This window comes from Vicugna pacos, chromosome 2 (genome assembly GCF_048564905.1).
Source record: "Vicugna pacos chromosome 2, VicPac4, whole genome shotgun sequence".
Classification (NCBI taxonomy): Eukaryota; Metazoa; Chordata; class Mammalia; order Artiodactyla; family Camelidae; genus Vicugna; species Vicugna pacos.
This window is the reverse complement of record NC_132988.1, coordinates 43,802,191-44,045,983: the sequence shown is the minus strand read 5'-3', so window position 1 is coordinate 44,045,983 and position 243,793 is coordinate 43,802,191. Positions and strand designations below refer to the sequence as shown.

The 243,793-nt window shown below is 39.0% G+C and overlaps 1 protein-coding gene, 3 long non-coding RNA genes, 1 other non-coding gene and 1 pseudogene across 9 annotated transcripts; 3 read left to right on the top strand and 3 right to left on the bottom strand.

The window, feature by feature from the left end:
* Positions 1 to 12,211: 12,211 nt before the first annotated feature.
* LOC140686076 (uncharacterized) lies at positions 12,212 to 13,545 on the bottom strand. Its single transcript, XR_012059545.1, has 2 exons — positions 12,446 to 13,545; positions 12,212 to 12,325 (listed from the first exon to the last, which is right to left on the bottom strand). It is a non-coding gene; the product is annotated as an uncharacterized lncRNA (long non-coding RNA).
* A 12-nt stretch (positions 13,546 to 13,557) lies between these two features.
* On the bottom strand, positions 13,558 to 135,879 carry ELOVL6 (ELOVL fatty acid elongase 6). 5 transcript variants are annotated; one of them, XM_015245909.3, is made up of 5 exons: positions 135,750 to 135,879; positions 134,949 to 135,069; positions 58,859 to 58,990; positions 22,590 to 22,741; positions 13,558 to 16,577 (listed from the first exon to the last, which is right to left on the bottom strand). In XM_015245909.3, the coding sequence occupies exons 2-5, from the start codon at positions 135,035 to 135,037 to the stop codon at positions 16,153 to 16,155; spliced, it is 798 nt and encodes a 265-aa protein (XP_015101395.1). In that variant the 5' UTR covers positions 135,038 to 135,069; positions 135,750 to 135,879; the 3' UTR covers positions 13,558 to 16,152. The 5 variants fall into 5 exon arrangements, with proteins under 5 accessions (XP_015101395.1, XP_031546761.1, XP_006212103.1 ...); XM_031690901.2 differs by lacking the exon at positions 135,750 to 135,879 and adding an exon at positions 135,540 to 135,684; XM_006212041.3 differs by lacking the exon at positions 135,750 to 135,879 and adding an exon at positions 135,224 to 135,367.
* On the bottom strand, positions 86,175 to 86,540 carry LOC116283383 (large ribosomal subunit protein eL34-like; annotated as a pseudogene).
* On the top strand, positions 132,872 to 138,758 carry LOC140686074 (uncharacterized). The gene is made up of 4 exons (XR_012059544.1): positions 132,872 to 134,646; positions 135,358 to 135,617; positions 136,625 to 136,701; positions 137,286 to 138,758. It is a non-coding gene; the product is annotated as an uncharacterized lncRNA (long non-coding RNA).
* Positions 138,759 to 167,134: 28,376 nt separating this feature from the next.
* On the top strand, positions 167,135 to 174,894 carry LOC140700113 (uncharacterized). Its single transcript, XR_012078338.1, has 4 exons — positions 167,135 to 167,180; positions 173,216 to 173,324; positions 173,796 to 173,877; positions 174,793 to 174,894. It is a non-coding gene; the product is annotated as an uncharacterized lncRNA (long non-coding RNA).
* On the top strand, positions 171,312 to 171,449 carry LOC116276794 (small nucleolar RNA U109). The gene has a single exon (XR_004186302.1). It is a non-coding gene; the product is annotated as a small nucleolar RNA U109 (small nucleolar RNA).
* Positions 174,895 to 243,793: the final 68,899 nt, after the last annotated feature.

Below are 243,793 nucleotides of genomic sequence, written 5' to 3'. Positions count from 1 at the left end.
GGGGAAATTTTGCATTTAGTGAAACCCATTTATACTTTTTTTTAATAAAAATATTGTAACGATTGTGGTAATCCTAGGGACAGGAAGTGCTCAATCTTTGTTCACGCCATCGATTTGAGTATTCGAAGTGAAACTTCTAAGGTCTGTGGATAGGAGTAGCGGGCTGAAGCATCTGGTTAAGAGGGAGACTTACACTGAAGTGTGTAAGTCTAAGACCACAAGTAGATATGACCTTTCAGGGAAAAAAATGCCAAAGAGGTAGATTGCTTCCCTTGCCAGGAGACAGAAGTTTTGAACAGCTCTCAGGGGAGCAATAACGGCCCAGCATGGGTCTGATTGATTTGCAAACGGATAGTCTACTAACTTGAAGAAAGTGTTCTAGAAATATTTGGAAGTTATGGTTTCTCTGTTGAACTGCCTTGAAAATTTAACAGTCCCCACAGGTGTGGTGTGATCTGTGAAAAATGTAGTGACTCATGAGCTTTTGGAAGTAGGTGATGAAGGGTGATGGTGACATGTTGAAAGGAATCAAAATTCTCTTTTTCTCATCAGGAATGGTAGCTTGGTTTAATGCATAATAGCTAATATTTATTGAGGACTCAGGCTGTGCCAAGCACTATCTAAGAACTTAAATGTATTTACTTAAGAGGGAGGTACTATTACTAACCACATTTGATAGATAAGGAAATTGAGGCAGGGGAATGTCAAGTAGCCTGTAGTTCCAAAGTTGATTAGTGATGGAGTAAAATTTAACCCTAGATAGTCTGACTCCAGAGCACATGCTCTTTACTGTTTGCTACACAGACTCCAAGGATATAACCATAATCAGGAGGAGGAATTTGTAAGCTCATATCATCCAAGTCACTCTGAAGCAAGACAGTATCCCAGCAAAACAGTTAAGTGAGGAATTGGAGTGTTTTCTGATGAATTCAGTCAGTCCTATTGGGCAACCCATCTATTTTGAAAAAGTCAGGTTGTTGATGGTGCTAAGTCCTCAGTGACTGTTTTTTAAGCCTATTTTCCTAAACTCCCCACTTCATTTTGTTGGTTGAGTTTGCACCAGCTATCAAGAACCAAAGCACAGTGATATAAGTGAAGTAGCCTGGATCTGACCTCGAGCATGCTTCCCTTTGCCAGTGTGGAGTTGTAGAAGGATTTTGGAGAGATGTGTGTAACTTTAGTTGGGAAAAAGTTGGAGTCAACATGACCCTCAGAGATTGTCCAGAGATGAGGATCACTGAAGGTCGGTGACTTGTACAAGATCATACGCAGTAGTTCAGAGAGAAGCTTCAAGGGAGCCTAGGATGTCTGCTTCCTAGAGCAGAGCTCTTTCCACAATGGTGCCCAGTGAATTGAAGAAGCAAACTGCCAGGCAACACTTGAGAAGTACCCTTGAAAAGGAACAGCTCTAGTGACGAGGTGTTCATTGACAGGCAGAATCCAATGGTGAAATTGTGCTGTTGGATGTCTCCTGGGTCATTTGGCCGGAAAGTCCTCTGGGGAAGAATATGTTTGGCTCAGGTTTATTCTTTGGTGCTGGACAACAGATGCTGGACAATGAGGTGGCTGGGGCTGGTTGGGATGGTGATAATGAGAAGTTGGCAACCAAAATGAGAATATAGCAGATTTATTGCTTGAAAATCTAACCCAAACCACAGTGTAAAACAGGGACAATCAATTGCCAAATGCCAGGGGCCTCAAGGGATTTGATATCTCGGGAAATTAGGCCAATTTCTTCTTCACTGACTGAGTCTTTGGAGTATAGCATGATACTGTAATCCTACTTTTGACAGTTGTGGAATAGTTCAGTTGTGACTGATTGAAAGTCACAGAAAAAATACCCTGTCTCTAGAAATTAATTTAAACAATCATAGCTACAAGGACTGCATGTTCATGTCTCATATTTCCAGGCACATAAATATTTATCGACTGAATAAATAAATGAGCGTCTGCTCCAGCCAGTACATTCCATCCCTGGCCAATTCTTACCTATTTTTATGCTGAATAAATTTTTTAAATTATGATCAAAACAATCCTTTTAAGTTACTTGACTAAACTTTAATTAAATAACTGCCAGTTAGTATCATTTGCATAATACTTTTTGGACTGCTTTGTATAATTTCTTTCAAGTCTTGACAAGCTTTTTAACAGTGAGAGAACACAATGGATGTCTTAAGGTTTACATGCATCTAATATCCTGTGAAACTAAATTTCTGCTTTTCTATTCTGCTCACCTTGTTAAATGGGGATAAAATTCTTGTCCCAACTTAATGGGAATATCGCAGAACCAGTGAGGAAATGCCCAGAGTGCTTCGATAATCTTACTTGTGTGTGCCTGGTAATTATATTAATTAAAATGTCTTTTGTGAGCAGCACATAAGTGGGTTTTTAGTGTTTGGAATAAGTTGATTTTCAACTTGACAGTGAAGTTAAACTCAGATTCATTTTGAAAAGTAAGTATTTTAGAGTAGAAAAAAATTGGCAATTTCCCCCACTTAAAAAAAAGAATTGTGACTCCTTGGAGAAATGGTTGTGTCCGAGTCTGGGTCAGGAAAAGTACAGGTGAGCTTGGGGCTTCATATTGTGCCCAAAGGAGAGGAAGCTATCAAAGATTTCTGATGATGCCAAAGGGACATAGCAGCCATTCTGAAGGGTGTCTGCTGCCTAAGATGGGATGACTTGGGCAGCCAAAAAAGAATAATGACAACAATTGGTTGAAACATACAGAAAATACAAAAGTCCGCGAGTTCATAAAGAGAACAAAAAAAGAAACTTGTTTTTTTTAATCTATTTTATATGTAGTAGTTTGTATCTGTTCATTGCAAACTCCCAATTTATTCCTCCCCACAACCTTTCTCTTTTGGTAACCATCAGCTTGTTTTCTATGTCTGCAAGTCTGTTTCTGTTTTGTAAATAAGTTCATTTGTATAATTTTTTAGATTCCACATGTAAGTGATTTCATATATTTGTCTTTATCTGGCTGACTTACTTTAGTTATATGATAATCTCTAGGTCCATCCACGTTGCTGTAAGTGGCATTATTTCATTATTTTCTATGGCTGAGTAGTATTCCATTGTGTGTATAGACCATGTCTTCTTTATCCATTCATCTGTCAATGGACATTTACATTGCTTCCATGTCTTGACTATTGTAAATAATTCTGCTGTGAAAATTGATGTTCATGTGTCTTTCTGAATTAGAGTTTTAATCTTTTCTGGATACATGTCCAGGAGGAGGAGTGCTGGATCATATGGTAACTCTATTTTTAGTGTTTTAAGGAGCCTCCATGCTGTTCTCTATAGTGGCTGCACCAATTTACATTCCCACCAGCAATGTGGGAGGGTTTCCTTTTCTCTGCACCCTCTCCAGCATTTATTATTTGTGGACTTTTTTATGATGGTCATTGTGACTGATGTGAGGTGATACCTCATTGTAGTTTTGATTTGCATTTCTCTAATAATTAGCGACGTTGAGCATCTTTTCATGTGCCTATTGGCCATCTGGAGGTCTTATTTGGAGAAATGTCTGTTTAGGTTTTCTGCCCATTTTTTTTTTTTGATTGGGTGGTTGTTGTTGTTGTTGTTGTTGTTGTTGTTGTTTTAATTGAATTGTATGAGCTGTTTGTATATTTTGGAAATTAAGCCTTTGTTGGTTGCATTGTATGCAAATGTTTTCTCCTAGTCAGTAGGTTGTCTTTTAATTTTGTTTATGGTTTCCTTTGCTGAGCAAAATCTTGTAAGTTTGATTAGGTCCCATTTGTTTATTTTTGCTTTTATTTCTATCACCTTGGGAGGCTGACCTAATGAAACATTGCTGCAGTTTATGTCAAGAATGTTTTCCCTATGCTCTCTTCTGTGAGTTTTGTGTTGTCATGTCTTATATTCAAGTCTCTAAGCCATTTTGAGTTTATTTTTGTGTATTGAGTGAGGGAGTGTTCTAACTTTGATTTATGTGCAGCTGTCCGGCTTTCCCAACATGACTTGCTGAAGAGACTGCCTTTTATCCATTGTATATTTTTGCCTCCTTTGTGGAAGATTAATTGACCGTAGGTCTGTGGATTTATTTTTGGGCTTTCGATTCTGTTTCATTGATCCATATGTCTGTTTTTGTACCAATACTATGCTGTTTTGGTTATTGTAGCTTTGTAGTATTGTCCAAGGTCTGTCTGGAAGGATTATGCCTCCAGCTTTGTTTTTTATCCTCAGAATTGCTTTGGCAATTTTAGGTCTTTTGTGGTTCCATATACATTTTTAGGATTATTTTCGTTCTGTGAAAAATATCCTGGGTAATTTGATAGAGACCACATTAAATCTCTAGATTGCTTTGGGTAGTATGGCCATTTAAACAATATTAATTCTTCCAATCCAAGAGCATGGGATAGCTTTCCATTTCTTTGAATCATCTTTAATTTCCTTTATTAATGTTTTATAGTTTTCAGTGTAAAAGTCTTTCACTCCCTTGGTCAGGTTTATTCCTAAATTTTTTTTTTATTGATACATTTTTAAAAGGGTTTTTTTCTTTTAACTTTTTCTTTCTAATATTTCATTGCTAGTGTAAAGAAATGCAACAGATTTCTGTGTGTTAATCTTGCATTGTGCTACCTTGCTGAATTCGTTTATCAGCTCTAGTAGTTTTTGTGTGGAGTCTTCAGGGTTTTCTCTATATAGTATATCAGCTGCCTATAATGACAATTTTATCTCTTCCTTTCCAATTTGGATAATTTTATTTCTTTTTCTAGTCTGATTGCTCTGACTGGGACTTTCAATACTATGCTGAATGGAAATGGTGATGGTGGGCGTCCTCGCTTTGTTCCTAATTTTAACAGGAAGGCTTTCAGCCTTTCAATGTTGAATATTATGTTGGCTCTATACTACTGTTTTGGTAAGAATTTTTTTTTATCATCAATGGAAGTTGAATTTTAAGGAGAGATTCTTTAAGCTAAAAAATTTTGGTTAACAAATGTGTAAACAATAACAGAATTATACAATCTCATTTTTAAAATCCCCTGATGAAATAAATGACTCAGGCAACTATTATCAGAGTGGATGCCAAAAGGATTAAGTGACAGGTTTATAGGGAACTGGATATTTGAAAGATGTCAAAGCACTAGCCTACAGTATAAGGGGGAAAGTCAACATTATAATGAGCGGATTGCCATATGAGCTACCTGGTCAATCTTAGCCTTCCTAAAAGTGGGACACGCAGGCAGGCACTGTGTGCTTTCTTTGAGAAGCAATATGAAATACACAGTAGCACCTAAAATGTTCTTGCCAAAAATTTTAGCTTGAATCTAATCAGGCTTTAAGATCAAACTTCTTTATAGGCAATACCAGGAGCAGAGGAATACGTTAAATGATACCACAAGTTAACAATCAGAAAAATCTAGAATGTGGGACATTTCACATTACTATTGACTCTGTTTCTTTGATAAATCACTAGGCATGGGAAGAAAAAAACAAGGAGGAGCTCTCTGTAAAAAGACATTTTGGAAATAGCCAGGGAAAGCTGAAAAAATGGTCAGGATATTAGATGGTAATAAGAAATTATTGGTAATTTTACTAGGTATCACAGTATTAATACTGTGGTTATGTAAGAAAATACCTTTTTTTTTTAAAGCAATGCTTCTTGAAATATTTAAGAATAAAATGTCATAATGCCTGAGATTTGCTTTAAAACAAAAAAGGTGAATTTGGCAGACTGTTAATAAATATTAAAAATCTAAATGCTGAGAATATGGGAGCTCATTATACTATTCTCTCTACTTTTATGTATGTTTAAAAGTTCTCATAATAAAAAGTTTAATGGGCAGTTAGGTGCAATAAAATTCCTTATGAATTAAGCTCTGAGGAGCAGTCCAAAATATAGGAAAAAACCCTGCAAATTGTTTAATACACACACATATGTATATGTCATTGTGGGACATTTTGATAATTAAGATTAATTTTGATAATTAAGAACTAAAATAGCTTTTCAGATGCAATAAGGATTTTTCTTGATAAACAACCTTTATGTAACAAAAAGAAAAAAAGGAGATGTAAACAGGCTCTAGCATCCTATTTGTTAGGGACACTGACTTTATTCTAGTTTCAGAGCTGGACACTGGATAAATATACCAACTAGAACTGCAATTTAGAAGAAAACAGGCTGCTATAATAAACTACAGTTACTGTAACATAACTGCAGAGTAATACAGAAGTGCGAAGTACACAAAATTCTAGATAAGGAGAGCCCTTCTTAGTGGCATTAAACCTAGATTAAATGAGATTTATGTAATTCCCATAGTAAAAGCAAAATCCATAGTCTAAAACCTCAAAATGCATTTACTCTAGTTCGAATAGACGCACAAGCACATGTGCTTCCTCAGCACAGGGACAGTTTTATTCACATGACCTCATGACAGACATTTTCAAATTGAAGTTTTATTTGTGAATTGAAAGGTCAAGGGACAAAACAGGTCTACATTTAATGATGCTCCTAGTGATCAATATTTCATTCAGTACTTTTGAATGACAAGTGCATATTTAATTAGCTTAGAATTTTATATATAAGCTCCAGAGCACTTTTGAATATAAAAATCCTCTGGGAGTCGTCTGTTTCTGGAGTCAAGTTTCTTTTACTAGGAAGCCTCATAAAAACACACATATGTGTTTGTTCTTGTCAGGCTTACCTGTCAGAACCATGGTATAGAAAAGCTATTCTGTTTGAAAGTCAGATGCTTGTCAGTGAGGGTCCTGTCAGGATCTTTTTTTTTTTTTTTTTTTTTTTCCTTTTCAGTCCTGGCCATGGTTCCTTATCTACCAACCTTGAGTTGCATTCATGCTGCTGGGAGTTCCTACTTACTGGTCCCTGGGGTTTCTGACCCCCCAGCCTCACCTCACTGGTGCTCTAGCAACAGGCTTCCAGCCTGCCTGTCCATCCCACCTTTTCCTGCCTGCCAGCCTGGCAGCTATGGATCAACCCTGGCCTGAAGCATCCCAGAGAACTTCTCCTCCATCTAATCACTGGAATCACTCCTTGTCCAATGAAGCCTGCAGCCCAGCCCAGAAGGGAAACCTCCTTTCCAAGTTTGTTCCCTCTTTGGGTACATTCACTTCAGCCCTAGGGTATTCCTTAGAGTTTTCTTTACCCTTGTGTAAGTTAATCTCTCATTGCTTGGAAATAATTCTCCATGTTAAAACTGAGCCTATTCAAATTACTGTGTGGTTCCTGGCTCCTGACAGGACCCTGATCGATTTTCAGATTGCATTATAATTGCATTATGCCAAAATCCTGATACCGAACTAAGTACAAGAATTCACCTCTGTCTTCTCAAGAATTTTTCTTATTACAGCATTCATACTTGAAGTCAGCTGTGGAGAAAAAAAGATCTTTTAGGATGGGTTGTAATAATATCTGAGCCTGAATAGTGCATGCTCAGCTGAAAGATTTTTTTTCTTCCTCCCAAGGGTCTTGGTTGATCACGAATAAGTATCAAAAGCAGCAAACAAAAAACAAACCATGGAGTGCAGTGGTAGGGTGCATGCTTAGCATGTGTGAAATCCTGGGTTCAACCCCCAGCACCTCCTCCACGAAGAAATAAACCTAATTATCTCTCTCCACCCCCCAAAGAAAAAAAAATCACAAGAAAAATTTCAGAAAGAACTTTAGATTCCCCCTAAATTTATCCAGCCTCTTGCTCTCTCTTAGCCAGGAGAAGATATTTTTGTTGTTTACAGAATGTGCCATAATAATAAGACAATGAAGTTCTATGGACAAACTTCTGGAGGATCACAGGGAAGCATAAACAGAGGCTCTCTCACACAGGAAAGAGAAAATAAGAAATAACAGTAATATTAGCTAATGTTTATTACTGTGTACCAAGTACTATGCTAACGGCTTTACAGGGATTAGCTCATTAATTCCTCACAATCACTTTATGTGGTAGGTACCATTCTTATACCCTTTGCACAGATGAGGAAACTGAGGCACAGGATAGTCAAATAACTACCCTCGAGCAGATGGCAGAGCTGGGCAATCTGATTCCAGAGCCTGTTTTCTGAAGTCCTAGACAAGAACTTTTGCTAATCCAACCACTATGTTGCACAGTATTTTAAAATTTCCAGTGGAATTTAAGCAATGAATCCAATGGCTCAAACACAGTTCTGCCTCTTTTGTAATTATACAATGAAAAAGGACAAGGGCCTTCCCAATGCACACAAACATTTACAACCACACACTAAACATACACAGAGGAGAAAGAAGACAGAGATCTAAAATGCTGTAGTTTACATCCACAACTACACACTAACAACTATTCATCCCTTCAACAAACAGGTAGCCCTCTCCCAGATCCTGGAATTTGCAGGGAGAACAGGCAAACATAATTCTTCATCCTACAAAGCTTGTAGTCTACTGGAGACGATTTTTCAACAGTCCACAAATCACTAATCGTGTATTTCCTGTGGTGAGATGCCACATAAGGTAGACACGCTCAGAGCCGTGAGACTGCAGCATGGGTTCCCTGACCTCTGTTTCCCAGGCAGAGGAAGTGGGCACGTGGGAAGGCTCGGAGTCAGGAATAAACAGAGCAAACCTAAGAAATTATCATGACTTTCTGCAGTTTGCCTGTTTAATTCAAAAAGCCAGTTTTCACTGGAAAGGAAAGGACTGGGTTTCAGTATGTTTGCATTTCACTGTTTATTTATGTGGCAGGATGCCTGGGTTGAATTTAAGTGTGTCTCGGAGATGTCTGGACCTGTGGTGGGGCAGGTAATGGGGAGCCCGAAGGAGACCTGGGGGGCTTCTAGAAAAGGAATTCCACCTGTGTCCTCTGCAATGATCAGACATATCAGGGTAAGTCTAGGGGGATGTGGTGGCCACAGGGGTCCATTTACAGTGGGGCTGAGGACCTTCCAGGGACAAACTTATCCAAGTAAAAGAAGAAACTAGATCCAAGGAGCTCACCCAGTGGCAAGCTTTGCCTAGGGTTGGGGAGGAAATAAACATTCTGATGCAGGGTGATGGTTTCCCTAATCAGTCCCCTGGCCCCTGGATGCAAATCTGTTTCCTAAGTAGAGAAGGGTGCCAGTTTTCTCACACAGCACATCTAACCATGGGGAAATGAGGCATCTTGCCCCACCACAGAGCAGAGGGTGCCCTGCCTCTCAGAGGGGTGGTGGTTGCCTGCTAAGAGCTGCTGGACTTGGCCAGGCATAGAGATTTCAGAGCCCAGTGGAGAGATACAATTGCAGCTGGGGAGGGTGGGGATGGGAGGGAGGTGGGGTGAGAGTGACCACATAACAGAGATGCTTGATGGAGGCTGTGAGACTCCCTTTGGCAATTTCCAGAATTGGAGGCAAGGGACTTGGCAGGAAGTCAGAGGTCCTGCATCAGTGGGAGCTACAAACCAGCAAACAATTTGCCTCTACAGGCTGGAGGGTCCTAGGGAAATTCGTTTTGTGTCAACGAACAAATGATTTGACGTGGCCACCTAAGTCAATTTGGAAGCTCAGTAGTTTTATTTCTGTTGTATTGATTTCATGATTCTAAAACCAAGTTGAAATCAAAACTGCTTCTAATTTGGAAATAAAGTGCTCATTTTGGGAAAATGATCTGGTATTTTACAGTAACTCACGTATGGCTGTGAGCTGTGCAGGATGCAGGAATAGCAAACACTGCTTGCCTTCTCCTTGTAGAGATATTGGCTGCCTTGAGAAACACCCTCTGGAGTTTTCATAAATAAAACATAGCAGAGAAGCACCCGGGGTCAGTTTTTCCCTCTAGTATGAAAGGAATTAGTGTAGTCGATAGAAAAGGAAACTGTGTATAAAACCCCACACTGTAGCTCAGGGTTTTAGCTCTGGGGGGGCCAAAAACATCAAAGATGGCAGAATCCAGTAGTGAGATCGCAGGGGGTGTGTCAGGAGGGGGCTGTCCCACATGCTTAACCCTTAGGCTGCGACGTTATTTTCCGAGAGTGTATGTATGTAATCTTTTCTGTATAAATACGTATTCTATAATGCATGTATAAATAAGGTGGAATGCCAGTGGTTATAGCCTTCAACTAGTATATAGATGAAGAACAAAGAAAAGTGGAAGAAAATGTAAAAGGTTACAGGGTGAAATGGGATAGTGAATTTGATCTGATCTGATCTGATCCAGAGCTTCTCCTTTTGCCCGGAGTCCTTCATGGTGATGCAAGGTTGCAGGTGTCATGGACTGGGCGATTCTGTAGGGGTGTGTGTGTCAAGTTTGGTCGGGTTGAGGGGATTACTCAGTGCAGCCCGTCCCCTTCCCCGACTGTGGAAATCCCTGTGGTCACCTTGCTTCTCAGTGGCCCTCCCTGTTCAGTCTCAGGGCAGGTGTTTGCAGTAACTGAGAGCCTGCCCCAAACCTGCCAGGGCTGGAGATTAATCAGCTACAGACCAACCAGTGGGGAGCCCTCTGAATTATTTTAACAGTCCTGACCATTGATTTAGGATGCTCACTGTGGCTCCAATTAATTTTATTCATTTTGAAGAAAAACAAAAACAGCCAATAAGTAGTTATGTTGCTGAAATAGTGTATTCAGATGTCATTCTTATTTTTTCATCCCTAGGAAGCCCACTACGGCCTATTTCTTGGTCCTGAAGTTACATCTGCATAGCATTTTTGTTATCTTGACAGTGATATAAAATGCTTGTATGTTTTCATGCATGCTGTGTTCGTTTCTGAAGCGTGCATTGTTTGAGACTATGTTTTTCTTGGACTGTCTGCCCCTTGAGGACAGCTCTGGGGAGCCCTCGGGTCTGGACAACACGTACATTTTAAAGTGTTACACCCGTGAAACACCATTGGAGGGCTAGACACGTGTGGGGTTTTGATCAGCAGTATTTGGGGCTGTATCATTCTCGGGGTCTGCTCAAGAACTGGGGAGTTTCAGTGACTCACCTACGGTCCGTGAGCACATTGGTGTCAAGTGTGGAGTGGTCTTTCTTCAATTTTTAAGGAATGCCCCTTTAGAACTGCCCAGAACAAGAGAGAAAAGAAACTGGAAACAGTCTGGTTTTAAATCAAAAGTTATGAGTTTATTTTTAATTTTACTATACCAGAAAAAAATATTTATTTTAATGTCGTGAAATAGCACTTGAAAGTAACAATTCTGACGCTGCTGTGATTTGCTCTGTGAGGCTCATCTGGGCGGGCTTCTCTCTGAACACAGGCGCCCCGGCCCTAAGAGGCCGAATCTTCCAGTGGCTGTCAAATTGGCCTTGCCTGAACACGCCCTGACGGGCAGACCTGCCTGAATCCGACAGGCTGCGGCTGCACTCTGAGGCTCTTGCTGGTACATTCTAGACTTCTGTCCACTGGGAGGAAAATGTCGCAAGGGCCGCCAAGAAATGGGAAAATAACAGTGTTTAAATAACCAACGTGAGCCAGGACCTCTCGATCCTGCCTAAGTGTGATACAAATGTTGCCTGACCCTGATTTACAGGACCAGTTTCTTTAACTAGTTGCTTTAGGAGACATTTACTACAATGTAGGTTCGGGTTTGAATTTCCAGTGATGTATGTCTCAGAGTTGCCTACCCAGCATAAAATTACAATGCCATTAAGACCCCCCCAAACCTCCTCCCCAGGGGTGTGCTCCTGCTGTCTCTCTTTAGGGCTAGAACATCTTGTTTCCCTTTTTTAGAAAAATGTAATTCAGGAGGAAGGGAAACCTGGAGATTATTTCCCCCCTTCTGTGAGCCCTGAATTTTCAGTTTGAGAATGAAGCTCCTAACTTTGGTGATTCAACAGGCTTGTGACTATTCTTTGATGCTCTGCACAGGTGTCCCTAACTGGTCTCTTCACTTCTGGGTTCTGCCTTGTGGCTTGAGGACGTTTATAATTGGCAGGTCACAGCTGGCCTTGAAAGCACATGCTGTCCCTGCACTGACACTCACTTTGCTTAAGTCTTGGGTACCAGCATAGAGGCGGTCGTTCACTGAAGATTGGGACCTAACGTGTCACAGTGATGGTTGGCACAAAATTTGAGTATCATTGCTTTACTAGCGCTCACTCTAATGTGTACACACTACAGGCCAAACCCTGTGATGCATTCTTAGCAAAATGTCTTCTTGATGGCAATGGGTCTGAGGCACAAAGAATCAAGTCTTGTATGTAAATAGAAAAGGGACAGAACAACTTAAAAAAGCTACAAGAGACAATGACTCACAGCATGAAAACAGGCTCTCCTACCGATCCCGAATTGATAGCAAAATATTTATTATTGAAAACAAAGATTGGCGAACTGGATTTTCATCATAAAACTCTCACACAACTGTACTTCTCAGGATGGAAACTTTTTCAGGGAAAGAAGCATCTAAAAGAGACAGACGTGGACCATGCACAGACAACTCAAGGACTGAACTCTGGGAGGTCTGTTTGACCTTCCCAATTTTCCCAACAGCCCTCTTGAGTCAGCACACAGCCAATCCAATACCTGGGTTCAAGAGTCAGCAATTAACCAGCCTGGGAGGAAGCCCTCAGAATGTGCTGAGGCTGACTTAGTGTGGGACGTGTAGCGTTCTCTGAGGAGAGGCTGTTCTATCACAATGAGGAAGAGAGAGCAACCTGGGTGTGTCTCTCCCAGGTAACCCAGCAGCCTGGGAAGCAGGCCAGATTTCTGGAACATTCTACTCCAGTGTAGATGACGTCAGGTGCTTTGTTATTTTTATGTGACAGGTTTTATCTTTATTGTTAAAGATACTACATCTGACCTTAAAAAAAAAATTCTGTGGGTCTCTTTCTTAGAAGTAAGGTTCTTCCATTCAGGTCTACAAAAACCCCACTCAGGTGAGGTTTCTGACTCAGTCAGAGCTACATTAATACCGAGGGGAAGGGAAAGGGCATAAGTCTGTCTTTCCACTTCAGCGTATTATTCAGATGTATTATTACCTCTGCCCCTTGTTTTTGTAGTGGGGTGTGATAAGAAGGATGAGCATTACCTGGAATGATCGTCTCAAGCCATGATGCTTACTGGGTACTTTGGACCTGACAATGAATACGAATATAGTAGTGGCTTTTCTCACGAGCAAAACTAGACTGTCCAGATAAAAGCCCCTGCCCTATAAATAGAGCATCTCTCACTAGAATGATTTCCATGGCAAACTTGTGGACTTGGGTTGATACTTGGGCCCAGCATATCAAATTACATGTATTTATGTATGAAATGAAGATTTGGTTAAAAAATTTTTTTTTAAATCCAGGAATGTTTTTACCACCCTGGTATTGGAATGTAGTGGAATATTTTCAATAGAAAGATAATCTGTTGTAGCATAGTGGGGCAGCTATAAAAACTTGCCTGCCCAGGTTTTTCTGGAATATTAATTGATAGCAGGATTATCTGTGTGGCAGTCAGTTCTCTGATAGGATTCAGATTTGCCAGGGGCTGGTGGTCCAGCCTTGTATCTTGATACAATTAAGCAGCTAAGCTGAGATATGAAGAACACCGTACTGAGCCTGTTAACACCAGAATTTCAGGTTTTTTTTTTAAAGGTGTGTTTTTCCCCCCTCCCATGACACACATCAGAAATGCCTTTAGATATATTCAGCTAATTTAAAAACTATTTATTAGACATTCAGCCTGTAAACAAAGATTCTAAATTACCTCACAAGTGAACACAAGTACAAACCTGTATCAAGACGAAAGTGCTTTGGAAGCATCACTTAGTGTCTGCTAAGGTCTGTGTGCATTTCCTTATTCTAACCTGCATTAAAGGATCACCGATAAACCAATGGACTAAATAACTAAATCAACCAGATAAGCTCTAACTGGTCTTTCAAGTTAAACTCAAGTCAGCTGTTATTTGGCCTTTTCCGCATTTTACTTATTTTGCTCATTTTCTGTCATAAGGAAAAAAGCTTATTGCACAATACCATGTCTTTTCAAAGCTCAAAATAACATCATTTGCATTCTAAGGATTAGTTGTTATAGCAGGACCTTCCTTTCCAGCTCATGCCAGTTTTTGCCCTAATGATACATTCCTCCATCAATGGTTCCCATCTATGAACCAACGTCAAGACATCAGACTGTTCACACTGATCTAGCACAGATGTAACAGCTCCTCCCACCCCTGCTGCGTACCTTCCCCCCCTGGCCCCACCCATCTATTAGTCATGACTTGGTTTGCATGGATTCTTTGTTCATTGTTCAGACCATTCACACCGAATGGAATAAAACTTTATTCTTTTAAATTCCACACATAAACGAGATGCTGAGAAAGCCCTTGTCATCTCTGACAGAAGCAGAGCAGCTCTGTTTCATGAGTGACAGCACAATTAAAGCTAAAATAATATAAAAATAATTTGAAAAAAATCCCTTTTCTGTACACTCTCAAGTAAAGCAAGAAAGATAAACAACAGCTTCTTTTTCTGCTAGCCAGAAAATATGTTTCTATTCATTTGGGCTTTGAAGTTCAGTGTGCCCCACATGGGTGTGCATATGTGTGGTTCTGTGTGTATAATCTATGCAGGGTAGCCCCTAACCTTTTCATCTAGTGTCTAATCATTAAGCTACTTAACCAATTAGAATACTATTATATCACATTGAACAATTTTACATAATTGCGTCTTTGAAATACTAGGAACGTTTTACACATTTATTTGGCTTGTAAAGGACTGAAATATTACAGATATTATATTATCTAGCTTTTTTTTTTTAAAGAATATGGCTCTTAATAAATTGATTTTCTGAGTTCCAGAGCTAAAGTCCCTTTTAAAAAATTTCTGAAGCTGACTTGAAGCCGGAAGAATGTCTTCTGATTTGGCCAAAAATACGAGTATTTTATGTCATTGAAAATTTGAAGCATAAGTCTGTAAGGGGCCCTTTGTTGTCAACTGTTCCAGCCAAACTTGCCATGAAGTGTGTTTGTCAAAGTATCTCTACTTGGCCAGCAGAGGGCACTTTAAACACCTCTGCACTGCTCTGGGAGCAAATGCAGATGATGCCGAAACACAGTGTTCGCCCAGGATCAGGAAGAGCCCTGCAGAATTCTTTGAAATTCACAAAAATATATAAAATATGGACTATACCACAGGGTTCCATTTGGAAAGTGATGAGTACACGTGAAGTCAAATAGGGAGGGCTGGACAGACTTAGTGTCTGTCTACTACACGGCCCTGCAGCTCTTCTGCACTGCACTGCCCACTTACCTTCCCACTGTTTTTTTCCCCCTTCCTAGCTCAAGGATGGTCCTGGGCTGCACCTTTTTACAGGTAGTACAAAGTCCACTTTTCAAAATCGTTCAGCTGAGTTTTCTTTTTCCTATTCTGCATTTACTCTTCTGTTTAAGAAGCCCGAGGCGACGGAACCAAGGCTAATGCATCCTGTCTTATTTAAGAGTCGAAATTACAGTTAAACTGTCAGAAATTGCTCTGAGGTGGAGCTGCCCTTTCAGGAGTGGGGCTGTATGGTTTCCTTCTTCCCAGGAAGGACCTGGGAAAAACAGCATGCCCACTTGGTTTTGGCAAACTCGCTAGCCTGAGGCTGTGCTCTGAAGGGAAACAAGTCTTTCTCTCAGTGGACATCGAATTGTTCACATCCATTTTCTCAGGAGGTGATTAAGACATCTTTTCTCACGGGGGCTACAATTCCTAACCTTTCTTAAAAATGCTTTAAATTCTGCAAAAGCATTACTGTTCTAGATCTACACCCTGTGTCACTTCCATTTTGATCTCTTTTATTGACTCCATTTTAGTGTCAAAAAAGATTTAGAAAGGAGTGTGTGTGTGTGTGTGTGTGCGCGCTCACACAGTTTTTAAAGTAAACGCCTTTGATCCTTAGAGAAATATAACACTTAGTAAATACTTTTTCTTTTCATAGTGTTAAGAGCTTTTGTTTGTCTTCTGTTTCTCTCTGCCTCTTGCCCACTTTCTTTCTCACTTGTCCTAGAGTTGACAGATAAAGAGGGAATGCGGGTCTTCCAGCAGCAGTCCTTTGAGATGGAGGTGACTCAGTGAGTCCTCACCCAAAAAGGATCATAAACTTACTGGGCAAAGTCAACCTAATTATCCCTAAGCTGCCTTGGGTTTTGTGTTTGCTCATATGTCTTGTTTTAGCTGCACCATATGTGATTCCTTGTGCCATTTTCTTTTGTCTGTTATTTTTCTTGATGACCCTGAGCTGTGGCTTCCTCCTCAGTTCCAACACTAGTCAGCCTTCGTTGCTTTCCTCATCTTGCCGATGTAGGCCTCAAAGAAGAAGTGGCAGAAGAGCACAAGGTAGCTGAGGTACATGAGTGAGGACCAGAAGACGTTCTGAAAGTGAGAGTGACACTGGTCTGGCTGCATCCAGTGAAAGACCAGGTAGTTAACGACACAGCCCATCAGCATCTGAGTGATCTGGGACAAGGTGATGAACATGGCAAACATCCGGGAGACCCGGAAACCCGCTGCTCGCAAGGCATAGTAAGAGTACATCACGGAGTGCACGCCATAGTTCATCGTCATGAACCAGCCACCCCCGGCAACCATGTCCTTGTAGGAGTACCAGGAGTACAGGAGCACAGTGATGTGGTGGTACCAGTGCAGGAAGATCAGCTTCTGCTTCCTCAGAATGATGAATATTGTATCTCCTGAAAGATGAAGGAGGGAAAGAACGTCCGTGAGCCTCTCGACCAGAACATCACCATCGCCATTTATATTTCCGCAAGAAGGTGGATTTCTTGAACTAGTACTTGAGAGTGAGAGGGACCGGGTTAGGAGCCTGGACTGCGACCCTGGGTGAGTTACTAATCCTCATCATTTCCAGTTTCCTCATCTGTAACGTAGGGATAAGGAGAGAAGCGTGGCATTGTCTGGGGATTAAACAGGATACTCAGCATGCCTTCCTGGCACTTGGTGAGCACTCAGTAAATGCTACTTTCAGAAAACTGTTTTGCACACAACTCATATTTTTGAGTTGGAAGGGATATTAGTAATCATGTGGCCCATTTCCAACTGAACCGTGCATTTTAGGAAATATCACTTGGAAGAGGCAAGTGACTTGTCTCAGATCATTCAGCAATCAAGAGAAACGAATAGGAATCCAAGTGTACAGTGCAATGCTCGTAGGCCTCTCTGGAGGAGTAAAACCATTTTTCTTTGGTACATGACAAAGGTAACCCCTAAAAAACATCTTTGTAAGCTCCCTGTAAAGTGTGAAGCCTTGACATATGGCCATGAGAAAAGTAAAACTTAAAAGGCAAAGGCAGAAAAAGAACAAAAAGCTACCTCCCATCATAGTTCCTGAAGAGGGTAGTAGGAATATTTGAGGCCTCTGAATCAAGTGATAAAAAAATGGAGGATGACACATGCTTTTATGCAATTAACTTTGAAAAAGTTTCCCAGGATCTATCAGAAAGTTTACCAACATTATCCCCTTGAAGAAAAAGACCACTGTTTCTAAGGCAGAGAATTTCTTTTTAGTAGCAAGAATTGTGCTCATGTAAGATGCTGGGTCCTGGAAGGAACTTTAAGGTTCTGATGGATGTGGTTGGACTAGACAGGTGGTACCCTATTCCAGTCAGCAGGAGCTACTCGCTTATTTCCCTACGGAATCGTTAAACTTCTTATTTGCTTAGAGCAGAAAAGGAAGGTTGCCACTTGCTGCATTTCTGAACCTATTACAAAATTTTCCTTCAAGTCCTTTTCTCTCTTGTGAGATGCCGACATGTTAAGCCTGTAAAGGTCAGACAGACTGATGATGGATGGTGATGGTAACATTCACGTGTATCCTTGGGGGCACGACTGGTGTCAGGAGCCCTGGGGTCTACTTATGAGGGTTAAACTGTGCTCTTTTTGTGGGCCTGTCAAAGATCCACTATTTCTGTGTAATTACTACTCTGTGGCTCCCTTCCCTCTGGACTACAACGTAGACACAGTTAATTCTAGGCTTCCTTTGTTCACAGTGGAAGGAAGGTAGACCAAGGAATTGCACATGAAAAACAAACTTAGTCATTTATAATCAAGATTTTCTTTATGAATCTCTAAGTATTAACTAAAACATAAGTCCTGCACAACATTCAAACATATTGTAATAAGTTATGGGCCATCAAGTAATGAGCATTTCATCCTTTCAAATTCTTTCAATTTAATTTGAACTCTATCATCACTTTTATATTATAACTTTATTGTCTAGAGAACGATTTCAGGGTAGGAAGAGAGAATGGGGACAAAACATGGACTGTATTCAAACTGGTGGGCTAACATCGAGTGGAACGAGGAAGCTATAAATCTGGAATTGAACATTGCTTTGTGTGTCTCCTGTCAGAGTGGAGGCCTGATCTGAGACACACTAGGTGTTTCCATGTACCTTGGGGAGGAGGGGTTGAAGGACATGTCCTGAGATCTTCAAAACAGAATTTATTTGAAAACACTTAAGAACTGTTCTCAGAACAGATATACAGGATGGTAGACAGCGAGGTAAAGATGAGGGCTGTCCAGTAAGGGCCCTGAGCCTCTTGGAAGTACCACCCCAACGCCATATCGAGGTTACTATCCCCAGACAGGCCACCGACCCAGAGAATGCGTGCTTCCCCTGGGCTGAGATGTAACAGTCACAGGATTCCAGCAGTTGTGAAATATTTTTCCTCTGGGGAAACCACATAATAACCCACTTAATTTGTCATGAGCCAGTCATGCCGCGACAGGGCATTTCCCGGCTAGAGTGACCTAAAATGCAGACTAAAGATAGGGACTGTGAATGTGATGTTGGCCAACCAGCCTTTCTTGGCCAAAGGTCCTACTGGCATTATGGAAAGCATTTTGGCTAAGTAGAAGCAGGGGGACCTGGGACTCTGGAACGTTTCCACTGTGTCACGTCTCTCGGCTCCCCCGGGGTTTGTGTTCTGTACCTTGGTCTCTAACCTTTGGTTCAGCTATTTTCAGTCGAGAGCCAGCCTGGCCCCGGTGATCTCCTACCTAAGTGTCCCTCCTGAGCTGTACCTTCTGCCTGTGTGTTGTTAAGAGCAGCTCTCCGTGCAGCTCTGGAGAAGTCGGTGAGCATCCAGAAGGCCCAGGGCGCGCCTGGCCGCCGAGCGCCCACTGTGGCCAGTGTGTCACAGATGGCCGCGCCCCCTCCACAGAGTTAGCTGGAGCGCTGCTGAGTCAGAGTTTCGAAAACAATGACAGGCTCAACTGAGCAAGGACCCAGACTCAGAGCAGATGCTTCCAAGTTTTAACAAAACAGAAATCTCAGCAGCTTTTCATATAATTCAAACGGTAGTCACTCAACAATTTTTGGCACACCAAGCAGGTTGGTCACTCTCTTCCCCTCAGCTTGCTCTAGCAGATTGTGGCCCTGTCATTCACCGAAATGAGCTCACTCGTTCTCTGCTGAAGCAGAGAGCCCTTCTTGCTGGTGTGAGTTGAACGAAGGGGGAGTAGGGAGGTAGCGTTGAGTGGGTAGAGTTTCAGCTGGGGAGGATGAAAAGTGCTGGAGATGGATGGTGCTGACAGTTGTGCGACAAGGCCGATGTTTGGAACGTTGCAGCCCTGTACACTCAGAAGTGGCAAACGATGTTACGTATATTTTGCCACAATAAAAACATTGTTTAGTGAAAACTGCAGGCATGCAGGTGTTGGGGAGAAAATAGGTTCAGTATTGAACACGGAAGAACCTGTTCTTTTTTCTCACGAGACCTTTCCTTTCTGGTGCCCAGGAGGAGTCCAGAGTCTTAGAGAATTAAAAAGTAGAATTTGGGACCTGAAAACAAGAATTCTAAATAATCAAAATGCATTAAGCTTTCTTAATTAAATAGTAGAAACAAGGTTTCCTAAGAGTGAAAAAATGGGGAAGGAATTTGACTTCCCAAATGAACAAAAAGGCGTCCATATTCACTGAATGAGGGCCGGAAAGACACCACCACTGGCACTGATCTTTGGATCTATTTGCTTCAGCAGTTTACCTGGGAAAGGTCACTATCAAGTAAGCTCCAGGATATTTGAAAGAAAATAAGTCATATTTTAAAACTGAAAACTCAGACTGTAATATATCTGTCTAAGGGGTCTGTCACCACATGAAATTGTGTCAGATACTAGCCTCATTAAAGAGCGGTGTCAGGTTTAGGATTTAGTTTGTTTTCAACTCTTCAGCCCATTGTCAACACCTCAATCTTGTGTTTTAACTGGGAAGGAATGGATCGTTTGATGTCCAACCTATAAACTATTGTGGCGAGTGAGGCTTCTCCAGGGAAAGCAATGATCAAGCCAGGGGCACAAGGGACTAAATGACAGCTCCTTCTGGGCTCAAGAGGGAAGAGAACTGAGTCCAGTTATAACGTCTGCAGGAGGGCAGTAGGGAGTGGCATGTTGGGGCCTAGATTAAAACAAAGCAGGTGATTCATTAGCATCCTCAGGACCAGCACTGTAACAGGACAGAGCATCCGAGCACAAGTACCTCTGAGAGCCGCACTAACAGTTCTCATCCAGGAACCCTATGTTAAAGACGTCGGTGTCAAGCTGGAGTAGAAGCCATGGGGACAGGCAGCACAAGGCTGAGAGGGAAGATGACCAGTGTGACGGGCTGGGGTGGCTCAGCCATAAGCCATTCCTTCAAGTCCCTCAAACACAACCAGGTAAAACTCAGGACACAGACAGGTAGCCCTGGCAGGGAAAGGCACTTCTAGAAGCAAAGACTGAATTTGCTCCTTTGTAATTTGAGGCTTAAGGGTCAGAAGCATAGAGGCATCTTTTCTGATTAAAAAAAAAAAAAATCCTTGTTGAGGGGAGGGAGGTAAAAATTATGACGGTATTCAGGGGTGGTGTGTTGGGGGAGTCCCATTTCATGCATTTACTGTGTCATGTATCTGTGGTCAAGTCTTTACTGAAAAGATAGAGGAGAGTCATAAGGATACTTATTATACAGAATAAAGTAAAAGTCAGGAGGATAGGATATTTCTCAATTTGAATAATTCTCTAACTTAATATATGAATTTACTTTCAAGGAAAACGTCACAAAACCCCGAGAGAAATATATATGCTCTCACTCTCAGACCACCGCCAGTCTGAGGAAAAGTGTCTGACTCAGACTCTGTGACTCTAAATTAAAAAGAATCACTGTGAAAAATTAATCTGGCAAGACAATCCTTCATCTACACATGAAAACACAAAATTAAAATATTCTCATAGAATTCTGAAATGCCTAAAACTCCTAGACTTCTAGGCGTTGTCTGTAGCTCCAAGTCTGAAAAACGCTTCTTTGGCCCAAGAGTTTGCAGCTTAGTGGTCCCAATTCATGTATAAAAATAGCTGCCTGTGGTTTGGTTCATGAAATTCATATTATGAACTTTTTATCTAAAGTCGCCATTCCATGCCAGCTGTTTAAATGCTTGGTCCACAGTAGGTGCTCAATATAAATGCATTAAATGAATAAATGAATGAATCCATTCTAATGTGTCTCACTCTAAGACCGTTTTCATTGTGTGTGTGTGTGTGCGCGCGTGCGCACGCACACACACACACACACACACACGTTTTCTCCTGCTGCTCTTCCCTAGTCTTTGACCTCGGAAGACAGGGGTCAAATCAATAGTTCAAACCAAATGCCAACACCTGGAGGCAGCAGGGGTACAGCCCCCGGTGGACAGTGCACAGTTGGGATGCACACACCGGAGACACCTCACATCCTTTGTGAACAGACACGAACTAGGGGCGCACCTTTCAGAAAGACCGTTGATAGCTAATGCTGCAGGTGGCTCATAATGAAATTACAACCTCTCACCTCACTTTTAGGAGAAACAGGACAGGGAACACAATCTATAAATAAAAAAAAATTTGAACTAAGTAAACCAATTCTTAATTCCCAATAAAAAAAAATTAAGAAGCCCAGAGGATGATCAGGTGCCCCTAAGGACAGGAACCAGTTTGTGGGTTGACAGCCAGCACTGCTCATGGGTGAACTCAGAGCTTGTCACCAGCAGATCCCTTTTTCTGGCAATAAAGATCTTTTCCTGGAAAACTGTGCCCATGTCAAATCCTTGCCACTTAGTTTTTCCCTGTTTCTGCTAACCCGTGGCCCACTTACATTCAAGACTATTAAAAAGTTAAAGGAGAAACCTTAGGAATCTACACATAGGATTTGGGGTTAATTTCTTGAAGGTGAACTGCAGCTTGCTAAGGCCAGTTTCTTTAGGACACCAGAAACTACTCCTTCACGCTTGTTGATGAGAACACGAGGATACCCGAACAAGCGGAATCTCCTAGTCTGCATCCTCCCTCCGGAGCTGAAGCTGTGCTCCGGCGTGGGGCCGGGAGACGGCCGTGCTGCTCCTTTAGCCCGCGTTCTACGCTCGCTCAGCTGGTCGGGGCCTGAGGGGCGTCATAAGGCCCCGGAAGCGTGTTTTCAGGACAGCTTGGGCACCAGCATGCTCTGTGTAAACTATTCTACTCTTCAGATACACAAAGCGCAATTATTTAAAAGGAGAGAAGGAGGAAGGAGAAAAAAATCGTGGAGGTTAGTCAGGAACTCTCCATTCATTCATTGTAACTTTCCTGCAACCAATAAAACGGGACCTTCAAATCGTTTGCCTTTAAATAAACGTTGTGGGGGTTTAGCTACACAGGGGTGAGGGGTTAGGGGAGAAAACGGAAGGGGAGAAGACACTCACCTAGTTCGGGTGCTTTGCTTAGCACAAATGCATAAGCCCAGAATTTGCTGACAGGTCCATTGTAAAAACTCTGGTCACAAACTGAATGCTTCAGGCCTTTGGTCATCAAAATGTACACCATATAAGCACCAGTTCGAAGAGCACCGAATATACTTCATAATGAAAAGAGAAAAGAAACAACATTCAGGAGAATAATTTCACTTCTGACATTAACCGTTCCTAGAAGACTGTCACGGGCAGGAGACGCGAGGAGGTGAATCACAAGCACTTGCATGTACCCAGAGCATTTAAAAATGGTTTGTAAACAGGAGGAGTAAAACTCAGTGCTGTATCCTGAAGGCCATACATATGCCACTCATTCTTCATCAATGTTCCAAAAAGAAGTCATGGAAAAAGGGAACAGATCCAAGGTAGTATCTCAAGAACGCTGATGATCTCTGGGTTTCGGCTTGAGAACTATTCCTTGGGGATGAAATGGAGTTGGCTGAAAACTCTTGGAATTATCTCAGTTCCTTTGTCCAATCATTCTCCAAATCCCCTGGCTTTGTTCCTTAAACCTCTCTCTAATCTCACAGAAGCCAGAGGAAGAAGGCTTAGCTCTACTGTCATCCCTCCAGAAGCCCATCCAGGTTCAGTCCTCCGAGCCCCACAGCCATGGACTAACATGACTCAAATGCTGTTCTTTCATGCCCTGTTACGTGTTTGTCTTCATACAGGCATAGGGGCGCAGAGATTGCTGAAAAACTGAGAGATTGTTTAACAGTAAACTGACACATGGAATTTTTATCGAGGAACTGCTAAGGAAACAGGAGAGCTGTTAGATGTGTCAAGCTTGATGATGTAACATGAAGTATGAGAGCACCTGGCAGCTGGAACGCGCAGCTTCCCTTACGGAGTGAACCCCATGGGCGTAGGTCCCAGGGTTCGCCAACTGCACGCATGACTGAAAGGACAGACAGCTGATCAGGCAGGAGATGTGCCTGCCCTTCCTTTTTCTTCTTTAGAAACCCTTTTAGGTTCTAAAAGTCAGTTAGGAAATAAACTATTGAACAACTACTGAAGTAAGTAGCAGCCTCAGCCAATAGGGAAATGGGAGCTTGCTTTCTTTCAGAGGCACTTTTATTTAAAATGTCCTAAGTGTTGCTCCAGATAAGTCATTCCAGTAGGCTACCCCGTCCATAAACGTACCTCCACTAAGTGAGGATGAGGGCATGAGGAGGTCGTTTCAGAGCACAGCAGAATAGAACGTTCAGGTATCACAGTGACCCACAATATTGCTGGTAACAAGTACAGAGCACATGTTGTTGTCCCATATCTGGACACAAGCCCCACTCCCTAAGCTCTGAACAATGAGGCTGACTCAGAACAGAGGACAGTGCAGTTTTTCAGGGAAACCCTCAGTGCCAGCCATTGGGCCGACGTGTCTGAAGGCAAAGGCGCTTTGTTAGGATGTGACAATGCTACTGCTGGGAGCCGGCGGGGAGCTGCTTGGCCAGCGGGCTGATTGTTATTTGTGGGACGCCAGTAGCTCTGTCCCTGGCACGTCTCAGCCACTGTACACTTTGGAACCATGTGGCTTTTTAGGATGACTGGGCACAGGGCCCTCAGACTGTGGCACTTCACCAAAATATACCTGAAGGGAGGAGACTTTTTTTTTTTTTCCTAAGTTACATCTTGATGTGATGCAAAAAAACAGATATGCAGCTTCTGTTCTGCTGCCCCTAGTCCTGACTGATGCTCATGGCAGACATCACTAATCAATTCTGACACACTTCTGGCTGTGCCTGTACCCTGTGCCAACCACTGTAAGACACCACCCATGAACGAGAGTTGCAAATTCCCATCACAGCTCTCACTAGTTTCACAACAGGTTACTTAACCTAAGTCTTTATTTGTCTGAAATGGTAATAATATCTAACTTGTAAATTAGTTCTAGTTCTGTGAACTTTGTAGGACAAATTAACTAAGATATTTAGTTAGCCTGGAGCCTCTAATATACAGGTGCTGAATAAAACAGTTTTTATACTATTATTACTATTATTAAAGTGTTTTATGGTTAAGTGTTTATTGTTAGATATTTTATTTCATGAGCCACCTTTTCACAAAATAAGTGCCCATTAGCAAGTTCACAATAGGATGTGAAATGAGCATTTTCCATAGAACAGCTTGAAGGAGAGATTGTTGGTATAGAAGTTTCTGGTTCATGTGAAATTCATCTTTTGATCAGATGATAAAGATTATTCAATCTAGGGTCTCAAAGAGGCCAAGAGTCGGGGCCATCGTGTTTAGCGAGGGCAGGTGACTGAGGCCTCACACACCTCTTCCCAGCTATAAGGTCACTCTAGTATCTTGGTTTTTTAAAAAAATGTATCATTTTTCTCACCAAAGTCTAGTTTCAGTGATAACAGTTAATGGAACAGGAGAGGGGCTGTGGAGAGAGCAGTGGACGTTTCTAAACTCCTTCAGCAACGGTAGGCACAACGCAGCAAGGAGTGCTGGAGGAAGCCACAGCCCTGATTAACAAGGTGCTTCTTCTCTGTCGCATTTTCTGGAATTCCTAGTCCAGAAGAAGCCTGCTTCTTCATCATTAGCCATTTGCCGCAGCATGTACTCAAGGAGGTGCCAAATATGCATGTATCATGTAAACAGATTTCAAATTCTGACAGAAACAATTCATGGTAATAAGCACCGAGGTCCTTTCTAAAAAAGTTTGAGAGATACAGCTAATCTTCCTTCAAACCAAGGCTCTGACCATGAGGTCTGACCATGTATTTACTTGAGAAAGAGTTGAATAACTCTACTCCAGCCTTGCAACTTTAGCGCCATCTGGACGTCAAAGCGGACACCCCAGTAATGACGGTAAGCACTCTGGAATTCCGCCTCGGGAGAGGGCGCCTCGGGTGTATGTCATCAGCAATACTTCCCCTTGTTTCTGCACGGACAGGAATAGTTGGTAAAACCACTCTTGCATTGCTCCCTTGTTGGCCCCCGACTAGACGTTAAGGTCTTTTGGAATCAAAACGAGGTTTCTAAAGGACTTTTTATTCTGTAGTGCCAACCACCCCGACCCCTCCTCCTTCTGCCCTCACTAACTCAATAACCAAAGGGGCTATCATTTCCAGGATTGGGCAATAAAAATGTTGTATTACACTTGTATCCTATAATCAGAAAAAAAAAAATGTGAGGTTTTGTCAGTGGTCAAAATATGGCGATGGCTGACCCAACAGTAGCGACTCTTTATAAACATGGGAGAGGCCGCTGGTCTGAATCTGACAGTTCCCAGAGTAGGAATACTCAGATCCCAGAACAGGTTAAAGCAAATTAACCACCACCAAAAAAACCCAGTGTAAGGACTCTGCACTTGGCAGGTGATACAGAGTGACCACCGCTTACAATGGGGAATAACAGCACTTTGGGGGGGGTAATGAACCAGCAGTTAAACGGGGATATATATGTATTGTAGTTGTTTAAAATTTACTTCCTCTACTCAACGACTCAGAGTGTACAATTTCACTTTTTACTGAGTGATCATTTCTAGATTTGACTCATTTATCTTGATTGGAATCTTTAATAGGATCTCTCCATTAAAAAGTTTGAAAAATCCCTTGTGGATCAAGACACATGAGGCTAAAATTGCACATTACATATACCAAAGCTGAAAAGACACACTTCTTTTGAAATCTCGCTGTTTGTGACAACATGGAAGAACCTTGATGGTTTTATGCTAAGTCAAACTGAGAAAGACAGCATATGATTTCACTCATATGTAGAATATTTAAAAAAAACAAAACCCTAATAAACTAACAACAAAATACATGAAGAACCAAACCAAAGAAAAACATGCGGATGCAGAGAACAGAGTAGTGGTTACCAGAGGGGGAGGGTGAAATGAGTTAATGGGAACAACTGTATGTCACGAATAGAAACTAAAATTTTTGTGGTGGGTGTGCTATAGGGTATACAGAAATGTGCACGTGAAACTTATATAATGTTATAACCCAATGTTACTCCGATGTAAAAAACTGATTTTAAAAGAGAAGAAAGAGAAAAAATATATTTCTTTGACCTAATAATTCTATTGTTGGAAATACAACATACCCTTTAGGTATACTAGCAAAAGTACAGCAAGTCTTGTGTTTCACGATATCAAAAAGATGGTTAGGACATAATGTAAATGTCCTAAAATAATTGACATTAGAATGGTTAAAAATGACCATGAACACAATACAGCAATAAAATGTACCTGGTACATTTGCCTTAGGTGCTGACACTGAAAGGCTCCTGGATACATGATGATTAAGTGAAGAAGATAAGGAGCAGAACATTCTGTATAGTATGATCCAATTTTTGTACATTTTAAAAAGGTAACACACACACATACTGATAGTTATAAAGCATTTATAAAGTAAAATCCCTCAAACTGTTAATAATCATTCCTAGTGGAGTTTTTACAACATCCATGTATCACTTGTTTTCCAGACACTACTAGAAACCTAAATTTAAATCATTTTGTAATATTTGTAAGCTGATGTCAAATAATCCTTGGGATTTTTTTGTTAATAAAAATGTTACCTTAAAGGTCTGACTTACTTAGATTAGTAACTCCTTTGCTTTTCGGAGATCAGATACGTTAGATGGAGCTTTTAGTTTGCAGGGGAATCAGCCAGCCAACAACAACCATGACAAGGAACAGAAATAATCAGTTAAACCTGAGATACATGGTAAGCTAGAAAAGTGCTGAGTAGAAAAGCTGAATCTAGTTTAGAACAGGAATGGAAGGATAGATAAGGCCTCTGGAGAAATATTATTTAAACCCTGAGGCATGGAGTAGCTTCCAGTGCATTTCTTGTAATGGTCTCTACTGTTAAATATCACATACGATGATATTCACCAGCTCCTAGATAAATTATATGCCGTATGTTGCACGTGGAGTCTATAAGAGCTGAAGTCTTCATGGAAGGAGCTGAAGTGAGGAGGGTCCCACAGCACAGACAGAGCTGCCTCAGTGGATCATTTGGTCCCCTGACGGACAGAAAGAAGGCGGGCGTGCGCGCTATGACTGCTCTCTCCACTTACCGCAAATCCCCTGGGTAAGTCAGAAAAAACTTCAGCCTGAAACAGGTGTTCTTATGAAAAGTTTGGTAAGATGGGTTCATATCAATGCACTTTCTGATGCATCTGTTTATTTTCTTTATTTGTAAGTCGAAGCATTAAAAAAGAAGTAGTTGTCTTAAGGATCCGAGTTTCCTTAGATTTTATAAATACTGCAGGGCGTGGTCCTTGCATCTAGGGTGTGCAATTTGGATGTAACACACTTAACCCCAGGTTTCTGAACAACACAGAAATACTAAGTTTGAAAAAATAACTTGACAGCCTGGCAGAGTGGGGAGTAAGGAGGAATGGCAAGATTAAAAATAACAATGATGAAGACAACTGGTACCGTAATGGATCTTAATGAGGATTTCCCAAAAGAAATACAATACCTGGCTATAGAATTGTAACATTTTTAGTTATTTGGAATTTTGATTGATTGCACACTGTTTCATAAAATAGGCAGGATATTCTTTTCTGTTACTTGAGCTACTATTACTATGTCTTAATCTGAGATACTGGAATTTCATCTTCTTGGTTAGGACAAGTATCCTCTGCCCCACTGGGGCTAGAGTGGCAGGTGGCCTCTGCTCCTTCCCCACAGCTCTCAGACTACGTGATGCCAGCTTCACTTCTGGCTGACAAACACTTCACTAGATGCTGGCAGGGATTTCACATTTAAAGAACTTTATCGAGATCCTACATGATGAAATCTGGTCATCACAACAGCATCATGGGGCACCATTATCCTAGTTAAACAGACAAAGAGAAACATAGACACGGGGAGGGCAGGGGACTGGCCCAAGGTCACACAGTTACTGAGTACCAGAATCTTCTGACTACAGCTCTTGCACTTTATTTCTTCACCCAGCACTGACCCTGAACTCCCCACCAGGCTTCCATTTAGGACAGTGGTTCTCAACCTGATTGGACTTTACAATCGCCAAGATGCATGCTAAAACAATTCTTATGCCAAAGACCCATCTCATATCAATTCACTCAGCATCCTGGATGTGGAAGCACCTCTGAGTCCTAGCTCTGGGTTAGGGACACCCCGGAGGTTTCACTCTCCAAGATGCCTCCCAGACTGCCTCTACTCCCCACTCCGTGAAACTTTGGATCAAGCTGCTCGGGTAGCTGATGAAGAAAGTTGCCTACCTCTGCATCACCAATATACTTGGTAAGAACCCTTCCCCCTGTTTTCAGCCACTGATAGGATGCCATCTAATTCATTCCTGGGCAAGTGGAGACTTGCCCATGACTAGGGATTTTTGGCTTTCACCTACGCGCGGAAGAACAATGTACTGGTTTCTGGACTTACATAACGGGAACAAAGAGATAAAAGTCTTAACATTAGTGACCCCAATTACGTATGGCAGAAAATTAAAATAAGAGACTTGTATGGACTAAAAAGAACCTGAAAATAAATGTGGATGGTAGACGAGATTAATATTGAAGCCCAAAACTCACCAGAACCACAAAAGCTGCCAATCATCTTGTTTCTACAGAAAACTGGGTTACTTTGAGAGAACTCTTAATCTCTTTTGGAATATTGCCAAATTGCTAGGACAGCAGTAATTCCAGTGCCAGGATTAATAGCACTGACCTGTTAAACAGCATTACACAGTCTTCACTAGGCTCCCCAACTGCAACAGGAAACCAATTTTTTTTTTCCTGAGGGATGATTAATGAAAATTTCATTGGGAGAGTATCTGGATGATGAGATATATGCATTATCTGTATAAATAGTCTCTAACCCAACCCAACTCAGCCCAAAAACTGAAACAAAAGGAAATAAAAGATGGGAGGGGGGAAGGAGAAAATGTCACCATGACCCTCAGTTTGCCATGTCCTTAACACTGCGGAACAGGGAATGTCATTTAGGATTCCAGCCCAAAACTTCTGTGAGATCACATTATAACTCTAAGAACGGGAGGAAACATAAGTCACAATTTTCTGCTATTTATGTGCCCGATCCCCTTCTTTGGGTGTGTTCATCTAAAGGTCTGTTAGATAAGTTTTTAATCTCGTTAAGTAGCACACTTACTATTTTTTGGAATTTTCATAGTTGTCAGATTAATTGAATTCCTATAATCACAAGACATACCAAAGAAAGTAAATGTAAGCAATACTCATCTCACAAACATTAAGTACCGCTCTTCGACTGCAAGGTGTTTATAGATGGTGCCCAGATGGGTCACTCTTCAAAAGTGTCTCACTGGCAGCAGTTGGCAGGGACTACACGGCACAGTTCACCAGGTCCTCCAAAAGAAACCCCAGCAACAAACCCTAAGCAGCACTTACAGTCTCTGAACTTGTGGCCAATTCTGAATCTCCTATCTTAAAAATGCCACTATGCTGGTATGGCTACTCTGACCTCTGTGAATACCCAACTGGTCTGCTCTAGGATCCTCTCACCTCCATTTCAAGAACTTCCTGTGGCTTGAAGGAAGCCTGAGAATCTTCCTAGTCCTTCCCCTCAAGGCCCAAATCAAAGCCTCCCATAGCCCCCTGCACAATGAGGCTGCAGAACCCGTGGCCCCAATTTCATCACAAAACAATTTTGAAAACAAAAATCATAGACAAGCACATTCTGATACATTTGTATATCAGGTCTCATTAAAGAAGAAAAGTTCACTCTGCCTTAACTCTTCTATGGACGCTTGGCCTATTTCCTGTCTGTCTCGTTTTCCTATCAATCCAGATTTTTGAATAGAGGATTCAAATGAGACAAGTCTGTTATATTCCAGCAGCAAACAGTGGAGATGACCAAGATGACTGCTTTTAATTATTATGCCTATAAAAAGCTTTACATGTAAAATTTTAAGAAAGTTTTGGTGCATATGTATACAATGGAATACTCAGCCATAAAAAGAATGAAATCATGCCACTGGCAGCAAACATGGATGGACCTAGAGATTATCACATTAAATGAAGTAAGTCAGACAGAGAAAGACAAATATATGATATTGCTTATATGTGGAATCTTAAAAATGATACAAATGAACTTATATACAAAACAGGAACAGACTTAACATAGAAAACAAACCTATGGTTACCTAAGAGGACAGGTGGGGGGAAGGGATAAATTGGAAATTTTGGATTAGCAGATACTAACTACTATATATAAAACAGATAAAAAGGTCCTACTGTATAGCACAGAGAACAATATTCAATAGCTTGTAATATTATGAAAGAGAATATATAACTGATTCACTATGCTATACACAGAAACTAACCCAACATTGTAAATCAATTACATTTCAATAAAAAAAATTATTTTCATCTCTCTTGACCCACTTAAACAAGACACGCACATCCCTCAAGAAGACTATTCGTGTAGGCAGGACTTAATAGAACAACAATCACTAATAAAAATATATCCATTGAGATAATATAGATGAAAATATTTCTAATAACTAAGGCATCTTCTAGAAGTTTAAGGTGTTATCAGAGAGGCACCCTGGTGTTAGGAGGGGAAATCAATAATCAGATTCCTCCATCTATTGACTGCGTTAGGGCATGTCTCATAAATCTTTTCACTTCCTTTGTAAAATGGAAGTGGCATTGTCCAATATTCTGCCTACATCACAAGGTGATCACATAAGTTGATGGATGTTCAAATTATTCATTATCATTATTATTATTCATCACTTATTTAGACAACAGTAGAACGTTCTTATTGGTATTACTATAATCTCTCTCATCCACAAATCTTTTCCTGACTACATCTTTTTTTTCTTCTAGTTTTAATAAGAGATAATGTATAAGTTTAAAATGTACAACATAATGATTTGACTTACCTTCATCATGAAATGATGACCACAGTAAGTTTAGTGAACATCCATCATCTCATATAGATGCAAAATTAAAGAAATAGAAAAAAATTTTTCTACTTGTGATGAGAGCTCTTAGAATCTACTCTCTCATTACTTTCATATCTAACACACAGCAGTGTTAGTTATCACACTGTACATTACATCCCTAGTACTTATAACCGGAAGTTTGTACCTTTTGACTGCCTTCATCTAATCCTCTTCCCTCATCTCTGGTGACCACAAATCTGATCTCTTTACTATGAGTTTGTTGTGAAGTATAATTGACCTACTACATTGTGTTAGTTCCTGTTACACAGCACGATGATTCGTTATTTCTATGCATTTCAAAATGATCACCCCAACAAGTCTGGTTACCATCTGTCACCGTACAGATATTACATAATTATTGACCATATTCCCCACACTGTTATGTTTCATACCTATGACTCATTTATTTTTGCAACTGGAAGTCTGTAGCTCTTAATCTCTCTCACCTACCTGTCTTCTCCCCCCATACATCATTTTCATTTATAATCTCTCTAATTTCTCTCAAAGCAAACACACATAGTAACAGTGTTCTGTGAATCTGCAAGAGCTCGGAACATGTTTACACTCTTCTACTGATTCTGCTTATTTTGGTGCTTTCTTTTCTTCCTCAAATACAAAAAAATCTTAAGGTCAGTCTCTTAGAATGAAACAATATTCTGGTTGACTTTCAAGAAAAGACATATATGTATCTTTTTGTCTCTTAGTTAAGGAATCATGTCTGACTAACAGATTAACAACTGAAAGCAACAACCATGTCAACCACAAAAAATACAGAGAGCATTAAAGTTTTGATCCCTTGTTTTAATACCGGAAAAAAATCTCAAGCCCATCCAATCAGTTGGTTGGGCCCACAAGGTCACGGAAATATCTCCATCTCTAATGCTTGCACACCTCATGGGAGCTGATAGTTGGCATACTTTGTACCTGGACGGCTTTGGCATTCCACCAGTCCTATCCTAGGTGTATTCCTCTTTCCTTCCCTCAAGGCAGAAAAAGCATAAAGTGTCATTAGTTGTACTTTCACAAATTATCCTAAAAGTCTTTAGGACGTAAGGCTGGAAGTGGTTTGGGTCTGTGAATTATCCCGGGCCCTTAGGCATCTAAGAATAGGAACTCAATGGGTATTTGTGTGCTATGGTACTTATTATGACTAGGATTGGGTAATTAAAACAAAGACTTTCAAAACTCAGGGGACTTTGCTTTCTCTTGCTTCACAGATCACCAGGCTGCTGAACTTTCTACATGACCTTGTCAGGCATAGTTGAACTCTCCAGGCCACTGTACATTTCCTCGGGGGAGAAGGTCTTCTCACTTCATGATCAAGTGTGAGCCTGAGGAACACGGGGAAACCCTCCACCTCTGCCCCCGAATTCCCAGCCATCCTGGGAAAAAGGATGGGCCCGAGGCTTTTAGGGCTTTTCTGTCTTCTGGAGAAGCCAGTTTCCATCTGATGTTTGAGAAGAAAAATGAAAAGATACAGCCTACAACACAAGTGGGAGGTAATGGGTTTGTGTTTGGCATTTCCAACCTGGCTATCCGGCCTTCTCCCCTGTCCTGACACCCTTCCTTTCCCATAACCTACCGCCCTTCACACTCCAAGTTTCAAAATACAGGAGCTTCTGCTCCTCCATCTCTACTGGAAATTCCCATAATTTCTCAATTCGATGTTAAAGACAAATGTGACTGGAGGAGGGAATGACTGAAACTCCCTTCCTCTTTCTGGAGTGTTAGGTGAATTTTCAGCTGATAGAACTGCAGATAGCCCAGGTCCCTAAAGAATTCTAGACAGGCGAGGAGCATGAGTTTTTAATCATTCATTCACTCAACCAGTTATTTCTTGAGTGTTCTATATGTGCCAGGCAATATTATGTGTGAAGGAGAATCCTGAAATTTTAGGGCCTGGAGAAGTCAAGAAAAGGATTAGAACGTTTAGAAAGAAATTACGTACCGGGGATACAACAGTAAACTCAATAGCTAGGATTCTATCTATTGAGAGCTTAAATTTCTTGGAGCTTGACACTTTAAAGCAAGGAGAAAGATACTATGTCAGGAAAATTTGTTATTCTGGGAGAATATTTTACCCAAATCAAAAGAGTACTGGAAGGGGCCTTATGTGCTCCCAGTCCAAACTCCTATACCTTGGGCACTCACTTCAGTAACACCAATTAGGCAGATTTCCCAGTTAATGACTTTTAAAATACTGGAAACGAAGGCAATTCAGAAAGTCCAAATGTGGGTGACATATGCCTTTGATAAAAATACTTAAAGTAACTTCCTGAAATTAAACTGAAGTTTCCAATCATGAAGTGACAATAGAATGAAACCAACTTGATCAAAAGTATGACAGGCATAGTAGTATTGTGTCATGAAGAGTTAGCATAGAGGAGGTAATCTTGAGCAAGCAGAGCAGAAAACTGAGCTCCAGTCTCACACAGTCTCAGCCAGCATCAACACCAGCAGAGCTGAAGAAATTGCCTGATACTGACTCAGCGTTTGAAGCTATAAACTGAATCCACCTTTAAGTAAAGATGAAGAGTTACTGATGAGTGCTGAAGGAAAGAGAGATAAACATTAGTCCAAATGTCTTGGGGCAAGAATGCTACAAAGCACAAGAGGATGAGGATGAAATTAGAGCTATTCTCTATAGATAAGCAGTATCCAAGTTTTCATTATAGAAGCAAAATGAACTCGATGTTATCCACAAACCCCTCTAGCAGCTCCAAAGAAACTTCAGATTAAGGAACCCCTTCAGGCACTGTTAACATCTAAATATCAGTATGAGTAAGCCTTACTTGAATATTAAGACAAGAATCTGGCACCCAACGTGAGCAAAATCAGAGCACAGATATCCCTTTAGATTTTAACAGATGGTTTCTGTCTGAGTTTATTCATTTAAAAATTCATTTATTCTAACTACAGCTACCATTTCATTCCTCATGGTGTGAATATCCCTGGGTTCTGTTCACAAACACCCAATGGCAGCAGGAAAAAGGATGGGCTCAGTGGCTTCATCCATCCAGGCAGAAGAAAGTACTAAGTCACCCATCAGAATTGCTAAAATGAAGAAAAACTGTCAATATTGATGGTTGGTAAGAATGGGGAGTAACTGGAATTTTCACATGCTGTTTGTGAGAACATAAATTGGTATAAACCCTTTGGAAAACTGTTTGGTAGAATCTGCTAAAGCTAAACCCTCTGACTGAGCAATTCCTCTCTTGGGTAAAATCTCAAAAGACCATGAAACTAGAAATCAACTACAGAGAAACAAAGGAGAGAAAAAGGAAAGTGTGGATATTAAACAACATGCTATTAAAAAACCAATGGGTCAATGATGAAATCGAAGCTGAAATTAAAAAATACCTTGAGACAAATGAAAATGAAAACACAACCACACAAAATTTATGGGACGCAGCAAAGGCAGTTCTAAGAGGGAAGTTTATAGTGATACAGGCCTTCCTCAAAAAAGAACAATCTCAAATATATAATCTAACCCACCAGTTAAAAGAATTAGAAAAAGAGCAAAATATCCCAAAAGGCAGCAGAAGGAAGGAAATAATAAAGATCAAGGAGGACACAAATAAAACAGAGACTAAAAAAACAATAGAAAAATCAATCAAACCAAAAGCTGGTTTCTTGAAAAAGTAAGTAAAATTGACAACCTCTGGCCAAACTCACAAAGAAAAAAAGAGCACAAATAAGCAAAATAAGACAGGAAAATGGAGACATTACAACAAATAACATAGAAATACAGAATATCATATGAGAATATTATGAAAAACTATATGGAGCCAAAATGGATAACCTAGAGGAGATGGACAAGTTTCTGGAAACATACAGTCCACCAAGACTCAACGAAGAAGAAACTGACCACTTGAACAAGCCGATCACTAGAAATGAAATTGAATTAGCAGTAAAACAACCTCCCTACAAATAAAAGTCCAGGACTGGATGGCTTCACTGGGGAATTCTACCAAACATACAAAGAAGAACTCATATCAGTCCTTCTCAAACTCTTCCAGAAGATGGAAAAGGAGGGAATACTCCCAAACTCATTCTATGAAGCCACCATGACCCTGATACCAAAACCAGGCAAAGACACTACCAAAAAAGAGAATTATAGGTCAGTATCACTGATGAACATAGATGCAAAAATCCTCACCAAAATATTAGCAAATAGAATCCAACAGCACATAAAAAAAATTATACATCATGACCAAGTGGGGTTCATCCCAGGGACACAAGGGTGGTTCAACATACACAAATCAATCAATGTAATACATCACATCAACAAGAGAAAGGACAAAAACCACATGATCATCTCAATAGATGCAGAAAAGGCATTTGATAAAATTCAGCACCCATTTAATGATAAAAACTCACCAAAGTGGGTATAGAGGGAACATATCTCAACATAATAAAAGCTATATATGACAAACCTACAGCCAGCATAGTACTCAATGGTGAAAAACTCAAAACCATCCCACTAAAATCTGGGACAAGGATGCCTACTATCACCACTCCTATTCAACATAGTCTTGGAGGTCCTAGCCACAGCAATCAGACAAGTGAGAGAAACAAAAGGGATCCAAATTGGAAAAGAAGAGGTAAAAGTGTCACTATATGCCAATGTCATGTTACTATACATAGAAAACCCTAAAAGGTCCACACAAAAACTACTAGAGCTGATCGAAGAATTCAGCAAGGTAGCAGGTTACAAGATTAACGTTCAAAAATCAGTTGCATTTCTTTATACTAACGATGAATCAACAGAAAAAGAAAGTAAAGAAACAATCCCCTTTAAAATAGCACCCAAAGTAACAAAATACCTAGGAATAAATCTAACCAAGGAGGTGAAAGAATTATACATAAAAAACTATAAACCACTGATGAAGGAAATTAAAGAAGACTTAAAAAAAAATGGAAAGATATCCCATCCTGGATTGGAAGAATCAATATTGTTGAAATGGTCACACTGCCCAAGGTAATCTACAGATTTAATGCAATCCCTATCAAATTACCCAGGACATATTTCACAGAACTAGAACAAATCATAGTAAAATTTATATGGAACCACAAAAGACCTAGAATTGCCAAAGCATTACTGACAAAAAAGAAAGAGGCTGGAGGAATAACTCTCCCAGACTTCAGACGATACTACAGAGCTACAGTCATCAAGACAGCATGGTATTGGTACAAAAACAGACATATAGACCAATGGAACAGAATAGAGCCCAGAAATGAACCCACAAACTTTTGGTCAACTAATCTTCGATAAAGGAAGCAAAAACATACAATGGAATAAAGACAGTCTCTTCAGCAAATGGTGTTGGGAAAACTGGACAGCAGCATGTAAATCAATGAAGCTAGAACACTCCCTTACACCATACACAAAAATAAACTCCAAATGGATCAAAGACTTAAACATAAGAAAGATACAATAAACCTTCTAGAGGAAAATGTAGGCAAAACATTATCTGACATATATCTCAAAAATGTTCTCCTAGGGCAGTCTACCCAAGCAATAGAAATAAAAGCAGGAATAAACAAATTGGACCTAATAAAACTTACAAGCTTATGAACAGCAAAGGAAACCATAAGTAAAGCAAAATGACAACCTACAGAATGGGAGAAAATTTTTGTAAATGAAACCGACAAAGGCTTGATCTCCAGAATACATAAGCAGCTCATACAACTTAATATGAAAAAAGCAAACAACCCAAATCCAAAATGGGCAGAAGACCTAAACAAGCAATTCTCCAAGGAAGAAATACAAATGATCAACAAGCACATGAAAAAGTGCTCAATATCACTAATTATCAGAGAAATGCAAATCCAAACTACAATGAGATATCACCTCACACCAGTCAGAATGGCCATCATTCAAAAATCCACAAATGACACATGCTGGAGAGGCTGTGGAGAAAAGGGAACCCTCCTACACTCTGGAGGGAGTGCGATTTGGTGCAGCCACTGTGGAAAACAGTATGGAGATTCCTCAAAAGACTAGGCATAGACTTACCATATGACCCAGGAATCCCGCTCCTGGGCATATATCCAGAAGGAACCCTACTTCAAATGACACCTGCACCCTAATGTTCATAGCAGCACTATTTACAATAGCCAAGACATGGAAGCAGCCTAGATGTCCATCAATAGATGACTGGATAAAGAAGATGTGGTATATTTATACAATGGAATACTATTCAGCCATAAAAACCAACAACATAACGCCATTTGCAGCAACATGGATGTTCCTGGAGAATGTCATTCACAGGGAAGTAAGCCAGAAAGAGAAAGAAAAATACCATATCAGATCGCTTATATGAGGAATCTAAAAAAACAAACAAAACGTAAATCCAAAACAGAAACAGACTCATAGACATAGAACCCAAACTTGTGGTTGCCAAGGGAGCGGGTGCTGGGAATGGACAGACTGGGATTTCAAAATGTAGGATAGATAATCAAGATTATACTGTATAGCACAGGGAAATATATACAAGGTCTTATGGTAGCTCACAGAGAAAAAAATGATGTGACAATGAATATATATGTGTTCATGTATAACTGAAAAATTGTGCTCTACACTAGAATTTGACACAACATTGTAAAATGATTATAACTCAATAAAAATGTTAAAAAAAAAACTCAACAGAAATGCCAGCATAATGCACATTCAAAGACAGGTAAACAAATGTTCCCAGCAGCATTATCATAGTTATCTCCCCAGTAAAACAACCCAAATGTCTACCTACAGCAGAGTAAAATAAAATGAAAAAATGAAGCACTATACAGTAATAAGAACAAAGGAATTACTGCTGCATGCAAAAACATGGATAATTCTCAGAAACAGAATGCTGAATGAAAGAACTCAGACACTCAAGAGTATATACTGTATGAGTCTGTTCATACAAAGTTCAAATATAGGCAAAATTAATCTGATGATGGATGTCAGAGTAGTGGTTACTTTTGGGGAGAGGATACTTGGGAAGGGGTGCGGAGAGAAGCTTGGTACTGGCAATGTTCTAGGGCTTAATCTGGGTGGGGATTACACCAGGAGTTCCCTTTGCTAAAAGGGCATTGAGTTCTATGTTTCCCATTCAGACAGTTTTCTGTATATATGATATATGGCAAATAAAAATGCTTATGAGAAAAAAGAAACAAACTTATACTCTATGCCTACCACATACTAAGTTCTTTTTAGGTTCAAGGGATTTAAAAAAAGAGAAAAAGACAAGGAGCCAGTTGCCATGGAGTCTACATTCTAGTGGGAGGGGATAACAAATACATAAAAATAGCTTAAAGATTTCAAATAGTGGCAAGTGCCATGATGATAATTAAACTGGGTGAGGTGATAATGGTTAGGAGTTGGGGACAGGATCATCTGCTGAGGTCAGAGAAGTTCTCTCAGAGGTGGTGACACGTGAGCCAGTCTGGCCAACACAGCAAGTGTAACACAGCAAGCGGAGAGACAGACAATGGCAGAGCAGGAGTGAGCTGGGTGTGCTGGTGGGGCCAGGCCAGGGAGGCCGCCAGTGACAGGGGCTGGAGGGAGACTCAGTTCAGCAGGTGGGCAGGGACTCGCACTTGGAGGGCCTCTGAGGATTTCATATGGTTATAGTGATAGTAATATTAATAAAAATAATATTTATTTTATTCTAACTGTACTGCATAGGCATTGGTGGGTTTTAAGCAGGGGAATGATATGTGATTTATGTTTTTTTTTTTTTTTATGGAGGTACTGGGGATTGAACCAGGACCTCGTGCACGTTAAGATCGCACTCTGCCACTGAGCTCTACTCTCCCCACTGTGATTTCTGTTGGATAATGATAACTCAGGCTGCTGTGTGAAGAATGGACTGTAAGACAATGAGATACACTACAAAAAGTAATATACCATTAATAGTTAATATATAATTAAAACTAATGTATAAATATTTATAATATTAAATGACAATAATTTATCATTATATAAGAAATCCATCTGGGAGAACATTTAAACAGGCCTTATATCTCTCATTTCTAAATGAGAGATGGTGGTGGCTGGTGTGGGGTGACAGTGGATATAAACAGAAACAAGTAGACAAACCTGCATACCTGAGAAGACATCCTGAACACTCTGTGGTGGTGCCAAATAGCAAAGAAGATGACAAAGACTTCTGGCTTGCTTAACAAGGGTGGATAATGAGGCCAGGTACCCAGATAGAGAGGAATGAATTGAATTATTAAGTCTAGTGGGGAGTGGGTGGAGAGGAAATCCAGTGCTGTTGAGGTATTTTAGATAAGAGATGTCTGTCATAAGCACATCCACGTAAAGATGAAGTAGCTTTAATGGGGACTTTGGAGTTTAGGAAGGAGGTGCGGGCTGGAAACTTCAGTTTGAGAGTCATCTGATATTTAAACATGGCTTAATGAGATGAGATCATTTAGGGAGAGAACTGAAATAAAGGAGAGATGGGAGCACCTAACTGAGCCCTAGGGTGCTTCAACTTCTGTAGGTCAGAGTAGAGGAGGGGAACTGTTGCAGAAGAAGCATGAGGCAACTGCTGTCAGGCCCATTCGAGGTAACCCGAGTGGAGAGGTGGCCTGCGCGGGTGAGGGTGCAGTCAAAGCTTCCTTCCACCTATGGGGCCTGACACGTAGGAGGTACTCGGGCCATCCTGATTGCAGAGTCTGCTGAGCTTTATTAAAAGCATTATTTAATTACAGTATACTTCAGAAAATTCAGGAAATAGAGAGGAAGAACTAGTCATGATCCTATCAACACAACACAGTGATTATAATTTGTATTACCTTCCAGTCTTGCTCGTTTTCCATTCATAGTGGAGCTGAGCGTACTAAGCAGAGCAGCCTACTTAGCGACATCTCTTACCACGAGCAATCTTTCCATGCTGCTACCTGGTCTTCACGAACCCCCTATTTAATAAATCTGCGTCACTGTTTCATTGGATGCTTGCACGGTAATTACCACTCCTCTCCATACTGCTTCTCATTTCTTTCAAGTATAAATAATGCTGCCATAAATATCATTATCCATGAAGCCTTTCCTTGTTTGGTGTTATTTCCTTGAGATAAATTCCCGGCAGAGGAACTGAGTTAAAGGATAGGCTAAGAACATTTTTTTATAAAACTAGTTCAGACAATGTTGAGAGAGAGGCAAGATGGGACATCCGAAAGAGAAAATGCTGACTGATGTGAAACAGGAGCAGATTTGGTAAATGCCATGTGCGGGGGGCTGGAGGGAGGTGGGGCGCAGGGGCCATCAACATGGAGGCATTTCCCTCCTAGGAGGTCATAAGCAGAGGGATTTCAGAGACTCTGCCCTGGTGCTGCTCTGCCTCCTTTGACTGTGCTGAGCTGGCATTAGGCCAATCGGGAAGCTGATTCACCAGGAAGCTGACTGAGTAAAAGCTTACCAGAACACTGATGTTATCTCAGGTGTAAGCACCCAGTTAACAGTCCATGGTACGGGGGGGCGGGGTGAAATGTCTGTAGAAAGGTCAGAGGCACAATGAGAAATGCATGAGTAAGGATCAAGTATGCCACAGTTGGCCCTAGAGCCACAGTCTGATACCTCCGCAAAGCAGCTCACCACGCACTGGACTTCTCATCCACGGAACGTCTGGAAATCTTTAGTTGTTCAGTAGGAATTGCCAGTGTGGATGGGGGGATGCCCCTGGACTTGGGGGTGGGGGAGAGGGTGATGTCTAAGGGGCATATGAGCACCCTGAAATTACACAGATTTTAATGACAGTGAACCCTGGAGGTTAGTAAAAATGCAGATTTCCAAGCTCTGCTTTGGGGGAAGACCCAGATATGGGAATTTTTAAACATTCCAGATGCACATGGTCCACAAGTTACATTTGGAGAAACTCAGCAAAGTTTCTCCTCCTTCCCTGGCTCATAAAATCATATTCTCCTCTTTTGTAAGCTACTCACAAAATCTTTCTGGAATTAGCACTTTTATTTTTGATTTTCCCGGTCATGTGAGCAGCATGGCAAACAGCGGGAGCTTCTGAAGTAGGGCAACTAAACGTGATGCTGCCACTTATAAGCTGTATGTCCATAGGTATTTCTTCATCACTCTAAGCATCAGTTCCTTCAAAATAGGGACATAGTTGCATTTTATACGGATCTGGAGCATGACATTGTGAAATATCGAGATATACACAAACACACACACATATATACATATACACACAAAATATTCATCAGGATGTACCTAATATGCAAAATTTGAAGGAATATGCATTCTCTACATCTAAAATATACTCAAGAATCACATAATTTCAAAGCTAATGGCCCAACTGATTTAAAATACATTTATAATGCTGCCACGTGGGAGCACCACATTAGTGGGGAACAGAAAAATACCCACATCTTTGGTCATTATCTTCTGAACCACTCTGTTGTTTAGGTGCCTCAGAAGTTTTAAAGGTCATTTTGGTGACTACTGTTACTTTAACAATCACTGTTGGTCAACAACAAAAAACAACCCAATCAAAAGTGAGCAGAAGACCTAAATGTCTATAGACATTTAAGTAGATATTTCTAAATAGACATTTCTCCAAAGAAGACATCCGGATGGCCAATGGCACATGAAAAGATGCTCAACATCACTAATTATTAGAGAAATGCAAATCAAAACTACAGTGAGGTATCACCTCACCCAGTCAGAATGGCCATCATAAAAAAGTTCACAAATAATAAATGCTGGAGAGGATGTGGAGAAGAAGGAACCCTCCTACATTGCTGGTGGGAATGTAAATTGGTGCAGCCACTATGGAGAACAGCACGCAGATTCCTTAAAACAGGAAAAATAGAGTTACCATATGACCCAGCACTCCCATTCCTGGGCATATATCCAGAGAAAACTAATTTGAAAAGATACGTGCACCCCAATGTTCATAGCAGCATTATTCACAATAGCCAAGACATGGAAGCAACCTAAATGTCCACCAACAGGTGAATGGATGAAGATGTTGTATGTAGGGGTGTGTATATACACAACAGAATACTACTCAGCCATAAAAAAGAATGAAATAGTGCCATTTGCAGCAACACAGATGAGATTATCATATTAAGTGAGGTCAGATAAAGGCAAATATATGTGGAATCTAAAATATGCTACAAATGAACTTATTTACAAAACAGACTCACAGAAAAAGAAAACAAATTTATGGTTACAAAAGGGAAGAATGGGGGGAGGGGGGAGGGAGGGATAAATTAGGAGTTTGGGATTAGCGGATACAAACTATATATAAAGCAGATAAACAATAAGTTTATACTGTATAGCACAAGGAACTATATTCAATATCTTGTAATAAACCATAATGGAAAAAATATGAAAAAGAATATATATATATAAATAAACTGGATCACTTTGCTGTACACAAGCAACTAACACAACATTGTATATCAACTATACTTTCATTTTTAAAAAGTTGCTGCTGGTAAATTATAACAATGCCATCCAAGTGTTCATTAAGTGGGGGTGCAAACAGAACAGAGAAACATGTTTCAGACACCAAGAACTTTCAAATGAAGGAGCAAAAGTTAGAAATGATGAAAGTAACTATTAGGTGTGTATTTATTTGTTGTGTTTAAAATTATTCCTATGAGTCAGTATCTTGTAATAACCTATAATGAAAAGTATGGAAAAGAATACATGTACGTATAACCAATCACTATGTTTTATACCAGAACCTAACACAACATTGTAAACCAACTATACTCCAATAAAAAAGTAAAAACAATTATTCCTATGAGAAAATGTTTTTGAATTATGAAGGTTCTGAAATATCTGGGCACACTGAAATATTCAAACAACTCATCCATCTTGAAAAAAATGTGACCTCCCTCTAATGGTATTTTCTTCAGTTGTGAGGATGAGTGAGATAGTATAGATAAAGCCCTGGGCATATATTGTCTACAATGTTTATTAGGTTTGAAAATTTGGAGCAAAAGCTGTCATTTCTTTTCTATTCTTCAAAGAGGGTACTTGCTCACTTTAAATCAGGGTAATCCTAAAAATTTTTGGAAAACACAATTTTCAAACAATAAAAATTTCCCATTCAACACTGACATCTACTTGCTGTGCCCCCTCCCCTGGCAAAGGCTCTCGTGGATTCCCTAAAAGCCCCAAGGAAGCCTGGTTGAAATCTTCACCTCTTGGATTCCTACAGCAGCCTAGGAGTGGATAATGAGTCTGATTTTCTGTCTTGTTTTGAGTGGATGGTTCTCCACTTTGCATTCTATTAGTCTAAGCAAAAGGACCACTTCTGAGAAAACTGTTCCCTGAGAAATATTTTTTTTTATAAAATTGTCACTATTCTTGTACTTTGGCTCACATTTCTTTCCTACTACAAGACCAGGGTTATCTGAGCAGCCTGAAAACTTGGCAGTTCTATGGGGTAATTTTTCTCATTTTTGGACTTGATCCAGTACAGGAAACAATAAAAGACTTCCGGAAGGTTTGCAAGCCCAGCTGTCTCTGACACTCCTCATTCTGTAAAAAATACTTGAATGCATTTCTTAGTGCACCTGTCATCAATGTCACAGCAGAGACAATCGCCCTTACCTTTGTGTAGTTACTTAAACTGCATCAAGAAACAATAATTTAAAACTTACAGTGGGATAAAGGAGTTTTTTTTTTTAAGTAGCTCCTATTTCCTGGTTGGTTTCCAGTATAAAATACTTCTAATCAAAGTGATTTCTAGTAGCTTCTTTCAGTCAAGAGATTGCTCATTTTGTCCTAAAAAATTAGAGTCACTTTGGTTCTTTCCTTTTAAAAAAAAAAATTCCTGCTTTTTTGAATAAAGGTTACAGATACATGGTTTTATTAATCTTTGAAGAGTGTTTTAAATTATAAATCTATTTAGAGTTTATAGAATCTCTCTCAGGGTTTTGCCTGGAAGCTTTAAGGAAACAAGAGGAAACGGTCCAGAAGCCACCACGCCCTCTAGTTATTCCTCCTCAATGGGTTCAGCGGAACTAAGCTCGAAGTTTGTTTTCACCAAAGCCAACGGCAGGGTGTTACAGCTTGTATACTTTAGGGCAGTCAAAATGAGAACAAATACTACTTTCTATCAAGATGCTGGGTGCAGCAAGAGCAAGTGCAAACATCAGGACTGATGGGTATATTGGTGTTTTAAAGTAGGGACTCAACAATTTAATTTAGCCATAACTTTTGCAACAGATTTCTTTTTCCTCAAAAAAAAAAAAAAAAAAGAGAGAAAGGTTCTCTTTTTATTTGGGTTATTCAATATTTTCCCTTTCTAGCAAATGGTACTTTGCTAACCATTTCAAGTGAGAACCATATATTTAATTAGGATAAAATGCTTAAAAAGGTAAAATGAATAGGGAAATAGAAGTTCAGTCTTCTCCGCATGAAGAAATGTGGACACAGTGCTGTATGAAAACGTGCATTTGGTTCTCTTAGGTCAGTCTCCGAAGATAATAGAAATAAAAGCAAAAATAAACAAATGGGACCTAATCAAATGTAAAAGCTTTTACACAGCAGAAGAAACCATAAACAAAATGAAAAGAAAACCTATGGACTGGGAGAAAAATAACTGCAAATAATGAGACCAACAAGGGCTTAATTTCCAAAATATACAACCAGCTCATACAACTCAATAATAAAAAACCCCAAACAACCCAATCAAAAAGTGTGCAGAAGACCTAAGTAGCTTAAATAGGTATTTCTCCAAAGAAGACACACAGATTGCACATGGAAAGATGGTCAACACTGCTAATTATCAGAGAAATGCAAATCAAAACTACAATGAGGTATCACCTCATACCAGTCAGAATGTCCGTCATCAAAAAGTCTACAAATAATAAATGCTGGAGAGGGTGTGGAGGAAAGGGAACCCTCTTCAATGTAGTAGGTGGGAATGGATACTGGTGCAGCCATTATGGAAAACAGTATGAAGGCTCCTTAAAAAACTTTAAGAGTTATCATATGATCCAGCAATCCCACTCCTGAGCATATATCTGGAAAAAATGAAAGCTCTAATTTGAAAAGACACATGCACCCCAATGCTCATAGCAGCACTATTTATAATAGCCAGAAATGGAAGCAACCTAAGTGTCTATCAACAGATGACTGGATAAAGATGTGTCATGGATACACACACACACACACATTTTATATATATATATATATATATGAGTATTACTCAGCCATGAAAAAGAGTGAAATAATGTCATTTGAAGCAACATGGATGGACCTGGAGATTATCACACTGAGTGAAATAAGTCAGAAAGAGAAAGACAAATATTATACAATATCACTTCTATGTGGAATCTGAAAAATAGTACAAATAAACTTATTCACAAAACAGACTCACAGACAGAAAACAAACTTATGGTTACCGAAGGGGAAGGGGGAGGGATAAACTGGGACTATGGGAGTAACAGGTGTCTAATAAAAACCCAGGGAACGATGTCGATCGTTGGTGTTAGCATTACAAAACCAAAATTCTCTTAAACCTTTTTTCCTTAATTTTATATAACATTGCTGAAGTCTAGTGTGTCTAGGTGGAGAGGGGGTTTAGATTGTGTTTGGAACAGGGACACATTCTCTGCAGGCTTGTTTTGAGCAGTTAAGAATTATCATTGATCATTTATCTACATGGGAACCTCTGCACAGTAGGGACAGAAGCGGGGTGCCCTCTATTCATATCTGAAAAAGATGCAGTTTGTGCCCATCACCAATAGCATTCTGCACAGAAGGGTGCCACATACTGCTTGTGAGATGTATCATCCATCCAGTCGTCATCCATATCCACATTTATTGGTCTGAGACACAACTGTGAGTCACACTTTGTGCTCAGGCTAGATACAGGAGAAGAAGAGCAGCACGGTCCCCCCACAGGGCCTCAGGAGGTGGGCCTTCTGAAACGCTAAAGAAAATCTGACTTTCCTTCTTCACTACTAACTTCAGGTTCAATTCCATTTGTAGTCTTAGATTGTGTGAGTAAATGGGAAGGGAGAATTATAGAATGTATTATAAAGAAATGGCAGACAGGTTAATAAAATAGTCACAGGTCAGGCAAAGATGAAAGGAAATGGACACTATTAATTTAAGATGAAAAATATGCAAGGCAGGAAAACGTGCCTTTGCCGTCACTTTTTTTTTTTTAAAAAACACCTTTATTGTGGTATGATTCCTGTACTGCCTTCACTTTTAATGACTTCAAACTTTAACCTAGTTTTCCTCTATGTATTTAGGGATAAGTCCTTAAGGAGCACAGGAAATTTCATACACACCTTAGAGGTGTCAATCGGTGGATTAGAGAACACTCAAGTGTGATTCCTCACTCTCAGGTGGGACAAGCGATGAGTTTGGTCAGAGCAAAAATCTAAGAGGTAGCAGGAACAGCTGGAGAAGTTAAGATGCAACTTCCTGCCAGTCTGTCCACTCAAGACTGGAAAAATTCTAGAGTTTTAACCATGTTCTTTTTAAAGGCAGAAATTCAAATTTTCTTTTCAGCTCTTCTCTCCTATCTCTGCGGTCTTCAGCTGGACACTTTTGATTTTTTTTTTTTTTTTTTTTGCCTGAAGCTAGTATAAATTCCAATTTAAAGCTAAACCCTTTCAGGGAACCAAGTCCCTGCCTCCTGCATAAGAGAACACTGAGTAGATAATTATTCATAATTTCTTCAAATGATAGTCAATTCTTTAAGCTGTACTGAAGATTTCTGCTCCAGCTGTGGGTTAACATAAACACCTAGAGCCAATGGGCAATCTTTCCTGGCTACTTTAATCACCATGCTCATCTACTTCTCAGAACAAAAAAATACAGGAACCACCTCTCTGTCCATCATTGTACCATTAGAAATGAAATGTAAAGGATAAAAGAAAATCATTGCTTTATTACCTTGTTAGGAAAATGCAATGTGAGAGCAATGAAGTCTTATGCCCCAAATTAATCATTTAAAATTATACAGATTTGATTCTAAACCCCAGGGCTATGATAAGTGTAGAACTATCGCTGGTAGCAACGAATACAGTGAGGATGGCTTGGGCACCACAGCCTCTACCACGCAGGACAGTTTAAGTGATGTGAAGAAGGAATTAAACAGCCCCCACCCATTTTCCCTCACAAATTTTCTGAAACAAATGGTAGGAGATGAGTTTCAAAAAGAACCAGCTATTGATTAATCCATGTACCGGTAGCACTGGGTAAAAGGATTGACAGTTGTAAGGGAGAAAACTGGGGCCCTCATTCACTTGCAAAAATCAAGCGGGAGCTAGGCACCCTGTCAATTTTACAGCACCATCAAAAATTGATGAGCAGTTCCTATTTGGAGTTCTTGGTTGAAATACAAAGAATAAAAATTGATAGCTTTCATGAAAGAACTGCCGATACTTTCAAGACTGAGGTCAGAAGTGGCCGGCAGTAGTTGTTTCACATGGAAAAGGCATTATATTTAGAAGGATGATTTCCACTGATCTAACAGCAGTGGCTAACCCTAGGGTGAGTTACTGATGTTTCTTTATTGAACCCTGATCTCATGTCTTTTCTACAATCTTCTACTCACGTTCCTGCCTTGAGGACACGTGGACCAGGAGCGGAAGCTTTCTCTCTCAATATGTCAGTTAATTCTGTGCTTACAAACAGTCCTCTCCAGAATAAACTTCTAGTACCCATATTATTCATTTTCATATTTTCTTCAGCCAATTGACAACTGTGGTGACTTCATCTTCATAATGGATGTCACACCATCTGATGCATTCCAGATTGTGCAATTAGGCAATTTCATAAAAAGTTAGGTCTAAGGATTTTTTTAAGGATTCAATTTTTTTTTGTTCAAAATTGTGTAGTTTTTTTTTTTTAAACCCTGTTACACAAGAAGGATCTTTTAAGGATTTGTGAGGTAGCACAGGAAGTTTAAAAGTACAGTAATCCTTAATTCAGCCGTAACTCAAAATAATTCTTAACAAATGCTTCAGGGGTTACTATACCTATCTATAGCCTAAATTGCCATGCAATCTCTTCAAGAACGCTCACGTTATTTCTCATCCAAGTTTCAGAAAAGCTATAGTATTCCAGCTACTGAAATACTAATTCCTTTTGGCAAAAGGATTTTAAATGTCCTATGTGTCAGCTGTTTTAAGCTGTTACAGCACTTGTAATGCAAGTGTATTACAGAAGTCCTATTTTTGTTCAAACTCAAATATACTAATTGGATTACAGAGAATAAGACTACAATGAAAGAGTCAAGATTAACATTAAATTATTTAAAGGAGACTCACCCAAATATTAATAGTAAATATTTGTGGGTAGTGAGGTGAAAGGTTTCATGTTTGTGCTTTTCTGTCATCTTCAGCTTTATGAACAGAGAATCCTCTCTTATGACTAGAAAAAAAAATTATCTAATAGAACGAGGACTACTGGATAGCATTTCCAGCTGTAAAGAAGCAGAAGTTGTCAAGTGGACTGTAGTCCGGGGAGAAGCCGAGGCCACTGCCCACCCTGGCTTACACAGCCTGCAGCCCCCATTGCGCACTGCGCTGGGGGTGGTCTGGGCCCTCTAAAAACTTATTACATTTATAACAAACTGGACACTTTTGTCTTATTTGGACTAGATCATTACACCGTGAGTGGATTTTTTTCCCCTTAACTTGGAAGGTAATAGATAAAGCAGGCAAATCTGGAGCAGCAGAGTGACCTGCAGGTCAGTGTCGAAGTCACATAAGGAGGGGCTGCCTGCCCATGCTGGCTAGAGCCCAGACCTCCACGTGCAAAGCAGGGCGATGTTTGTTTTCCCGGCTTCTCCTTAGTAAGCCCCTTTTACAGTAGCTCCGAATTCTCCATCATAATGGATGTTTAAAAAAGTTTTTAAAGTAAAATATCATGCATGTACTTAATCTAATTATTTTTTGGAAATACTTGAAAATCCAGGTAATTCTTGGATTCCCTTGAATCCAAGCAGAAAAAATCCAAAGCAGAAAAAAAAATGTCCTATTTCCCCCTTTGGAAAGACAGACTTTCCAAAAAAGGAAAGGAGACCTAATAACTGTTTACAAGCCTCTTCTCTTCATTTCTCTTTTTAACTTTTAAAAGATATTTATTAAGCACCTATTTAGACACTAGAGACACAGTAAAAAAAAATCAGACAAAAATCCCTGCCCTCCTGGAACTCAGAGTTGAGTAGGAGAGAGAGAATGGACAAGATTAATAATACATACAGTGGGCTCGAAGGTGATCTGTGTCAAAGAGCAAACTGAATCAGGTAAGGACAGTAAGGGGTGTGGGTGGGGACTACTGCGATTTTAGACTGGGAGGCAGGAAGGTGAAATGTGAGCAAAGGTCTGAAGGAGGTGAGGAATAAGGTGGATTAGAACAGTGGGCAAGGACTGTTCTGTACAGAAGTTAGGCAAGTGTGAGTCCCAAAGAAGCAGCCTTGTATGTTTGAGGAAGAGCAAGTCAGCCACTATGGCCTGAGAGAGGGGAGAGGGCGGAGGTGGGAGAGGGAAGAGGGGGGAGGAGAAGTGGAAGGCTCCTTCGACTCCATGACATCAACCTCAGATTTTCTGAAGCACATCCATACTTTCACAGGGGAAGCCTGATGATACCAAGTGAAGAATGTACTGGGGTATGTCTGTAGCACATGGTACAAGAAATATAAAGGGCAAACAAGTGAAATGAATAAAAGCCAATTACATGTGATTGGAGAAGTGGCCAAGTGTGAGAATTTGATTCATAAATTCAGAAGTGGTGTGTGTGCTAAGGTGTTCAAGGAACAGCCGGACACAATTCTGGCCCCAAGGGACTCATGTGGTCTCCCAGGAGGTACATGGGTAAGGCTGTATTCAGTAATGATAAGCAGCATGTTTGGTAGAAGCTGAGATAAGAGCTGAAATGATCAGAGAAGCCTTTACAAAGAAGACATTGTAAGTTAAAATGTAAAATTTCAAGAAAAAAAGTGGAGAAAGAGGAGGGATAGTGTGTTCAAAGACATGAAATTAGCATGGGCAAAGTGCATTTGTTTTGTGGGCAACGACCAGACATATGTTGGCCTGAATGGGAAGTTTGTATAGGGCAGTGGTGAAAGGTCGGTCAGGGAGACTGTAATTCTTTATGGACAGGCTGAAGTTTTAACCTAAAGGCAAAGGGGTCCCAATTTAGGTTTAAACAGAGATTGATGTGATATATAAGGTAGCTTGGATGGAGAAGACACATGGGAGACAGCAGTTGGGGGCTGCAATACTCAAGACATGAAGTGATGAAGGCCATGTCTGGAGTGTCTGGCATGGAAATAGAGAGGAGTAGACAGCTTCTCAAAATATTTAAGAAGAATTATGCAACTCTGTGACCAGGTATTTTTATATTTTGAATGCCTTAAAGGTGTTCACTAGGAAAACAGTGATAAATTTTAAAGAATTGTTGAAAAGGGACCTGGTTTAAATATTTTAAATTTGAGTGATATGTCAAATGTTTGGAAATCTTAGGAAAACGAGTTTCAGAGAAGAGCTCAATACTGAAAATAAAGATTTGTTAGGGATAATTTGGCAAATGATGGTTGGAATTTCCCCTTTTGCTGTTTTTTTGAGCCAACACAATTCCTCAGTGGGTTATAGACAGATGAACCATACCATTTACCATTCAAAATGAGCCATCTTCGAGAGTGAAGTGGGGAGCTATTAATAATTACACTGAGGCAATGGGTGTAAAACTCAGGCTACCCAGAGCAAACCAGGATGTATCAAGTTCTACCTTGCTTTAAATGGTGGAGTTGCCATTTCTTATTTTTATTATTGCTCTTGATTTTTTCAGAAAGAGTCAAGTGTTTCAATTAGTATTACAACAAACAGCAGGAAAAGGTCCCCAAATTATCCTTCAGCTATGCATACACATACACACTGAATGCAGAGTCATTGTCAGAAAAGAGAAAACAAAATAGCATTTTAAATTCAAACTATAAATCTGCTATTACTGGGGAGTGTGTGAGGAACAACAGGGCAGAAGTTTGTGTTTTGATAAAAACTTGCTTTATTTAGTGTATACTAGTCATTTTATAATGACTACAATTGCTAGCTTTTCTTTTGAAAAACTAAAAAAAGTTATTTGCTATCAACTTAAAAAATTTGCTACCCATACTTATATCAAACACAGTTATCTTTTTTGTTTGACTTTCTTGTAGTGACATGAAATCATACAAAAGGAGTGGAAGCCTCCTTTGGACCAACCTCTCTGATACCACCCTCCCTGCCTCTCCAGAAACAGAGAAAATCACTAGCCTGAACTTTTAAAACATTGCTTCTATGCTTTTACTACACACATCTAAGAAATAAAATGTAATGTTAATTTATGGGTCATTAAACTTTTCATTTGTGGTATCACATTTCCACAATTATTCATCAGCTTGTTTTTTCTATTACTCAGCATCCGCTTTCTAGAGGTACTTGTTGCTTTGTTACTGTTGCCCTTTTGGTGCTACATCTTAAAATGTGAAATATATAAACTTATTGATAAAAGAGAAGCTTTTCTCCTATGATGTTTATGGTTTATACATCCATCTCCTTTATATCATTAACATCACTGGAATTACTATGTGTCCTGCTGTTCTCTGTGGATTAACAGGGACCACTTCTGGCAACCATATAACAAAGTTCTAGATACAAGGTGCATGGGTATAAATTAAGTTCTGAAAGTTGTCATTTTCAATGTTTGATCATCTTACAGATCAATGATGTACTTAACTCTTTCAATATGGGGTTTTAAAATGTCATATTTGTCTCATCTGAACAGTTTTAGATGTTTTTATTATATGGGTTTCTTTAAAAATAAGGCACTTGCCAGTAATCCTTCCAATATTAAATACTGATGCATATGTGTATAAAACCACAGTAGCTATATTAAATATCATTCATCTGTTGCTCTGCAGTTAAACCTACTTTTTTGAATGTGTTCTGTGCTATACATATACCCTTTGCTCATAAAAATCTTACAAAAAAAAGAAAAATTTTCAGTTAATCTTGAATCTATTTTACACTTAAGAGAACCACAAAACATTGAATAAGGAAATTAAAAGATGACTTAAAGAAATGGAAAGATGTCCTGTGTTCTTGGATTAGAAGAATTAATGTTATGAAAATGGCCATACTACTCAAAGCAATCTACAGATTTATGTGATCCCTATCAAATTACCCAGGACAGTTTTCACAGAACTAGATAGAACAAATAATCCTAAAAATTTTATGGAATCACAAAAGACCCAGAATTGCCAAAGCTTTACTGAAGAAAAAGAATGAAGCCGGAGGAATAACCCTCCCAGACTTCAGAGAGTACAGAGCTACAGTAATCAAAACAGCATGGTATTGGTACAAATGCAGACAGATGGATCAATGAAACAGAATAGAGGCCCAGAAATAAACCCACCAACCTACAGTCAATTAATCTTTGACAAAGAAGGCAAGAACATAAAATGGAGTAAAGACAATCTCTTCAGCAAATGGTGTTGGGAGAACTTGTCAGCTGCATGTAAATCAATGAAGTTAGAATACTCCCTCACACCATACAGAAAAATAAACTCAAAATGGCTTACAGACTTAAACATAAGACACAGGCAAAGCATTATCTAAGATAAATCTCAGCAATATTCTCCTAGGGCAGTCTACCCAGGCAATAGAAATAAAAGCAAAAATGAACAAATGGGGCCTAATTAGACTTACAAGCTTTTGCACAGCAAAGGAAACCATAAGCAAAACAAAGACAACCTATGGAATTTGGAGAAAATATTTGCAAAAGATGAAACTGACAAGGGCTTAATTTCCAGAATTTATAAACAACTCATACAACTTAATAAGAAAAAAACAAACAACCCAATCCAAAAATGGGCAGAAGTCCTAAACAAGCAATTCTCCAATAAAGACATACAAATGGCCAATAGGCACATGAAAAAATGCTCAAATCACTGATTATCAGAGAAAAGCAAATCAAAACTACAGTGAGGTATCACCTCACACCAGTCAGAATGGCCATCATTAAAAAGTCCACAAATGATAAATGCTGGAGATGGTGTGGAGAAAAGGGAGCCCTCCTACATTGTTTGTTGGAATGTAGTTTGGTGCAGTTGTGATGAAAAAAATTATGGAGATTCCTCAATAGACTAAAAATAGACTTTTTATATGATCCAGCAATCCCACTCCAGGGCATATATCCAGAGGGAACTCTAATTCTCAAAGATACCTGCACCCCAGTGTTCATAGCAGCACTATTTACAATAGCCAAGACATGGAAACAACCTAAATGTCCACTGACAGATGACTGGATAAAGAAATTGTGGTATATTTACACAATAGAATACTACTCAGCCATAAAAAATGTCATTTGCAGCAACATGGATGGACCTGGAGATTATCATTCTAAGTGAACTAGGCCAGAAAGAGAAAAATATCATATGATATCACTTACATGTGGAATCTAAAAAAAAAAAAAAAGATAAACAAACTTATTTACAAAACAGAAACAGACTCACAGATATAGAAAACAAACTTATGGTTACCGGGGGGAAAGGGAATGGAAAGGGATAAACTGGGAGTTTGAGATTTACAGATACTAATATATATAAAGTAGATGTAAAGAACAAGTTCATATTTTATAGCACAAGGAACTATATTCAATATCTTGTAGTAACTTATGGTGAAAAGTAATATGAAAATGAATATATGTATGTTCATGTATGACTGAAGCATTACGCTGTACACCAAAAACTGACACAACATTGTAAACTGACTATACTTCAATAAAAATATATATAAAAAAGAAAAAAAATTTTATAATTAAACCAAGATGAAATTCAATGACAAAATAAAAATATGGCCAGGAAATAAAAATGGGTTTCAACAGGGAAAAGTGCTGGTTAGTAACAAGGTGAAAAGTCAAACTGCAAAGTAAGGCTGTCTGGCTTTGTACAAATAAAGCATAAAACAATTGAGGCCAGAGTGAGTCACCAGGAAATATGAGTAAGCAAATTTGAAGCAGGTGTGATCCTGGCATCTATAAATATGCAGCACAAAGTAATTATCTTATTCTAATGTGCATTGACTAGATACCCTACTTTGACCTGTTCTGGTCAGAAGGCTCCTTATGCTGCCAATGAGAAGAAAACTCTGCCAGACAGATAACTGGTAAAGGCTGCTTGAATCAGAAGCACACGCATTTGTACCCAATCTAGAGGGATTTGCAGTTATTAAATAAATACATAGAAAGTCCTTTATAAATCACCTGTACCAACCCAGGTGAGATATCATAGCAACATGATTTAATGACTCAGCACTTTCTGAGAAGAATGGATGGTAGACACCTTGAAGGGCTTGATGTTGTTTGCCAGGAAGAACAAACTCGTCTAAAAGATTTACTAAGTCAAATTACCAAAATTTTTCTCCATGTTTATCCTAAGGAAATATTTAAACATCTAGGGCAAAACACCACCTGGAATTACCTCATCAAATAAAGAAATGCTTTTCCTTGGGTTGGGTGGGATGTAGGTTAGAAGTAGGCTGTTGTGTCCCAGTCATATCTGTTCAGACCAACTGACTCTAGAAGCTGATGGCTTGAATCTAAAAGGGGAGGGCAGGGTTGCAGATAATGGGGCCAAACTGTCAAGCGAACCCCAGAGAAGTTATTCTCAAATGAAATAAATTCATGGAGGATCTGAGGAACAACTGACTTGATTATATTCTATCTTTTCCATCAAAACTTATGGCAGCTTTCAATAAACTACACTTTATTTGGCCTGTATGAAGACTGCTATCATATTCAGTCAACATCCAAATGTAAAGAGAAAGAAGGAAAACATTCTACAGGTAATTCTTGCCAGACTATACAACTACCCTCGCACCTCTTGCTGAAGTAGACCAGTAAGAAGAGAGGGATTTTCGTTTTGCTTAAAGAGCCTACCTATCCAATTTAATTTCCACCCCAATTTTCTTAGTTCACGGGTAAACACAGTTTGGGGCATCTGGAAATAAGTCACAGATGGGTGGGTCTCTGGCTACTGTAAAAGGCTAATAGGCAAGCTTGAAAAGTTGGGGAAGGACATTATTTCCAAGCAGTAAAATATACAAAAAAATCTTTTCAGCAATTTTTCAAAAGAAAAATCTTACTATTCCTCACCCTCCTCTCCTTCATTTCAAATTCCTCTAAAGTTTGGTTTGGTTCTCCTTCTCTTTCCTTCTTTTTCCAAATATGATATCATATCCCATTAGTGGTAAGGAACAAAGAGTGGAGCAGATAATTGTTCCTTAGGGTCCTACTGAATCGCAGATCAACTAATGTAAGAATGTCTCTTGAGCAAAGACTCCCCATACTTCTATATTAGACGCCATTTACTGGTGGATTTGAAAATTTGTGAATTACAGTGAGGTGAGAGCCAGTCAAAATATTCTATAAAAACATATCCTTGTAATAATGAAATTATATGACCAAAATAGGGGAATTTTTATTAATGCCCAGTAAAACATCTGTGAGAAGAGCTAATTTTTAAAAAAATTGATGTTATTTATTTATTTTCATTGAGATACACTTGATTTGCAATGTGGTGGTAGTTTCTGGTATACAGCATAGTGATTCAGTTATACATATATATTCTTTTTCATATTCCTTTCCATTATAGGTTATTACAAGAATTCTTTAAGTACAGAGAAATCTCAGTAAGCTCTTCCTAATGTGGAGCCATGTTCAGTTAATACAACCACAAAATTCCATTATAATATTTTTCAAGTAATTGATTCGAACTTTATGCTCCACAGTAGCACATGTTGTTAATCTACTTTATATATAGTAGTTTGTATCTGCTAATCCCAAACTCCTAATTTATCTCTCCCCGCCCCCTCCTTTCCCCTTTGGTAACCATAAATTTGTTTTCTAAGCCTGTGAATCTGTTTGTTTTGTAAATAAGTTTACTTGTACTATTTTTCAGATTCCACATATGAGTGATATATGATTTGTGTTTGTGTGTCTTACTTCACTTAGTATGGTAATCTCTAGGTCCATCCACATTGTTGCCAATGGCATTATTTCATTCTTTTCCATGGCTAAGTAATATTCTACTGTTTGTGTGTATGAGCACTACTCAGTGTATGTGAAAAGGATTCAGGAGACAACTTGAAGAAACTCCCACTGCCCAAACATGGGATAATTCAGTATCAAAAAGAATAATAGCAATAGACTATAACACAGTCATTCCAAATTCACCTCAAAATCACTGACACATAAAAAAGTATACATCTATGAGTTCATAATGATTTTTTTAAAAACATTATCATCATAGGCTAAGTAATCATTTTTTTCTGAAACTGCTAAATACTACCAAAGAACCAAGCATTTATCCTGGCTTTGCTACAATAAATTCTTATTAAAAAGTCCTATCAAATGTTAAACTTAAATATAATAAAATTTCTAGATCTAACTACCAACTAACAAGGAATACAGAGGACAAAAGAATACAATCAGCAAAATCCAGTCTGAGAGAAACTCTAGGAAAATGATCTGGTTTCTTCAAAGGATGGGTTGGGAGTGGGAGGAGGGACACAGAGAGGAAGGAAGAAACTTCCAAGTTAAAAGAACTCAACCAATGGAAATGTGTAGGATCTATTTTGATCAAGATTCTTAAAAATAAATTATTAAAAAACCCATCATTTATGAGACAACTGAGGAAACTGGAACTTTTCATCATAAAGAATTAGTACTAATTTAGGTGAGATAATGACAACTTTTTAATAAGACTGTTTAACTTTTAGAAATGGTATCATTTAAGCAAAAGAAATGGTATCATTTCATTCAAAAGTATTTGAGTTTGTATTAATTCCAAGTAATCTGGGGGCAAGGGAGACGTTGGTAGGGATGTAGATGAAACAAGATTAATAGTGTTAATGATTAAGTAGGGTAACAGGTACATGGGGGTCCTTGTACTCTCTTCTCTGTTTATAAGTGCTAAGGTTTAAAAAAAGAGGAAAAAGGCTCAGAAAATGTTGAAAACTCTGTAAAATGCTGAAAGGCATCATTAGAAGAAGGTAATTTCCCCCCCAAATATCAAAATACTTCAGGTGATGCATACTCTGTGAACCTTCGATGTAAGTAAAAATGAAAATGCTGCTTTGTGGTAGAGAATTATGACCTGATACTTAGTGACATGGAAGGAGTCTTTACAGTGACAGATCCAAATCATGAGAACCTCAAATGTAGTGCCTTACAAAATGCACCAAAATAAAGAGCACATTCAGTCGCAGCAAGCAGATGAGTGTTTCAGACGCAGGAGCCAGTGTAATGGGAATGTACAGATCATCAGAGTTTGTGAAAACCTCATCTTTAACACACCTTAAGTGACTAATGAGGCTTTTCATAGGACCATCTATTTCTCCTTAGTGGCAGAATTACTATGCAACATGAAAAAATAAAAAGAAATACTCCTAAACATTGAAACGAGGGGTTTTTTATTCCGTAGGATATCTACATCTGCTCCCCTACCCCCGTGCCAAGCCTAGTTACCAACTTCTGGTTCTGACAAGCAAAACACAAACAGAACAGGTGCCTTTGTCAGCACTGTAGGCAAATTCTGGCACCTGTGTGGACACCAGCTGTGTGCTCATTAGTCTTGTGATTGTCAAATCCCCTAATGTTACAAAACTAGAAATGCTCCTTCCAGCTTCCAGGAGTGTGCCTGGATGTTGGCTGGTAGATGTCCCTGGAGAGATTAGTCCTGGTCCTGACAGCTGCCATAATGAGTTTTACCAGGGGCAAAGTAAAAACTGGCTGCACGAGCACAGGTCTGAGAGTGAGGCCGGGCAACGCAGGAGGAGGATGCTTCGGGGAATGCAGAACAAAAGCGTTCTCTGGACTAGTAATACTGACACAGACAGGTATCCAGTGTCTGGTCATATGCCCACATGCCATTTTTGATTAGGTCCTAGTCAGTAAAAGCACACCCATCACATTTGAACCCTACTCTTCCATAGACTTCTACAGTTTACTGCTATGGCTTTCCATTAAGCCCTCCATCTATATTTATACAACAGAAATAATGGAATTGATGCACTGCTTCTAGTCCTAAGGCATAAACTGAATTACTGCATCAACAGTTCAGAGAAGAAAGGAGATGGCCTGTGAGCTCTCAAAATAAAGAGTCTGAGTGTAGTGTGGTAAGTTTGGATGCAATGAAGGTCTTCTCTCTGGGCATGACTTTATGTCCTTAATAATCAAAAATATGAGATGTAAGATAAAAAGTTCAGTGGTTGCTTCTTTCAGCTGAGTCTGATGAAACGGATGGATTTTATTTGGAAATGGAAAAACAAACCTACCTGAAGACTGCAAGGGTCAGAGACCACAGCACTAATGGTTTCCTCAGTTCAAACTTTGCCCGTTTGTTCATTAGGTGCCGACCACCAAAGATAAAGGCAGCATACAGAGCGGAAAACAGGAAAGATTTCTTCCTGTGAACAAACAGAAGACCAAAATCTTATGAGATCAAACTCTTTAAGGAATTTATTTTTATTCAGTAGAAACTTATATTTACTCATTATTCATCAACTTGTGTACCACTCTCCTCTTTGTAAGCACTGAAGACATTCTTGGGAATGTGCCTCAATCACTGAAGAGAGAATGCTCAGGCCATTTGACAATATGGCACCTGTCAAACCCTCCCTTGACAAATTAGATCACCTAGATTTACCAAGACACATCAGGATAGGCGTGTTTTACTTTTTGAACTCTATAACTCTAAACATTTCAACAACATAGCACTGAGGTCCCAAAAGAAAACGTTTCACTGAGGGAATTCATTTCAGTTTTCTGAGTTTGTTGGACAACTTAGATGAATGTTTAAAAAGAATTCTTTTTATTGGACACAAAATAGTTGGTGACAGAGTTGTGTCTTGGGGCAAGAAAGCCTTTTCTTAAAAGGCTTTCTTTATCCTAACAGGCTAATGATACTAAAAAATGATTTTAGAGGACTATTTGATGATTTAAAACACTAAAACCAAGCTACTTGATTTATGACTGCCCCAAGATGGATTCCTGACATCTTCTCCAAAGAAGGCAGGTATTAAATGTTAGTATTATCATTAATAACAGGCATAATTGTCAGATATCATACAATGTAACAGGAAGAACACAGAACCACCTACAGTACATGCCAAAACCCTTGAGCTTGAATCTATCAAATATGTGATTTTACTACCTGCTTATAGGAAATACAGGGGATAAAGCCAAACTGTGGGACATTCTGTAGGGCGGCTGAATTTATTTCTTCAAAACATCAGTGGTAAGAAATAAAAATCTGTTTTAGATTAAAAGTGACTTGAGAGACATATCAAATATACTGTGTAAAACTTTTTTGGATCCTTATTTGAACAAATGAATTGTAAAAAAAAAAAACCCAAAAAACCAACCAAACATCTTTAATGAAATCAGAAGGTTGAAACCTGATGAGCATTATTGTAAAAGGCTTCCTATTTTTTTCCCTGACAGCTGACATGTATTGCTGACTCACGACAGATCTTATTCACACAAGCAACACTCCTTCGCTCAGTGCGAGTGACCTATTTGACAAACACTGCCAAATAAAGCAGCGATTCTGAAATCAACTGGTAAGTTAGGGCCAAGTAAATCACTTCCAATGAGTTTTGCAGGCTCTTTTCTTGGAAACACAAGACCTGGCTGGCACACAGTAGTAAGTGCTTAATAAATATTTGTCGAATGATCATGATCTGATATCAGATTTTCCAATGCATGTGGGGGCTCAGCAAACACTCTGAATGAACAGTTGAACCTTCCCAGTACTGTCTTAATAATTGAAGAATAAACTTTTCAGACAAAACATACGATTCATTTTCTTCCTCCAGAAAGAAAGACTATTCCTATATTTCAAGAAGTGGCAAAGTGAGACAATTTATTATACCTATAGAACATTTCAAGAAGAAAGTACTTTTAGCCATAAATATATTTATTGCTTTACTTCTTTGAATTCTGCACATGTATGGCACAAAATTAAGAGTCAGAATCACTATCTGTATTTACATGCATATAAGCAAGGACTCCCTGAAGAAAAACAAGTCTATGAAGTTAATGCGGACGACAGTAACATGAAATAGTATACGTCCTTTTCTGAATTACAAAGGTAACAGTAAGTGACAATAATCATAGTGTTATGATTTAAGGAATGATTTCTATGCACAGACATAGTGCTAAAAAGCTTTATCATTTAATCCTCCTAATCAGCCTTAACGTAAATAAAACATTATCTTCATGTTCTGGGTAAGGAATCTGGCTTAGAGGTTAAGTAGCCTCAGCTCTCTCTGCTCTCCTGTGGTAAACTTTTGGAGGAAAGAAGGGTGTAGCTGGTATGTTCTCTTCTAAGCATGTAAGCATGCCTTAAGCCCTCCTACTGAATTGCAAGGCCATTGTGCAGCACATTATTTAACTCTGAGAAGATAAAAAGGAATCACTACAGCAGTCTGTCATACTTTCTGGGCGTGGAACACTTAGATCCAAACCTTCTTCATCTCCTGGAGAACAAGTTCATTATATGTACTACTGAAAACTTTCCCTTACAATTATTTATCATTCTCTTACTCATTCAATCCAGTTCTGACTTTAGTGATAGATTACGTTGCTTGTAATTATGAATGTCTATATGATCCTCTCATTCTAGCCTAAGGGAAAAATAATGTCTCCTGAAGAACCAAAATAAATAAATTAATTAAAAAAAAAATCTTCCCTCTATTTCTTTAGTTCTGGAATGAGAATTCATCCTCATGGACTGCTAGCTTCCTGGCAAGGACGATTCTCTTTTTCACATGTTTTCTAAAGATCCCATCTTCAGTTCCACAGCTAGGGCAACAAAGTCAATCAATATAAACACGCAGAATTTGAGAGTCCCGAGGGACCAATCTCCTTGTTCTACAGAGAGGAAAAGGAGTGGGGGTGTGTGTGTGGGTTTGTGCGAATGCGCTGATGACAGTGGTCGCTCACGGTCACACAGCTGCATGGTGCATGTTGGTCAAAACCAGCAAAAATTGCAATGGCTCGAGCAGGTGGGTAAACATAAATCAATTGTCTAGGTTACATCTGACAGGCAGTCAATAAAGGGAACTGATATTTAAGTATAAGTGCTGTAAAATAAGTTGATTATAGCCTATATAAATCTTTCACTGCAGTGAAATTTAAACAATGCTTTGGGTTAATTTAGAACCACACTTAGGCTTCTCCTAAAAGAGGGAGTCATCTAACAAGGCATTAACTCTTAACTCTTCAATTGAGCAACCAAAATTTTTCTTTTATAGTTGAATGTTACAATTTTTCCATGTTGCTCAGAAGATTAATTTTTCTTTAGCAAAGTGGGCAATTTAAGTGGATTGAAACTGTCTTTCCATTCTGGTATCTCTTTGGTAAAGGTTCAGTTACAGTCAAGATGAATAGTGACTTGCTGCTGGTCCACCTACTGTTCAGGGTGGACAGATGACTTCCCTAAAGCTTCAAAGGAATCCAACAATACTTCACATTCTGGCAGGCCTCCATGGCTGGGTATAATGGTAACCCATTGTTTATCACCAGATAATTTTTAGATGGTATTGACTCTTCCTATTTAATTAGCCTTAAGTGCACACCTTATAGCATAACCTTTAACTGTAGGTGCTTAATAAATACTTTTCAGGATGGTGATTCCATAGCTATGTGTATAAATTACCCAACCAATGATCATTCCCAACCAAATGAGATACTGACGTGCTTTGAGCTTGTCATGCTTGCATTTACCCTTTCCCCCACCTTTCATTTGTCAATGTAAAAAATGAAAATTAGTCCATAATTAATAAAAAATAATGGTCTTATTCTTTATCCTTGGAAAACTGCATTTCTTTATCATGCTGTCTTATTCCACAGTGTTCCTAGATTTTTTTTTCCATTCTGACCCAAACAGCTGCCTATGATTTGTATTTATTGTTCCAATAACACTTTTCAAAGAGTGTGTATATATTCAAATGGGGTTTTTTTTTTTCCCCTGGGATTCTATTGAAACCAATACTTAGTAGCTGTAAACTTTTTAACACATCGAATCTCTGCCAAATGACTTGTACTCCTTTGGGAGTCAAGTTTATTTGTGAATGGCAAAACTTTCATGTGGGTAGCATTTCAACATAGGATAATTGCTAATGAACACCCCGGGGAGATGGCCTGAGCTCTTTTATGTCAGTAACCTTGTTTTCATGGTGACTGTACATGTGTGAGGCATGAGGAGTTGTGAAAGGGAAATAAGCTGTGAGAGAGAAAAGGAAAGAAAAGAAAAGGAGACCTAAAAGCATCTCTCTCTTTGGCTGGTCTGCCTGGTGCATGGAAAGTTTTCACATTCTAAGTCGTAGAGTGAGAAATTGAGAAAGAATCCTAATCAGTGAGGCTGCAATTCTTAAGATTTCTCCTTTAGTTCAGTTGCTGATTCAAGTCAGCAAATAAGTCAACGGTCTGAAAGTAATTTTAGGCCACATATGAATTGGAGACTGTGAGAAATTAATACACACAAACCTCAATTAAGTGAGTCTGGAGACTAGAGGGGGCGCTCTCCTGCCCTGTGACCGTGGCAGAGCTTAACAGGAAGAAGAAAGACTCCTTTCCTGACAAGAACTCGACCAATGAAAAGCCTTGGAGTCTGTTTAGCTCTCCCAACTTCCTTTCCCCCCTCCCCCTCTATAAGAGGGCTCTCCTTCCCTTGCCTGTGGGGTACTTGCACTTGGCTTATCATGGTTGCAGACCCTGAATTTACAATTCTTGGCTAATCCCAAAGAAACTCATTTTGCTGGAGAAATATCTAGTCATCTATTTGTTTGAAGTCAACAAGACCCAGAGAAGGAAGGAAATACACTGCTTTTGGCAAATAAGACATTTAGTGGATGTGTATGGTGGTTATAAGAGTATAGAGGAAGGTTTTCTTGAGAGAGATTCTGAAAAGTATGCTCCTGGAGCTCTAACCAGGGCTGGATTGTGTCACTTTGAGAATTCCCTCAGGACTTCATAGAGGCATTTTTCTATATTAAAAATTATGGAAATTTTCCAGCAGTTTTTATTCACTAGTAAATTATAACTAGGAATTAACTCTGTGCCCAGAAATTCTGACAAAGAATAATTCTGTGAATAATGGAAATATGTCCATAATTAATACAAATGGTGACTTTATAATTGCAAGACAAGCCATGAGGAAAGAAAAGTGTTATTCTAACCTGTTGTGTTTGACCCAGCAAACCAAATAATGTGTGATCTTTTGAGTCTGAGTTGCAAACTCTTCTGCTTCTCATGCTGCTTTTCCCTCAGATGCTAATTTAAAGATCACAGGTTCTTCTTATTTAAGTAGAGAAAGCCATTCTTTTGTAATTCAGTATTTCTACTGTCAAAGTAGGTCATGATCAAAGTAGAGTTACATGCATGCAATGGATTCAGTGACACAGCCACATACCCCTCTCCAGGAAAGTACTCTCCTCTTAGGACAGACCTGTTGTAATGCTGCTTGTACGTATCTACCAACCTACCCTTTCTCCCCACCTCTTAAAAAATCTTGATAAATTGTTTTCTTGTTGGTTTTCTTTTTACGATTGGAAATAGGATCTTGGAAGGGAAAACTTTCAAAATGCGTAAGAACACACAAATACATGCAGCCCCATTTAAAACATGCCATCTCGCTCATACTTAAATTGGCAAGACACCGATTAATTGCCTTTGTTTCCTCAGATGTTTTTAGTTGATGAAAAATGCTGACATCCATCCATCCTTCCATTCAAAATGATCTTTTTCACTTGCAGTGTGTTTAGTATGCCACTGAATGAAGAAAAAAAAAAGCTATGTTGGAGCCTCTGCTAATTTAGTAGTGAAAAGACAGAAAAAAGTATGTGTTGGTGCTTTGAGGTGGATCCTTAAGGCTACGGATGCATAGACAGAGGCAAGTGATTTGGGCTGGGGAGAAGCCATGGTATAAGCATGAGCTGAATTGGGAGTTTATCAGACCAGGTGCATTGGAGCAGGGGAAGCCCATTTGGAAGTGTAGGGTAAAGTCAGGGTACGTGGCATCCTGAAAGCTGCAGCAAAGTTAGGACTGCATCCTCAGCTCAAGGGTGCAGTAGGTTGTAAGGCAGGTGGCCAGTAATATGTTACTACTAATAATTAAAATATAGTACTGACACTTGTTGCTTACTTTGTTGTCTTTCCTTCTTAAAAAAAATAGATTCACACATGGGTATATCATTATGGGCCTTGGATGCAAGAAGGGGGAAGAATGATGGACAGTGATTCCAGAAAGATAGGTGGAGAATGCTGGTGTAAGCCATGGAGAGCACCGAAAATCCTGGAGCCGAGAAGGGGCAGAATAAAGAGATAAGCTCACAGGGAAACAGCATTAATTACTTCTATTCTAGAGGGCAGATACGGCTGAAGTTTGACTCTGCTTCTCTAAGTCAATACACTTGGGCATATTCCCCACGACCTACACTGCCAGCACCCATAGGGCAGGAATCATTGAAGTGCATGTGTTTACTGAAGCAAGTTCTTTTGTAAGTTGCTGCTCTTCACGGGACTGACCAGATGGCACCTCCTCTACGTTTCGTTCATTTAAGAATGAATAGTTTCTGCATATGCCAGTCATTATCTACAAATTTTGAAATCTCAGTCTGTCCCTTCCCATGCCCTGCCCCCTTGGCAACCACAAGTTTGTATTCTAGGTCTATGAGTCTGTTTCTGTTTTGTATTTATGTTCTTTTTTTTTTTTTTTAAGATTCCACACATGAGTGATCTCATATGGTATTTTTCTTTCTCTTTCTGGCTTACTTCACTTAGAATGGTGTTCTCCAGGGACATCCATGTTGCTGCAAATGGCGTTATGTTGTTTTTTATGGCTGAATAGTATTCCGTTGTATAAATATACCACATCTTCTTTATCCAGTCATCTGTTGATGGACATTATAACAGAGTATACTGTACAGCACAGGGAAATATACACAAGATCTTGTGGTAGCTCACAGCGAAAAAAAATGTGACAATGAATATATATATGTTCATGTATAACTGAAAAATTGTGCTCTACGCTGGAATTTGACACAACATTGTAAAATGACTACAACTCAAAAAAATGTTAAAAAAAAAAAGAATGAATAGTTTCCTGTTCTAAGTATTGCAAATAAGGAGGCTAATCATGGCATAATTTCAGTAAAGCTGTGTCCTGAATTGTCATAACCATATGGTGCAAAGGTCAATTTTAATCCTACAGTACTGCATCTGAGAAAGAGACAAGAATATTTTTCTTTGTTTTCAAAGACGTGGTTTAAATAAACTGATCAGAAAGAATCAGTCTCAAAAGGTAGACTCAAAGATTTGAGGATGGTAAATCAAAGAAAGAATTCTCTCCTTGAGGAACGTTTCTTACCTCCTAAGAAAGAGTAAAGCTTCCACAACCTCTGAATAAAAATTTAGCCGAAAATGTATCACTGGTCTTCATTAGATAAACCTCTTCCCATCTCAAAGCAAACTCTTAATGAGCTCTGCACTGACAAAATAATTCAGTTTCTGTTTTGAGAGTATCGCTCTCAAAATTCTCACCTTGATTCTTTGGTCTTGATTGTCACTTCAAGTTAGAATTTTCAGGTAACCGTCTTATATAATACATCAGCCACTGATAACTAGTCGTGGTAAAACACTGAAGTCTAGCGGTCATTTAAAAGACAAAGTTCTGAATAGAGAGACAATATGCAGAAATAGAATCCAGAAAGTAGTTTCATCAGCAATTCAGTTTCATTGTGCTAATTCCCTTCAAGAAATGCCCTTTGTTCTAAGCAATAGAAAGCTTCCATCTGAATTGCCAATGAAGAAATGCTCACTTGCTAAGGTTATTTTAAAATATAATAAATATAATACAGAAAGCATAATATAATTCTGAAATGGATTCTATTAAATAAGAGCAGATGAGGGATTCTCCTGTCCCCAGGGTAAACTTTGCCTCTGACAGTCTTAAAATCTACTATGTAATATAAGTGAGCTATTAGTGATTTTTTTTTTACTGAATATGAAATTTTCTTGGACCAGAAGTTGTACAGCATATAATTATGGGCTTGTGTCAGGATGCAAGTTTTTAAAAAAGATCTTATCATCCACTCAAATGGTCGGCTGACCACAGAAATATAAAATTAAAAGTTTAATAGAATATAAAATTTTAAAAATATACAAATAAAAATTAGAGTCAAAGACAAAAATCCTGTTTCCTCTTTGTCTTTATCCTGAAGAAGCTTTGAATGTTCTGTGCATAATAGATTTATCTGAGAGCTGGAGACTAAAATCAGAAGTGAAAAAACACTATAAAAAGCATATGATTATTCACAATGGAATGGAAATTGGATTTCAGGTTTACAAGATTAAATCCAATTCAGACATAAAATTTTCCCAGATTTAAATCAAAATGACATCTGCACGGATAGCTATATAAATAAGCATAAACATACCCAAATCTGAGAGCACTTTCCCTATACTTAAGAGCTTTTTAAACTGAAAGATGATCCCTTTTTGTTGCAGTCAACTACCTGCTCAAATTTATAAAAAATTTTAGTTGATGCTCATTGCTTCAGACAACTATAAAGAAGTTGGAAAATACTATCAAGGGAAACATTACATGTTTTCATTTAACTGCTGGGTAATTAAATGTACTATTGTCCTCAATTTCCCCTGGATATATATTTTGAAAGGGCGTTGGGGAAGCAATGAGAAAACACACCTCAAATGCTATTTCTGGATTAGGGAGAAAAGAGCTCATCGGCAGTGACGAACGTTATTTCCTGGTGTAACTCATGGATATTTTTTGTCATCAGAATCAAGTTTACATTAAAAAAAAAAATTAAGCCTGAGTAAAAACTAGCAATGACAAAAAGAAACACATTAGCAATGTAGTAAAAAAGCCCTAGGAGATAGGTTTTTCACCTATGAGTTATCACCCAATTAGCCAACAAAAGACTATTGATTCCATTTTGCTCTTGAAAATAACCATATGGCAAGATTCTGATTAGGGTATTCACACTGCTCCTTCAGAATCTGACGCTCATTGAGTGACGTAAGAAAAGGCCCGTAGACACTAGCTTTGAGAAGGCTGATAACGAGGAAAACTTACTGCAGAAATTGTTACTTTTCTACTGCTAAAGTCACAAAATTCCCACAGGTTCAGTGGCGTAAAACAACATGAATTTATTGTATTATGGTTCTGGAGGTCAGAAGTCTGAAATGAGTCTTATGGGGCTAAAATCAGAGTGTTCCCAAGGATGCATTCCTTCTGGAAGTTCTGCGGAAAATTTGTTTCCTTTCCTTTTGGGGCCCACCCAGATATTCCAGAATATTCTCCTCATCTCAAATTCCTTAACCTAATCATATCTGCAAAGTCTCTTTAGTGCTGTAAAGTAACATTCACAAATTCCAGGGATTAAGACATGGACATCTTTGTTATTCATTATTCATCTCATCGCATGGATTACCCCGAACAATAGTAAAGTCTAAAGCCGTGGGGTAAACCTTTCATCTTTATTCTCAGTTTGCTAGGTAGGTCCAAAGCCAGTCTCTTCCCTCTGACTCAAGAAAGCATTTTAGAATGCAAGGGGCTGAGAGTCACACGGTCACGGACTGTCCTGAAGCCACTCATAAATACATAAACTCACAAAGATCAGTATTAAAACAGAAACAGACTCACAGACATAGAAGACAAACTTACGCTTACCAGGGAGGAAAGCGGGTAGAGACGGATAAATTGGGAGTTTGGGATTTGCAGATACTAACTACTATACATTAAATAGATAAACAAGGTCCTACTGTATAGCACAGGGAACTATATCCAGTATCTTGTAGTAACCTATAATGAAAAAGAATATGAAAAGGAATATATGTATGTATATATATGACTGAACTATTATTCTGTACACCAGAAACTGACACAACATTGTAAATGACTGTCAATTAAAAAAAAATAACCAAAGATCAGTACTTAAACTCTTATTAGTAACATAAGACTTATCACATCCTACCTTACAATGGACTAGGCACCAAAGCTTAGACTTTCTTCTAAAATATACTGCTTGTTAGAAATTACTAATATGTATTCAATTTATCTCAACTGTTGCAGGTTCTAAAGTGCCATCTTACACTCTTTTGCAACAAAGATTATCTGGCCTATGACCATCCTCTGAATTTCAATCTTAAAATGCCTGCTATGGGCTACATCAAGCACATTTTCCTATTTGCAGCAATCCCATTGCTTCAGACTTTATCACTCTTATGTTAAAGCCATCAGGAATGCGTCTTCATCTCAGAGGCCTAATGAATTACAGCATTTGACACAGATGGTAACCCCCTCTTTTTTGTGACACTTTCTTCCCTCAGTTTCTGGGACACTATATTCTCTTATTTCTTCTCCAGCTTCGCCATCTGTTCTTTGCTCATTTTCCTTTGTTGGCTTCCTCTTCATCTCCCCAGTCTTTAAATTTTGGAGAGCTACAGGGTCTCAATCTGTGGACCTCTTATCTTATCTACTCTAGTGGTTCTCAAAGTGGATGATGATTTTGCCTCTCAGAAGCTATCTGTCAACGTCTGGAGAGGTTGTCACAACTGGAAGGTCGGCTCCTGGCAGCTAGTGCATAGAAGGCCTGAATGCTGCACAAGGCAACTCTCTACACAGAATTATCCACCCCAAACATCAACAATGCCAAGATAGAGAAACCCTGGATGAGAGAAATATAAAGAAAAGAGATTAAGAAAAGAGAAGTCAGAAAACTCAACAGAGTGTGTGTTATGATACAGCTTCTAAAAACATATTCACTGGTTACATCACTTATGCTTCAGATACAGTCAGGCTGAATTGCTTCAAAATCGAATTACAAGCACATAGTAAATAGAGTAACCCCTTATTTCCAATCAGCAGTTCCATTTAAAATTGAAAACAAGACCAAACAACCAATTCAGGGCAATATTTCCCTTCACTTTTCTAGAATTAGGTTCACTTCTGCCTTCAGTGGAACCACAGTCCAGTTGCCAGTGATCAATTCTTTCTTACAAACTGTCCACAGTTCCCAGTGCTTCCCCTGCCATGACAATATCCAGAAATGTACTTTCCAGTGTCTCTCCAGGCAAGGGAAAGGAGTCACCTGAAATGAAGAATAGTCACTTGCCAAGACCACCCCCTCTTGAAGTCGAATTCCAATTATTTCCAGTCACCCCTTTAGTGGAAGATCATTCCATAACTGCCTTCCCTAACGAAGCCCTGGATGGGGGCAATGCTGCAGAAGTACCTTCGGCTATCAGGACTTACAACCCTTACATGGATCTTACACCTTCTTCCCCAATCTCTTCTAAATCACTACAGTGTGACAGTTTGATTATAAAAGTTTCTGTGACACAAACTTTCTAAACTTATCATCTTAAGAGTCTTATAAGAAAAGTAGGTGCTATCATATGCTGAAGTATGCCAACTGCAATGAACAAAATCAACTGCACTGTTTTCTAAATCTTAACACACATTATTATTAGCGATGGTCAGGACTTTGCTCCCCTGCACTTGTGCCATGTTGGGAGACACTGATTCTCCTCTGATGATCGTGGACCCAGCTGAACGAGTTCAACAGGAACCTGCTCTGTACTATATACATGTCCTCCATCAGTTTCTACAGAGGGAACCAGAATAAAACCTGCTGGAGAGACGCCAAGGCCAGTTTAAGAGCTTTTTATCTTTCTATCTGTTTACATCATTTCCCACCGAGGCTGTTTCTCCCCTGTCAATTGTAGGCTCAAAGCAAGGAAAAATGACAAAAATTCCTTTTGAGGAAAATGTTTAATAGAAATATCTCAAGGTCTATTAAAAAAAAACACAGAAATTAAGAGCACAGCTCCCATTTCTTCAGAAAGTGAAAGGGGGCTTTTTTTTTTTTTCTTCTAAAGTTTCTTTTTACTATTAGGTTGTCTGACAAGAGTAATTTCTTCTTCACTTGAATGTCAGGTGAATCCTGAGACATGACAATGTCAGGTGAATCCTGAGACACGGCTGGGATTTATCAAGCCCGGGTGCCGAGAAAAGTCTCAAAATAGCAATGCCCTGAACATACTTTTCTTCAGACAGTTTCAGAAGGAAGTAAAAAAATGCTGAAGGAGAAGTGCATGTACCTGACTCACAGTTTTTTTGAAAGCCAGGAGGTTAATGTGTCTTCCTGTATTCCCAAGAGCACTCTCCTTAGGAATGTGTCCCTGAGACGACTCACAGTGGCACGCACATGCTATGTCAACAGACAGCCATCACTCTGCAGTAAACCTGAGCATTTATTTTCTTTTTTTTACTATTCTTTTATACCTTTCTTATCTGTCAAGACCAATTTACTAAGCAAAAAGATTTGACAGTAAGAATATTCCTTTCTTAGCTATGCTTACATGGAAAGGTTTCTCTCCAAAAAAAAGTAAAAAAATAAAGGAATTGACAAATGTTTATTCAAGATGCACCCTTCCGTCTAAAGCATTTTTTAAACATTTTTTATTAAGTTATAGTCTTTTTACAAGGTTGTGTCAAATTCCAGTGTAGAGCACTATTTTTCAGTTATACATGAACATACATATATTCATTGTCACATTTTCTTTCACTGTGAGTTACAAGATCTTGTATATATTTCCCTGTGCTATACAGTATAATCTTGTTTATCTGTTCTACATATGCCTGTCAGTATTTTTGAACCAATTTGAGAAACTCTAGTTGCCTGTGTGCTATAACAACATTTAGAAGTGTTTACTGGACATCCACAGTAAATCTCTAGTGTAAGAATTTACTGCTCTACAAAAGACACAAAGTTGAAGGCTGGCTTGGAATGCACTACTCCCAAAATGTTTTTTAGTTTGGTTAAAGTAATAACAACTTGTTTAACTGAGCACTTACTATATTCCAGGCACTGTTCTTAGTGTTCCAAGCACTTCATACATATGCTGTCTCACATTTCAGAGAACCCACCATCATGCCCATTTTGCAGACAAAGAAACTAAGAACAAAGTTAAATACCTTGTACAAGAACTCAGAGCTTTTAAATGACAGTGCTGGGTTTTAGCCAAGTATCAGCCCCTGTGCCCTTAACCACTACATTGTGTTCTTATGTGGAATGTTTACTACTTCCCAGCTGGGCCTTTCAATAGTGGTGTATCATCACTTTTTCTACCTCCCTCTCACAGACCATCACTCTTTCTGACATTCATGAATGTAAATAATGATTTACACTTAAAATCCACTTATTCAAGAAAGTATTCCTTCCCTTAATTTGTATTCATAAGGCTGTTGATTTTAATAGGGAGAAATAACTTGAAGATTAACTAAAAAATACCCTTGCTTAAGAGGTCAAAGTCTCCAGAGAATACTTTCCAAAGAGTTGCTGACTCTTTTTCTAATTTGATGTTTGCCTACTTTTTTTTTTTCCATGTGCTGACTGTCATATTCCCTGGATTATTTATTGGTTGGAGGTACTCTGACATATTACATAATTTTCCTTGTAATTTCTTTGTCATATGACACACTTTTCTGCCTTTGTGTCTACCCACTTACATTGATCTGTTCTGAAGTTCTAGCTGTCCAAAAGGACATGCCATTTCCCTGTGCTTTTGGAACCTAAAATCTAGTATTGAGAACTTATTGAGGACACATGGTCAAGACTATAAGGACATCTAAACATTAAATCATACAAAGGCAAGTCCTTCATGTTTTCCAACCACCTTCTTTAAACAGAAGTATTATTGCTGTCATAATGTGGGTTATAGGCTCTAAAGGAAATCTGACATTCTCTCTCAGACTATGTCCAAATGCTTTCACATAATTCAAATGGTTTTACCTCTATCTTCTCTGAAATCGTCTTATAACGTCCCCTAGAACATCCTATGCTGCAGTTACACTGTGATCTTCAAATGATATCAACCCCTCTTTGCGCCACCTTGTCTTTCCTCACACACGCCATCCCCACTGCCTTGAATGCTCTTCCTACCCATCCTCGTCATTTTGTTGGTCTCTGTGAGGATATTCCCTGACTGCTTCTAGGTCAAGTGGAGCATCCCTTCCTTCATCACCTCTATGCTTTCTAGATACCTTTCACATACCTATTACCGAACTTAACTCCTTATATTTCACACATAAGGTTACGCTGTCTAATCCTGGCAGTTCCTGGGTAGGAACTGTGTCTTATTCCACTTTGAATGCCCAAGGTCTTATACCACAGTGTGGGCGCCTTAATGGAACTCTTGACATATGAATATACTGGATATTTTTAAAAATCCTGCATTTTGGAAATACTTTAAGGGAAAAGAAAAAATACTTTACTGGGAGACAATAGGAAAACCAATACTGAAGTCATCTATGAATCTGATGCTTCAAATCCACTTGATTCTAAGCCTAAATAACAAAAATCCTTTTATTATAGGTTTGTTTTCCTTGGGAGCTGAAAGAATCCTACAAATTAATCTAAATTCCATTCTCTTGACTTTTTTTAAACCTCTCTTTGGAAATATGAGTATGTTTCTACTGAAGCACGCTGTTCCGGGAGTAGCAGTGTGACAAACACCTGCTCAGGAATGGTGGGAAAGCACCATCCCATTTCTTAAGTTCTTGCTGCCCAGAGACCAACGCATTGCTTTCTCAGTGTAATTGTCTGCATAAAGGAAGCAAAAGACAGCATAGACAGCCCCAAAGTGAGACTGGTGCTGTGATGGGATCCCTTGCCACCTGACAACCATACCCTCACCTGCAATCAGAAGAATCTATTATTCACTGATGCACTTCCAGATAGACTGTGAAAGGCCAAGCTTAATCTAAAATCAAAATAATGCCAACATTATAATATTTTGATAAGTAAATATTTATTTTGATCAAGTTTATTACATAATTACAGAAAGCTCTAAGATACTACTGAATGCTATCAATGGGCAAAGAGGAAAGTGATTAATGCCTGAATCTGGTGAGGATGCAGTGACTTACAAGTTTTGCTAGTCAGAAGGCAAAATGATAAAGCTCTTGAAAAAAACAATTTATCAAGAACCTTAAAACATTAGCAGCTTTTAATCCTGCAGTTCTACTTCAAGGAGTCTTTTTGACACAATCTTCAATACGGTCAAGGAAAGACAATCACTGCATTACTACAACAGTGAAAAGATTAAATCTCTAAGAGTCAGGGATGTATTACACTATATCCACCCAAAAGACTATTAACAGCCATTAGAGTTACATAAAATGTCTATGATTTTAATAACTATGGATGAAAAAAGTAGAATAATTGCTTATTATAATATAACTGTATTGGTATAATATATATATAATATAATAAATATATAATTGTATATTGCTTGGTATAATTACTTATTAGAAGAAGAAATACCCCTCATTCCAAATTTACAGTGGTTATTACTAGGTGGCAAGATTACACATGGTGTTTTCCCCAATTTACTTTTATGTACTGAATGTTTTCTAAACTAGTTTAAAAATGAAAATAAAAATTTTATGTAATAAACTTTTAAGAAATGTTTTTCAATTTAAAAGTACAAAATGCTAGGCAACACACCAAGCATTTTGGTAGTGGTTGCAGGAATATTATATGATACCACACACATTTTATTCCACATACTTCTGCACATGTCTTCCTGGAAGACACTAGGGCAGTCACTTACCATCATATCTGCTGGAATCACAAAGACCTTGGTTTCAATCCTGGCTGTCACATATTGGCTCTGTGATCTTGAGAAAATTACATCTTATCTGCCTCACTGTCCTATCAAAAAAAAAAAAAAAACTAGGAAAATAATAACTTCCTTCCCAGGCTTGTTGTAAATCATCAAAATCGTGACCCTGGCAGCATCTGACACATGGTACCTAATACAGATGCTTATTATCAGGGGGAAATAAACACTTTAAGGGTATAATCAAATGCCAAAAATCAGGCTAGCTGGGCCTCTGGAGCCGAAAGTATCTTAAGTCCTGTTCAGTCATCTTAAAGGTATACATGACACCAGAACTTCTGTGCATTTGATTCTAGCCTTTAATAAGTACTTTAAAAACAACAAACAAGCAAAGTTGCACAATCCAAGTTTGTACTAAACAAGAGCTTTTATGAAAACAAGTCATTTAGATAGCTCAGCTGGAGTATGGAGAGAGGTAACATTGTGAAACAATGATCTGAACCCTTTATTCTTATAAAAATTCCTGAACGTGGGACATAAGCTTCTTAGATGACACACATAGGTCACTCCTAAACTGAACTAAGTACTGGTCCCCCTAAAGGAGTATGTTTAGAAATAGCAACAATTTAAAGCGGTTATAAATAAGCCTTTTAAATATTTCTAAAAGAAAATAAAAACAAAAATGTTATGGGTAGATACCCTTCTTTTCTGACTTATTTATGGTTGGAGGTAAAAAAAAAAAAAAGGTCCCTTTTATAGTCTTTTAATTACTAGGCTACCAGTAAAGAAAGAATTGAATTTGATCAGTCGGCCGATTTACGCTGCAGTTAGAAGTTAAAAGGCTCACGGAATGTTATGGTGTTAACATTGACCAATGCTCATTCTTTTCACAACTTCCAATATTTTTACAATCAGAAATGCTAATTGCAGCAAGTCTGAGCCGAGATCAGGTTGGCCATGCAGCCACATGGGTGGAGGTAACAAGACTGCTATGTTGTGAAGTTGCCCTCTGCCTGGTGGCGAGGTAAAGGTCTGCTCTAGCCCAGATTTGTGAGGTAAAGGTCTGCTCTAGCCCAGATTTGTGAGGTAAAGGTCTGCTCTAGCCCAGATTTGTGAAACTGGTGTCATTTGACATCAGCAGCATTCATAGAGTATCTGCAGAACACAGATGTGGCACAATCTGATTATGTCAAACCAGTTACTGGCCTAGAATCTGCCCTCAATTCTGTCTACCTGGCATTGGGTAACCCTGACCCATCATGAGCAAATATCAGCTGTTTGATCTTTAGTGCACTTTTCACTTTGGGCTGATAACAGCGGATGATCTTAGGTAATTGTTTTTCAACTTCTGGTCTTGCCTCTCGCCCATGACTCTCCTTTGAGCTTTACACAAAAAGGGAACGTCCAAGGGAATCTATGCACGGGTCAAAAAGGGCTGAAATTATGAAAAGGCTTGGGAAGGCTCCTCTTCTCATTGATACCCTCCTCACTTGACTCCTACTGGCTCTTTGGGGTAGAGAAGTGGGCAGCCAGGCTACAACTCCACTCACCAGAACAGTCAAGGGGTAGAGATGGGTGTGGCAATCCTCAGAACAAAGTAGCATCAGTAAGGAAGGTTTTCATCTCAAGTGGCATGTGAAGCCAAAATCTGATCTCAATATTCAGAGGTAAATCTTTCTCCCAAACTCTTTGACTAGGTCCATCGTAACGTCTATCAGTCTATAAAATTCTCATCAAAGATGCGGTATAGGTACGACCGCAGGTGGAGGCAGCCCAGCCTGACTGTACATGGGCCCTGAGGCCAAGAATTCTCATCCGTAACTGCAGATGATGAACCAAAAAGCAGGAGTTTTACCTAAATGACACCAAAACAATGACTCCTTTTTCTCATTAAATTGATGAATTTGGAGGGGTGGGGGGAAAATGGACTGAACCCAACAATTTATGTCATATATATTTACTGAAATGTATATGACATACATTCACTGCAGTCTTGCGTCTAGTCTCCATCGCTTCCCCAAGGAAGAAAAGTTGTGCATTTTGACAGCACAAATAACCACATAGAAAAATAAGTTTTCCATATTCCTTTCCCACTCCAGTTGGAACTCCTGGTTATTCATTCAGGAAGTACTCATCAAACACCTACTGTGTGCCTAGCACAGTTCCAGCCTCTGGGAAGACACCAGTGAACAGAACAGCCAAAAAAGCCTGTGCTCATGGAAGTTGCATGTCTAGAGACAGACAATAAATAAGAAAATAAATAATAAGATATGTTACAAGAGTATACATACGATGGAAGGAAGAAAAAGTAAAGCAGTGGAAAGGGAAAATGAGGTGGGAAGTGAGGGACAGACCGCAATTTAAGATAGGATGGCCAGGGCAGACACACTGAGAAGATGAATTTGAACAGAAGTCTTCAAGTGAGGCAGCGAACTACTCTGGGAAAAGCTATGTAAGGCAGAGAAAAATAACCAGGGCAAGAACTGTCTTCAGTGTTTATATTTACCAGGTTCTGCCAATTTTGCCTTTGGAAATTTCAGTAGACTGAAATATCCTTTGAGCATGAATCTGTGTGTGTCTAGGCAGTCACTCTGCTGCTTACAGTAACTTTTCATACAAATACAGCAGTATTTGCAGTCAAAATATCATTTAGGAAGAATGAGCATGAAAGTATCTAGATTATGGTTAAAGAAAGCTTATTAATTTGCATAAGCAACCAACATTTTATTTAGGGGATAATTATAAATCTGAGTTACTAAGAAACGTCATAAACATCTGAGTTTTTGACACCACCTATGGTGAATTAAGTTGGTCTACAGACAGAAAATTGAGTCACTGTGTTAGAGTTTTAAATTAAGATACATCTAAAGTAGCTTGACACTAGGGATGAATTTAATCTTTCTCATAAAGATGTATGTTGTTCTTTCAGGATTTCTCCCTGCAAACCCAAACCTGAATATACAAAACCAAAGGCTGTTCCTTCAAAAAACTGCCAGGATCATTTCCCAACTAGAGACAGAACTCAATTTTCTACAAGCACATTAATTCTGCTTCACTGGCAAACTGGTTTTAGGTCCAAGTTGTAAAATAAGGGATAATAATTCCTGACAAGGACAAGGAAATAAGTTTTCAGTTTTCTTCCTGAGTCAGCAGGAGAGTGTGGGACACAAGCGACTTTTTAATGAATATTTCTCTAAATGTACATGTAAGAAGCAAAGCCCAGTGGTGCTGTGGAAATCAAAACTGCAGGGGAAAAGGCAAATATAATCAATAAAACCTGACTTTTAAACTGAAAAAGGAACTAAGTGAACTTCTTTAAAAATGTACTGCAATAACTGTATTTCCATTTAAAAAAAAATAGACCTTTTATTCCAGAGCTTAAGTGAGTTGCAGTGAAGTTTTAAGTTTTCAACCAAGTAATAACACTATATACACTATAACCTAATCTCCATTTTAGGAAGTCATGGTAACACTTCCAATATAAGATACAGCTGTTTCTTTAAAGGCCAAAGACTTTTAATAAAAATTCTATATCCCCAATTCATCCTCTCTAATGTCACAAAAGGTATCTTTATATCCTTACAGAACTCAGATCTCTGTCTGTGAAGTGAAAGGCCAAAACTATGTTAATATATATAAAGGGGTGGATAAAATTAATTTTCTTTATTTACTCTTTATTAAAAAGATATATTGAGATGGTTTGGTTTATGGGTAATTTTTATTTTCTACTTGTGTTTATGCAGCATTTAAAAAGATATATTTATTACTTTTGTAATAATAAAACAAAATTTGGGTGAGAGAAGAGAGCTAAAGATTGGCAGTGAGAATCAGAGACAGAAAAACTGGCCCAAGTGAAAGTCTGAAACAAAAAAATGTCAGGTCCTAGTCTCAGTTGGGAGGGAGGAAGGCACACTCCAAAAAGGGAGCGAGGCTTGGAATTCCCAGTAATGGCAAACCAGTAACTTAATTTTGCCACCTTGGTGGCTTGGGAGGCCTCTGGAAGAAGTGTTTCTATGGATGGTGGTGGTAGATTAGATGCCAATTTTCACTGACATTCTAACTTGATCCCTGGTAACATGGAAAGAATTGAAGAGGACTTGGAGGTGCTGGTCTTCTAACATCTGTATGCAAGCTTGCATTTTCTAACAAAAACTTTCACCAGCAGATCTTCAGTGTTTCTCAATATGGTCCATGGACTATTTGTATTAGAACCTCCTGGTGTGCTTCTTATGCTGCAGATTCTCCTCTCCCAAACCTTCTGAATCTAGGAAGTGCTATGGTCTGAATGTGTGTTCTCTTTAAAATTTATGTTGAAACCCTAAACTCCCATGTGATACAGTGTTAGGAGGTAGGACCTTTGGGAGGTGATTAGGTCAAGAGGGCACAGCCCTCCTGAGTGGAATTAGTGCCCTTATAAAAGAAAGCTCCAGGGGGAGGGTATAGCTCAGTGGTGGAGCACATGCCTAGCATGCACAAGGTCCTGGGTTCAATCCCCACTACCTCCACCAAAATAAATAAATAAACCTAATTACCTTCCCCCAAAACAAAACAAAAAAACCTAAACAAACAAACAAACAAAAAAACCCCACAAAACTCCACGTGAGGTTAAAGAGAAAAGAGGGCCACTTAGGAAGCAGGCTCATTCCAGACACTGAATGTACCGACGTCTTGATCTTGGACTTCCCAGCCTCCAGGATTTTGAGAAAACTTTCCTTTACTTAAGTCATCAGTCTATGGTATCTTGTTCTAGCAGCCTGAACAGACTAAGAACAAAAAGTAACCCTAAAAGTGTGTACTTCAATATGTCTCTTAGGAGACTTTCAGACCTGAGCTTGAGCTATGCCAAGATCATGATGATTACTGAGCTTCATGTCTACAACCACTACCATCCCCTCTGGGTTCTTTGATTTCCTGCCTCAAAGATAACACAATTGTAATGCACACCAAAATCAATTATATCCAACAACCAAATTTTTTAAAATGGGCAGAAGATCTGAATAGACATTTTTCCGAAGAGAAAATGCAGATGGTCAACAAGGCTTATGAAAAGATGTTTGACATTGTTAATCACTGAGGAAATGAAAATCAAAACCACAATGAGATACCACCTCACACCTATCAGAATGGCTATCATTGAAAAGACCACAAATAACAAATGTTGCTAAGGATGTAGAGAAAAGGGAACCCTTGTACACTGCTGGTGAGAATGTAAATTGGTGCAGCCACTGTGGAAAATAGTATGGAGGTTTCTCAAAAAACTAAAAATGGAACTACCATATGACCCAGCAATTCCACTCCTGGGTACACATCTGAAAGAAACAAGAACACTAATTCAAAAAGATACATGCACCCCAATGTTCACAGCAGTATTAACAACAGCCAAGATATGGAAGCAACCTAAGTGTCCATCAATGGATAAAGAAATGTTGTACATACACACAATGGACTACTACTCAGCCATAAAAAAGAACAAAATTTTGCCATTTGCAACAACATGGATGGATTTGGAGAGTATTATGCTAAGTGAAGTAAGTCAGAGAAAGAAATACTGTATGATATCACTTAAATGTGGAAATCCAAAAAATAAAACAAACTAGTGAATTTAATGAAAAAGCAGCAGACTCAGATAGACAGAACAAACTAGTGGTTACCAGTGGGGAGAGGGGCAAATAGGATAGTGGATTAAGAGGTATAAACTATTATGTGTAAAGTAAGCTACAAGGATATGCTGTACAGCACAGGGAATATAACCAATATTCTATAACAATAAATGGAGTATAACCTCCAAAACTTGTGAACTATTATGTTGTACACATGTAGCTTATAAAATATTGTACATCAGCATACTTCAACTTAAAAAACTTCTGGTTAATATATTTACCAAAAAAAAAAAAAATTCAGTACATTACAGCCAGCAAAGACTTTGACAAGAAAGGAAAACTAAAAGGAAGGAAATGTGGCAGACGGGCTCTTGTACTGTGTTAACCATGCAGAAACAAGACATTGCAATGCAGCTGTGCTAGGACTGATGATGAGAAGGCAAGTCTATATCTCCTAAGCTTCTCATCTGTGTGAGAATTTAACAAACACGTGAATCTAAAATTCCTTGCCCTTTAAACAGAAAACTGAAACCAAGCAATAACGTATTTACTTTACCTTTTTTAAAAAATTGAAGTATAGTCAGTTTACAACATTGTGCCAATTTCTGCTGTACAGCATAGTAGTTCAGTCATACATACATATATATTCATTTTCATTATAGGTTATAAGAATATTGAAAAAAGTTCCCTGTACAATAAAGAAACTTGTTTATCCATTTATATATAGTGGTTAGTATCTGCAAATCTCAAATTCCCAATTTATCCCTTTATATTTACTTTTCTTCATAAGTAATGAGCTATTTCAGTTGAGAGAGATACTTTTTCAGGAATTGCTTGAAGGAGGACAGTTTAGTCTAACAACAGAGATCAAAGGTATTTACTTACATCCTAATTAATAAAAATCTTCAAAGCCTTTTGGCTTACAGTACACAATTCTGCTGAATTTATATTGCTATGAGTTCATCTGGGCTGCGAGAAAGGAGAGTTTTGATTCATTCATTCTTTCATATTGCTGGTCAGCAAGTATTTATTAACCACTGACTGTGCAAGGCATGGAGGGAAGTCAACAAAGCAGACACACGCCCATGCACCTTGGAGACTCTAAAATCTTTTGAGGGTAATAGGGAAATGGGAAAGTGGAGGGATAGATAATAAGGAAACACTCCAATAAGGATGCACGCTAAGCCAGATTTAGACGAGTGAATGGGAATTGCACGGGCAGAGACAGAAGCGAGAGAGAGAAAGCACATTTGAACAACTCTAAGGGATTTAGTGTGCTTGACCTTCAAATCCCAAGAGTAGGTTGACGAGTTTTGAGCTGAAGGTCCAAGAAACAGGTGGAAGCATGATTATGAGGGCTCTTACAGACTATGTAAAAAGGTTTCTTTTTAATCCTAAGAGCAGTAGGAAGCCATTGAGAAATTTAAATGGATGAAATCAACATGCTTTTCTTTGTGTTATATAAAGATTGCTCACTCAATTGCTCACTCAAGCAGGAGCTGAAGTCTTGAGTAAATGAGTGGCACAGGTTTTAGATAAGAGCAGGGCTGGAGCTAAGGACATGGCAGGCATGTGCAGTGGGGTCACAGAAGTCCCAAGGCTGAACATTCTCAGCTGGGGAGTCATTTCATAGGAACTCACCACATGGTCTAATGCTCAATGTATGGGAGTATGAGGTTAGTCAGGGGTCTTCTGCAAATTATTTCCCTCTACTTAACCTGTGAGCATAGAGAATGTAACAAGTGTAATTATTTCCTCATTGGTTTTGGTGCCTCTCATGTTCTTGGCTGTAAACTTACACTCCTTCCTACCATGTGTCAACCAGTAGTGTGTAGTAATGTCCTCTTTGGGACCAAGAAAACATTCATCCCTGTTCCCGACCAACAAGGCGTAACTTGTAAAGGAAATTTCTAAGTTTGTGTGGAATACATTTTTGAAGATCCCAAAAGACTGCTGATGAGGATAAATAAGTATGTGACTGAATCACCAAGATTTTATATTTTATGAATTTTTTATTCATGCCTCGAAGGTGAAATTAAACCTTTTTAAAGTACAGGTTTATCTTGCTTTATGCAACAGATTTACTCCCGGAAAATGGTGTATGAATTGTTTTAAAACTAAAGTGTATTTTGAGAACATGTGGGGAGCTTCCCTCCTTAAGAGAAATTTCTTGATTACTTATAAAAACTGAATATTGTTATTGTGGTATATGTTTTCTCAAGTGAGGCACATCTATACTGGATTGCTCTCGCTCCTCACCAGCTGAGAGGAGAGAATGTCCCCAAGTGTCATCTCCTGTAAAGTCGTTGAGTCTCTCAAGAGATGCCACACCACTAGGCAAACATTATAGCAAGTGCTGTGCTCCACAGATGTCCTTTGATTGGAACCCAAATTTCAATGACAGAGATCCTTAGGGAAGCTGTCTGTGGATGGTGGTGTGACTGAACTGCCAATCACAATACCCTTTTCCCCAGCTCTCTTCCAGCGAATGGTCTAGGAACAGCCACCTATGGAGTTCTGGCAGTGATGAGTAAACCCAAGTGGCCAGCTGGGACTTCTGGGAAGGCTTGATTTGGCTGACACGCACCCGTGGAGTTTTGCTCCTTTGCACTTCTCTTTCCTGCCTTGTCACAGACCTGATGCCTGGTGGCAGCTATCTTACAGGTATGAGAAAGCCAGGGGCGCAGAAAGATGAAATGGAGCTTGGTTCCTCCAGCTACTTTATCAGCTCTAGATTGTGTGCTCTGGAATTTTGTTGAATGCAACAAGGAAATCCCCATAATAATTAAGGTTCTGTTTGTTGATTTTTCTATTCATTCCAGCCCAACATACTCCTAATCAACACACTGAATTTCTACTGAAACTTCTCTGAATAGAACATATCAAGTTCTGTTGCTGCTGACAGTAATGTGGATTTCTGCAGCAATGTAACAACATGGGTGGAAACTAGCCAGCCACTGCTTCCAAAATGTAAATGTTTATCCAGTGACATTCGCAGAGCCTCCTTCTGTAAAGATGCTGATCTACCTCATCTACTGTGTTGTTACCAAAAAAAACAAAAACAAAAAAACTAGCAGGAAAACAAAACCCAAAAAACTCTCTACACCCTGCCCAGGCATTCTGGCCACAACTACTCTCACTTAGTTGAGTGTGATTGGTCAAGTATTAAAAATGATTGAGCCCCAGATGCTACAGCAGAAGCGACACACTGGCCCAATGGAATAAGTTCCCAGAAAATCAGAAGGACAAAATGTTTTGTGGACAATTTGGGGCAAATCAAAGGTACACTATAATAAGCACTGCACAACCCAGCCAAAAGCATCAGCCACTAGGGACTGGATAGTTCACTGAAAGCAAACACATGGGCTGAAATTTGTAACAGCTATACTTACTCAAAGGTACAACCTGTCTGGCAGGCTCTGGGATTTTCAGCTTGGTTTATATGCACAGAACGATAAACCATTCCATAAACCATATCAAACACAGCAAATTTATGTTTATGAGTGTGTACTTGTATTAGCATTTAAATGCCTATAAACATCGGTAAATACATATTTCTGTTCAAGGAGATAGTATGCAAGTTTAAGGCAGTATAAAGATCTCCAGATACTTCTCACTCCCACTTGTATATGGAAGCTCTGGCTGCGCTGTTTTTCAGTTTTGTTTATAATAGAATCTTTCATAGTTAAGGAAGCCTCCTAAATCACTAATTCTTATATCATGTTGAGGGGCTGCACCTTGAATATTGAATGGATAATGAATGGAAACACATAAAATATCTGCCCCAACGGTTTTCAAGTTCCTGCAAGACCCCTGGAGCTACGAATTGAATTTGCACGGAGAGAAGCTGTGTTCCAGAGAAGCGATGTCACGTGCTCACCAGAAGACATAGGAGAAGAGTCTGGGCTGCTTAAATCTAGTTGTGTGGATTACTTTTTAATCGAAACTGTTCAAATTGTATGTTTAAACTGATTAGAACTGGCCACAGGACTTCTAAATCCCCAGTTCATCTAATGACACATAGACAATCTCTTCTCTAGAAAACTAAATTATATTTTATAAACAGGATAAGTTATTTATCAGCCACAAGCCCAAGTTACTACAACGTATATGAATATAAAAAAATAGGATCAAAGACTCCCGCTGATTTATCTATTCAAAACTATTTATTGAATACATATATTCATAAAAATTACCCAGAGAGTTCATTTAAAAAAAAAAAACAGAAATTAGGATTCTCTAGGTCCCACAGGGGTGGAGAGGGCCCAGGAATATGAATGTTAATGGCTAAATGATTGTGACGTAGGAAGGCCTGCAGACCCCTCTGAGAAACACCAGTCTATGCTGTTTCAGATGCCGCAGAGACAAATCTCAGAGTGCTCAGTCTAGTGACATGGACAAGTCAACAATTTTACAACGTCTTCCAAATATTCAGAGGTACGGAGGGGAAAAGAAGGCATAAAAAGGAGGGCAGAAGTCAAACTTTCCTGCAGAACGAACCAGTTTTAAAAGAATACTAGAACAGCTGGAGAAGAACAGGAGAACAGTGCTTAGGCAGGGAGCACGGTGGGACAAGCGTCTGGTGGGGCGTGTCGGAGACTGAACAAGAGTTTGGAAGGACCAGAAACCCAAGGAGGAGGAAATGAGGTTGGAGAGTTGGGAAGAGGTATGACTTGAATGACTTTTCCGTCTACAGGGGACTAATGACTTCTGTCTACGTGTGAACCTTTGACCCTGAAGGCACAGGGGGCCACTGAGGGTTGAGGCAGGAGGGGCAGAGTTAGACTCAATTTTTAGAAAGCTCACTAGGCCAGAGGAATGTGGGGGACATCTAGAGGGACTGTAACTTGATGGAATTGGAGAGGCCAGTAACTGCAATTCTCCTCAAGAGAAGATGCCTGGACCTGTCTTGTGAGGGGAAGCTAGACAGTGAGTGCCATTTGGAAGATGGTGACCCATCAGAGTAACCATCCCGTACGTTACCTGAAATGAATTCAACAGAGGAGGTAGAACGGGAAGGTCCTAACAACTAATTTAACGTGGGGAGAAAGGCCAAAGAGGGGAGGTTTTGGGTTTGTCCGACCTGGTAGCTGGTGTTAGTTTTGTGGGTGGGGAGTAGTGGCATTCCCAGTATTTACTCATAAACACAGTTAATAGGACTACAGGACTTACTGGCAGAGATTGAAAGAAATCCTTTGGGTGTGGGACTTGGAAGTGTCTGGGCCTGTCTGATATCTATTTGGGAGACGTCCACCTCTGCGTGGAGGTGGTTTAAGCTGTGGATGTGAATGAGGTCATCCAAGGGGAATACTCTGAAGGTCAAGGTAGAGCCGAAGCGGGAGGGAGGCAACACCATTTAACGGCGAGGTGGAAAAGGAACAAGCAGGAAGAGTAAGAGACAGCTGAAAGGTTAGGAGAAAACCAAGGAGTGACAGGGAATAAAGGTCACAGAAAAGAGAGGGTCACTGAGCAATCAAGTCAGACAAGTACTGATAAAGAGCGTCCCATCGTGACCTGAAGTGGCCTAAGGGTGCCTCCTCTGTGCAGGGTTCATTCAGCACTTCAAATATTTACTCAAGTCCCCTGGGCGCCTGGTGCTGTGCAGATAAACCTCAAACTTCAAGGCCAGCCTCATCCTACTTGGAAAACATAGCAAAAGCATTTCCATTTCCTTACAAACAGCACACTCTAAGATATACACAGGAATTGAGTTTGTATGCAAAGCACTGAGTGATACATCACACGTGGGCATACAGTGAAAGAGGTGGAGTGAGATGCTTCGGGAGGACGGGGCTTAGAGGAGCACCAGAGCCTGAGAGAAAGCCAGGGCAGGGCCACCTCCTCAGCCTCTCGCCTGTTACTCTGTTTAACCATTTACTTCACTCCAACATCTGCTTAGGGAGCAAAGTCCCAAAGAGTTTGAGATTAACAGATACACACTACTATATATAAAACAGATAAACAAGGACCTACTGTATAGCACAGGGAACTATATTCAACTTCTTGTAATGAGCTGTGATGGAAAAGAATCTGGAAATATATGTGTATATGAATAACTGAATCACTTTGCTGTACACCAGAAACTAACACTGTAAACTGACTACACTTCACTAAAAAATAGGAGTTAAAAAGTAGTTACTTGCCAATATACTCCTTCGGTATCGAAAGTAGGTAATTAAGATAGGAAAGAAAAAGTTAAACTCACCAAATTAAAATAAAACATTTCTTGGCTCTGACTACACTTTTGGAACCTCATCTCACAGTTATTTGGTATAGTTAGTTTCTTTTCTTTCTTTCTTTTTAAATAGAACAAGTCTTTTGCGGTTTTTTTTTTTTTTTAGTACTCAAAGTTTTTCTTCTTAGCTTCCGGACTCTGTGCTTGTGCCTTCAACAACTTCACCAGATTTTCTGCTCCTCAATAAGGAAAGTGAGCTCGACCCTGTAACAGGCCCATTTAGCACACGTGAACCCGCCACAAGCCCCGCAGACACGTTTATTCGTTTCAGATAATAACCGCCTAAGGACTTAGCATCTCTCACATCTTACATCTCCTTGGCACATGCCACAGATGGATTTTGGTGCTTTTCTCGACCTTCTTGGTACAAAAGCAAACAATTCTATTACAAGGGGTTTGAGACAGCCTGGTTGTGTTAGAGGCTGGATTGCAGGGCAGCCTGTGAGGGTGTGTCAGGCTCGGGACCATGCTGAACGCCTCTAGACCCCATTCCTGGAAAGGCTTCCATTTCTTAAAATTAGTCTAAAAATGTAACCTCTAAACCTCCAAAATAAGTGATCAGAAAACCTGTTTATATAGCTTTAGTAGAAAAGAACTGGTAATATCCATTCTTTAGCAGAGTAAATCCTATAATTATCTCGGTTATTCATTTGCTTGTTCAGGAATCAGGAATGCTGACTGAATTCTTGCTAAAGTTTTTAAGCGTCAAAAAGATGACATCCTTAAGCTCATGAAACCCACGTTCCAGAGGGAGAAGGAGCTAGTCACCAGAGGCTCTCCACCACCATCCTAGTAGTAGGATGTTACGCACAAAAAGCCAAGCACAACAGGTGGTCCAGGAGTGACAGGGCTCCATCAGGTGCGGTGGGCAGGGAAGGCCTCCCCCACAGTGAGTAGGAACATAGGATGGTGAGAGAGAATGAATTTGACTTCACAACTGCTGTCTGGTTCTGGTCCTCACGGTATTCTCCTTCCTCTGGTACACCATCGCCGAGACCTCCCACATGCCAAGCCCCATCTGAAGCACATTTGGGGACAGAAGCATTAAATACACCCTTTCCTGCATTCAGCCTCTACTAACTAGCAGTAACTACCACACATGAAAGAACACGATCAGTCATAATAGTCATTTAAAACATTGTGCTAAGTCAGCGGAGGGAGGGATTATGAGGCCGTAAGAGAACACGGCCTCCGGTAGGATTTGGGGTCTGGTAGGACTTGCACTGTGTCAGGGTAGGGAAGGGTGGGGATCAGGCATGGGACATCCAGAATGAAGGAAGGGTGTGAAACACGGGCTAGACGGTGCTCATCCAGAAACAGAGGATTAGTCCAGTTTGGCGTAAGTGTTGTGTTTAACAATAGGGCAGAAGAGGGAGTTTGGGGACAGAACAGAGCAGGGCTTTGAATGCAGGCTAAAAAAACATGAGGTCCTTCTTTTTACTTATATTCACTAATACAGCTGGAAAATAGAACCCAGGACACTCCTTTATTTTGCGGATGTACGACCAGGTGAGGGTAAGAGAATCACCTTAAGGCTATCAAGGAAGTCCCTGAAAATAATCTGCCTAACAAATGAGATGTTTTAATTCTGCAGAGTCCAGGTGACTTAGGACTCTTCAGGCGTGGTGCTAAGGATGCGACGCGGATTTCTCCGTCAGTGTTCACACCAGCTACACTAGGCGTGTGTCCCGCCTTCATTTCCAGATGGGGAAACTCAGCGAGGTGAAATCACTTGCCCAAGGCCGCCCGACAGGTAAGCGACCAAACTGGCCTCAGTCCAGAGCCAAGGTCAGCATCACGCAGGACCGAAACCGTAACTGAACTAGCAAATCTGATGAGGAGGCAGAAACACAGGTAAGGAAGCTGAATATAAGTGCAGTTTGGGGTAGCAGGTAGTAGCCCAGGGAAGGAGGGAAGGCACTGAAAATTCAAAATTTTAAAATGGATAAGCTGGGCAGCAGGTCAAGGCCTGATTGGCAAAGAAGCCAAGCGATGGAGGGACCGCCCTAGAGCGATCTCTTCCCTTCCTCCTCCTCCTCTGCTAACAACCCACCTCCATCAGGGGTGCCAGAAAAGAACAGTAATCGTCCATCCCCCGCCGAGGGTCTGGTCCACACCAGGTACCAGAGACAACTTAAAATTTAGAGAAGAGCCATAAAGATGAACAAAGGGTCAACACATTAGATCTGTGAAGCATTATCAACGGCAACCAGAAAGAGAGAAGGTGGACCATAATTTTATCTGAGGTTTTTTCCAAGAATTAACCGCTGCCTTCTTTAGTCTCACAAGAAGAACTTCAATTAGATGTAAAACAGTGAGTATAGTTGGAAAATGAACTTTTCTTCTAAACTTGGATAGGTGGTTAGGATGTTCATTTAATCAATCTATTGACCAACGATAATAAAAATGATTAAGTCTGGGTTAACATGAAAGATACCTACAGCACGCTCTTTAAAGTAGTGACCACAGAGACGCACATTCACAAACCGCATGCACCCCTTCAGAAAATGTAGCTCAACGCTTTCTTGTTTCTGTTAATGCTGTCTCAGAGGATTCTAGGTATCTGAAATTCTAAGTGTTATTTTGGTCTCAGTTTTCTAGATGAGTATCTCAAATTCCCATTCCACTTTTTGGCAGGCCATGAATGACCTCAGATGTTTTCCCTGGAGCTGGGAATCCTGCATTAGGAATAGATACATTAATGTAATACTTCAAGTTTCATATTTAAGTTGAATTGATGGTAAAGTTCAAGGCTGTGCTGATAGTTCTGGGTAGAATTCCCGTAACAGTAGGTTTGCCTTTAGTAAAAGGTTCACTTTATACTGAATGCCTTATTGAAGACATTAGAAATGTGTAAGTAGGAATAAGGAAAGTTTGTCCTACCATAAACCAAGCTAGGACTGATTATTTATTCCACTGACTGATAGACAGTCACCTAAATTAGACCAATCAGCACTTCCTCATAAACTGAATTAAAGACTGGAGAGGCAGTCTTCCCATCAGTTGGTGAATATTTTTTTTCTTTACCCAGAATAATTCTGTAGGATCGGCCAGTGACCCCTAATTATACCAGCTGCACCCAATAACCACACGAACAACAATTTACTCTCTGAACAGCATCTTATCCCCTGAATAGCTGGCTGATGGTCAGCTGTAGTTTTTGAGTTTTACCTCTGTGGTTTCAGATCCTCAAATGTTTATTTGCAAAGCTGCTGTTTGAGGCTAAATTGACTAACAAAATCAGCAGCTAATGACAACCACGCCATGTCCACCTCTATCCTAACAGACAGCAGAGATAAATAGGGGTAGGGGAAGATGGAAACAGTAGAAAAGGAGAAGAAACAGAGGTCTGAAAAGAAAACTTTATTGCAGAAACCTCCAGTTCTTTGGGACTGTCATTTAAAGAGCTGTGGAATTCACATAAATGCAGAATTACTCCCTTTCTTCTTGCCTGCTTGGAAAGCCAAGGGCACCGTGGTGATAAGTACACATGTCAAAGCCTGGCACGAAGAATGGTACCTTTGGAAGTTTTATGATCTGGTGTTATAGGTCAAGAAATACAGTAAAACTAATTTCTTTGGTTTTCTTAGAAGGCTTGAAATCAGCAGAACTTTAGACTAGACTTTTGGGTTAATATGAGTCAATTTTAGTTCCTGCCAGCACTAGAATTTGGTGATTCTTTGACTCTGAGCCTGGATTAAATCCATCTTGGTTGAATATAAGCCTGGATTACTGACTGGCTGCCTTTAGCGATTTTGCACTCTATGGCTTCCTGTTAAGAAGTTTACCACTGTGACTAACTTTCTCTGGGGCAAAGTTGGAAAGCAGAGGTTAAAGTCAATCTGAAAGAGCAAACAAATTCACCTTCTACTACCTGGTGAGAAGGACGTTTTCAGTTTCCAAACTAAACTTGGGTCCGCTGACCTGTGCGCAGTGAAGCCAACCCGCTGACACCGGGTTGTGGCGAAGGAAAGGGCAGCACTTACTGAAGGATGCTGTACGAGGAAGGGCGTCCGAGGCAGCTAATGCTCGAAAAGCCTGCCAGTGCGCAGCAAAGCACTTTTAAAGGCAAACTGAGGTGGGGCGTCCCAGGAGCTCGTGCACAATTCTCTGATTGGTTGATGGTCAGGTAACAGGAGGTAACAATATTAATCATCAGACTAGGTCTGGGATTTGTGTGCTCACTGTCATCAAGCAGTTAATTTCTTCCACTTGGTAGTGGTTTTAGCATTTGTAAAACTCAGGAAATGCGCATCAGATTCTATTATGCAGGTACTTCAGAGAGGTGCTAAGGATATGGGGGAGGGGTCTGTCCCTGGAAGGCCACATAGGGTCCTGCTGAGTTACATTATGAAGCATTAGCATCATCCAAGGTTTTTTAGAAGTTATTTTGACTTTACTGAAGATCTTATTATACGCATGTCAGTTAGGCTTATGCTTCTAGTAAGTGTACCTAAATTAAATAGTTAAAAGCTAATAGTCATTATGAATAGATTTCTCTCATTTATCAACAGAATCTATTTTTTAACCGTACAGTAATAATAGTAATGAGACCATAAATTTGGTGCTTTGCAATTCACAGAACACTTTTATTAACATTACATAGATTCCTCGGCAACCCACTCTGAGACAATAACAAATTTGTGGAACAAACACAATTGGCAGTGGGCTCACAGATGCCTAGAATTCCCAGGCAGCCAGCTGCATGTGCTCCCTTTTCATTAATTTCAAAATAACAAGACTGCAGACTCATTTATATAACTGTGGTAGGTTTTAACTGCATGCCGCGTATCACCAACATTATTCCAATGACAAGAAATTATTGCCTTTTCTAGGTAAAAAAATAAAATTAAATTAAATGGAGGCCCTTAGAGGCTCTTAAGAAAAGAAGTTACTAAAAATAGCAGATCTACAATTAGAGTGAGTACAATTCTTTCCTTCATCCCATAGCTTCTGCCAAGTCATTACAAAAATGCATGGAGTGATTCTTACTCCTTGTCGCTTGGGCTTCTCAAGAGTGGTAGCCCATTTTAGTAATACAACATGCTCTGTAATTTACTACTGAGAAAACTGCTACTAGAAATTGACTAGTAAATTTTAATTTGGTAAAACATACCCAATAATAAAAGTCAAACAGCAACCTTCTCTTTCTTCATGGCCTCATGATTGTAAAGCAAGCTATTTTATAATGCTTGTGGATTTGTGCGAATGATATAAACATCTTGCTAATTCCACAATACTCACTGGAACCTGTCACCTGCCAGACCTTATGCTAAATGATGGATACACAGTACTGAAAAAAATGGTCACTGCGGTAAGCCTCACAGAGCTTGTTCTGTTGAGTAGGGGAAGACAGACCAACAAATAGGTAAAAACAACCCACTGTAGTGTGTTTTGAAAGAAAACTAAAAAGTACTGGGAGAGATGATGTTCGACGGTGGGGAGTTCTTTTAGATGGAGAATGAGTATAATCAGGAGAGTTGGCACATAAATTGAGATCACAAAAATGAGAAAGAGCTGGCCTTGACAACAATGGAAGAACATTCCAGAGAGAAGGAATTGCATACTGAGAAGTTTGAAAAGTAGGTTTTGGTTTGTGTAAGGGGTGATTAACAGTCATTGTGTGGGTAGGACCAGTCAGGTGGATAAGAACAGAGTCTGAAACTGAGCATAGGTGCTCTTAACTGCCCCCAGGTACCTGCTTCCCCACCACCTGACTTCAATCAACTTCCACTTGAGTAACTGCATTATAATCCAGAAACTATCACAGGTTAAAGATATTAAGCTAAAAATAATATCAATAGACTACTTAAACCAAGGACACAATTTTCCATCTTTTTAATGAAGTTTGCATTGTTCCATCAGTATAATTATAATTACAGATACTGATACAGATACAAGGATGGATAGATAGATACAGATACACATTTCTATGATTCTAGAAAGAAGTATTCTCTCAAGCAAAAAGTATTATCTTTCAAGGTGGGAGGGTAGGGAAATTTAACTGGTAAATTTTAAGGAAAAAAAGTGAGATTATGAGGACTTTTACTGTATACTTTTTCAATTAAGAAAGTAGACAAAATGAAAAAACAATTTTTTTTTTATGAAAGCCTGGTTTTAAGAAGAATTTCAGCTGGTTAAATTTAGGAAGCTGAAAAAAAAAAAAGTCGAATCCAAGAATGCTCTCTGGACCTGAGCCTAATGCATTTTTATTTGAATGAGAATTGGATATACATTCTCCAATTGGGCTTTGGGCTCTGGGCTGTCAATATTGTACTTTTCAGAGACAGACAGACATGTGTAGACAGTCACAGTGACCTCAGTATCACTGCTTCCCTGATTTAAATCTAGCTTCTTTCCAAAGTATTTTTGCCTGTTAAAGACGACCTTTATTTTGGCTTACAGACACATTTTTTAGAGAATAACCATGCACATAAAATCTTTCCCTTTTGCTCTGCTGGGTCTGGACTTCTTCTCTTATATGTCTACTCTCTGTCTCTTTTTGGAAGGGATTTGGAAGCAAAGAAGAGGGTGGCTATATAGTTGACTCAACTCTTCCTACCAATAAAGTGCTTTAACTTGTAAGTTTTAAGTGGAAGCGACCTTTATTTGTCTAAGTATTTTCCAGGTTCTTTAACTCTAGCCGCCTTCCCAAGTCAACGAAACCTGTCATTCAGCTGGTAACACTAACAATACTGCAACAATTTCTATCCTGGCTGAATTTTCGTAGCAAAGAATCTCAACATTTACCAAGTGGTTACAAACTGTTTTGTCACATCTTTGTCCCGTCCCTTCCCTTCTGTGGCAGAACAGTTTACTTAACCTGCTCCTTTAAGTACTTATTAAACACCTTCGGGGATGGAGGATGGTTCTGTCACCCTGTGGTGTTCCCTATACTAACCTGGGGTAATCATCTGTGACTTCCCTAGTCCCTGGCTGCCATGGATGGGGCTGACTCACTTGCCCTCTCCCTTGGGGAGTACTTCTCCTGTGTCCTTTATTCCCCATGCAACTTTGGAGATAGACAGGGCTAGCCCTTTTCTAGAAGCTCCAAACTTGATTTTGCGTTTCACAGAAAGGTGGAGAAGTTGTGTCTCCGCACCCCGCCCTGCCCCTCCTACCTTTTTCTCTCCAGCAGAAGATGAAGCCAGAGGAAGCCTGTACTTGCGCTCAGTCTGTATTTCTGCAATTGATCAGCTGCTTCCTGCTCCTCACTTCTAAGCTTTTGTGCACTCAAGTATCAAATCTTGACCAATCTCTACCACTTACTCTGCTAAAGAGAACAAACATCAAGTCTGAGGGTCTAGAGCTTTTCAACTGTCTAGATGGTTTTCTGCCTTCAGTTCTGTGCACTTTTTAATTGCAACCCAGAGACAATATTTATTATGAATTACTACAGTTATCAACAGATACTCAAAGTTTTAGCAATATCTGAATGACACTGAGCATGTCCTTGTGGCCAAGTGCCTTCCATGACTACTTGTTAATTGCAAACAAGTAGAATGCTTTTTAATGAATATATTAAAGTCTTCAAGAAGTACCTACAGTTTAACAAAATATGAATAACTCTATGCATAAAGGTCACCTCTTGGACACTATAAAAATACCACAGTAAATTCTTCTATAATGACTAGTTGTTCTAATGTTTCCTAGATAACCTCTTTGATTATAATTTTAACAGCTAACATGTAAAGGGACATTCCACAACAACTTACTGAGAGTCGGTAACAGCAGTAGCACACGCTCCAGGCCCTATGAAGAATGCAAAGCCTTAGATTCTTTTCTGCAAGTGGTTTGAGACCAGTTGAAGAGCTTACATTTTTGACTGAACAAAACACTGACTTAAACTACTAAGTTCTATTATCCCCAAATTTACAGATTATTAAAATGTTTGCTTTTTTGATGGCTCATCGCCACAATGAAAATTTCTCATTCAAGTCATTTTCATACCTCTTAGTTTTGGAAAAACTCAGTCCATGGAAGCTGATTCGCCCTGCTATGAGAATGATTGACTCAGTTCTCACTTTTAATTCTCTAAAGCTGCACGGTTCTGAGCCCTGGGGGCACATTAAAATTGCCTAGCCAGCTTTAAGAAATATATTATTTGAGAGGTTCCTCCTAGATACTCCTATCTGTCTGGGGTAAGGGAAACTGGTATTTTAAAAAAGCTGCCCAGCACATCTGACGGATATCCATGATGCATCTGAAGAATCCAATAAAAACAGTGTTTCCCTGGGACCACATACTCAGAAAAGGGTCTATCAGATGATCTGGAGGTGGGGGAGTGGAGGATCCGAAGAAGTACTATAGATGACTGGTAAGTACCCACATGGTCGGGAGTAGCCCTTATCTGGAGTCACTGTGATCCTTACAGAAGTATTTGGACTTTACTAGTACAGTATGAATTAGTGTTTTAGTAATATAAAATAACCTTGCAGTGCTTTGGAATTTCAGGCAGAAATTTTAAAACTACAAGAAACTCAGCTGGCATGGGAGAATATACTTTGCAACAGAATGACTAGAATATAGGTAGCTTAGCTCTGCTGTGGTATCTTCATGTCCCAAATTATCCATAAGCTGGTCCTGCACTTCTGATCATCTTCCTTTTGTCCACTTCTGAGCTAGCAACATGCCCCCAAATGACCGACATTTTTTCCAGGGGCTCACCTCCCAGCAGCTGTGGCAAGGGCTCTGGGAAAGTGCCTTGTAAGCCACGATTATCACCTGTCTGTGTCCGACCACTTATTATTGGTGGTACGATGGTCTCTTTCCAGCTTTTATCACATGCCAACGCCCTTTGTTTCGCAGCCCAGTAGAGTTGGCAGACAACCAAAACAGAAACTCGATAAGATTAGAGGAGCACTCTGCTCCCTATACATTTCCTTCCTTTTTCATTCAGATATCATAAACTTACCGATTCTAAAATGAGTTGCCCTGATCTCTAACAGAAATAGAAGGAAGTTTTGATACTAAAGATACTTCCTGATTGAATTCTCAAAATGGGTATTATCATTCCCATACTAACAGCTTTTTTTTTTAACTTTTTAATCACAAAACAAGTTATCACATTCCCAGAATTACTACTTCTGCCATGGCAAGTGGGGAATGCATGTCTCAGTGGGCTGTGATGTAGCATCACAGAGCTGCCTACACTCACTCACCTGGGAAACAGCTTACTCAGTCTGGAGAATTTCATCCCAGAGAAACAGTCAGTTGTTGGATACAAACAGTTTAAGCTGTGAATTTACCTATTTTCTGCAAGTTTCTTGTATGGTTATTGTATCTTTTTAAAAAAAATTTATCACTAAGTGAAAGGAGCTTCCACATAATCTACTGTATTGATGTTATCAAATCAGGAACATCGATGAGGATGAGGAAACGGGCTCAGTGCTTACTGGACCCATGTGGTGTATAGACTGGAGGTGATGCTGCTAGAATTCACTGTTGAGTTACTCTCTTCTTACTTTTTCCCAGGCTTATGTTTAACAGCATGGAACTTGACTTCAAAACCAAAAGCTTTTGATTTCCATGTGTGTGTTTTTTTTAAAATGGTGGTACTGGGGATTGAACCCAGGACTTCGTGTATGCTAAGCATGTGCTCTACCACTGAGCTATACCCTCACCCCCATTATGTGTATGTTTTAAGACTATTGACTTCATTTCTAGTTTTTACTCCAGGTTTATTTTTTTTTGCTTTTTGTTTGTTTTTCGCTTTTTAAATAAAGTCCTCTGTCATGCAGACTGCGTAGTAAATTCTAAGGGTGACTCTCACTGTGAAAAAACAGTAATCCTCCCTTACCCGCAGTTTCGCTTTCTAAGGTTTCAGTTAACTGTGGTCAACAAATATTTTTTACAAAACTGTTAAATAGAAAATTCCAGAAATAAACAATTCATAAGTTTTAAATTGTGTGTGCCATTCTGAGCTGGCATGATGAAACCTCAGCGCCATCTCATTCCATCCTGCCCAAGACCCCCAACCATCCACATCATCGGCCCCTGACATCCAGTCATCAGCATCGTCATGGCCCCATGACCCAAGATCACCTGAAGCAGAAGACCCTCCCTCTGACTTAGCATCACTACTGTGGCAGCCCGGCGCTGCCTCACGATGCCTGTGTCATTCACTTCACTGCCTCTCATCACGTGGGCATCGTGTCACATCACATCACCACAAGAAGGGTAAGTACGGTACAATGAGATATTTGGGAGACACAGAGAGACCACATTCACGTAACTTCTTTAACGTACATTGTAGACTGTTCTCTTTTATTGTTAGTTATTGTGCTTAATTTACCAATTGAGCTTTATCATAGGTATGTATGTATAAGAAAAAACATAGTATATGTAGGATACGGTACTATCCGAGTTTTCAGGCACCCACCGGGAGTGTTAGGACATATCCCCTGCAGATGAGGGGGAGCCACTGTAATTTCCCTATCAATTTGGTGGCACATGATTGACATTCCATTCCTCTCATGAACTAGAACTCAACAATGCATCAGACACACGGGTGGGTGGTCTCATGTCTGACTGTCAGCCCGTCTTCCAGCTGCAGAAATGTCATTCATTTCTGGGATCTTTGCAGTCCAAGAACTTCACCCTGGACAGCCTGCCCTTCACTAACTGTCAGTAATGTCTTGGGTTATAGAAATCCGCCTGACCTGTTTAACAGGATTTAACAGGGTTAATCTTGCTCTCATTCTAACTAGAATTTATGAACATTGCTTACATTCCTAGCTATGACTGTCTAAGCTGTGGAATGCCTGCTGTTTGATGTAATCAGCCTACTCATTTAGTCTGCCTAAGACTTTTTTTGGACACACAGTTACATGAGTTAATAACCATGGAGTTCAAATCTCCAACAGTAAGAATGAACTCTTGCGCTCTTGAGAGTCCAACTGGTCCTTCCTCCTTCAGGTAGATCATGGCATTTTTCTCATACCGAATAGGTAAATGACATAATGACTGCCTTCTAGTTAATTCTTTTTCATATTACTTGGCTGGGAGTGTTTTGGCTGTGTTGCCATTTTTTCCATTTATCACCAATACTATAGCATACTGATTCTTCAGTATAACTCATCTTTAAATTGTGATTTTTACACTTTGAAGAAGTTATTAATTATACCAATGCTCAATCTTCTAAACATATTATTATGGCTTGCTGATTATCCTTCCTCGACCTTCCCCTCAACCTTTCTGCCTGCACAGAATGGCCTGTCCCTTTGTCAAGTTCCTAGACCCTTAAATTAATTATAAGCTAATTAATAGACTATCTCTGTACCATGTACCTATCAAGTTGGTAGTTACTGTAGGCTGGACCATAATATTATATCAGGACATCAAACTTCTAATTCCAGGATCTGGTGCATCATTAAAAAACAAAACAAACAACCTCTTTTGACATTGCTAGACGTGGCAAATCTCACCAATGTCAGCTCAAATAAATAGAAGTGAAATTTTCATGCAGACTAGACTCCAGTGCTGTTTTTCATTTACCTTTACAATATTTTTTTCTATGAATACAATATATATGACACAAGTTTTCCAATCACTTCATTCGCTCAATTATTCTTTAATGGGACTTCTGAATCTGTGGATAAGGTCAAAAATTTCATGTTCTGATTTCATGCTTTACATTTGTAGAGTAAATGCAAACCAGGTTCAGAAGAAAAGGGTAGGGTTGTACAGGAATAACCCATCCCAAGAAATCTCAGCCATTTCTTAGGAGGACAAAGAGCTTTGCTCCTCAAAGGGTAGTGACAACCAGCATCATCTAAGATTAAGAATCTGTATTTCTAAATACTGACTTCCTGAAAAAGAGTTCTCATTTATTAGGATTCCTCCGGTGATTTGGATGCACATCAAAGTTTGAGCAACAGTGTAGTAGAAAGTTTAGTTCTCTATCAAGAAAACTGGGAGTTCAAGATTTGCAGATACTAACTATTATATATAAAATAGATAAACAACACGTTTATACTAACTATATAGTACAGGGAACTATATTCAGTATCTTATAGTAACCTATAATGAAAAAGAATATGAAAGGGAATATCATGTATGTATATGTATGACTGAAACATTAAACTGTACACCAGAAATTGACACACACATTGTAAACTGACTATACTTCAATTTAAAAGAGGTTAAAAGTTAAATAAAAATTAAATTGAATGAAAAGATGCAACTAAAAAAAAACAAAGGTAGTTCCCTGCACTTTGATTCCACCCCAACCCACAATCCTTATGTAGATACTTTTACAAGAAATGAGGGCCATAGGGAGTAGTTACGAATATTTCAGATATTGGAAAGGCTATCTTCCACTATAAATCAATAAAATTGGCACAAAGCTTATAGTATATTCACATAGTACTATAATGGCATTAAGATTGTATTTGTTGACGTCCTTTTCCAATTTATTGATGACAAATGTGAACACTTTATATTAATATCACTTTCCCCCAAGAGCACTTGCATCATCATCAGTGGAGTGATGAGCCCGAGAGTACAGGTGACTCAAGAAGCCATTTATCAGAAGTCAGCTATGGTGCTGCTCTATCCAAACTTACACAGGTACCTAATCTGCAGAAAGGATCTTAATGATACATAATGAGCCAGGATGGATGTAGATACTGTCTCCCTGCTTGGGTGTTGCACAGGAGTCATGGCCAACAAAAGCGCCGTTTGTTAAGTAAGCAAGTCTTTAAACAGAGTCTCCTTGCTTTGAAGACCTGAACTAATTCCAAATGGAACAACTGCAATCACTACGTAAAGGACGTCTGCCAAGAAATACATCGGTAAAGATGGAAATTCTAGCACTTTAAAAGAGCTAATTTTAGGTGCCAGAATCCATCAATTGTTGAAACTTTTCTCTCTCATGTTGTCATGAGGCACTGCCTCATTCCTTTTGGTCTGACTTGTACTCTCACTTTCAACACAAGCTTCCAGAAGTGTATTAAAATGCTTATCTGAGAAGGCTGGTGCCCAGCAGGCCACAGTGTAAGAGAGTCCATGTCAGCTGGAGAAGGAATTTGAGGTGGTTCAAAGCAGAGGGAACGGGGGACTGGGCAGCAGACCAGGCAGACCGAAGAACAAAGGAGAGACAGAGAAGCAGTGCGAGGTGGTTCCAACTAGGCTGCAGTGGTGTTTTCCGTTTATCTTTACAGTACATTTTTTTCTATAAAATATCATATTATATTACACTTATACACAGTATAATACAAGTTTCCCAAATCCTTCATTAGTTCAGTTATTCTTTAATGGCACTCCTGAATCTGTGGATAAGGTCAAAAGTTTCACACTGATTTCATGTTTTGTATTTATAGAGTAAATGCAAATCAGGTTCAGAAGAACGATATTTAGAGCAGGGTATAAAAAGAATCCATTCCATGGCAGGAAGGGTATAGCTCAGTGGTACAGCACATGCTCAGCATGCACGAGGTCCTGGCTTCAATCCCCAGTACCTCCATTAAAAAACAAACAAACAAACATGGAAAACAAACACATAAAAAAAAAATCCATCCCAAGAAATAAAAAGAGATAAAGAGGGAAGACAAAACCACAGCAGCCTCTTGGGACCAAGAAAGGATTATTTCCCAGCTACCCATTTCCAGTGCCCACTGTGCATGGTGAGAAACCCAAATAAATATACAGGATATCCAGGCAGATGGGGTCCTGGCCAGCAGCCCCCTGCTCAAGATGCTGATGTGAAGAATGTCACCAAAGCCATTCCTAAACTGAGCAGTTTACCACAGTAAAGGCTGCTGGTTTGGTTCTAGAAAAGAAGTGAATCAGTCTATCTACATCTAGGTGACCACAAATCAGGATAAAGATGAGATAGAAAAAGACAATTATTAGAGGCAGGAAAAAAATTTTGGAATAAAACAGATAGGGTTTTGAATTGTATCTGGACCATTTTTCTGCTATTTTCCTGTTAAAGTGTCTTTCTCAGACTGATATTTACCTGCCGACATAGAAAAATCTCCACTTAGAAAAGACCTCCATAGAAAAATACGTTATAAGCACCCCAAAATTGATAACTTTTTCCCTATGGATTTTAGAGAGGTTAATAACTTTCCAACCATATTCTTAGTTGAGTCCTTATTTTTTTCTTTAAAACAAACACATCATAAAGTGAGTGAACAATTGTATTGTGAAAAAGTAAAAATCTGAGTGGAAACTATTTCATTTCTGCATCGTGCTCCATACACTTTCAAAAATAACTGGAAAATCCATGTAATCAAGTTCACGCAACATTCTCACTGCTTGAATTGCCAACCTTGATCACAGAGGCTGCAAAAATTAAACTCATAAGATTTGTGTTCTTTGCTTATGTAGATTGATCTAGATTTTTTTGATGGTTCTCTATAAATACCCAAAGATACTGGTAATTTCCATTTTATTGAATGTCACTATATTGTCTGACAAAAGGGAATCTCACACAGGACCACTTGTCAATAGCCAATATCTAAAACTGATGATTTCTCAACAATTAAGGAAAGTTAAGCAACTATTTTCAAAAATCCTCCATTTCGCACTTTAAAAAGCTAAAAATGTGGGAAAAAAATTTTTTAAAGCAGAATACTTAAAACACCTTCCCTGACATGATTTAAATGATTTTGGATACTCTTTCACTGGGTGATCCTTTTATTTTGACACTTTAATCTTATTATTGGGTAATAATATATATTGACAATTTAAAAATAAAAACAGAACTTTAAAATGAAACTAAAATTCTTAGCCAAATTTCTATACCTCTTAATTGCAGTAAGTTCCACATGACAAGAGAGATTCTGAGGTCTTCTAATACCATTATTATAGTAATGAGTCACCATGAGGCCAGTATTTGGGTGTGAATGATAAGGCAGGTGTTTGGGTATGTCAGGAGATTTATATGTAATTATTTACCAGAAGTTTTTTTTACTAATTAGAGCAATATGAGATTTGATATGCTTTCCATTCATAAGAGCCAGCACTCTGGGGCCATACAGAAGTCGAGAAGGCAATATATTGTCATCATTAAGAAGAGGGACTTTGGAATGAGAGATCCTGGACTTAATACCTGCTTCTGCCACTTATTAGTGGTACAATTTTGTGGCAAATTACTTAGCTTCTCAGTTTCCTCATCAGTAAAAAGGAAATAATGAGCCCCTGGTTGCCTAGGAATATTGTGAAGATTAACTTCATGGATTGTGCTAGATGCATATGATAATCAGCTAATGAATACTAATCTTATTAGAGAAGTTGTAGCAGTCAACAATAAGAAGTCATTACCTGAAAATATGAACATCTCTAAAGTCTAAACTGTATAGAAATCCTAGTGGTAAAAAGGAAACTTAACCTAATACAGGATAACAGCAAAATGAATAGTCACATGAGATGTATTCAGTTCTAAATAGTGGACTCCTCTTGATTTGGTTCTTGGCACACCCTCACCCCCCTAAAACATTTTTACAGCTTAATACTGGTTGGATTACTATAATAAGAAACAGTTTTCCTTAGAGATTCCTGAAAGATCACATCTTACATCATCCCAGTCCCTATTGTGGATGTTTCTCTTTGCTGATCTTTAACTGAAGACACCATCAAAGAGGAAGCTGCTGAGCAAAAAATTCACCTGTCACAACGGATGCTCATCAGTTATTTCCCGGACATTATTTTACAGCTGCAATTGTCACATTATTACAGTTATAAAATCTTTATCTGCCTAAACCTCAGCTCTCTACCACCCAGTTCTGGATCACGCATGTCTAGAAAACAGCAGAATTCTCTCAAGCACAGAAAGACCACTTAGTCAGTGAAAACACAGATAGCACCATGTTTGGCCTTTTTGCCAGGGAGTGCCAGCTTCTTAAGTTTGAATATATTTGAACAAATGAAACAACTGGAGATCATGTCAAAATGCAGATTTTGATTCAGTTGGTCTTAGGTGGGACCTGAGATGCTGCGTTTCTAGCAGGCTCCCCTGTGACGCTGCCAGTCCACACATACATCAGACTCTAAGTAGTGAGGATTTCGGCAACTAGGTCACTATAGTGTGTGTGTGTGTGTGTGTGTGTGTGTGTGTGTGTGTGCGTGCGTGCGTGTGTTGGGTGGCTAAAAATACTTCAGACATTTTTAGATGAAGAAGGAGGAGGCACTTACTGCACTGTCCTAGAAACCTTATTTCAAAATGAGCATTTGGTTCTTCCAAATTTTGCTTTTTCAAACTGGCAAAGACAATTTCTTGTCTCTCAAAATGAGGATGTCAAACCTACGCGACCTCCTCCCTGAATAAAGACCTTAGCCTTTTAGGCAGCAGGAAGGACACAGCAGCTGACGAACTACTTCTCTGACATACTCTTTGTCACCTTCATATGTCATGATCAGTCTGTGTTAGCTTGTAAGGGCACTGACGTCTGTGCAGAAAATTACAAACAGAATGCATGTACACTGGGAAAATTTCCTGGAGTTATAGATAAGACTTTTCCAATTTAATAATAATAATAGTCAGCTATAATTACAGTAAATTTGTGGAAACAATACCATTTTGAAGAAAATAAGTGGCCTTTTGAAACCTTATGTAAGAACTTACTTAATTGCTCATACAACATATCTATCTTTGAAACAGAATGACAGCATTTACCACTTAGCTATCTCTCTTGAGAGAAACTGGGATAATTTAATACATGATTATTAGACAGTGGGCCAAAACTTAATTGATAGTGGAACAAGATGAGAAATATCCTCTGTAAGCATGGCAATTCTTAAAGAACTCATTTGTTGATCTAAAATCCACAAGAGTGGTTGGGTGGATGGTGCCATGGAAAGAAAATAAAGTGTAAGAAATGCTCCTTTAAGATTCATAAAATGTTGACAAATTTTATTCTCCGTGTAAATCTCATTCTTAAAAAAGAAAGTTTTCTTTCTGATGTTTTGAAAATTAAACCTTTAAATCTTATGCTCCCAAGTGAAAAAGGAATTGGAAAGCATTATAACCTTAAAAATTTTCAGAATGGTTTTACAGATGTAAACAAAACTAGCAGATCTTTGCTTAAAATGGGATCCCCTGCACTTTCCAGTGCATTCCTGAAACAACTCTAGAGATGGAATAATGGGCTGTTTCTTACTTTGCAGTTTCTTAACGCAAAGTAAGCAGCTTTACAGGGCTTCGCTGTCTCCGCTGACCTAACAGCATTCTTTATCTCATTTGCAGTGAAACAGAAATAGTTTTTTCTCCAACCACGATTTTACACTAAGGCCCAGACTTTATGAAAAACACCAATTCCTCTTCTATTTAGAAAAGTTAAGGGATGTAAAGAGCATCAGTGTTGTGTCATCAATGGAAATTTTTAATGTGAAGTTTAACCTCTGACTTGCCTCTCTCCAGTTATTTTTTTAGTCTATCTCTTCCACAGACCCAAACTGTCTAAATTTCTTATCAGCTGCCAACTTCTGTCCTGTGCCGTCACGGCTGGGTGGAAGAGGTGGCCTGTGCTGCACAGAAATGCAAAGGAAGCAACAATGTAATGACCAAGATAGGGGCCTTCATGCCATGCCGTCTCTAACAATGAAGCTCCATCTCTTACTTGTAATTACCTTGGAGGAGAAATGCTATTCTGGCTGCTGGGAGGCCAAAAATGTGGTAGAAGTAGAAAAGACAAGGGCTTTGCGGTGGGGAGAGATCTGACTCAGAATCCTACCCTTTTGACAGTTATGAATCTGGTGACTGAGCCCCAGGTTCTCACCTGTCAAATGGACAGAATATCTTCATGGCAGCATTATTTCGAGAATTAAATGAGTAATACATTTAAAGCACATGATGGGCACTTAATATCCTTTATTAACCCCAATAAATTTCTAGCAAATTTGGGTCACAACTGGTAATATATTTTTAAAAGTCCATGAAAATAGAATTTTAAAGTCTATATTGACTGTTGCGTGTATACACTCACCTAGACAAAAACTTTTACTTCTTCAAAGTTTTCAGATGATAAATTATTTTCATTGCTTGCTTAAAATTAAACCATGATCCGAATGTATTTTTTAATGACTTCGTGGTGTTAGAAACCCTCTTATATTTAGTCACACATATTTATTCGTGTGCTAATAGTATTGACATATCATTAAAAATGTATTTAAAAATGCAGGCACAAAGAATGATTTGCCCTGAGACCTTAGTGTTTAGAAACGTTTCTTACCTATAGCCAAAAAAAAAAAAAAAAAAAAAAAAAAAAAGCTTTTAATAGTCAGGAGGGAAAAAAAACAAAAACAAAAAATGATGGCTATAAAATCTACTGAAAATATTTACGTGCATTTTATTATAAACTGGATAATAGTTTACAAAATCAAAGTTTAAAAATCTGTACAAGTATCAGGATTTGACTATGCTCTAGATGCTTGTTGGAATATACATGATTTTTATTCTAATACAATTTCATTCTTTCCAGATAGAGAGATCCATGTTGTCCTGGTCATATATTCATATGTAGACCCAGAGGTAGCTCAAAAAGCCATGGCAGAATGGCTACATTTTCCAGGTATATTTTAAATAATCAGAATCACTTGGGCAGATAAACAGACCCGAGGCTCTTTTATCTTTCTAAACCACAGGTTCTCATTACCTCATCTCCAGGGGAGTTTGTAAACCTCCTAATCCCCACTTCCAGAGATGTTAAGGTGATTTTGCATTGGTGACAGTAAAAGCCTCCCAGGTGATTCTAATGTGGGAAATGCAAGTCAAATTAAGAACCAACTATCCTAAATAATGAGAATGGCTACAATGCAGTGCAGGAATGGTAAAGCACAAAAGCATTAAAAAAAAGAAAGAAAGAAAGAAAGAAAGACACTGAATACACGTTCTCTTAAGAATAGTGCCTTAGTGGGCATACCTCCAAACGTGTATGCTGTCTTTTCTTTAAATACTTATTCCACAAGAAACAACAACCAAAAAAGGACAGAACACTAAGGAGACAAAAGAAAACCAGAGCCTACTGAAAAAGGAAGATTCTATCGGAGACACTTTGAAAGTGCAAGAGACAAATAGTTGTTAACACAGTGGGTACAATCTAAATATTCAGGAAGTTAAAATGCTGTTAGAGTGGGAGGTGTGTCAGGAAAGAGGATTAGGTGACAAGTGACCTGGAAGTACGAGGTGATGCTCCCCGCAGGAGAGAACCATGCAGAGGGCGTAGCGAAAGTGAGGGCGTTTCAAAGACGCTTCCATGCCTGACTGTGCTCAGTCTAAAATCTTACTACTGTTCATGAACAGGAAGAAAAGGGCTCCCTTTGTGATGAAACACATGCTTTCTTTTCAGGAGGGAAAGGACAGGAGGATTGAATTAGTTCCTCTAAGCAGTTAGTTTTGTAACTTCCTTGGTTAATCAAATAAACATTTGATTAATAAATATATGTCTTGGAGGAAAATGTAGCACAAAACTAAAAACAGCATCCACACCGAAAGCATAAAATTATTCCTCAAAAAAACGTTCCTATGGTTGCCCATGGCCGGATATTTATGGCTATCAGAAGCCACGGCAAAACTGGTTGCCCCTTCCCTCACTCATTTAATCAATTTGTAACAACCTGTGCAAAGGGGTTTATCCTCTTTTGGACCCGTTTTTTGCAAAGATTTGGAGAGGGGGACGGTCCAAGAGTAAAAGGCCTGGTCTCCTTGGTTTCCTTGTAGCAAGACCAAAGCCCAGGAGGAGTTAGATGTTCATGAGGGAAAGGCTCAAACATTTTATTCACCCCTACTGTCAAATAACCACTAACCTCACTTGTTCCCTCCACAGGTTACTGCTGACTGAAGCATAATAGGAAAATCATTTGGAAAATGCAACGTAAAGCAAAAAGAGCCAGATGCCAAATAATATTACACAGTATTGGTGGGGGTGACCGAACGAATAATCTGTAAAATATTTCATAAAGCTATTTTAACTTTAGAAAGAAAACCAACAGCAATTCAGTAAACATTTACTGAGTACCTCAAGGAATTACCTATCTGTATGGAGGATATAAAAATGCCCTCACTGGGGTTATACATGTTGAATTAGCCTAAATGACACTTTGTTTCATTATGTTAAGTACAGTTTTTTTAAAGGAGAAGTAGGAAATATGTACCCATGAAGCAAAGAATGAACTAGAGACCAGTGCTTAATATTTTGACATCTAACCACAAATCCTTTTCTAGGAACAGTAAGGATTAAACAAATACATTTAAATAGTGATTAGATACTCAGTTACTTTGTATATGAACAGAAAGATAATCCAGAGTTGATGGATGTAGTACCACTGAAAACTAAGTTTACCAAGTTAGTTAATTATGCTTTCATACATAGTTTAAGAAAATCATTACACTATTTTTTTGTACTTTCTTATAAGCTGGTGCATTTATTAACATATATTACTTAAAAATCTAATCATAGTATACCTTCCTGCTTTACTCGATGTTATATAAGGGTGCATCTCTCCATGTCAGCACATATTCATCTGTCTCCACAGAAACAGATGTAGGGCTACCTAATGACCTCTGTACAGATGGACCATAATTCAAGTAACCTCATTTTGAATATCACAAAAATTTTAAACCAAAGATGATGTAATTTATTTCAAGCCACCTATGGGATCAACCTACACATTTTGTCCCATCATAACCTATTTACTGAGATAAAAACTCAGCTCTGATAGAACACTTCCACTCTTATTAACATCTTTCTGTAACCCTGGAGCGCTCCTTGTCAAGAACCAGGGCAAAATATAACAACCATTCTGCAGTTAGTGACCAAGAAGTTGGATAATACACTAAGTTAAACAAATAGCCATGACTCACAAAACCTTAGCTTCAGCACTAATACTAAACTTACTTATGTTGTTGCTTTATTTTATCTATTCTAATCACTTCCAGACTTACTTTGTTATTTGCAGTTTTTTTCTTTCCTTTATCTCTAAAATGGAGGCAATCATGTACCCAACAGAATTATGGTAGTGCTGCAATACTGGATGCCTTATTAAATTTTTCCTTTATTCACTTAGTCAACAGACTTGTATGGAGTGCCTACCATGTGCCAAGATACCAGAGCATCTGGGGGCATCTTTTATCAGTTTTGCCAGGCTCCCTATAACACCCAGGGGAACGAGACAGACAAAATCTTTTACTGTCATGGGATTTGTAATATAGGGGGACTGCTAGTCAGTAATATATATGAGGGCAATAGAAACATTTGATGACTAAAGTTATTTTGCTTAATCATATGAAGAAAAATATATGTTTTCAATTTAAATTAGTGACATTTAGATTTTTACTATAAAAACAAGAAATGCGCGTGGTAAAAAAAAAAAGTCAAATAATATAGGAAGAGTGGAAAACTCAAGCCAGGTCTCCTTCCCTTTCCCACTGACTCTCAATGCCACTCGTCAGATTTTATGCATATTTCTGTGTATTAGTATAGGCATATATATATATTTAATCATATTTTAAATACTATTGTATGCCTTGATGTTTTTTACTCACAGTGAGTGCCTTTGAGATTTTTTCACATCAGCAAGAGACTCTACCTCAATCTTTTTAATAGCTTATAGAGAATGCAACGTTACCTTCAAAAATGACTCCAAAAAGTACAGGAATCTCCACCCTTCTCCCAACATACCCACACTCCCTAGCATTGAGATTATACAAAGCTTTCATTCTCTCACGATCTAAAAGATGGACACGGTATCTTACTGCTATTTTCTACAATTTCTGCAGTTATGAGTACACTTAAGCATGTTTTCATGTCTCCTCAAAGAAATGGCTAAGAAACATTTCCTCTGCTGTGAACTTTCTACTTATGCTCTTTATCTATCTTACCACTGAGCTATTTATCTTTCTTACTGATGTGTAAGACTTCTTTTACTGTGAGAGAAATTGGCACCCAAAGCAAACACTTAAAGAAAATTTAAGTCCTTTTCTTAAACAATACAATAAGTGTTTATCACCTGTTCCACTATTAGACACAAACCCACACACACACACACACACACACACACACACACACACGCGCCCACTCGATTTTTCTTAAACAATGTATCTTGTGGATCTTCCCATCACAGCACTTGGAGCTTGACCTCATTGTTTTTGCAGTAGCGTTTCACTTTATATTACACCAGTTCTCTACTGGAAAGCGTTCAGATTGTCTTTAATTATTTGCTATTACAAACAATGTTCCAAAGACATGCTTGCACATGTATCTTTCTGTACATATACGTAAAGGGGGGAAGTCATGGGCAAAATGTACGTACAGTTTAAAAATCTTGACAGTTATTGCAAGGTTGTAGCTACTGCTAGTCCCCCAACAGTACACATGACTGCCATCTCTTCTGTTCCCTCAAGACACTGATACTGACCAAATTTTAAAATCTAGCTCCTTCTCGACTCTTTACCTGGAGTTTTCTCCTTTTTCTAATCCCCCCTCTCATTCTGTTCCTGCCACCCTGGCTCCTTGTCAGATACGCTATTTTACAGCCATATAGGGCCTCATCTCCAGCCCTTTCCTCAGTCTGCTACTTCAAAAGCTGCATAGCTCACCCTGACTATCTTAGAGTCTTTCCTCAAATGTTGTCTTTCCCAGCATCCCTGCAAAACCAGACCTTCCAACTCCGTCCTGGCCTTCCTGCTTTGCTTTTTGCCACAGCATATATCACCATCAGACATGCTATATATATAAACCATAAATACATACCATATGGTTAACTTATTTCTTTAAGATCTATCCCTTGCTACTAAAATATAAACTTCATGAAGGCAGGGATTAAAAATGGTATCTTATTAAATAATTTGCACAGCTGTGCCATTTTACTAGCTTTTATGCATACCAACATCATGGTAAAAGAGCTTCAGATATTTTAAATTTATTCAAATTATCTACTGGAGGCTGTTGTAACAAAAATAATCATGCATATTGTGCACATGTTGCAACAATGTGTGCAGATTTTTGAAACATGTTATTTTCAGTAGAAAGTGTAACTAGAATGGGAAATAAACTGCTTCACAGGAAACACTAAGTACAGTCATGCACCAAATAAAAAGGTTAGGAAATAGGCAAACAGAGAGGGAAGGAATGTGAGTATCTCACACACTGACTCCTTTGAGGTTTTAACTTACTTTCCTACTGAGGAGATTCTTATTGGAAAACTTAGTAAGCTGGTTGCTCCGACAGGAGACTAGTATTAAAGTATATAATTCAAGTCATTATCCAGTACAGCCAGCAAAGGATGCTGCTATGTGAGAGAATGCCATCCTGGCTTGCAATAGTGATAGGAAGGAGAATGTACACCAACATGGAAGCAATTGGACAATATCTATCAGCATTTCCAGTGCAGTTTGATCCATGTATACCCTAGATACACAGTATTGCTGATAATAAAGGATTGGCAACAACACAAATGCTCAAGCACTGGAATGATACCCAACCTCAACAACAGTATACAATGTAGAAGCTCCTTTTTTTTTTTTAACTAAAATAAAACAACAACGAACATTTAACCACTGGGATTAATTGCAATGATATAGAAACACAAGGGAAGAACCTAGATTTACATACCACATTAATAATATATTTTAAAATACCCAAAGCATAATGCATTGTATAACAAAGTCTACCCTTCACGGAACTTCTAGTACTTGCCAGGCACTTGAGAGACATTAATTGGACCCTCACAACTCTGAAAGGCAGTCACTGTGATACTCATTCAAGACAGGATCCTGAGTCTTCAAGGGGTGAATAATTTACTTAAGGTTATGCAGGTAAAGTGGAAGAGCTAGGATTTGAACTAAATGTTACAGGTCCAAGGCTAAGAAAAAACAAGCTCCCTGTGAGTGCAAATGAACCAAATCATTTAGATAAAAATAATACAGAATCACACTGAGAATATAATGAACTCCCTACTATCAGCTAGAGCTCAAATGTTCAATCAGTATCTTCAAAAACAAAAGAGAAAGCAGAAGACTGTTTTGGTGCAAAGTCATAGTTCATCTGATGAGGGCTTTCTGTTTGTCGTGTCCTGTCGGGGACCCTCTCCTCCCAGATGCTCCCAGAGCTAGCCTGCTCTCCTCATTTGGTTCACCTCAGATGATTCCTTCATAAAGTACTTCCCTCACCCTCTAGCTAAAACGGCTCCCTCTGGCCCCACTTATCAACATCCATCATTATTTATGTATTTGCTTACATGTTTAATGCCTCTCTGTCCCAGCGGCATGTATAGTCATGAAAGCAGGGGTCTTGCCCTGAAACAGTGTTTGACGGACACCAAGCCCTTCATGAACATTCATTGATTTGAGTAAATGAAATTGTGCAAACAGTTCTTGAACTTACTGTATATTGTAGCGGGCTTGATTGAAAGTCATCTTATCAATTAGCATTAAATATTATAAGGGTGATAACGTAAGTCACAATTAACTTTATTATGAGAAAATCCACCAGAGCTAAATATGAATTTAGGGGTTTTACAGGCAGATACCAAATGGAAGAATTAGGGGTTTTGAGGGCAAAGATCAAAACTATTTAGAAGATCTTTAAAGGCCTATCAAGTTGGGCTTTCTGAGTAAGTGTTCAAAGCAGGAAAGGGGATAGATATTCCAGGCGACAGAAACAAGAGGAAGAGGATAGGATGGAAACACATGGGAAACCAAAAAGTGTTTCAGTCTGCAATGGTCATAAGCTTTCTACAGAAAAAAGGCAGCACTAACTCAGACAGGAATGGCGAGGTGAGGTAATACTGCTAAGAATCTTGTTTATCAGGTTGGGAAATTTGAGTCAATGGCAACACGGGAGTGATGAAAATGTTTTAGGCAGTGTTGCAGCATAATGTTTCTGAATGCTCACTGAGAAGCTTAAAAAGCATTGTTGGATTAGGAACTCCCTTGTGTGGAAAGCTAGGCAAAAACAAAATGGTGGCTCATAGACATGCCAGTAGAAGCTACCTTTTAAGAATGGCTTCTAAAGTGTGAGACTATTATAAGCAATTTACACACCTTATCTAGTTTAATTCTTGCCAGAACCTCATTTGATTACTCTAATTTCACACTAAGAAATGAAGGCCCAGGGAGGTTAGTGAATGCCCAAGTTTATCAAACCCTCAAGTGGCCAAGGTGAATCTGGAGCTCAGTGTGTCTGCAACCACAGGTGCCAGGCTCTCACCTGCTGCTTCTCTAATGCCCCGTTCAGGGAAAGGGAGTTGAAGCCATGGTTTTAAAAAGGAAAAAGGAAAATTGTGTTGATAACATGGGTATTATGACCCAGGCACTAGGTAAGTGGTTCTAGATTATTCAACTATCCCAAGTCTGCCAGAGAGATGCCATGAAGGATTGCTGAAAGACTGAAAACACGATGGAAGGCAGGAAGGTAGGCTACTCCTTTCTGAGGAAAGGAAGGATTTCTGAAAAGTAACACAACGAGCGGCCTTTCTGTACTTTTAATTTTTATAATGGTTATCCAAATTATGGCACACATATAAGCTTGTGCAGCAGGTCTGACTTTCATTCTGCAAAAAGAGAACTTGGCTTCTAACTAGTCAGACAAGCAATACAGATGGTTTGCTTAGTGTCTGCAAACAATAATAAATTCAAAACAGCAACCCTCTCCAATACCCTCTCAGGTGAAAGCAGATGTGAAATAAGAGTGTGATTAAAATACCAGGGAACCTGTTTCAGATGAACCATATCCTGTTGTCATTTCATAGGTCAAATATTTAAGTACTGGCCGTTTCATGTAGAGCATCCTAAAGACTATCTGGGTTTGTGAAAGAAAAGGGCGCTTCCACTGCTATGTTCCCCCTTGATTTATGTGGTTTTTTCCTGCCTCCTGGAGCAACCCCAGTTCCTCAGGCTGGCTTCCAAGTTGCTGGTCCACCCTCACGTGCCCAACATCATTCCTCACAACAACCCCAAGTAAGCCTCACTCAGGCAGGGTCGAGTCTCCTCTCAGCCACTATTGCTGATCAAATCCTGTGTTTTAATAGCCCTGCAAGAAACAGAGTGGGTAGGAAATGAGCTTGGCTGGCCCAGCTCACAGAGTCACAGCAGAGCCACGCTTCAGCTGTCGTCCTCCACACATGGGGCTGACGTGGGCTGGGAGGAGCCAGGGTTCTGGTCCCGGGAGCTGGGCCTGTTGAAGGTGTAATTCCACATCACAGACTTGCTATGGGGCAGAGGTGAGCTAACAATCACCTCTCTGAGACTCAGTTTCCTCAACTCTCAAACAACCATTATTATTATGCATTCCTGTCAGGATTACCAGGAGGATTTCTGAAATAAGGTATATAGAGGTTGACAGGTAACACCTGCTTCAAAAAACCAAACATTCACCCATGAATTGCAGAGAATCCAAGATGAATTCCCAAGGACAACCACCATCCTTTGCCTGTAGCCTGTGACCTACCAGGGAAGACCACCCAAGGAAGGGTGGTCTTATCTCAGCAAAAAGACCAGTTCCTAACAAATTACCAACCAGTGATCCTGCTTTCAACACACCTGGCCACCTGCCCTGTCCATGGCACAGAGCCCCAGCGCTCCTGGGCCAGTTCATCGACAAAGCACAACTCAGAGCGGGTCCTCACAGAAGACAGTGTCAGCGTTACCCATTCCCCTGGGTACTGTGAATTCCAGCCTGCTGTCTGGTGAGATCAGGAAGTGGCTGGGGCCACAAGAATTACAGCCCCTGGGCTGTAGTGATCTTCGACATTACATCATTGACTTTCCTCCAAAGATTGCTCTAAGTCTTTGGTCCAGGACCTTGGCTTGTCCTTAACTTTCTGCCAAAAAGATCAGCTCACTCTCTTAAGCAATAATTAGATGCTAGGATGCCCACCTTTCTTTCCAGATAAGAACTCTCTTGAATTCTTGTGTTTCTACTTTTGCCCTGGCTAACAGAAAGCAACTGAACAACTCAATCTCAGCACTTGGTACTCAGTCATGGCTGGTATATCAGAGAACGTGCACTTTTCTCTTGCTACCACCTTAAAAGCAAACTCCCAGTTCTCCTTTGTCAATCCAACCATATTAAAAGCTCTCAAGTTCGCTGCCTCCTAATGAAGTCTGTCTCTACATCCACTGCCGTGACGTTCCTTTCTCCTTTACTCTAATTCCTACATGCTGGCACTTGAATATTTGGTCTGCCGTCTGGCATGTATCTGTATTTTGTATGGACATTTATTTGCCTTCCTGAATGGACTGTAATTCCAATGGATTGAGATATCTATAGAGGGTCTGTCTGCCTTCCCCCTCTGTCTTCTCACCTGTCTCCTGTATGGCAGGCACACTCTGATCTTTCAGTAATTACCAGCTAGTTTGACCCAAGAACAGACTGATCAGCTTGGATGCACACAGCTGCTGAAGACCGAGGCATCTGGAAGTCTCTCCACTAGCAAAATATTAGATGCATTGAGACATAATTTTGGTTCCCTGGAGTAAAAACTTAATCCCATCTTCAAAAGATAATTATGATTAGAATTTGGGTACATTCCCAGTTAAAACTGTACTAACTGGACATGTTTGTACATATGGGTGTAAACAATGTGTGTTTTACAAATTGGCCAGGCTGTTTTCTAGGCAGGTATTTTTTTCCCCGTAGCAATATATGATGTACATATTCTGTGAAGACATATGCCTCAGTAATGCCATTTTAATGGGCATATAAGTGTCTATTAAAGATTTTCCTGGGTTTTTTGGTGGGGGAGGATCTTTCCATCTGAGCATTCTTGACTAGAGTTGATTTTTGTGAAGAACACACAGGTAGCTCACTGACATCATTATTTTTCTGAATATATATGTAGAATTCTTATTTTCTTAGAAGCAGAAGAATAGAATACCCACCTCAATGTTGAAGGCTGTTTTAATGGTTCGTGTAGAACTTTTTGAGGCCTTTAGGTGCTAACAAGCATCGGGCCAATTAAGGAAGTTCCCTCACGTATTTTTGGTACAAAGGTTGAGATTCAGTGCTTGATTCCACCTGGCAGGTCTCGTTAGGGAGTGCTTATTAGTTAAGATTAATGTTTCAGGAGAAATTCTGCCTTCATTTCACCTTATGTCTAGAGCCCAGAATATAAGTGAACATAGAAGGGTGACTCAAAGAAAAACAAAACAAAACAAAACCCTTCAAGAGTGAATCAGCATTTTTGAGCTGCACTTTTAGCTTTGTTATGTGAGCATTACATTGCTGTAAATTATCAGTGTAAGAGTCTAATTCAAAAGATACAATCAGAATTTTTTCAAAGACTGCTATTTCATATGGTAGATTTCCATTGGTCTAGGACCTGCCTTAACAAAATGAAGCCCACTCTCCCACCCAACCCTACCATTTTAATACAATGTCTTTGAAAATGGTTTCTGTGATTTTCCCACTAAGGTCTGATGTCATAGGCCAAAGTGAGAGACAGAGGACAGCACAGTGGATGGACCCAGCCTGCCTGGGTTAGAAGCTCAGCTCTGTTGATTACAGTCGCGTGACAATTGGCAAGTTACTTATCCTGTCTGTGCCTGAGGTTCCTCAGCTTGCAAAACAGACCCAGTCACAAAGCGTATTTTGTAGAAAGGGGCTTAAATGAGTCAATATTCATAAAATTCTTCTTAGGCCCAGGACAGACGCTCATTAACTGTTAGTTAATATCCTAATCAGATGCCCAGTAGAAGTCTTCAAATAAGGAGTGCTCACTATTTCTAACAAACATGATTCAGTCACCTTCCACCTTCATCAATGCAACACAAGATTCGCTGTGTATGTGTGTGCGCACGCATGTGTGTGTGGGGGCTGTTTTCAATTACCCATCCTTCTCCAGTTCTCTCTGGATTCTCCCTTAGGAAACCACAACAGGTTTTTTTTTCCCCTTATTATCTCCTTTAATAAAATTTTATATCCCTAGCTTCAAAGGCATGCTTTGTGATATAAATCTGAAAAGAGAATTTCCCCGTACAAAGAGAGCCTTGTCTTCTCAGCGTTCTGTGAAGTATTTTCACTGCTAAGCATAGGTGAGGGCTGCCATTATAAATTAGGGTCATTCAGGACAGTATGAATTAGTGTTATCCAGGACTTGACTTCGGGTGCTACTTCCTACAACGGAATACAGTTGATCCTCATTATTGCAAATTCACCTACTCATTACAATTTGTTTCTCACCCCCAAATCTAAACATACAGGGCTTTCACAGTCGTTCGTGGTCATTCACACAGCGGTGGATAATTTGAGTTGCCCAATGCCTGCGTTCCAGGCTGAGGTCAAACAAGGTAACACTTTGCCTTCTTGTTTCAACTCATCCTGTAAACGGTGTCCTTTTTCAGTCTACTTAGTGTCACAGTTTTTGCATTTTTTGTGCTTTTTGTAGGTGATTTCACTGTTTAAAATGCCCCTCCCCACCCCAGTGCTGAAATGCCATCGAGTGTACCTAATTACAAGAAGGCTGTGCTGTGTCTTACAGAGAAATACATGTGTTAGATAAGCTTCATCCAGGCACGGGTTATGGTCCTGTTGGTTGTGAGTTCAATGTTAATGAATCAACTATGCATTACATAAGGTGTCTTTAAACAGAAACACACATAAAGCAAGGTTATGCATTGACTGGCTGATGAAAATGTTGTGACCAGAGGCTTGCAGGAACCTAACCCTATTATTTCTTCTAAGAGCAATGGTTCAGAATTTGCTAATTCGGTGTTTCCAGTGGCTTTATAGAACATAACTAGTCAAGTAATGAGAATGAACTGTGCTTCCTATAAGGAGTGTGGGTTAGAGGTAGACAGTACTAATCCATCCAGGTAATGGATTAGACCCTGTGAAGGAAGATCCTGCTAAAGTATCACACATACTTCCTACTGGTTGCTTAGGTGAGTGATTACCTTTCCTCCTGAGAAATGTGATCTGACTTTGCTTAATTTAAAATACATCCTTGCAAAAATAAATACTTGCATTATCCTGAAGTATTTAAAATTCGTGCTGATTTTTTTTTTCAATTGCGGATTCTGCAAAGAGCTTTTAAGTCTTGTACAGTGAGAAAATGGACATTATGTTCCCCGGAATATGGGGATTTTTAAATCTGAACCTTCTGCTATATAGTGCAGGGGAAATGCATGAAAACTAAACATTCCCCGGGCCGCCCAAACCTGCTTTTTCTTCAGGTTCCACGCACAAGAGGAAAAGCAGAATCTGGAGCCACAATGACTTTTCACAATGCATACGTCCAGCTGACACCTCCCAGCAGCCCTGTGCAGACTGAACCTATAGGTCTGTGTAAAAAAGTACAAAAAGCACACCATGCATCACCATAATAGTATGCAATTTCATCTGTTACAACACCTGCTTATCTATATATTCAGATGGCATCTCTGACCTGCTTCTCCACCCGGACAACACAAATTGCTGGGTGTGAATTAGTCAAGCGTGAGAATGAACACAAGCAGAGAAATGTGAACTCAGGCTGTCAAGGCCCAGGAGCAGGCAGTAATAGAAGTAGGCAGAATGTGATCCCAGCAGACCAATTTGCTCTCCGAGCGCTAGTCCCAGGACAGCAATAACTGCTCTAAGTTCCGTTAATGCCCCGAAAGATACCTACAACCAGGCATTTTCTCGTGCTACAGCATCCACATTCGAAACACTTCAAAACACTCCTGACCATCATCCAAACTTCTATTAGGCAGGTGAACTTGGTTGATGGAGCAAACTACCTTTACAAAATGGGATTTTAAAAATATTGTCAGTAAGAAGGGGCAATAGCTCATACTCTAATTCCACTTTTTTCTTCAATGGATGTATCTTTTGAATTTAGAAAAAATTTCCCTTTAAGAAAGAAAGAAAGAGAGAGAAAGAGAGAGAGAGAGAGAGAGAGAAAGAAAGAAAGAGAGAAAAAACTATTAGATTTGATGAGAACAGGTTCATTACCTGATTTCTAGATCTGCAGGAACCATTTGAATGTAGTTCACCCTGCTATTATTAAATAGTCCATGGCTGCAGTCTCACAAAACAACTTGATAAACTGTAAGAAATTTCTTGATTCACTAGTTGGTCCTCCTGCAAGATGTTTTGGCAAAAAATACAGTGAAATGACATTACTTTCACTGCAAACTAAAAATTAAAAGCTGTATCAAGTATCAGGACGTAGAGTCATTCAGCTTTTTAAAATATATTATCTTCTTAATGACAAATGCTGTTACCTCTGAATGTAAATCAAAAGAAAAAAATTCAAAGTTCAGATGGTATCTCTTTTTTTGCTTGTGGTCCTACTGAATCAGATTGGACTTACTGAGAGTTTTCTACTAACACTGGGTTCTCTCCTGCACTGAGCTGGATTTTACTAGTGACAACACATCTTCACCAGATGGGATGTGTTTTCCCCTGTCAGACCTTTTAGTCGTGGATGCAACATCCATAGGTACAGAATTTAAAGCACAGGAAGCTGTCACATAATATACCATGAGATTTACCTGTATTTTTATTTCACTCTAGAGTTGGTACCTCTATGCACCTAAATCAATCCCAAGAATTTAATGCAGTGAATGAACATAATTATTTCTATTGAGTACAGTTAACTCCTAGGCTACTTGTTGTCTATTAACCAATCATTCCTTTATCTTCTTCATACTTTCTAATGTGATCTTAGGGCCTATACAATCTGAGAATGTATAAGTTCCACTTATATCATAATTTCTGCTTACACTATAAATAAAATTTATAATTAAGAAACTAATAAGAGTCAGAACCATGGTTGGGCTCAATACATGACTGGAACATAAAAGTATATATAATGTTCTCATCTATAAAGTGGGCATGAAAATTCCTGACTCACAGGGTTGCAGTGAGGGGACCACGAGACAGTGTGAATGTACCGCGTAAAACTGTTCAATATTGACACACTGAACATCAATCATGATAGCACACCTAAAACTTATATAGCATATAGCGTTTGTGAACACTTCATATACATTAAGTGAATTACTTAATCAAGGCAACAACTCTATCAGGTCAGTATTGTTTTCCACATTTTACAGACAGGGAAGCTAAGGTTTAAAGAAGATATGTAACCTCCCCAAGGAGCTGGTATGTGTCTGAATAAGGATTCCAACCCAGGCAGCATCTGGCCCTAGAGTCACTGTCATCCATCCCTCTGTATGGTATCACTAGCACATGTTATTCGATCCAACAGAGACAATAATGACTACTCATTCCAAAGTAATGCCATGTTTCGGAGGAAGAGGTAAGATCTGCATTGAGGTTATGAACTGAGTACCTGAGTGAGTGACCATGAGCGATACATTCTGATGTCAGTGAGACCAGTACTTTGTCAATGCTCGGTCAAATTTTAGTACTCTCATGCCATGCAATGTGTAGAACTATCCTTTCTGAATCATGTGTTGGGACTTTGTTTAGGAGTTATTCTTCCACTTCCATTAGAAGGTTAGTATTTCAAGCGCTATCTTTAGAGATTAAGGAGTAACTCACAGAATAACTTACATTTAATATTACCATAAATAAGTCAACGTTCCACTTTTTAACAAGACCATTCTGTTTGTCTGGAGTCATGTATAAAGTATCAAAATGAATTTTATTGTCAGCTAGAACCTTACATTAGAGCAACATAATTCTCCCATTTACAGTTTGGTGAAGGAAGTATTTAAGAACATGGAAGAACGTTCCTTTCTATATAAAGAAAAAAAGGCAAGTTACAGAAAAATATGGTATGAACTCTATGAAAATATTTTTGTTAAAAACATAGAGATGGGTAAATAGAAAGAAAGGGATGTTTTAAAAGATTTGCACCAAAATGTTAGTGTTGCTCTCAAGGTAACATTTACTTTCTTATTTAGCTTATTTGTGTTTCCTAAATTTTCTACAACACGTAACTTAAAGTTCCAGGCCTATCCACTGAATGAAGAAACTACAAATGATGGGAGTTTATTCCTTTTAAAAATGTTTCTGTGATAGTACACATCTTTGCTTTATCAAGATGAATCCTAATACTTCTCTACACAAGTAAAATCTGAAGAAAAAAGTAAAGATTGTATGTATATCTCCTAATTTGAGGCCTCCAGTTGCATACAGTTTATTTGATGAATCAAAACTATACATAAATTTCTGAAAAATGGGTTGAAATATTAAATCTTTACACTCAGCTGAACTTATGAGAAAATAGGAGTATTTCTTTTCATTTTCACATGAAAAAACAATTTAAGCCAGCTACTGAAGACAATTGGCAAGCTATTGATGGTCTGGCCCAAGATCAATGAAAACGTAATTTATAGTAATACTTCGGAAAACTACTACATCCCAGATGTCCTAGACTCTGCATATAAACAAGACATTGGGAGCTGCTATACTTTAACTACCTAAGGAAAGCAGTTTAAATGTATTACGGCACATCTAAATATGACAGACCATAAATGTAAAAAAGAGCCTACTATCCTTCCCACTAAGCAAAATGCAATCCTGAAAGGGGCATCCACCTGCACCAGTTTTGGTTATAGTCATTAACTCCACCGTGAGAGGGTAGGACAAGCAGAATTAACCAGCTTCAGGGTCCCAAGACCCTGTCTCTCTAGCATTGCTGGGAAAAAAGGAGCCCCTGGACACCAAATGCTTTGTGGGGAAGAAACAACCTCCGCAAAAAGTTTAGTCTGGTGATGGAGTAGATCCGACATCAAGCTTTCAGTAACTTAGCCATGATATAACTCTTAAAAACATGGCACAGTCTTCCTTTGCTCCACGTAGTTTTCCATTGTGAGTGTGTGGTTTCATCTATGTAATAATAATGCAAGTTCAAAAAGCCGGCCATCTGGTTTGCCTGCATTATTCACGTAAAATATCCACAATCTGGGCCTACACACCAGTTACAGGGTGTTGACCACTTCTTACCTGCTTCAACAGAACTGAAAGAGGAATTAGCATCAACACTTGTTCAATTGAAAAAAACAAAGTAAGCCCAATAACTAATAAAGACTTATTTTTTTTAATTACCGCGATATTGATATTATATGGCATTGAAATTGAAGCCTGTTTTCAAAATAAATGAAGCGTGAATATTTATAAAGCACTTAAGGTATGTGAAAATCTGTTTGAATGTTTAGAAATTTATCAGAAGTTTATAATGTGAAAACTCCTGTTTTAATGTTTCACAAAGTCAAGTAAAATCAGGTAGCCCTGACTCTCTACTGGCCAGAATTGCATCCACATATTCAGAGATTGTGCTAGTCAGAACATTTTATACTTGGTAAGTTGTAATTTTGGTATTGGACTCATAAACACGTTGCTCTAGAATATAAAATGATGTATAATTTCTTATACTCTATTTTAGGGTAGTTTTCAAATTAAAAAAAAAAATTCTATAACAGGGAAAAACTTCCCTTCAAAAATTACCTGAAAAGAGATAAATGAACATTTTCTTCTGCTGTCACAGAAGAAAGTAATAAATGTTTCGCAGATTACATTTCTTAATTTACTTCAAAAAATATTATTTTTTGAGGAAATAGTACCTTAACACTCTTTTAGAAAAATCAAGTCTAACTAATGTAACTAAAACATATTAAATATGCAATATTTTCTTTTTTGCTCCTTTAGTATATTTCTAATCTATTGCTTATTTTCTTGCACCCAGAAAGAATACGTATTTAAGCTGTCTGTAGCTTAAGAGAGGGATCTTTTCCCAAATTTATAGAAAGGATAAACCAAAAGATCATCATTAAATCAATTACAGAGATTCTAAAAACTATACCCCACATGATTTGGAACCATTCTCCTCCAACCTCCCTTTCCCGCTCCTGTGCCCTGTTGGTTGCTGCCTGAGACAATGCAAAGACTAGCAGAGAATGTAAGTCTTCCTAGACACAGCTAACGTAAAAACAAACACCACTTTTTACGTTCTTAATGAGGTGGGAAGCCCCATGAAAAAGACGGCGGGACCCCCAGACAGGGCCACTACCCTCCTGCCAGCACCATTCGGTTCCCTGGCCCAGCAGCATTATTTCGCCTTTAAAACTCTGAAATGGCTTACTTCTAGGAAAGCGGAACTTTGCCCTAAGATTTTATTGGTTCCCTGAGCTAACTTCTGATTGGTCCATTTGTAGCACTTCATTTGCATGGAGCTCACTCCTGATTGGCCCATTTTCCTCACTCCTGATTGGTCCATTTCTACAAAGCTTGTTCCTAATTAGTCACCTTTGTTATACCTTATTTGCATATGATGTTAAAAAATGTTGCAAAGTCTAGACTGGTAGCCTATAAAAGCCTGTGTAGAGCTTGGAATGTTAACTCCTCTAGGCCCACCGGGGTAATAAACCTGAATTCTCCAACTCTCCAAGTGCTGCTTGGTCTCTCGCCCGGATCCAGGTTGCTGTCACAACTAAGCTGTAACACTGAGCTGTAACATACTTTTCTGCAACATTAATGGCAATCCCCCATCTTTCTCTTCTAAGAGGAAGTCCAGAAGAAGCAAGAGTTCAAGGCAGTGCCCAGGACTGATAAGATCTCCTCCACAAAGCAGTTCTGTGAAAAAGCTCTGTGACATAGTTCTCAACCAGATCCCTGGGACTTCCTAGCAGACCAGACACATCAAGTTCTCTGGCTCCACACTGCCTGGCCTCCTGACTCTACTGGTCTTTTATAACCTTCATTTCAGAGAGTACCAAAATCCTTCTAGCTCCTCGAAATCAGACTTGATCTCCCAGACATTCAGCAGTAATGGACTATTTGTTAATGATGTATTCCAGGTACGTGTACAGCATCTGTTTCCAGGTGCCACAGGGTCCCTGAGCTAATTATCCTATTCATTTTTTGCTCTCTAGAGACAAGTTTATGTTTAATCTTTTATTGCTATTAGATTAGAGGACTACTCTCCCTGGGGAACCTTTGCCCTCCTAGATACATTCCTGAAACCCAGACGTAGAAGTTACCACATTCAAGTCAAATTGATGTCTGTTATCACTTTCCCTTAAAGGAGCAGGACCCTTTCCTACTAAAAAATAATCTAACTGTATAATTTATATTTGGAGAAAGAGAAGGAAATGTATTGTGACATCAACAGTATGGTTCACCTCTCCTTCAATCTGAGAAAGCAGATTCATCTGAACTAAGAATGTGCAGGTTCATGTCCTCACAGACTGCCTTTATGTTTAACTATGTTGCTGAATGTTCATTAAAATATGCATTAGTTTTTTTTAAAAGCACTTGTTAGCTGATACTAGATAATACAGTGTTGTAAAATGAAATTTATCTTTTACTATAAAAACAGTAAGTACGTTATAGTAATGCAAAAAATGAAGAAATAAGACCACACGCAAAATCACACCACCTATGCCTACCCAGAATGTAATAGAAAAAGATTATGGAAAGCTGGAAGAGCAAAAGGAGAAATAATAAGCATCATTTTTACCACTTTTATATAGCTACTTTCTGCCATTTTGGTATTATTTTCTTCCTGATTTTTTTTTCCCTTGTGCATACAATCCCACCTTCCCCTCACTTTAGGCAAGCTTTTGACTTCTTTCTGATTGGAGTAGTTGATTTGAGTGCCTAGAAAAGGAGTAATAATTAACGTATACAACAATTAACATGAGTTCACTAAAAATCAGTCATGCTAAATTAATATCTTTCCTCTTAAAAATAAAATTAGATGAAAAAAAGAAGTATTTTATTATTGTTTCAATAAGGCACTAGACAGTCTCCCATAATTCACTTAAGGACAATATAAAGAGGTACTGGATAATAAATCAGATACATTTATTTGACAGCCTTCTGTATTCATGCATAACTGCATTCATCTAGTCAACACACACTGAGTGCAACTGTATGCCAAATTCTGGGATAGGCACTGATTTCAAAGACAGAAGAGAAAACACTTATCCATCTATGAGCCAAGTGCTAGCAAACCACAAAGAAAGGAGAAGTAGGTTTTGGTGGATGGAGAAGAGAAAGGATTTGGAATTTGTATTTGAATAGACAGGCCTGAGATGAGGGTTACTTCAATAGGTAATATTGGGAAGATAATCTGGAGCCAGATTTTGAATGGTCTTTCAAACCAATCAAAAGAATGATTGGGGAGGGTACAGCTCAGTGGTAGAGTATGTGTTTAGCATGCACAAGGTCCTAAATTCAATCCCCAGTACCTCTATTAAAAAGAAAGAAAGAAAGAAACCTAACTCCCCTCCCCCACAAAATTTTTTTCTTAAAAAAAAAAAGAATTTGGATTTGTACTACAGACAATGGAAAACCATGGGAAGTTTTTACCGTGGGAGTGACATAGTGGGATCTGTGACTTAGATAATGCTGACAAGTGAGTGAGGAGACAAGAGGTAGTGAGGGGGGCCTGAAGCAAGTCCAGTGACAACCGACATGAACCAGGAGAAGCGGAACTGAAGGCTGGATCATACAGGCCTTGGTTGTGAATTAGAGGTGAGGAGGGAGAGAAGGTGCTCAGCAGAGTGATGTCCCTGTCCCATGTAGATGACAAAGGAGGTAGAGCAGGCTGGAAGAGGAAGAGGTGTTCAGTTTGTGAAACTGATGGTCTGAGAAGATGGACTCTAAGAATGTGGGATGGAATCAGCCTCAGCCAGAGCAGTGCTTCCGCTCAGGCAAGAATTACCTGGGAAAATCTTTCCCAGCCCCTGGGCCTCTCCATGGACCTGCTAATTCTGAATCTCTGAGATGAAGCCTGTGCACTTGCATTCTAAGGAAAATCAACTCTCCAGGTGAGTCTGCCCTAAATACCTGGTTAAGGATCAAGGATATAGCCTGTGCTTCTCAAAGTTCTTACCCCAAACTACCCTCTCGTCTGTAGAAAACAAACTCAGTAATTACAGAGAACTGGAGAAGAACCAAGTACCAACCAAAGCGGTACAATCAAACAGCATCAGCAATCACAAAAAATAAGTTCAAAAAAGTATTTCTGCAGAAATGAATGCAGGAACAGTAATTGAAAATCAGCTACAACTCAAGACAACCCTGGTGGTTCAGTGCTGAGTCCTTAAAATTTCCAGAATGTCATGTGCAATAAGAGCTTTGTAATGTTCCAAAGCACCATGTGGCAGACTTCTTAGCAGAATATTAAATTAGAATTCCCCCCTCCCTCACCATACTTTCTGATATAGACTTGCTCATTTTAATGTGTAAGTGCCAAATTTTAGTAAGCTTTAATACATTTCTTAGTAGTTTTTTAGTAGGTGATATTTAATTGTTCAAAAGCGTAGGAGTCTTAATTTTTTTATTTTTCAGAAGTGTCCACGAGGATTACCAGTGGGCTGTAGATGCTATTCTAAAAAAGAAAGCCTAGAGAGGACAGAATAGTCATTTTCAGATGTATACAAGACAGTCGTGCAGAAGTGAGAATAAATACAGCTGGAGCCAGACCTAGGGCCAGCACAGGACCATAGCTTTCACTTTAATATGTAGAACAGTCTTCAAATAATCAGAGCCATCCCAAGTGGAATGGACTAAAAGGAGCTTCTTAAGGAAGTTCCCAGGGTCTGACAAGGGATGACTAAGTAAAGAATAAAGAATTGCTTCACCCAGTTAGGAGACTAGTCCTAGGGACCACAACACACACAAACCACACATACCCAGCGGTAACCTTCTCCGCAGTCAAGAAAACATAGTTTAAAACACTTGATAGCCCACCCAGGTCTCTCCTTTCAGCCCCTGAAACAGAGTAAAAACAAACAATGATGTGAGGCAGAATGATAATCTCCATTTTCTTTTCCTGCTGATTAGACCCTACAATTCTGAATGTTGAGATGTTCTGAATTCAGAACAACCAGAAACAATATAGCATTAGGGCAACTGAGTCTTTTAAATGTATCTGTCAGTGTGGAATGTGGACTGTTTTCTGGAGCTACCAATGAATAAAATCATGGATAAAAATGTTATGTCATTTATTTCAGATTCGTTGTGCATTACTCAATTAAGCAGATAAATCTATCTTATCATGTAATGAAGTATTTATTATGACAAGCCAATCCTCATCTTATTTATTCTATATTAAGAATTAATTTATTTCAACTTATAATTGAAAAAATATTAAACATGTGAGGCAGTACATAGTTTTAAAAATTTCTTTCAGGAGGATGTCAGCAAAAAAGTTTGAAGAACACTCCTTTACTCTAGAAAATTCCATACAAATACCTTTTTTTTTTTTCTTATAACCTCACAATGTTTCTTGATCTCTTAATCTTCACTTACTCTCATAGTCAGTACTCAGTCTTGCCCTCCTTTTTGGGGTCATTTTTCACAAGGGCATACCTCTTCATAGATTTCCTACCTACCAGACAGTAAAAGGAAAAAAACAAAAAACAAAAGAACAAACAAAAAAAACCACTCTTCTGACAAATGAATGCTTCTCAGATTTGACTACAGCAAAATTAAAAAAAAAAAGTTGCTTCATTTTCTAGACCATTGGGTCATTCTCCAAGTCAAAATTGCTAATGTTAAAACAACAAATTCTAAAGAACTGCAACACTAGGTCTTAAAGGAAAAACATTCTACAGTTGATTGGAGCCCAGTGGGTCAGTAGATTTATGACTTAGTATTACTAGTTACAGGTTAGCTATAAAACACCTCTAATAGCACAGCATGCTTTACCTGCGTTCCCATCACAAAGAGTGTTGCAAGGTGCCCAGTGAAATGCCAACTCCAGGCCTGGACACAGAGCTGTTGGTTCGTAACCCCAGGAATTCCTGGGTAAAATGTGAAACTGGCTCCCTTACACGGGAACGCAGGTGGAGGCTGAAGAGGCAGCCTCTCCAGGTTGGTAGGTGGCAGGTATAATGAGCAAGGGGACTTACTTATGAGGCTTGTCTTGGCAGCTGCAAGACCAGTAGATTTCCACATCCACCCATAGGATATAGTGGCCTTAACAGGTCACGTATACCGTCCAAATGGTCTCAACAACACATCTACTCTCTCGAGGCTGTGTCCTTGAAATGGCTCTGACTGTAGGAACAGTGGGCAGAAGGTACATTTCAAGGGCAGGAAGATGGGTGAGGAGCCTTGATTGTCTGCGTCCTACTCTCAGGTCAACTGGGTGGGGGGGCGGTCACAACCTCTTGATGGCCTCCTCCAACAATGGTCAGAAGACTATTTCTAATGCAAATTAGAAACGTAACATGTTCAACTTAACGCGTAAGGGAATAGTGACATAAAGTAAGTCTAGACAAAACAATATTAAGTAGCCACTAAAAAGTATACTTAGGAAGAGGTCTTAGTGACATGAAAAGCATTTATAATGCAAAGAGGGAAGAAAGCAACATGAAAAGTTGTTATGCGATAATAGGTGAATGGAAGTGCCCAGGGCAGTCCCTGGCACAGAATACGGAACTCAATCCGTTGTTGATATGCACTGAATACTAATAAATAAATAAGTAAATAAAGTATATAAAAATCTTGGAAATAAGGCTGAAGGAAATGTGGCCTCTGAATAAGAATTAAATGTGTTTTCTTTCCTGCATCTTTTTTTTAATGTTTTCATTTTTTTTTCTATCATAATAAATATTTACTTTAAAATCAGGAGAAGGATTTAAAACTAATAAACAAAACAAAAAAGTTCTCTTTAAATTCTTCACATTATAGGAGATGATCTTTATAAACAGAGACAACCCCAACCCACATATACATATATATTTGTTTGTTTGTTATTGTTGTTGTTTTTCTGTCAATAGCCGGTGGCTATTTACCAGTAGCTACTGAAACCTGCCTGAAGGAAAGCCAGGTTGCAGGCAGCACTAGGTAGAAACACATGCTCCCAGGGTCTAGACCCAAGCTCAGTGGTCAAAGGTCATGACATGGAGAAGCAGACAGGAAGTATGCTTTATAAGAAATGTTCCAAATCTGTGTGTCACAGTTTGTTTAAGGAAAACTGAAATCTCTTATGATAGAAGCATTAGTAAAGATGACACGGCTTTTTATAATTATAAAAGTATTGACAGACTTTGAACAAGTAATATTCAGAAAACACTAATCCTAATGACCAGAGTGTTTATCTCTTCGTAGCACAAGGCTTAGTGTAACAGTAATAGGTCGTTATTCCTGCCGGAAGCGTTCAGGATATGCTTAATGAAAGATAAAAGACACTGTAAGATTGTAGACTAAAACCACAGGTACCTTACACATTTACAGTGCTGCCCAGTGTCCAAGTGCATTATTTTACTGACTGAATATTTATTCTTACACAAATGGGGGATGATTTGGGCCTGGGTGACTAAGCTTTAGCCTGGGGCCCATGTCTTTTTTTTTTTGTCCCTACATACAAATGCCAACTTGTTTAACCACACTGCGCCCCTTTTCCTGTTTTGTATACATCAAAGGATGGTTGGGAGGATTTAACCATTAACATATATAAAACATTTTAAAAGAATGCCTGCGACCAGTAAACAACTATGTATCAACTATTACTATCATTACTCCAGAATGAAGAAAATCTACCCTCCCTTCTAAGATCTTTAAATTAAATCTGTGCCAAAAAGTCATAAAACTGAGAGGAAACTACAGACACTGATGTTTAGAGTACCTTATTATTGAGCTTCCTGCCCTCTGATTGTAATGATACCCACAGCTAGACCAGCTTTTAAATGCTTAAGGCACCCACAGACTTCAAGAGAACACTCACACATTAAAGTTTCAGGGGCAAACCTTTTCATCAGGCCCTTTTTCCCTACATTGAGCCTCCCAAAACATGATGAAATTCTCAACTTCAAAGCACTCAATTCCACTAAACTCACTTCACCTGAAAAAGTGAATTACCCCAGTGGGAGTGGGCCTAGTGTCTTAAAAACTTTTACATGGTATTAACGCTACCTTTATAAATAAAAGGAGCTGGGCAGCTGGGCAGCTGGGCAGCTGGGCCTAAAGATAGGAAAACTTGAGGGTTTCACTTATTATTACCCACATTGAAGATTTTCAAAAAAATTACTAATAATTGGAGGTAAATCCAAGTACTAAATGTTCAAATTTTGCAGTTTTAAGATACTAAAATCTTATTACTGAACTAGTTTTAAAAAAATTGACGAAACAGTTCATTCAGTTAGGGCCTACTTTGCACAGAATTTTAGAAAAGTACATTTGGTTCAGCAAGATGCTTCTTGAACAGCAGGAAATACACAAAAAATGATCTTTAAGGTGGTATCAGTTTTCATTTATTAAAAAAGTCACTTTAACATGTTTATGTATATATATGTGTATGTATGTATATATATATAAATATATACTTTTCTAAGTGAATGCCTGTACTCTAACAAAGATAAACGATAGATATACATTTCATTGATTTTTTTTCCAGTCTTCAAAGAATGATCATGTATACCGCCCATTAAGTGTTAACAAATAGTCAATTCAAAAATTCAGCCTCAGAATTCAAAGGTTCATTAAAAAACAAAACAAATAAAACAAGCAAAAAAACAAGTCCAAGGATGAGTATCAATAAAATTAAGGGTTGAGCTAAAATATCTGAAATTTATCTTTAAGAAAATTAAGTTATACTTATTTCACTTAATATATGCGATTACGAACTTGCTTAAAAACAGTAGGGGTACCCCTCTCTATAATACAGTATACTAGATGTTCTCATTATATTACAATCAGGGACGCAAAAAAGCTTTAGAAAGAAAAAACCTAAAATATGAAATCCTGAAGGAAGTAGAATAAAAGTATTAGAAAACTATATGAGTATCCAGCAAAATTACTTCTAATCAGCATGTCTATTTATCTCAGCAAAGATAAGTGTAAATCGTTTTCACCTGTACATTACTTTGTGCAGACAGGCTTAAAGTTAAATTTTTAGAAGTTCATAGAGGGTGACTGACCAAACAAAAGGGTTCCTAAAAATACTTGTCATTCCAATATGCTAAGATAACCTTGAAACTCACAACAGTGCAAACTGACTATACTTCAATTTTTTAAAAAAAGGAAAAAAAAAGAATCTTTAAACTAAAAATCATGAGTGCTCAGTACAGAAATGAATCATGATAAAATCATAAGCTTGAACTGAGATGTCTTACTAGGATCTGTACTTTAGGATGGTTTTTGCTCAATGAACTTCAAATTACAAATTCATTTTTGACTCTAGGGCAATAGTTTTTTTTTTTTTAAACAAGATTAATCTACCTCTAAAATGAAATTATTGTCAAGTTAAATCTAATTAAGGATGCTTTTTTTTTAAGTTCTGAGTAACTATGCCAACAGTACACATCTGTACTTGCCTGGATACACACATGATCAGAATACAGATAAAGGAATGAAGTTACAAGACTTTAACCTTTCAATAAAGCCATGTTATATTTTTATTCCAATTTCTTTGGGTTATCAATAGAAATAATGTGGTATAGGTTAATTTTTCTAGGCAAACTTTCCTAAGTAAATGCTTGTGCTCTTGTAACAAAGATAAATGGAAAGTAAAAGGAGAAGATGGATTTGAAGCCAAGGACCAGAAAACAAAGAATAAAGGAAGAAAGCTAAAGCAAATTTTGTGGACTGTTGTCTGATTTCTATTAATAAAGGACAGCCAGTTCACCTGTGTCCAGAAATGAAAAATTCAGTGAATCATTGCAACAATTTTTGGATAACTCATCTAAGAAAAATACTAGAACTGAAATACCCAGGTCACTGGAGCAAAGATGAATTCTTGATTTGCCTGAATAGTCCTTCACTGTACTTCATTTGCTAAAGACCGACTAGATGGTTATTCTATGCCCTCCTAAGTATTTCTAAGTCTCCATCCCTCTCACAGCTTTTCTACTGTCTAAACCGAAAGATTCTTCTTTCAAGGAAGTATGCAGAGTAACTCTTAGATCTGGAGTGGGTTGACTTTGGAGTTAAATTCCGAAGTAATTCTGACAGAATTATTATCATCTAACATCAAAAGCAACAAGGAGTCTTTTCTAGACCATAACATTCAACTTCCAATTTAACAAAAGGCCTATGTAAACATTTTACCATCATATGTATGCTGTCTATTACAAATGCAAATATCGAGATGTATAATCATAAAATAATCTTGCCTTCTCCCTGGAAATCCTAAAAACTAAAGGCTGCATGAATACACATCATTTTTTAAAAGCTACATAAAAGTTCAGGTTAAAGTTCCCACACATTTCATTATTTTCTACGATCATAACATAGATCAGTTTTCTTCTGTACACATTTTCTCAGTGTTCTCACTCTTAACCTAGTACGTAACAGGCCAACATCTCAGCAGTTTCTAAGGTTTATTGAATGAAACATTAAGTTCCTCACACTCAGGATTTTCAGTCTTAAGGCTAATATGAATTGTGATTCTCTAAAATAAGTGGCAAGCAACATACTGAGCACACTGTGGACACAGTAGTTTCCTAGACGGCTGACCAAATTTGCATTTGCTGTAGTGTCACTGATAAAAGGAGACTCTGGCCTTTTCTGTTTCATGACCTCAGACTGCACTATTTTTCTTATAAAAGTATACAACAGGTCACAGGGAGGATTTCAGAGATCAATGCAAAGCCACTGTCACTACAGGAAAAACAACAGCCTGCATTCTGAAGTTCGATAGACATTATGATGCTATATTTTGAGTACAAAAACTAACACAGGCTTATAATACTTTTATATTCTTTATTACTGAAATTGTACGTTACTTTCTAAACCTCACATATAAGAAAGAACATAAAGATGTACAATCCCTTTTAAATACTGTTTCTTTTAAATTTTGTCCTTCATAAAAACAAATCTGTGGATAAAACATTTCCTGATCCAGACAGTATTTAATTCTGAAAATGCCTACACTATCTTATAGACCCAAAATACAGAACAAAAATATAAAAACAATAAAACCCTTATAACTATCACCACAGCGGGGGGGGGGGGGGGGGAGTCAGAAAAACATACAAAAAACTGAAAGACTGGACATGGAGGAGGCCAGAGGGGAGCCGGGGAGGGTTTCCTGAGGTTCTAGGCAAGCCCTGTGATGACATCACCTCACAGGCCTCCTGTTTTCTCATTGGTCAGCACCGTGTCAGCCGACATCAGAAGATAATCACCATTGGCCAGACAATTACAAATGGAGCAGCTAGCATCCAGCACTGCTAGCACAGAGCCAGCAGGCTGCTGAGAGAGAACGCAGAGCCCAGCTGCCCTTCTCACTCAATGAATTTTATGTCACCTTACCAATCACTAGGCGATTTTGCTCCCTTGCTAGCAGCCCTTGTAAGTCAGCTCTTAGTGAAAATAACAGGTAAAGGCCAGATGTCTCATAAAAGAACAAAATGCCTCTCTTTTCAACGCTGTAAAATCACAAGGGCTTTTTAGTGTAAAATCAGAACTCAAAAATGCTATTGAGCTAAAAGCAGGCATTTTCCTCTGCCTCATGCAACACACTCTCATGTACCAGACAGTATTACTCAGGATATTTTTAACTTGACATATAGTTTCAAGATGTGGCTCAGGAGGATCCTCCAAGGCACAATATTTATTACTTGGCATTTCTGTAGCTTTGCTGATCTGTTATATACGAAACTATTTGCTAGAAAAGTAAAAAGGTCTGTGGAATTTATCTCGTGTCTGTAACAATGAATACAGGGTTAATTACTCTTTAGACAGCAATAAACTTGATAAACTTGCCTCAGTTGAACCCTTTATAGAATTTATACAAACACCACTCCAAAAAGGGGGCCCCTTTACATTAATATGGAATAAGGTAATGAATATGGATTATAGGGTAAGTTTAGTAAAGGTCCTCTTAAATGATACTCAAAAAGTAGTGCAGACAGCATACTGACAAAACAGCACTCCTGGCCTTCCTCACAATCCTTCAAAAGACAGTGGGTGTAGCTCATTTTTGAGACATAAGTTATAATTCTCTAAATGGAGTTTCATTTGAGGCTATGTATATAGATTTTTAAGAACAACTGAAAATGATTTGTCAAAAAACAGAGAAGCTTCCCAACATTGTGTTTTTCCTCCAGAAGCTATTTCAAGCCATTTTAAGTTAATGAGTCTCGGAAAGGCAAGACCCTGTATTTCCTAAACTTCCCCTGCCCCCAAGAGGGTATAAGCCTTGGTATGGAGCCCCTTCTCCTGTTAACAAGGGAAATGAAAAGGAAATCTTCATTTTCTTATACACCGGGCTCAAGATTTTGTATTATCGGGAGTTTGGGGGAGGAGGTTTATAAAACTGGGCCCCAAGGATATTGGGAGAAATGCATACACTCTGGAGTAAAGGAATAAAGCAAGACAATTAGGGTCCGGAAGACCTGCAAGGAAAGGGTAACAGCAGGGTTTTGTGCTGCAGTAGGTAAGCCATGAAGAACAAACAACAAAAGAGAAAAGGCCAGGAAGGGGAAACTCTAGTATGTGACTATGACATAGCATTCAAAATGCAGAAGGAAGCCAAGTAAGTTAAGCTTCAGGTATTAACAGGTAGGGCTGGCAATAAAATGGGCACCCATTGTCACTTTAGCTCACTAGATAAGCATTTTCCCCAGCATCTGCCATGTACAAAGCATCCTTCAAGATGCTCTACATAATCATAGTGGAATGAGACAAGAACCATGCCCTGAGAGATGATGGTCTGGTAAGAGGCACAGACATATAGGTAAATATTCATGTATATGAATAAAAGCCAGGAAAGATATTGCCAGACATAAGGTTCAGATAAAGAGCCAGAAGGAAACAGTGGTAGAGCCCAATAGGCAAAGATAAATTGGCGCATTTTCCCCATTTTCAGTCTCCAGAGGGCTAGGCCCTGTTTGATTCAGTGTGTACTTGCTGAGTGAATGGGGAAGAGGCGGGAAAATGGTACCTGGAAGTGGAGGAGGCACAGACAGTAGCCTCAGAGAAAAGGCAACAAGTGATTAAGAGGCAGTACCAAGCGCAATGGTGCAAGAGAGGGCTGGCCGACAGTGAACGCGGGCAGCCCGCGGGAGGGGAAGCCGGCTCTAGAGAGGCAGGTTCGACAAGGATGCAGCCAGTTGGAGACACGGCAGACGTCAGAGAACACAGAGCACACTAGGCCACCGGGGGTGGGAAGATGGGCCCGAGCTGCGCGGCAAGGAAACAGGACAAACAGCTGCAGAGAAGACCCGGGCCCTCGGCTGGCCCGCGCCACTGGCCACCGCCCCCACCCCGCCTTCAGCGCCACCCCCTAAGCGGGAAGAGGAAGTGCATCTGGAGAAGGTCCCCAGGCGGTGGAGCCCGAGGGGGCTCGGCTTCCCCGGAACGCCAAGGCCTTTCAATGTCTAAACTCCTACGGGATCGAGCTTCCCAGTGCACAATCATCTTCCGAACCCGCCCTTGGCCCTTTCGGCCTCGGCGGCCCGGGAAGGACCCCAGCCCTATCTCCGTCTGCTGCCGCACTTCCTAGTCTTCCGAGCGGATCGCGTTCCCCTCCTGGCTTCCGGCTCCGACCCTCCGCCACACTCCGGCCCCCGCGCCCTCAGAAGCCCCCAGCCAAGCCGCAGCGAGTGTGACCGAGCGGGGCCGGCTGCGCTCCCCCACCAACAGGCCGGGCCCAGCCGGCGGGCACGGCGCAGGGGGCGGGCTCCGCCCGGCTGCAGCCGCAAATGACCAGCTGGTCCAGGGCAGACCGGCCGGGAGGGAGGAGGGGGGAGCGGTAGCCGAGCCTCCCGAGACCAGTCGGGACTCCTGGGGGCTGGAGAAAAAGAAGTTGAACCCCTCTTCCCCGACTCCTGCCCGCAGCAACCCCCTCCTATTGCACCCACCCGCCCCAGCCCGCGGCGTGCCGGCGTCTCGGGTTTCCCATTGATGAGGTGGGAGGAGGAAGGCAGGTCGTGAGGGCGCCGGAGCACGCGCTCGTGCACGCTGCGGGCAGGATCCCCCAGCTCCCGGGAGCCCTCTCGGCCCGACCCTCCCATCCGGCACCTGGGAGGCTGCCGGCTGCTGCCCGGCTCGGGGGGTGCGTGGGGTTCGCTCTTTACCAATCGCCAGACCCAGGGTTAAGGGGAGGAAGAGAATGTCTGCCACAGCAGCTCTGTCTACAAGAAACAAGCGAGATGAGCACACACACCCTCCCCTGTTAAATATTGCAAGGTGACACAGGATCGCTTCCCACACTGGGATTTTCAAAAGGACTGGCGGAGGGTACACGGTAAACAAGAAAGATGCGTTCCTGGATTAGAAGTTTGGGGAAGAGCCCCCAAGGACTCTGCGAACCGAGGGGTTTTTAATCAGTGTATCAACTCCAGTCAGCAGCTTCCTACTAAATTAGAACGGAGTGTGGCCAAAAGGCGTTTCCGTGAAACAAACTTAATAATGGCGTGGCTCCGCTCGCTCGGGTTCATTCATTTTTATCACTGTTTTCATTGTCCCCTCCTCCCCCACCCCCCGCCCCTGTCTCTTTATGAAACCGGAAAGAGATCCGCGTGGGGAAAGAGGTCCAGGAAAGGAGGAATCCGGCTGGGGAGCAGAAAAGAGGAGGGCAGTGAAGTTGGAGAGCTGCAAGGAGAAAGGAAGGACACGAGGGATGGGAAGAGGGCGAGGACCAGAGAGCCGAGGACGGCGGACGGGAGAGGGTTAAAGGGAGCAGGAGGCCGGGTCCTCCCTCCACTGCCTTCCACACTCTGCTTGCAGGAGGCCAAGCAAGAAAAGCCAAATCTAGAGGGAAACCAGGAGTAGCACAGGTAGGGGCTGTGACATCTCTCCCGCCTTCCCTGCCGCGCGACATCTACTCTATGTACACATATATGTTCTATGTTATATAATCTATGTTAAAGATGCATGTATAGCCACGGTTCACACAGGGGCACCCACAGACCCACGCGCTTCATGCAGCCTCAGTGTCTCCTGAACCCGGGAGACCCGCTCGCTGCTGCCCGCGATTCCTCGCTCCACTCACTCCCCAGAAAGGGAGTACCGACATTAAGGCATACCAGGAAGACGCGCAGGGCTCCCAGGAATAGTATCACGCGAAAGCATCACCTACCAGTTTTCCTGCATCCATTGGATGGCTTCACTCTCGTTGAACTGCTTTTCGAATTCATATTCTTGTAAAGTCAACACTGACATGTTCATTGGGACTGATCTTCGGAATCGCTACGTGTTCTCTACACAAAATAAAATTACCTGTAAAGCGCTTGATTTCAAGTGCTCTCCTGTATGATTCCCCCACCCACCCCCCTAGGTCTTTCCCTCGCTGCTTGGTCTCCGGCAATCGGTCTCTCCCAGCCTCTCTTAGCTACATTGAGGGTTGAGCATTGCCTGTGCCTCCGCGCCCGGCTCCTCGCTCTGGGACTCTCCTCCTCCCGGCGTCCGCATCCACCGTAGGAGGAAATGAATGCCTTGCGGTCTTAGTGCCCGCACGTTTGTCCATCACCCTTTTTACTTGTCTACAGGGAAATCTCCTCCCCCTCGTGCGATCTGACAAATTAACCCTTTGCGAGGAAGAGCAAGAGAAACCGAGACCTCCCTAGCCCTGGGGGCCGTTTTGTTTACGCGAAGGTGACTAGGGGAGTGGAGGAAGGGCGCGGAAAGGGAGGAAGTGGCCTCGAGATCATCTGCATCCCTCAATCCCGACCTTGTGGGCCGCCCAGCCTGGCCTTTGAAGTTTCGGCGTACAGAGTGCAGCCCCAAAGCGCGTGGACCTGAGAGCTTGGCAAGTAGACCATAAATAGTAAAACCTGACAGCGCTTTGGCAGGAAGTCCAGGCAAATTTGCATAGAAATCCCACGTGAAAGGAACGCACTTCCTACCTCCTCGCCCCAACCGTACCCTCCGGGTCACTTACCTCAGGGCTTCGGCTTTGACTTAAGTCAACCTGGGGCCTGCCGGCCCGCAGAGCTCCCCAGTCACGTGCCAGCTGGAGCTGCGGAGGAGGAGGCGGGTGGACAGTCCAGACTGACTAGTAGCCACAAGAGCGGGGGAGGTTAGGTGGAGGGTTTAGGTACGGGAAGGTGTGGAGTTAATGAACTGAGACAAAGAGGGAATGGAAGTTAGCAAATAGGAGAATAGGACCAACTGCTCCAATGCAGAAACTATTTGTTTGCACGAGAAATTTCGCTTTTTTATTATAAGGGTGGTATATGCAACAGAATCGTGTTTGAAGAGAGGGTTCAATGTAATGTTGACCCCTGCTGAGCCCCCAGTCTCACAGTGACGTTTTAACCTCAGCTTCCATATACATCCCTCTTTCTTTTTTCCAAGGGAAAAGTATTTTCTTATTCTGAACGTCCCTCCACTCCACAAGCTAGGAAAAATGAAATATGAGACATGGCGACTTCTGGCCATCTAATCTGTGCATGTAATTGTAAGGTTAAAGTGCGATAATAGTAAGGGACTTATGCTTTAAAAATTAGGTGGCCATCAGGAGTAGGAAGAACATTCTCTTTCCCTCTTCCCAGCTCCCCACCTTCCTGGGCGTCCAAAGAGAGGGTATTTTCATTTAAAATCAGGTGCCCAGAACCAGAGAAAAGTGGGGACTGGGAGAAACATCTCTGTAAATGAGGGTGGTATAATAAGTTAAATAAAGAGTTTTAAAAATCAATACAATTATACATATATGTACAAATATTTATATATTTAGCAAATTAATTTTAAGTTAATTTATAAATTGATGCTCCCAAACATTCCATGTATGGCCTTTTCTCATCTCTTCCATTCTAGAGATTTCTGCAGTGCAAGTCTGAATTTGAAGGTAAAAACTAAGCCAAAAGACTTGGCAGGATTGAGCAGGCTGGAAGGTGGGTGTGGCCTGGTGAGCAGTAGGGATGTTAGCAGATTACCTGGGCTTGTGAGTCATCAATAAATATTTGTAAAGTGAAGAGATTAAATAAGTGAAAGAAGGGAGGGAAGTGGGAGAGGAATCAAGTGTGAGGAAATTCAGCAAACATTTTGCTATAACTTGCAAGGTAAGTCCAACATTTGCTTTAAAAGGATTCCATTTTTAAATTGAGTACTGTTCTCACTAGTCATCATGCCAATCTTAAACTAGTATGAGAAATTATCATCTGCTTACTATGTTTCTTATCCAAATAATGTCTGTTTTTACCTGTTTATTTTGGGAGGTTATGGGTTAAGATGGATTTGGGGTTATGTTAAAAACAAATATCTGATTTTTTCTGAACAGTGCTTAAAATGGGAGATAAGCTCCAATTTCTTGAACTTTAAAGTAGACAATTAGCAAAAATGGTAAGTTCTTAATATTTCTAAGTGTTGTTGAGGAACAGATACTGTTAGTGAAAACCAGTGACTTTATCTGGAAAGCAATTTGGTAGCTTATTTACTCATTTTAAATCCACTTATCCTTTGACCATTCTTTCACCAGATACTCCTTGAGCCTGTGCTCATCTGGGATCTCAGGACTCAGTGGGGAAGAGGAGAGACAAGACTCCTGCTCTTTTGGAGCTCACATTACAGAGAGGAAGACAAAATAATTTCACATAAAGTGAAGTCCTAAAATTAAAATTAAACAGCATCATGTGAAGAGATGGGAGCATTCATTTAAACCCTGAAGGCTTCACTGAGAAGATGACTGTGAACTATGGAAAAAATTCATACCCAGAAACCTCAATTAATTAGAGTCTGGATATCAGAAGGGGGCGCTCTCCTGCCGTGCAACCACAGTGGAGCCCAACATGAAGAAAGACTCCTCTCCCGGCAACAACTCAACCAATGAAATGTCATGGACTCTGATTACTCTAGCCCTCCCAACTTCCTTTTCCCCTCTATAAAAGTGGTCTCCTTCCATTACTCTGTAGTGACTTGCACGTGGCCCACCACGGTTTCCTTCCCTGAACTGCAACTCTCTGCTAATCCCAGATAAACCCATCTTTAGTAAGAGGGAGTAATAACCACCAGTCTATCTGTTTTTAGATCAATAATTGAAACCACAATGACAAAGAGACAGCCATTCTTGCAGAAGCAAGAGCAAGTACAAATGTCCTGAAATAAGGATCGAGTTTGCAGGACTGAGGATGAAAGACTAGTGTGTCTCCAGGTCACAATGAAGGAGTAACTGATAGGTTGGAGAGGCAGGCAGGCCAGGTCTTGGACCATTGGTAAATCAAGATAAGAGAATTGGATTTGATTCTAACTGCAGTGAGGTGGGGAAATATTAAAGGGTTTTTAGGTGGGGAAAAGCATGGTAATCGTTAGTAATTCCACTACTAAGAAGTTACTCTGTGGATACACTCACAAAAAAAATTATAGGTATATGTATAAGATAGTATTCAGTACTATTTGTATAACAAAACACTGGAAGTAATCAGGGGCTAAATAAATGATGGCTAATATTAACTAAATGATGGCACACCCTTAGGATGGAATATTATGAAGTCTTTTAAAAATACATGGTTGTACAGATTGCCATATCTAAAGAGCTACCAGAATATATTTTTCAGGAAAATTAAAAAGCAGGCACAGGACATTCTGTATAGTGATACATTAAGAAAAGCACATACAATTGTACACATTTTCTTTCTTTTTTGGGGGGGGAGGGGACAGACAAGAATTTGATGGTGATGTATATATCTGGGGAAAGAACTGGGAATAAACTAGAGAGTTCCTACTGTTTATTTTCCCACAATATTTGAATTTTCTTAGGAAGTATTTGTGTTTCATTTTTTAAAAAAATCCACAGGAATTAGTTGAGTAGTGAGATAATGGGTTACTTTTCTATTAGAAATAAAACATTAAATGGTGATTTTTCCACATTTATTTTACATTACAAAACATACACTAAGACCTGGCTATTTGCTTAGATATTTTTCTTGCAGAGGGCTACAGAAGGCTAGGAAAGATGGAGGGGAATGTTGGGAGGGTGCCCAGGAACACCAGTAGGAATTTTTATGAAAAGATTTATTGTGTGCATTTCTAACCCATAACCAGATAGGTAGTTAATATTGAATATAAATAACTGGGGCTTAAAAAGTAACAGTTAATTGATATTTAGTAGTAAAATTTTCAAAATTAGGCCAGAAAGGAAGGAACACTTGAAAGACAGAAATTTATTGCAAATATGACCGACTACTAAACGAAAGATCTGGAGTTTGGTCCCGATTCTATTCCAGACCTGGCTATAAGATCTTGGAGAAAGTGCGGGGATCCTTTAGTTTCCTTTTCTATGTATAAAATAACAACACCAGGCTGAATGATCTTGATACCAGCTCAAAACTTCTCTGATATGGAAATATGCTAAAATACACACATTGTTTCTGAGCCCTTCTATTACTAAACCTACTTTTCTAGACCTCTGTTCCATAGGTGGAGTCTAGCCAAGTTGAACCATTTCACATCTCCTGGACATCTTAAGTTTTGGCTCCTTTTCTCTCATCAGTCCCTCTGCCTGGAATACTCTTCTCTCCCATTTTCCCCTCCTCCACCCCCCATTTCTCCCTGTCAAATTCAGTCTGTTCTTTGGATATTCACAAGCTACTCCCTACTTGAGGCTCTTTCTCTTCAGAGCTAAGATCTCTCACTCTCTCTTGCCTCCTAAACTCTTGAAGCTTTTGTTAGCACATCTCTTAAGCCCTTAGTCATCCTCTTTCCTATAGGAGATTATAAATGTCCATATGAGCAAGGACAACAATTTCTTGATTGTCTTAGTTCATAGAATTGCTGTAACAAAGAACCAAGAACCACACCATCCCAGAGTTGTATAGCTCTGTTTCAGCACATCTAGAGATTTTGAAACTGGAAAACAAACCTCAAGTAGGTATATTTTTCCCCTTGTATTCTGACTTAGAAATGCAGGGATCCAAGTCATAATTTCTTTATGTACCTTCTCTGATGCCACCAAGCTGGCATTGTCTGGGCAAAGGGCACAGGTGAAAAGGGAATACAGCTCTTTGAATAGAGTTGTAAGTTGCAGTTTTATTCTGGCCTTACTTACAGATGTTGGTGATATCTGGGCCACATCTGATAGTTTTTTCCCCCACTAAACTTTGCTAACCTAACTGGAGATATTTTCCAAAAGTTGTAAACCATATCGATTCATAAAAGAGAAATGCTTTCTTTTTGTGTTCTTAATACGGCAAATAAAAAACTCATCCACAAAATTCCATAGAGGAAAAAAAAATCAAAATTCAGTTCCTGATCATTTTCACTTTAGACTTCTCTGAAAATGATAAATTTGAAGAAGAATTTTTTTTTTCAATGACACAGTGTATTTACAGACCAAAGAGGCCAAGGAGACTTTACTCCCATTCCTTTTCTGAAAAAAAAAAAACTGACAGAACAGATGTGAATCTTCACCTCCTCACATGGCCTTTGGTTGGAACAAACCAGGAAGTTGGGGCTGGGAGCCTCCTTAAAGACCCTCCCCCAAGCACTGGGAGGAACTAGCTAAGCTGGACACCCACCTCCTGCAACCCACGGCCCTCCAGAGATGCTCTGGAGTGCCCAGGGTGGCATCTCCTGCTATGGTGCCCAGCCAGAGTTCCAACATATCTTCTTCCTTTGTCCCAGAGTTTCGGGGGTGGGCCTGGGTCACCTCAGATCCCATTCCAAATAGACCTGTCCTGTAAGATCTCACCATAGTGATGAATATGCCTTATTGATCTTGGAAGGAATTGAGGTAAATATAAAAGATATCAAAACTTTATGTAAATAAGAGAAGTGCAAATAATTACGTAAAAATAGACTCACAATCCAAAATAGATACCTACAAAACTTCAATTAAGTTAGCAGTAAGCACAGCAGTTCAGAGGAAGAAATTTAATTTAAGAAGGTGTAAGAAGGGAATGTGATAGTGAGGTGGGAAGCCCCATGAAAAAGACCAGCAGGACCCCCAGGCAGGGCCATTACTCTCCTGACAGCACCATCCAGTTCCCTGGCCCAGCAGCATTATCTTGCTTTTTGCCTCTGAAATGGCTTACTTCTAAGAAAGTGGAACTTATCCCTAAGATTCTATTGGTTCCCTGAGCTAACTTCTGATTGGTCCATTTGTAGCACTTCATTTGCATGGAGCTCACTCCTGATTGGTCCATTTTTACCATTGCTGATTGGTCCATTTCCCTCACTCCTGATTGGTCCATTTCTACAAAGCTTGTTCCTAATTAGCCACCTTTGTTATACATTATTTGCATATGATGTTGCAAAGTCTAGACTGGTATCCCATAAAACGCTGTGTAAACCTACAGATGGGGTCTAGAGCTTGGAGTGTTAACTCCTCTGGGCCCACCGGGGTAATAAACCTGAGTTCTCCAACTCTCCGAGTGCTGCTTGGTCTCTCTCCCGGGTCCAGGTTGCTGTCACAACTGAGCTGAAACACTGAGCTGTAACACACTTTGCTGCAACAATAGGAGCTCAAAAGTGCAGTTTAACTTTGGAGTTTTCACAACACTGTGAGCATGTGCCCACCATGCTGCAGATAGTTTCTGCCTGAAACCCTCTGAGCCTGTAAGCCAAGACTTTTCACTTTGGGAGTAGCAAAGGGCAATTAAGGTCCAGGGAATGAGTTTGTCTTGGCCCTTGGTACTAAGGGCCTCGCTGGCAAAGGAGATCAAGGAGATCATAAGCTCATGCTTCTCTTGTGCTTTCTTTATTCAGATGTATTCTGATAAACTTCCTCTATAAACGTTCAACACACAGAATTAGTCAGTAGCATAAAAATGTATTCGAGATATAAAGGAAAATGTGAAGAACACTATTTGATACTGAAAGCAGCTTTCTCATGGTTGCTGTTAAGATCATAGCACCCCTGAAGGACAACTGGGCAACCTGCATGTGAGGGGAGACCTAAAATTACTTTCACATTATTATAAAGGTCTCTCTCTGTCTCTCTCTCTCTCTACATATGTACGTATTAATAAACTGGGTGTTAGGAAATTGTGTCTGTTCCTTATTATCTCTGTTTGGAAGGCAGCTATGCTCACCACTATACCACCAACGCTGCACTATCTCTGTTTGTAGGAAAGAGAATATGCATGGAAATATCTAATGATAAATAAACTTACCTGAATTACAAAGAAATACCCAGACCCTCTCCTCTGATCCCTCTTATTTATATTGGTCCAAACTATAAAGAGACCTCAGGAAAGGCATAGGTCCTGGTGGGTCCCTTTCCCACCTATCAGAGGATGTGGCAGGACAGGAGACCATGACTGGGCCTTTGGAGGAGCAGGGCTGTTACTCTCATGTAAGGTTTAGGAAGACCTGTACCACCTCACCACTTGGGCTAAGACAGTGAAGACCATTTAAACTCCTAAAGACTAACTTTTCAGCCTGTTCCAGAGCAGACAGCTTAAAGGAACAGAAAAAGTCTCAAATATTTTTATTATAAGGAACTTCTGAAGAAGAATTCTATCTGATCTCAGTATAAAGAATAGTTGTGTCATATTAAATAATTGATTTATTATAAATAATAATGTGAATCATGTCTTTATGGTTAGAATACTTGGAGGCAAATAGGGGATTTGCCCTTTTAGCAAGTTTTTAACGTAATACACAGCTTAAACCTTATTCCATTCTCCATTTTATAATCTCAGCCTGACTTTTTCTTTTGCTTCTTGTTTTTATGATTTTATTTATTCAATGCATTCTTTTGCTATATTTTATATACAACAAGGTAGGAAAGAATGGAAGGAAGGAAGAAAGTGGGAGGGAGGGGTCGGAGGAACAAAGACCTACCAGCCCTAGATGGAGACAAAGTGAGACCTGGCAAAAGTCATTTTAGCTGCCTGTTGGAGGAAGGATATCTTGAAAGGCAAAGTGTAGCACTGCGGAAACAGTATTAGCCCTGCTGTCAGAAGGCCTGAGTCCTTTCCTAGCCCTGCATCAATTCACCAGGTAATGCTGAGCAAATCCCTTCTCCTTTTTGTGCCCCAGTTTCCTCCTCTGTGAAATGAGGATTTTGGACAATATGGTCAGTGCATTCTCTCCAGCTCTAATGTTTTGTGATTCTTGGCAGGCAAAGAATGAAGAAGGAAGACAACATAGACAAACTTGCTGCTCAGCAAATGGCCACGACCCCACCCTTACCCCTGCCCGACCAGCTGTGGTTCACCCTCTCTGAGTGCCCCAGGCACTCACAGGAGCAGATTTCTCTCAACCAATTCAACTTTGAGCCTGGAGTCTTTCTCAATTAGACCATACAGAGGACACTTGTACTTACTCAAGTGTCTTGGGAAAAATTTTGGAAGAGATTGGAGGGTGTTTAAAGTTGGAAAATAAAATGACCTTGAAAAAAATACCATCCACAAAATAAAAGAGTTCCCAAAGAGCCAAATGAGTAAAATAGTTCCCAAACAGCGGGTTTTCCAAGATCTTGCTGATTTATTAATATCTGATTCTTTATTTGAAATTTTGTAATTTAGGCTTTTGAAGCTGTGAACCATGTTTTTTGGATTAATATCATATAATATCTGTTATAAATTCTAGTGATTTATTGGGTATCATGAAGTTGAGTGCACTTTCTAATCATTTTGAGTTTTCAAAATTGACTTTTTCATCAGGATGTGGAGGAAGAACAAATGGGATCATTGGAGACCAAATAATAGGCAGGGGATTAGACATAAATAAGAGATGCAACACTGGCTGGAAGAGAGATTTGAAAGTAAGCAACACTGAAAGAAAACTTTCCAAAACCAGAGACAGATTTGAGGAGAAAAGGAAATCGGTGAAATTAGGAATTATCTTTGCAGCATCAGCAGGAATTTTTTAAGAAAAACAGAGCCTACACTCATTTCTTTCTATATTGATGCAGAAATTTGCTGTTTTCTCTGTTCTTTTGGTAACTGCATCCCACTGCAACTTTAAAGAACTTTGGGAAACCCTTTAATTCCATGTGGACCCTGTCAGTCATGGGGCAGCATAATTCTATCTATCTTACCTCTATTTCTTTCTCTGAAAATGAGAATTAAATACAATAAACTCTATGTAATGTGACTAGCAGGCACAAAGTTCATGGTATGACCTTTCCTCAGGCCCATGTGAAAGAGGGAAAATGAATGTGGGGCGAGAGAATGGCTGTGTTCCAGGTCTTAACTGAGTCCCTGGCATGTGCCTCACCAAGTGTGGGTCCTTGGCTTCATCAATTCAAGAGTGAGACACAGTTGAGTAAAGGTAGATTTATTTAGAGAGACACATACTCCATAGAGTCCAGGCTGTTTCAGAAGCCAAGAGGAAGGTGAAAGTAGATACATACTCCATAGACAGAGTGCAGTCTGTCTCACTCAAAAGGGAGAGCCACCATGAGGTGTGGGGGTTGTTAGTTTTTATGGGTTCAGTAGCGTCATATGCTAACAAGTGGGAGGATTATTCCAACTACTTTGGAGAAGGGGTTGGGATTCCCAGGAATTGGGCCACTGTCCAATCTTTGACCTTTTATGGTCAGCCTCGGGACTGTCATGACGCCTGTGGGAGTGCCATTTACCAAGTTAATATATTACAACGAGTGTATAGTGAAGGTCAAGGTCTACTGGAAGTCAAGTCTCCCACTGTCTTGGGCCTCATGACCTGTTGGAAGTTGAATTTTCTGCTGCCTTGGTGTCAATTGTTGTGTTACTTCTTGAATGGCTGTGCCCTGCCCCCACCCCTCATGTCTCACAGGTAGAACAGCAGAGGTGTAGAAGATGAGCCAGGTCAGCTACCTCCATTTTAGAAATGGGGAAATATCGAGGCCTGGCCAGGTTGAGTGGCTTTTGCAAAGGTATTTGTTCTCAGAGCCTGTTCATTCAGAAACACTGAAAGCCTCATACTGGAAATCACTGGTGCTTGTGACTCAGTGAAGTTTCTACCAAGAGACCAGTAAACTGAGCTTCAGCTACAATCTGAGAAAGCAACCCTGACAGCTTTCATAACCTTGGGGGCCACTTGGTGTATTTAGATCTGCAAACTCCACAAACATCACATTCTTCAAAAAAGAAAAACAAAACCCCTGCAGTTTTACTGTAAACCAGTATGACATTATTAAAGAAAAAGAAAAAAAAACTAAACTAAATATAAAACTGGTGGAGGGTACCTCTCATAAGGTCTCCCTGCTAACAGATTCTGCATTTGCCTCGTACTAGCTCGGTGATCTGGGCAAATTATTTATCTCTCTATGCCTCAATGTTCTTCTCTAAAAAAAGAATAAACAGTATCTACTTCATAGGACTGTTAATGAGGATTTGTGAAAGTGCTTAGGGACCAGAAACATAGTGAGCATCACATACGTGTTTGGTAAATAAAGAAAAATAAAAGCAATAACTCTCTGGTGTAGAGTAGGTGACATCTGGGCTGAGACTTGAAGGAATTCATTTTACAGAAAAGGTGAGAAGGCGTCCCAGTTTCTAACTGCGGGGAAAAAAAAGCACTTGCATAGACATGGAGACATGATGATGGTTTTGAAAAAGAAATAATAATAATAATAATAGCCAACCAACTATTGAATATAGACAATGTACCAGTCTCGTCACATAACTGTATCTCGTTTAACCTTATTAGCAACTCTGCAGTGTAGATTTTATTATCTATAATGCAGTTAAGGAAGCCAAGGTTCAGATAAGATGGTGAGAAGCAGAAGCAGTCATGCAATTCCAAGTCTGACTGAAGTTTTTGCCCATGCTTAGAGAATTTGTTTCCCTTAAACCTTGGGTGCAGGAGGAAAGGCAAATATATAGAGACAGAGCTAGATTGGTAGTTACCTAGTGCTGGGAAGCACAGATATCAGGGTAAGAGCTTAAAGGTATGGGGTTTCTTCTGAGGGGTGATGGAAAGGATCTTTTGACTGTAGTGTAGTTGTACAATTCTGTGAAAACACTAAAAACCATGGAATTGTACACTTTAAATGGGTGAGTTTTAAGGAACTTTAGGTACCTAAAAAAATGATAAAAAGTTTGGGTGTAGCTCAGCAGTAGAGTGCATGCCTAGCATGCACAAGGTCTTGGGTTCAATCCTCAGTACCTCCATTAAATTAAAAAAAAACTAATTATCTCTCCCCCAACAAATGGTTAAATTGTGTATCAATAACCTTATTATAAAAAGAAAATAGGCTGGATACCAGCATTCAGAAGGGGAGTGTTGAGGAGGAGAGAACTGACATTTTGGATAGATGCGTCAATGATAGGCAGAGAATAAAGCATTGCACATAGATTATCTCATTTAGTTTAATTCCTACAACATTCTCATGCAATATGATTTTTTAAAATCTTCAATTCATAAAAGTACAAGTACAAAACTACGCTCATCATGACTCCACCTTTGGCATTCTGGAATATAATGCCTCCATGAAGATCCCTCCCAAGACAGCTTATTTATTTTTTCCTCCATTGAGTTCTTATTTATTGCGCTTTTCTTTCCCTATTTGAATGAGTAGGTGTTTTCAATGGTCACTCCAGGTTCTTTTCTAGGGCATTCCCCCCATTCAAAGACTTTCATTATTCATTCAGATTTTAGCGTTCAAATACAGAGGAAACCCTCTGATACTCTGCTAAAGAGGTTTCTGGTTTGTTCATTTTCTTACAGTTTGTGAAATATCTTCCTGTTGTCCTATGGGCCCAGCATTCTTTGAGCACACTTCTTTCCTTCTCGATTATGAGCGCCATTAGAGAGGAAATACTTACAACAATTACAATGCAATGTAAATGGGCAGTAGGGTTATAACAGATTGCTTATTCACTTACGTGCCAAGCACTGCTCTACGCTCTTTGTGCATATTATCTCAGATAGGAATTCAGTAAATATTTGTGGAATGAACGTTGTGTTTGAAGAAGTAAGGAGGTTTTAGAGGGGAAGTCAGGGATGACTTTATGTACCAGAGGATATTTGAGCTGAGTCACTGAGAATTGGTAGAAGTTTAATGTACTTAATGGCAAAGAAAAGCACTGTAGACCAAGGAACACTTTTGAGGAAGAACTGAGCTCAAGACTGTTGATACAATCTGATAAACCTTAATTCAATTCCTGCCCGAGCCTCTCACTAACCATGTTATTTCTGAGATTCCTAAACTTCTAGGATTCAGTGTCATCAGCTGCAATATAGGATGGACAGAACCTATCCTGTAGGGGTGTTGTACAAAGAGGTTAGAACAGTGTCAGGCATGGGATTCTAAGCGTACATTAAACAATTTTCTTAAGCCTCAAATTAATTTTCTAGATCTATCTTCCTGCCCCTGAGATACTTTAGTGACTAGGAAACACTTGTCCTTGGGAAACACGCCTATCTATTTTTAGTAGCTAGAAAAGACTCAGCAGTGGATATTACTATTTCCATGAACAGCAGTTATCCGGGAAGAATAGATGGAGATCAGTGATGAGGTGGAGACAAGACAAAACAAGAGCCAAGGAGGTGAAAGGCTTTGTCTGTCAACGTCAAGGGGTTATGGTTCCAAAAGGTAAGGGTTGAAAACTCAGATGCCTTCAGAGCTCAGTTTTCAGTGACGAATGAAGTAAGCACATTATAAACAATGAGGTTATACTGAACTGAACACACCTTGTGTGCATATTAAGTAAGTTGAAATGGTCTTCACTCCTCAAAGAAATCTACTTTTTCTCATTTTTTGTTGAATGCACTGCTATTTCAAGTCTATCTTCTTTCCCTATTTTAACAGAAACACAGGTATGAGAATATTTCACTTTCTTCCTAACTCTAAGAAAATACCACCACAAAGGTGATGAAATATGAAAATTAAAAACAAGAGGAAAAACATAAACATAAATTAAAATTTTCAAAAAGTTTTAATATTTTTATGAACACCAAACAGGTATTGCATACCTGACTTTGGAGATTATTGAACCAGAATATGAAGCCCATATTATTTCTACATTAATCTTGAGGAATTCATGATCCAGTTGGTGTATGCTCGGCAATAAATGTTGTAAAGGAAGCATTCTGCTTGCCTGGGAAAATCAAGAAAGGTTCTATGAATCAGGTCACATTTGCCTTGAGTCTTGGAGGATGAGTAAGAGTGATGGCAAGTGGAAAAGAGAATGTTCTCCTCATGCTGAAGGAATAGCATGTACAAAACCAAGCATTTGAGAAGGCCTAGTGGGTGGAAGGAGGATAAAAATTTATTGTATAACCAGAACCCTGGGTGTGGGCAGAAATAGAGCAGGTGAAGTAATTTGTGATGAGATAATGAAATGTTGCTTGTGCCATGCTCCATAGGAAGTAAGTGGAGAGAGTTGGTAAACTTCCATGATCTCAGGGAAGAGAAAGTAATAGCATGAACTGATGCAGTGGCAACAGAATGGGAGAAGGAAATGGATTCAAGATCTGACACTGCATTTGGATAGGAATGGCTTCCTTGTTGAATAGATGTGGGTCTGAGAAAGAGAGAGAAATTGAGGAAGAAGCCAGGGTTTCTGCTAGGAGTGGAGTGGAGAGTGAGTCCAGTGGCTAAAACAAGGGAACCTTTGTCACATTTTTCAGGGAGCAGTGTGGTAGAGTGGAGAAAGCACAGCCTCTGGAATCAGAGCAACTGAAGCTTAAATCCCTAGTGCATCACTCTTTGTCTTGTGTGATCTTTTAAGCAATGTATTCTCTCTGATCCATGCTCTTCTTATTGTACAACTGGTACACACTCTGTGGCAACATGTCCGTGGAGAAAAATTGCCTTAAGCAACTGAGCTACTGTGCTCTGATATTTCCATACTTGCAAAATACATTTGCATATATTATGAAATGATCACCGTTACAAGTCTAGTAACCTCTGGCTGCCATAGTAAATTACCATAAACTTGGTGCCTTAAAATGACAGAAATCTATTTTTCACAGATCTAGAGGCCAGAAGTCCAGGATCATTGTCACTGGGCCAAGACCAAGTTGTCAGCAGGGCCACGCTCCCTTTGGAGGCTATGGGGGAAAATCTGTTCCTTGGTTCTTCCAACTTTGATGGCTGCTGGCTTTCCTTGGTTTGTGGCAGCATCACTGTAATCTTCAAGGCCAACATCTTCAAGTCTGTATCTCTCTGTCTTCATATCACTTTCTACTCTATGTATCTGTATTGTCTCCCTCTGCCTCCTTCTTTTAACAATACATGTGACTGCAGTCTGGGCCCACCTGGATAAACCAGGGTAAATCCCTCCATTACAATATCCTTAATTTAATTACATCTGCAAAGACTTTTTTTTTTTGCCATATAAGGTAATATTTATAGATTCCAGAGATTAGGACCTGATATCTTTCGGTGGATATTATCTAGCCTATTGCAGCACTTTATTTAGTATTTGTAGAGTTTTCAGATTTTATGTGGTGCAAGCCAGAGTGCCTTTCTTCCTGGATTGTTTTTCCCCGTGAGAGAGAATGAATAAACTTGGGGGGAAGTACAGGTTTTGAAATACTTTCAAGACCAAATGAGCCCTACAAATTTCAGATTCTTTTTTCCTTTCCTGTAATATCAAACAGTTGGAAATTTGGCACCATGTAGCCATAGCTCATGAATAAATGGAAACTGTATGCTTAATCATTTCACTGATATTCAAAGTTGCCAGGTAACACTACTTGCATTTCCTCTACTTTCAATAGAAAAGATTTACTTAAAATAGTTTATTTGCCCAAGGGGGTAACTTCCATCATGTATTTCTGGCACTGTATACTTTTAGAATGTACAAATACCATATATTAGGACTGAGACACAGTGTCTGTGATAGATACTGAAGAGTGTCTTGCTTGGTTCCATTCCTCTCTCCTTTTTGTGAACTTTGTGTAAACTTGAGACCGTAAAGGGGAAAACTATGTTGACCACTTTTCTTTGCATCTACAATCTGGACGTGGATTAGGTTCTGTCTATTAGCTGCAGTCATGACATATTTGGTGGGAGTAAAGTTGTGGAGAAAAACTCAGTTTTTCCCCACTGTACACTTCATTCTCAATACTGAGCAATTTTCCAATTCTCTGTAGACACTGACTGGGTGTCCCACAATTTAACTCCATCTTGACATTACCTGGGGGTAGTGTCAGATCCGGCAAATTTAGGGCTTAACCCTACAAGGCTCCCCCACTCCCCTTTCCCAGTTCAGATGCCATCGCCTGTGCTTTTGACCTACCAGCCACAAACTGGAGGTTCCCACACCCCTCCTTGTAGGTTCAGTACTATGCTAGAATGGCTCCAAGAGCTGAGGAAAATATTTTAGTCACTAGATTGCTGGTTTATTATAAAAGATTCATCTCAGGAACAGCCAGATGAAAGAGATGCATAAGGCAAGGTATGGGGGAAGGGCACGGAGCTTTCCAGAGGTCAGGGATGGGGCTGAAAGTTCCTCTAATCACATGGTTGGTTCCCCTGGCAGCCAGCCTTCCTCCAGAAGCTAACCACAAGTCACCTCATTAATATAAACTCAGGTGTGATTGAAAGGGGCTTGTAATGAATAATAAAAGGTATCTTTATCATTTTTATCACTGAGGAGATTCCAAGCTTTGTGTTAGGAATGAAGACAAAAACCGTAATTTTTTATTATAAATTTCTTATAAATCACAATATTACAAAGGTACCTGGAAGTCATCTTCCTGCCCTTTTTGGCTATTTTCGTAGGGCTAGCTGATATTTCTGCAGCAGTTTCCCAGGGTCTGTTCTTCTGCTTCCTGGGTGTCTATGCATGTGTGGCAAAGGCAGCAGCGGTAGCGGCAGTGATTTGATTCCAGCATCCTCATTCCTGGGTTACAGCTGTGGTGGTGTGCTCTTGTCTCTGTAATTCCAGTGGTGGCCCCGGAGATAGTGGCTCTTCCAGCAGATCCATTTCTAGAACTCATTGTTAAAGACTCAGCCTAGAGCCCTATGCATAAACTACTCCAAAAATTTTGGTCAGGACCTAATTCCCTGTATTCAGTTCCTTTCTGCTTAAGATAACTGCAGCGGTTTGAGTGTGGTTTCAGTGAATACTGACTGACACAGTTCTCAAGGGATGTGGAAGAGGACAGAGATCAATCAATTTCAGGATTCTGCTAACTTAGCCCTAATGTTTAGGAAACAAAAACTTAATTTCCTTCCATAATACATCCCCAACTTTCTCTTCATTTACAAACCTTCAATTAAAATATAAGATGTAAAATATAAGATATATAAATTCTAATTTTCCAGGAATAAAATCCTTGCTTTTTTCCCTCTAAAACATATAGTGAAAAAAATTCTCAAGAAAAAAGAAAACACATAATAAAGAAGAAAATATGTATTATGGTTATTATGTATTATGTGTGGTATTATGTATTAGCTAAAGCCAGGCCAAATGATAAGCTTATCAAGGCTGAGATGGCTTGTTCATTAATTTGATTTAAAGCACGATCAGCTGATGCTTGAAATAGTAATTGTCGGCTTTATTTATATGCATTTACTGATAAAAACATTACAGTTTTCTGGTTGTTCTAGGATACTGCAGAGCAGTTGACTGAATGTAAAATATATTCTATAGCCTAGTAAACAGCCTAGGGGTTTCAAATATGGTCTTATTCAGCATTGGCTTTGAAATATGCTGAATAATTTGAGGGTCTCTAGAAGTTTCCTCTACCACAAATGATCTTCATTAAACTTTTTGGGAGCATCACCTTTAACAATTAACTACTTTATGCTAAGCTTTACTCTTCAAGTATTATAGTGGAATATGGGGTAGGCTAGAGGGGTGGGCAACTCTATGTAGATTTATGTTGACAGGCTAGTAATTGTTCAGTTCAGGTAAGACTGGGCTCAGAACTGATAGCTAATATGGAATTTGTATCCACTGGAACCTAAAGTTGGGTGTGAAGGCTAACCATCAATGCAGAGCAGGAGTTCTACAGCCAGGTAGGCACCTTAAGTAGTGGTGTGTACCAACACTAATATTTATATCCGGATGTATAATTCTAAACCACTGAGGGCTTGATAATAAAGTGTTGAAGGCAATAGTTCCAGAATTATGTGACACATTTTAGGCCAACGGATAGAAAGCACCCTGTCAGCCAAGGGAGGCTGAAGAGGGACTCGAGGAGGTGAGCTGCCCAACTGGAAAAATGCACAAGGAGCCGACATAGAGCAAAACAGCAATTTATTGCAGTACAAGTGGGTGGCGCGGGCGGCGGTGGCGGTGGTGCTCAGCACTTTCTTCTAGTTCAACAAGATGGCGCCGCCTGCGTGGCGCACTTGTCCTGCTTTTATCTATTCTGCCCGCATGTGTGCATTGTTCATGTCTTTGTTCCGAAGGCTTACATAATGCTACTCGTGCATGTATACCTTTACTTCTTTGTTTATAAGGCTTACATAACTGGTGCATGTGTATATTTACTCCTTACCAGGTACAAGCTATTGTGAACTTTGGCCTGGGCCCCACTGGCGATTCACTGAAGGCTGGGCCCCACAGCCTACTCACTTAAGGCTACCGACACACCCCCAACATTCTTTCCCATATGGATGGCAGACATTGTATGTTAATCAGAGTCTTTAACTTTCCCAAGTTGAGTCTTCAGTTCCTCTAAATATAACACTCCTAGCAGTCACTACCAGTAAATAGATGTGAGAAGGTATGGTGGGAGCTGTTGATTTCCTGCCCAACAGCCATTCTTCCTTCCTTCCTTCCTCTCTAAAGAGCCTACCTCCTATAAGAGAGGATGGAAATTCAATGCCAGATGCTTTCTTAGGGTAATTATTCAAAAGCATGGTCCTGGGTCCTACCAGGCCTCTTGGAAAGTATTGAAACATCTTTCTTCTTCAGCTGGATGTTGGTATATTTATGAGGTATGATTCCTGAAATGTGCCAGTCACGGTGTCTAAACCAATTTGATGTGGATGGCAGAATAGGAAGATAAAAAGACTCTAGTCTCTGATGATTTTTATTGAGCCACTGAACCAACTCTGGGACTACTTTCCTCTGGATCTTCTGTTTTGTGAAAAAATGAATACATCATTAATATCTGAGTAAATATAGATTTGTCTTCTTATTTTCTTAAAGCTATATTACTGCTTAAACCAAAAATTATAGCATTGCCTTGTGGGGTTTATAATGTATGTAGATGTACTATAAATGACAACTACAGAATAAAGGATAGGAGATAGTAAATGGATCTATATGGTTGTAAGGTTTCTACATTTTTACATCAAGTGGTACAATATTAACTCTACACCTACTGCAAAAGTTAAGGATGTACATTGTAATTCTTGTTATAACCACTAAAAATTCATGCAAAGAGATATAGTTTCTGTTCATAGAGAGATAAAATGGAATTCTAAAAAATATTCAAACAATTCAAAAGAAAGCATGAAACAGAAAACAGAAAAATAAACAACCAAAGAAAACAGAAAAATAAACAACCAAACAAAAAACCGGGGAAAAACAGAAAACAGTAAAAATGATCCATCTAAACTTAACCATGTTGATAATTGTATTAAATGCTATTAGTCAAAACACTACAATTAAAAAGCAGAGATTTTCTGAATAGATTAAAAAAGCAAGACCTGACTATATGCTGTTTATTGCAGATACACTGGAAACATAAAGATACAGACAGGTTGAAACGAAATGCATGGGAAAAGGTACACTATTCATGCAGTTAGATGGAATGGCTGTGTTACTCTTGACTGTGACAGGCTTCAAGACAATGAGTGTTGTCAGAAATAAAGAGGGAGACTCCTTAATGATAAAAAGATCAATTCATTAGGGAAATATAACAATAATAAGTTTATAGCACCTCATCATGGACTGGATCACAAAATCAAACTCAGCTGAATGTTTTATACAATGAACACACGCACAACAAAGTAACTTAGAAAAGCTAAAAACAAAAGAACATGTAAAATTGTAACAGACAAATGTGAACAAAAGAATGGGGACCGTGATCTCAATATAAAACAAAATATAACAAATTAAGATGCAGGAAGTGTATTTTATAATACTAAAGAGTTTCATGAAGACATACAAGTTGTGAATATCCATGCATATAATACAATAGCCACAATATTCATTAAGCCAAGATTATGGGGAAGAAAGGAAAATTAGACAGAATTATGTTAGTGATGATAGATACCAGTTAACCTCTCTCAGTTCAAAATGTAACAAACAATTAGACAAATAAAAATAAGGATATAAAATATTTAAATACCATATCAGTAAGGTAGATTTGATTGACAAATACAGATTAATACAGATTGATACAGATTGATAAAACTAGAGAATATAAGTGTCCACAGTAAAGTCAGAAAATAATATGATTTTGAGGGATTTAGCGATAAGTATACTCTGGTGAGAAGATGAAGAAGAGTATGTTCAAGGAAAGAGGACAGTGTTGACCTAAAAATTTATTTTTTAAAAATAGTTATCTAATGGAAAAATACAAAAAAGAAAGATAAACTTTATAGGAAAATGTGCATTCAGTATGGGGTAAATAATAGGTAAATAAGATTCTTGTTTTCAAGGAATTAATAATCTAAAATGGGAGAGAGATAAGAGTCTTTAAAATACAAGTCAACAAATGAAATGTGCTATGAAAACAACATAAATATGTACTTCTGAGAGCACAGAGTGGGGAGTAATTTCTCATCTGTGGAGGGAAAGTTTGAGAAAAAGGATTAAGAAGTAATTTTAGGAAGCACAGGTAGGGGAAAGGGGAATGAGTCAGGGAAGGGAAGGAAGTGATACAACATGTGCAAAGAGGAATTAGGGCTCAGTTTTCACAGCCAACTCCCACACAGAGACAGTGAACCATGTAACCCCCACTTGTTCTATCTGGGGATCAAGGAGTTGTGGTACCAACACTGTCCACCATTGACTGAGGGTTGCTTCTGGAGGTGTCGTAAGTACTTATGGCCTGTCCCTCAGGTGAGCCATATTTCTGTCATCTGACAGTCACAGGGGTGAGGGCATGTAGATGGGGCAACAACAGCATCTCCTACCATTTTGAAGGTTGAATAAGGATTCTGCACGTAAAGACTATCTGTTGAATAAGTGGAAGAGTGGGATAAATGGATGGATGGATGGGTGAGTGAGATGGATGGAAGAGAACACTCGTATGGGATAACAAAATGAAATAGAATAAAAATGGGAAACAGTATTGTGGACTTTCGAGCTTATGCCCTTTCCTTATTTATACAGATCTTTGTGTGTTGAGTATTAACTATTTTGAGTCATATATACCACAAAAATTTTTTCTAGTTATCACTATCTTAACTTTCACTAAGCTGATTTTAGAATTCATAGGTTATTTTAAATGAAATACAAGAATTGCTATTCATAGAGGAAAAAAGAAATCCAAAAGCAACGGAGAAGTAAACAGGGGACTAATTTGTTTTGGGGGCTTCCATGAAAGATCCATTTCTATGAATATACTTGGCTTGGTAGTATACTTTTATCAATTCAGAATGTGTACAATGTTATACATATGATTCCAAAGGACTCCTGTACCTGGAGAATTGTAACCATGTAAAACATATACTCTCCTGCATTTTTACCTCCCAGTGTATATAAAGCTTTTATTTAATAAAATCCAATGCTCAGAGATCTTTCTCAAATTCCTTTCTGCCTACATACCATTTTTACAATAAGAATGTATATAAAATATTGTACCTTTCCACATGATTTGAAAATATGATACTTGGCTTCACACCTGGTCTGTTGATAGTCTCGAATTCAGCAGAATTCCAAGCAGAAATTCTATACTATGAAAACATTGTTTTAGCAGGTAATACCAGTAAAACAGAAATAGATGTCTTCTTATAGCTCACAGCTACTCATCTGGAAAGTCTTTTTAATAGTGGTGATATAATATGACTAATTAAGCCTTTTATAATCTAAGTATTCTGGGTTTTCCATGAGCACCATTAACTAATAATTCTACCTAAGTTTCCAGTGACTTGGTTATTTGTATTTCTTTATGATCATTTGTCCTTTCACTAGGGGTTACCTTTTTGTCACTAAATATGAATTCATAAATCTATTTACTCTTTGGTAAAATAGTAGTAACATCCCTTCCAGAGATTTGATGAAAAAAAAAAAAGACTATAATTTCTGTTGCTAAATAGTTTTGAAAATCTGAGGGTGATTATAGTCTTTCTCCTATGCCTGTTTCACCATTGTATGTTTGGGGTGGGAGTGGGTACAGGTAACTGGTCCCTTTAGTGCACAGGTCTTTGGATGGAGAGAAACTGGACTCCAGAAGCCATACTTAAGACACTAAAACTGAAGTGTCTCTTCTGCACCTGGACCTGATATAAATGATGAGATTCTGGGCTTTGAGCTGACGCTGTAATGGGATGAGATTTTCAGAAGCCCTGGGAAGGAGTGAGTGTATGTTGCATGTAGGAGGGATATATACAATCTGTTAGAAGGCATTCTGAGGTGGTTTTTAGACATGTTCAAAGTCTTAGCTACTCTTCCCTTCAAGGAGTGACGCTTAATTTCCCTCACCTTGAATACGGTCTGGACTTAGTGCCTATCTCCTAATGACTATGGTAAAGTAGAAGTGGCAGTGTGTGGTTTTGGGGATGAGGTCATAAAGGCATTGAGGCTTCCTTTGTGTTGTCTCTCTCAGAGGCAAGTTAGCCACCAGGCCATGAGGACACTCGGCAGCCCATGGAAAGGCCCACATAGCAAGCTCTATAACTGAAGTCAACAGCACGTGAGGAACTGAGGCCCCTTGCCATTCACCTTATGACTGAACCTGGGACCTTGGGATCAGGTCTTCCAGCCCCATTAAAGCCTTCAAATCACTGCAGTCCCTGCCATTATCTTGGCTGTAATCACATGAAATACTCAGAGTCACCGAGCTGAGCATCTTCAAATGCCTGACCACAGGAATTACAAGATAATTAATGTTTGTCATTTTACACCATTAAGGTTGGGGATCATTTACACAGCGATAGGCATCTAACACAATGATACAAGGGTGATGTATCAGTTAAATATGGGCACAGGAACACTGTGTAACTAACAATCACAGAAGTCTCAGTGATAGACAACAATAAGCATTCATTATGGGTCAGCTGGGGTTCAGCTGATCTGGGCTGGGCTCAAGTAGATGGTTCTGTGAGTCTCAGCTAAGCTTGCTCTTGCATCTGGGGCAAGCTGGTAGTCTTCCTCGTGTCTTTCTGACTTGAAACCAGCAAACTAGTCTGGGCACGTTCTTCAAGGTGTAACAGGGCAAGCCCAATCGTTCACATAACTTTCACATCTTTGGCCATTTCCCATCCACTAATATTGCACAGGTCTAAGCTAGTTATGGGCTGACCTCAAAGTCCTCAGGGTGGGAGGAGAAATGTACTTTGCCTTAGGGATGAGAGAAACTGCAAAGTTCTGTGACAAAAGGTGTGTCTACAGGGAGGGTGAAAACTTAGGGCCATTAAGGCTACTGACCACAATCGAGGTGAAAGGAGTAAGTTTTACAGCAAGTACAAAATGGTTTGAAAGGACTAAGAGCCAGACAGGAAGACCAGGGCTGATGCTACTTCCACCAATAAAGAGGCCACAGTGGTGAAGGTGGTCACACTATAGAACAAGTGTTCAATCTTGCTGAAACAAATACTATCCTATACATTCATCTCACAGATGAGAAAAAAAAAAAAAAGACACAAAGCCTCCAAAGACAGGCTAACACTTTTAGATGAAAATTATAAAGGTGATGCTGAGCTCAGATTTGTGCTGATGAATCCCTTCACAAAATCCCAGGGCCCTAGGAGTGTGTTAAAATGAGTTGTATCATCATAAGAAAAGGGAATGAAAACAGATATCCATTTTAAGTTTCGTTTGACTTCACTGGATATGTCTTAATTTTTTTTTTAATGATTAAGTTTGGAGTTTCATGCTCAAGTATCTTTTTTATAACCTAAACATCTGTTACATTTATGTTAGGAATATATTTATGTTACTTGGAATAATGTAGTACAGGTTTCCCTTACTATTCAAAAGTGGAGCGTTCCTATGAAACCTTTTGTAGGCAGAAATGGCATAAAGTGGAGAAGCAATTACCTTAGGACACATGTTGCTAACGGATGTACAAAATCAACTGAGGAAAAGCACAGATGCTCTCAGTGGCTTGATGCTGAGTATACTTCCAGGGAAGGAGCTGGTGGGGCCATTCTCACTGCTTAGAGTGTGCACTGCTTCCAAAACAACTCCTGCAAGACCAAAGCTGAATGCTGTTTTCGCTTTTTGCCTTTTTCCATAAAAGCGAACATTTTTCGGATTTCTTTCAGTTAGCAAAAACAGGCACTAATGTAGGTCTTTTGTAAAAGTGAAATGGTATAAACTGAACTTTCATAAAGTGGAGGATGCCTGTATTTCTCAAGTATATACACATATGACTAAGGCTGTCCTTGGAATTTCAGATAAGAATGTATAGTTCACAAATTGAGCAGTTTAGGGAAGATTATATATTTAAGTGTTCAAATTTAGCTTTTTTTGCTAACTGAAGTGAGACTTGAACAAATCTTTTTTGGACTGTGGCAGTCAGCTAGGTACTCAGTGCTTCAAGTAGAGCAAACAAAAAGCGTAGTGTAATTGAAGGAAAAAAAAAAAGGAAAGGAAAGGAAAGGAAAAGAAATTAGTGAGCTTAACCACTTACCTCCATTTTCTTCTTTGCCCCTCAGTTTCCTCACCTGCAAATTGGAGGTTGTGTTCTTTCTACTGTTGGTTTTTATTGTTTCGCAAGATAAGCCTGCATAATGCATTTCCCAAGAGTCATTTACAGGCAGAACTCTCTCTCCTTTACTTTCTCCTATGGATTCTGGAGCGCTATATTTTCAGATCTGGACTAGATAATGTTTCTTAACCTTTAGATTTGTAAATTTGGACTGGATTATTTTCTCATCTCCTTCCAACAATAGACTATTATAATTAAACACAGCAGGACTGAGCTGGCTCACTTCAGTTGGGAATCTTGAGGCTAGGCCTTACTAGGAGTTATCCCAAATCTCGTTAATGAGAATCTGTTTTCTCTTTCAATACTGAGAACTGTTTTAAAAAATTTCTCCCTGCTTTACTTCTCATCTATACTAAAATGAGATGAATAAATTTAAAGAGGTGATGAGTTTTATGACAATGAGTCATCTCTATGAAGGGCTCTTTCGTCTATAGTGAAGATTTCATCCTCAAAATTTCAAAATGATCTGGGAAAAATACTGCAGGGTATTAGGCAAAAATTATCACTATTGTGTTTTGGTGTTGAAATTATGTGACTTTTTTCCCTCACTAGATTCACAATAGTCTAGACTTTGATATCATTCTTTTTACTTAAAAAAAATCATGCTTAAACAAATAGATGGAATAGAGACCAGGGGAGAAAAATCAATATTAGTACTGAAAATGTTTACTATGCTATTTTTTTAAATGTTAGGTTCAAATGTCCTTTCTAAAACCAATCCTTGCCTCTGACCCACAGTTTTCTAATGTTATGAAACAGGCTTCCTCACAGTAGAACACTTTAAGTGAAAGAAATGGTCTTTGACAAAGGAATCGCTGGGGTTTAGCCTGAGAATTTTGAAAGGGCCTCTCTATTTCACATATGTTTAACAAAGGATATCTAGAATTTCTTGTTTCATGCAAGTATATCACTTCGTGTTTAACTTCTGTGTTTAAAGATCACTCACCTTCCAAATTTTTTTTTAATTGAAATACAGTTGATCTACAATACTATGTTAGTTTCAGATGTACTACATAGTGATTTGATATTTGCATACATTATAAAGTGATCACTATTACAAGTCTAGTAACCATCTGTCCCTATACAAAGTTATTTCAACATTATTGACCATGTTCCATATGCTGTATATTGTATCCGTGTGACTTATTCATTATATAACTGGAGGTTTGTACCTCTTGATCCCTTTTACCTACCTCACCCACTCCTCTCACCCTGCTTCCTTCTGGCAACAACCCATTCGTCCTCTGTATCTATGAATCTATTCTCATTTTGTTTTGCTTATTTTTTTGTTTTGCTTATTTTTTTGTTTTGATTTTAGATTCCACATGTACGTGAGATCATGATTTATTTCACTTAGCATAATACCCTTTAGGTCCATCCATGTTGTTGCAAATGGCAAGATTTCACTCTTTCTATGGCTGAGTAATGTAACATTGTATATATATATATATATATATATATATATATATATATATATATATATACTTCTTTTTTATCCATTCATCCACCATTGGGCACCATATCTTGGCTATTGGAAGTAATGCTGCTAAGAACATAAGGGTGTGTGTATTTTTTCTAATTAGTGCTTTTGTTTTCTTTGGATAGGAGTAGAATTGCTGAATCACATGGTAGTTCTATTTTTAATTTTTGGAGGAATTGCCACACTGTTTTCCATGGTGGCTGCACCAACTTACATTCCCACCAACAGCATATGAGGGTTCTCTTTTCTCCATATCCTTGCCAAAATTTATTATTTATTGCCTTTTTGGTGATAGCCATTCTGACAGGTGTGAGGTGTTGTCTCATTGTTGTTTTGGTTTGCATTTCCCTAATGATTACTGATGTTGAGCATCTTTTCACGTGCCAATTGGCCATCTGGATGTTTCCTTTGGAAAAATGTCTAGATCCTCTGCCCATTTTTTCACTGTTGAGTTGTATGAGCTCTTTGTATATTTTGGATATTAATCCTTTGTTGGCTATGTCACTTGCAAATATCTTCTCCCATTTAGTGGGTGGACTCTTCATTTTGTTTGATAGTTTTCTTTGTTGAACAAAAGCTTTTTAGTTTGATGTAGTTCCATTTGTTAATTTTTGCTTTTGTTTCCCTTGCCTGAGGGGACATATCCCCCCCCAAAATGACTAAGACTAGTGTCAAAGAGCGTACTTCCTACATTTTCTTCTGGAAGTTTTACAGTTTCAAGTCTTATGATTAAGTCTTTAATCAGTTTTGAATTTACTTTTGTGCATGGTGTGATATAGTTCAGTTTTATTCTTTTGCATGTAGCTGTCCAGTTTTCCAAGGCCACTTATTGAAGAAACTGTTTTTCCTCATTGTATATTCTTGCCTCCTTTGTTATAGATTAATTGTCCATATAAGAGTGGGTTCATTTCTGCATTCTCCATTCTATTCCAGTTATCTTTGTGTCTGTTTTTATGCTGGTACCATACTCGTTTGACTACTGTTGCATTGTGGTATATATAGTCTGAATACAGGGCGTGTGATACCTCCAGTTCTGTTCTTCTCAAGATTATTTTGGCTTTTTGGAGTCTTTTGCATTTCCACAAAAATTTTAGAGTTACTTGTTCTAGTTTTATGAAAAATGCCACTGATATCTTGATAGGCACTGCATTGAATCTGTAGGTTGCTTTGGGTAGTATGGCTGTTTTAACAATATTGATTCTTCCAATCCAAGAATACAGTATATCTTTCCATTGTTTGTGCTGTCTTCAGTTTTTTTTATCAATGCCTCATAGCTTTCTGAATACAGATCTTTTACCTTCTTACTTAGATTTATCCCTAGGTATTTTATTCTTTTTGATGTGATTGTAAGTGGGATTGTTTCTTTCATTTCTCTTTCTGATAGTTTGTCATTAGTGTTTAGAAATGCAATAGGTTTCTGTATCTTAATTTTATATCCTGCAACTTTACTGATTCATTGATGAGTTCTGGTAGTTTTGTGTGTGTGGCATCTTTAGGATTTTCTATATAGAGTATCATGTCATCTGCAAGCAGTCACAGTTTTACGTCTTCTTTTCCAATTTGGATGACTTTTATTTCTTTTTCTCATCTAACTGCTGTGGCTAGGAATTCCAATACTTTGTTGAATAAAAGCAGCAAGAGTGGGTATCCTTGTCCTGTTGCTAATCTTAGAGGAAATACTTTCATCTTTTCACCATTGAATATGACGTTAGCTGTGGGCTTGTCATAAATGGCCTTTATTATGTTGAGGTATGTTCCCTCTATACCCACTTTGTTGAGGGTGTTTTTCCATCATAAGTGGATGTTGGATTTTGTCAGAAGCTCTTTCTGTATCTGTTGAGATAATCATGATTTTTATTCTTCAATTTGTTAATGTAGTGTATCACACTAACTGATTTGATGATATTGAATCATCCCTGCATTCCTGGGATAAATCCCACTTAGTCATCGTGTATGATCCTTATAATTTATTGTTGAATTTAGTCTGCTAATATTTTATTGAGGATTTTGGCATCTATGTTCATCAGTGATATTGACCTATTGATTCCTTCTAGTGTATTTCTTATTTCGGTTATTGCATTCTTAATCTCTGTTTGGTTCTTGTTTATATTTTTCTAACTCTTGTTAAAAACTTCTAACTTCTCACTCTATTCACCCAATTTCCTCTCAAGTCCTTTGAACATCTTTATGATCATTACCTTGAACTCCATCTGGTAGATTACTTATCTCCAATTCATTTAGTTCTTTTTCTGGAGCTTTACCTTGTTCCTTTGTTTGGAACCTACTCTTGTCATCTCATTTTTCCTAATTTGCTGTTTTTATTTCCATGTGTTTGGTAGGCTGCGTATGTTTCCCGATCTTGGAGATGGGGCTCTTTGTAGGAGTCATCTTACGCATCACAGCAGTGCACTCCTCTCTGGTCACCAGAGCTATGTGCTCTAGGGATGCCCCCTATTTGAGCTGTGTGGGTCTTTCTATTGTTGCAGGCTGACTACTGTGGGTGGTCTGGTAGGTGTGGGTGGTTGGGTAGGGGTGCCTAGTCCCTGATCCAGTTGGTTGCCAGGCCCTATTCTTTGCAAAAGCTGCTTGGCACTGGTGGGTGGGGCTAGGTCCTGGGTTTTCTTGTGGACAGGGCCAGTCCCAGGGTGGCTGTGAGCTCAGGGGATTTTAAGGCAGAGGCCTGCTGGTGAATAGGGTTGTAGCCCCACCCAGTTAGCTTCTTAGCCTGAGGCCTCCCAGTACTGGTGCCACAGACAGGTGAGCAGGGCTGAGTCTCAGTGCCAATAAACTAGAGGGAGGATTCCAATATGGTGCTTCCTTGAACCAGTGTCCTAATGGTAGAATAAGCTCCCCAGAATGATTGCCACCAATGTCTATGTTTCCAGGGTGGGCTCCAGTTGCCTCCTGACTCTTTGGGAAGGTCTGCAGGATCAGCTGGTGGGTCTGACCCAGGCTTCTTTCAAATTACTGCTTCTGCCCTGGACCCTGGAGCATGTGAGATTGATGTGTGCTCTGAAAGAGTGGAGTCTCTATTTCCCCTAGCCCTCTGGCTCTCCCAAAAGTAAGCCGGCCATCAAAGCCAAACATTCTGGGAGCTCATCTTCCTAGTGCAGGACCCCACAGCTGGGGAACTCAATGTGGGGTTCAGACCCCTTGCTCCTTGGGGAGAAGCTCTGCAATTCTTATCCTCTCATTTGTGAGTTGCCCACCAGGGATTATGGGTCTTGACTGTACCATGTTTCTGTACTGTCTACTGTCTTGTGGTTCCTTCTTTATATCTTTGGTTGCAGAAGATTGAATTTTCTTAGTTATAGTTTTGGTTTTTTTTTTAACATCACTATTTTATTTTGGGATAGACTTATTTTGCTTGAGGTTTTAGATAAATTTCCTGGGCTAACCATAACTATTCAGGCAGGTTTGGAGGTAATGTGGCACAGGTGTAAGAGTCAGACCACCTGAGTTCTATTTTCTAAGTACTATGGCTTGGGGGTAGGATGGGGAGCCAAGGAGGCTGAAATCTAACCAGCTCTCCATTTACTAAGAAGTACACACAGTGTAGATGTTTTTTCCTAAGTTGCACAAAAGTATTCCATGGGCTAGCATTGATGATGGCTGTATTGTTGAGGGGAAAGTGGAGGGTCAATGTGGTCCTTGATGGCGTCTGGCATCTAGTGGAACAGCCACCATCCTATCCAGTCTTTAGATGACTATCCATGTAATTTGTTCCTCATTCCCATCTCCAAAGCCCTCCATTTCTATCACTCTCTCTATGCTGCTTTTGGGGGACATGGAAATCACCCAGGCTGTGCTGGGCATGGGGAAGCCTATGTCATTGTCTCCTCTGCCATCTGCCTAGGGACAACAGGCAACAACTTCTCCTCGAAGTCTTTGCCATTTCCACAGGCTCTGCCTGAACAACCAGGCTGGGTTTCCCATAAACCATCAGCCTATATAGAGGTTTTGAATCCTTCCTAGAACTCAGCCCAAGAACTGGGGGACAAGCTCCCTCTTTCTGAGACCCTTCTGATGCTGTTACCACTTCTCTGTTTCTACTGCAGTAAGATGGAGTCTGCTTTTAGCTTGAGGACTTCTTTCTCCTCTAGAGGTTGGAGACTGACAGAGAATGGAGTGAGGCTGAGATATTTTGCTCTTGGTTACATATTTTCCCATGTATGTTGTAGGTGTCATGGTTCCTTTTTGATTTCCAAATGGCCTAAGTTTTAAACACCCAAATCTAAAAATAAGCTTGTCTAAATCTTTTAATTTTCTGACATAGCCTTTTCCCTAGTCAAGGAGATAGAACAATCTGATTGTCTGAATGGTGGTGGTAGTTTCTATGTGGGGAGGAATCGGGGGCTGGAGAAGAAAATATTGGGGAATAGGGGTACAACAATGCTTTAATATTTTAAAATATCAAAGATTTTTTCCTTGTGCTCTTTTGTTAGTCTTAACTAACGCCCTATGTAGCAACTGTTTAATAAATTAAATCATTTAGCACATCCCTGAGAATAAATCCCAGGTGCAGTGAACTGCAGTTGTGAAACTGTGCCTTGAGGGAAAGGTTACTCAAGGGCTAGAACAGTCTGTCTGTGCATGTAAGCTTTATTTGGCCAGGTTTGCCTAGAGTGGAGCTCTCTTTATTTTTAAGAAAGGGATTTAAAGTTACAGTGCACATATGCGTGGTGACTTTTGGAATGCATTCTGTTTCATGAGACCCAAGTTGTAACGCACAGGGGTAAGGGTGTGGGGATTGCTTCCTACTGGAAGCACCCTGGTTATTTCTTTGCCTCTCTTTCTTCCAGTTGCTTTTCCACAAGGTTGAAGGGAAATGGAAACAATTCTGCTCTGAGATCATTGTCTTCCTCTTTTTGGCTGCCCCTTAATTCTTTCTTTGGAATCTATTACTTCCAGAAATCTGGAGAATTAAAGAAAGTCTGGAAGTGTTTCTTACTGGAAAAAAGTTTGGCTGTGTGTGTGTCTCTTTTTATAAAATTCTTTTTTTTCTTTTTTCTTGAGGTATAATCTAAGTGTGGTGAAATGCACAAATCTTAAGTGAACAGTTTGAAGAGTTTTTTCCTATGTATATATCCACATGTCTGAGATGCAGGTGCTTAGGGAATAAGGGTCAAAGCAGGTCATTTGGCTTGCTTTGGTTCCAGGCCTCAGGCTGCCATTGGCTGGAGAAATAATATTTTTCAAATATTCCACCCTAATGCGTCAATAAGAATGCTTTTATTCTTTTTCATAGTCTTCATTCTTCCCCTCCACAACACTACCTTATCTCTGCTATAGCCTGTGGCTGGCAACATAATGTGGCTCTTTGTAACATGCACTTTGCCTTAAGGAATGCTACTGAAGTGGGTGGTTGCTGAGATTTAAATCTTGCATGTTGTTCTGGAGATTTCCGTAAAGCTTTCTAAACTCAGCGGTGAAGAGCTGGTCCTGTAGACATTTGTAAGAATGGGACACATGAGGCCACTGGGGGTGGAGTAATCCAGCTGTGCAGGTACTGAAATAGGTGTTACCTCAATGTGACCCACTAAAGTAAAATACAGAAGTTGGTGCAAGTTGCTGAAGAAGGAATAAGACTCAACCTGAGGGCCCTGTTGAGTGAGAGAAGAAAAAGAATTTGGGAAAGGGAAATACCGATTTCCTATTCTGGACTTCAAGTTCTATGTGTAAAATTGAAGGAAAGATCTACTTCGGGGGAGCATTAATTTATTTCTGCGACAAGTATGACTTTTTAGTTGGAGTAGCTTCATCATCTTAAATTTATAGGGTGGTGGCCAAGTTCAGAGATTTCGCGCATTTCAGACTTATGTTCTCATGTGATCTACATTGTCTGACCCTTTCGGTGAATTTGGTTATAAAGTTTAGCCCAGCTTAAACTGATCGTTCTAAGTAGCCAGCATGGGTTTTCTCTGTTGTGGTGTATGTTGGTTGGTTTCCCAGTGGTCTCTGTGTATATGGAAGGATATTTGGTTCAGCAGACTTAACTTTTTGCAGGTGCAGACTTTACTCTGGGGAAGGTCCAAATACCTGAATGAGGAGGGCTTTATTCTATGGCCTTCCTCCCATCTTAGAAGCTCTAAATCTCCCCAGGAAATTGGTACAATTATTTTTAAAAACATCCTCAATTTTTGTTGTTGTTTGTTTTTCTCCTGCAGGTAGAATGCTGGTGCTCATATGACTAGACATAGGGATATGCAGCGATGGGAAAGGCAGACTGTGGTGGGGCATGTTTTCTACGGGGAGAATTGTATGTTTACCCTCTGCTTTTGACCTATGTTTTTCCTTCACCCCAGGCCACTTCAGATGTTCTCATCCAGATTCTGAGTACTCTGAGGGGTTCTTTCTTGCTGAAATCTCTTCTCTTTTCCCTGCAAGACCCTGCTGTGTTCATCTTCTTTCCAGCCTCTAGAAATTTGTTGAGATCTCATATCTACCGACTCCTTCTTGTTCTCTTTTGCTGTCTGCCGTCTTGAACCAAAGACTGTCAGGCATAACTTGGGACGTCAGTTAGATACCCATAGACAGTTGTACACAGTGTGATTTTAAGATTGAATTAACAGCCCATTCTGGATTATTTCAGATGCTTCTAGAGTAAGTAGAAATATTCACAAGGTACTGAAGGACAGGACTTCCTCTCATACCTAGGAGCATCGACAATTCCCTGACAAAGGGATAAGCAAGATATTCTGATAGTCTCTCCTGCTAATTGACCATTGAATTGCTATTGAGCTTGTTAGGTTAAAAGGCTAAAGAACAAAATGCTGGTGAATGTTGGCTTGAGAGAAGATTACAATTCCTCCATAAATAATTCCATTTGTGGCAGAAACGTCTATCTGCCTAACTAAATCCAATTTTCCTTTCTTAATATGAAAGTGCTTCCCCTCCCTTTTTTTTTTTTTTTTCCTGGTTGTGGCAGTGCTTTCAGATATTTATTTTTCCAGACTCCCTTACAGGTAGAGATGTCATCTGATACAGTTTTAGCAAATGAGATATAAGCAGAAGTGACGGGATTCTGGGAAAGCTCTTTAAAGGAGATCGATTTGGCTGACAAAAATCCCTCTTTGCCCTCTGCTCTTTCTCCTGTCTGAAGGGACTTTCAAGATTCTAGAAACTCAGTGTGTTCTAGAAGGGGCTCTGGAACCAGTTCCTTGTCCCTTTAACCCATGTGGAAGGCGGAAATTAGAGGAGAGCTCAAGTTGGTAGGATTCCTTTGTCTGGGTAGGAGTGCTATTTAGTCCTTTTTCTGATTTTACTTCCTCTGCATATATAGGCATTTCCTACTTAATTCCACTAATTCATTTCTGAAAATCAGACTTTGGTACAAGAACATTAGCGGAAAATGGATTTCACATTCTTTTAAATTGTAAAAATTATATTGTCCTGCATGTTAATCCCAAACTCTGAGCCAATTTCTTTTTAAAATTTTTGAAAAATTTGTTTTATCTTTTCAATCGAAGTGTAGTCAGTTTACAATGTTGTGTTAATTACTGATGTACAGCAAATTGATTCAATTATACATATATATGTGTGTGTGTATATATATATCCTTTTCATAGTCTTTCTCATTATAGGCTGTTACACAATATTGAATATACTTCCCTTGCTATATAGTAGGACCTCGTTGTTTATTTATTTTATATATATATAGTAGTTAGTATCTGCAAATCCCAAACTCTCAATTTACCCCTCCCTCCTCCCTTATGATCCTGATAAACACAAGTTTGTCTTCTATGTCTGAGTCTCTTTCTGTTTTGTAGATAAATTCATTTGTGTCATTTTTTTTTAGATTCCATGTATAAGTGATATCGTATGGTATTTCTCTTTCTCTTTGTGGCTTACTTTACTTACTATGACAATCTCTAGGTCCATCCATGTTGCTGCAAATGGGATTATTTTATTCTTTTTTATGTCTAAATAGTATTCCATTGTATAAATATACTACATTTTCTTTACCCTTTGATCTGTTGATGGACATTTAGGTTGCTTCCATGTCTTGGTATTGTAAATAGTGCTGCTATGAACATTGGGGTGCATGTATCTTTTCGAATAAGAGTTTCTTCCAGATATATGCAATTTCTTAAAACGTAGTTAAACATACCAAAATACTGTGTACAATAAATAAACTCTCTTTAAGGATGGAAAATGTTTAAAATATCACTTCCTAGTCACCCCCAAAATTGATATGGATTTGCTTTGTATGCAGTTAATATAATAATATTGGTACCTGCAAACCACTTAGCTGACACATGAGGCTCTTTTCATATGATTCTTTTATTTTGGCAATTTGAAAATAACTGAGACTTTTTATGTGTATTTGTTTTGGTTAAAATATTGTATTGAGTTTTGAGGACATGTATATACATTTTGCCTATATAAAAGTTGTCCCCCAAAATGTTATATTGAGAGATACATACTATCATGAAGTTTGGGTATTAAAGACCAAAAGATGTTCTACCAGGAAAAGAGGAATTGCCTGCACTTCCTTCAGGGCCTTCTCTGGTGGTAGATTGATACCTCTAGGTAGGATTTAAAGACTCAGAATTTCATGTTCTTATTAGCCATCTTTTAATCTTGTCCCATTCCAACGCCCTTATCATATCAGGACTTAAATACCTTTGTACACTTAGGGGAAAGAGTTATAAGGAAAAAGTAAACATGTCAAATGCCACCCAGCAGCAGAGTTTGAAAAGTTCTCATGTAGAGAAGGGAATTAAAAAAACGCAGCCATGGATTCTGGACACTTGAGCTGGCATCATAATGAAGCTACTTAAAGCAACTCTAATATAATTCTCTTTAATTCATTCTGAAGCTCAGAATTATATGAAATGTTCCTTTTGCTACAGAATCAAACAAACTTGGATTCAAATCCTCCCTCACTACTTACCATCTTCATGACCTGTTTAAGAAGAAAATTGTAAAACTTTATTGAGAAAGATTTTAACAAATTACCAACATAAGAACAGCTTACATAGTTTCAGTTTGTCTTTTAAAGCCATGGCTGTCTTTTACCTGCTTATGGCATGTTAATGAGCTTGAGGTTAGGTAAAATCTTCCTTTTAACCTCTGCACTGTCTCCACATCTCCCCACAGTCTTTGGCCGAGTCATTACCTGCTGATCAGCTTGTGCGTCAGGCCCTTGAATCATGGGTGCTCCTTTGTTTTTTCTCCTTTGACCAGGCAGAGTGTCCTGACTTTCAGTCCATGGTTCTTCTTGTCCAGATTGTTCACCACTGGGCTGTTGGGTAACCACAGGTCCAGTCAGATTATTTTACTTTTTGAGGCCAAATTTCCCCATGATAAGAATTGTTGTCTTGAGGGTTGTTGTTGTTTTTTTTTTTTTTTTTTTTGTGAGGCTTAAATGACATACTATTTGTAAAGCATGTAACATAGTGCCTGGCATAAAATAGATCTTCAATATATGAAATCTTAATTCAGGTAATAGCTATTAAGGAACTCCTCTATGCCAAACACTATGCTAGGCACTGGAAGTGTATCTTGAATAAGAATTAGTCTTCACTCTTAAGAGTCTTATATATCCCAACAGGATATAGAAAGGAAAACTGAGGAGGACAGCATACTGTGATAGATGCTGCCAGATGAAAAATTACAGGTTTTTACGAAAGCATGTAAGAAAGGCACAGATTTTAAAACTGGAAGCTCAGGGCTCCCAGACAAAAGGATGCCAAAGCTGAGGCCTGCCAGGTGAGTAGGGATGAGCCAAAGGAAGAGGGGAGGAGTGCATGGGACTCCCAGTAGAACATGGAGAGATCAGGATGGTTGGAACCAAGAATGGCCCACCAAGGCTAAGGCTAAGACGGTGAGGATTGACGCTGGAGAGGAAAGCAGGAGAGTCATCAGCAAGGCCTTACCATCTGTGAGGGATTTAAAACATTATCCTAAAAGGGACGTGCAGCCATTAAATGTTTGTAATCTGGGATGGACATCATCTGAAGGGCCTAGGGTTTTAAGAAAATATGGTCAATCGTCTCAAATGCTGCAAAATCTGCATCTAATAAGAGGAGAACTAAAAGAAAAAATTTCTGTGGGCGTTACAAGGGGATCATTAGTGACCCCTGGGAAGAGCAGTTTGTGAAAGAGGGTAGAAGCAGAAGCCAGATGATGTTGGGTAGTGATATAAATTGGAAATGAGGAAATGGTTACAGCTGTCCTGTAAAATAGATACTCCACATGGGCAGGAAATTTTGTCTACTGTGGTCTTTGTTGAATCTCTACCACTTAAAGCAAAACCTCACATGTAGTTGACACTTAGCAAAATATTTGCTGAATGAATGAATCAACTATTTATAAAATTTGACTCTGAAGAGAAAGACAGATCTATACCTAGATGGAGTGAAGGATTGGTAGGGGGTGGGTGGGTTTTATTTGGAGTGCAAAATTGTTTTTAAATGCTGGGGTAGAAGTAGAGTGCAAGTCGGTGGCAGAGGCTGAGAGAGCTTTGTTTGGAGGTTTTATTTTCTCTTGAAATGAGACATGAGATTGTCAGCTGAGAATGAAAAAGGAGGAGAAGTGGGTGTGAAATAGTTACAATGAAAAGTGGTGTGAGGTGATATCTCATTGTGGTTTTGATATGCAATGAAATGTTATTTAAAATACTTGCTGGACCTCTAGACCTCTATTAGAATGGAAAAAAAAAAGAAAGAAAGAGAAAGAAAAAGAAAAAACTGAAAACACCTAATGCTGGTGAGGATGTGGGACAATGGGTACTCTCATTCATTGCTGGTGGAAATGCAAAATGGTACAGTCACATTGGAAGACAGTATGACGATTTCTTACAAAATGAAACATACTTTTACCATATGATCTAGCAATTGTACTCCTTGGTATTTACCCAAAGAAGCTGAAAACCTATGTCCACACAAATGCCTGCATATGGATATTTTATTCATAATTACCCAAACTTGGAAGCAACCAAGATGTCCTTCAGTAGGTGAGTAGAAAAATAAACTGTGGTCCATCCAGGCAATCGAATATTCTGCAGTATTAACTAAAATGAAATGAGTCATCATGCCATGAAAAGACATGGAGGAACCTAAAATGTATATTACTAAATGAAAGGAGCCAATCTAAAAAAGGCTGCATACTGTTTGATTCCAACTATATGACATTCTGAAAAGGGCAAAACTATGGAGACAGTAAAAAGATAAGTGGTGGGAATGGGCTAAGGGAGGAATGAATAGGTGGAGCACAGGGGACTTTTAGGGCAGTGAAACTATTCTGTTTGATACAATAATGATGAACACATGTCATTCTACATATGTCGAAGCCCACAGAATGTTCAACACCAAGAATGAACCCTAATGTAAGCTATGGACTTTGGGTAATTAAAAAATGCATGATATATATATTGAAAAAAATACATGATTTAAAAAACAGGAATCATCCATAACACCCTACATTAAAAAAGGAGCTCTCAGGGCTGCCAACCTTATAGCATAGGTTGAGTAATAGTATGTTTCTCCTACATAAAAGAAAAAGAAGAAGAAAGAAAAACAAGTCAGTCTCATTGGGACTATGGGACAATTTGTGTGCCTCCAATTCTCTAGAGACCTATGTAATGGAGTCAAACACCCTGGGCCGTGCAGTCCTCTGCACACGCAAAGGAACACTGGGCTATTTACAAGTGATTTGTTTGGCTGATACTTAGAGCCACACTTAGCACCAGTATAGGGTCCTGGAGGGAGCCTGGGGGACTGGCTGGCACTGGGGGAAGAGCCAATCTCATTTGCTAACTCTACATATTAAACATATCCATGCAGATCAAAGACAGAAGACAAGACTAGAATAAAAGTGAAGAAAAATCAGGCATTTGAGACTAAAAAGATTACTTTTTTGAAAGAGTCCCCAAATTTGCAACTGGAATTGATGCCATTGAATATTTACGTCTTTTACATTTCTTTCCCTGTGAAATCTAGGAAGCTCTTTTTTTTTTTTTTTTTTTTTTTTTTTGCCTCTCTGGCTACACCATTTTCCCCTCTCCCTCTTTTTCTCTTTCTTTTTGCACCTCAGCAACCCTGTTTAGGCAGTTTGCATTGGAATCTTCAGCCCTGCCACGACATCTAACAACGCCAATGGCCTGTTTGTTATTTCCACTTGGCTGGACCTGCTCTCTCCTCAAAATAACTTGTTTCAAGGCTCCTTCCTCTTAATAACATAATCAAAACTATGTCTGATTCTTCTTCCAACTTCTCCAGTACATTGATTGATTTTTCTTTACATCCTTTTGGGATGTACAAGGAAATTCATTTTTCAATTTTTTAAATTAACCTGGTTCAAAATATTAGATGCTTCCATTACTTTCACTTCATTTGATCAGTCAAAAAATCATTTTACTTTCTTAGCATGTGGCTTGACCCAATTTTCTTTACATTCACATTGCTCTGCCCCCATTCCTGTCCTCAGTACCTAATATGTGGACTAATGTCATTTCTCCCCATTCCATACTCTATTACAAGATATTGCTTTCATAATACTATTCAGTGGCCAAAGAATTTCAACAAATCCTTTATGTCAATTGCACAAACAAAGCCCCTGGCATTCAAGGATGGCCAATATGTATTTGCAACCACCCACCACCCTGCTTTACCTGTACTTGTTGAGGACTGTTGGAGAAACACATGGATTGGCACCAGCACAAACTCATTATCTCTATCCAATCTCATAAGCTTTCCGTACCACTGCCAACATTCAGCTTTCCTGCTCTGCTCCTTGATGGCTATTCTAAATTTCCTCAAGCATTAACCCAACACTCTCATTCTCAGGAGGTCATTTGTTTGCTCTAGAAAACTGAGAAACTAGATAAGATTTTAAGATTTTTCATAACTATCTTCTCATATTCTTAGAAACTTACTGACATTCATTGTTAGCAACTTGAACCTAGCATTCTGAAAACTGTTCAGCGGCACGTCTTGTGCTCTGACTCTATCCCATTGGCCTCTTGGCACTTGCTTTATTACTCAGTTCCCCTCTCTTCAATCTCTCTCTTTTCCCATTGGTTTTCTTCTCTTCAGCGTAAAAAATAAGCAAGCATTCATATGTTTGCCATAAAAAACCTAAGATAAATTTAAGGTGCTCTGTAAACCTGATAGAAGTATAATTAGGTTTAGAAATAATATGCAGATATTTATGCTGGCAGCTATAATCAGAATTAATTTAGGAATAAGTATATCACAAAGTTTAGAATCTATAAATGTGGTACAAACTTTGTCAAGACTCATTCTTTCCTTGTGTTTAAGAGGGAAATTTGGGATGACTTAGAACAATCAGCATGTCTAGCTATGAACTACCTATTATCAAGAGATCTACACAAGCCAGCAGACATCTGCACATCTTCAGCATGGAGAGGTGGGTTTTTAATGATCATTTGGAAGAGAGGTGGTGGCTATAACAGCAATAACTTACCAGAAAGAGTCTCTCCCAGGGAATTTTTTCCTGATCTTTTGCAATATCCTCCTCTAAGTCTTACTAAGGTGTCTATAGGGCAAGACTGTGTACCTGCTAGCAGGTTTTCTTGGAAAAGTACAAGGTACAGCTATTCTCCCAGAAGCAGACACAACGGGAGCAAAGACAAAGATCTTCTTACACATCACTAGCCCAGTTCTTTGAGTCCAAATATCTTTGCTAGATTGTGACTCCTATAGAACAGCAAATATTTTATTACCGTTACTGTGCCTATATTGCGCGCTAGGTGCTCAATAAAGCTTATGTAAAACTTTAAAAAAATCTTTACAAGAGAAATATATATTAGAAAATATATAGAATTATAAATAAGCGAAAAGCAGAAGACTTTAAAATTATCCATATATTCCCTTCCAGAGATAATTTCTATCAACATTTGTCATATATCTAAGCCTATGTGAATATGCACTCCTTGCAAAATGGACACTTCAGTTACGAGGTAAAGTTAAGGTCCACTTTGACCACCATGGATTGTTCTATTCTCCCTCCTTTTCAGAGATAGCCATTATAATCAGTTTGGTTTATATCCTATTTGCAACTTAGTATTCAATCTACTAGCAAATCTGGTCATCTGTGCCTACAAAATATGTTTCAAATTGAATTGTTTCCCCCCTCCAATTCTACCACCTTGGTCTAAATCCCCATCTTCACTCTCTGGACTCCTGGAATAATTTCCTACTTGGTCTTCTTGCTTTGAAGTTTATCCCCCCTTATCTAATTTCCACATAGCAACCAGGATGATCGGTTTAACTATAAATCAAATCATGCCACCCTTCCATACACAGCCCTCCCAATGTCTTCCCTCCTCACATAGAATAAAATGATGATCAGACCCTACAGAATCTGGTTGCTGGGTAATTTTCTGATTTCATTTAGCTACTCTTCCCTTCACCTCCTGTGCTCTGGCTACACAGGCTTCCCTGCTGTTCACTGTGCATGCCAAGCATATGCTACCTCTGCTTTTGCACTTAACTCCTCTCTGCCCAGAAAACTCTTCCTTTAGATATTCTACAAGTTTCATTCCCTCACCTGTTCACACCTTTGCTTAAACTTCACCTTCTCTGAGTGTCCTTCCTTGACCACCCTATCCATAATTGTACCCTCTGTTTCTATTATTCTCCTGTTTATTTTTCTCTACAGCACTTTTCACCATAGCACATTACCTTTTGTTTTTATTTGTCTATTGTTTGTCTTCCCCCACCTGAACTGCTTTTGTTCACTGCATATCACTAGCGTGTAAAACAGTGCCTGACATAGAGTACACCCTCAATATATATTGACTGAATGCATTAATGACTGTGGCTGTGTATTCACTCATTTTTAATGGCAATCTTTTTTTTTTTTTCATTTCCAGGATTTGGTCCTTTGTCACATATCTTTTGCTACAATAATGCTTTGTAACAAACACCCAGAAACCTCAGTGGCCACCAAAGTAAACATTTCCTTCTCATGCTTCTATGCAGTTCAGTGGATCGAGGCTGGGCTTAGTTGATCTAGGCTGCTCTTGCTCAAGTGTCTGCATATTGGCTCTGCTCCTTATATCTCTCAGTTCTTTTCCTGGGACCTGTGGAAAGTGTGGGCGTGTCTTCTCCATGGTGATGGCAGAGGTGCAAGAGAAAGAATGTCCCAATGACACACCCACTTCAAGCCTCTACTTGCATTAAGTCCACTTACATTCCATTGGCTAGAGCAAGTCACATGGTGGAGACCAGGGTCAGGGATGGTCACTCTGCTCATGGGTGGAAGGGCACAGCAAAGTTAGATGCAAAGGCATGCTACAGGCAGGGGTGATGAGTTAGAGCCATCTATCTGTGCAGCCTCCCACAGGGGCTGAGGGAAGGACTGCAGAGTGTACTGCTGAAAAATAAACTTTAGCTTTCAGCTAACATTTTAACATTATGCCCCAAATAATTACTTAATTGGTTGATATCCATGAGAATGTGAGAAAGTACACCTAATGCACCTTGAGGATAAGAGAACACTCTTAAATCTTAGGAACAGAAATAAGTTTGTAAACTTCAATACTTAGTAAACACAATTAAGATATGTTAAATGTGTATTTGGGTTCACTGGGGAAGAAGTGCTCATTTTCAAATAGGAAAGTACGAGAGCTTTACCTTGGTGAGGAAAAAAAATCAAGGTTTGTGTTAGAGAGCACCTAAATGTCAATGAAGTGATCATTTGCTTGGATTAAAATCTCCTACCCTCAATAGCGTTTATTTTTGGTGTAATTACTTTGGTAAATGTTTGAAAGTACTTTTCAAATTTTAATTGAATATGTACAGTTTAAACTTTGCTAAAAAGTCAATGAATGACAGTGTGTAGTGAAGGGTGCACGATATTTTTGGGGATGATGTGCTTTATTAAATTAGCTCAAATATTTTCCCTTTGCTCCTGATTATGGGCAATATGCATAATATCTTTAATATTTTAGTCAATTTCTTGTGTAGGAATAAAATGATTATTTGTGGTTTGTGGCTTTAGTTATCATCACTTTTAATTTGATCCTTCCTGGAAAAACCCAACTTAAAACTGTCTTGTGCAAGGCAAAAGATATTATTTTCCAACAAAGAAATTTCTGATTTTGTCAGCCATTATTTCATAACATTTCTGGTGATTCAGATTATCTCTGTCTGATATGTTTTTGAGAAGGAAAGGTGATGTAGTTCTGTTCTTAACTAGAATGTAAAGGTATTTGCCGCTGAATTTTTTGCTTCTTGAATTTTTTGGTCACAATTCAGTAAGATGTGTTTCCTAAGCATGTTGTTATTTACCTAAAAAGAGGCAGAGCGTAATCTTGAATCTTATCATTGAATACAATTTACAAGTACTTTGAACGTGATGACATATATTTGAAATTTAACTTTTATTAATTTTACATCAAGTATATAGATAAACTCTAGATAGAATGTGCCTCCTACCATATAACAAAATAATATTTCACAATCATATTTACATAAAAACTCATAAGGGTCATGAAGACAAAATAAATGAGTTCTTACACTTATAAGAATAGTTCATTGCCTTAGAGACATATGCCTGTATTTCTCATTCTATGAAATGATACAATGTTTCTATTAATTTTTCTCCTTTATTCAAAATTACCTTTGCTGAACTGTATTCAGATTAAAGTTTCTTCATAAATTTCCTGGCATTTCTGGCATTTTGCTATATTTATTACATTCTATTTTACATGCCATGACTGGATATACATACCTAAACACTTTAAACTGCTTGAAATTGTCTGCACAATTTCTTGTAGTATTATTAATGTCAAGAAAATTTTATTAGATAAAATGTCTGAGTAGGATATGGCCAGATGGGGATCCCAAAATAAAAGTATCAGTGTGTATACATTTTTCCTGGAGTTTTAACATTAAACATATCTAAGAGCTATCTTAAGAAAATTGTACTCCCTCATTTTCAAAGTTTTACGTTTTTCTTCTCTATCATCATATGAAAAAAAGAAAAAAGATATAGGTGTAGATTAGTGTACCAGTCAGGGTTCCATACATGTTGCATATGTATGTATATGTGTATGATTTGACTTTACACAGTTGTAAAGCAGTGTCTCTGAGGCTGTCTGCTGTCTTCCTGTCTGATGTGAGAATTGTGAAGCCCAGGGGCCAGGCAGTGGGGAAGAGAAGATGAAAATGAAGGAAGGAGAAGCAAGGACAAGCTGGAACCCACGAGCATGAGCTGGAGTCTGTGAGAACAGGCTGAAACCTGTGTGAGATTCTGAGCAGAAGCTTGGGTTCCTTCTCATATTGCTTAACACACACCTACCCAGCCCACACATCAGAGAAGTTTTAGAAGGATCCCAGGGAAGGTGGAGAAGTTGCAGGCCTGCCTGGATCTCACCCCAACAAGGTGACCTAGTGGATCAGTGAGGATGCATGGGAGCTGCAAAATGACTACTGCTTCACTTCTGTCCTCCAACCCCACCCCTCATCGCCACCCCGGAATCTCTGGTGACTCCCCTAACCAAAACAGACAGACACATGAATTCTGGGAATGTTGTTCAGATTAATCAAGGTGACCCATGACAAAGCCAACTTCAGTCATGAATAACATAGCCATTCATTCAATCGTTCAGCAGTCTGAAATCTAAAACTTCAAGATTGGCGTTGCAGGTACTTGGCCCTTCCCTAGCATCCATCTGGCCATTCCTCTAAGGATAGTCCTATTAATTTCTCTCTCTCTCTCTCTACACACACACACACACACACACACACATTACACAAATATACATAATATACATAGATAAACTTTGACATGATTTATAAAATTATATATGTATAATTTTATAACACAAATTTATAAATATATATATGTACATGTGTATATACATATAATAAATGGGCTAAATTGAGGGTAAATTTTACTTATACTTTCTTTTACTTATATTTTATTACAAGTGCGATGTTTTATACTTGGATGCTATAGTTAGTCCCTCTCTGATCATCATCACCATTCTTAGTGAGAATCTTGGCCCAGGTGGCAAGTGACTTGCCCTCTTCTCTTCAGCCTGTACATAGTGGGTTTCAGCCCTTCTGCATCCATAATTAGACTCTTTAGTTTAGATGAGTCAGGAAGCTTGAGACTGAAAAAGGCCCTCTCAAATCCATCTCTTATGATTCATATACTGAAGTAATTCTTATTTATGTTAGGTTTGGGCATTTGAATTTCTTGCTTCTTCCATGTTCGTCAATTTTGTGGCATATTGGTTTACTATGTTTCATAACAAATTACCACAAATTTAGCAGCTTAAAACACTTATTTATTATTGACAGCATGATGTGGCTAGATTCTCTGCTCAGGATTTCATAAGGCTGAAACCAAAGTGTTGGCAGGGCTGCATTCTTTTCTGGAAGTTCTGGGGAAGAATCTGCTGCCAAGCTCATTCAAGATGTTGACAGAATATAGTTCCTTCTCACACTTTCCATGTGGCCCCCTGCATTTTCAAGCAGGCAACTACATGTGGAATCCTCATGCTTTTATTCTGTGTTAGTTTCCTTGGAACTGTCGTAACAGATTACCACAAACTGAGTGGCCTGGAACAACAGAAATTTATTCTCTCACTGTTTTGGGTTCCAGAAGTCTTAAATCAAGGTTTTGATAGGTCCATGCTCCCTCTGAAACTCTAGGGACGTGAACTTTCCTGCCTTTTCCTAGCTTCTAGTGGCTCCTGGTAATCCTTGTCATCCCTTGCCTTGCAGCCACATCTCTCCAATCTCTCTGTCATCACAAGGCTTTCTTCTCTCTGTCTCTGCATCCAAATCTCTCTCTCCTTCACCTCATAAAGACATCAGTCATTGGATTTAGGGCTCACCCTACTCCATCATGACCTCATCAGAACTCCTAAGAATAACAGACTCACTTTACATCTGCAAAGACCCTATTTCCAAACATGACCACGTTTATAGGTACTGGGGGCTAGAACCTGAACATATTTGGTGGGGAGGCGGGGCTGGGGGGCACAATTCAAATCACTGTGGAACCTTTCTGCCTTTCTCTCCTGCCACTAGCTAGAGAAAGTCTCTGCTTTTAAGAGCTTGTGTCATTAGATCAGACAATGTGGATAATCTCCCTGTTATGGGCTGAATCCACTTACTTCTGCACCCACTGGTTAAAGGTTTCCCCACAGAGTTTAACTCCCTTGCACTTATTGACTGAAAGAAAAAAATACGACATAAAAGTTGAGTTGTTTTATTCAGGGACCTTACTGAGAACTATAGCCCAGAAAACAGCTTCTCAGTAGCTCTGAAGGGACTTCTCTGAAGAGGTAGCGAAGGATCCATTATATACATGATTTTTTTTTTTTTTTTGGCTGGGAAATACATGTAGGCAAGCATACATCTTGGTAAAAGATTACTACTAATCACAAAAAGCAGGTATCTCAAGTTAATGACTTTAGTGCTTTTCTATGAGGAGATGCAAGAACCTGGAGTCAATCTTCCTTAGATACTCATCTTAACTATCCAGGGGACCATATATCCCAAACTGCAGTAGGTTGAGACTCAACCATTTATGTAACTGGACGATGAGAGACACTCTTTGTTCTTTTTGTCTATAGTACATATACTGGTAGGTTCCTACAGCATCTCTCATTGTGACACTGATGCAGGAAAACAGATGTGGGGCATGAGAAGGGCTGTGTCCCAGGTCTCATTTGAGCCCCTGGGACATGCTCCACCAAGTGTGGGTCCTTGGCTTCAAGCAGGAAAGAATTCAAGAGTGAGCCACAGTTGAGTGAAGGTAGATATATTCAGAGAGATACATTGAAAGGCAAGAGAAAGGCCACAAGGTGTGGGGGTTGGGTGCTCAGATTAAAAGTAGGTACACACTCCTTAGACATAATGTGAGCTGACTCCCAAGAGGGAGAGGGAGGGGTGGCCGCGAGGTGCTGTGTTGTGGGTTTTTATGTGCTTGGTGGCTTCATATGCTAATAAGTGGAAGGACCAGTCTCAGCAGCCTGGGGATGGGGCTGAGATTCCCAGGAAGGTGGCCATTTTCCACTCTTTGATCTTTTGTGGCTAGCCTTGGGACTGCCATGGCGCCTGTGGGCATGTTATTCACTATGTTAATATATTACAATGGGCGTATAATGAAGCTCAAGATCTACTAGAAGTTAAATCTCTCATCCAGAGCTTCAAGGCCTACTAGGGGTTGACTCTTTCACCATTTTGATGTTAATTGCTGTGGCATTCCTTGAGTGGCTGTGCCCTGCCCCCTTCCTGTCTCAACACCAGAGAAGCTACAGAGCAGAAAAAGAGAAATAATGCTGTACAGGGGAAGCAGGGTACTGTTGGATTGCTGGGTCACATAGCAAAAAAGAATTTAATACAGGATTACACAGCAAAAAGATGTTAAAAGTGGGCAGAGAAGACATGAGACAGGTTATAAGAGGTATCTGACTATCCAGCAAACCAAGAAATTTAAATGAAAGCAATGAAGAGATACCATTTATTTACCATATAAATTGGGCAAGGTGTTTAAAATGATAATCCCATATGGGTGGCTGTCCCATGTAAAGGGAATCTGAACAAAAACTCTAGGAATGAAAAGGATTCCAGAAGCCCTGGGGAGGTAGGATGATGGGGTGTGGCTACTGATTAGATGTGGGAAATGAGGGAAAGGGAGGAGTTCCGGGAGACGAGCCTCTGAGCCTGTCACCAGAGGTATTCCTTGGCTGTTAGTTTAGACAGGGGATATAGAAAAGGAGAGCTGGATTTTCAGGAGCAACAAAAGTTTTGGAATGTTGAGTTAGAAATTTGTATTTGGAGCTTGTTAGTGAGATACAGTTTATGAGTCACTACAAATAAATAGTAGCTGAAGCCCTCTCAGAATAGTGAGATTTTAAAATGGCTTAGAGGAACATCACCAAATGCAATTGTTTAAAAGTGGTCTAAAGGGTGGAGCTAGTGAAGGAGGACATGCTTGGAGAAGTAGGAGGAAAACAAGAAAGCTGAGTGTTACCAATTGAGGAGATATTTTCAAGGGAGGAAGTCCAACAGAGTGGAATGCTGCAGAAAGACATAATAGTAAGGAAACCACAAAGATGCCATTCCACTTGATTAATAGAAAATTACTTGAGACTTCTGAGAGAGGAATATTTATAAGATGAAATGGGCAGAAGTCATATTGCACAGGGTTGGAAAGAATAAGACCTCTTCATAATGTGTGAAGGAAAAACTGGGCTGGGCTAACAAGATAACTCACAAATCTAAGTATCAGAATACTGATCTGAGTTCTGCTGGACTAACTTGTAAATCTAGGTTAATTAGTGTTGGTTTGCTGTTCAAGTTTTTTTGCTAGCCAGTTGGGTTTTCAAAGATACATATCTGGCTTTGGAATGTTGGTTTGCTGACTCCCTGCCTCCACTTTTGTGATGATAATGCTGCTAAAGCTGTTCCATGCCTATTGGCCTAATACCCCAAGCTTGTACTTTACCCTATAAAACCTCATGCGCACGTCTTGGAGGTGCTCAGAGCTTCGGAGCAGAAGCCCCTCTGAGCCCGCCAGCGGAATACATCTGAGTACTCCAACCCTCCGAGTGGTGCTTGTTTCTTGGCTGGCCCGTCATTTCCATAACAATATAATGACATTTTATTTTATAATTCCTTAGAGTAGCACTATCCAATAGAAATATAATGTGAGTCACATATGTGAGCCACATAAGTAATTTAAAATTTTCTAGTAGTCATATTAAAAAAGTAAAAAACAAAACCAAAAAACAGGTGAAATAATTCTGATAGTGTATTTTATTTAACAGTACATTAAAAAATATCATTTCAAAATATAATTAATATAAAATTATTAATGAGCTTTTAAATTTTTTTTCATATTAAGTCTTGGAATCTGTATATTTTACACTTACAGCCCATCTCAATTGGACAGGCACATTTCAAGTGCTCAGTAGCCACAAGCAGCTAGTGGCTAACACATAGGTCAGCATGTCTTTAGGTCACTGAAGTCATTAGAAACACAAAATATGTGGAAATCTTTATTATGACAACTTAACTTATGATTTTGCTGAAATGAAGGCAAGGAAATGAAATTTTATAAAATAAATGTATAGTAATTTATATAGAGTATGTGTTTCTTTATTTTATTATTTACCCAAACATCAACAGAATACGTAGACAGGCACAAGTATAAAAGTTAGCTGTCTTTGATATTTTTCAGGCATAATAAAAGCCATAGTTTTATACATGTTTTTAGAGTTTGTCATTATTAAGTTGTTTATCAAAGTAGGAGACGAAAACATTTTATTTAAGAGTTTGTTACCTTCATTTATAACTTCTAAATATTTAGACATGATATGTGGGACCCCATTTATCTTGCTTCAGGCTCTGGAAATGTTGGGTGTGGGCCTGGCTAGGAACCTTCTTCCCTCAAATACTGGCAATGGCTCATTCTCTCACTCCTTTTGGTATGAGCTCAATTTCCCTTTCTCAATGAGGGTCAAAATTATACACACCCACGTAGCTTGCTGTGTGTATTAACAAGACTTTACTATTTTATTGTTTTCATCTACTATTCTAGGAAATACGTGCCAAGGAAGATAAAAGTTGTAAGTAACATTATTGTTCATTCCAGTAACTTTCTGGGAGGCCATCAACTCTTTGTGGAAAGCATCAAATTACAACTTATACTTCAAGACTGCTTGAACCCAGGAGTCTCTGAAGACCCCACCTTAACATTTTCATCTTGCTGTGACCGTCACTCTTGAACTACCAGTTGTGATCCTCACACAATCTTAAGCAAGCACTGCCATTGACAGACTTGGTTTGAACTAACTCATGTTCTCAATAAATATCCCGACTTTGCTCTCCCTTTTCTGAGATGCTCAAACTCTGCTCTTTCTTACTAAGGTAGGTATAAACTCAGCTTGCCTCATCAGCAGGTGTCTTAGTGATATTTGGGGGAGCCAGCATTCAGTATCAGTAAGGTTTTTCTTGAACATTCTTATTAAAATTGCAACCCCGCCTTAATCCCTGGAACTTTCTATCCCCCCTTACCTTTTTAATATTCTCCATAGCACTTCTATTTTACTTATTTATATGCTTATTGTGGTATTCCGCCAGAACAATTTCAGTCGCACAAAGGCTGGCATTTCTGTGTCAGAGTCTAGAACAGTTGTTGATACCTAGTAGATTGTCAATCATTATTGTTAAATGAATGGATATTATCTAATTACTGTGAATGTGCATAACTTAAGCCCCAAATGTGCATTTTGGGCAGACATCTTCAATCATTTAATTGGCTCACATCCTACAAATTTGTATGAGTTTTCCTCATATTAAGGAAGGTCAAGGAGCACATATGGAAGGCATTTTATGGTTCTCTTACTGAGATTTTTGCTTCTGTTTTTATGACTTTGTAGACTACTGGGAAAACATGCTCTGTAAGTGTCTATCCAACATGATCACATGGAACTTGGTTCTTCTTCAGTTCACCTGTCTTTGGTTGCACAATCTTATAGTCATTTTCTGAGGGATGCACTGGCCCTATCCACAGGAACTGTCAACCCATCTCCACATCCATTCAGGCTGGCTTCTGGTTCATCAAACTATTTTAAACAAAACGATGTCATTCAAACCTCCTGACCATTCCTGATGTTAATTCCAGGGAAGTTCTAACTCTTGGTAAAAACACCCTCATGAGAAATGATATTCATGTCTACTGGATATGTGGTCTCTTCATCCTCTTGTGTAATTTTACTCATCCTGAATCTAGTCAGATCATCAGTGAGATTTTGCTTAGAGTATCCTCCTCACTTCTGGCTATTTTTACTGAAATAAGCTTTGATGTAAAGCTTTCACTTTCACACAAAAAGGCTCCATAATAAAGACACAGCAAGAACTAATGCATTTACTGTAGGGATGTTGCTGAGAACATCATCTACAACTTGCCCAAGTACCAATCCTTCATAAAGGACCATGGCCACAATACCAGGAAATGCCATGCTTTCCCTGTGTAACAGGCAGGCTTTGAATGTTTACTCTATTCATGCATTTTGTTAGTTTCTTTCTTTGCTTTGATTGCTCAGAAATTCAGAGCCAAATTTGCTTTTTACCTTTAGCAGGTTTGTAGAAACTTTTTGTAAACTTTTCTTTGGCTTTATTTTACTCTTCCTCCCTTCCCCTTCACTTTGACTCTTTCATCTACTTTATCCTATTTAATTGTAAATATTTTTGTTTGTTGCCTCCAGTTCTTTTTGGATGTTAAGTATGAGTGTAAGCATAAGTTAATAAATAAATAAATTAAATACTTGACATAAGATTTGTTCAAGGAGAGCAGAAGTCTTAATAGTAACTTTTTGGCTTGTGCATACTTTTTGTTTTCCTGTCTTTTTCTTCCACTGACTAAAAATTTCCCTCCCAGATACCACTTATCAAATGTAAAAAAATGCACAATATGATTGATGTCATCTAAAAAACCATACAGTATACTTTAATTGCCTTATATGAATGAAATACAGAGTACTAAAGTTGATTAGCTGATTCTTATTATTCATTTTATTAAGTGAAGCAGCTGTTAATGAAATACTTAGGAGATCAAGTCATCAAGATTCATGAAGCATCATAATTCACCGAGAGGCTTTGTTGTCAGTTATCAAGCATAAAAGTAGTAGAGTGAAAAAAGTGAGTCTAAGAAAAATAGTTGTTAACATGATAATTTATAAGTTAGGCATTTAAAAAAATCATAACTATTTTCCATGTCAGTAATAAATGACATCTGATTATTTAAAAATTCTTTATTGTGTCTCTCGACCAAAACTATCTTTTGAGAAGTCCAAAACTACTGGACAATTTCCTAGACCTAAAGTGCCTTAGATCACCTACTTCTTCTCTATTTAATTCCCTGCTGTTTGGAATGGATGATTTAGTTGTGTAATTTTTAGGTCACAGCTTTTAATTCATACAAAATTGTTCTCAAACAATGTCATAGACTGAGCTATCTTTTGGGGTTATATCTCTTTAGTCCCTGTAGGGGAGGTTCAACCTGTGATCCTCTGAGTTACCCAGATGAAAGGCTTTCCTGCAAGTCTCTACATCTTTTTTAAGATCTTGAATTTAAGACCAGGATTCATGGGAATTGGTCTAGGACATCCGTATGGATGAAGTTTCTGCCAGCCAAAAAAAGGATAATGAGCATTCAGCTTCTCCATTTGGGACCAAGTAAGACTATTCCGATGTCATTCCTTTTGAGCACAATTTTTCTGTGCATCATTTAAAAGTAAGAGACAAGAGGGATGGAAAAGGGTCAACAGGCAAAAGACTTGTACTCTGAAAACTATACGATGCTGATTAAAGAAACTGAAGATGACACAAAAAGATGGAAAAATGTATCATGTTCTTGGATAGGAAGAATCAATATTGTTGAAATGGCCATACTACCCTAGGCAATATACATATTCAGTGCAATCCTTATCAAATTACCAATGGCATTTTTCACAGAACTGGAACAAAAAATTTTAAAATTTTTATGGAAACACAAAAGACCTTGAATAACCAAAACAATCTTGAGAAAGAAAATAGAGCTGGAGCAATCACACTCCCTGACTTCAGACTGCACTACAAAGCCACAGTAATCAAAACAGGATGGTACTGGCACAAAAGCAGACATATAGATCAATGGAACAGGATAAGAAAGTCCAGAAATAAACCCATGCACTTATGGTCAATTAATCTATGACAAAGGAAGCAAGAATATATGACAGAGAAAAGACAGTCTCTTCAATAAGTGGTGCTGGAAAAACTGGACAGCTACATATAAAAGACTGAAATTAGAACATTCTCTAATACCATATACAAAAATAAATTCAAGGTAGATTAAAGACTTAAATGTAAGACCAGATACTATAAAACTCCTAGAGGAAAACATAAGCAGAATACTCTCGGACATAAATCACAGCAATATATTTTTGGATCCATCTCCTAGAGTAATGGAAATAAAAACAAAATAAATAAATGGGACCTAATTGAACTTAAAAGCTTTTGCACAGCAAAAGAAACCATAAACAAAATGAAAAGACAACTCATGGAATGGGAGAAAATATTTGCAAATGATGTGACTGACAAAGGATTAGTTTCCAAAATATACAAGAAACTCACAAAGCTTAATATCAAAAAACAAACAACCCAATCAAAAAATAAGCAGAAGAACTAATCAGACATTTCTCCAAAGAAGACATCCAGATGGCCAACAGGCATATGAAAAGATGCTCAGTATCAACTCATTATTTGAGAAATGCAAATCAAAACCACAGTGAGGTATCACCTTACACCAGTTAGAATGGCCACCATCAAAAATTCTACAAATAATAAATGCTGGAGAGGGTGTGGAGAAAAAGGAACCCTCCTACACTGTTCGTGAGAATGTAAATTGGTGCAGCCGTTATGGAGAACAGTATGGAGGTTCCTTAAAACATTAAAAATCGACATCGTATGATCCAGCAATCCCACTCCTGGGCATATATCCAGGGAAAACTCAAATTTGAAAAGATACATGCACCCCAACATTCCTAGCAGCACTTTTTACAATAGCCAAGACATGGAACAACCTAAATGTCCATTGACAGATGAATGAATAAAGAAGATCTGGTATATGTATACAATGGAGTATTACTCAGCCATAGAAAATAACAAAATAATGCCATTTGCAGCAACATGAATGGACCTAGAGATTATCATACTAAGTGAAGTTAAGTCAGACAGAGAAAGACAAATACCATGATATCACTTATATGTGGAATCTAAAAAAATGACACAAACTTATTTACAAACCAGAAAGAGATGCACAGACATAGAAAACAAACTTATGGTTACCAGGCAGGTAAAAGGGGAAGGAGGGGTAAATTGGGAGTTTGGGATTGGCAGGTAAAAACTACTGTGTACAGAATAGAAAACAACAAGGTCCTGCTATATAGCACAGGGAACTATATTCAATGGCTTGTAGTAATCTGTAATGAAAAAGAATATGGAAAAGAATATATATATATTCATACACACACACACACACACACATATGTATAACTGAATCACTATGCTGTACACCAGAAACTAATACAATATTGTAAACCAACTATACTTTCAATTTAAAAAATGGGGGAAAAAGATGGGAAAAGGAAAGAACAACAATAAATAAACAAACAAACAAGCAAATAAAATTGCTTCCCTTAACATTTAAAGTGAGGTTTAGAAGCCAAGAGAGAGGTGATGAAACACCTGAATCAACAGAAGGGATGCTGACTATACTTCAGTTAAAAAAAAAAAAGACATAAGCAACATAAAACAACAACAACAACAAAAAACAGAAGGAGTGATGAGCATGTGTCAGTTACGTCCAATCAGGAAAAGAGAAACCGCCACAACTATTTTAACAAAGAGAATTTAATATGAGGAATTGGTCAAATGGGTACTGGAAGGAATGTAGATAAAACAGAGACAGTAACTTCAGGAAGTAGCTTCATTCTTAGTGTTGAGGAAACAGAGAAAAGACTGGGGTTCTCAAAAAAACCTAGACACTTGGAGAAGCGGCCCTCAGAGCTGTGTACCTGGTGGTAGTATCTCTGGCAGACCTCATTACAAGGCTGGATCTAAGAAGCGGAAAAAAGTCTGAAACTCGAACCATCTGCTTCTGGAACAAACTGTGCTCCCTGGGTGAGGAGCCACACGGGGGTGACCCAAGCAGCAATAAAAAGCAAAAGGGAAACGGTGAATTCTTTCTCCACCCTCCTGCCTTCTAGTCTCCCTGTAGTTTCTCTCACTGGTGAAACCTAAAAGGAAGCCAGAGGAGAAGTGTTTGTAGAAGCCCAGTTCCGATACCACAGAGATAAAGGGGGCAAGTTCGAAGCTTAGAGGCAATAGCTTCATAACTGGTACAGATGCTACATTGGGATGAAAACAGGAGAGAAAAAAAATCTAAAGACTGGATTGTAAGAGAGACACACTGAGAGCTGGAGAGGAGATACTGTAAATAATTATTTAGGAAAATCTGTACTAACTGACAATGCTTTTTGGTTTTGGTTTGTGTTTTGTTGGGTTGTGATAAGGCACTGTGACTTTATCTCAGTGAACATGGGACTGAAGCACAGTTTACCTGAAGAGGCCAGTCACTGTTGGCTTACTTACGGATAAAACTAAGAAAGACAAGGCTTAGCTAAAAGAGAGCAATCATATAAAAACCGTGGAAACTAAATTTAATAGACCCTCAAAGAGTTGGTACATTCCTCTTTTTTTTTTCCCTAAATTAAAAGTAACCAAAAAGAAGTGGGAAATATCAATTGTCAAGTCTAAGATGATAGTGAACCATTGCACTCTTGACAGGAAATGTTTTTGTATTGAAATAAATAATTTTATACAACTACCTTAATGTGTGACCTCAGACAAAAAAATATATTTGGGTCCTTTTTTCTTATTTGAAAATTGAACTAAATGAATTCTATCCTCTTTTAGCTTTCAAATGTTGATGTCTATTAAAATGATTACCTTTGTCTGCAAATCTGATATCTTAGGCATTTACAGTCCAAATCCAGCAAACCAGAGATTCTCCTTTAGTTTTGATTTTATCATTCCCAGATCTTTAGATAACAGAATTTGATTAACTGCAATGGTACCAGAGATTGTGAAAGTGATAAGTCAAGAAAAGAACACATGACAACCAAGGAAAAACTCATTTAATTATCTGGTGTAAAGGGCTCTATTCCAATTTTTTTCTATTAAGACAATATAGTCAGTGTTTCAATAATCTCAGGCATTTGAAAATCTTCCAATAAGATGACTAAAAAGAAAGACACATAGCTATTTTTCAAAAATCAGTTCTTGAACTTTTGAAATAGAAATTCTAGAGAGAGATGAAGTCCCACCAGGGCCCTGATGTCATCTGCTGGCTTAGACCATTACTTGCTTACCTTAAATAACTATTTCTTTAATCTGAGAGCCATGGATATCTGAAACTACGTCTGCAGACTCCAGCATGATAAACCTATTTTAAGTCATATTATGGACTTATCAAAAAATTGGGGAGGAAGTTATTCTGATGACCTAGTAAGAATCAATGCAATTTTCTGCACCATTACAGATGAGTTACTGATTAATTACTTGGTGTCTTTGTTGTTGGTGTGGATAAATGGACAAAAAGAATCAAAGATTTTTTCCCTTATTTTCCCTTTGTGGATGTCCAGCCAGCTGTTTGTGTCCTGAGTGTTTCAGGTCCACTGATATTAACCTAGAGTGTACTGAGTGGGGAGGGAAAGGACGCATTTACTTTGCCAGAGTAAGAGAGGGAAGTGGGCTTATTTGGGGAAGAGGATTGGATTTATCAAGACTAGAAAGACCAAGAAGTGATGGGTTCTGTGATGATCACTGCACTGGCCTGGCAGAGTTGGCTGTGTGGATGCCTGGGGACCTGGCACTCACACAGTTGCCTTAGTTGTGTGGCAAAGGTCCCAGTGATAAAGCCCAGAAGGTATAGACACTGCCAGCTGACTCACTGATCTTCACCTGGACCATGTACACTTGGACAACGAGCAACTCAGCAGTGACCATGATGGACTGAACATCAGGAGTATTGTACAATATTAAAGGGAGAGCAGGAGCTCCACAGTGACCAATATTGGATTTCCTCCCAACAGCTGCTGTTAGCAACTGGAGAAATCGGTATATGAGCAACAAATTCCCTCCATACAAATGGTACATACATGCTGAGGGGAACAGAGCAGTGGTATAATCTAACAGGTTACTGTGGAAACAGTTTCTTTGCAATTCAAAAACCCATCCAAAATGATTTCTAAGCCTGTACCATATGGCTAGTATATTAAACCCTTACAATTCAGAAATTAATAATAATAATAGAACATCATAGCTTGCAAAATACTTTCAAAATTATCATCTCTTCATCTTTACAACAATCCTATGACATGTCATTGTTCCTCATTTACAAGTAAAGTTGAAGCGCAAAAGGTTACTGAAGCTACTTCGCATAGTTCTAAAGTGAATAAATTCATGAGTTAGATACTATCAACTAGGTATCTTTGGACTCAATCCTATTACAATTTTTGTTTAACGAATGAGAAAACTGAGGCTCAGAAAGATGAAATGCCATTTCAGAGGCTCCATAAGCCCTTGAAATGTGGCAGAATCAGGATCTACAGCTCCAGAGCTCACTACTAAAACAAAATCTGGACAAAGAGGGTGAAGGAAAAGACGATTCTAGGAGAGGAAACAGCTTGCATGAAGGACTGAAGTGAGAGAGAGAATGTATTCTGCTTCCCTCGTCAACTTTTTATTTTGAAAATGTTTTAACTTGGAATTAAGTTGAATAAACAGTTCAATGAGTAGCCTTCCCTTAGGTTCCCAATTTTAACATTTTTGCCACATTTGAATGTAAGTTGCAGATATGATGACATTTCACCTTTGAATTTTTCTGCATGCCCTCTTAAGAATATAGATACTCTTGTGGAAGCTTTAGGGCTGAATTTTGAAGAAGAAATGGAACATAAATTAATAAAAAGAGAAAGGACACTATTATATTACCACCTTAATTACTATATGATATGTTAATGAAACAGAATGAACCTGACTTCCAGAGTTTAATCAAGTTAGTCTTTGAGAAATAATTATTTTTCCTTTATTTTAATCTCTGCATATGTGTGTATTTAGTTCACACACAAGATTGCCTTTGATTTACATAATAGCCCTTGGAGATAAAGATAGATATTTTTTAAAGTGAAATGAGGAATCTGAGGTGCTAAAGAAGTTACTTTGCCCCAGGTCATTTGGTGGATATGTGAACAAGATTCCTCCAGATTTTTCCAACTTTCACAAATGCATAGTTTGCACCCAAAAAGGAGTCCTATGAACTCAGAAATTTCAACTCAGTTGTTTCTAGATGCATGCTCCTTGGATGACTGCTTCCTTTCTTAAACATTGTATTTGAGTTTCTGCTAACTTGCAATGTATTTTAGACTGCAGTCATTGAGCTGATGTCACAGCCCTGATGTACGCATGCACTGCATTCTCCTCAGCTCCTATAGCTGTCAGTATGTTTGGTTCTTGAGATGTCCACAGTCAGCACAACAGTCATGCCATGCCAGCTTTGGATTTTTAACAGCTCTGAATGGTCTCTGCATATATGTTTTGTACATAGATGAGAGAAGAGTGAAAATATATTTCTAGATTTCTGGGTAAATATTTAGAAGTGAATGATGAAGCAACTGCTCAATGGATAGTTTGCATACATGACAAAAGTATTTCAATAGCAGTAGGATGGTTAGACACTTGCCAGAGAATCTGATCTCCTGGGTTCTTTTAAAGATTTGGAATCAATAACTCATGTTCCTGCAATTTAATCATCTGTCTTCAATGGTAATAACAAACATAGCATTTCCTTTCTTTTGCTATAGATAAGTGATAAGAAGTCATATTTTCTGTATAACTTTTTGAGGTCCTGATAAAAGTAGTACTAAGAAAGGTAGCATTTGCCTCACATTTTTCTGAATTAGGTAAGAGAAATATAGTTTTGTGGGGTTTTTTTTTCTTTTAGTTTTGGAAGTTCTAGTGAAACTTAGTCCTGGCCATGAGGGACAAGGAGCTGAGATAGAGAGAGAGGAAGCAAGGTGCTGAAATGACCCAGGCTGCCAGAGTTCTCACATTCACAGGTTTTCTATTTGGTTGTAAATCTGATAATTCTAACCAGAGTCCAGGAGGAGGCATGATTGCAGGGAAGGAAAGAAAAGAGCCAAAGGGCATGGGAGAAGGAGAGGTGAGGAAAAGAATGGTCTTGGTACCCTCCTAAAAAATCATTTGACCATATATGCAAGGGTTTATTTCTGGGTTCTCTAGGCTCTTAAGTCAATCCTATTAAAATCCTAGCTGGCTTCTTTGCAGAAACTGACAAGACGATCCTAAAATTCATGTGAAAACCGAAACTGATCACACGTAAGTCAATTTAAAAAATATTGTGATCTTAACAATATTAAGTTTTTTGATCCATGAACATGGAATGTCTATTCACATAGTTTAGTGTATGTCGCTAATGGATTTAAAAGTCTTTAATTAATTGCTTTTCACCTCAACTTCCATTGTTTTTGAGAGCATCCTTATGCTTGAACTTCTCCACACTCTGTTGCAAATGAAATCAGTTACTTTGGGAAGAAATTCAAAGCTCTCTGATTTATAGCCCCCCTTCTCTCCCCTGACAAAATCTCTCAGCCAAGTTTCTAGAGCTGTAGGTAGAAACAGTGATGTGCTTCTTTTTGAGTGACACACCTACTTTAGGAGCTGGGTACTTGGTGGAAGGGGATGTAGCTGTAGCTTCTGGTATTCTCAGCTTGGGCAAGCAATTTCTCTTTATAAGTGGGCCAGAGCAAGGGCTATTGGAAACCCAGTATTCTTGATACACTGGCCCCAAAGTAAAGCCTCCATCCCATGAGTAGGGCCTTGGTGTAAGAAAGGAGCATCACCAGAACTCTTGCCTAAAATCTCTTCTGTATTGTGTTCCAGGGAACTACATGTTCCTTAATCCCCTTTCCCATAGGATTCTGAGTTAGATTTTGCTAATGCCAACTTGAATGAGATCCAAAGTCTTCTTTATGTTTATTTGAGAACCACCTGCCTCACTGCTTTGGAGCAAATTAGTTGGTGAAAAATTTTTCAGAGAAACTTGAAAATTCCATTTCCTGTGAACTTTAGATATATAACCTGTTGCCTCAGTGCTTCAGATTGTGGTCATCAGTGTCCACCTCACTTTTTCAAAACTTTGATAGCAAATTCCCTGACCTTTGCTCCATCCTTCAGGTAAATCCTTATAATAATAAACCCTTTATTTCTGGAATTCTTAAAGGGGCTCTGCTTTCTTAACAAAGCAGACTTTGTTAAGAAAAAACAAAGACTGAAATGGTCAGGTGCCCAGGGCACATATTTTAGTAGTTATTGTTTAGTTGAGAAAGACCATAAATACCAAGAAGAAAAATGGAAGTATTGTAAGTAAGAATGAGGAGGGGCAACAAGGTGCTGGAGATGATCGGAGGGGTTAGAGTCAAGAGTATTGTTGAATGGACAATCCCTGAGCAGGAGGAAGAAGGGACATATCCTTAAGACTGGGTAGAAGTTAAGAATGATGTTGTGTTAGTCTGGTTCCTTTGAAAAGAAGACACCAGAACGGAATACTGTGTGCAAGTTATTCACTGGGGAAGATGCCTATGAGGGAAAATGGAGAGGAAGATGGAGGAGTCTGGGAGAACTTTGGTTCCGGTATGAACTCTGTGAAGAAAAGATGAAAAAAGGTTGAGAAGAAAGTGCCTTCAGAGCAGTGCACGTGCCATTTTGGAATTCTTTATCTAACACCAGTGGGCACATCCCACTGAGAACTCCACCCACCCCTGCGCCTCAGCTGGTCCTCACAGCTGCTGAGTAGTAGCCCCATCCACCAGCACCCTGCAGCAGCCATGGCCCCTCGCGACAGGAGGGCACACACAGACCACCCTTTGTGCTCTTGGCTCTGGTGGCCAGGTGGGACTGCACTTCTGAGCTCTGCAGGATGTCCCTTAAATAAGGCCGGTCCTTCAAGAATGGGAGGCATAGCTGGCATACCTAATACATAGAAACAGAGAATATAGAAAGGAATATGTTTCGATTGAAACAACAAAACAAAACCTCAGAAGAAGGGCTAAAATGAAAGAGGTAAGCAATCTACTTGATGAAGTGTTCAAAGTAATGGTCATAAAGATGCTCATAAAACTTGGGAGAAGAATGGATGAACATAATGAGAACTTCAACAAAGAGACAGAAAACATAAGAAAGTGCCAAACAGAAATTATAATTGGACTGAAAAATACACTAGAGAGGTTCGACAGAAGAACAGATGAGGTGGAAGCACAAATCAGTGAGCTGGAAGACAAAACAATGGAACTCGGGGCAGCAAAATGAAAAAAGAATTTTAAAAAGGACGTTTGGAACAACATCAAGTGGAGTAACATTTGTGTTGCAGGAGACCCAGAATAAGAGAGAGAGGAGGTGCCAGAAAAATGACTTGAAGGAACAGTGGCTGACAACTTCTCTAATCTGGGGAAAGAAGTAGACATCCAGGTCCAAGAAACCAGAGAGTTCTAAATAAGGTGAACACCAAGAGACACACACCAAAATACATCATAATTAAAATGGTGAAAGTTAAGGATAAAGAGAGAATTCTTAATGCAGCCAAAGAGAAAAACAACTTGTTAGTATAAGACAAACACCATGAAGTTATCAGCAAGTTTCCCAGCAGAAACTTTACAGGTCAGAAGGGAGTGGCATGATGTATTCAAAATGCTGAAATAAAAAACTCCCAAACAAGAATTCTCTACCCAGCAAGGTTATCATTCAGAATTGAAGGAGAGATCAAGTTTCCCAGATAAGCAAAAGCTAAAGGTGCACATCATCACTGAAGTAGCCCTACAAGAAACATTAAGAGGACCTCTTTAAGCTGGAAAGACATAGCGCTAATTAGAAAACATGCAAAAGTAAAAATCTCACCGGGAAAGGTAAGTGTATAATAAAGGCAGAGGATCAATCTCTTATAAAGCAAACATGAAAGTCAAAACACAGAAGTAGTAAAAATAGCTAAAATTATAATAATTAGTTAAGGGACACATAAAATAAAATGATGTAAAACTTGTCAACAAAAGTATATTTTAAAAAGATAAAACTTTGGAATATGTTCAAATTAAAGTCTGAATTTAAGTTGTTAAGTAGAACTACCATATGACCCAGATATTTTACTTCTAAGTATTCATTTGAAGAACACAAAAACACTAATTCGATATGATATATACTCCTTTATGTTCATGGCAACATTATTTGCAATAGCCAAATTTCAAAACAATCTTAGTGTCCATCGATGGATGAATAAAGAAGATGTGGGATATATATATATGTATATAATGGCATACTATTCAGCCAGAAAACAATAAAATCCTTCCATTTGTGGTAACATGGATGGAGCTTAAAGATGTTATGCTAAGTGAAATAAGTCAGATGGAGAAAGACAAATATTGTATGATTTCACTCATATGTGGATTCAAAAAAAAGACACAACAAAGGAACAAACAAAAAACTAAAGCAAACATATGAATACACAGAATGCATTAATGGTTACCAGAAGGAAAGGGTTGGTGGGGGGGGGCCCAATGAGTGAAATGAGTGAAGGGGGTCAACTGTACAGTGAAGGATGATAACTAGATTTTGGTGATCATTTTGTAATAGATACAGATGTTGAATTATAATGTTGTACATATGAACTACATATATATCTATATCTATCTATCTATCTCACCAAAAAAAGGAAAAAAGAAAAGAAAATATCAAAATTAATTGTGGGAAAATTATTTAAAATTTTAAATTATTTATATTTAAATCAAATCTTACCTAATAAGAAATGGTGTAAATAATTTTTCTCCACTGGAAGTATGGCTTCTAAAAGGAAGGAGAAAAATCCTTCTATGCATTTCTAGTCACATTGCTGGCTGCTGAGGTGCAGTTCTGGTCATTTTAAATAGGCTCTTTTAAACCAATTTACATGGGGGACATTTTGAACAATTGTGCTGACAGTTTGAAATAGGTTCTGTCAACACTGAACTGAATTATTTCAATAGTTAATTTTTTTTCTCTTTGCGAAGCTAGCCAAAATGAGGGGATAAGATAGGTCCAATATTTACATTGAAATTAGTCCAATTAGAACTTTGGCAGTAGAGCTATGATCTCCCAGCCACGAGTTGAGTGTTTTAGAGAAACCTGCATGTGGTCAAGGCATGCACATGGAATGGCTTTGGCAATGGGTAGAGGCTGTCCAGAGAATGATAAGTTAGTTTGTGTCCTTTATTCACTCTTCATTCGTGGAGGGGAGAATAATCCTGTCACTGCAGGATTTAGCATGTTCACTGGAAAACTGATGATGTCAAAACTAGTAAATGACATCATGTTCTCTTCAATTTATGCCAGTGTCGTATCCATATCGAAATGAAAGCCTTCGGATTGTTAATTTAAAAAACAGGAAGAAAAATTTTAGATCCTGTCTTCTAGTAAACACATTCAGTACTCTCTGTTGTGGTTTAGAGTTCCTGGTTTTAGGAGCACATAACAATTCTGCTGATTTAATGTGCAACAATGACACACATGAAGACCTTAATCTTGCCTGTGGAATAACTCCTGAATAGGTAACCCAAGCTTTGGAAAATTGTAATGTTTATTGACAGCTAATTATTTTTTAAAAAATTCTATTTCCAAGTTGTTTTTTTTAAAATTAAGTTTTCCTAAGGCTAACAGAGTAAATTTTAGATTTACTTGGTCCAAAAGGTAGGCTCTGGCCGCACGTGGCTAGTAAGCATTGAAATGTGGTTGGTTCAATTTGAGATGTGCTGTAAGTGGGAGATACATACAGATTTCAAGTCTTAATACAAAAAAAGAGTAAAATGGTTATTGATTCATGTTGATTGATAATATTTGGATATACTGTGTTAATATATACATATGTACTGATTAATTCCAGCTATTTTAACTTTGGGCTTATATATGGGCCTTACATTATATTTGTATTAGACAACATGGTTATAAAATATTCCAGAAGCAAAGATGCAGAAGTATCAGGGTTACCCTACTAAAAGACACAAAAAGGTTAAAAAAAAAAAAAAGCAAAGAAAAAGCAAGGTGAGTCAAAATCAGGAAAAATACAGTGGGAAAAATACAAATAAGTAATCAGAGCTGATGTAGAATTCTCATGATCTCATAAATTATTTCAGAGACATTTAGGTGAGAGAAATGTGCTCATGAAAGGAAGAAGTATTTTTTTTTTCAAGTTACCCTGTGTCAAGGATATTGGCATGTTGTGGTTAGTCTTTTCTTCTAGTGACAGGATTACAGACATACAATTCTAGAGATAGGCAGGTGGAGAAAAAATTTCAGAACTCTACTGGGGAGAAAAAAGATTTCTTTTAAAATCATTTTTTATTATTAAAGACAAGGAGCTGTGTAATAGCTAATCATCTCAATGGTGTTATCGCTCTGAGTAGCATATTAGTACATTCACAATTTTAAAGCCCTTTCTGTTTAATTTCAGAGATTCTATTCCTGGAAGAATAACTTACAGACTAGCATTCTGAAAATATGCAAGGAATTATATGAATAATTGTTCAGTTGAATAGGATAAAGGATAGATACTCATGCTCATATTGTGTGTTCATAAATTAAACCTGCCCATCTGTAGGAGGCAATTGGTAGCTACCTTTCAGTTAACATTTTTAGTTTGATCATAATCATTCAACAGCTGGCATTTTTGCAAGGCTAGGAAGGATTGTAATTTACAGTTGTACAAGAGGTGATGATTTATTTGCTCACTGAAATTTTCATTTGAATTTGATGTGGGAGAATATCTGAATATCATGAAAAGAAAATTCACAACCACCAAACCCCTTAAAATCTGATGAAAAAATTGTATCTCTTGTCCAAACATGTCTTGTAAACTTAATTCAAAGTATATAGCTGAAATGTCTAGCCTAGTTATGGCAAAAAGACTTTAAAGAATTCTTTTGTTTTGCAATTGCTGCTTATATATTAAATTAGTTTTGAACTCAATATTTTTTTTAAATAAATAGGTTTATTTATTTTTGATGGAGGTGCTGGGGATTGAGCCAGGACCTTGCACATGCTAGGCATGCACTCTACCACTGAGCTATACCCTCCCCCTGAACTCAATATTATAAAATAATAAAACTACCCTAAATTCTTTGTTTTAAATTTTATCATTGGTTGATATTATCAAGGGAATGGTATAGTAACATGCCATTTTCTTTCACTGGATCATTCATTCACTCATCCATTCAATAAATACTTATCTACCTACTATGTGCCAAAAACTAACTTAAGTACTAAGGATTCATAACAGCAAAAGACATGTCCATGTTGCCATGTCACTGTCAGTTCAGTGGAGAAATAGCCAGATGAGCAGATAAGTCATCAAACAAGGGAAGTGGTGTAAGAGGGAGCTGAACCAAGCCTGCTGGGGCACAGAGAGGAGCACGTAACCTTCATTTAAGAGAAACCTTCATTTTCCTTAAAAAAAAAAAAAAAAGCCCTTTCTTCCACAAAGGGAAGTTAAAGCTGTAGGAATATGGATATAAGGTAATGCATTCCTCATTTCAATATGCAAATTGAACAAAGATTTCTAATTAGATGCTATAGCTGCTTCGGTTTTATAAATGGAGAATTTCACTACTGTCTACAATGGACACTATACACTGTGCATTAAGAGTATGTATATGACAGGAGGAAGATCATTACGTAGCAGAAGGAAAATTATTTTATAGAGAGCGCAACATACTAAAACTGGGCTTTCTACTAGTAAGCAGCAAAGAGATGGTTACGAAGAAGAAGACGGCACAAACAAGTGATGAGCAGTCAACATCTGCTCTCACTTACTGAAGACCACAGTGTTTGATGCCAATCAATCTCGGGTTAATGTATTTTGGGTAATGTGCCATTTACTAACTGTGAACACTTATGAAAGTCAATCAATTTCTTGAAGATTCAGTTTTCTCCTGTGAAAAAGGGGGATAATAATACTTCATAGGGTTGTTGTGAGGATTATATGAAAAATCTTAGTAAAACTCTTAGCACAGAGCCTGGGAATTAGATATGTTTAATAAATGGTGGCCACTATTATTATTAATTTACCTTGCCAAGTTTTTTTTTTTAATCTTTACATGGGTTATTGATATTCTGGCACTATGTCTGGGACTTTTACTCCTTAAAGCTAGAAAGGGATCAACAAAGGGAAAGACTTATGGAGAGACTGGCTTCAGACCTAACAGAAGTAGCCACCTGCTTGTAGTGCTTTCTTTCACAGAAAATCTAAATCAAGAAGTATCATGGGTGGCTGGAACACAGGTTAAAACTCAGAAAGTCAACAAATACTTATTGCAGCACAGCTAAGGACACAAAATTCTGTAGACTCCATCATTGGAGCTCTCTGATTCTCAGTTTCCTTGTCTATAAAGAGTTGGGTTAACCCTCCAGCTTCAATTACAAGTTGTATTAGTTAGAATTAGATGCTGCTGTAACTGGAAAAGCAAAACTGTAAACAGAACTGCGGGGAGCCACTCATGACCTGAGGACTGCTGAGCAGAGAACAGGACAATAAATCCCAAAGTGCTGGCATCAGGCTCTGAGATTGATCTAACAAAGACAATCTCTGTCCCGCCACCCCTTTTCAGGAAAGAATGCACCAGGTGATCTAAAAGCCCTAGGAATATCTTGAGCCATTAAGCTACTGATGATCTTTGAACAGAGAGATACAATCAACATACAAGTTAGTGATCTTAGTTTATAGAAACAACAACCTTAGTTAGTGATCTTGGTATGTGGGAACATATACCCTAGTTTATGAGTATTATAAACAACATTGATCTATAGAACAATGCACAAGTTAGTGAGTTTAGTACACACTGTGTTTAAACCATAAAACAATACCTGTGCCTACGTGCAAGAATGCACAAGGTAGTCACTTGAATTTGTATAAATTAACTGCCTGAAATAAACTCGAGGTCCACTCTTGGCTTAGCGTCTTGCGGGCTAGAGTGAGACCCTCTCAACCCCACCTTTTAGTGTCGTCTTTCTTTTCTCAGTCCTGCAGCACAGGTTTCTGGACCTGCACGTTGTCGGCTGGCTCCGACAAGTGGCGCCCGAACAGGGACCTGAAATCTGGAGGAATTCGCTGCAGTGACTGCCGCGGAAAAAACGGAGAGCGCTCAGTCTTAAAGTGAAAGTAAGTCTCCGCGGGGAGTGTATTTGAGAGTATGGGGCAAAATAATAGTAGAGGCTTATTTGTACAGATGCTTAGAGTTATGTTAAAAGAAAGAGGAATTCAGGTTACAAAGCAACGTTTAGAACAATTTCTTGTTTTTGTGGAGGAAATTTGTCCTTGGTTTCCAGAACAAGGTACTGTTAATTTAGAAACCTGGAGGGTTGTTGGAGTCCGTTTAAGAGATTATTATACAGCTAATGGCCCAAATAAATTGCCGGCTACTATTCTTCCTTTATGGCAGTTAATTCGAGATTGCCTCGATCCGGCGACTGAAAGAAATTAGAAACAGTCAAAATAGTAAATACTGAACCTTCTGCTCCACCTGATCCAGGTGACAAGAAATTGCCCCCTCCATTGGCAGCAAATGTTGGTGACAGTCCTTTTGACTCAGAATTAGACCCAGCCGATCAGGAGGATTTAGAAGAACAAGCTGCCCAATATCACAGATGAGGACCCCTGGGGCATTTTGTTAAGTAAGGAAAATAAGAATTTTGATATGACAAAATTTAAAGATATTATTGCAGAATGTGTCCGACAAAATATTTCAAAAGAAAATCATAAGGCTTTGCCCCAAATTTCTTCTCCACCTCCTGAATATATACTTCCTATACAGGAGGAAGGGACACATAAGCCTGTTGTTTTAAGTCCTCTACAAAAGGCCTTACAACAAGCTACTAAAGAAGGAGAACATATTCCTGGATTTTCTTTGGTATATCCGGTTCTTGAAGATGCTCAACAACAAAGATATTACGAATCCATTCCTTTTAAACAGTTAAAAGAATTAAAAATGGCCTGTGCTCAATATGGTCCTACTGCACATTTTACCCAGGCCATTATTGAAAGCTTAGGAAATCAATATTTGCCTCCAAATGATTGGAAACAAGTAGCTCGTGCTTGTCTGTCTGGAGGTAAATTTCTACTTTGGAAATCAGAATTTTATGAAAATTGCGCTGCCACAGATAATATTAATCAACGGCAAGGTATTCAGATCACCTTAGAACAATTAACTGGAGAAGGGCAATATCATGATACCAATTCTCAGCTAGGATATTTGCCTGGAGCTTATCCTCAAATAAATGCGGCAGCATTAAAAGCATGGAGGAGATTACCAAATTCTGAACATAAAACGGAGGATTTGTCTAAAATTCGACAAGGTCCTGATGAGCCATATCAAGATTTTGTTGCTCGTCTCATGGAAACTATTGGTAAAGTTATAGGAGATGAACAAGCAGGAATGGTTTTGGCAAAACAGTTGGCCTATGAAAATGCTAATTCCGCCTGCCAAGCAGCTCTTAGACCTGACAGAAAAAAGAGTCATTTAGCTGATTTTATACGAATTTGTGCTGACATAGGGCCATCTTATGTCCAAGGAATAGCCCTAGCTGTTGCCTTGCAAGGGAAAACTGTAAAGGAAGTCTTGTTTCAACAAAACCGTCCCAAACGTAATTTTCAGGGAACTTCCAGAGTTGCTGGACCCCCTGGCAGTTGTTATGCTTGTGGCCAATTAGGGCATCGGGCAAATCAATGCCCTAAAAGGGGACAACAGCCAACGGGCCAAGATACATTAGTCACGAGCCCAGGTTTATGTCCCAAATGTAAAAAAGGACAACATTGGGCCAAAGACTGTCGGTCTAAAACTGACATAAATGGACAACTTCTGACCCAGGGAAACTGGGTGAGGGGCCAGCTCCAGGCCCAGAAACAATGTTATGGGGCAATTCAGGCAACCTCCCAGATCAGTCACAATCCGTTTCTTCCCGGACAAATATTTCAGACCTCTACAGAGCAACCCCAGGAAGCGCAGGATTGGACCTCTGTGCCTCCACCTACACAGTATTAACCCCAGAAATGGGAATGCAGGCCCTTCCTATTGGAATTTATGGGCCCTTACCTCCCAACAGTGTGGGGCTATTGCTAGGACGCAGTAGCACAACTATGAAAGGATTGTTAATTGCTCCGGGAGTAATTGATTCTGATTTCGAAGGAGAAATTAAAATAATGGCTCACTCCCCACAGACCATAACAACCATTCCTGCAGGGCAACGTATTGCTCAATTAATTCTTTCACCCACTCTTACTATGGGAAAAACTAAAACTGAACGTAAGAGAGGCACATCAGGTTTTGGCTCTTCTGATGCTTATTGGATACAACAAATAGACAACCAAAGGCCCGAATTAACCTTAGAAATTCAAGGAAAGAAATTTAAAGGAATTTTAGACACTGGAGCAGACATCTCTGTGATTGCCGCCCCTTATTGGCCTGAAAACTGGCCAAAGCAAGTTGCTCTTTCTTTGCTGCAAGGTATTGGGCAATTGCACAATCCAGAACAAAGCTCTGCTTTTCTTTCTTGGAAGGACACGGAGGGACACTCTGGAATTTTTCAGCCTTATATCCTCCCTGGCTTACCTGTTAACTTGTGGGGAAGAGACATTATGTCTAATATGGGGGTATTTTTGTATAGCCCTAACCCCACTGTCTCTCATCAACTATTATCACAAGGACTATATCCTAATAAAGGCCTGGGGAGACATAATCAATGGATTACTCAGCCATTACAAGTTAAAGGAAAGAGAGATAGAACAGGCTTAGGGTATTTTTAATGGGGGCCCTTGACTGTCCTGCGACTCATGCAGACCCTATTGAATGGAAATCTGATCAACCTGTGTGGGTCGATCAATGGCCCCTTTCTCAAGAAAAAATTGCTGCTGCAAAACAATTGGTGCAGGAACAATTGGACAGCGGGCATATTGCTCCTTCTAATTCACCATGGAATTCACCCATATTTATTATTAAGAAAAAGTCTGGGAAATGGAGATTGTTACAAGATTTACGTAAAGTAAGTGAAACTTTAGAATTGATGGGTGCTCTACAGCCTGGCTTGCCTACTCCTATGGCCATACCCGATGGAACATATAAAATTATTATTGATTTAAAAGACTGTTTTTATACTATTCCCTTATATCCTGATGATTGCAAAAGATTTGCATTCAGTGTTCCTTCCACAAATTTTAAAGAGCCTATGCAACGATATCATTGGCTGGTTTTACCTCAAGGTATGGCTAATAGCCCCACCTTATGTCAAAAATTTGTTGCTAAAGCCTTACAACCTATTCGTTTGAAGTATCCAGATGTTTATCTAATCCACTATATGGATGATATTTTGATTGCACATTCTCAAGAAGGCTACTTGTTAACTGTATTTGATCAAATGTTAATAGCCTTAAATTCTTCCGGCCTTCAAATTGCGAAAGAAAAGGTTCAGAGATTTTGTCCATATGCTTATTTGGGTTTTCGACTACATAATTTTACCTTTCAAACCCAAAAGATTCAATTACGAACTGATTCTTTATTAACTTTAAATGATTTTCAGAAATTTCTGGGCGATATTCATTGGATTCGGCCTTATTTAAAACTTTCCACCGGAACTTTAAAACCCTTGTTTGACATTCTTAAAGGAGACACCAATCCTGGTTCTCCTAGAAAATTGACTGCTGAAGCTTCTTTGGCTTCACGTGAAGTAGAACAGGCCATTGAAAACCAGCAATGTACTTACTGTGATTATACTCAAGAATGGGGTTTACTTATTTTACCCACTCCTCATATGCCAACCGGAGTGCTTTATCAGCATAGTCCTATGTATTGGATACATATGCATGTTTCCCCTTCAAAAGCTTTAGCTGCTTATCCTGATTTAGTCTGCTCTTTAATTGCAGAGGGACGTACTGCCTCCACTTTATATTTAGGCAGAGACCCACATTATATTACAGTTCCATATACTAGAGAGCAACAAGCTCAGTTACAACAATTTAATGATTCTTGGGCTCTTGCTCTGGCTCACTTTACAGGACGCATTACTACCCATTATCCTGCTGATAAGTTAATTCAATTTGTGAAGTTACATCCATTTCTTTTCCGAAAAAATACTGTTCTTTCCCCTCTTTCCTCAGCCACTACAGTGTTCACCGATGGGTCATCAAATGGTATTGCTGCTTACATTATAAATGATGAGACTATATCTTGGCAAACTTCTCAAACTTCTGCTCAAGTTGTAGAATTATTAGCAGTTCAAGCTGCTTTAATAGCAGTTCAACATGTGCCCTGTAATCTTTTTTCTGACAGTCAATATATTGTTTGAGCCTTGCAAATTTTGGAAACTGTCCCCTTTATTGGCACTGTTAATTCCTATGTCAACCGCTTATTTTTTGACGTGCAACTTATTATTCGCAGTCGCCGTCATCCTTGCTATTTTGGTCATCTCCGAGCATACAGTAATTTACCTGGCCCTCTTTCTGAAGGTAATGCTAATGTTGATCACGCCACTCAGCTTTATCCTGCCCTTGAAGAAGCTAAACAATCTCATGCGCTTCATCATCAAAATAGTCATAGCTTGTGGCTGCAATTTAAAATCCCTCGTGAAGCTGCTCGTCAAATTGTAAAAACCTGCCCTACCTGCCCTACGGCATTTTCTGTGCCACATTATGGGGTAAATAAATCCCCGTGGGTTTTACCCAATCACCTTTGGCAAATGGATGTTACTCGTATCAAAGAATTTCGTAACACTCCTTTTGTCCATGTTAGCATTGACACTTGCTCAGGGTTTATTCATGCTACTTTACAAACTGGAGAAGCTAGCAAACATTGTATTAATCATCTTTTAAAATGTTTTGCTGTCATGGGTCAACCTCGTGTACTTAAAACTGATAATGGCCCCGGCTACACTAGCCAGATGTTTCAATGCTTTTGCCAGACACTTAAAATTGAACATAAAACTGGAATTGCCTATAATCCTCAAGGGCAAGGAATTGTGGAACGTTGTCATCAAACTCTTAAACATCAGATTCATAAATTAAAGAAGGGGGAATTATATCCCCTTACTCCACAAAACTATTTACATCATGCCCTTTTTATTTTAAATTTTTTGACTTATGATATTAAAGGTAATTCAGCTGCTCAATGCTTTTGGAACCAAAAACCCTCTCACCACCCTTTGGTGAGATGGAAGGATCCACTTACTAATCAATGGGCCGGCCCCGATCCAGTTTTAATGTGGGGGAGAGGCCATGTTTGTGTTTTTCCACAGGATGCCGACACGCCGCGCTGGCTTCCGGAAAGGCTGGTACGCCAGACGGAGGAAAGCAGTAATAAAACATCTTCAGCAGCTCCAACTTCAAAAAAAGACGCCTCTTCCAACAACTCTGCAAACCCAACCACTGATTCAACAAGCGAATCAGATAGCGAGAACAACTGAAAATCCACAAATGTCATTAATGTTTCTGGTCATTAGTTTGGCATGTACCGTTGCTCTTATGCCCTTTCCTGGTGCCCAAGCAAATGTATTTTTGTCATGGGCTCAATCTTATGCTGAATTCCATAATACATCTGATTGTTGGGTTTGCAGTGCTATGCCGTTGTCTGTTGGCAGCTTGCCTTGGTGGGTTATGCCTGTTACTAAACATGAATTTCATGCTATATGTGAGTTACTGTTACAACAAAAACAATGATATTTGTATTCTCAAAATGTGTCTGCACTTGACTGGCGTTCTGTAAAAGTTATGCATTCAGAATTCTTTTTTGATCTTAATGCTACAGAAAAAGAGGCTATAGATCTTTACCATAGGACCCCAGAACAAGCAAAGCAGCAAGAGGCTGACATATCTGGACAAGTTTACCAGATATGGGATGAATATATGTGGATTACACCAGAGACTGTACAATTGACGAATCCTGCAGATGTTTGCTGGGAACAAAAGGAACAACCTTGCGGATATAATGAAAGAAATTTAACAAAGAAAGACTGGAAATATTTGGGATATATATCTCAAAGACTTTGCAAATGGACTATAGATGTTACATTTATATGTAAAAAACCTTTTAAATGGCCTGGATCAGATTGGACAAATCCTGGAACAAAATGGATCTGTGGGACTAATGTATGGCCATGGCTGCCTTGTGGATGGATAGGGCGATGTACCTTAGGTTTTGTTATAGCGCCAGGCAGAATTGTAAAGTCTGTACAAGGCATTCCTGCTAATATGCCTAACTTACATGCTTGTTGGACTAGAGCAGCTTTTAAATGGTATGATTATCTTGCTGCTATTTTTATTCCTTCATTAGGAAATGTTGATGTTATGACTAAAGTAAACGCATTAACTAATTTTACACAAAAAGCATTGGTGGGTGTGAAACATGCAGTGGAAGAGTTAAATTCTGAACAGAAGCTTATGAGAAAAGCAGTATTACAAAATAGAATGGCTCTTGATATTATTACTGCAGCTCAAGGAGGGACTTGTGCTATTATTAAAGTAGAATGTTGTGTGTTTATACCTGATGTATCAGGTAATGTATCCCAAGCAGTAGAGGATCTGCAAGAACAGATAAAAAATATGGACTCTCCTTCTCCATTTCTTCCAGCACAATGGTTTGATTGGTTTAAAGGTGATTGGTGGAAACACGTTTTGGTTGTTATAATAATTATTTTGATCCTAATTTGTATGACTCCTTGTATACTCTCTTGTTTGTCAGACTTTGTGACGCAACGTATGCTAGCCTTTAACTGTATTCATCGACAGAATTAACAGCATGTCCTGGGCTTGGATAAACCTGGCAATTTTAAAATAAAAAAGGGGGAGTTGCGGGGAGCCACTCATGACCTGAAGACTGCCGAGCACAGAACGGGACAATAAATCCCAAAGTGCTGGCATCAGGCTCTGAGACTGATCTAACAAAGACAATCTCTGTCCCACCACCTCTTTTCAGGAAAGAATGCACCAGGTGATCTAAAAGCCCTAGGAACATCTTGAGCCATTAAGCTACTGATGATCTTTGAACAGAGAGATACAATCAACATACAAGTTAGTGATCTTAGTTTATAGAAACAACAACCTTAGTTAGTGATCTTGGTTTATAGAAACAACAACCTTAGTTAGTGATCTTGGTATGTGGGAACATATACGCTAGTTTATGAGTATTATAAACAACATTGATCTATAGAACAATGCACAAGTTAGTGAGTTTAGTACACACTGTGTTTAAACCATAAAACAATACCTGTGCCTACGTGCAAGAATGCACAAGGTAGTCACTTGAATTTGTATAAATTAACTGCCTGAAATAAACTCGAGGTCCACTCTTGGCTTAGCGTCTTGCGGGCTAGAGTGAGACCCTCTCAACCCCACCTTTTAGTGTCGTCTTTCTTTTCTCAGTCCTGCAACACAGGTTTCTGGACCTGCTCGTTGTCAGCTGGCTCCGACACAGAACAGAGTTTGCTTCTGCCTCGTAAAAGAGTCCAGGGTGTTGCCATCCAGGGATGGTACAGCAGATCTGCTCTGCAAAAACCCAAAAGGCCTAAACTGCTTTTGGGGATCCCTGAGGAAGTTGTCCCCATCTTCTTCATCCAAGATGGTGACTGGTATCAAAAGATTAAAAACCTGGTTAAAGATGCCAGGCTTTGCAATGAGGGTCCTGAGACTAACCACTAAGTGGCTTTATGGACACCGGGGATAGAGGAGATCCATGCGTAGAAACTACTTGTTCACAGCAGCTATTAATCCTTTCTTTAGTGGCTGAAATGACCCCTCCACTCTATTTTTATGTTGTTTTTCTATTTAATTTCAGAGATTCTATTCCTGGAAGAATAACTTACAGACTAGCATTCTGAAAATATGGAAGGAATTATAAAAGTGAAGGTTGCCAATCCGAGTGGCACTCAAATGTGAGGAACTGCTGGTCTTGAAAATTTTTTCCCATTAAATTCAGCTGATCATACTGATCAGTAGATAAATGTAAATAACTTCAAAATTTAAGTCTAGTTCAGTGTTTTTTCACTGTATAAAACAATGTCAGTGCTTTAACAATTCTCTTCTATATCATGGCGTTTTTCTACTTCCTTGTATATTACATTTTCAACTATTCATTTGTAAATGTACATGTAATATGCATTATTTGCCAGTTATATGCTGTAGGCTATGGACCTCATTGTATATAGAAAGATAGAAATCTGGCTCTACCACAAGTTGCAAAATGTTATCTAAGCACTAAGTATTTGTGGAATATAGACAGTGAACCTCAGTTCACTGTGTGATGTCAAGTGCAGAATGTATAAATAGCTGGTGATTTCCTCACATTTTGGATACTGTTTGTACCTGAAGGTTTTTCAGAAAGACATAGGTAGACTCTGTATTCCTTTTGTACTTTTAATACAATAATATACATATTTGTTACATTTTTGATGAAGGTGGTAGAAATGTTCTATATTTATTTTTCTGTATTCAATTTATTCAAGCTGAAAATAAATAAATATAACATAAAGCCTTATCTATTAAAAAAAAAAAAAGAAGATAATGACTGGAGTGCTAGAGCCACAGCCAGAAGAGGTATCTGCACGCTGGACATCAGGGACAATGTGACAATGAATAATGGGCAAAGAGAACACGAGGTATTTTGTTTAAAAGGGTTAAAAAATTAACTATTTTAAAGTGCAAAATGTAATGGCATTTAGAATAGTCACAATGTTGTGCAACCACCACCTCTAACTAGTTCTAAAACATTGTCATCACTCCAAAAGAACCCCCACCCCAACACTCAATTAGGCAGGCAGTTTCATGATCATTCTGTTTTAAATGGCAACCTCTACACTCTCTATCCTCATTCCCTCCTTTAGCTCCTCAGGATTGCTAGAGACTTAGAACAACAGAAGTTTAATGCTTCACTGATAGAAGACTAGAAGTCTGTGATCAGGTTGTTGGCAGAGTTGGTTCTTTTTGAGTTTTAAAAATCTGTTCCACACCTCTCCCTAGCTTCTGGCAGTGTGTTGGCAATCTTTGGTGTTCCTTGTCCTGTGTGTAGGTCACTCTGATGACTGCTACATTCACAGAGCATTCCCCTTGTACATGTCTGTGTCCAAATTTCCCCTTTTTAAAAGGTATCTGTCATATTGGATTAGCAACCCAGCCTACTCCACTATGACCTCATCTTAACTAATTACATCTGCAATAGAATTATTGACAAATACGGTCACATTAGGAAGTCCTGAGGGTTAGGCCCTCAATATATGAACTTCGTCGGGGTGGGGGGACACAATTCTGCTTATAACATCATCCAATATACTACATATCTTATTTATTATGCTTGAGGTTTGTTTCCTCCCAGTTAAATATCAGCTGCTGGGACAGCAAGCGTTGTCAGTCTTCCCAAACTAGCTAAGCAATGAATGAACAACCAACAGTTGCAATGTAAATTTCTGGAGGACAGGAAATTTTTCAGTTTCGGACTCTGCTGAAACAACTTCACTTAGAATCTGACACTTAATAAATATTTGTTAGATTAAACCAATGACATTTAGAGTCAGACAGATGAAACTTGCCTTTATTTAATAGACTCCATGATAAGCAATCAGCATAATAATCACTTTTGGAAGAAAAAGAGGGGTATCTGCATTTCTGAAAATCTGGACATGAGAAGGGTATTCTCCCTGGGAGGAAATATTCTTTATTCATGACTGTTAATCATGATGTTAAGTGACTAATACACCAGAAAACTTAGAATTACTACCTTTACTACTTTCCTTAATTTTCCAATGAGATCTGAAATTTTCTACATTTTCATGGATGAACCATTTCCTTGTTTGTACCCTGTTAAAGTTACATGACATCTGTTAGACAAATTTTTTGGTGGTGATTACAAAACAATCTTGTTTTTTATAGAATAAGAAAGGAAAAATTTTATATGGCCAGGTAAAAAGCTTTGTGTGATAACATGAAAAATAGAACCGAACAAAGTTTAAAAGGGCAACTATTTAAATGCCTTAGAGAACTACTTAGAAAGGCCCAAATAAGTCATTTCATCAAGATCAGCAGGCTGTCAGCAGGTGGCGCTATTCCATCTTCACTTAGGAACCCTGCAAGCAGTCACCTTGGAAATGACTGAAAAACAATTGAAATAGTTTCCTTTTTTAGCATCGTAATTCAGACAAGTGATCTAGGGTTAAAACCGTTTTTTTTTTTTTTTTTTTTTTTTTAATAGAGGCATGTCTTTCTCCAGTATTTTATTTTCATCAAAACTACCTAAATACAGGTACTCCATTCTTGAAAGAAAATTGAAGTAGTGAAGTAGGTGATGAAGATGAGAAAATATTAGAACTTGTTGCATGGGCATTTTCTCACCATGCCCAGAATGTCCATTCTAAATTGGTTGGCATTTAACTAATTCAGTTCATTGAGAATATTTAGCACTCACAATATGTCCAGCAAAGTAATAGACACTTAGCGTTTATCCATGAACAAAATTGACAAAGATTCCTGTATCTGTGCAGCTTCTATTATAGCATAGGGAGAAAGATAACACAAATAAAAAATAAGAAAATGTTATAGTATGTTAGAAAGTAGTGAATGCCACCATGAAAAAATAAAGAACATGGTAAGGCTCAAAAATCCGCGGCAGTAGGGAACTTTGATTTCATAGAGGGTATTTATTCATTGAGGTGAAATTTAAGTGCAGCTGTAAAGAATGTATGGCAAACAGCCAGGTAAACACCTGGGAAAGAGTAGTCCATGCAGAGAGAAGAGCCCACCCAAAGACCTTAACGTGGGAGCATGTCTGGCTTTGGAGAACTCAGCAAGTAGGCCAGGACGGCAGCAGTGGGGTGAGCAAGAAGGAAGAGCAGTAGGTGATGTGGTCAGAAAGGTGAGGTGGAGGGCAGATTATGCAGGGCCTTGCAGATCATTATAGGAAATTATAGGAAGTAGTACTATAGTTGGGTTCTGAACAAAAGAGGGACTAATCTGATTCATGTTTTTAAAGGATCATTTTGTCCTGTGATGAGAATAGCAGACTGTGGAGTGCCAAGGGTAGACTGCAGGAGACGAGGTAGGGGCTACTGCAGCAACGGAGGCAAAAGTTGATAGTGGCTCAGACCGGAAATCAATGGAGGGAGTGAGAAGTAGCTGGATTCTGGATATTTATTTTAATATTAGAGCTGATTTTTAAAAAAAAATCTGATAGACTGGATGTTAAGTTAGAGATATCTCAAGAAAGACTTCAAAGTTTTTATCCCTATGAAGTGAAATGATAAGGAAGACTGTGGGAGGAGTAAATTCTGCAGCGTAAATCAGCAGGTGCCAGCTAAACATGATGATTTTGTAATGTCCACTATGAACTGAGATGGAAAGATTATGGGAAATAAAAGTTGGAGGAGAGGATCAGGGCCACAGCTTTGGACATATCAAATGTGAGATGTCTTTAGCCATCAATGTGGCAAGAAGGAACTTCTGAAGATTGTTGAGTGTGAAACTGCTAATTTGTTCGCATCAGCGTGGAACGCCTCAGAACGGGAAAGACTGGAATAGAGAAAATGATCCAGAAGGTGATTATAAACAGGGCCAGATAAGGAAAGCCAGAATTTGAATTGTCAGTAGATGTGGAAATGAGAAGAAGGACAGTGATACTGCACAAGCAGAATGTCCAGAACTTAGTGGCTGGTTAGACTTGTAGAATGAGAAAGAGATTAGAAGCCTGGGTGATGGGATGGCGGTTAGTGACATTAGTCAAACAGAAGAGATAAATCACTGAGAAAGATTTTTTTCTCTGTGTATATATTTATATATTCATTTCTCAGTTCTCTTACATTCTGGAAAGTGAAACAGAAAATTATCTTTATATCATTTTAAAAAATTTATTTTATATTGAAGTATAGCTGACTTACAAAGTTAATTTCAGATGTACAGCAAAGTGATTCAGTCATACATATACATACATATATATGCATATATTTTCAGGTTCTTTTCCATTATAACTTATTATAATAAATTGAATATAGTTCTCTGTGCTATAAGTAGGTCCTTGTTGTTTATTTATTTTAGATATAGTTATGTGTATCTGTTAATCCCAAACTCCTGATTTATCCCTTTTCCCATTACCCCTTTGGTAACCATAATTTGTTTTCTATGTCTGTGAGTTTATTTCTGATTTGTAAATAAAATTTATATCTTTTTTTAGATTCCACATATAAGTGATGTCATATGATATTTGTCTTTGTCTGACTTACTTCACTTATATGATATTTCAGGGTCCATCCGTGATGCTGCAAATGGGTTTATTTCATTATTTTTATGGCTCAGTAGTATTCCATTGTGTGTATGTACCACATCTTCTTTATCCATTCATCTGTGGATAGACATTTAGGTTGCTTTCATGTCTTGGCTATTGTGTAGTGCTACTATGACCATTGGGGTGCATGTATCTTTTCAAATTAGAGTTTTCTCTGGATATATGCCCAGGAATGGGATTGCTGGATCATATGGTAACTCCATTTTTTGTGTTGTAAGGAATCTTCATACTGTTTTCCATAGGGGTTGCACAAATTTACATTCCCACCAAAAGTGTAAGAGGGTTCCTTTTTCTCCACACCCTCTCCAGCCTTTATTATTTGTGAACTTTTTTTTTTGATGTTCACTTAATTTATTTATTTATTTGTTTACTTATATATTTATTACATTTTTTAATTAAGTAATAGTTATTTTACAATGTTGTGCCAAATTCTAGCATAGAGCACAATTTTTCAGTCATACATGAACATGTATATATTCATTGTCACATTATTTTTTTCACTATGAGCTACCACAAGATCTTGTATATTTTCCCCTGTGCTATACAGTATAATCTTGTTTATCTATTTTGCATTTTAAAATCCCAGTCTGTCCCTTCCCACCCCCCGCCCCCTTGGTAACCATTAGTTTCTATTCTATGTCTATGAGTCTGTTTCTGATTTGTATTTGTGTTTTGTTTGTTTGTTTTTTTAGATTCCTCATATAAGCGATCTGATATGGTATTTTTCTTTCTTTCTAGCTTACTTCACTTTGAATGACATCCTCCAGGAACATCCATGTTGCTGCAAATGGCGTTATGTTGTTGGTTTTTATGGCTGAATAATATTTCATTGTATAAATATACCACATCTTCTTTATCCAGTCATCTATTGATGGACATCTAGGCTGCTTCCATGTCTTGGCTATTGTAAATAGTGCTGCTATGAACACTGGGGTGCAGGTGTCATTTTGAAGTAGGTTTCCTTCTGGATATATGCCCAGGAACGGGATTCCTCAGTCACATGGTAAGTCTATTCCTAGTCTTTGGAGGAATCTCCATACTGTTTTCCACAGTGACTTTCCTTGCTTCCCTCTCCCACTCTTAATGATTTAGATATCTTCTTTTACAATTTTGTGTTTATTCTTTTTATAATTCATGGCAGTTATCTCCTTTCCAGTTATAAGTTTCTCATTTTTGTAGCATCCTGCTTCTTTTCTATTTAGAGTAGACCGATGAATATTTATTTTAGCATGGGTTTAGTGTTGCTAAACTCTTTTAGTTTTTGTTTGTCTGTGAAGTTCTTTATCTCTCCTTCTATTCTAAAGGATAGCCTTGCTGGATTGAGCATCCTAGGCTGCATCTTTTTTTCATTCAGGACTTTGAATATGTCTTGCCACTCCCTTCTGGCCTGTAGTGTTTGTGTAGAGAAATCAGCTGAGAGCCTTATGGGGGTTCCCTTGTAACTCACTCTTTGTTTTTCTCTTGCTGCCTTTAGGATCATTTCTTTATCCTTGACTCTGGCCATCTTGATTATGATATGTCTTGGTGTGGGTCTATTTGGGTTCTTCCTGTCTGGGACCCTCTGAGCCTCCTGTACTTGGATATCTGATTCTTTCTTTAGATTTGGGAAGTTTTCAGTCATGATTTCTTCAAATACCCTTTCAATCCCCTTTGTTCTTTCCTCCCCTTCTGGAACCCCCATTATGCGTAGATTGGCACGTTTTATATTATCCCATAGGTCCCTCATATTGTTTTCATTGTTTTTTATTTGTTTTTCTCTCAGCTGTTCTGATTGGGTGCTTTCTGTTGTCCTGTCTGCTAGGTCACTTATTCGTTCCTCTGCATTATCTAGCCTGCTTTGTACAGCCTTTAGATCAGATCTCATCTCAGCAAATCAGTTGACTAATTCTACTTGGTTCTTCTTTATAGCTTCTATTTCATTTTTGACATATTTTATATCTCTAAACACTGTTTCTTTTAGTTCCTTCAGTATTTTGATCACTCCTTTTTTGAAATCTTGATCTAGTAGGCCATCAATGACTATTTCCTTGATCATGCCTTCAGGGGATTTCTCTTGCTCTTTTAATTGGGAGTGGTTCCTCTGCTTCTTCATATTGCTCATATCTCTCTGGCACTGTGGCTTAAGGAGTATCAGTTATCTAGTTCTCCTAGAGATGCTGTGCTCTTAATGATTTTATCGAGAGGTCTTTGTGTCTTTGTCCTGTTTCACGTACTCAGCTTGCTGTTTCCAGAGGCCCTCTGTTGGCACCCACGTGTGTGCTGCTCCCAATGGCTGTTGGCTAGCAGATCATGCCTCCTCCTAACACTGGGTCAGGTGCTGAGCTCTTACCTGGTGGGCAGGCGGGTCACTCCCCCTTCCGGTGCTGCAGTCAGATGCTGTGCTCGGGGGGAGGCAGGTGGGCGGATGGCACCCCCTCCTGGCACCATGGTCAGGTGCTGCATTCCTGCCAGAAAGGGGGGTGGCTGCCTGTCCTCTCCCTGCGCCGGTTGCTCCGCTGCTCTGTGCAGCTGCCCGCTACACCTCTGGTGGGAGCTCCAAAGGCGGGCTCCAGGAAGACCACAGAATGGCCCCGCCCCTGCTCTGTGCCAAATCTCAGCTCCTTGTTTGTCTTGGTGGTGCAAGTTCGCTGAGGTGCCAGGGCAGAAAGATCCTATCTGCCTCGGGCTGTAAACAAGTCTCAGTCCTGTCCAGGAGGTTGCGGAGCCCCCGCATGCAGATTCAGAGCTCGCCCCCACCCCCTGCCCAGGTGCTGCACACAGGATGAAATGGCGGCTGTGGCTGAGCCCGGCCTCTCTTCTCATGAGAAGCGCCAGTAATGGTGGTGCAGGTCTGAGGAGACAAAGGCTATGGCACCCCTCCCCCCAGGGCACACCAGCAGTGTTGCTTTGCTTTTTTATGCTATTTATGGGGGACTGAGGATGTTCTGCTCCATATCCCCTCCCAACCACAGCGTGCAGACCCCTGCAGTCCCCCGGGGCTGCCTCAGTGCAGCTGCCCCAGTCCTCCGCCTGGATCGGGCGGCCTGTCCTGGCCCCAGCTGCCGGCTCGCATCTCAGGCTGGGTGTCACGGGGACCCTCTGTGCCCGTTCAACTCAGTTCTGTCAGTCAAGGGGTGCTTGGGGCAGATCTGAGCCTCAGAGGCTCCCCCTCTGTCCTGCTGGCCTCTCCATTGGAGAGGGGAGACCCAGCGAATGAGCGCCAGCCCTCCTTTGCTGCTCCCTCCCCATGGGATCGGTCCCACACTGTTTGGCTTTTTCTTCTTTCTTTTTTCCTTTTCTCCTAGCAGATTTTTTGTGTCTTTGTCTTTTGAAGAGGGTGATGTTCTGTCAGTTCGGCAGGTGCTCTGGTTGGCTGAGTAGTTCCGTAGATGTGAGTTTTGGTGTATTTGTCGGAGAGGGTGAGCTAAAAGCATCCTTCTACTCCGCCATCTTGCTTGAGATTATTCTGTGGACTTTTTAATGATACCCATTCTGACTGGTGTGAGGTGATACCTCATTGTAGTTTTGATTTGAGTTTCTTTAATAATGAGTGATATTGAGCATATTTTCATTTGCCTGTTGGCTATCTGCATGTCTTCTTTGGAGAAATGTCTATTTAGATCAGATCATTTTTTGATTGGGTTATTTATTTATTTGGATATTGAAATGTATGAGCCATTTGTATATTTTGGAAATTAGGTCCTTGTTGGTCACGCTATTTGTAAATATTTTCTCCCATTTCATTGGTTGTCTTTTCATTTTGTTTATGGTTTCTTTCACTGTGCAAAAGCTTTTAAGTTTAATTAGGTCCCATTTGCTTATTTTTACTTTTGTTTCAATTATTCTAGGAGATGGATCCAAAAAAATATTGCTGCAATTTATGTCAAAGAGTGTTCTGCCTATGTTTTCCTCTAGGTGTTTTGTAGTATCCAGTCTTACATTTAGGTCTTTAATCTATTTTGAGTTTTTTTTTTTATGATGTTAGATAATGTCTAATTTCATTCTCTTACATGTAGCTGTCCAGCTTTTCCAGCACCACTTATTGAAGAGACTGTCTTTTCTCCATTGTATATTCTTGCCTCCTTTGTCTTGTTTAATTGATCATAAGTGTATGGGATTATTTCTGGGCTTTCTATCCTGTTCCATTGATGTGTCTGTTTTTGTGCCAATACCATACTGTTTTGATTACTGTAGCTTGTTATTATTTCTTTTCTTCTGCTTCCTTTGGGTTTGTTTTGCTTCCATTTTTCTAGTTTCTTAAAGTGGAAACTTAAATTATTGATTTTAGATCTTTCTTCCTTTCTAACATGTGCATCAATGCTATAAATTTCCCTCTAATTAATGCCTTCACTGCATCTCATAAATTTTGCTGTGTTTTCATCTTCATTTAGTTCAAAATATTTAAAAATTTCTCTTGATATGTCTTCTTTGATCCAAATATTTAGAAGTATGCTGTTTAAGCTCCATGAATTTTGGAGTTTCCAGGTTATCTGTTATTGATTTCTGGTTTAATTCCATTGTGGTCTCAGAACAGACACTGTATGATTTCTACTCTTTTAAATTTGTTAAGATGTGTTTTATGGCTCAGAATGTGGTCTGTCTTGATGAATATTCCATATGAGCTTTAGAAGAATATGTATCCTGCTGTGGTTGAATGACATAGCCTATAGATGTCAATAGTATTGATTGATGGTGTTGTTGAGTTCAGCCGTATCCTTAGTGATTTTCTGCCTGTTGGGTTTGTTCATTTATAAAAGAGTAGTGTAACTAGTTTTCAGCTTCATCGTGCTGTAACATGTATAAGCAGCTTCTTTCCTTTTATTGCTGAATAGTATTCTACTGTGGATCTATATTTTGTTTATTTATTCCCATCAGCAATATGTGAACATGTCCATTTCACAGGAATTGGCATCCTCTTTAAAACAACAAATTAATAGATGCTTCAATTGTGAAATGTCATAATTTCTGCTTTAGTCGCCTGTAATTTTGCCCTTATATATAGCCAGGGTGTTCTCATCCATGAGAGTGTATCATAAGCATTTTTTCCCCCTAAACCCATGCAATTCTTGAATAAAAACTTCATAAATCCTTTACAGAAGCACTCAATTTTTGTTGGAGTATTAAAAAAAGTTGCTCCAATATGCATAATATTTCCTCCTGGAAATGTGGATTAGTTGATGTTGACTAAAACAAGTGAGCCAATTAAGATGTAGTGATACAGTTAAAGTCCTTATCTGTATTTTACTGTTTAAAAATTTTTATATTATCTCAGCCAATCCTTTTATCAGCCCTACAAGGTAAGTGGAAAAGATATTTTAATCCTCTACAGGTAATGAAACAAATTAAGGAAAGTTAAGAGCTAAAATCTGATAGAGCCAAAACTCAAATCCAAGTGCCTCAGTGCTTTTTATATTTCAGTCAAACTTTATTGCCCATTGTCCATGGTGTCTACCATAGTGTTAGTGGTGTGTATGTGGTAATTTCAATCAAAGAGAACAGCATATATAAAACTAGAAAAGTCTGGCCACATAATTTGTGGGGTCCAGTGAAAATCGTATTATTAAAAATTATTAAGAATTTCAACATGCTGACATCAGTCTTAAACCAAGTGTAGAGCCCTTGTAAGATGGGATCTTATGAGGTGTTTCATGGGCCTTGGGTGCCATGAAGTTAGCCATGAGCTTGTGAAAGAATGCCCTATTCAGGCAACCACTAGTAAGAATGGAGTGTCAGATATTGTGGAGGTAGAAAAGTGAGGCAGAGTAGATAGGTGGGGGTGATAATTGACAGAACCCAAAGTACTAAAATTTTGTTCTATACTAACAGTCTCAATTTATCCCAAAGGCAGCGGAAGTCACCGAATAATTTTAATTGGAAGAATTGCAACTAAATTTATATTTTAGAAAAATCAGCCTGATGTAAATTTCAAGGATGGATTTTTAAGGGTGAAACTGAAAGGAAGATGAATAGGAAAGGAATATTGTCATCAGAAAATGCAAGAGCCTCAAGGCAATGGGACTTGAAATGCAGAAGAGTCAGATGTGCAAGCTACTGCTCCTTAAAGGTAGGCACTTGTCTTATCTTTGAACCTGCTGGACCACCAGCTCAGCTCTTATACCTCCTTGTGCCGTAGCTTGGAAAGTCCCTCCAGACAGAAAGCTGGGAATTCATTATAAGCTTCATCATTTTTCTGTCCCCTCTTTTAGGAAGCACAGTTTCATTCTGCTAATGTCTAAAAGCAATCATTTCTTACATTTTCTCAAGTTTTAAAATTTCTGCAGGGGTGAGGGGAACTAAATAAGAAAGCATTTAAAAATATTAAAATTAGGTGTCAATTGCCTTTTATATTTTTATCATTTGGAAATGGAGAGAACTCCCAACTTCTTGCAATTACCTGACTACCTAACTAAATGATAAAGCTGTTTCCCCATGAATGTCATGTATAGCTTGTAACCAGGAGAGCATGTAGCTGTGTAATGGTAGCACGTGTTAAGTGTTTATTTGGACTTGGCCTAGAAATATTGTATGAAATTTTCTGTTCCTTAAGAGATCTCTAGTGCTTTCTCCTCCTGCGAGAGAACTTCCATTTTATTATTAGAGACCTTGTCCTTTGGCCTCTGGTTCCACCAAAGCACCAGCCTTTGCTCCGATAACTTCTATCCTGTAATTAAAGAAAGCTGACACTATTTGGAATACTGTAATCAATTCCTGCCCATTCAGCTCTACCTTTGCTAAGATAATGGTCCATAAGATTCATATGAGAACGTGTAAGCCCTAAATCAACCAGCCTGCACTGGTTCAGCAGTTCTATATGCTTGCACTGGTGCTTATTAGTTTATAGGAGCAAATCTATTCAGGCTGTAAGTTAACTATAATTAGATATTGTATGAAGAAAAAGATGTTGCCGTAAATACATGAAAACAGAAGAAAAGATGTTGCATTGCACTGTATTTTTGAAACATCAACTTTTTCAGGGGAAAATTATTTTTCAAGAAGAAAAAAACTGTAGCTATACTCTGGACCACCATATTCCATAATTCCACTGCTTCTCTATAACACACAGTCTTTTGGCTTTGACTCTAACTTCAGATTTCCAGGTTAAGCTCTCCAGGAGTCATTCTTTTCTTAGCAATTAGGATATGATGTCATTAGGTAACAACAGATATGTCATCTAATAAACATTTAACAAATACTTACTGCATGCCTACTATGTATAAGCTATTATTCTGGGTGCAAATGTTACCTGTGATTTTTACAAATCAAAAGCAAATAATCATTTTAAAAGCAGTTTGTTTTCTTTACAGAACCTAATATAGCAAATTAATTTTAAATGAAGCTGGTTTTGACTGAAGACAATCTGGAGCAATTCAGACCCCAGGAGGCCCCAGTGATTGTGTCTGATGCTGGCTTAGGCCCAGTATTAGGCAGGGTTCTCCAGAGAAACAGAACAAATAGACTATAGATATAGATTATAGATGTATCTTTAATAGATACATTTCCACTATTCCTTTTTATTACTAGATAGTGTAATGTTGAAGATAATATATGTCAGCTCCTCTGACACAAAGTAAGCATTCAGTCAATACTAGCTCTTGTATTAATTCTTAACAACTATTATTCTTCACTCAGTTCTAGGAGCTGGTTGGCAAAGGCAGCTGAGACAGGAGAGACTTCTGGGGATAAATGCTGACAGATAAGGACAGCAATTAGCATGTAGCAACTGCTCTTCAAAAACCCCAAGCTTAGAAGTGTGTGTATATCATCATGAGGTAAGATGTTCAAGGAACAGCAAGAGGGCTAACATGGCTTGAATGGCAGGAGCAAAGAGGAACTAGATAAGAGGTGAAATTGGGAGGTAGTCAGGGGCATACGGTGTTAAGTCCATGTGGATCATGGCAAGAACCTAACGTTTTGTTCAAAGTATGAAGGAAAGCTATTGGATGAATTTGAGGAGAATTCTGTTATGACCTGATTGATATTTTTGAAAAGACTGTTTCAAATTTCGTACAGAATAGATTACAGAGGGAAAGGTAGGAGCATAAAGACAGAGAAAAGGGCTGTGGCAGTGATCTGGGAGGGCTGCTCTAACAGCCTGTACTGAAGAGGTAGGGGTGCAGTGAAAGAAGCAGTTGCAATCCTGGTGCTCACATACAGTACTGCTAATAGAACTTCCTGATGGGTTAAATTAAGCTGGGAGAAAAAATCAAGATGATGCTTAATTTATAGCCTAAGCAACGGGGTTTAGCAGTGTCATTAATTGAAATTGGATAGAATATATGAGAAGCAGACTTTGGGGGAGGAAGATCAAGAGTTATGCTCTGGCCGTGACATGTACGAGACACCTATCTGACCATGGCTTCAGATACAAGTAGATATGGGTATACAGCATCTTAGATAAAACGGGATTTTATTTTTCTCTATCACAAGTTTGGGGACAGACAATCCAAGGCTTGTAAAGCAGCTCTGCTCCAAGAAAGTCCCTAGAATTTAAGGCTGTTTCCAGCTTTCCATTCTTCTATGCCTTGGGAATGGCCTTCAGGAACTAACTTGATTTTGCATAATTATATTCATGTTCAGGGGGCAGGAATGCAGAAGGAAGAATTTGCAAAAGACATTTATTAGCTGGCTTCTAAGGAACATTCTTGGCAGCTGGCTCAAGACACTTTAACTTAACAATTTAGTCCTTTAAACCAATCACATGGTCACACCTAGCTATAAGGCCGGGGGATCTGGCAAATGTTTTTATTCTGGGTATCATGTGCCCAGCTGAAAATTCTATTACTGAAGAGAAAGGGGAGAATGGATATTGGAAGAAAATCAACAAATTTCCACCACACCTGACTTGTCCTCTCTCCATTTCTCAGGACATCCATATCGCTAAATTTACTGGGCTATTTAAGACCTCACCTCATTTGACTTCTCAGTACATTCTACACTGTTGGTAGTTTCTTTCTCAAAACACATGCATCCTTTGGCTTCTGTGTCACAATCTTCCCATGTCTTGTGTCTTCTTCTTGTTGTTTTCTTCATGTCGTTTTCAGTCCTCCAGATTGCCCTCTCATCTCCAAAGGTAAGTTAAGGGTTCATGAAAGGGACACCACTCCAGGTGTCAGCCTCCTTTTGGGTGACTTCTCCAGGTCCTGGTTGCTCTTCTCATCCCAAGACCTGTGCATTTGGCACTAGTCCAAGACTAGTTCTTAAGGATCCAAGTCTAGTTCTTAAGGATCCAGTCTCTCAGTAAGAAGGAGGGTCATTGTGTTGTTCTCAAGTCATAACTGGATTTATTAATGGCTAAATTTGGTCATATCAGGAAGTGGAGAGAAAGACATTAGTGATTATAATCCAAGGACTACCCTCAACAGACAGGTCAAGTGGTGTACTGCGAGCAATACTTAAGTGTCCCCATTTGAGAGTCCCTCCCCAAACTGCTCATCACTAAGCAGTAGTCCACTCCTGACTGGCTGCTCATTTCTTTCTCAAATTTGTCTTTGGGATTAAATAATAAAGAGATATACATTGTTTCCAGATAGTCCTTGTTAAAACATTACCTGAGAAGTATAAGACTTCAGGGGGGGCTTACAAATTAAAACATATTATGGTTTAATTTGGCTCCTTTTGAATTCCTGACACTATGTGAAGTAGTGTCACAGTGCAGGGATAGCCCAGAGTAATTCTGTCTCAAAGAATAGTGTTGAAACTTGCTTGTTTCCCATCGATGTTATCAGCACTCATTATAAAATATCTTCTATCACCGAGATTAGAATCCTCTTTAAAAAACAAAGATGAGTGGCTGCAGGCAGGCACATCAACTTTTAAGTTCAACAGCCAATTCAAAACAGCACCTGGTGCTTTAGAGTGGCTACCTCAAAGCGTAATGAATTTTTGTGCCTGGGGTCCATGAATCATGGACTAGTTTTCTTGGCTACTTTGTGGGATCCAGTTTTTCGCTCATCTCAGATCTGCTTCTTGAGGGGTAATGGCCCTCATTACTATTAAACACAGCAGATCTCCTGCCAATGGCCACTGAGGGCATGACCTCCAATGTCAACTATTACTTTTACTTATGTCTTCCACACTTGATGTCAAGAGCCTTCATGCTGGTGTAAGGGTGCTATCCTTTGAGGCCGACAGCCCTGTCTCTGGCCACTTCTATCTCCAAATAAGCAGCTGTGTTGTCACTTCAGATAGTTTGCTCAACAGTTCTAATGTTTTCTTTTTTGTAGCTCCCTCATGCTAAAATTCAGAGAAATCTGTGGGGATTGGACAGAAGTGCAATTGATTCAGTTATTCAACAAATATTTACTGAGCACCTACAATGTACTCATATTGTTTTAGATTTTAAGGACACATCTGTGAACAAAATAGATGAACTTATGTTCTTGTTGACAGTGTGGGAGCAGAAAACAAACATATGACAAATGTGTTCAATTTCAGTTCCTTTCTTTCTTTAGAAACATCCTCATTGTTCTTGAAACTTGTGAGCTTTGATGCTTTCTTACCTAAAAAATTAGTTATTTTTCAGGAGGGCTTCAGCTCCTCATATAAATAGACTCATGATGGCTTACTCCACCTGAAATTTGTCACAGAAGCACAGAATAAGTTAGACTGAGACCCCTGCTACATAACAAAGTGAGAGTTTGAAACAAAAGAAATGTGCTGAGTATCTCATATTTTATAGAACACATAAACACCATCCAAAATAAACATACCAGGTAAACTGGTCACTTTGGAGGTGAAAGGATTTTAATTTACCAAATCTAATGTATAACTTTTAAAGGACATTGCTGGCTATTGGTCTGTCAACCTCAGAACCTCTCTAATCTTAGAGATCTCCTCGGGGACACATTGCAGAATTGCCTTATATGTGTAGTTTCAAATGAAACCTTTCAAAGACATTTCCCAGTTGAACACAGTGGATGTTTTTAGAAGCCTTAGTTGATGACGCAGCTTCACTTCATGTTGCAGACATTTAAGAGAGCATCTTCTAAAATGAAACTTTGTGAAGCAGAGTACACTTGGCAACAGGGTCAGCAGAACTCAGGAAATAGTCTCCCTAAGATGTCTGCAGGCCAGTTCCGATGTACCAACACTTGTCAACACTTGCTGAGCTACCAAAGCTCTATTTGTAGTTTCAAGGGTTCAGAGTAAGATGTCTACGACAGAGAGGGGCATCTTGAAGAAACAGTCCTCATGTTATCCATTATCAAATTCTAGTGAATGCCACTAACTCTCATATCCCTTGGAGTAAAGCAATTTTTGTTATTTACAAGACTGGGAAGCCTCAGGGTTGTATCAAATTTATAGAGTGCAGGACATGATGCACTTGCCCTGAAGGCTTGCACTCTCAACTGGCTCTGTGCTTGGTGAAAAATCAGTAAAATATGGCAGTTTCTTGCAAAGCCACTTACTGGTGTTGTTAAGGCCTTCATGCTTTAAGATGAATGAACCATGGTTTGATGTTGTTGAAAGGTACAAATGTGTACGGCATATTCCCCATAAGCCCAGGCATCCCAAAGTCATGCATTAATTCAATCAACAAATATTTATTGAGTGTCTACTGTGTGCCAGGCACTGCTTGAGGGGGTGGGGACACAGCAGTGAGCAATACTGACAAACATCTCTGCTCTTAAGGTGTTTACATTCTAGATGGGGAGACCAGGGCTGACTTTTCCATTAGGAAGAATAAGCACAGTGCCTAGGACCCACACAATTGTTTTAGTTTTAAGTTCTTTAAAATCAGAAGAAAAAAATAATGAATTGAGCCTGGTTTATATTTCTTTATACCAATAGAGCCAATGTTCGATTTTTCTTGTGCAAGAAGGGGCTCATGAAAGCAAAACATGCCTAGGGTCCATGGAAGTCATATGCAGCCCAGGGGAGACAGACAATAATCAAGATTTAAAAAATAAAGATATATAGTGTATTTGAGAAAAAATAAATCAAGGAATAGGAATTAACAGTGATAGGGGAAGGGAAGCTGAAATTTTAGATAGGGTGCCCCAGGAATAAAGTTTCCTGAATAGATGACATTTGAGTAGACCTGAGAGAGGTAAGTGAGTGAGGGGCTTGAAATATAGACAGAGATTATTCTTGCGAGAAGGAACAGCAAGTGTTCAGGCCCTGAAGCGAGAACATGCCTGATGTTTGGATAACAAGAAGGAGGCTGGTATGACTAGAGAGTGTAAACAAAGAGAAAAACAAAGGGGAGGCTGGCTCAGGCAGACGTAAGGATATAGTAAGAACTCTGACTTACATTTTGGCCTGAATTATATTTTAAAGGGATCTCTCTGGGTATTGTGTTGAGAATAGAGAGAAGGGGAGCACAAAGAGAAGGTAGAAGACCAGTTAGGAAGCCGTGGTAATAGTCCAAGTGAGCAAAAATGACCACACAGGGTATCTGCAAGTGCAGGTGATGAGAGATGGATGGATTCTGTAAGTATTTTTTTTAACTGAAGTATAGTCAGTTTACAATGTTGTGTCAATTTTGGTGTACAGCATAATAGTTCAGTCATACATACACATAGTATATTCCTTTTCAAATTCTTTTTCATTTTAGGTTACTACAAGATATTGTGCTATACAGAAGAAATTTGTTGTACATTTTATATATAGAAGTATCTGCAAATCTCAAACTCCCAGTTCCTCCCTTCCCGCTCCCCTGCCCCCGTGGTAACCGTAAGTTTGTTTTCTTTGTCTGTCAGTCTGTTTCAGTTTTGTAAATAACTTCATTTGTGTCTTTGGATTCTGTAAGTATTTTGAATGTAAGGATGACAGACTCTGTCGATGAACTGGATATGGGTCGTAAGAGAAAAAGGTTAAGGATGACTATCCGTGTTTCGGCCTGAGGAAAAGGATGGATGGCATTACCACTAAGGTTGAGAAGACTGAGGGAGAAGTAGGTGAGGGGAGAAAAGCCAGTTCTCTACTAAAAATGCAGGTGCGCATGCTGTGAAGGCAACTGAAAAGATCCCAGGTGGAAATAAACTTTTGAGAGTCATTGATTTATAGATGATATTCATTGCCTTGTGATTGGAAGAGATCACTGAGGGAGTGAGTACAGAAAATGACAATGTCTTTTCAATTTTTGTATCTTCAACATCTAACTCAACACTTGGCTTTCAATAAATATTTTTTAATTAAATGAAAATGTTTCTACTTGTCACAAAGAACAGCAAAATGCCCCCCTAGGGAAGAACCATGAACCACATTTTCCAAACTAGTCTCTTAGCAAGTGTTAAGCTCCCTTGTTCTCCACTCATAATTTCCTGAAATTTTTTGAACATGTATTTCTGTTTGCAATTCTGTTTATTTGGATCATTATTTGAGGCCTAGCTCTTCTTCTAACCCATGTGAGGATAGAGGCCATGTCTATTCTAGTCTTCTTTCCCCCAGCATCCAGAATGGTGTCCAGAATATAACAGTTACTCTATACGTAGAACAAAAATGGAAAAAACAAAGTTTGGAGGTCATTTTTTTGATTTACCTATTGAATAAACTCCCTTAGACTCTAAAATCTACTTTTTATCTAATGAGGAAAAACATGAAGACTCAACCTAAATCTGCGATATGAACTTGTAGCATTAAGCAGATAATCCTTCCTTCTTTGCCCATCTGCTCATTGCAATCATCGAGAGTCCACCTGGGCACTCTTCTCACTGGTCTGTATGCAGCCTCCTGTAACTATCCCCCTACACTGCCCCAGGGGTCCACTAGCACACGATCTGACTGGCATTCACAATAAAACCCATCTGCTCTCCATATAAATTAAACCAACTTTTCCCCAAGGTGGGCTAAATCCACAGAATAATATGACATTTTGGGGTACTACATCTGCAAAGTCAACATAACTAACTAGCATCCACCTCTAGCATTCATGGTCCGCCACCTCTGTGTTATGGCTGAAAGAAAGGTCTTTGCTATCATTGGGCCAGCCTCACTTAGCAATTGCTGGTCTATGATGCTACTGTAGCAGGTGCTTCTACCACCCTGCCACCACCCTGCAAGTAAAACCCACTACTTGGGGAAGGGTTCTTCTGTGTCCAGCTTTACAGTTTAGAATGTCTGTCGAGTCCTGAAGTGTTACCAAATTTCATAAAAACTCTGCTTTTCACGATGTCTGTGCGTTCCCTAATATCATGATTTCATATGTGTTAGTTTGAGGGAGTTTTTGGCCCAATGTAGTAAGAGTAGAATACAGATCCACTGCAACTCCCAAATTACAGAACCCTCTAGCCTCCTCTCATTCCCAACAGTTCTAACCCTGAGAAAGCAAGAAACAGGACTAGAATTTGAGTGAGAGAACTTAAGTGATCTGAAGTGCAAGCTCAGAGAGGCTGGGGGAATCTGATTTAAAAGGCATGTCTGGGTGAAGGATGCTAGTGACACTTTGGGAACTTGGTCATACAAAAGATGACATGAGGCACCAAGTCCTGGATGAAAGTTTTGTTGTTGTTATGGCTACTTTGGCTACTACTGATTGTGCATTTTCTTTGTGCTTAATAATTGTATATATTTTATTATTCAATCCCCTTACCAATCCTACAATACAGATATTATTATTTCCCCCCACTTTACAGAAGAGGAAATTGGATGCTGAGAAATTTTATAACTCATATTGGAAGCCAGATCTCAGAATTTGTGCTTTAACTGTTTACCTAGGGCCTTGCTACTGATGCCACACCCTATAGTACAAGGATGGGGAAGACTAGAAAGACACAAAAATTTTACTTCCCTATTTTTGCCTGAAGCTGGTTCCTACATGCTTCCCCAAATAAAAATGGGGAGAAACCCAACTTTCTTGATTACTGCTATTTCTAACACCTAGAGAGTACCTGACAAAAAGTGCTAATTGGTGGAATTTTTTTCCACAAAAATTTTTATGGAGATATTTGTGGAAGAGATAAATGACTTAGAGTCTGATGCTCAAAGTCCTCATCACATAGTATTTATTTCTAGCACAAATCTTTCCATAAGATTTTAAATGAAGACTTTGATGAGGTTGTTTGAAAAAGAAAACAAGGCATTTGATGGCTAACTCTGGTTCTCTAGGTCACACTGCTCAGGGTGGGTCCTGTGCAGAGCCCACTGTCTGAGAGCCCCCGGTTATCAGCTTCCTGAGTGATCTCTGTGCTCTTCATGGGAAGCATTGCTCTTTGCTCTCTATTCTAAATCCCAGCATAACACACTGATGATGTTGAAACAGCTGCTAGTTTCTACCCTAGAGGAATCTACATTTCAATGATGAGCAGGAGAATTCCTATAAGTCTGAGGCAATGTCCTTTTGGAGTAAGGTGAGAGGCTCTCAGCTCATCCTTACATTATGCTGTATATCAGGTGAAACATAGGGCCATCCTGGAACTCTGCTCACCAGAACTCCTAAGAGTTGAGAAATGTCCTTCATACTATTAGAAGTCCTATCTGTATCTATTTCCTGGTTTTGGCTCAGGTGCACCAAACTACCAAAATTTCTAGTTATGAGCGTAGACTATCTTCTAACGTTTCAGGTAACTTTGCTTTTAGCTGATAATTAAATGAGCCTCCTATAAAAGGGTCATTTTGCTATCTAATCTAAGATGAATTATCTTTTAAGCTCTATGCTGAACTGAACATGCATCTAGTTCGTCCCTAGTATTAGCTTACTACTGAGTAAACATCAGCTTAAATGAAAACCAGTGCTATACTGTACTATTGAAAAATTTACTTGTAGCTAATTCCACATCTCTGACATTGCCCTGTCCTTGATGGAATCATTTCCTATCTTCCCTTTTGTCCCAAGAAAAGTCCCCTAGAACAGTGGTTCTCAACTGGGGGCGATTATTCCCCGAGGAGACATTTGGTAGTATCTTGAACACTTTCAGTCATTATAACTGGGGGATGCTACTGGAATCTACTTTATAGAGACAAGGGATGCTGCTAAACATCCTGTAACGCACGGGACAGCCCCACTGAAAAAGATCCCTCCAAAAATGTCACCAGTACTACTGTTGAGAAATCGTGCTCTTGAGGATATTAATATCCTGGTGACCACCATAGAGATACTCCTTATTCATATTTATCGAATTTAGTTATATTGACATTAAAATAACAAATCTGTTATTTGTAAACAAGAGAGGAAAACATGAGCACTTAACAGAAATTAAAAAGACTGATTGTTAAGTGCCTACATTGTGCTGGGCATTCTGCTCATACAACTCAGTGAAAACAGTGTTGCTCTTTCCCCCATTTTACAGGATGGAAATGAAGTTAAGAGAGAGGTTAATAAACATGCTTAAGGTCACATAGATAGAAGAGAGCAGAGCCAGGATTTGAATCCTGGCGTGACTCCAAAGTCCATGTTCTTTCCACTACAACTTGAGAATGATCTCTTCCCATTGGGAAGGGAAGCACATAAATAAAGTTCTCAAAATTTTCAAACTTGTCCTCAAATGACTCCTCATTTTCTGCAGTTCCTATTCCACAGCCTGTCAGGCAGCTGACTACATCCCTGACCTGCTATTTCCTACGTACCTCCCAAGTACCACCCTCTTGCACATGGGGAAACTGGTGTAAAGAGGACTCCCACATTGGGAGTAGCATTTTGAAATCTTCAAATTCTCAATCTGCCTCTTTATGTAGCATTTTGAAAATCTTTATGTAGCATTTTGAAATCTTCAAATTCTCAATCTGCCTCTCAGGCTCCTTTATGTAGCATTTTGAAATCTTCAAATTCTCAATCTGCCTCTCAGGCTCCTCCCACTAGCCAAGGAGACATTTCTGAAAATATGCTGTGGATGTGAATACTTTTTGCAAGTTCCTGCAGCTGATCTGAGGCTACCAGCTCCGTTTGCATGCCCAGCATTGCTTCTCTTAGGTGCTCTTCCCTTCTTTCTACTAGAATTCCAGCTCTTTCTATCTTACCTTTATTCCCAAGCTCCGCTAGGGCTGCCTCAAGCTGTTTTAAACTCCATAGCTTTAGTTAACTCTGCTAAGGACTCCCCCATTATCCCTCTTGATAATTAAGTATTCTCCACCAACTGCTGAGGCCAATATAATACTGTCATGGAGAAGTGGTCTGATGTGAAGGGAAGGGGAAGTGGCTAGGAGAGAGGAGGGGAAAGAGAAGGAGAATTGACATTAATTAAGAACAGATTCTGGGCCAGGAACCATGCTAAGGTGTTTTACATGTCATCTCTTTAGTCCTCACAAACTTTGAGAATGGATTATTGCTACCTCATTTTACTGATAGGGAAGTGAAAGATCAGAGATGTTAAATTACTTGACCCTAATCATTCAACAGGAAGGACTGAAATTTAGCTATGCATGAATCTAAAGCCTGTCTTATATTTACTATGTGAAGAATCTTTATTTCCATTAAGCAGGATCACATAGTCCTGCAATGGAAGTCTAAAATCCCAGTATATTCTTTTGTTTTGTTTGTTTCACTTTAATTTATTTTTTGTAAACATACTGCATTATCAAACTGTTTGGATTATGTGATGTTACTAAAATACATTTTTACTTGAAAGGGATCAAGTGAAATATCTGAGAATATCTCTACTTGGTGCATTTGGATTTTACATTTATCTACATGACAAACATTTTATTACTTTATGCCATTATAATTTCTTGTATTTTGGGGGGGAATTTTTTTTTCTTAAAAAATTCTGAAAGTTTTGAAAAGGTAATACAATTTGATAGGTGAAAATGGTATTTTATTACAGTTTTATTTGTACTGGCTCTAATTATGAATGAGATTATACATTTTTGAATATTTAAAAGCCATTTGTAACTTGTGAACTGTCTACCCAAGTTTTGTCTGTGTTTCTAGTGGATCACTGGTCTCAGTGATTCACAGAAATTCTTCATATATTAAGGAAATTAGCCCTCGTGATACATGTTGCAGATATTTCCCTGTTTACTGTATTTTGACCTATCTTTATGTTTTTTATGACACACAGAAAACTTTCTATTTTTTTTTAGTTGAAGTTACGTTGGCTTGCAACATTCTATGAGTTTCACATGTACAACACTGTATTTTAACTTCTGTGTACATTACAGTGTGCTCGCCACCAAAAGTTTAGTTTCAATCTTTCACCTTAACAGTTGACCCTTTAACTCATTTTATGCTACCCTCCCCTTTCCCCTCTAGTAACCACAGATTTGTTCTCTGTATCTATGGGCTTGTTTTTGTTCTGCTTGAATGTCTGTTTATTTAAAATATTCCACATATGAGTGCAGTCATGTGGTACTTGTCTTTCTCCATCTGATTCGCTTCACTTAGCATAATACCCTCAAGGTCCATCCATGTTCATGTTGTTGCAAATGGCAAGATTTCACCTTTTTTGGGGGGTAAAATTAGTATTTTGTTATATATGTATATACCACATGGTCTTCATCCATTCATCTGTCTATAGGCACTTGATTGCTTCTGTATCTTGGCTGTTGTAAATAATGCTGCAGTGAACATAGGGGTGCATATGTCTTTTTAATTAGTGGTTTCATGTTTTCATTCTCCAAATACCCAGAGTGGAATAGCTGTATCATTTGGTAGTTTTATTCTTAATTTTTTGAGGAATTTCCATACTGTTCTTCATTGGGGCTGCACCAATTTACATTCCCACCAACAGTGCATGAGGGTTCCCTTTTCTCTACATCCTTGCCAAAATTTGTTATTTCTTGCCTTTTTAATGATAGCCATAAGATGGCATAGGTATGAGATGTTATCTCTCTGTGGTTTTGATTTGCATTTCCCTAATAATTAGTTCAACAGCTTTTCATGTGTCTGTTGGCCAACTATATGTCTTCTTTGGAAAAATGTCTATTAAAATTCTCTGCTTATTTTTTAAACAGGTTGTTTGGTCTTTTGTTGTTGAATTGCGTGAGTTCTTCATATATTTTGAATATTAACCCCTTGCTGGATAAATGGTTTACAAATATCTTCTCTCATTCAGCAGGTTGTTTTCTTTTCTAGTTGATGATTTTCTTTGCTGTGCAGAAGCTTTTTAGTTTGATGTAATCCCATTTGTTTATTTTTGCTTTTGTTTTCTTGCCTGAGGAGACAGATACAGAAAGATATTGCTAAGACTGATGCCACAAAGTGTACTGCCTATGTTTTCTTCTAGGAGTCTCACGGTTTCAGGTCCACATTCAAGTCTCTAACCCATTTAGAGTTAATTTTTCTGTGTAGTGTAAGACAGTAATCTTGAATCTTCCTTTTGCATGTCACTGTCAGTTTTTTCAACACTATTTATTGAAGAGACTATTCTTTCTCCATTGTATATTCTTTTGCTCCTTGGTTGTAAATTAATTGACCATATATGCATGGGTTTATTTTTAGACTCTCAATTCTGTTCCATTGATCCGTGTGTCTGTTTTTCTGCCAAAAGTATGCTGTTTTGATTACTATAGGTTTTTAGTATACATTGAAGTCAGGGAGTTATAATATCTCCAGCTTTGTTCTTTTTTCCCAGGATGGCTTTGGCTATTTGGAGTCTTTTGTGTGTGGTTCTATACAAATGTTAGAATTTTTGGTTCAAGTTTTGTGAAATATGTCATTGGAGTTTTGATGGGGATTGCTCTGAATGTATAGATTGCTTTAGGTAGTATGGACATTTTAACAATATGGATTCTTCCAATTCATGAGTACAAGATACCTTTCCATTTACTTGTGTCTTCCTCAGTTTCTTTCAACACTGTCTAAAAGTTTTCAGTGTACAGGTATTTCACCTCTTTGGCAAAATTTTATTCTGTTTGTTGTGATTGTAAGTGGGATTGCTTTCCTAATGTATCTTTCTGCTAATCTGGCCCTAGATTTTGTTTTTGGGCAGATTTTTGATTACTGTTTCAATCTCCTTACTAGTCATCAGTTTATTGAGATTTTCTATTTTTTCAGGAATCAGTATTGAAAGGTCATATGATTCTAAGAATTTATTCATTTCTTCTAAGTTGCCCAATTTGTCCAATATTCATGGCATTCTCTTATAATCCTTTGTATTTCTATGGTATCTGTTGTAATTTCTTCTTTTTAATTTCTTCTTTTAATTGAACCTTCTCTCTTTTTTTCTTGTGAGTCCAGCTAGAGGGTTGTCAGTTTTGATTATCTTTCCAATGAACCAGCTCTTAGTTTCATTGATATTTTCATTGTCATTTTAGTCTCCATTTATTTCTGCTCTAATCTTTATCTTCTTTCCACTGACATTAGCGTTTATTTTTCTTCTCTAGTTCCTTTAGGTGTAAGGTTACATTGTTTATTTGAAATTTTTCTTGTGTGTTTTTTTTTTTTTTTTTGAGGTAGGTCTGTATTGCTGTATATAAACATCCCTCTTAGGACTGCTTTTGCTGCATCCTATAGATTTTGGTATGTCATATTTTCATTTTCATTTGTTTTCAAGTTTTTGAAAATTTCTCCTTTGATTTTTTATTGAGCCATTAGTTGTTCAGCAGCATGCTGTTTAGTCTCATATAGTTGTGATTTTTCTCCAGCTTTCTTCTTGTAATTGATTTCTATTTTCATACCATTTTTATTTTCATACCGTTGTGGTTGGAAGAGATGCACGATATAATTGTAATTTTCTTAAATTTATTGAAACTTGTTTTGTGTCCTAACATAAGGGCTATTGTTGGGAATATTCCATGTACAGTTGAGAAGAATGTGTTTTCTGCAGCATTTGAATAAAATGTTCTGTATAAATTTATTAAATCCATCTAGTCTAATGTTTCATTTAAGGTTGTTGTTTCCTTGATGAATTTGTTTGGATAATCTATCCATTGACTTAATGGTGTGTTGAAGTCCCCTATTAATATCATGTTACTGTCAATTTCTCTCTTTAGGTCTGTTAATATTTGCTTTATATATTTTGATGCTCCTATGTTAGGTGCACATATATATTATAGCTATATGGCTTCTTGATGAATTGTCCCTTTTATCACTATATAATGTCTATTCTTGTCTCTTGTTATCTTTTTCGGTTTGGAGTCTACTTTTTCCTGATCTGAGTATGGCTACACGTGTTTCTTTTGGCTGCCACTTTCTTGGAATATCACCTTCTACCCCTTCACGTTGAGCCTATGTTTACCTGTAGAGCTGAGATGAGTCTTCTGGAGGCAGCATAAAATTGGGTCTTGTTTTTTTAATCCATCCAGCCACTCTGTGTCTTTCAGTTGGTGAATTCAATTCATTTACATTTAAAGTAATGACTGATACAGGAGGACTTAGTGCTGCCATTTTCCCTTTTGTTTTCTGGTTGCTCTATATCTCCATCGTTTCTTAGTCTTTGCGCTATTGTTTGTCACTTTAGTTTGGTGATTTTCTATAAAATTTTCCTCAGTTTTTTTTCTTTTGTTCATGTCTCTGCTCTAGATTTATATGTTATTATTGCCATAAGGTCTGTATAAAATATCTCATAGATAAAATAGTCATTTTTCTACTGACATCCTCTTACCTTTATTTGCCTATACCAGGTCTATCCTTGTCCTTTTCCCCTTGTATGTTCTTGTTGTCTCAAATTAGCCCTGTTTATGTTGTGCTTTTGTTACCAAATTAAAGTAGCTATAATTATTTTTACTGCTTTTTTTCCTTTAAACTTTATGCTATATTTAACAATCTATTTTGATATACAGATTTGTATTTTTACAATTCTGTTTGTCTACTTATCACCTTACTCAAAGTTTTGTGTAGTAATGAACTCCCTCAGCTTTTGTTTGGGAAAGCCTTTATTTCTCCTTAACATTGAAAGGATAACTGCTGGATGGAGTATCCTTGGCTGACAGTTTTTATCTTTCAATATTTAGAGTAGGTCATTCCACTCTCTCCTGACCTGTAGAGTTTCTGAGAAATATGCTGGTAGTGTAAAGGCAGTTCTTTTGTAAGTTTTTACCCCTGTCTACCTTTGAATTTTTTTCTTTGTCATTGACTTTTGACAGTTTTAATACAATATGTCTTGGAGAAGGTCTTTTTGCATTGAAATAATTACATGTTCTCTTAGCTTCATAGACTTGTATATCCAGTGTCTTCCCCAGCTTCGGGAATTTCTTAGCTATTATTTCTTTAAATAAATTCTCTGCTCCCTTCTCCCTCCCCTCTTCTTCTGGGATACCTATTCCCTAATCTTGCCCTTCTAAAAGAGTTGGATAGCCCTCGTAGAATTTTTCAGTTTTTCTAACTTTGAGCTGACTAATTCTCTCTTTCATAGGTCTGCTCTATTTCCAAATGCATTCTTCATCTCATTTTATAAGTTCTTCAGCTCCAGAATTTCTGTTTGGTTGTTTTTTAGAATTTTGATCTCTTTGGTAAGAGATCAAAGAGATCTCTTCTGTTCTTTAATTTTTTTCTTGAGCTCACTGAACTGCCTTTCTGAGTTTTCTCGTAGCTCACTGAGTTTCCTCACAACAGCTATTTTAAATGCTCTATCAGTTAGATTGCTATCACTGTGACTTAAAGTTTGGTTTCTGGAGAATTGTTATTTTCTTTTTGTGATACTGTGTTTTCGTGGCTTTTCATGGTGCTTGATGAGCTGTTCTTCTGCTGGCGTGTTTGAAGTAGCAAACATCTTTCATCCTTAGGTAAAGCTTTTTTTACTTGATTCTGACAGTTCAACAAACTGGTAATTAGAGATCTTTCTTTTGGTTTTCAGTAGGTGGGGCTATAGTACAAAATTTTGGTTTCTCTTACCTGAGCTGCTGTTGGCTACATTTGAGAATAGGCACTTCCCACCCTCTAATTCCTCTGCCAGACATGTCACTCTGTGCCCTTCTTGTTGCTGCTTGTGCCCCCAGGGTTGCTTGTGTCTTGCTGCTGCTGGTGTTGCTGCGATTGCTGGCACTGCCACCTAGGGAACTGGGATGGTGGGTGCCTCCACCACGTCTGGGTAATGGGCACTGCAGCCATGTGGGGAGGGGAGAAGCCGGGTCATGAGCATCTCTGCTATAACTGAGGTTGTCAGGTTCACAGGTGCCTCTGTGACTGGACAGACCAGGGTCACAGGCCCCTCTGCTGCTGTTACCCAGTTCCCTGCGGCCATGGGTGCCTCTGTGGTTGGGAGGCCAGAGTCATGTGTGCTGTCTCACCTCCTACTGCTACTGGGTTCTCTGGGGCTACAGGCTCACCTGCTGCAGCTCTGGGGCCAGGATTGCAGGTACCACCTTAGCTGTTTTCCTGGTTCTGCCTCCTCTGTGTGTTCCAATCCACCCATCTTTAGATGTAAGATGTGTGGGATTCTCCAGCATCCTGGGGTGGTGAACAGAGGCACTGTTGTTGGGTTAGGGATGTTTTACTGGTTGTAAATTGAATGGGAGGGACAAAGGGAGCATCTCATGCTGCCATGATGCTGATGTCATTATCCAGAACTTTGTATTTTTATGTTGCCAATTTATCATTCTTTTCTTTTTTGAACTCTGAGTTTTGTAATATAGTTGAAAAGCATTTTCCCTACTTAAAACCATATGAAGATCATTTTACATTTTCTTCTAGTATTTTAGCACATTTCTTTTTTAACTATCATCATTTTGACATGATTTTGTGATAGCCTCTCAAAGAATCTCCCTACCTCCAGCCCTTGGATACCTTGAATCCATTTTTAACACTATGGCCACAATTATCTTTAAAATGCAAGTTGGACCCTGTTACTTTTCTGCTCAAAATAGTGCATGATTTCTATAACCCACGGATAGAGGTCAGCTCCTTAACGTGTCACACTCAGTGATGTGAATGCTATTTTTTACCCCTCATAGGCTCTTCCAGAGACCACTCCAGAGATCATTTCCATGACTATTCGTAGATGTTCCTTCTGTCTGACAACTTTGGCTTATACCACTTAAGTCCATCTCCTTGGGCAACCCTTGTTAACCCACCACTGATCTGTTCAGCTGTCACCTCCTTCATGAAGCCTCCCCTGATCTCTGCCCAAGGTAAATCTATGCACTTTTATTATGTATTCCTCAAGTTGTGGCATTGGCTGGTTTACTTATCTTTTCCAGTGTTGCTCCTTATGCCTCTGGGGTCACTGCGTCAGCTGTGAAACCATCAGCGGCAAGGCATCAGTAATCCTAGATGTACAAGCTGCAAGGGCCCTGTTTTATTAATGTTTGCGTTCCCAGTACATACACATATTTTAGAACATAGCAACAGCTTAACAATGGTTTTCTGAAATGAAATGAGGTTCCTTGTTTTGTTTTAGTGTTACTCAAAGCAGGATTAAGAACCACTTGCATTAGAATAACCTGAGGTGCTTATAAAAAAATGGAGGCCATTGGACCCATCCCAGACATATCAAATCAGAGTCTCTAGGGATGAGGTGCAGAAATCCTCCTTTTTGTTAATCCCCTAGGTGATTCTTATTTACTCTAAAGTTTGAAAATCACTGTTATTGCTTAGACTTACAAATGGCTTTTAAACATGACACATGAGAATGGGGGACCACTTGGAGAAAAAACGTACGAATATTATAATGAGGGGGAAGGTAAATTAATTTGTGGTAGGTCCATAAAATGCAGTAATATACAACTGTTCTAATTGACGAGCTAGATAGATGTTCTCTTATAAAAGTTCTTTAAGAGCTATTGTTAATTTAGAAAAAGACCAAAGGCAGTACCATGTGGTTATGCATATGCTCAGAAAACCTTCTGGAAGTTTACACAGACAATTGTTAATAATGCTTATCTCTAGGGAATGGGTGGAGTGCCTGGGCAGTTGTAAGCTTGTATCATTATCTGTACTCTTCTAGCTACACTGTGTGAACTTTTTCATGTGCCTTTTTTACTTTTATAATAATATTATTTAAATTTAAAATCTTTCTTGATGATTCACATGTTAAAATGTTAAATTACTTTTCCATAGTATATCATTAATTTTTTTTTTCTATTTCTAAACTTGGCAACAAGTAATTCAGTGAAGGAAGCTCAGGCTCTGATAATCAGAAAAACCTGGCTTTTTAAAAAAATTGAGGTTAACTTCACACAACATAAAATTAACCATTTTAAAATGAACAATTCAGTGGCATTGAGTGCATTCACTGTTGGGCAAGCACCACCTCTGTATAGTTCCAAAACATTTTCAGTGCAGTTTCACTGGCAGCCAACAATCTGTGTTCTGTTTCTATGGATTTACTTATTCTGGATATTTCATACAAATGGAATTGCACCACATGTGATGTTTTATGTCTGGCTTCTTTCACTTAGCAAAATGCTTTCTAGGTTCATCCACATCGTAAAGCATGTATCAGTACTTCATGCCTTTTTAAGGATGGATAATATTCTATTATATGGATATAAGATCTGGCTTCGAGAACAGACTCCACTTAGTTCTTGGCTTCAAATGGGCAAGACATGTAACCTCTCCGAGCCTCAATTTCCTGAACTCTAAAATAAGAATTTAGACATTGCATCACAGACTTGTGTGCATAAAATGATGGGATACATATGAAAGTCCTTGCTACGTGATCAGGCCAAGCGGAAGGTGCCAGATCTAGACCAAGAGCTGGAGGCAAGGGCTGCAGGCTGCAGAAAGAACTCCAGCTGGAAAGAGGACAAGGCTCTGAGGGTGGCTGTCAAGGCAAGTTGTTGGCATCAGAGAATCTTGGCAGAGAGGAATGCAGTGTCCCATCGATGGCTAGAACACAGGATCGGGGCATCTAGGAAACTCTGAATTCAGAGATTCCCACAAGGAGACAGAGAGGACAGCCTCCTTTTGGGGCTAAGGGCAAACCTGTTATCTCAGTGGAGGAGAGGCAGGAACTGTCATTTAAGTAGGAACTCTGCCTCTAGGGAAGTTGACAAGGAGCAGGTTACCAGATGTGAGGGAACAGAGCAGCTCTCACAGTTAGAAAGAGGGAACTGAGTCAGTCTGGTGTTGACTGATGCTGATGCTGAGTGTTGAACTAGTTTCCTTCCTGTCCAGGGGCAAGATTGATCCCCAAAACTCTCTTTTTGGGAAACACGGGGGAACTTGAGGGGTGAGGCAGGGCACCTCTGTGAGCAGCCATTTGCACAGAGGTTCAAGTGATGCGTGGTTGTGGCTCTTTTCTTCCTCATAACTCCGTAAGTTATATAGATTGTGTCTCCATAACATCACGATAGCCAGTTCAGTCGGTCAAAATTAGGTCAGTAAAACTGGTTATTTGAAAAACAAATTCATTTAAGGATTTTTCTCATTATTCTGCTATCATTTTATAAGTTTGATCATAGAATAATAAAAAAGCTTTTAAATATTTTTAGATTATCTAATGGCTTATGTAATTTACAAATAATAATTGCCTACATCAACCATCCAAAATCCACAAACTCAACATCAGAAGGGTAAGTCACTGTATGAAGGGGAGGCACTGCCTTTGTCTCATTGTTTAGGAACTGTGTTTAATAGCGCCTTTGCTTCCAGGAATTGCTCTTCTGTCCCTGGATGATATGTCAGCAACGGAATTTGCTGAAACAGGACAACTTTGCTTTTATGGGCCTTTGCTATGGGACAGTTAATATCCTGTGTCTGCCTCCTCATTCAGCTGTGACAGGATTGTTCAGGGGACTCTCAACAGAAGGCCCCTGTGTTCCTCTCTGGTTAATGATACACTGTGCTCCCTAAGAGAAGAAGTGACCCTTCTAAGTTCACCAACCTTGTGACCACAGCCTGGACCCTTTGTCCCATTGGCGCCACTTCTCCTTCTATCATGTAGTGCGCAATCAGCTGTTTGAAGTAGGATATTATTAGCATAAGGTGCATATGTACAGTTGAATTAGAAACAGCTTAGTTACATTTCCTCTGTTAGCCCACAAGTTTGGCTTTTTTAGTTCTAACCAAATAACTACATCTTCCTATCTCAACCCTGCTCATTCTCTGAGGCCCCCAGACTCTTACAGATTGAGTTTAATAATATTACAACTATAATTAAACTAAACATCTACTGTGTGCTAGACGTGTCAACTACAATAGCTATCTCTTACTGATGGCTTACTGTGTGCCAGTCATTGTTCTAAGCACTTTACCTGTATTATCTCATTTAATCTTCCCAACAACGCTATGCATGGGTACCAGTACCAGTTCCATATTAAAGATGATAAAACTGAGGCCCAGGGAGGTTTAGTAACTCACCCAAGGTTATATGCCTTGTAAATATTAAAGCTAGATCGGAATCCCTGAAGTCTAGTTTCTGAAGCTGCACTCTTAACTGCTACCCTATACCATTTTGCTTTACAAACACTATCTATAGCTAATATGTACTAAGCATCTACTGTGGACTGGAAACAATGTTCAGTGCTAGGATAATACTAATTGGAATTAAAAAAAAAATCCCTGCCCTTATGTAGCTTCCACTTTAGTTTTAGAAAAAGACAACAGAAAATACAAATAAGTAAAATATATAATATGTTAACTAATGACAACTGCTAAGAGGAAAAACCAGTGCTCAAGAAGTACAGGGGGGAGGGCTAAAATTTTTGACAGAGTGCCAAAGAGAGGCCTAAAAGAGTGACATTTGAGTAAAGAAAGCCACATGGATATCTGGAGAAGCACATCCCAGGCAAGAGTGGAGCCAGTGCCAAGGTCTCCGAGGTAGAAGGTGCCTGGTATAGTTGAAGGACAGCAAGGAAGCCTGTGGGGCTGCTGTGCACAGAGTAAAGGGAAAGCCACAGGACAGGAGGTCAGAGAGGTAACAAGGGACAAGATCTGATAGGGCCATTATTACGGACTTGGGCTTTTACTTTGAGTGTGATGGAGGAACTGCTCAGAGTTGCAGAGAATGGCTTGATTTGCTGGGCTGGATGCAGGCTGGACGGGGAACAGCCATGAAGTCATGGAGACCATGAATGTTTCCAATATTCCAGTGAGAGATGATGGTGGCTTGGGCTGGAGTGTACGGAGTAGTGGTAGTACCTATTTCAGAGAAGACATTCTTATTCCAGTTTTACAGATTAAGAAATTGAGACTCAAAGAGGTTAGGTAATTGATCCAAAGTATACTAGCCAGTGAGAGTAACCCCTGGAAGAAAACCCATTTACGATTTTTGCTGGAGGCCACGTTCTTGCTTCCACTACACCAAGAATCTTTGAAGCACAATCCTCAATTTAAAGTCAAAAAATTAAATTAAAAAATTTTTTAAAAAGTCAAAATCACATCCTCCTCAAATTAAAGATAAAGATACCTTGGATTTTGTAAAGTGATATCTCTCAAATTGGTTGACCTGTCTACTGATTTATCCATCAAATCTCACACGTTTAGGGAGAGTTGCTATTGAAATGTTTCCTTCAAGTCATGCCAGGTATGAAGACTGGAAAGTACAGTGGCTGTGGGGAGGTGGAACATGAGTAAGGTAAGAGGGAGGGACTCAGAAAGGCAGAAACTGGAGTGTCAGATAGGACATGACAATATCCTCATGTACATCTAGATTTGGGAGCCTGAGGGTCCACTTTGTCTCCTCTCCTCATTTGATCTTATCTAGCAAGTTAGAATTTTTTTCCCCAAAATGGGGTCATGTTAATTTTTCACCAATGATCAAAAGAATATTTGGAATTTGGCTCAATATGGTGGATTGAGCCCACGTTCCTGCCTCTCATTCATCCCAATGACCGACAATGTCTCTAACATGCTGGAAAATGAGAAGAGATGCTTGTTATTTTCTGTGGAGGACAAGGTAAGAAATCCCCAAAAGATGGAAAGTAGACGGAGGGAACTACAGCCCCAACTTGCAACAAAAGACTGCTGCCAAAGACAGGAGTGGCTCTAAACAGGTTTAGGAGAAGAGAATATAAGACCAGGAGGGAGCTCTGTGGAAATGGTCAGGGAAAGCACTGGGGCACCAGAATGGGAGCAGCTGGGTGCTGTGCCAAGCAGTGACCAGGAGAGTCACCCGCCTCAGGGAGGAGCCACGTGTGCAGTGCCCCCGAGACAGCACAAACCTCCCGGTGGCAGCCACACAAAGAGAAACCAAGAGTCCAGATGGCCAGCTCCTGAGATAGTCTATCCGGAAGCTCAGCCTGCCCCTCTCGTTCCATCTCAGGAGATGTGGTAAAACCGGAGAAGAAAATATACACAGAACTTCTAGTTTTCTTTATGGGATTTTTAGCACCATTTAATTTTTTTAACTTATATGAAAGTATTATTTTGACAAAAATCAAATTAAAATGTTTTATAAGTAAGGTTAGCCACTAGAAGAAAAGACACTGTATGTGTTATGTATATATACATATATATGAAATAAAAAACAGCTTAATCTATCCAAAAAACAGATACAAAGAGGAAAAAGAAGAAAAAATAGAGAAAAAACAAAATATAATGGTTATGAGTTCCACACTATAAATAATCAGTTATATTAAAAAATACTTTCAGATTAGAGTAATGAGATAGTTTCATAGTGAAAAACTATGAAAAGTAGAAAATAAAGGATTGGCTAAAGAAATATCAGGTGAATGTAATAATAACAACAGAAAAACAGGAATAGAAATATTCATATCATACCAGACAGGATCAAAGTTAAAAGCATTTTAAGAAAGCAATTATTTCATAATAATGAAAGGTTCATCCCCAAAAGATACAACAGTCATGAGATTTTATGCCTCTAAATACACAGGACTGCAATAAAGCAAAAACTAATGGAAATACAAGAATACATGAACAAGCCCACAATCTCACACACACACACTTCTCTCAGAAACTGATAGGCCAAGTAGACTAAAAATAAGCAATGATTAAAAATTTGAATACTAAACTTAACAATCTTGACCTAATAGTAACATACATTTTTATACAAAAATCTCTATTAGTGCACGACTGTAAGTTAATATACCTTTTTAAAAACTATACATAGAACATTTTAAACCTTGATGCTATATTGGGCCACAAAGGAAATTCTGACAAAATTCCAAAAGCAGAAGTTATATAATTTTCACTGGCATGACACAATAATGTTAAACTGTTAAAATTAGTAACAAGATACCCCAAACCTAAAAAAATCTAACAAAATCATATCTTTGAAAATTTTGAAAATACACTTTAAAAAACATGACTTAAGGAACATCACAAAATGTTTAGAAATTAATAGTGGGGTCACTATATATTCACAGAGTTCAGCTAAAGCTGTTTTCAGAAATAAGCTTATAGAAATAAATCGACTTATTACAAAACAAGAAGGAAATCTCTAAGCAACCCTATTACAGTTGCTATCTACTCACTCTTCCACACTCCCAGATAATTCCTTCTCCTTCTCTTTTTCTTTCCTCAGCCTTCCAATATTTATTTGCTCACCACCTTCAATTCCAGCTGCTAAACTTGCTTCTGATTTCACTGGAAATATCAAGGCAATGAGAACTTGTTCCCACTCCAACATGTACCAACCCTCCTGTTCACTACCCGTGAGCCTACTTTGTCTTCTCTCACTTTGAATGAACTGCCCGTTGCTGCTGTCAAAGTTGGGTATCTCCAAGTTCAGCGCTCATCTTCTCATAGACGTCCCTCCAGTAATTGCCCCCCTCCTCTCCTGTATCATCAAGTTTTCCCTCTCACTTAGATCATTTCCATCAGCTGCTAACATGTTGCTATATTATTATAAGAAAAATCCTGTCTCTTGACTCTACATCCCCCTCCAAGTACAGCTCCATTTCCGTACTCCCTTACTGCAAAGCTACTCAGAAATGCTGTCAAGACTTTACATCTCCAAGTCCTCTCCATTCATCCCCTACCGAACTCATGCTCCAATTAGTATTGTGGCCCCACCATTTCACTGAGCAAATCTTGTCCCCTTAGCCAACGACCTCCATGGTTCTAAACCCAATGGTCACTTCTTGGTCCTCATCTGTGACCTGGAGCAAGCAGCCTCTGATATAGCTGACCTGCTCTCCCTGAAACTCCTGCCCCATGTGACTTCCTAGAAGCCATTCCTCTTTGGTTTTTCTCTTATCTAACTGGCAACTTCTTCGAAGTCTCTCTTCTTTTTTTCATAGTCTTCATCTCTAGGTGTTGGGGTGCATATCAGGGCACATTTGGGGAACACTTTCTCTTTTCTACCCACACCCACTCCTTAGATGATTTTAAATACTATACATCACCAAACGTTCCTAAATTTATGTCTCCAGCCTGGCCCTCTCCTCTGAAATCTAGATTTATAGTCCATGTCCTACTTGACGTCTCTGCTTGGATGTCTAACAAACACCTCAAACATACATTCAAAACTGAACTCGTCATTCCCCCACCAAGCCTGTCCATCTTGCAGTCTTCCCTCTCAGTAAATGGCAAATCTCACCTTCTCAATGAAGTCTCCCTGACCATACCTAAAATCACAAACTTTCCCCACAACCAGGACTCCCTATGCTCCCTCCCTGCTTTTCCTGACAGCATTTATCATTCTTTGACATACTAAATATACTATTGTTTTTTAAATTTTAACAATAAAAGCTCAGTGGATAATGATGATTTGATCTCTTTTGCTCACTTGCTGTATCCCCAGAGCATAGAATATTATGTGGGTTCTATGGGCACTCACTATGTATTTATTGAGTGAATGAATGGACAGACAGGGACAATTCCAGGGTTTTGTCTTCAGCTATTGGAAAGATGAAGTCACGTTTTACTGAGGTGGGGAACACTGTGGAAGGAGCAGAATTGAAGAAAGAAAGAGCAGAGTTCAGCTTTGGACATATTAAGTTTGAAGCGTCCACTAAAAATCCAAGTAGAGATGTTGAGTGGGTCAGGGGAATGAATGCATGCTACTGGAGCTTGAGGAGAGGTTCATGCTGAATAAAAAAATAATTGAGCCATCAGTATATAATACAAAACTCAAAGCCATAGGAATGCTGAGGTCATCTAGAGAGTAGAGGAAGTTTAGAGAAAAGAACAGTTCCAAGGATTGAGCCTTGGAACAATCCAAGGTTAGAGTTTAATGGCTTGACATTTTGCTAACAGGCTAAACAAAAGGAAGACAAATTCATGCCCTTCTGCTTTTTAAATTTAAATATAAGAAATTTAAATGAGATAAAA

Coding starts and splice junctions, on each gene's coding strand:
- ELOVL6 (XM_015245909.3), bottom strand. CDS start 135,037: ATGAACATGTCAGTGTTGACTTTACAAGAATATGAATTCGAAAAGCAG. Junction 58,991..134,948: donor CAATGGATGCAGGAAAACTG/GTAGGTGATGCT, acceptor GTTTGTTCACAG/GAAGAAATCTTTCCTGTTTT. Junction 22,742..58,858: donor CTGACCCTTGCAGTCTTCAG/GTAGGTTTGTTT, acceptor TTCATTATGAAG/TATATTCGGTGCTCTTCGAA.